This window comes from Phacochoerus africanus, chromosome 2, assembly GCF_016906955.1.
Source record: "Phacochoerus africanus isolate WHEZ1 chromosome 2, ROS_Pafr_v1, whole genome shotgun sequence".
NCBI classification, from domain to species: Eukaryota; Metazoa; Chordata; class Mammalia; order Artiodactyla; family Suidae; genus Phacochoerus; species Phacochoerus africanus.
In genome coordinates, this window is record NC_062545.1 from 42,589,565 (window position 1) to 42,877,922 (window position 288,358).

Here is a 288,358-nt window from a genome sequence, read left to right on the forward strand (position 1 = left end):
TCATTCATGTGGTTACTTAGGACCTTGGCAGTTTCACTGAGAAGCTCTATTGCTCAATTTGGCCAAACCAGATGTTTCTTCAGCAAACGACTGGGAACTCTCTATGATTGTGACAGACGATTGGCAACTCCTCCTTTGAAAATATTCCAGCATATAGTATACTCACTGTGTTCTATAGTATAAAGTTCTGGGACATGATAATGTATTTGTTTTTGTTAATGGTACAGATGTAGAGGGGCTTTCTCCAAAAAATTCTGTACCCAGTGGAGAATTGAAATGACTGTCCATTCGGGCATGAGTTTTAGTTAGATTCCAACAGGAGCATCAAACACGAGACTAGCTAATAATGGAAGAAGATGGGATCAGGAGAGACTTCTAGAGAGTGTAACCGCTGGTATGATCATGAGGATATGTGAGTTGGTGTTTTATGGAGGGAAGAAATGGTATTCCAGGGAGCAGGAGCAGTGTGTGGAAACAGCATTGCAGCGAGAGCAGTCTAATGTAGTGAGGAATCTGCATGTTGTTAAGAATGGTAGGAATGAGGATGCCATGGGTAGGGAGGGTGACAGGAAATGAGGCTAAAGCATGGTCAGGAAACAAACCCTGAAGGGGCAGTCTATGTTAAACCAGAAATGTCTGCTCCTCATTCTGAAGAATACGGGAGCTCATTCAAGGATTTTAAAAGGACGGTCATGACATAAGATGATTTGTCTTTTTAGGAAGTTACTCCAGCAACAGTGTGGAGGGAGGGTATGACTGGAGGCAGAGAGAATAGTACTGAAGCAGTACCAACAAGAAAGGGGACCATAAGGTAGTGACAGTGGCACCAAAGAGCAAGGGAAGGATGGAAAAAATATTTAGGATGTAGGATTAATAGGATAAATTGACAGTAATGAAAGAAAAAGAGAGAGGAATTAAGACTGGGACTCAGTTTCTGGCTTGGACTCAGTTTCTGGCTTGGGAAATGATGTGAATAGCGGTTAGAGTCTAAAATAGTCACTGCTGGATTAAAATTAGAATCTTATCCCAAACCAATGAATTTGACTTGGGGTGCATTGGTTTGAAGTGCAGGTAGGATATTCAGGTAGAGCCAGCTTACAGGCAACTGGTTCCATGAATATGGAGCTTGGGAAAGAGATCTGGGCTGTGGGCATGGATTTGAGAATCATCAATACATAAGTGGTTTGAAGGCAGTCACCCAGCATAAGTGAATGGTGACAAGGCAGAGGGCCAGGGATGAAGATCATTGTTCAGCAGAAAATCGTCAGTACCCTTAATGATAGCAGTTACACTGGAGTATAGGGGGACAGTAGGCTCAAAGCAGTGAGTTAAGAAGTGAATGGCAGGTACAGAGATGATCAAACCTTTGGACTTTGGTGGAAACAACCAGTGCCGAATCATGGGGAGAAATGAGTTCTTTGTCAAGGATTTAGTCATTGCTAGAAAACTAGGAACCTAGAATGAAGACAGTAAAATAATTAATATGCTCATAAACTAGATGAAAGAAGTACTGAATCTGAAACAAACAAAAAAGTTGTTGCACATGAAGTACTATACTCATTTTGAGCACTATATCTTAAATTCGAGCTTAATGGGCTTTAAATTCAGAGTCACTCCTCCTTTCCATCGCTATTGGAAAGGATAAAGAAAAGATCTGAAGTATTAAGTCCAAAGAGAGACCAAAGAATTAGGTTTATTAATTGTTATGACAAGTATTAGGCTCCCTAGAAGAACAGGAGAAAGTGGCGGGGCCTCCTCCCTCTCCCTCACTCTAAATTAAAAACTGTCATGATTGGAGTTCCCTGGTGGTCTAGTGATTAAGAACTTGACATTGTTACTGCTGTGGCTCAGGTTTGATCCCTGGCCTGGGAATTTCTGAATGTCACAAATGCAGCCAAGAAATTTTTTTAAAAAATTAAAAAAATAAAAACCTCCGTGGCCGATCTGACCTATTCACCCAGGAAGCAGGGAAATTAGAAATTAAAGCAAAATCATGGAACTTTCTAGCTGCCTCCTGCTCACTGCCTGGAAGCAGGCAGGAGGAAGGAACCAAGTTCAGTCTGTCATGTGATGCCTGAGGCTGAGGCTGGCGGTGAAAGAGACAGGGTACTTTACCTTCAAGGTAAGGTAATCCTGGCCATTGTGAGAACCTTGACCCAAAGGATGTGTTTTCAACAGTAAGATTAGCTGCAACTCTTCCTTACAGTGGCACAAGGAAAAAGAAGTAGGTAGAGAAACAATGAAAGTGTTTGCACCCACCCTCATCCCTCCAAGGGGAGGGAAGTAAAATTCCCCTACTCTGTGGAAACATGAGAATAGGAAAGGAAAGCTTCTCCCCAAGAGATGACAAAACATTCTGAGCAGATCGAGTAGGAAATAAAGACTCTAAAGCTATGTCAGCTGAGAATGTTTGGAGTAAGAGAAATGTATCTTAAGGGGGTCAAAATGGATGTTACTTAGAAGAAATAATAGCACTTCTTTGCATGGTCCAAGATGGAGAATAGGGCCAACAGATGAGAATGAAAGACAGAATGACCAACCATCCTGATTTGCCTAGGACTAAGGGGTACTCCAGCTACAGAACTTTCACTTAAAACCAGAGCATTGTCAGGCAAACAAGACATCCCATTGGCCAAATGGGATGACATTTCCATCTAATTAAAGGAAGATACCTTTTAAAACAGAATTTTCCAATGGAAGGTAACAAGTTTCCTATCACTGGAGCCACTCCGACTCAACTCAGTCTGAGGCTACCCATAAAGGGGAGGGGCGAGCTGACGACTTTCAAAGGTGAACCCACCTATGGAATCTTGGACTTCATGCATGTACAAGGCATATGTGAAATGAGGGGGAGAATTCCTTGAGCCACCAAGGAAAAGAGTCTCTTTGCTTCCGAACATGCCTCATATTCTCAGTATTCATAGCTTTTTGCTCATGGTTGACTGCTCATAGCTTAAAGCAAGTACAGAGAACAGCACTAATGCCCTTCCCCTGGGGCCAGCCTAAGGCCTCAATTAAAGGAGAATAACCAGGACCAACTCACAGGAACCACCTGGAAGGAGAGAGAACAATCGGGTGTCCTGGCCTTTTAAAAATTGCATTGGAATATAAGCATATAAGCATTTGCAAATTATTAGCTTGATTTTGGCATGTGTGCATTATAACCTTCCTCTAAGAAACTTAGTCATGTGTCACACAGATACACACACATTCGGGGGAGAAAAGGCAACCTCAGTTCTTTTCCATTCAGTTTTTCCACCTACCCTGCTATCCCTAACGCACACATACACACGCATACTCACACATACACACGCATACTCACACATACTTTTTTCTTCTGCTAGAAAACACAAATGCTTTGCAAATAAGATGCTCTCTAAAAAGGACCTGATTTTTACTTCCACCGCAGATTATGTGTTGAATTAAACAGTGGTTGGGCCGAGGGAAGGAAAGTTAGTTTATGTAAGCCTCTCTCTCAATGTGGAGAAAGTTCTCTTTCTCTCTCTTTTTGCTCTTTCTGAGAGGAATCTCCTTCTTTCTTAAAGGCATTTATTGAGGACCTGCTTTATTTTGTGAGAGGCGAGGTGAAAAACACCAAAAAGGATATGGTCTGGGTTATCACAGACTTGTGAAAGTATAGAAATGCACTTGTCATTAATTAGTCCCACGTTCATAATGAACAGTGCCTTCCATACATCTTTAAGCCTGTGGACCAAGGGCAGTGATAAGTCACAGCTGCAGGGACCAGAGCCTCTGTTCAACTTGCAGGAGACAATCATCACAGGAACTTGTACTTGGAATGGCCGTATGTTCCCATTTCCTCAAGACAGCCCTGGTATACTCACGGGTTTTTTTCGGCATAATTATTAACAGTGTCCCAATTTGGATGGTAAATTAAAGGATGGTCCATATGTAGCACTTTTACTGGGTATGGTCAGAGTAGGGGCTGAAATTGAATAACCAGTGGCACTTGATTGACCCTCTGGGCCTTTTTTAGTGTCTGGTTTCTAACATACACTCAAGCTGAGTCCATGTCTCAAGGAGATGCTTATGTCTGGTGTACATGTCAATATTTTTATTATCATTAAATCATGAACTAAAGGAATTTATGACCACTCAAAACTTGATAATTTAGAATTCAAAACATTTCTTAATCATTCCTTTGTGGCCTTTGTTTTGTTTCCATGTCTGTTTGATAATAAGAAACCGGAGAATAACATTGTCTGGCTAACAGTTGGTGATTTTTGTAAATGGATATTCTTTTTGGCACTGTTACTGCTATGCCCTGTCGAACTGGCCAAACCCACCCTAGAAAAACATGAAGCTTGGGCTTATTATATGAATATTCCTTCCAGATTTCACTATTAGTATGCTTCACTGGGTGACCACAATATTTCAATGGCTAGATGACAAAAGTCAAGCCTGCAAATAACTTTGACCCAGATACTTAAGATTTCAGAAAACCAGAGACAAGATCTGGAACTTAGCCATCTGGCCCAAACAAGGAAGTTTTACAGACTTAAAGAGCAAGTGTAGGGCTACAATGTTCCCATCCCAAATTGGCTCAGAGATGGCCACCAATCACCACCAACGCAACAGCCTGTAATTAGTAGTTAAGATGAAGAAGGTTTTAAAACCAAGGAAAAAAAGGAAAAACTAGAAATGTGTCTCCAGAAGATATGGTTGGGTGGAAAGGAAAAGAGTAGGAGAGAGATGAGAAGCACAGAACTAAAATGAAGCTGGTCCTTTAGGGGACTCAGACCTGTCCACAAATGAGGGCCGCCCACCAGGAAGTCTCAGTGATTGAGGGGCTAGAAATTTACACTAATAGTAGAAAGTAAGGCAGGCACACCCCATCCAGTTAACAAAAGCATAGTTATCAGAGAAGAGAGAAGATTTTCACTCATAAATAAAGGCTTGTGCTGTCACTCAACAAATCCTTATTGAGCATCTGTGATGTGCCAGGCACTCTTCTAGGCGGAGGCATGAGACACACAGTCAACAAACAGACAAATAAATGAACAAGATAAATTCAGATAATAAGTACTATAAAGAAAATAAAGCAGAGTGATGTAATGGCGCCATTGTGGAGTAAGAGAGGGGCTATTTCAGCTTGAGTCATCAGAGAAGGTCTCTCTAAAGAGACGCAATCTGAATTGAAAAAGGGACCCATCCTATGAGGAAAACAACTACAGGCAAGCAAGAAAGTGTCCATTGGGTTTGACAGCGTGGAACTTATTGGTGAATTTACAACAAGCAGATTTAGTGGAGAAGGGGTATCTGCCAAATGGGAGTGGGCTGATGAGGTGAGGATACAGTGAATTCAAGTGAGGAGACAGAGATGGCAAGGAGAGTGGTCCCCTTCAGGTCTAAACTTCCTCAACATTCAAAGGGTGCCTGCAGCTGCAGCAGGCTTTTCAGAACAGACCACCTGGAGCATCGCTCAGAGGGAGAGTTAGATATGTAGAAAAGAGGAGGAAAGTCCTTGCAAAAACAGTAAAGAATCAGACCCAGAGTACATGTCGAGGCTGGTCTTTGACAAAAAGAGGGTACTTTCTCTGCAGTAAGAAAAAGGGAAGAAAAGAAAGGACTCGGACAGGAGTGATTTTTATTGGGTCAAAAATGGGAAGTGGAATAATTTTCCACCTCATTACTTCTATTTTATTAATGAAGTAAGACATGAAATCATGAGTGAGAGTGAGTGTAAAGAGGTGTGCAAGATGTGAAGTGAGGAGAGAAAGTGTAAAATAATTATCTTGAGAGTAGTTGAGTTTACTAGGAAAATACTACTGTCACACAGTACAAGTGCCTATTTAAGGGACTTAAATATGATAATGGGGAGTTCCTGCTGTGGTGCAACAGGATCAGCATTGTCTCTGGAGCATTGGGACACAGGTTTGATCCTGGGCCCAGCACAGTGGGTTAAAGATGCTGGATTAAGCATCTGGTATTGCCACAGTTGCAGCAGGTCGCAACTGCAGCTCAGATCTGATCCCTGGCCCAGGAATTCCATATGCCATGGGGCAGCTTAAAAAGAAAAAAAAAAGAATCCATCATATATATATATAATGGATTTAATGTAAAAAGCAGGCAGCTTGGCTATTGATTTTCTCTAGCTGTACACAATTATTCATAAGTAGATACAACGAAGGTAGATAGTTGGGCTCAATCCATGCTAAAGTCAGGTGATTATGAGGGGCAGAGAGATGAATAAGGGAGTTAAGAGTCTCTACAAGGACAAAATTATGATCTGAACCATAAACATCTAAGCTGGAAAAAAAAAGAAGTGAAGAATAGTTGATGGGTAATGAAATGGTGGTGGCGTTAATGGGGTGGGTGTCTCAGTGAGGATGTGCCAAAGGACACTAGGCTGTGATGAGATGGTGAAAGGTGTGAGTTAGAGATATCAGAGGTAGTGAAGGATGCAGGATGTGTTGTGGCAGTGAGGTAACATGAAAAAGGTATAAGAAGGAATTGCAGCAGAGGAGACAAAGGAAAAAGAGCTGAGGTGGAGAATAAGCCACCTCACATACTATGAAAAAGCCTCGGAGGAATTCCCCTTGCGGCTTAATGGGTTAAGAACCTGACATAGTATCCTTGAGGATGAGTGTTTAATCCCTGGCCTCGCTCAGTGGATCAAGGATCCAGCATTGCCATGAGCTATAGCATAGGTCGCATATGCTGCTCAAATCCAGCATTGCTGTGACTGTGGCTGTGGCTGTGTCTGTGGTGTAGGCTGGCAGCTGCAGCTCCAATGCAACCCCTAGCCTGGAATCTTTCATAGGCCACAGGTACAGCCTTAAAAAAAAAAAAATGCCTAGGAAAACTGAAACAGAAATGGCTTCAAAGGCTGTGAGCCAAGGATATCATTACTGAATAAGGCGAGGTCAATAGACTGTCAGCTAGCTGTGCAGAATGATTAAGAATACTTGTTCTAGACTCAGACTGCCAAGGTTTGAAAGCTCTCCCCCTTGGAGTTACCGTCGTGGCGCAGTGGAAACGAATCTGACTAGGAACCATGAGATGGCGGGTTTGGTCCCTGGCATCGCTGAGTGGGTTAAGGATCTGGGATTGCCATGAGCTTGGTGTAGGTCACAGACACAGCTTGGATCTGGCGTTGCTGTGACTCTGGTGTAAGCCGGCAGCAACAGCTCAGATTAGACCCCTAGCCTGGGAACCTCCATATGCCGCGGGAGCGGCCAAAGAAATAGCAAAAAGACAAATAAATAAATAAATAAATAAATAATCCCTTGGAGTTCCCATAGTGACTCAGCAGAGATGAATCTGACTAGCATCCATGAGGGCACAGGTTCAATCCCTGGCCTCACTCATTGGGTTAAGGATCCAGCATTGCTATGAGCTGTGGTGTAGGTTGCAGATGCAGCTCGGGGATCCTACATTGCTGTGGCTGTGGTGTAGTCTGGCGGCTACAGCTCCAATTCAACCCCTACCCTGGGAACCCCCATATGCCTTGGGTGCAGCCCTAAAAAGACAAAAAAAAAAAAGAAAAGAAAGAAAGAAAATCCTAGCTAAAGCAAGGAAAGGAACTGGGAAAAAAGAGAAAGGTCTATAAATAACTGAAGAGTTTACTGTTAAAGTAAGGAATTTTGGAGCATGGAGAAAGAGTGAGGATAATGGAGAGTGTTGAGTTGGCAAAGAAATGTACAGAGGAGTGTGGGTGGAGCTACAGAGAGCAATGGGGACTTACCACGTGCACAGGCTGACATTAGTTCTTAACACTTTAGGAAGCTGTGACTCCACTTAGAGGTCGTGAGACCAATGCCCATGAAAGTGACAGCTGTTCAAAAAGGAAAAGCAATTTGGAAAAACAGGAAGCAGGTGGCTCATTTTCAAAGAACAGTATATATGTTCATCTGACCAAGCAAGATTTAGCCTCAAACCCAGCCAGCATTCTTTTTGACCACTAACTACACGCCACAGTTTGACCTGGGTACTTTCACATATATTATCTCATTTAATCTTCACCACCACAAATCAAACATATACTCTATGTATAAGATTGCAAAATTTTAGTATTAAAAGAGAGTAGACTGGTCAGCACTCCAGCAGCTGGAACCCCACAGAATCTTCCGCCCAGTTTCCTACCAGAGTTGTCATTATTATTTTGAAGCAGACAAGTCAAGACACAACCATCTCTATTCTCTCCCTTCACTTCTTCCTTTAGTCTCTCCTAGTGGTTCTCAAAGAGTTTCTATACAAAACTGTATCCTCAAAACCAGGTACACTATTCTGTATGTATAATTTAAAGGGTTTTCAAGAGGACTTCTGATTTGGTCTTAAACACTACCTGTATAATCCAGTCCCCAAGAAAGATCCAAATCCTCTGTTTAAGAATTTATTGATACATGGAGGAGCTTGCATTTTGGGGTGGTAAGTCATATAACAGGGACAGTGGGCAAAATAGATTGTTTCTAACCCCATCACCAATGGTTTAGAAGCTGGTTTCCCTAAAATGTCATTATACACTGGGACATAAGGCAGGGTACTTTGGCGATTTTCTAATAGAGAATTACATCAAAATAAAGCTAGGATGTCTCTCCAGACTGGCTTAGAGAAGACAAATCTTAGAAGTGCAGCTGAGGTAGGAAGAAAAACAGGAGGCAGTAAGCATGGAAGTATGAGGACAAGGCCACTCAGTAACTCATGAGACTCGTGTGTGTGTGTGTGTGTGTGTGTGTGTGTGTGTGTGTGTGTGTGTGTGTGTGTGTGTCTACGTCCAGAAATTCTTGGGAGAGGGAATTTATGAGAGGCTACAGTATTGCATCAGCAGGTAGAACAAGGTTACAGGTAGAAATTCTCAAAAGCATGAAAAATATTTGGGTGGTAGAGTTTTAGGATTTGTGGGTTTTTATTTATATTCTTGTTACTTGTTTACTTCTGACTTTTTAGTTTAAGGCATCATTAGCCATAAAAGTTTATTCAACTGATTTTCAAATTTACTCTGAAATTTTTTTGAAAAAATTGCTGTTCCACAGAGGTGCAATAATGTCTAAAGAAAAAGTATGAAGGCATCCAACTGTGGCACCAAATAGTGTGTTTTTGTCCCCTAATAATCATAGGATTCCAAAATTACTGGCTGATTTATTCATGACTCCAGATAATGGAGGAAAGCCAAACCCACTGTCTTAGGTTAAGTAGACAAAACATTTGAGTGACTGAATAGGTTTACTTTTCAACCTTTACCTTTGACTAAGTTAGAGATGAAATTTTAATTTTAATGGCAATGGAAACTTGTTTATTTGTGCTTGATGAACTTAGTAAAGTATTTCAGAAAACATAAAATAAAAAGAGAATGCTTTATTCCCTCAGAATTTAAAACTATGTAGTTAAATAAATTCTTATTTTGCTCTTTGTTAATTGAGAATGTATGCAGGAGTTCCTGTTACGACTTAGCAAGTTAAGGACCCCATGTTGTCTCTTGTGAGGATGCGGGTTCAATCCCTGGCCTTGCTCAGTGGGTTAAGGAACCAACATTACCACAATCTGTGGTGCAGGTCACAGAGGCAGCTCAGATCAGGTGTTGCTGTAGCTGTGGTATAGGCCTCAGCTGCAGCTCTGATTTAACCTCTAGCCTGGGAACTTCCATATGCTTCAGGTATGGCCATAAAAAGAAAAAAATATATATATATGCACTTGAAAAACATTGTCAGTTACAATAAAGTCAGGGAAATGCCAATTTCTCTAGAAGAATATCTTAGGAAAATGTGTGTTACAATGGATCAACTTTTATATACAGCATATCACTGAAAATACTTTAATAAGCAAGATTTTTTAAAAGTAATTATCAGAAGATCTTGCATCTTATCTTTTAATAATGTTTATATACTTATATCTTTATTTGATATCATAAAATATTTGTTTGGCTATGGATAAGCAATGAGGTCCTACTGTATGGCACAGGGTACTATATCCAGTCTCTTGGGATATAACATAATGGAAGATAATAAAGGAGATAATAAATATATATATGCATGACTGGATCACTTTACTGTATATACTGTATAGTAGAAATTGGCAAAACATTGGAAATCGGCTATACTTTAATTAAAAAATAAAATATATTTGGAGACTAGACACAGGTCTAATTTCTAAAGTACATTCTGGTCCTAAAATTCTATACTTAGGAAGTTCTATTGTCAAAAACTTTCAGAAGGAAAACTAGAAATCATCATGACAATTGAGTCTATCTTCCAGATAATGAAATTGAGTGGCTCTCTCAAATCTCAATATAAACTAGAAAAGGATCTCAGCGTTCTTAATTTGGCTCTAACAAAACAGATAATTTTCTTTCCGCCTTCATTCATTCTTTTTCCACTTAGTGAACACCAACTCTATCAGTTACTGTGTTTCCATTCACTGAGAAAACAGAGATAAAAGTCCCTGACCTCCAGGAGTTTGAAGAGAAAAATAATTTCAATATAAATGAAAAAGTGCTATGATCTAAGTACAGGATTTAAAATGAGCTCACAAGAAAGACAACTAGACCACTGGGAAGTTTCTCTGAGGAGCTGATATTCAAGCTGAGTTTTGAAGGATATGTGATATGAAAAGGGACAGGAAAGATATGCCAAAGGGTAATATTAGGGCTTGCAAAGATACAGAGACATGAGAACATCAGCCCTTTCTACAAATTGAGGGAGATTTAATATGATTTGAGTGAAGGCTGCAAGAAATAAATAGCAGAGTGTGTTAAGAGATGAGTTCAAAGTGTCAGAGAGGGGTCAAATGAAGAGTCTTCTTCCCTGTGCTGAGGAGTGGGATTTTTTTTCTAAAGACATCAAAGAACTATTAAACATGTTAAATTGGATTATGACATAATATGAATTGAATGTGAGAAATTTTTCTATTTTTTTAAGATGAAGAACAGAATTTTGCAAGATCAAGGCTGAATTTGGAGAGAGTGGTAAGGTAATTATTTCTATCTAGGGATGATAATAGTCAAAATTCAACCAGTGACAAGAGAAGGAGATGAATTCAGAAGATATATTAACGATGTAAAATTAACAACACGGACACTAATTAGACCTGACGTGAAGGGAGAAGTTGAAAGCTAGACTATGTCCCAATTTATCTTGGATAATTGGATATCTGTTGGTCCATTGAACAGGAGACTACACAAAAAAGAACCGTAATTCAGTAGGGACTCCAGTTTTCTGACCAAGTTAGGTTAAATGGGCCTGTGACACAGTCAAGGGCAAAGGTCCAGGAGAGAAGTCTGGGATATAATGTGGTTCTGAGATTCACCATCATGCAGGTCATAGTTGAAGCTGGCAAAATAGAGAAGGGAGGAAAAGATGTCTGTGCATGCAGGCTATTGGGGAGTACCAATGTTCAAAAGAAATGTAAAGGGAAGAGGGGTGCCAAAAAGATACCCTGAAAACCATGAAAGATTTGTGTAATGGAGAACAAGCTTAAAAGTTTACACAGACGAAACAAAAAAAGAATGCTGACTTTGAGGAGAGATGTAGTAAGAAAAATACTGAAAAGTGTCAAATTTAGCAATGAGAACCCTGACGATTCAGACAGAGAAATTTTTGTTAAATGAGGGGAGTAAACTACAGTGAGTTCAAGTACAAAAAAAAAAAAAGAGGGAGAGAGAGATGAAGAGGTAAAGACAGTGCTGTCTTCTTGGGAGAATCTCAGCTATAAATGAATTAGAAAAATAAGCCAGTAGATAGAGTGTGCTGAAGAGTCAATAGAGGGTTTAGTAGGGGTGTAGATTTGTGAATGTGTTTGTTTTTCCTTTGTTTGATATGGATGCTTCAGTATGCTTATACCCTGAGGAGGAAGAAATCCTGAGAGGACGAAGAGGAGAGATGAGAGAATCAGTGGTACAAGAAAGGAGACAAAGAGGAGTGAGATCAATGGAACAAGTTGAGACTAACTTCTGATGGTAGGGAAAATAATTTCTCTAAAATGGAGGAAGTGAGGTATGTCCCAGTCTAGACTAAGCTCTCTTAGTAGAAGGGGTGGAGAAAGAAATAAGAAGTTGAGGAAGTTGCCTCCTGATAGACTTCCTATGATTTAGGAGACAAGAAAATCATCTGCTGAGAGAGATAGGGACGCTGGTAGGATCTGACCAAGAGAAGAATATTAAAGGTCTGAAATAGCTTAATGAATTATGGATGTGCTTCTCTGCTTATTGAGAAAAATAATAATTTAACAAATAAAAACATATCAAAACGAAAGTGAAAAACTACATTTGTAAATACTTTTACTCTTTGTGTTTGTTTGTTTTTGTTTTTTAGGGCCGCACCCACAGCATATGGAGGTTCTCAGGACAGAGGTCCAATCGGAGCTATAGCTGCCGGCCTATAGCAGAGCCACAGCAACGCAGGATCTGAGCCACTGCCAGATCCTTAACCCACTGAGCAAGGCCAGGGATCTAACCCGCAACCTCATGGTTCCTAGTGGGATTCATTTCCACTGCGCCACAATAGGAATGCTTCTCTTTTTTTTCTTAATTTCTTTTGAGTCCTTGTTCCCTGCCAACAAGTGGCACCAATTCTACAAGGATATTCTACGCAATCAGCAATCTGCTTCCTATTAGGCAAATTGCAACACTATTGTAATAAACATAAAAAGTTATTGTCCGAACATATTTACTTCATGGTTACACTTACCGTAAATTCCATTATTTTCCAAGATGGTGGGGTTTCTTTCTAATAATAGTGGTGGGAGACAAGCCTAAGATTGTTTTAATAGTAAAGCAGTGTAAATTTACTTTTACGTAAAGGAAATACAATGTAACCACAATATGTAAATCTTTAACAAAGAGCTGTATTATATTTTCACTTAGAGTTTTTTCTCTTATTCTGTAATTTTATTTTAATTCCATTTTAATTCCATTTTGATGTTCTGAAAAGGAAGAGTAAAATAAAATAAATGACAATGATTTAGACACAGCAGTAGTTTAGCTTGGGTTACAAATTGATGATTTATAACGGAGGTAATTGAAATATCCTACGTGAGTGAGATTTCAAGGAAAAAAATCTGTATTTCCCATGTGGTTAATCGTTAAATTCTTATGGAGTCACATTTCTAAGCCAAAAGTAATGATCTAAATCTGAGCAAAAACTTTTGGTGGAAGTCTCCCAATAATTCATTGAGAGTGTAAATGCAATGAACTGTAAATTAATATCTCCTACAAAGGCTGAGCTGGATACTTCTCAAAGTAATAAACTTGCTCTCTCTCTCTCTCTCCTTCTCTCTCTCTAAGTTTATAACATTCCTGTAAGGGACAAATGGCTACTGAGAGTGACAAACATCAGTAAATTAGAGTAATACTGATATAAAATAATATTAACTTTGCCGTTAGATGTAGTATCTTGAATTTGGCACTACCCCTCCAAAGCACTTTTGTAACTGTACTATGTCAAACTTGAGGTCAAACAATTTTCATTTACAACCATCAACAATTAGTCATTGGCAAAAAATTTTAAACATTTAAACCTTCTAGTGTTTATAAGACTTGTACTAGATTGGTGAACTAAAAGCCTACACATACAATCTCCCAATTATAGTGCAGTGCCAGATAATAGGAAATGAATTTGTCACCATCTTGGAAAATGGCCAGTCTGTTGATGAACTTTATCTATTCAATTTGAATGCACAGTTCAGCAAAATGGTTAGTTTCACCAAAAATTCTTAATTCCCCAGCTTTTAGTACCTATATATGGAAGAGACTTTCTTCAGTGTTGGAAAAGTAATTTTAAAAAATTTTAAAGCAAAAATGAAAGGGGAATGGGAATTTATTTGTGGGTTTTCTCTTCCCAAAATTTAAACTTAAGAAGATTAAATAGTGTGCTTTTGAAATGTAACATAACATTGATTGTAAAGTACTAGTAAATGTGCTATTCTTTATTTTGACAAAGCTGTCCTAAAGGCCTGCCACTGAAACATTCAGCCCAATAGCAATACCATGAAACATCAGGCAAATATTCAGAAAATAGCTGGTCAAGCTAACTTCTGTAGTATCAGAACATACAAGAGGGAAAGCTAACTGGCTCAAAGAGAGACAATCATTGTTAAGTTTGGGATGAAAATTACTAAAGTTAGGGTTAAACTCTATTTCTTGCTCTAATTGATCTTATCAGTCATAATATACTATTTACTTTAAAAAATTTTTTCATGTCTAATTGTAGTAAAAATATTTTATGATTTTAACTATGTTTAAGCATATAGTTCAGTAATGTTAAGTATATTCACATTGCTATGTAACAGATATCTAGAACATTTTCATCTTGCAAAACTCCAACTCTGTACCCATTGAACCATTTCCTATTCCCCCTCACCCCCACCAGCTCCTGGCAACCACATTCTACTCTCCACTTCCATGAATTTGAATCATACAGCATTTCTCCTTTTGTGACTGGTTTATTTCACTTAGCATAATGTCCTTAAGTTTCATCCATATTATAACATGTGACATATTATAACTTCCTCCTTTTTAAGGCTGAATAATATTCAGTGGTATGCTTGCAGCACATTTTCTTTATCCATTCATCCCTTGATGTACATTTGGTTTGCTTCCACCTCTTGGCTTGTGAATAATACAGCAATGAACCCAAGTATACAAATATTTATTTGAGATTCTGCTGGTGTTTATCTTTTACTTTAAGTAAACAATTATAAATTAAATAAAACCTGCTTTCGCAGAACAATGTATTACTTAACAACCAGATCTCTTATAGAGAAAGACCCCAATCAAAATTATGAATAACTGCACACACAATTTTCACTATTTAATTGGGCAATAATGTAGAAAATAATTAGTACTTCTTGGTTATTTGTGAGGTTTTGTTTGTTTGTATCTTTTAAGGCTCTTGCCCAGTTGTTTGACAGACTTTAGCAATCAAGGCAATTAAACCAGTTCAGTTTGTTTCTCTGGCCTTACATCCTGGCAGAGCAGATGGCTGAATGCCAGTCTGGGAGAGGTTCAGATGAGGCTTGCATTAAGGGCTGATTATGAGCAGCAGGACTGAGAGGCTGCCTGTCACCCAAGCCTAGAGGCAGCAAAATCCAGGGGAAAACACAGAAAGATGAGAAGGGACCCTCAGAAAACCATTTATACTGCTTGTCTTTGGGATCTGACTTGTGGGGTATGATGTGTGTTCTCAGTCCTCTTTAGAGAACTTAAACTCAAAAGTCAGGGAAGTTCCCTGATGGCTCAGTGAGTTAAGGATCCAGGCATTGTCACTGCCGTGACTCAGGTTTTGGTCCGTGGCCTGGGAACTTTCACAAGCCATGCGGCACAGCCACACACGGAAAAAGACAGTAAAAAGTCCAAGTTGAAAGAGTTTATTTAAAGAAAGAATAAACACCCTTCTAAAAGATTTTAATTTTAAAACTAAACTTATACAGTAAAAGAAAGTCAATAAGGGTAAAATGTCTAAATTAACATCATTACTAATTAACTTCCAAAAAGTCTTACTCATATGTTTGAATCAAAAATGACAACTTGAGGCAGGGGGATAAATTAAGAGGTTGGGATTGACATATACACACTACTATATATAAACTAGATCAGTAACAAGGACCTACAGTGCAGAAGTACAGAACAGGGTAGCATGCTCAGTACTGTGTAATGACGTATATGGGAAAAGAATCTGAAAAGGAATAATATATGTATATGTATAACTGATTTTCTTTGCTGTACACTGAAACTAACACGACTTACAGTTTCTAAGTCAACTATACATCAAAATCTATTTTTAAAAAAGAAGACAGTTCCCGTCGTGGCGCAGCAGAAACAAATCCTACTAGGAACCATGAGATGGCAGGTTCGATCCCTGGCCTTGCTCAGTGGGTTAAGGATCTGACGTTGCCTGAGCTGTGTTGTAGATCACAGACGCAACTCGGATCTGGCATTGCTGTGGCTGTGGTGTAGGCTGGCGGTTACAGCTCGGATTAGACCCTTAGCCTGGGAACCTCCATATGCTGCGGGTGCGGCCCCGAAAAGACAAAATAAAATAAAATAAAATAAAAATAAATAAAAAAGATAACAACTATATATTTACTATAAATAGTTCTAAGTATTACATAAAATGGAGTCTGTAAAATGAAATTTCAAAAGGCATCAAAATATTTGTCAACAATGTATAGTTTTTCCCCAAATTTTTTGCTATGAAATTGTCTTATTCTCTAAAAAAGAAAAAACATAATAAATATTATTTTTAAATGCACAGAAAATCAGTCAAAACAGTCTATTGACCCAGCAAGTGTTTATGAATTTGGATTCAAAAGTACTTCATGTCCTCAGATTGATTGATCTTGATATGGTCAGAAAAAAATGAACTTTCATGCCTAGACATCAAACAGCTCTGCAATCAGATGAGTCAGGGGCTTTCTGGTGTCAGGTGGATCTTCTCATCACTAGCGTATTGGTTAAAATTGTGCTCTGTACACTATAATGAAAAGCTGTTTCCTTCTAATGGCTTTATGGTGATTTAGCCTATATTAAATATTTAATTCTACAATCTTAGTGCAACTAATACAGATTAACTTCGTGTTCACATTCCCAAAATAGATCCACCAAAAGACAACAGTCCCCAGTTGTCCTCAGTCCAAGGCCTTGCTTTCCAGAGCCAGGATAACATCTGTCAATGAAGTCATCTAGGAAGTCGATGTAGTTTTCTGTCTTGGAACAAAAATTAAATGTATATGCCTGCAAGACTGTCAAATCACACTACTCAAAAACCTACAAGTCCTATATAAGGATTTTATGTTTCCTGATTTGTCGGGGTGTTAAGGGGATTGAAAGAAATTTTTTGAGACTATTTATGGGACAATTTTACTCTCTTTTGTCAGATCTAATTAGTTAACAAATAGTGGATACACTGCCCCAACTAAAATAGGAGAGGATTAGAAATAAAAAAATAAATAGGGAGTTTCCATTGTGGTTCTGTGGAAACGAACCCAACTAGCATCCATGAGGATTCGGGTTCAATCCCTGGCCTTGTTCATTGGGTTAAGGATTGGTCTCATTGCCACTGTGAGCTGTGGTGTAGGTCGCGGATGCAGCTCAGATCTGGCATTGCTGAGGCTTGTAGGCCAGCAGCTACAGCTCTGATTCAGCCCCTCGCCTGGGAACTTACATACGCCGCACCTGCAGCAAAATAAATAGATAAAGCAAGCGAGCAAGCACAAATGAAAAGAGAAATGAGAATTTAGACATATTTCCAAAATCCTTCTTGGAGATAAGACAAAACCACCTAATTATTATATGTAAACTATTACATAAACCGTTTTTAATTATAGATGCTCCTTTTCCCCTCCCCTACTTGAAATAAAAGCCAAGAATTCTGTTTTAAATCTTTCAACAAGCAAAGCTGCCTAGAATCTGATATCTTGACTTTCTATTCCAAAGGTTTTCTGGCTTTACAAACTTCGTGAAAGAATTAATTGGATGTTTATTAAAATGCTGACTCAAGGGTTTTAGCCCTAGAGGGTCTGATACAGTAAGAATCTGATTTATCTACATATACCAGGTGATTCTGAGGTGAAAAGTCTGGGAAGCAGGACAAGTTACATAATTTGTAGATCTCAGTGAAAAAATGAAAAAGTGGGCCCCTTTTTCAAAAATAATGAGGAATTTCAAGATGGTAACAGCAGAATACTAACCCAAAAGCAATGCCCTTCTAGGTGTGGACCCTTGTGTAACTTCTTAGGTCACATGCCCATGACCCACCCTGTAGGGGAGTTTAGAAATAGCGCCCCAGGTAGAACTGAAGCTAGACAGCCCTGTGTGTCTGCACAGACCTTAGGGACTGAAATAGAATTCTACACCATTGCACCAAAAGCCAGGCATTAGTCCTGAAGGGACAGCCAAAACTGGCTTCCCTGTCTCAGAAATCCCTGAAGAATGGTGACTTAGGACCTTCTAAAATGAAAGAATCCTTTTTAAATCCAGTTTGGGGAAAAATTCAAGTAAGAGCCAAATATCAATAGCCCAGTTGAGGGCCAAATCTGTTTATTTTCATTTTTCTCTATAGCTGTTCTATAGTTCTGTCTCATTGATGAGACTGCTATGAAGTGTAAAGAGAGAATTTAAAGAACAGTATGATATGAGGCTTTTCTCCAGCTGGCTGTGAGCCCCAGCATGGATTTCAGTCCCCTCAGCCAGAAAATGACTGTGGATCAGGATGCCCATTGTCTTCAAAGACTCTCTTTCCAGGGGTTTTCTGCCTGGAGGCATTTCCTCCCCAGCAAAAACTCAGGCACAGGATAATGGCTCCTCCCTTCTTGGTAAGAGGAAAGTCCAGGGGAATCACTGCACACAGAGGTCACAGTAGAACACACGGAGAAGTCTGAGCTAAGATGGAAGTGCCTGGCAACTGAACCAAGGAGGTCTTAGATTTGCTTACAGAGGCCAGGAAGCCACAGAGAATGTGTATATTTAGGTTACATAGCTTAGCACAAAACAAGCATGAAGAGAAACCAAGCCCAGCACTGGGCTTGCAACACAGAGTCCAAGAGCTCTGAACTGAAAATCGCAGTGCTGGGAGCAGAGAATTTCTTCATGCAAGGTAGCAAGTCATCATACTAAACCAATCATGAAGGATAAACCCCTAGAAAAAATAAAATTCCATGTCAATGGTGAATTACTGATGAGGATTCAAGGAAAACAAACAGGCTCTTATACGCCAATAAATTTTTTTTTAAGTTAAAAACAACAACAACAAAGATGGTCCTGGACAGGATCCAGAATTGGTCATCGGTCCTAGGATGAGGAAGATAGATGATAGATAGATTTTTTAAATCTGCCTTATTTTGAAAAGGAAATAGCAATTAAAGAAGACCTTTTTAGTTATACATATTACAGTGAAAAAAAGAATGTACACATGTATATGTAACTGGGTCACCATGCTGTACAGTAGAAAAAAAAATGTATTGGGAAATAACAATTTTTTAAAAAGTATAAATAAATAATTAAATGAGAAAAAATTTCTTTTGTTTTCTAATGTCCTGAGTTTAAAAGAAAGAAAACCTCAAGAATTACAAACATATTAACCCAAAATGGACCCCACAGACTATTACATACTCTTAGTTCCTAATTGGGGAGTTATATTTTCTAGGTCACAAGTTACCACATAATCCCTGCTACACTGTTAATTAAGTCAAATCAGGCTGGTCTTGATTGAGCATTTCCAGATAATTTCATTTTATAAATTGTGTCAAAACAAAGCCTTCTAACTCGGGTTTACCAAGAAAAGTCTTTAAAACATTGGTATCAAGTAGTACATGATTGAAATAGCCTGTATGTGATACAATTTAATGAAACAAAAAGAGAGGAAGTGATAAATAGAAAGATGCAGAGAGTAAAGCTTTAGAGTTACGTGGAATGTGGACAGAAAATGGAATTACAATTTTAAAAAACCATGTTATACTACTTGAATATAGGCTTCAAAAACTCTACCCTGCTACTATTCGTTAGAAGAAAATATTCCATTAGAAGCAAGTATTTGACGTTTTCACAAGACCATGGTCAAGTCATATAATTTTTTGACTTGTGTCACATCAATAAAATGGGAATAACCTTTTGGAATTGTTATGATTAAATCAATTAATACATGCATTTGGGAAGCTCCCTAGTGGTGCAGTGGGTTAAGGATCCACCATTGTCACTGCTGTGGCTCGGATTGTTGTTGTGGCACAGGTTTGATCCCTGGTCTGGGAACTTCTGCATGCTCCAGGTGTGGCCAAAAATAAATAAATAAATAAATAAATAAATAAATAAATAAATAAATAAATAAATAAAACACATTTCGTTCTTTCAAGTTGCAAGGATAAAGGATGCACATTCAGGTTGCTTCAGTCTCAACAGCTCCAGCTCCAGGCCTCCTGGATAGAGAAGCAGCCAATTGCCTCCAAAGTGAGCCTGCTCCCTCTTCCAGCAGTTCTAGTTACTGTCAGCTTCTCTCTCTGCCACTGCCCCTATAGTGTTCTTTTGTTCCCTCTGATCTGCCACTTTCTCTCCTTTCCTATCAGCCTACAGTGCCTCATGGCTTCTTCCTCTTTCTTGGGTGCACATGTGTTCAAAACCACTTCTATCTACCCGGGCAAACTACATTCAGACTACTGAGAAAGAGACACTGCATGGTTAGTCAGACAATGTCGAGAAAGTGCATTCCTGCTGGACAGGGTTTTCCAGCCAGGCTCATTCAAGGTCACTGACTTACCTAAGGATGTTGCCTTCAGAGCAATTCTTTGTCCAGCCAAATGTTGGATAAATCATGTGGAATCACTGCAGTAACATTCCTCAAAGGGAGAAGTAGTCGGCAGGCACTTGGAGCATCCAGTCCTGTCCCTGAGAATGGGGAGGTCCGAGCTCAGTGAGGAGAACAAGTGTGGGTCCTTAGCTGAGCAGAAAGTATAAAATGAAGAAGTAGTGATTCGGCCATGCTATTCTCTCCATTTTCAAATGGCAAATACTAAATCCTGACAAATATGGATCTTGATGAAAATCAGGAGGCAAAACAGTAGAGCGGGGGTGGCGGCTATCAGAAGTCAGGGAAATGTGGAAAAGAGAGTGATGAGGGAGGAGAAAAGGGAAAGTATGTGTGTGCAGAGATAAGCAAGGCAGTGGATAAGGACAGTTGACAGAAAAGGTGAGCAAAGAAATGACGGGATGGCTCCAGGGAGGAAGGAAAGAATAGTCCTTGGGAAAGGAATACAAACCAGGAGCCCTGAACTCAACAGTCCCAGGAGAATACAGCTCACTGCAAAAGGCCATGATCTTTCTGTTTCCATCTTTAATCCCCACCAACCTCAGAGTAAATGAAGGTCGAGACAGAAAGCGAGAGTTGGAGTCGGCTTCTCCTTCCCAGGAGTGTCTTAAGTTCCTGCTCCTTAAAATGCTGCTGCTCTTCTCAGATGGATCTATTTCTCCGACTTGAGAAACATCTCAGCAGTCATACATTGATGAGAGGAAAACACAATAGCCTTTGACGTGACTGACTGCCCGGAGAGATGAAAGGAAAAGGTTCCTTCTCTCTCCTATCTTTTCCTCCTTCTTACTCCCTGGTTCCCATCTCAACTCCCTTAAGTGTAGGGATTTTCAGAGCAAACAGGAGTATTTATCAACCCCCTTGAAGCTGGAAGTGTCATTCAGGGCAGGCATAGTGATGACAGCTGGAATAAAGCTGAGGTTTCTGTTTCCCATCTCCTTGAAGAATAATTTCTACACAGTATCCAGTTTAAAAGATTCACCAATCTGACCTCCAGAAACAAATGAAAAGTAATTAAATCATTATTGCAGTCTCTCAAAGATGCCTGAGTCGTCACATTCATAATACCCAGCAAAACTTCGTTATCCCTCATCCCATTTTTCTCTCAGTGTTTCATGTACCATGAATTGCTCTTCTTTTCACCTCTACTCCCCAAATTTCCCAAATCTTGCCCCTCGAAACCATCCCCTACTGACTCTCTTCTTTCTCCTCCTTACATTTTTCCTATCCTGGACCTAGTGTTTTTCCATCCTGAAGAAACTGTATGCTTTAATTTAAATCAATCAAATCAAGGTCATTTCTGCTTTTTCCTCTTACTTGTTATCTCAGTTCTTCACAAAGGCCCAGGGATGGCCTAGCCAAGGCCGTGTGGCAGAAAGGAAGGGGGAGAATTGGAAGACGGTCATACGTCAATTATTTTCTCTATCACAGTTCATCATTTTTTTTTTCATTTCTAATTCATGACCTTAGCCTAGTGCAGGGGGAAATTAAAAAAAAACAAAACAAACAAACAAAAAAAAATGAAAAAAACCCCCGCACTTCTGTATTATCCCTTTAGTAGGACAGACCCAGAGAACAAAGGTCATCACTAGAAGTTTATCTTAAAGAAACAACCTCTTCAAAACCTAACTTGTTAAGTAAGAGTTTTTATTTCCATCCCAGCTTAAAATGTATGTACCCCAAAAAAACAATGCTTTGCATTTTGTGTGTTTGAGAAATGTTATTGAGGAAGTAGTTTGAGAAACTGTCTTCTTTCTAGTGCATTTGTCCTCTCTACAGGGAAAAAATAGTAGGCCTTGTCTATCTGGTACTTTATTAGAGAACCAATAAAATAAATCAGTCCAGTCTTTAGTAAGCTTACCTAACAATTTTACCGAGTTTTCAGGGAAGACAAACTGGACAAAGCAAATAATAACAATAATAATAATAATCATGTTTACTAAATCGATGTGGAAAATAATGAAAACATTGCATGGTTTTTAAATTTTCAATCAACATGTTAAACTTACTAAACATAAATACACTAAAACTATCATTCCATAAATATAGGTCATTTTATCCTGCTGTATAGCACAGGGAACTATAGCTAATCACGTGTGATGGGACACGATGGAGGATAATGTGAGAAAAAGAATGTATATATATGTATAACTGGGTCACTTTGCTGCACAGTAGAAATTGAAAGAACAATTATAAGTCAACTATAACAAAACATCTTTTAAATACATCATTTTTTTTTCTTATGAAAAGGAAAACTGGCCCAGTCCTACATATATATACATTCCTTTTCTTATCTTCCATCATGGCCTATTTTTAAAGTTTATTTTATCATAAATATAGCATGCCCTGCTTTTTTAAAAGTTAGAATATACCCCCAAAAAAGGCAGGAAAAAAATATCTATATTATATACAAATATTGTCAAGCATGAGGAAATGTTTAGGATCAAAATTTGGTTAATTGACTAAAACAAGAAGTGAAGTGGCTGATTCTGTTCTTCCTTCACTTCACGTTCAAAGCATCAGGAAGGAAATCAGACCGAAAGCCACTCTCTAAATACAGCTGCTACCTTTTTGATGTAACTTTTTGTCTTTTCTGCATGTGCTTTTAAAATCAAAGTTGCAATATACTATGCTAGCCATTTTGTACTCTTACCATTTTTTTATAAGTCCCTAGACATCCCTCTCTAACCACAGCCCCCACCTGTCACCCCAATTTTGCGTTCATCATTCCTTGCTTTTCTTCTTCTTTTTTTTTTTTTTTTTTTTTGCTTTTTTAGGGCTGCACCCATGGCATATGGAGGTTCCCATAGGCTAGGGGTGGGATCAGAGCTATAGCTTCCAGCCTACACCACAGCCACAGCAACACAGGATCTGAGCTGTGTGTGACCTACACCAAAGCTCAGGGCAATGCCGAATCCTTAAGCCACTGAGCAAGTTTAAGGATGGAGCCTGAAACCTCATGGTTCCTAGTCAGATTCATTTCTGCCGTGCCACGAAGGGAACTCCCCTTGCTATTCTTTATAATATGTCCCTATGTTAATGTATCAGTAGATATAACACTGCTCGATTTTGAACTTTATATAAATGAAATTGTATTTCATGTGTTCTTCCATGGCTTATGTTTTTCCCTCAACATTTGTTTTTGAAATTCACCCATATTGGCACATAGCACTCTAGTTCATTCATTGTCACTGCTGTGTACTATTCCATCATACAAATAATCCACAGGAATTCACGACTTGTATTAATCATTCTACTGTTGATGGAAATTGAAGTGGTCTTTAGTTCTTTGCTTCTGTGAATAACGCTGCTATGGATATTCTAAAACATATTCTCTGTTTCACACAAGAGCTTATCTTTGTGTTACCATAATCCAGCATGTAGTCTTTGGACCCTGCTACCCTATCCTCACTCCATCTCCTAGTGATTTCATCCAGTTTCACATCTTCAAATTCTGTCTCTGTTTCTGTCCTCCACATTTATATTTTGAGCTCAGAACTTTTCTCCAAATTACAGATCCACCTATATAAGACCTCAACATTTCCTTTGGAAGTCCAATAAACTTCTCAAATGAGTATATCTAAAACTACACCCCCAGTGTTCTCCCTCAAACCCTTTTCTCCTATATTCTCCACATTTCAGTTAATGACAATGCCACCTTTATAACTGCTTTGTTGCAGAATTTGGAGTCACTTTTGATGCCCTTCTCTTTCACATACACCCTTTCAGCCAATCCCATTGACTCAAACTTCAAAAGACAACCAGAACTTGACCATCTATCCACCATTAATACTTCTCTGCCCTTTTCCAAGAAACGGTGGCTACCGCTGTCTCTTTGTAGTATTGTAATAACTTCCTAACTGGTCATTCTGTTTCTATCTTGCTCTCCCATAATTTATTCAGCAACTGAATTTTTACTGTTAAATTATAATTAAGACCATGTCACTCCTCCACTCCTCACTTCTTCTATAGTAGAAGCCAAAATCCTTGCAATGACTTATAAGCCCTAAACAGTCTAGCCCCTATCACCTCTCTGACCTCATCTCTTAATGCTTTCTCCTCCTTCACTTTACTCCAGCCATGCAGACAACGTGGTTTTCCTCCAAGGCACTAGAGATTGTCCAGTCTCAGGGACTGTTATGGACTGAATTGTGTGCATCCCTCCCCCCCAATTCATATATTGAAGCCTTTGTCCTTAGTATGACTATATTTGGATATAGACCTATAAGGAAGTGACTTGGGCTAATAAAGTCGTAAGGGTGGGGCCCTGTCCTGATAGAATTAATGTCCTTATAAGACACCAGGGAGCTCACTCCGTTTCTCTTCCCAACACATGTGAGCATACAGCAAGGTGGATGCTATCTACTAGACAGGAAGAGAACTCTCATCAGAAACTGCACCCTGTGGGATATTTGACCTTAAACTTTCCAGCCTCCGGAACTGAAAAAATGAGTTTCTGTTGTTTAAGCTACCCAGTCTTTTATATTTTGTTATGGCAACCCAAGGTGACCAAGACAGAACCTTTGTATTGGCTGTTTCCTCTGTCTGGAATGCTCTTACCCTAAGTATATACATGGCTAACTCTCCCATAGCTTCCAAACCTTTGTTAAATATCTCTTCTCCATGAGGTCTGCATGGTGCAGCTGCTAAAACTATACCCCACTCTGAATTCTCACTCTCCATTATCCTGATCTATTGTTTCCATAACACTTATCAAGTTATTTTTACATTCAGTAATGACCATTTTCCACTATGACATAAATTTTGTTCTCTGCTTTATTCACTGTGATAGCCTCCCCACTACAACAGTGCCTGTCACATGTGGGCATTCAATCAAAATCTATTGACTGAATAAATAAAAGTGTATATCTAGAAAGCAAATGTCTGAGTTACTGAGTATGAGTATATGCAACCAATTTTACTAGTTAATGCATAAGAAGAGAATTCTTGTTGTTCAACATCCTTGACAATACTTGCAATTGTGAAACCTATGAAAAGTTCCTAATCTAGTGGTTTGGAAGTTATAAACCATTATGGTTTTCACTGATATATTTTTGACTATTAATGAAGTTGAACAGATTTCCATATACTAATTGGCTATTTGGATTTCCTCTTCCAGAAAGACATTGTTTATCTGATTTTTTTTCTATTAGATTAATTTTTCCCCTTATGGACAGGAGGGTGTTCCTCATACATGCTAATTACTAATCCTTTGTCAGCTGTATGTGTTGTAAAATCTTCTCCTAGTTTATTACTCCCCTTTCACTATTTTTCTTTAATGAAAAAGAACTGCTTGATTTTAATGTAGGCATATTTATCAGTGTTTTCCATTAATTTTGTGATTTGTGTTTTGTTTAGAAATTCTTCCCAACCCTGGATCATAAAGACATTTTCAAATATATTCTTCCAGAAGTATAAAATGTTGCCTCTCACATTTATATCTATACTCCAACTTTTGTGCAAGGTTAAAAAATAAGATCTCAGTTTAATTTTTTTCCATATTGACCTCAACTATTCTGTATAACTTATTGAAATAAATCATTTTTTACCTATTTTCAATAAAACCTCTATTCTATACCAAATATCCTTGTATATGTAGTTTGTTTCTAGGTCCTCTATTCTGTGCCATTTACACATCTGTCACTGAACCAATATCTCACTGTATTGATACCTATCATTTTATAATAAATTCTGGATATTAAGTAGAGAAAATACCCCCCATGGTCTTCCTATTTAAGTGTATATTAACCATTCTTAGCCTTTGGAAGTTTTATGTAAAATTTAGAACCAACTTATTATATTTACAACAACCTCCCCGTCTCCAAACAGAAACCCCACTTGGAAATTTATTGAATGGTCATTAAAGCCACAGATAATAGGGAAAGAATTGACATCTTTATATTGCTTCCAAACCATGAATACAATATATTGTATTCTTTAATAATTTAAATTAAATTCGTGTAATTTGTCTTCTTTAATAATTTAAATTAAATTCGTGTAATTTTCTCTGTGAAGATAATGCCCATACTTGATTATATTTATTCCTTTATTGTGGATGTTTTGATAATGTTGATGGCATCATTTTTTAAATTTTCACTTTCTAAACATTTTTCTTGTAGTACCAAACTTCATTTAATATTGGTGAAGTGATTTTTAGACCTAGAAATCTTGCTAAATTAGTGCCTGAACTCTAACAAATTTTTAATAGATCCTTTGGGATTTTCTTCACATTTTAAATTTTCTGAAAATGATGACAGCTTGTTTCCTACCTAGTGATATGCATACTTTTTTCCCTTGACTTTTTGTACTGGTTAGGCTCTCCATAATTATAATGAATAGAAGTATCCCCGATCTCAAAGGGAAAACTTTTAAGATTACTCTGTTAAAAATAATGCTTTCTGTAGTTGGTTTGGCTTTCAAAAAAATATCTTGTATCATGTCAAGGAAGTTCTTTTCTGTTGCTAGTAGAGAAGATTTTGATTTTATTTAAATTATGAATGGGTGTTGATTTCTCACATCATTTTTCTATACCTATTGAAATTATCATATGGCTTTCCTCCTCTAATCTATGAATGTGGTAAATTACATTAATTGATTTTCTATTTTATACAAATTTTTCATCCCTGGGATAAACTCAAATTGATTATTCATTCATTCTGCAAGTATACACTTACTCCAAATTTGCCAGGCTCTATTCTAGACACTATATAAATAACCTTATAAGAGTACTATAGAAAGAAAAGTATAAAAAGAGAAAACAGCAGTGAGAAAGTGGAATGCCCGAAACTGAGAATTTTGGAAGTATTAACACTGACACTGAAAAGGACCAGGGTATGCTCTCACGTGTGACTGCGGTAAGGTGAAGAACACAGTCATTAAAAGAGAGGAGGTCAAGGAACTGAGAGGGCAAGGTCTTAAAGCAATTATCTATGTGAGCATTAAAATCTCCAGACATTATTATAAGAATAAGGTTGGAGAGTAACAGTAACCCAGGAGCTAATATCTGAGTCTTTTTTTTTTTTTTTTCCAGGGCTGCATGCAAAGGATATGGAGGTTTCCAGGTCGAATCAGAGCAGTAGCCACTGGCCTACACTACAGCCACACAACTGCCAAATCCAAGCCACATCTGTGACCTACACCACAGCTCACGGCAACTCCGGATGCTTAACCCAGTGAGTGAGGCCAGGGATCAAACCTATGTCCTCATGGATACTAGTCAGAATTCGTTTCCACTGAGCCACAACGGGATCTCCAAGAGCTAACATTTTAGGACTAAGGGTAAACAATCCAGGTCTCATTAAATGCCTGCAAAAAGAAGGGACTGCGCAGACTAATTATTTGAAATGAAAAGGTTCGGTAGGAGTCTCCCACTGTGGCTCAGCAGTTATGAACCCGACTAGTATCCATGAGGATATGGGTTCAATCCCTGGCCTCACTCAGTGGGTTAAGGATCCAGCATTGCTGTGAGCTGTAGTGAGGGTCACTGCAGCTTGGATCCTGCGTTGCTATGGCTGTGGTGTAGGCAGGCAGGCAGCGGTAGCTCTGATTCAACCCCTAGCCTGGGAACCTCGGTATGCCTCGAGTGTGGCCCTAAGATGCAAAATAAATAAATAAATAAATGTCATTAAATAGTGATCAATTAAATAGTAATTAAATGTTTAATGCAAAAGTCAGCAAATGTTTTCCTTAAAGGTTAATAAATATTTTAGACTTTGTGGGCCATATACAGTCTCTCACATATTCTTTTTTGTTTTGTTTTTTCCTTTTCTTTTTCTTTTCTTTTTCTTTTTTTGACAACCTTTAAAAATATAAAAACCATTCGTAGCTTGCAGGCTATACAAAAATTGACTACAGGCCAGATTTAGCCCATGTAACCTCAACTTTAATGGACATGGAATATCCAGGTTTTTTATATCCTACTGAGTCAGTCTAACAGGTGACATTTTCTAAGAATTTGTTCACTTTTGTTTTTGCTGTTGTTCATGTCTTTTAAATTTCTAACATGTTGTCATAAAGTTGTTCATAATGTCCTCATAATTTTAATAACTGCAGCATCTAAAGTTACATTTCCTTTTACATTTCTAATGTTGTTTATTTGCCTTTTCCCATTTTTCTTATCATGTTTGCCACAGGTTTATCAATTTTATTAGTCTTAGAAAGATCCAATTTTTGTCTTTGTTAGTTATTTATATTTAATGATTTTTTTTGTATTTCCCTAGTTTCTACTCTTATTTTCATTATGCATTTCTTTCTACTTTCTTGGAAAGAAAGAAGCTCTTCTTTTCTAACTTTATCTTAAGATGAATGCATAATGGAATAACTTTCAGCCCTTTTAATAAAGGTCCTTAAGTATATGTATTTTATCTACTAATGCTGTAGATACTTCCCACAAGTTTTAGCAGATAGTGCTTTTGTTATCATTAAGTTTTATATTTTTTCTAATTTCCTTTATGATTTCTTCATTATATGAATTATTTAGAAATATGCTTTTTAGTTTCTTATTTATAGGATTTTTTAATTTTTTTTTTTTTTTGCCTTTTAGGGTCATATCCGTGGCATATGGAAGTTCCCATGCTGGGGGTCAAATTGGAGCTGCAGCTGCCAGCCATAGCCATAGCCACAGCAACATGGAATCCAGGCCACATCTGTGACCTACATCATAGCTCACAGCAATGATAAATCCTTAACCCACTGAGAAAGACTAGGGATTGAACCTGCATCCTCTTGGATATTAGTCAGCTAAGCCACAACAGTAACCCCCAGGATTTTTTAATTTGTTAGATAAATCCTTTTATTAGAATTTTCCAGTTTTTTTATTGTGGTCAAATAATATGGTCTGCAAAATATCAGTCTTTAGAAAAATTGTTTTCACTTACTTTAGGCGCCAGTATGTAGTCAATTTTTTAAATGTTCCATATGTATAAAGAAAACAAAATATTTATGCCTTAGCTGTGAGATACCCTGATCATTTGATTAGAAATCATGTTGTTCAAATCTATATCTTACTTTCTTTGTCTGCTATATTTTGCAGTTACCAAGATAGGTATGTTGAAATCTCTGAAAGGGATTGACCCTCTTTACTTATTTTCATGCTTTTTGACTTAAAAGTTATTTTGCTAGATACAAATAATAAAGCTACGCCAGGTTTCTTTTGGTTAGGTTTTGCCCAAATTGGGTTTCTATTCTTTCACATTTAAGCTTTTTTGCATTGTTATGCTTCCAGTGTGTTTCTTATAAGCAGCCTACATTTCAATTTTTTTTCTTTTATTCTTAATCCAGTCTAATAATCTTTGATTTTTTAACTGGAGCATTAACTATTGATGTATTTGGATTTCCTTCTACCAAAATTTTTTTCATTTATCCTGTCTTTCTGTTTTCTTTTCTCTTCTTTCTTGTCCTATTTTAAATTGTAAAATATTTTATCTTCTTTTTAATTTGGAAGTTTTACATTCTATGTCTCTTCTTTTGGTAGTTACTCTAGAAATTTTAATGTGTATAGTTAATAGTGTTTTAAATTAATCAACATTTTCCCTTCTACTTGAACACTTTTTTTTTTGTCTTTTCTGTCCTTTTAGGGCCACACCCACAGCGTATGGAGGTTCCCAGGCTAGGGGTCTAATCAGAGCTGTTGCCACCAGCCTACACCACAGCCACAGCAATGCCAGATCCAAGCCATGTCTGCAACCTACACCACAGCTCATGGCAACACGGATTCTCAACCCACTGAGCAAGGCCAGGGATCGAATCCACCACCTCATGGTTCCTAGTCAGATTCGTTTCCGCTGTGCCAGGATGGGAACTCTGAACATTTTAATTCCATTTAATCTCCTCTTAGCTTATATTCTATTATTATCAAATATTTTATCTCATTTTTCATTTCACAGGGAGGGTTTTTTTTTTCTTAATGCAATCAAAAATGATTTGGGGACTTGTATTTACCCTCATATTTACCACTTTTTTGCCCTTTATTTTTTTTTCTTAAAATCTTCCCTTATTTCCTTCTACATGAAATAAAACTGCAAATTTCCTTTAGTTAGGCCCTGGTAGAGGCAAAGGTGCTCAGTTTGTGTTCTATGAGATGTCCTTATTTCACCCCTAAAGATAGTACAACTCTTTAGTATTTGAGCTTCATAGGAGATGTTTTTCTATTTAACTCCACATTGTGGGTAGGTCCTAATGTTTTTTTCCCTAGTTTCTGAGCCACACACCAAAGTCACTGTCCCAAAATATAGACTAAAGTCCAAGTACACCTGGTTAAACAAATAGCCCAGCTTCAATTAATTCTCTGCTTACTTTCCTGGGATCCTGATTTCATTTTATTTTTGGCCTGAATATTCCCTACTTTTAACTCATGGATATGTTTTTCAAGATTTAAAAAAATATGCTTAATCCAGTATTTTTGGAAGGTCAGTCAATTACTTAGTTCTACATTATTATTTACTCACATAACATGACTCCAAAAACATTTTCCATGTTATTTCATAACCTTTGTAAATATTGTTTTTAAAGAATTTATAATGCTACATGGAGCCAATGTACTATAGTTTATCATTCCACTACTGATGGGTATTGGTTTCCTTTTTTTACCACTATAAATAATGCAAAAAGGAAAATCCTTCATAAAGTAGAAGCAACAAACAGGAGAAGAGAGTGGGGCATTTTAAAGACTTTGATGCATATTATTTCATGCATTTGCTTTTCTTCAATTATTCAAAAAGGTGAACATTTTCCCTTATGTTCTATTTCTTTTTGTTTCCTTTTATGGATTTATTTATTAATGTCTTTGTTTTTTGTTGTTATTATATATAACAATTCTTTTTAATATTATTTTTTGGTGAAAAGATTGAATAATAGCATGAATCTTGTTAAAATTGGTGCTATCATTATATATGTAAAACATTCTCCAAGCATTCTGTCAAAGTTCAAATTCTGTATCCATCCTATCCCTTTATTCCTAAGCACAATACAGTGTGGATAACAGCATTGCCCTGAAGTATTTGTCACAGCTCTAGGAATGGACAAGTGAGGTTATCACCTTGTTTTTCATGGTTGGCTAAAAATGAAGGCTACGAATACCCACAACAACTACAAAAAAAATGAAAGAATTTACAGTATAAACCACTGAATTAAAATTATAATATTCATATTTAAAGTATTATTTTTCAGTAATGATGCATGCAAATCTACCTAAACACCAAATTAGAACAGTGTTCTAGGTCAAGTTACCACAATAATAAAATTATCAAATCACTTTATTTTTTAATTTTGTAATAAATTATTATTATAAAAGAAATGCTCATATAACTAGTGAAATGATTTTTTTTTAATGATCTTTCTGTGTTCTTATCACCAAGTTATGCTGACAGCTGGTGTGACTCTTTCCACACCATTTTCCCATGATCACATAAATATATACATTGATTTATCATACGTAAGGGGTTTGTTGTTTATTTTTACAAAAATGATATCCTATTAAATTATCCCAGAGTTTTATTCTTATTCAATATTACAGTGTAGATATCCCACCAAATATATAAACACATTCCTAAGTATTTCTTATGAAGAGTCATGTAATATTACATAGTAAATGTATCATAATTTATTCAATGGATTGATTAGGTTATTTTAAACCAAAATTGAAAAGTGAAATTATCTTTTCAAATAGGAAAAATACATACAACAAAAGGGTCAATGGATATAATATGAAATAGTAGATCATGTTTTTACATTTCACTGTAAAATTTCTTAAATATAATTCTAGCTACTATATGTTATTTAGGCAGAACAACTTATTTTATCCAGAAAAGAGTAAGAGTACATTATCACATCTTTATTGAAATATAATTTTAAATCACTGTATTGTACAATTGACATACTATAAACTGCACTAAAGTGAACAATTTGATAAATTCTAATATATGTGTGAACTCATCATTACAATAAATAGAATTATCACTCTCTAAAGTTTCCTAATCCCTTTATCTTGCCAGATTTATCCTTAAGTATTTCTTTCTTTTTTTGTCTTTTTAGAGCCACACCCACAGCATATGGAATTTCCCAGGCTAGGGGTCAAATCTGAGCTGCAGCTGCCGGCCATAGTCACAGCTACAGCATTGCCAGATCTTTAACCCACTGAGCAGGGCCAGGGATCGAACTTGAGTCCTCATGAATACTAGTCAGGTTCCTTACTGCCAAGCCACACAGGAACGGAAGTATTTCATATTTTCGACGCCATTATAAATGGTATTGTTTAATGTCAATTTCTGATTGTTTATTCCTGATATAGAAATAGAATTGGCTTTTATATCAATCCTGTGTTCTTCATCTTGCTAAGCTCAATTATTAGTTCTAGTACTGTTTTCATAGATTTCATAGGATTTTCTACAGGACGGTCTTGTTATCCACAAATAAAGACAGTTCTTCTTCTTTTCCAATCTGGATATCTTTTGTTTTTCTTGCCTAATCATCTGGTTAGAACCTCTAGTAGAATGCTGAATGGAAATGAGTAGTAAGAGCAAAAAAATCTTTGTCTTGTAGGGGAAATGTAAGCAAGTCTTTCATCATTATGTATAATGTTAGCTAAGTTTTTCATGAATGCCCTTTATCAGTTTGAGGACATCCTCTTCTCTTCCTACCTTGCTAAGATTTTTTATCAGGAGTGGATGGTGAATTTTGTGAAATGCTCTTTTCTGCATCTATTGATGTGATTGTATTTTTTTCTTTTTAGTCTGTGTTATGGACTGAATATGTCCCCAAAATGTATATGTCGAAGCCCTAACTCACAATGTGTCTGTATTTCTACATTGAGTCTCCAAGGAGGTGATTAAGGAGGTTAAATGAGGTTATAAGGGTAAGGCCCTAATCTGATAGGAATGGTGCTTTTTTAAGAAGAGAGACACTTCTCTCTGCCGTGTGAGGACACATAGAAATGGAGGCCACCTGAAAGCCAGAAAAAAAGGCCCTCATTAGAAACCAAATGAGCTGGCACCTTGATCTTGTCCTAGCCTCCAGGACTGTGAGAAATAAAGTTCTGTAGTTTAAGTCACCCAGTCTGTGGTACTTTGCTATGGCAACATAAGTTGAGTAATACAATCTATTAATATGCTGAATTGGATTCATTAATTTTTAAATGTTAAGGTTTGTTTAAACCTTGCACTCCTGGGATAAATACTACTTGGGCATGATGTATTATCATTTTTATCAATTAGCTAAAATTTTGCTAAGAATATTTTCATTTATGTTTATAATGAATATTATAGTTTTCTTCTCTTGTATCATTTTTGTCTGCTTTTGGTTTCCGAATAGTATCAGCCTCATAGAATAAGTTAGGAATTCCCTCCCGATTTTCTGGTAGAGTTTGTTTAGAGTTTGCATTATTCCTTCTTTAAAGGTGTGGTAGAATTCATCAGTGAAGACATCTGGGCCGGGAATTTTCCTTGTGGGAAGTTTTAAACTACAAATTCACTTAAATAGTAGATTTAGGAGTATTTCAGATTATTTATTTCTTCTTTTTTTAAAATTTCTTCTTGAGTGAACTTTGATAGTTGTGTCTTTCAAGGAATTTGAATATTTCATCTAAATGCTCAACTATAGTGCCATGAAGTTCTGTCTGTAGAATCTACAATGATATTAGTTCCCACATCTTGATGAGAGATATATTTTCTCTCATCTTGATCAGTCTAGCTTGAGATTTTTCAATTTTATTGATCTCAAAAATCAACTTGTGAAACCATTGATTTTTTTCTATTGTTTTTCTATTTTCTAATTCATTGATTTCTGCTCTGATCTTTATTATTTTCTTCCTTTTACTATTTTTGTGTTTCATTTACTCCTAGCTAAGGTCATTGATTTGAGACCTTACATTTTGCTTAATATAAATATTTTGTGCTAAAAATTTCCCTCCAAATACTGCATGATCTGCATCTTACATTTTTATTTGATATTTTTATTTTATTCAGTTTGAGATATTTTCTATTTTCTTTTTTTTTATTTCTCCTTTTATCCATAGCTTACATAGAAGAGTGTTATTTACTTTGCAAATACTTAGCAGTTTCCATAAGTATCTTTCTGTTTTTAATTTCTAATTTAATTCTATCATGGTCATGAAACATGTTTCATATGATTCTAATTCTTATAAATTCATTGAGAGTTTTTTTATGGCTCAGAATATAATCAATCTTGGTAAACATTCTGTATGTACTTGAAAAGAATGTGTGTTCTGTTGTTGATTGGAGTATAATGTAAATAAGTAGGTCAAATTGATTACAGTGTTGTTCTGATCATCTATATACATTCTAATTCTCTATTTTGTTCTATCAATTATTGAATGAGGAGTTAAGGGAGTTCCCAATGTGGCTCAGTGGGTTAAGAACTCAACATAGTCCCCATGAGGATGTGGGTTCGATTCCTGTCCTCGCTCAGTGAGTTAAGAATCTGGCATTGCCATGAGCTGGGGTAGGTCACAGATGCGGCTCAGATCTAGCAATCCTGTGGCTATGGCATAGGCCTGACAGCTGCAGCTCCTCCGATTTGACTCCTAGCCCAGGAACTTCTATATGCCACAGGTGTGGCTTTAGAAAGAAAAAAAAAATAGAAGAAGAAGGAGGAAAGGAAAAGAAGTTAAAATATCTCTGACTGTAACTGTGGATTTGTCTATTTTTCTTTGTAATACTGTCATTTTTTTCTCTTTAATGTGTTTCAAAGTTTTATAATTAGGCACACAAACATTCAAGTTTGTTATATCCTCTTGATGAATTGACACTTTATCACTATGAAAATATCATCTTTATCCTTCACAATATTTCTTATTCTGAAATCTTTATTCAATATAGTAGCTAATTCAGCTTTCTTTTGATTAGTATTACCATGTATTATTTTTCCATCCTTTTGCTTTCAACCTATTTGTGGCTTTACATTTAAAATGGGTTTTTCTAACCCACATATAATTGAATCTTGCTTTTTTATTTGACAATCTGCCTTTAATTGGATACTTAGACCATTTATGTTTAATAATGTTGAAAAAGAAAATAAACATTGCTAATGTTTTCTATATTTTACATCTTCTGTTTGTTCCCTTTTTTCTTTTCCTCTGTCTTCTTTTGAATTAAGTATGTTTATGATTCCATTTTATCTTCTTTGTTTTTTATTTTTTTTATTACTCAAATGAATTTATCATATCTGTAGTTGTATAATGATCATAACAATCCAATTTCACAGGATTTCCATCCTGTAACACATCCCCCCAACCGACAAATTGTCTCCTCCAGAGACAAGTTTTTCAATGTCTGTGAGTCAGCATCTGTTCTGCAAAGAAGTTCAGTCTGTCCTTTTTTCAGATTCCACATGTCAGTGAAAGCATTTGATGTTGGTATCTCATTGTATGGCTGACTTCACTTAGCATGATAATTTTTAGGTCCATCCATGTTGCTAACAATGCCGGTATTTATTCCTCTTAACGGCTGAGTAATATTCCATTGCGTAAATGTGCCACTTCTGCTTGATCCACTCTTCTGTCAGTGGACATTTAGGTTGTTTCCATGTCTTGGCTATTGCAAATAGTGCTGCAGTGAACATTGGAGTACATGTGTCTTTGCGAGTCGTGGTTTTTTCTGGATAGATGCCCAGGAGTGGGATTGCGGGATCAAATGGTAGTTCTATGTTTAGTTTTCTGAGGAATCTCCATCCTGTTTTCCACAGTGGTTGCACCAATTTACAATCCCACCAACAGTTTTTAACAGGGTTCCTTTTTCTCCACACCCTCTCCAGCACTTATTGTTTGTAGACTTTTTGGTGATGGCCATTCTGGCTTGTGTAAGGTGGTACCTCAAAGTGGTTTTGATGTGCATTTCTCTAATAATGAGTGATGGTGAACATCTTTTCATGTGTTTTTTGGCCCTCTGTATGTCTTCTTTGGAGAACTGTCTGTTTAGATCTTCTGCCCATTTTTTGATGGGGTTGTTTGTTTTTTTTGTATGGAGCTGCAGAAGGTGTTTATAAATTTTGGAGATGAATCCCTCATCAGTTGAATCACTTGCTTTTCTCTCCTTCTGTGGGTTGTCTTTTCATTTTGTTTAGGGTTTCCTTTGCTGTTCAGAAACTTCTAAGTTTGATTAGGTCCCATTTTTTTATTTTTGTTTTTGTTGTCAATACTCTAACTGGTGGATCTGAGAAGATGTTGCTGTCATTTATGTCAGAGAGTGTTTGGCCTATGTTTTCCTCTAAGAGTTTTATACTGTCTGGTCTTATATCTAGGTCTTTAATCCATGTTGAGTTTATTTTTGTGTATGGTGTTAGGGAGTGTTCTGATTTCCTTCTTTTCCATGTGGCTGAACAGTTTTCCCAGCACCACTTATTGAACAAGCTGTCCTTTCTCCATTGTATATTCTTGCCTCCTTTGTCATAGATGAGTTGGCTGTAGGTGCATGGGTTTAATTCTGGGCTTTCTATCCTGTTCCAGTGATCTATATTTCTGTCTTTGTGCCAGTACCTTATGGTTTTGATGATTGTTGCTTTGTAGTATAGTCTGAAGTCCAGGAGCCTGATTCCTCCAGGTCCATTTTTCTTTTTCAGGATGTCTCTGGCTATTCTGGGTCTTGTGTGCTTCCAAACAAACTTTAAAATATTTTGTTCGAGTTCTGCAAAAAATGTCCTTGGTAATTTGATAGGGATTGCATTGAATCTGTAGATTGCCTTGGGTAGTATATTCACTTTGATGATATTAACTCTTCCAATCCACAAGCATGGTATATCTTTCCATCTATTTGTGTCATCTTTGATTTCTTTCATCAGTGTCTTATAGTTTTCAGAGTACAGGTCTTTTGTCACTTTAGGTAGGTTTACTCCTAGGTATTTTATTCTTTTGGATGTGATGGTAAACGGGGTTGCTTCCCTAATTTCCTTTTCTGATCTTTCATTGTTAGTGTATAGAAATGCTGTCAATTTCTGTGTATTAATTTTGTATCCTGCGACTTTGCCAAATTCATGGATAAGCTCTAACAGTTTTCTGGTAGAGTCTTTAGGATTCTCTAGGTATAGTATCATGTCATCTGCAAATAGTAATAGTTTTACTTCTTCCTTTCCAAGTTGGATTCCTTTTATTTCTTTTACTTCTCTGATTGCTGTGGCTAGGACTTCCAGAACTATGTTGAAGAGTAGTGGCAAGAGCGGACATCCTTGTCTTGTTCCTGATCTCAGTGGGAATTCTTTCAGCTTTTCACCATTGAGAATGATGTTCGCTGTGGGTTTGTCCTATATGGCCTTTATTATGTTGAGGTAGGTTCCCCATATGCCCACTCTCTGAAGGGTTTTTTTTTTTTATCAGAAATGAGTGTTGGATTTTGTCAAAGGCTTTTTCCGCATCTTTTGGGAGGATCATATGGTTTTTATTCTTCAGTTTGTTAATGTGGTGTATCACACTGATGGATTTGTGGATATTGAAGAATGCTTGCATCCCCAGGATAAATCCCACTTGATCATGATGTACAATCCTTTCAATGTATCGTTGGATGTGGTTTGCTAGTATTTTGTTGAGGATTTTCGCATCGATGTTCATCAGTGAAATTGGCCTAAAATTTTCTTTTTTTGTGGTATCGTTGTCTGGTTTTGGTATCAGGGTGATGGTGGCCTCATAGAATGAGTTTGGGAGTATCCCTTCCTCCGCAATTTTTTGAAATACTTTCAGAAGGATAAGTGTTAGCTCTTCTCTAAATGTTTGATAGAATTCGCCTGTGAAGCCATCTGGTCCTGGACTTTTGTTTGTTGGAAGTTTTTTGGGTTTTTTTTTTTTTTTGCCTTTTCTAGGGCCGCTCCCGTGGCATATGGAGGTTCCCAGGCTAGGGGTCCAATCGGAGCTGTAGCCACTAGCCCACGCCAGAGCCACAGCAACGCGGGATCCAAGCCGCGTCTGCAACCTACACCACAGCTCACGGCAACGCCGGATCCTTAACCCACTGAGCAAGGGCAGGGACCGAATCCGCAACCTCATGGTTCCTAGTTGGATTCGTTAACCACTGCGCCATGACGGGAACTCCTGTTGGAAGTTTTTTAATCACAGTTTCCATTTCAGTTCTTGTGATGGGTCCATTCATCTTTTGTATTTCATCTTGGTTTAGTCTTGGAAGATCGTGCTGTTCCTAAGAATCTGTCCATTTCTTCTAGGTTTTCCATTTTATGGGCATATAGTTGCATATCATAGTCTCTTATGATCCTTTGTATTTCTGTGATGTCCGTTGTTACTTCTCCTTTTTCATTGCTAATTTTATTGATTTGAGTCCTCTCTATTTTTTTCTTGATAATTCTGGCTAAGGGTTTATCAATTTTGTTGATCTTTTCAAAGAACCAGCTTTTTGTCTCATTGATCTTTTCTGTGGTTTTCTTTGTTTCTATTTCATTGATTTCTGCTCTGATCTTTGTGATTTCTTTCCTTCTATTGACTTTAGGTCTTGTCCTTCTCTCTCAAGCTGCTTTAGATGTAAAGTTAGCTTGTTTATTTGAGCTTTTTCTTATTTCCTGAGGTGGGCTTGTATTGCTGTAAACTTTCCTCTTAGAACAGCTTTTGCTGCATCCCATAGGTTGTGGAGTGTTGTATCTTCATTGTCATTTGCTTCTAGGTGTTTTTTAATTTCCTCTTTGATTTCTTCAGTGATCCATTGGTTGTTTAGTAGCATGTTGTTTAGTCTCCATGTGTTTGTGTTTTTTTGCAGATTTTTTCTTGTTGTTGATTTCCAGTCGTATAGCATTGTGGTCAGAAAAGATGCTTGATACGATTTCAATTTTCTTAAAGTTACCAAGGTTGGATTTGTAGCCCAGGATGTGATCAATCTTAGAGAATGTTCCATGTGCACGTGAGAAGAATATGTATTCTGTTGCTTTTGGATGAAATGTCCTTTAAATACCTATTAAGTCCATCTGGTTTAATGCATCATTCAGGGCCTGTGTTTCCTTATTGATTTTCTGTCTGGATGATCTGTCCATTGCTGTAAGTGGGGTGTTAAAGTCCCCTACTATTATTGTGTTATTGTTGATTTGTCCTTTTAAGGTTGTTAGCAATTGCCTTATATATTGTGGTGAACCTATGTTGGGTGTGTAGATATTTAAAATTTTTATCATTTTATCTTCTTCGTTGACTTATTAGCTATAACTTGTTTATTATTCTTGGTTGTTTATAGTTTAACTGTACATCTTTAATTATCAATTTACCTTTAACTAATATTTTAGCACTTCACATTGTATATAACAATTTTATAACAGTATACTCTTATTTTTCCTCTCCCTGTGTTTGTGCTGTTGTTGACATAAATTTTGCTGCTATATATGTTATAAACTCCACAATATATTATTTTTGTTTTTGACTTAAACAGCCAGTTATCTTTTCAAGATATTTAAATATAAAGAAAATAAGATATTTTATATGTAGGCACATAGTTGCAATTTCCAGTGCTCTTCCTTTTTTTTTTTTTAATATAGATTCAAATTTCTATCTACCTGCTGTAATTGTTCTTTTGCCAAAAGGCCTTCTTTCACAAATGAAAATCTGATAATGTCACTCCTCCACAAAAACTCTACACTGGATTCCAATCACACTTAATATAAAATAAAAAATTTTGGGAGTTCCTGTCGTGGCTCAGTGGTTAACGAACCTGACTAGTAACCATGAGGTTTCAGATTCGATCCCTGGCCTTGCTCAATGAGTTAAGGATCCAGCATTGCCATGAGCTGTGACGTAGGTCACAGATGTGGCTCGGATCTTGTGTTGCTGTGGCTGTGGCATAGGCTGGCAGCTACAGTGCCAACTCGACCCCTAGCCTGGGAACCTCCAAATGCCGTGGGTGCAGTCCTCAAAAGACAAAAATATAAAAGGCCAAAAAAAAAATCTTAACCCATGTCCTGTTGCATTATATATGATCTGTCCTAGGCCACCTTTCTAATACAGTGTATCCTCCCACTCATATCTTTTTTTTTTTTTGCTATTTCTTGGGCCGCTTCTGAGGCATATGGAGGTACCCAGGCTAGGGGTCGAATTGGAGCTGTAGCCGCTGGCCTACACTATAGCCACAGCAACACGGGATCCGAGCCACATCTGCAACCTACACCACAGCTCACGGCAACGCCAGATCATTAACCCACTGAGCAAGGGCAGGGACCGAACCCACAACCTCATGGTTCCTAGTCGGATTCCTTAACCACTGTGCCACAACGGGAACTCTCCACTCATATCTTAATTCTTCTTCAGCCACACTGGCCTCCTGTCAAGCACATGCTCCCCTCAAAGCTTTTGTACTTGCTCTATCCTTTACGTAGACAGCTCTTTCCCCAAATTATCACTTGTCTTGCCCTTTCATTTTTATGAAAGTCCTCTGACACCACCTCATCAAAAAGAACACACGTACAGACTTCATTTCTTCTGTTTTATCTTACTTTCTTGTTAGAGCTTTTACTGCTACTTGAAATCATATTAGGTTTCTGTTGATTGTCACTTGTCTCCGTCATTAGAATTAAGCTTTATGAAGACAAGAACTTTGTTTTGTTTACCCATGTATCTTCAGCGCCTAGAACAGTGGTGTCTGGCATGTAGATCCAACTTAGAAAGAAAATTGTCTTTAATAACTACCTGAGTTAATTCTGATGACCTTTATTATCCTGTACCAAAGAAATTCTTAAAAACAGGAAGGCTGAATTCTGGAAAGAATTCAAAACAATACACAACTTTGGCAATCTTGAAATTGGAGTTTCTTTTCTATTAATCTAAATAAGCTAGCTTTTAATTTCAAAGCTATAATTAGGATTCTGCCCTAGGGCAGTAGAGGGTAAAGAACAAAGAACAAGTGAGGGTTTTTTCTTCTTAATTATCCTTCATCCTCCCCAAACCCCCACATTTACTGAGTACACAAAAGCATTAGGATGGAGGAAAGGGAGAGGAGGATGAAGTGCTAAACACCTGGCAGGGGCGCAGGGGGTGGGGGAGCGGACCTGGCTCCCCACCTCTGCTCCCAGCATTGTAACCCAACATGTTCAAACAGAAGAGTTTAGAGTCCGAGAATTTGGAAGTGGATAAAATCTGTGAAGTTATTGCATCTTCGAGTGGCTTGTTCAGTTGTTTTATCCACTTAATTGTCTAGGAATTAAGTGATGACCAGAAGCCTGTACTATTGGACTCAGCCAAAGGTGCCAGCACCAAGGTCCTCAGGGCATGGCATCTCCAATGCATCTTTTCCGTATCCTGCTCAGACAAGAGGATCTTACTTGGAATTATATTATTAGTCCCTAATTTATATTTATTATTTTTGGCTTATGTCATACATAGTCATCATTTTCTGTAACTTATAGAGGTAAATTTATGCTATATAAATTCTGTCTAGTGCAAATAACTTCATATTTTATGTTTTTTTTACCCAAAAAAATATCCATACTTATAACCAGAGGAGAAACTGTTATAAACTATTATGGTAATAGCAAATTTTGGGTGGGGCTCCATAAATAAGAATTATCTCCCCAATTCTTTTTACCACACCATGTTTTTGTAATTTAGATATTTTAGAAGTATTAGGCAAAATAACTTCAGGAAATAAAGATACCACTTCACATGGATCCATTCTTTTCTATGCTCCAGGAATAATTACAATAGGAGTTAGATATTTTGATTATCTTGGCCTTTGTTGATATATAACTTGTCCAAAAAATTCTTATATAATCCATAATTTGCTCATAAGATTATTTCAAAGGTCAAGGAATAATTTATGTAAAGCATTTAACATATAATAAGTATTAATAAATATTAGGTAGTATTGATTAATAAGTGATATTATTAGACTTCTCTGGAATATTGTAAAATGACTCTCAAGACACTCCAGTTTTCACAAACCTAAATTAAAAGGAATATCCAGTCAAAACTATATATAATGAAGAACATAAGATTAAGTAACTTTTTCAGAAACAGTAATAATTTTATTATTCTTCAGTTTATTCTGCAGTGAGAGAGTGATAAAAACAGCTTTTTATTCATTCAGTTAATGGGTACTGAGGAGTTTCCATTGTGGCTTAGTGGAAAGGAATCTGACTAGTATCCATGAGGGACACAGGTTCGATCCCTGTTCTCATTCAGTGGTTTAAGGATCTGGTATTGCCGTGAGCTGTGGTGTAGGTCAGACATGGCTTGGATTCCACGTTGCTGTGGCTGTGGTGTAGGCAGGAGACTAGAGCTCCAATTCAACCCCTAGGCTAGGAACCTCCATATGTCTTGGGTGCAGCCCTATAAAGACAAATAAATAAATAAATAAATAAATAAATGTGTATTGAGCATCTATTGTGAGCCATGTCCTAGAACATAACAGCAGACAACATAGATAGGATCCCTGCTTCCACTGAGCTTTTCTATCATGATAGAGAAATATTAAATGCACGATGGACAAATGTAAAGAATATTAAGAAGGAGAAAAGCAAGCAAGTAACAGGTCCCTAAACTGAATTTGATCTGGGTCAAGAAAGGTTTCTTTGAGGAAATGGCATGACTTTATATTTTATCTAGGTATATAAGATCTCATTCCTTTAGAGATTTTGAAATGTTGGGAACTGGAGTTCCTGTCATGGCTCAGCAGAAATGAATCTGACTAGCATCCTTGAGGACGAAGGTTCAAACCCTGGCCTTTCTCAGTGGGCTCAGGATCTGGCATTGCCATGATCTGTGGTGTAGGTAGCAGATGCGGCTCAGATCCCGTGTTGCTGTGGCTGTGGTGTAGGCCAGCAGCTGAAGCTCAACCCCTAGTCTGGGAACCTCCATATGCCATGGTTGCAGCCCTGAGAAAGACAAAAGACACACACAAAAAAGGAAAAGAAATGCTAGGAACTGAAATTTCAGACATATATGTGGTTATAATAATTGTAGCAAAATCATCTTAAGCAGGAATTAGATTCTGCAGTTGCCATCTGATTATTATATATAGTAAAAAACTACCATTGGAAACTCCTTAAATTACCACCACCACCATCCCCCCCTATAAAATTCAGTTCATATGCTATTGATAATATTGAATTTTAACTGCACCCTGTGCTCTTGGAAATTAGCAGAGGTTAAGAAATCCCCCTTACCTTTTTGTGTTTCAAGAAATGAATTATTATAAAAAATGACTTTTCCTCATACAGCTAAGAGTTACAAGTGCTTCCTGTCAACTTAAATAAAGAGGTAAACTGAGACAAGCTCAAATTACCAGAAAGTGCATTTGATCAGAAATAGCAGAAGAAATGCAATCTGGGAAACACATGCTATAGCATGCTATAGGCAAGTCCGTCAAGGGTTTAGGGTCGGCTATATTCATGGGCAGGGAGTACAAAGCTGGGAAGGCCCAGCTGGAGTCCAAGTGTAAGTTCATTGACTTGAGGATAGGGAGATTCTTGGCAGATAGTCATTGGTCAGGAGATAAGTCTCTTTCTTCTGTAAATTAGATATTTGAGAAAACTCACGTCTCTCAGTCCTTAAGGCTTCTTTCTCTTCTTCTTCTTTTTTTTTTTTTCCTGAGGACACATGCCTGCATATTCGTCAGTTCCACTTTAGACTGAAGTCCTTTCACACCGTCTAGGTGCCTATGATGAGATCAAACTTTCTGACCTTCCAAGTTCCCATTCTTTGCTTCATAAATGATTAGCTGAAATGGTCATTCCCCCCCTCCCCCCCCCCCCCCCCCCCGCCACCACCACCACCCCCGATCAATATGAGCAAATGATTCTTAACCAAACTTTGATAACCTCTCTCCTTCCCCACGGTTTCTCGGAACTTTGGCTCACCCCCTACCTGAGCCATCGCACAATCCACCTGAGCAAGCTGCTCTCAGAATAAAGCATCCTCTGAACTTCCATCAGATGCTGCTGTCTCCTTTCACTTCTCTCCACCAGGGTCTTTCTAGCTTTGCTTATTCCTCTCCATAAAATAAAACCAATCCTTTTTGCCTCACTCTTGAGATGCTTGCCCTTCCCCCATCTTGCAATAACCCTTTCAAATAAAGTCTCTCCTTACTAAGTCCAGATTTGTTTTTTATTTGACACTAAACACTGGAAACCAACTCAATATCTCCCAATAAGTACAATGCAATCAAGTTTTACTGGCATTTGAAGAGTTTAATGTTTTCTCAGTTGTTCAACAGATAAAACATTTCTTTAGTAATAAAGCACCAAAAATACACAGACTGCAATCACAACGAAGATGCAGGCATCGTGAGCACCCTAAGAGCAACCTAGATTGATAGAACAGCAGAGGCCTGTCTTCCATCCCAGGCCCATGCAAAAACGTGTGCTCACTGGTGGGGTAGCTGGTGGAAACTCCACCATGATTTTTCCTTCCTTTCTCCCCCCACCCTTTTTTGTTTGTTGTTGTTCTGGATGCATATAAGTCAGGTGCAAGTGTGATATGTCTTCTCCATACTCTAAAACACTACAACAGAAATGGAGACAAAAGAAAGAAAATACAATAAAATCTCATCTATCAAGAATCCTTAGAGGATGTGTCACTCTGAAATGTTGGAGATTCGCTCACTTAAATCTCTTTATAGAAATCTTTCTGAATTGCCTTGCATATTTTACTGCTTTTTTCAGAAGGTACTCTAGATATAACTTAACCTTTTCTTGGCTGATGTATAATCATTGTTATTTTAAAATAAAATTCCACTCTAGTGTAATGCAGTGATGAGTGCATGGCCTACCATGGTGCATGGGACTGGGTATTGCTGAGCTTCCTCCCCCTCCCCCTCTTCCTCCTCTCACCCCATTCTCCTCCTCCACCCCCTTCCCCTCCTCCTTTTTCCCTTCCTCTTCCTCCTGCTCCTCCTTCTTCCCTTCTTCCTCCTCTTCCTCATCCTCTTCCTCCTTCTCCTCTTCCTCATTCTATTCCTCCTCCTCCACCTCCTCCTCTTCCTCATTCTTCTTCTCCTTTTCTTCTGGCTACTGTCTCCCTCCTACTGTAAAAGAATCAACATTTTATTCCCCTCTGTCATTGTGTCTGCCTGTGAGAGGTACCCTTTCCCTTCCAAATGCTGCTTTATTGTGTGCTTTAGATTTGTGGGGGGGAGGAACAACAGAAATTTCCATACTTTTAGGACACATTCCAGGGTATTCCAGCTCTGGGGGAGGGCCCCAGGAGCTCTTCTGTGTAAGAGACTATTCACCTATGATCAAAATGCATAAGCTCTAGCATTTTGATCTTCTCATTCCCCTTACTTCCTGACTTCCAGCCATGTTCTAAATGTTGAAAAAGTAAAATATTCAGAAAAGAACATCTTAAAATAGCATGATGATGATGATAGTCAGGGTGAAGGCTGTTTTTTGGAGAACTGAAAGGGGCAGGCTGACAAATCACATGAAACAATTTAATTGGAAAGGCCAGTTCCCTCTCAGGTAATACAATTTCCAAACCAGTAGGTTTTTAATAGGTAGAAATATCCAGAAGTGTAATTTAGTGAAAAGGAACACTGGACTTGGAGCAGAGTACTTGGTTCAAACTAGAGACCTGTCATATATTAGTTGTGTGACCTTAAGTAAGTGATTTATCTACAGTAACTTTTAGTTTCTCGACTATAAAATGGAAATAGAAATACTTGCTCTCCTATGTGACAATGTTGTTGTCAAGATCAAAGAAAGAAATACATTTTTGAAGTGGCTTATAAACTGTAATATTAAAAGTGAGTGGCCTGTCTAGCTAAACACCATCCTCCATGAATAAAACATCTAACAACAAGCTTTCAGTGGCCTAAGCCTATCAGAACCTCCATGGAAGTTTCTCTAAATTCCCTGATGTCACAGAGCACCCAGAACCATGCTTTCTCAAATATTGATTGACATGAATCATATTAAAATGCATAGATTTTTTTTTCATTTTTTTATGGCCATACCTACAGCATGGAAGTTTCTGGGCTAGGGGTCGTATCAAAGCTGCAGCTGCAGGCCTATGCCACAGCCACAGCAATACCAGGTCCAAGCAGCATCTGTGACCTGTGTTACAGCTTGTGGCAATGCTGGGTCCTTAACTCACTGAGTGAGGCCAGGGATCAAACCTGCACCCTCACGGACGCTATGCTGGCTTCTTAACCTGCTGAGCCACAAAGGGAACTCCCAATCTGAATGCAGATTCAGATTTGGAAAACTGGGAATCAGATGGAGATTTTACAATTCTAACAATCTTTCAGATGACGCAGGTGCAACTCACCTGGAGGCAGTTTGCTACTCACCTGTTTGTTAGAACTCCAAAATCCCCAGGCTCCCCCAGACCTGTAGAATTAGAATACACATTTAACAAAATGAGCAGGAATTAGTATACATGTTAAAGTTTGAGAGGCATTTTTATAGCTTATAGTAACAATTCTCAAAGTTAGAAATTCAAATTCTCAAACCCTATTCCACCCAGACTGCCGAGGTCTCAGACAAAAATAAGGTTTTCAAGAACTGAAAGAAATGTGGTCCTTCTTATGAAGTGGCAGAGAGCTTGGCTGAATTATGTTCTAGTGTTTCATGGGAGGTAGAAATTTTGAGCAATAAGTTTGTATATTAGCAGAGGAAATTTCCAAGCAATGTATTAAAAGGGCAGCTTGGGTCTGCTTACTGCTTTAGTAAAATATAAGGAGAAAAAGACGAATTAAAGAAGGAATTGGTAAGCTAAAGAAACAAAACCTGAAAATTTGGAACATGCTAAGCCTATCTGTATTGCCCCCCACCAAAAAAAAAAAAAAAAAAAGGTGTGGGAGGCTTATTATTCTAAAGACGACACTAGGGGTATGGCTAAACAACTTATGGTGGAGACCATGGGTATGACATGCATTCGATCCCATATCAGCAAAAGCCAGGAGTAGAGATGCAATTATATCAGCATATATACTGCCAGTTTGGACCAAAGGATGGGCAGAGAAAATGAGACAGAATGAAGGAAGACTGTCAGACTTCTTGCATTCCACAGGATGGACCCACAGAATTATTTGGCTGCAATCATGCATTACCCTTTAAGAAAAGGGAAGAATGACCTCAAAGATGATTCATAAATCATCAGGGCCACCCACTCAGTTTCAGCAGGCTGGATGGTCTCTGTTGACATGAGGTTGTGACCCAGCCTAGGGTCCACTTAGGCAGGGCCACTACCCCAGTAGGTCTAGAAGGCAGGACATCAAACCAAAGAGAATTATTTTCAGGTTTTAAGATCTAATGGAATTTGCCTTGTTAGGTTTTGGACTTGCTTGGGATACATCATCTTTCTTTCTTATTTCTCCCTTTTGGAATAAAAATGTCCATCCCATGCCTATTCTATCGTTATACTTCAGAAACACATAAATTTCACAGGTTCACAGCTGGAAAGGACTTCAGTACTTAAATTATCATCTTTGGTCACCACATCAAGCATCCAATAAGAGTAGATATCTGGGGAACAACAAGGCCACCGCCAGTGAAGGGTTCAACAAATTCAGTGACCATGGGTGGAAGTTAATGCTTTTGGCAGCATTAGAAATCTTAAAGAAAGATCGTTAAATTCACGTACCTCAAGTGTTGGCCCACAGTATGAATTAAAACCTGGAAACTTCCAGTGACGATTCTGGAAGAGACTTACTTCAGTTTTGACTAATAGAGCCTCTCATCTCTGGCAAAACCTAAGCCAAAAATCAGACTTTCATCACTCCCACCGCTCCCAACATGAATTCTTTCAGGGTTGCTGCATTCACTGTCAATCTCTCCAGTTCTCTCTCACATGAAAATAAGAGATGACAGTTCATGAGTGATACCAAGAGAATTTGGATTAGGGCATAGAGAAGGGCCTCTCCCAAACATGTACCTTTGTCCTCAGAAGTAATCCTTCCTTTTCTGATTGATCAGGCTTGGAAAATAAATAAGAAGTGAGGTCACTCTGGAGGTCCCAGAACCACAAAGGACCATAAACAGGAGGAATGGTCTGCCAGAACATCAGAACCACTGCAGCAGAATACCATTATTGCCTTCTGAGTTGGGGTCTATAAGCTTATTGTCTGAGTAGGGCTCACAGACTGGTGAGTTCATGGTTCTCACCAAACTAGTGTCTATTTAGACAACTTTTAAGTGCTGAGAGTGTGGCTCTGTGACCAATGAGAATATATGTTCTCTGGTTTCCACCATTTGGAAGGCCATGGACCAGTGTGCACCTGATGGCCAGTTAAATAGACTGGAATTCTGAGACCTGAAGTCACAAGCAATATTGTCTTTGTCCAGTTGTGCTAGTTCTACGGGGGAATTTGTCATAAGGGGGGTCCCAGATCATAAAGGGCCTTTGTCGTCTCAACTTTTGTTTCTTTGTTAGCACTGAAAAAAATCTCACCCTGGTAGCACCTGCCTGGTGTCTAAACTAGCTGATATGTAGCTGGAGGTCTTTCACATTCCCAAGAGAGGCTGGAGATGCCCTTTTCTCTATAAGATGCCTACTCTTTATAACAACAAAGGTTTTTGCTTTCTTAGGGTAACTCTGAGAATTAACTCTGGATGCTGAAAGGACTGGAGTTTTTGCATCCTCTTTGGAGGTACCTCTCCCATCCTTGGTTAAGCTATAAAAAAGACTTATTAGTTTGAGCCGCTATGGAGATTAACCTAAGATCTTACTTGTCAATAGCTAAATGATGGATCCTTTGAAGTGATGAGTTTAAAGGAGGAAAAAAACTATTTAGAGACCTCTCATCCTAAACAATTGTCTCGATGCCTACAGAAAGACCGAACTGAAAAGTGGATACAAAGGAATATAACTAACCTTAAGGACTCCTTTAACAAGATGAAATAACAGAAATTGAAATTAAAATTAAAGTCCTTATCGAATGTAAATTCCCCTTCTTAAAATTTGATTCCATTTCCACAACAAATTCCCTTAATTCTCCCAAACCCCCCTCCTTTCCCAGAACATTCCTTAAAACACTCAGCTACTTATTTTAATTTCCCTTCCCCTACAAGATTTACAGAGAGCACTCCAGTCTCAAGACCCAGGATAATAGACAAGTTACCCAGTAAATGCTGAAAGCCAATAAGTTAATCTAGCAGAAGCACCCAAGACAGAAGATAAAACTCACTTTGTTGTCCCTTAAAAGCTCCTCCTAATTTCCAGGGCTCCATAATCAGGTTCTGCCAGTTTCAGGTCTTCCTAGGCCATGTCCTTTGCAGATATGACCTAGACCCTTACCCAAAGAGTTCATGTTGCCTAGATAGCAGCAAATTCTTTTGAATTATAAAGCCCTTTTACCTCCATTTTTAGAAGATCTTACCAAGTTTAAAAAATAACTAAAAAGATTAATGGCCATTTACAACCCCACTCAGAGGGACTTTGTTTGGCTCCTAAGGGGTGTTCTTCCCACCCATAATTATACCATAGTTATCTAGACATGCTAGAAGGGGGCCCATGGAAAAAACCCTGCCCACAGAGGAAACAGATGGCCAAAAATTCTCCCAGGCCCTCTGCAAATGATCAGGAAATGGAGGTTCAACTGGAGGTTGATATTCAGAGACTAACAGAAACAGTAGTAGATGTTTTCCCCCTAAGGTGAATGGGTTTAAGGTTAAACTCTACACTTAGAAAGAAGGAGAGCATTCAAAGGCCTTTGTTGAACACTTTATACAAACTTTTCAAAGGCATACTGCACTAACCCTAAGGCCCCAGAACTTACAAATCCACCAATTTCCATCTTAGTGGAAATTTTCTCCTTGATAGAAGACAAATTCAAAATAATGTGACTGGGTGGGCTAATCAACCTCTAAACATTATAGTAAAAGCAGCAACCCAATTCTTTGAAGATATGTTGCAAGTACAACAGAAAAAAAAAGGGGGGGGGGAGTTTAAAATCAGTAACTCCTGATTTCCAGCTTGAATCTTTAGAGAAATAGAAGCATAACCCTGAGAGCAACTCACAATCCAGGCATACCCTTTCCTACTTGCCTTCAGAGATTTGCAGATGTAAAAAAATCGGAGCATTGGAAGTGCAATTATCCTGCACAAAAGGAAAAAAAAGAAAATATGTAAACAGTAATTGCTCTAGACTTCTGATAATAGATAAATATATTTCAGAACTCCTAGGAAAAAAATTTACATTCTTTCTCTGCCCTGTGAAGTTATCAGTCTTACAAGTCTTTGATATAGTAACACCTCAGAAAATAACTAAAACATAGCCCTACTCACCAGAGACTGGAAACAAAAGGGAGGCTTTTAAAAATACAGACTGCTGTAGAAGCTCTCCTGCCCAAAATCTAGTCATAGCCTCCTTTAGATTACTTGTCAAGGACAAATATAAATCTTAAAAACCTTCTCCATAAATGTTAATAAAAAGCTTTAGCCATTTGAGCAGGTAACCCTAACTTATTCTGTCTGGCAGAGATACAATTTGAATTCAACTGTTATTTATCAACTAGTGAGCTTTATATTGTTATACTTGATTCATGGCTAAAATTTTAGAATTAAAGTTTTAGATCTCTGTGTCTGTATGTTTATGTATGTCTGTGTATGTACATTATAGATGTGTTTTTCGACCTCCAGATGACATTGCCAATTAATTTGCAAAAGAGCTCTACTTAGTGGGCTTAAAATTATAAATTAAATAATCCTAAAACTCAGAAATATAGAAACAAGCCCAGATGTGTCTTTTAAGGTTATGTGACCTGGCATAATCTTTGGTAAAGAAAAGCTAATTTAAAATTGTTGGTTTAATTAAAATGGACATGTCTTCAGAGTTATCAATGCAAAATATAATGCAGACATACAATTTTTACTCTGAGTTTACTAGTCAAATAAGTTCATGTTCTTTTACAAATTTTTTCAGTAAGGAGAATAACTTAGGATGATAGCTGACTTTGTCTAATGTCTCATGAAATTTTTAAGTATAGTCTAAACATCATCGTTGGGGACAAATGATTGATAGATATAAGTGGGATAAAAGTTTATAGGTGAACTTTTCAGCAATAATTATGTGTCCTAAAAAATTTTGGTACCTTGAAGCTTTACTGAGTTAAATGATGGATGTTTAGTAAAAACCTAGATCATTTCCAGGTAAGATAAAATAATGAAACATACATTACTGAACATATGTTTATCCACTTTTGGCTTCATATTAAAAAGAAACTAAAGATATTTGGATCAGTCAGTAACCATGTTTTGTATCACATTAAAAAAATGTACTATGAGAAATATATGCTTTTAGAGATTATGAAATATATTCATAAATTTGCTAATTTAAAGAGTGCTGATATAACAATTCACAATTACTTCCTAATTTTCACTAGATAATAAATTTTTAAGGGTAAAGAATTCTAATGTAATTAAAACTATTAAAAAGAGTAAGAGAGAACAACTTTTTTTTTTTTTTTGGTCTTTTTAGGGCCGCATCCACGGCATATGGAAGTTCCCAGGCTAGGGGTCAAATCAGAGCTGTGGCTGCTGGCCTACCCTACAGCCATAGCAACACCAGATCTGGCCCCATCTGCGACCCACACCACAGCTGAGGGCAACACTGAATCCTTAACCCACTGAGCAAGGCCAGAGATTGAACCTTCGTCCTCATGGATGCTGGTCAGATTCATTTCTGCTGAGCCACGACAGGAACTCCCTGAGAAACAACTCTTTATGCAACAAAAGTTAGTTGTGTTTTTAGCTAAGAATGGGTATGAAGTACAGAGATGCATTTTTTGTTGAGAAAATAAATTATTTTGTCCTAAAGTAAAAGTAGTTATGTCAGAAGAGGATAGAGGAGAATAAAGGACAAACTATGGACAAAGAAAGTTGGGAATAGAGAGAGAACAAAAGACAAAAAGAATCTTGTGTGGTTAAGTTGGCTAAGAATTAAATTGTTGTTATAAGACTTTTAAAAAACAAGCTTCAATACCAATAGTGTACTTATACAAAACTAAAACTTAATTTTCTTTCATATTCTAAGAGGACAAAGTTTTATCGAACTATTGGTTTACTCTTGATAGGATATTGTGAAATTTATTTTTAAAGCTTTTTAAGTAATCTTCCTAGAAAGCAAAGATTTTCTGTTTTAACAAAATAATTCCCATATTTCATGTTAGTCTTTCTCTCGTCTTTGATTAATTAGGTAAACTTATTTTCTTGATATTAAAAGACCTAAGGTTTACTTAGAACTATATAACCTCTGTATTTGCCTTTGAAATCTTTTTTTTTTTTTTTGTCTTCTTGCTATTTCTTGGGCCGCTCCTGTTGCATATGGAGGTTCCCAGGCTAGGGGTCGAATCGGAGCTGTAGCCACCAGCCTACGCCAGAGGCACAGCAAAGCGGGATCCGAGCCGCGTCTGCAGCCTAGACCACAGCTCACAGCAATGCCAGATCCTTAACCCACTGAGCAAGGCCAGGGATCCAACCCAAGACCTCGTGATTCCTAGTCGGATTCGTTAACCACTGCACCACGACGGGAACTCCTGCCTTTGAAATCTTTTATGCTGGATCCTGCATTGCTGTGCTGTGGCATAGGCCGGCAGCTATAGCTCTGATTGGACCCCTAGCCTGGGAACCTCCAAATGCCTGGTGCAGCCCTAAAAAGACAAAAAAAAAAAAAAAGAATTTACAAAACCCTAATGGAGAAACCAATGGCTTCATAAAACTGTTGACAAAAGATCAAGATCAACAAGAAATAATTACATGGGACTGAAAGGTGCTGATGAGGATGATTATAATTTTCATGGTTTTTTATTTGAAATGTTGCTGATTCTTTTATGGTTTGTTTTTTTTCAGATTTAAGAAAACATTTTTCTCTTTTCTCTCAAGTTATTCCAAACATAAAGCAGTTTGGTAAAGCATATACCCTTCTGAACAAAGAGAAAACAATTATTTTCTCTTCTTACCTGATCATTCAGAATTTGAAAACTCACAGTGAACATTCTTATTTGCATGGCAATATAGTTATTTGCTTCAGTTCAATAAGAATCTGTTCTCTTAGTAACAGGACACAAATGAAAACATTTGTTATATTATCAAGGCTTTGACCAAGATGTCATATTTAAGAGAGATATGCATAAACTTGTATTTGACCAACGGCTTTAAGGAAACAAGATTGAGCTTAAGGAGTCAGTAAAGCCATTTGGAAAGACAACCTGCTATAACTTGCTACAGGGCTCCTAGCAGCCTTACCACTTGAGTAAGGTCACTTCCTGGCAGTTGCAGGAACCTAAGGATGTGGGGGGAACTCAAGAAGAGAAGAATGCACCCAAACCTATAGATATTGCAGCCAAAGTCTAATGGCAAATTCTTTGCTTGGCTTTCGATCCTCAAGAGACTTTTTAGAGCTCAATCTGAGTCTTTTTAATGGAAAGTTCCAGCAAGGCAGATTTAAAAGAGACAATATGGTCATTCACCATTCTTACTGCATTTATATAAACAAGCAGGTAAATTTATTAAACTAGACTTAATTTGCAAATAAATTAGTTATATTGTGTTTTTCTGATAGAAATGGAGGTGATTATAGGGAGAAAAATTATATTTCAGCAATAGATCTCTATGAATATCACATTCTAGTGCAATTAACTTTTGCTGAGGTTTTATTTTCTACCTATAAACTGGAGTGTATCTTGAGTTCTTCTTGTTTTCTCCAATATTTGGCTACAACTCTCCAAACTAATATTTCTAATTTTTCTCCCACACATCTGACTTGAAATCATTAAGAACGAACACTGCCCTTTTTCCTGAAGCCATGCAAGCTAAAATAGGACAACTTGATATAAACTTCAGCGATATCACCACAATAGCTCACATATGGGACAATCTTTGCACCTGCTGTTGTGTGGGCCACTCACATCATCAAAGGTATTCAATCCACAAGCTGGAAAAATCTCTCAAATTGTCATTGCTTTTCCTCCTCTATCTGAAGATGTTTTGAGCTTGATATCTAGAAATCTTCTCTATATATCTTATGGCTATGGAGCATTCTGTGATATACATGTGTTATCTAATTTGATCTTCACAACAACCCTTTCAATTAAGGGTCCTCACTATTTTATAGAAAAAAAAAATTGAAGCTGCATGTTTAAAAATCCATAGAAATCAGACCTAGTTTTAAAAACAGGTCTTCTGATTCCTAACCCAGGTCTCTTGCCCTTGCATCATTTTGCTTAGCTTAAGAGGCTCACTCCAAACAGTTGACTTCTCCTGGAAACATTTTGGTTACTACAGTGCTGTGAGGTTACAGCTAATTTAATAGTAATTTTCCACACACACACACACACACACACACACACACACGCACACACACACACAAATTACGAATGAAATTACTTGTTCATGTTTTACTTAACAGGAGGGAGTGTAGAGTGCAAAAGTGGTTCATAACTTTAAACCATCCTTTGGTTTGATTACTCAATAAAAAAAATATATTTCTCAAACTAAGAATTTGTAGCATTTTCCTCTGTGTTCTTGAAAATCTTTTTAACGTTATACTCTCTACTTACTACTTTGCAGAATTAAATGTTTACTTACTATCTAATATGATGTCAACGTCATCTTGATATTTTTACCTTTTTTTGCTTAAAGTATTTTATTGTTTTTAAGAAAGAAAGAGTCTTATAAACAAGTTCTGAAAGGGAAACATTCTTTTTGTAATAGCTTTCTTCAAATACAGTTCTCATACCATAAAAATCACCCTATTAGAGTATACTATTCAATAGCTTGTAGTATATTCACAGTCATGCAACTATCACCACAATCAATATTATAACATTTTCATCACCCTCCCAAAAGAAACCCTGTATCCTTCAGCAGTGACCCTTCATTTCCCAGGACTCCAGCTCAAGGCAATCACTAATAATACACTTTCTGTCTTTGTGTATTTACCTATTACAAACAATTTTTTTTAAATTTTATGTCTGCACCAACATCATATGGAAGTTCTGGGGCCAAGGATTGAATCTGAGCCACAGCTGTGACTTATGGTGCAGCTGTGACAATGCTGGATCCTTTTTAACCCACTTTGCCAGCCTGGGAAAGAATCTGAGCCTCTGCAGCAACCCGAGCTGCTGCAGCTGGCTTCTTAACCCACTGCACCAAGGCAGGAACTCCTCCAAACATTTTTATATGTAGTCTTTTGTGATGGGCATCTTTAACTTAGCATAAAGTTTTTAAGGTTTATCCATGAAATAATTTGTCATAACATATGTCAACATCTCATTCCTTATTTTTGCTGAATCCTATTCCATTTTATGGATAGTACACACTTTATCAGCTGATAAACATTTATGTTGTTTCCACCTGTGGCTACTGTGAATATTGCTGCTATGTATTATGAATATTACTGTTATGAATAGGCATATACAGATTTTCATGTATGCAGATATTTCATTTCTCTTGGATATGTATATAGTACTGGAATTGCTGGGTCTTGTGGTAACTCTATATTTACCCTTTTAAAAACTGCCAAACTTTTTCAAAGCAGCTGCACTGTTTTACATTCCCACCAGCAGTGTATGTGAATTTAAAACTTTTTTAAGGAGAGGGAAATAATGAATCTATACACATCTGATAAAATATATGTAATAGGAGTTCCTGTCGTGGCGCAGTGGTTAACGAATCCGACTAGGAACCATGAGGTTGCGGGTTCGGTCCCTGCCCTTGCTCAGTGGGTTAACGATCCGGCGTTGCCGTGAGCTGTGGTGTAGGCTGCAGATGGGGCTCGGATCCTGCGTTGCTGTGGCTCTGGCGTAGGCCGGTGGCTACAGCTCCGATTCAACCCCTAGCCTGGGAATCTCCATATGCAGCAGGAGCGGCCCAAGAAATAGCAACAACAACAACAACAGAAAAAAGACAAAAAAAAAATTTATATATATATATATATGTAATAGCACATTATATATGCCCTATTAATTAATTGAAATGTTTCACAAATTTACATTTCCTGTCTTCTTACAGTAATTTAGTCTACCCTATAAACACCTATGGAATAAAAGAAACTAGCTCTACAACTGACTTCGGTAAACTAAATTCTTTTTAAAATACTGAAATTTCTTGATAGAGATATACATAGATTTTAATATTAAGATTTTTTTAAATGAATGGCACTTTTAGGCACTTGATAATTTTCATTTCCTGTTGGTTACTATTTAAGATATGATTTATCATAGTAGTAGAATGCATTATATCCATTGAAAATTTGGGAGAAACCGGAGAACCTACTTATCTTAGTGGATGTTCAAAAGCTGTTTATAATCCAAAAACCAGATTAAGTATCTCAAATTCAATACATTTTAAGCCCAGTAATTTGTAGAAACCCTATCTGAGACCCAGCCAGTTCCAGACCATTAAGTCTAATGGATATATGGGTCACTGGTTTGGAATTCCTCCTTCTCTTTTCCTATGTTAATTTCAGTATGTCCCTCCCATTCCCACAGTCCAGATCAGTGTTAATTATACCCAACAAATAGGCTAGCAGTCACACATTCAGTAGATATAATTTGTTCAGGTACTATCTGCAATGCAGATCTGCTTTTACCTCAGCCTTTAAATGGAACTACATATATTGTAGGAGAATGCTTCACCTGAATGTGAAAATAAGTTCTGTGGACAAAGAACCACAAGTGAATTCCTATTCATTTACAGAGGCCCAAGGCTAAGAAAAAGTTCTGCCCTGAAGGACAATATGAAAGACTCAATGTGTAGTGCAAGTAGCACATTTATTTTGCAATAAAATTGGGAAGCCAAGTACTGTCGTGTCATAGTTGTAGATAGTTTCTCCAAAATAGGAACAAGCACATGTGGTTTTATTTCACTTTATTTCATGAAAAAATTTTCAGTTGGGCAGAATAACGTATCATAATTTTCTCTTTTTCTGTTTCTGGAAGTGTGTGATCTTTCACAGGACAGAAAATGAAGGGAAAAAAAAACTTTTTAAAAGGAAAAGCTATTTTTAAAATGTATCTAATGAATTTAAAACTAAAAAAAAATTTTGTCTCTCTCTAGTAGTCACAGAAAACTTTTTCCTGAATTTCACTCAGTTAAGATAGTGTATCCTCTTTAAGTTACAAAATTCAAACATTTATAGTCTTAAGAGAATACACTTAAGATAGTGTTTTCTTTTCAAGTTATAAAATTCAAACATTTTATTCAGTCTTCTAAAGATCATTGTTGGCATTCTCTGCTCAGCCTTTCTGCTCTGAATCCTTTTTTTTTTTTTCCTGATTCTTCAAGCATTGAGCAATAATATCTCCTCACTTTGAGATATTTTTCCATCACTCACATTTTCTCAAGGGTTTAAGGAATATAAAGTTGGTTATTTGGTACACTTTTTGATCCTATTTATATAAATAGCAGGGCAACAGTGTAAGACCTCCCTACCAAACCTGGGGCCCTTCCCCCTACTTTTTCTCTAGAGGATATTATTTAAATAGAGAACAGAAGTTGAAAAGTGACAAACGTGAGTTCCCAGTGTGCCTCAGGTCGCTGCAGAGGCGTGAGTTGGATCCCTGGCCTGGTGCAGTGGGTTATAGAATGCAGTGTTGCTGCAGCTGTGTAAGTTGCAGCTGTGGCTTGAATTCAGTCCCTGGCCCAGGAACTTCCATATGCTGCAGGTGAAGCCAAAAGAAAGGAAGGAAGGAAGGAAGGAAGGAAGATAGAGCAACAGCCATGTGAAGAACCATACAACCCCAAATTTCTTCCCTGCTGCCCTTTTCTGATTCTTCCTTATAAGACTCTTATTGATACTGTTCTTTGACCACTCCTGACATTAGTTCCCTTTTTAGGGGAGGAGAGAAACTGAATTAAATTTCTTAAATGCCTATAGTGCCAGACATATTAGTTATATTGTTTAATCTAGGAGCCATGGTAGTGTTATTGATGAAGAAAGAGATCCAGAAGATAGGTGACTAAGGCCACACAGCCAAGGACATGCATGTCCTTTATAATAAATTACTCTCATTCAAACTCTTGCCTAATTACCTCAGGAAAACCTCTGCAGGTACTTACTCATCTCTTTCAGTTCCTTTGTTAATCAAAACAAAACAAAAACACCCTAAGGGGAGCACTAACAATACACTTGTAACCAAAAGACAATTATATTAGGTGAAGGAAAACTTACCTAAGAATTTCCATAAACCTCACTAACCTTGCGTGAGCTGGTTTAGAATCTTTCTGAAACAATCATTATATCCCCTCTTCTTCCAAATAAATCTGTTTGTCCTCAGAGTCCAACAATCAATATAAATAAAACACTTTCTAATTTAATGCTACTTTGATTACCAGCATTGCAATACTATTTTTTCCACCATTTTATTCTTCCCTAGGGTCTTAGATCTTTGTGGAACAGACTAGCAAAATAAAGCACCATCTACAACTTTGTTTCTATGGAGAGAAATGCTCTAAACTTTCCAGAAACAATGCACAAATACTTTGTGGAACACAATGTTTTTAAGTTGGAGACTGTTAATATTTATGAAATGAGTGTTCAAAACAAAACAAAAAACCCAGATTTTGAGCATCCAGGGACAGAGGGGTCTCCAGCCTCTCACTTCCTCCCCCTCCCCCTAAACACACATTTAGGTGATTGGAGTTCAGTAAAAGTAATCTGCTACTCAAGTAGCAGATTGTAAATTGAGGAGAGGAAAAAAGAAAGATATGACTATAACCCATAAATGACCAAGAATACTACTGATAATTTATTTTAAAACTTTGGTTAATTCCCATCATGTAAAATTTAGCATTGTCCATTGAAGTATTGAAACTTCAAGATTAATGTTCACAATGAACTAATTTTTTTGTATATTTTGGTTTTTTAAGAATAAAAGCAAAAACCTATTCTGATTTGGAATTTGAAGACAATTAGAAAAATCACCTATAGGAAGATTTTTTAAATCAGGAATCTAACTTGGAGAATTTCAGTATTATTACACATATAAGTTAAATTCAATTTTTTTATTAGATTCTATTTTATTTTTAAATCAAAGAACAAAGTTTATCAAAAGGCTACTCCCATAAACCTAGTACCTTCTATAAACTTCATACTAAAAAATATTTTTTGTGATTTAATTTTTGAGAATTTGTAGCTTTATAAAAACATTCATTCACCACAGTTTTCATTAAAATATTGTTATTTTCTCTCTGTAATCCTTTTTATAATTATCATTATATTTAATTTTAGTCATGTTTACATAAAAATTAAATTTATCCTTTGTTAAATGTTATTTTAAAAACAGAGAAATCCACACAGTCAAATAAATTAAACATTTCTTTGTACTACTGGGAAGATACCTCCAACCAAAACCACATTTTAAAAAAATTACTTGATTCTAAGGATCTTATCTTGAAACACACAAAACAATTATAAATTTTCAAAGAAAGATACAGAAATATAAGTATTGGAAAGGGGAAAAGTAAGAATTAAGTTTGAAAGCAAACTTGCAAGAAGTATAGGGAATAACTTCAGGACAGGCTGGCCACATAGGAAAACACAACCAAGTATTTAATCAGAAAAAGGCAAAATTATTAAGGTTGCTAAGTTTGCATTAGGCTATTTATAATAAGGAAATAGGTAAGGTGTGGAGTCTGGATTTACAGGACATAGTCAAGGTTTTATTATTTAGAAAGCAGAACCAGTTGCCTTTATTTTTGCTTTACATCAGGATACAAAGCATTGAGTTTCCAACTGTAGAATATGTGCTTGTGGTATTGAAGTCAGGGCAAAGTCTCAGATTTTGCTTCTAACAAAATGCAATTTTACTTATTGAACATTCTGTACTCCTCTCTTACTGTGAAAACACAGGGCTTTGTGTGGTTATTTTAAAGGGTTTTACATGGTTAATTTAGTTGGTATGTCTAAATTCAGAGAATGAAAAAATTCTCTGTGAATTTTTTAAAAACTCGCTGTGGCCCAAATATGAGCATTCCCACATGTTTCTCATTCTACCTAACAGAGACTGGCACCCTATAATATATATATATTATATTCCATAATATAATATTCCATAATCAACCACCCATGCTAATTTCTTGTTGAACAAGAAGGCTTGAAAAGCCAGGCTTCACTCATAATAAATCTGCTTTATAAGATAAACAGATAATAAGAAAGTAATGTTAAAATAAATTTCATAAAACTGAACAGAAATAAACAGAGCAGTCACTTTAAAAGATTTAAACACAATATAGATGAGTCAATTTAAAGTTTTTAGAGAAAAAAACTTTAAGTCCATATGCTAAATTTTGAATGTTTCCAGTATCAGAGATAGGTTAAATGCTCAAATTGGTTTGATATAAAATTAAAGAGTGCCAGAGGTAGAATTCAGTTTATAACCATCTTTCATCACCATTTTAACATGCGCTTAAACATAGATTTTATTGCTTTTCAGCACTACTTAGTAATATTAATTTTAACATTTCTAAATATTTTTGTGATTATAAGATATAATACCATTATTAAAGTATAATAGCTGAAATAATAAATCATTCCAGAAAGGAGGATCATAAAGAGATTGGCTTTTAGGGTAATTAACTAATTATTATCTACCTGCCAAGAGGTAACAATTTTAGGATGTTGTTGGAAACAAACGATATTATTTCACAGTGATGTAATCTTTTCAGCCTATCTATAAGTTGCAGTTTAAAACAAAAATTACGGAGTTCCCAGTTGTGGCGCAGTGGTTAACGAATCCGACTAGGAACCATGAGGTTGCGGGTTCGGTCCCTGCCCTTGCTCAGTGGGTTAACGATCTAGCGTTGCCATGAGCTGTGGTGTAGGTTGCAGTCGCGGCTCGGATCCTGCGTTGCTGTGGCTCTGGTGTAGGCCGGCAGCTACAGCTCCGATTCGACCCCTAGCCTGGGAACCTCCAGATGCGTGGGAGCGGCCCAAGAAATAGCAAAAAAAAAAAAAGAAAAAAAAGACAAAAATTACCCTATAGCATTAAAAACAAATAGTTTTCTTTACAGACCTTCTAAACTCTGTTACCCTGCTTGGATATGCTGCACTCTTCTGGGCATAGAATTTCAAAACAGTTATCAAAAACCAAGCCACACAGCTGGCTTTATCAAACAATAATATCCCATTAACAGAAGCTTTGGGTGTATGACTCATGTTACACAAAACAAATAATGAGGGTTAAAATGAATACTTAAATGAAAACTGTAATAAGGGTTTTTTTAATTTTATATTTTTTCATACAGCTTAACACCTGAAAACAACTGTATTGTAGGCACCTTTCTGAGAGGTCTCAGCTGTTTCCTTTTCTTGAAGACAGCAAGCAGAAACAGAGCTAAAAATCATGTTTCCAGAGCGGGAAGGGTGAAGGATATGGGACAAAACTGCTACAAACTAGTTTCCATAAGTGGGAAGTGGGAAATCAGGCAACGTTTTCCTCTCTGATAACCCTTATTTCAGAGCAACAGGGGAATTGCGAATAGATTTTGGAAAATAAGGCTGTCTTGAAAACAATTTCTGTTGGACCAAGTCCTTACTTCCCTGGAAGTAGTCAAATCCAAGACAATTTCAACAGTGCTGAAATTTATTACTTGAAGTTATGGCAGCATAAAACTGTCTTCTTTAAATGGAAAATATGACCAAATTGTATGAGGTAAATGAATTTTGAAAGTGGGAGTGGGTGGGGGAGCTACGCAACTTTTTTTTCTTTTTAAAGGGGGCGAGGATGCATAGGAAGACTCCTAAGCAGCCACAAAACCAGCAGGTCTCTTGGGATTTAGAGGATGTTCCACCAGAGAGCTCCAAAGCTGAGCTCAGAAGCTCTCCAATTCACAGCTGCTCATCGAGGGACTTTTGGGTTAACTGCAACGGAGCAATGGGGGAATCCCTCCCTTGGCAAAAACAGGGTAACTGGAGGAAAGACGCGCTTCACACCGTTCAAATCTGGCAGTTTTCTGCAAGACCCCGTCCTTATTCGGCCTCCCGCCGGGCAGGTCCCGCACCACCAGGCGCAGGTCCGAGGGGGCCGCAGGGGGATCCCGCATCAGCCCAGGCACCTAACCCACAACCCTAGAGCAACCACCCCCTGGGGCCTTTGGCCCGAAACCCCCGCGGGATAAACTCGCCGACCTTGGGCCCCGCCCGCTGCCTCGCGCCTCCGGGCCCCGCGACCTCCCCACCCCCGGCCGGGCCCCTTCGAGGCTGCGCTTCCCGTAACTCCCCTCCCTGCACTGCCCCCTCCCCGCCTCGGCCCCGCCCCCGCGGGACCCTGAGCCGCGTGCGATTGGCCCTGCCGCGCCATCACTCTCCGGACGCGTCACCGCCCTCGTTTCCGACCGCCCAGAGACCGGCAGTGGTGGTAGTGCTCGCGGGGCCGCGGTGGAGGGCATAGTGCTGCCCTGCTCTCTCCCACTCGCCCGCGGGTCGGCGCGCTCGCCCAGCTGAGCAGCATCCAGGGCTGCGGGGCAGTCGGACTGCACGCTCAGCCTGAGAAGCGGAGACAGCTAGTCCTAGCTTCGGGATGGGGAGCCGGCGAAGTTGACGAGCCCACCACCCGCGCTGCGCCTCTCCTGTGCGGAGGCGCTCTGCCCTCTCCAGGAGGTGCCCGCGCGCGGCCCTGCTCCAGGTGTGCGCGGGACACCCAGCCCCCGAGACCCGAAAACTTCACCCCAAGTCCAAAGAGTGGTTTCCGAGGGCGGTGCCGGGAGCCAGACTCCGAACTCCGTGAAGGGGGAACTGTCCTGGTGGCTCGCACGGCCGTCTGAGGGCGGAGACCGGTGGAAACTTTATCACCATCATCGTAATTACTACGTTTTACTGTTTCTCTCCCCGCAGGGGCTACAGCCAGAGGTCTGTCGCGCGTGTTTGTTTGCCAAAGGAGCCGCTTGGGGGAGAAGACTCGAAGGGGAGTTGTTCCCCAAGGGATACCTGCAGGCCAGGCAGGGGGTTTGGGCGGCCTGGATGCACAGGACCCAGCCCCGCAGCCGCTGACGCCGGGCGGCGGCGAAGTTTGGCTGCTGAGCGGCGCGGAGCAAGGCCACTGGACAGCGGGCAACCCTGCGGCCGTGGCAGCGGGAGCGATGCCGGTGGGGGGCCTGTTGCCACTCTTCAGCAGCCCAGCGGGCGGCGGCCTGGGCGGCGGCCTGGGTGGGGGGCTCAGCGGCGGCGGCGGCGGCGGCAGAAAGGGGTCGGGCCCCTCTGCCTTCCGCCTGACGGAGAAGTTCGTGCTGCTGTTGGTGTTCAGCGCCTTCATCACGCTCTGCTTCGGAGCGATCTTCTTCCTGCCCGACTCTTCCAAGCTGCTCAGCGGGGTCCTGTTCCACTCCAGCCCCGCCCTGCAGCCAGCCGCCGACCACAAGCCGGGGCCCGGGGCGCGCGCCGAGGACGCGGCAGATGGGCGAGCCCGGCCCGGTGAAGAGGGCGCTCCCGGGGACCCCGCGGCCGCCCTAGAGGACAACTTGGCCAGGATCCGCGAAAACCACGAGCGAGCTTTGAGGGAAGCCAAGGAGACTCTGCAGAAGCTGCCCGAGGAGATCCAAAGAGATATCCTGATGGAGAAGGAGAAGGTGGCCCAGGACCAGATGAGTAACAGGATGGGGTTCAGGCTGCCCCCAGTGTACTTAGTACCCCTCATCGGGGCGATTGACCGGGAGCCGGCCGACGCCGCTGTCCGCGAGAAAAGGGCAAAGATCAAAGAGGTGAGTGCACCCAGGCTGGAAATTCCTCCGAACCTGCGATGTTTTTCTGGGAGAAACGACAAACCTTTGAAACTCATAAGACTGTAACATTACAATGTGGGGAGACAGCGAGGTTTTCCACTTAACCTGGTGCAGTGTCAAAGGCTCTTTCGTTTTCCTTTCAGTGTCATAGTAGATGTGGCCAATTATGATCCGAGGTTGAATCCCGTTGTTTTTAACTTGCATGCTCGCTGAGCATAAGCCACACAAGGTAGGTCTTAAATACATGGGTAGGTGCTGTGCAAACCTCTTTTACGGTCCAATACACGGTTAATCGTCGCTGAGAACAGTGGCAGTGAAGGTCCCAAACAGCCCCCCTAATAAAGCTTGGTCGTGGCTTTGAAATGAAGCTTGAATGTAAACGCGAAGCATCAATCACCCATGATAGAAAGATTCTAACAGCAAGCCAGCACACCCTGTTTCAGTCACGTGGCCCCATTCTGCCAGGTGGCTCCTGTGTGTACTGACAGACTCCAAAGGTGAAACTTGAGAACTTCTATTATAGGGGCTACACTGTTGTTTACCTGTCAAAAAATGAAAAATGTGAAAAGGCAGCCTATCCTCTCTTGCATTTCTGGTGTAGTCAGAGAAAGACTTTCATGTGATGCAACAGGTTTTCCTCCAGAGCAGCACAATGATGACAAACTTAATCTAGGACAAACATAGACTTTGATAAGTCTTTAATGATTTCCTATCTGTAATTTTTGGTTGGAACTTGTAACATATGGATAATTCATGGCTAGCTTAAAGCTGAAGAGGACCTTAAAAATCATTTTAGACTGTCATTTGAAAGGTAAAAATTGAAGGCCCCAGAATCAGTTAGTGACTGAGTCAGGACTTGAAGCCTGGACTTCCTCTTCTCACCAGGTTCTCTGTGGACATAACTCCTTTGACAGTTAATCTCCCTGGGAAATTGTGCCAGCCTGGATTTTTCGACAATCCCAAAAGCTGTAGGAACCATATTAAAAGTATTGCATCCCAAATCTCTTCCTTCCAATTTCTAAAACACACTATGAGTGGAAGTAATATTTTTGTCATTTTTTTAAAGGCTCACAGAATTCCTAGGAAAATAAATTTTGTGTTTTGAAATTGGGCAGGTAATCAGGAAATGAAGCTTCTGGAGTCCCCTCATTTTCAGAGAGTAAAAAATTTTGAGTTTGTAAAGAGGTTATTTAAGTGGCTGCAGAATGGGGGCAGCTTGGTTGTCCTAGGGTTTGTGATTTTAATATAAAGATCAGATGAATTTGGATAAGCAGTAACAGCAAGTTAAAGTGGATCTGGGTCCCTTTCGGTTCCTTCTAGGCAGGATGCCTTTATCCATCCCTGCTGTGCAGATAGCTTCCTTCCACAGACCAATCAGCCTTTCTGCTTGAGACCCTTCCTCAGGCACAGAACCCTCCTATGCTTGGGGGAATGGGTTTTACTCCCCTTGACAACTTTGGCTAGCAGTTTTCCTTCTCCTTGTAACCCTGCCAGGGCTACAAAATCAAGAAGGTGGAGAAAAGGTCTGCTTTCACCAACTATCTCCTCCTCTTCATCTCTCACTCTCATTGAAAATATCCAACCAAAATCCATAAATTAGCCCCAAATCCCTACCTGCTATGTTTCTCTTAGGTTTGAAGCAGTAGACTTCACATTTCATGCCTCTTAATTCCTATAAACTGCCAGTTAGTGCAGATCATAGTTGTCCAAGAAAATTATTTTAATTGCTAAAGGTGCATGGATGTTAAAAAGCTACTGGTACTGACCATTAGTGATTAAAAGTGCATTTAGAGCAGAAGCACTGGGACAGTAGCAGTCAGTTCAGGACAGCATATCACCATATGCATATCTGTTCCTGTTAGAGCCATGTTATCTGTGTCTCTCAATCAAAGGCCTCAATTAACCATGTAAAGGAAATTCATGTAGCTTTCTGTGTCCATGTGGGCTAACATCTTCACACCTAGATGTTTTGAAACTGTTCAGTCTTGCATAAGATGGTGGAACTAAATGGGTTCTTTAAATTTTCATGTTGCCGTGAGAACCCAAGGGGGGAAAAAAGCCTGCCTAATTAGCTTCAGTATTTAGTCAGAGGCTAACGGGAAGAAATGGATTATGGTTTTTCATCAGATTAGTTCAGACAGATGTGTTCCTTTGTAAACCAAAAAAAAAAAAAAAGTAATTCAGGCAGTTCTAAAACTGCTGGAAATGTTCGGTTTTAAAGAGGAAAGAGTGGTTGCCCATTGTAAATAAGCCACTGGACTTCACATATTTAGATTTAGATTCAGTTTCAGGTACCACCATGTATGCCTTGTCAGGGACCAGTAGATCTTTGCCTTGATCTTGATCTTTCTTGTGCCTGTGTTTTCTAGTTCTTTTTATATGCTTAGATTCTCTGTCACACCTGATTGTACTAACAGTTTTATAGGTAAAATTGAGAAGGTATAAGTAAGTCTAACATGTTGGGAGCTTCGAGTATAATGTCTGAGCCAAACTTTCATTTTGTAAATTTGGTTTAAAGAAAGCCAATACTATTTTTATATTGCCAACAGTTGTGTTACTGGTATGGTGGTAAATTTTTAACAAATTTGTGCCAAGGGGAAACAATCTGTGATTTCACATAGGATATTTATCGCCTAGTACTCTTCATGAAAAGATCCTACATGCTTTCCAGTCCTGATTTGATGGATAGTTAATATTTGATGTAAAACTTGAAATGAAGACAGCCTCCCCCATGAAAACTTTGTAAATAAATTAACTCTGAAATTTGTAATATACACAGTATCTATTTTTATGAGATTGATCTTTCTAAAATTGTGCTCAAGTTGTCCTTTGCTTTAAAAAGCAGTGATAGACAAATGAAGCACAGAACATAAAGAGCACCATGGAATTTTTAGAAAAATAGTCCCTTTTCCCTTCTACCCCAATTCTTTTTTTAAAAATCAGGAGGCTTTTTAGGGGACGTCTACACAAAGAGCCTGCACAGTCCTTTAGGAGTAGAGCCCTAATCTTAATTTAGAGCATGAACTTTTTTTTTTTTTTTTTCTTTTCATTCTTCTGGAACTATAGTGAGAGTTGCTGAGTAATAGGGACTGTATATTATCAGTGGGTTCCCGCCTTTTCAGCCTGGAACCCCCAGCAAATCTAAATGGGGTGGAGTGGAAAGGCTGACAGCCAGCTTTGTGCCTCTAAAGTCAGGTTTTAGGACCAATTAGCTATAGGGTCGCAGTTGTCTTCTGTAGGTTTCTCAAAACAGGCTTCAGTTTTCAATTCCAGGCCTATGTAGGTATTCATAAATTTAAAGAAAATCTTCATATTGATGGCTAAAGGTACAAATATGTTTTTATGCCTTTGCCTAGCCTTAGGTTGTTCTTAGGTCTACAATATGTTAACTGCTGACAACCCTTTTATTAAAGATCAGACATAGAGACAATTTACCTTGACAGATTAAAATGGAACATTTTTATTTTGAAACTTAACTCTCAAGTTGCCTGGTGTGAAAAATAATAGTTGCCAAATCTAAAGGCCACAATTTGAAAACCTAACTCTGAAGGCGCTTAGATGCCCTGAGATTACCTTGCCTGTTCTGCTCACCCTGCTCTGAAACACACCGGCCATTGACCATGAGTAAATGTGAGACTCCCCCTGACACAGACACACACTCTTAAGACCTTCCCCAGAGCAGGTAGGTCATGGAGGGTTTGCGGTAGTTTCCCTCTTTAACAAGTAAATGAATGAATTATGATTTCAGCAGCGTAAGTACTAGGGTAGATGCTGACTGTCGAATGTTAATATGGGAAAGCAAGGTTGTTAATAGATAATTATGCTCAGCTTGATTTTCTGTAAGCTGTTGGTAATTTGGGAGGAGTATTCTGTCTTCCTCTGATCAAGTAATTTAACATTCACAGAAAGGAGCTGTATACAGGACCTAGAAACTAGTTAAGGCTATGGAATAGAGATAAAAAAAATGCATTTTCAGGTAAATGCATCTGTATTTTGGGGTGAGCTAATAACTTAAAACACCTTGAGAAATTTATCCTCCTATTTCACATGTGTGAAAAGTGTCTTTAGATGAGATCTGAATTTGTAGGAATTCAGCGGCTTACTTAACATATTTGTATGAAATTATTTAATAAGCTATAGTTGTACACATTCTTTATTAGAGTTTAAATCATGTGTCTCAAGGTCGGAGGGAAGGAATACCTACAGATCAGTGTGAGTGATGAGAGCTAAGTATACACGGTTGATCAGCACCGCACTGATCATCATTCCCCATCACCAGTAGAGAACCTGGGCCTTTTGAGTTCTTTATAACGTACAAAAGCATAAAAATGTATGTGTTTGTCAAAAGAGAGTTTGGGCTGGTCAGAATAGGGACAGTGTCCCTGTGGGCTCCAGGAATAATACTATGACAAGCCATTCCCCCAATTATACAGAAATGGTCGAGGCGAAACCAATGTTTGTAAGGAGGAGACTTTCTTTGGGGAAACTAAGTCTTGACTTTTCCCTTAGTGTTGTTAGTCTAGTGCCTTGTTTAGTGTTAAATAATTGAACTACCTCTAATCCCCCACCATTCACTCCTAAATCTTGTTTAAAGGGCCTTTACACGAAGTCTGCAAATTATTTTTTCTGTTACCAAAAATATGCCATAAAAATTCTCTCTCTCTGACTTTTAAACATACACATATGCTCTCAGCCCTAAAATATTGCATCTGAATGAGACTTTAGAGATAGCTACAGCAGAGGCAACTGAGACACAAAGATTGTTCTGAAAATCATTTTGCTAGTTAGGGGTAGAGTTGAGAATAGCCAGCCCTCAGTGAATGTTGCCCACTATCCTGACATGGCTTTGCCTCCTAAGTAAAATGCCAAAGAGATGTATAAAGTGACTACCTGTTTCATTACTTGCATACCCTAATGCCCAATGAATACAAAGCACAGCCAATTCTGCCATATTCTAATTTTCATCTCATATTAGTTACATTAACTACAGTAATTTTTTTTTTTTAATCTTACTGGGGCATGATTTAGAAGGCCTCTTCTTTTTAAAGCCACACAGGGAAAATCTGATAAGACATCTTTTTCTCCTTATTAAGATATCAGCAGAAAGCAGAGACATTTGTAAGCATTCACTTGGACATTCTTTATAAAGAGAGGCGGGGAAGAAACAGGGAGGAAAAAAAGAGAAAAGGGGTATACTACTGTGGGGGAACTCTTTTAAAGTAAAAATAGATGTGCTCTTTTGACATTGCACAATGCATAACAGAAGAATTGAAAGCTAACCTGAAGGACTATACTTTTTTTTTTTTGACACATATGCTTAATGATATCGCTTATATGTGAAATCTTAAAAAAAAAAAAACATGGCAAACTAGTGAATATGACAAGAAAAAAAAAAAGCAGATTCACAGATATAGAGAACAGCCTAGCTAATGGTTTCCACTGGGGAGAGGGAAGAGGGAGGGGCAGTATAGGAGTAGGGGAATAAGAGGTACAAACTATTAAGTATAAGCTGTAAGGAGACATTGTACAACATGAGGAATATAACCAATATTTTATAACAACTATAAATGGAATATAACCTTTAAAAATTGTGCATCACTATATTGTATACTCATAACTTACATAATAAGCAAATTGTATAGCAGCTATACTTACCTTTTAAAAAGAAAAGTAGACATATGTTTAAAAATCACACCAATCTATGGGTTCTTCATTATAGGAGCACAGAGTTCTCTTTACCCAAGAAGTAGGTCCTGGTGATCTCTGGATCCCCTCACCTGCCCTGCTTCATTCATTGGTAGCAATGTGGTGTGGTGATAAGAACTGGTTTGGGAGTCCGATGACCTGAGTCTGGACCTGGCCTCTTCCATTTACTAGCTTTGTGACCTTAAGCAAGTTGCTTCAACTATCAGAGCTTCAGTTTTCTCATTTATTTATGGAGGTAATAAAAGTACCTCCTTTGCTGGATGAGAAAAGTTAAAGGTGATCATCCACAAAAAGCACTTAGAACGGTTTCAGGTATGCAGTGAGTGTATAATAAATGTAGCTTGCTCTTATTACTGTTATTAGTCACTGCCTAGAGCCATCAAGCCAAGATTATGCTGTTTCATATACGGTTTAATACATCAGGGAAGTGGGTAACAATGTTTCAGAAAGTTCTCAAAAACAGTTCAAAGAAAGTTTGCTTAAAGGGATACATTTCCAGTTCATTAAGATCATCTTTTCAGACAGCTATGATTTTATTGTGCTGCTATCAACTCTGACTTTCTCACATTTCTGCCGAACTCCAAAAAACCTTTGGTATCCTTAAAATTATATACTTTCCAGCTTTTGTACTTCAGAATAGGTGTTAAAGAATTAATTTGTCTCTTTCTCGCAGTCAAATGTGCTCGTTCCTCACGTACTGTCTTCTCAGGATGATCCCGGTTCTTGAGTTGCCTCCTTATGCATGGAAATTGTTCTCTAAAATAAGAGAAAAAGAGGGATGAAGTAAAATGCATTTTACCCTGTTTTGTCTTTGGAGGAAAGTATTTAAGAAGTGAGAAGAAAATTATTTTAGACATAGCAAACATTTATATCATTATGATCAATTCTATAATCAAAGCTCGGTCTGTCACCTAGTAGTCAAAATTCACATTAATTAGTTGTGCTCTGTAACACAGATTTTGGCCTTTCTTGAGAGCTTTGAATGTAGATTTATTGGAGTATCAGGCTTCTAAGGACCTCAGGGGTTCCGAAGGCCATTACTCATTTTACAGAGGAGGAATGGGACCCTGTGAGCTGTGACCTCCTGCGATTCCCCCCAGTGCACTAACTGGAGCTGGAAACCTCTTAGCCCTCAAGCCCGCTCTGCCCATGTTATCTTGAGTCTAATAAGAACAAAGGCTTTGGAGGCCGGCTGGCCTGGTGCTCCCTCCTCCTCAGCCCTGAATAGCAGGCCAGCAAGAAGCCCCACTGAGACCATCCTAGAGGGAGATGGACTGTCTTTGCTTGGGTAGGATATAGCCTGAGAAAGCAATCCCAGCTAATTCTGTTGCTCTGAAGATCTAGGCAGCACAGACCCACCCCCACGGAGTCCTGATAAAGACTTCTGTGATCATTAGGTACTTGAAAGAAAAGCAAATGAGATTAAGGCCTAAGAGCATTTAAAAGTCAGCAGCCTTCATTTCTGTCATGAATACTCTGGCAGTTGCTTTAGGTATATTTGAGCCCAGCAGACCTGCAGATAATCCAGAACAGAGATAATGAAATTAAAAAGCCCATGTAGCCTTTGGATTTACTTGACTTTTATGACTAAAATGCCTCCCTCCCTTCCTTTTTTCTGTCAGTCCCTTTGTCTCCCTTGCTCTTAAGCTTATCAAAGGCCTGGCCCCTCATTTGCTCCCCTACTTTCTGGTCACTCCGTTCACACGGTGGCACTCAGGCCATATTAACTTTGATTTGCACTTTTTCATGTGTTTATATGTGGGTCCCCCATTAGAGTGTCCTGTCTTCAGTCCTTAGGGTGCTTAGTATGAGAGGAGGCCTGGGAGAGAGGGGATGAAAACCTGATGAAGGATGCTGAGTTCTGCAGGGGTGGTTTAGTAATACAGCACACTACACATGAAAACAGCTTTTGCTGCAGTGCTGGTAGGAACACTTGTTTGGCTTGCCCAGGAGTTGATGAGAAAAGCTATGGTGATAGAGATGTGCACGGGCCTGTGAATGGCTGTGGTTGAAACATGAATTCAGGCCATCCAAAGACCACAAGCCATCGCCGGACGCATTCTATCTGCCAAATCCTTCTTCATAGAAAGTTCTTCTCAAAGTCCTATGAAGAGCACTTGATTCTTTTAAGGGACAAGAAGGTCCAGAGATAGGTGGCCAGGGCTCCTGGCCCCCATGGCCACATGCAGCTTCCCCAAGCTGATGTTTGGGACATGACTGTCTGACTCTTGTTCCTCTTTTGCAAGAGTATGTGCTGCAACTATTGAAAGGTTGTGTTTCTTCACTATATGTCTGTCTGTCAGGACACAAGGCCAAAGGAAAGACCTGTGGCATGATTAAGGCAGCCCGGGGGGTGTACCTAGTCTCAAAGTCTCATCCAGCAGCCTGAAATTTCACTATCAGTGCCTCCATTTTTTTGTTGTTGTTGTTCTTGTTGTTGACATTGCTTCTTAAAGGCTGCTGTTAAAACAATATCACTAAGGTTACCCAGTAGAAATTATACTTTGAGATTTGTCTTAGTGAAGATAAGAACATGTTTGTAAAACAAGCAGGTATTTCTAGTGTTATTTCATTAAAAAGTAATGCTTGCTTAGAAAAGAATATTTTCAAAGTACACAGGAGTAGAAAAAAGAAAAAAAAAAATCCTTCGCAGTTCTGTCACTCAGTCATAAGCAGTGTCAACATGACTTCCTACCCCAACACATAGTTATTTTTTTCCCACAGCTATAACCACACTATATATATATTTGTTCATTTTCTTTTAAGGTATCATTTTATGATAGCATAATATATGAAATAGAAACATTGTCATTTATTTAATCATCCTCTTGAACCTGAACATTTAGATTATTTCCAGCTTTTTTTTTTTTTTTTTGGTTTTCATTTAAAAGTGCTGAGATAGCCACCTTTGCCCATTAAGAGTCCAGCTCATTTTTCATTGCTCCCAACCCCCATAAATAGGATTTCCCCTTAAATTTCCTCATAGGGGAAATGAATGGGTCAGAGGATCTAGTACATTTTGAAGGATGACTTTCTAGAAACAATGTATTCTTCTACCTATAATATAATGAACCTAGTCTTGACTCTGTAAGTTTCATGGATGATGAAACAATATCTATATTTAATTTACCTTTGAGCAGCATTTTCTCCTGTGTTGGTTGACTAGTTGGATTTCCTCATCGTGAATTGTATAGAATGAGGAAATTTTTAAAGGAGCAGAATTGGGACAAAGGCAAAGCTTGGAGACCTAATAAGTGCAGTGTCAGACCAGATGGAGCTAAGAAGCTGGCTGGAGGGACATGAGCTTCTGAAAGAGGCAAAGTCCTGAAAAGCAATAGACAGGACTTTATTAAAAAAACAACAAAATGAACTTCCTTGAGTTTGACTCCTAGGATAAAAAGTGCTCCTTGTTATTGGGAGTGCCTACCAAACACCTCAGCTAAGACCCAGCCAGCCAGCTTCCATTGCTCATCTTCCGTTGCTATCTTTTGCATCAGATATTTGAGGAAGGCGTTGGCCTCTCAAGGAGTCTGGAGAAAGAGGGAGGGATCTTCTCTTTTAGGATTCATCAGGATGACTTCCTAATATTTTAAGATCATAGTTGAAGCTCAAAAATAATCCAGCTACAATTTCAGAAATGGTTTTAGTGATGCTAGAAAAGGGCAAGTCTTGTTAAAGAAGAAAAATTAACCGAAAGGAAATTGTTGGTAAGATTTCATAGCAATATACACTTTTATGTTTGAAGGGGCAAACTAATCCTTTTTATCTTAGAGGCCTTTGGTATTTTAAATAGGGACTTATAAGTATGCATTTTGTCTAAGGTATTTTATTTTAGAAGAAAAGAAAAGCATTCATTTATGAAGTTTAGGCTTTGGGGTTTTTTTTTGTTTTTGTCTCTCTCTCTTTTTTTTTTTTTTTTGGCTAATTCCTTCAAATGAACATGGTTTTAGTCATGCTTTTTTAAGATAGTTAAGAGCTGCACATTTCAAAGTGTATTTATATTCTGACCTTGGTTAGTTCATAAAAATCTGCCAAACACCAGAACTGTTTAAATTTGGCTTTGAGACTGCGTTAACATGGTGAATAATGATTGACACGAATGTTCTATATTATTTTTATAAATTGTGGTTTGAGATGATAGTAATTTTAGAATATTTAGGATGTTATTCTCTGAGACATGTTATTTTTGTAGTCAACTAGCAGTGTTGATTGTTGTAATGTGTCTACTCAACTACAAGTTTTCATCTCATGACTGGAAATGCCTCAGCAGGCCATGTTGTGATTTCAGGAGTTATTGGCCTGAGTCAGCAATTTGATAAGGCAGTCTTAAGATGTGTAAAAGGGACTTTATAGAGTAACAAGCAGATTTTATGATTGGCCTGTATTTAATACATTGTATACATTCATTAATGTTAAGCATTTTGGTTAGTCTTCATTATTTAATCCTCTTAGGGTTTGCTTAACTTAGAATGCAGAAAGAACTTAGGGTAAAAAAAAGGCAGGTAAGCTGGGAGTGAGTAATTGGAGGAACATAAAAAAATGAAGATGAATTATTCTCTACAGTTGAAGGCTGCTTTCCCAGTTAGAGTGAATAAAAATTATGATTTATTAAGTGTTCGATCAGTAATAAGATAAAGCCACAGCAGAGGTTAGAAGTACTTGCATTTTTGCTTACTCCAAGAATATAGAATCTCTGTGATGTTGGTTCTTCATAGTCGGGAATCTGTTACAGGACTGTCATGGTGAGAGCAGGAGAAAGAGCTTCCCGGTTATTCACTCACTGGAGCAGCTAGTCCCAGGCCTTGCCCACAGGAGGACCCAATATAAAGACTTGTTGAGTGAATACACCTTTTTATTTTTTTATTTTTAAATGATTTTTATTTTTTCCATTATAGCTGACTTACAGTGTTCTGTCAATTTTATACTGCACAGCAAAGTGACCCAGTCACACATACATATATACATTCTTTTTCTCACCTTATCCTCCATCATGCTCCATCGCAAGTGATTAGATAGAGTTCCCAGTACTATATAGCAGGATCTCATTGCTTATCCATTCCAAAGGCAATAGTTTGCATCTATGAACCCCAGATTCCTACTCCACCCGACTCCCTCCTCCACCCCTTGGCAACCTCAAGTCTGTTCTCCGAGTCCATGAATTTCTTTTCTATGGAAAGGTTTATTTGTGCTGTATATTAGATTCCAAATATAAGTGATATCATATGACATTTGTCTCTCTCTTTCTGACTTATTTCACTTAGTATGAGAGTCTTTAGTTCCATCCACGTTGCTACAAATGGCATTATTTTGTTCTTTTTTATGGTTGGGTAGTATTCCATTGTGTATACATATCACATCTTCTTAATCCATTCATCTGTCAATGGACATTTAGGTTGTTTCCATGTCTTAACTATCGAACACACCTTTTTAAACAAGCATACCAGGAGGACTTACTCAGGTTAAATGTGATACCCTTCCCCCTTTAAATAATCACATATGCCCCCCCTTTAAATAATCACATATTCCAAAAGTGGTGTCCACTCACCCTTGGAACCTCTTCACCCTTAGAACCCCTTCAACTTGTCCTCATGGGCCAAAAACCATTGTCTTAGAGGGGAGACATGATTCCATACCACAGCAGTGACCTGAGTCCTGCTGTGATCCTTAACTCACTAAGCCACCAGGGAACTCCTTGATTTTTTTTAATAGCAATCAAAAATCATTCAGAACCAGATCTAGTGAATAAAGAGATCCATCAATGTAGGAAACACCTTTTCTAGTTTTAAAGTTGTTTTCAGAATGATTTATAAAATGAAAAACTGTATTCATTTTCTTAGGTGACTTGTAAACTGGCTGTGAAGGTGGTTCATAAAAATCTTTTAAGCAAATGTAACATTGCTGAGGTAAATGTGAATACTCGTGAGATTCCTTTGAAGCTCGACACTTACTTGAATGTAAAAACACTTGTTTCGCTTCAGAGCTAAGTCTGCTTTATATTTACACCCAACATTTTGTTTTTCATGTCTGATTTTTAAACTAGGCACAGTCCGCATTCGTTTCTGTTCATTATTATCTAGAGTTGTGGACTGCGTTTAATAAGGGCTGTCATTTTTCTTACATTTCAGTTTTATACATGATACACCCTATTTAAAGTTGGTGTGTTTTTTTTTCCCTATTCCAGCAAAAATTTTTGAGAGAGAATGGTGTTTTTATAAATAGTGCTTACAGTACCACCTTGAAATGAAAATTCATAGTTGAGGTGGTATTTTCATTAGAGAAATTAGAATTTAATAAAAATACTTTCTGTAAGACAATGTAGTATTTTGAGAAAGAACCTTAATCTTCTGTTTCCCAATTTGGCATTGTATCTCCTGAAAAGTGTTGTCATATATAAACAGTTGCATGATAGAGGATCTGAATTTCATGAATTTGCACATAAATCCTTTTCCAATCCATTCTGCAGATCATTATTAGATTAATCTTACTAAAATATCACTTCTCTCATGTTGGCCAACTCAGGTTTTAGTGGGCCTCATTTCCTTTGGAGCACAGATTCAAAATTTAGCCAGCTTCAGAAGAACCTGGAGAGCATATTAGCACACAGATAGCTGGTTGCTGCCCCTCGAGTTTCTAATTCAGTAGGTCTGGGTGAGCCCCAGAATTTGCATTTTTAATATGTTCCTGTGGTTGATGCCAATACCACTGGTCAGTGACTGCAGTTTAAAAAACATTGTTCTAGAATGAAGTCCCAGCTCGCTAGGCTGGCATTCATAGTCTTCTGCAAACCCACCTTAGTTTGCTGGAGTCACATCCCACATCCCTTAAATTAGGAGAGACTCTCTGCTTTACCTAAATGTGCATAGTTACTGTCTCCAAGACATACCTTATTTTTTTTTCAAATGGAGTGTCTTCTCACTTGCTCAAAACTTAGCTCTCCATGAAGCCCTCTCTCAAATTCTCATTCTTTACTAATCTCTCCCTTCTCCAAAATCACATGACATTAATTGTTTCTGTCTTTGGCCTGTTGCTAATTTCATGAGCATGGTTATCTTTCAGCTAGATTTCAAGCCTTTTCAGTATGGAGACACCTTTCTCTATTCCAGAGGTTCATGGCATAGAATTTAACAGTAGAAGGCAGTTTGTCCTAGATATAACCAAAATGAGAAACAATTTAAATATATCACCAAAATTCTTTACAACCTGCTCAGACTGTGAAACAAGATGGCAGAATGGAAACCTTCCGAGCCTTCCTTTTACCTATGAAATTGGGCTGACAATTTTCTTGGGCAGAGTTGTTCTAAGAATTAAAGTAGAAAATGTATGTGAATCAGCACAATTCAATAAATAGTACTTGTTTATTAGCAACTAGGGATTGATTGAAGTAATAGGTTAAGGAAAGGTGTTGTAGGTAAGACCTGGTTTTGAGAGGTCACTTCCAGGAAAGGAGAGGATGTTTTGGCTGCAACTTTGCTGTGTTAACCAATAGTTTGTAGTTTCTGTTGTTACCTCCCTCCTTAGTTGTTGTTGCCAAAGTTCCTGCTTCTGGGGCAGGAAAGTAAGCATTCTTTGCCTCTTTTCAGTTGTTACCTCACAGAAATACTGCCCATCCTTGGGAAAACCAGGGAGAGGGTGTCTGTTCATCAGTGGTCATTTAACCCTGGCTTCCTGGCCTGGTGTCACACAAACACTCAGGTTTGGAGTGAGGGGGAAAAGAAAAAAAAAGCAAAGGAGAAGAATGAAATCTAAAATACCTTAAAGGCATAGGAAGAAATGTTTTATGAGCAGAAAAAGCTAAAAATGTTTCATTTAGAGTTAGCTACGGATATAAATTTAGCTCAATAATTGGGCATATGGTGCTTTCATTTAGGAAGTATCTACACCCTTTGTGATAAGATCCTTTGGTTATTAGAGCTGCTGCAGCCTTAACTACATCAGGAGCAGAGATTCCTAGTGCATTTAAAACAAGAATTGAAGAGTGACATGGAAAACAGAATTAATAATTTGTTCTTGGTTTGTTTTAATCTGCTCTTTATTAACTTTGTAGTTTATGCGTAGAGGATTAGATTTGGAAATAGAACACCAACTTACGTTCTAAAAGTTTACTCTTTTATTGTAACATCATATTAAAGACTTCTGAAGAACATTTTGGCTTAATTTAGTCTTAACATATGAGATGATGCTTAAGTTCTTATGATTCAACCTAAAACAGTAGGAAGGTTTTGATCCATGATATTATTTTAAATTTTAAGTTTTTTTCACATTAGATTTCAGAGCAGGATTTATTTAATAAAAACTGATTACTATTAAGAGGGAAAGGTATTCTTATTGGCCATGAGTATGTTTTATTTAGTTTTTCTTTCTTTCTTTTTTTTTTTTTTTGGTAATGCCACAGCCTCCACACCCAGTCCTATCTCTTTTTTCCAGTCTTAGAATTTAAATGTTTGCTATTGGTGGTAAGGAAGTAGGAAAAGTTAAAATCAAAGGATATTTGTATCACCCATGCCTTGTCAAATGTTTCTGAAGTTGATTGAAAATAGACAATTGTATTTTATACATAGGAAAGAGTCCTATTCCCAGATAGAGCATTGTGTGATAAACTGAAATACACACATTTAAAAACAGGTGTCCTTAGGAGAATGGGGGAGAGAAATACTGTTCATCTCTTTCTCAATGCTTCTTTAATATAGTCTCATTTGAATATGCCTATAAATCCGGGTTTCAGTGTTTGTGCTAATGTGGTTGTAGTTCTCCACCCACCTGCGATCTGGAGAATTACACTCTAGGTTCTGTAATGTAGAGGCACTAGAATTTAGAAGGGACTTCTTGGGAGACTAGGAAGAAGTTTGAAAAACTATAATACCAGGACTGAGTTAACCAGTTACAGATTCCACATAGGGAAACTACTCTGGGTGTATATATTCTTGGTAAGTGAAAGTTTTGACCTAAAAATCCTCTACTTTGATGTTGTTTAGGATTTTAGAGCCAAATAGACCACAAGCAATCAGGTATTCATTTTAGCTGTCTTAATTTGGCTTAACGGAGCTGTATTTTTCTGTCCTGCTTTTTTACCCATGCTGTTAATCAGCTTCCATCCTGTTCTGTTTTCTCTCGGGAAGAGGTGGTACTGATGACACAGAGGTAGATAGCAGCTGAGTAGCACAAGTGGGATTATATATATTGCATATCCAATTACTAGTCACCTTAAAAAAAAATCAAGAGGCGACCGGGCTTATCAGCTGGGACCAAGCAGCACTCTGGCTTCCTGGAGAGGTGGATTCCGGACATCAGCCCTGGCACACAGACAGATCACCTTTTCCCTGATCTACAGGCACTTGCTGTTAGGTTTTAGAATTTCTGAGAGAGAAAGCTGTCCGGTTACATGATTGGTTGGCATATTTGTGGGCCTTTGGCTCTCAGTGGAATTGCTTGAAAGCTATCTCAGGAAGGAATGCCTTTGATTGATTTGAAATCTCAGGCATCACTGTAGTGTTGCTAGGGTTTTCCAAAACACTGGAGGATTTTTGCAGACAGCACTTTCAGGAGCTGATCTGAAGGTGGTAAGCTAAACTGGCAGGAATGGCAGGTTCTTCCTCTTCTTCTAGGTGAGATTACTGCACCTCTGCTTCACTCTGGAGTGTCCTGCATTTGCAAACTCCAGGGGCACAGAACACGTTAATGATCATAAAAGAGCATGTCTGTGTATAATGCTTTCTAGTTTTCTATTCTTAAGACCTCACATTAGCTGTTTCTTTATTAAGCAGAATTTGGTCTTAATATTTAACATAAGATTTTTATTCCTTAATTGATTCTTAAACCTTAGCTATTAATTTGCAGGTATATTTTATGTAGGAATAACAACAACAATAGTAACTTTGCCTGATAATTTTCCCTTTTTCTCTAGATTTAAAATTGAGGTAACAGTCAAGACTAAATATTTAATAAAAAATAAAGCTTCTTGGTTATACTCTAAAATATGCTCCCTTCTTTCTCCCAATAGAATACATGTGTTATTTTACTTGTTCTGAGAATAGTCTCCTTAAGTGATTTTTCTGTATAACTTGATCTATATATAACTAAAACAACCGATAACTAGATTTTTACCATCTCATCTTTTCATAGATTGTATCTCCTGTATCTGCGATTTTAATTCTAGAGTGGTGAAAAGTGTGAAAAAGTAATACAGCATACATTTGTTGAGTGTTTACTTCTTGATAGGCACAGTGCTCACCACTTCGCATGCATAAACTCATTTAATTCTCAGAAAAATCCTGTGCATTCAGTACTGTTTCTCCTACTTTACACACAGGGAGTTGAGGCCAACAAGGGTCAAGCAAATTGCCCAGGGTTACAGAGCTCTTGGGTGCCACACCTGGGATTTGACATGGGGTCTGCCTGGCCCAGGCACACATCCTACTCACACTGCACTCACCTTGATGACTGCCCCTCCTCACAACCCCATGCCTAGGGACCCTTGATGATCTAACTCACCTTGACTGAGGAACTGAAATGTCCATCACAGAGTTACCCCTTTGCCTGAGGAGCATTAGGGAAGCAGGGGCACAAGTGTTAACACTGCTTCTGTCTCAGCGTGTGGCAAAAAACATGCTGACATTTTTTTTTTAAATGCATAATTCTGAAAGTACAACCCATGATCAGTTTGTTCAGAAAAGCTTCTCTTAAGAGTAATATTGTGTTCAACGTTAAGCATATGCTTATTATATATTAATATATGTGTATACACTTTAATGATATGTATGTACATAATATATACATGATTGTTGTGTATATAATTACCCAAAATAATACTTGAAACACTGACGTAAGTAATTGGGAGTTCTGGAAAGTTGTTTAAATCAAGATGGAGAGAAAGAAGATAGTCTCTGAAAGAAAGTCTAAATTTACTTCCCTTTCTCCCCTTCATCTTGGGGCAACTATGACTCCTAAATTCTAGAATAAGCAATCTTACAATAATTCAATTTCCAAGTGAGACATTCCATAAAATGGAATGGGTTAAGGATCTTGTGGGTTAAGGATCAGTGGGTTAAGGATCTTGTGTTACCACTGCTGTGACCATGTTAACAAATGAAATATGAATTTTGAATTCGTAATGAGATATATTACCAAAAAAAGATTTCTGATTCAAAGTAATTCATTGTTACCCACTTGACAGTTTGGTTTTTGTTTGACAACAAAGACTTGTTTAATTGGTCCTAAGCAGTGATACCCCGGACCATATGTCTCTTTCTATAGTATCTTCAAATGGGCCAGTACAGTAATCCTACACATTCGCATGTTTTTTTTAAAAAAAACTTTAATATTATTTCCTTTAATAAACTAAATTAAGAAAATTTTCAATTGCTTCTCGGTCTTTTGGCTAAGATCAAGTGAAGAAACTTTTCAACAATGTGCTTCCCCAGATACTTTGGAGTACCATCCTGTGCAAAGCACTGGAGAGAGAGCAGTAAGCAAAACAGACAGAGCCACTGCCTTGTCTGGAATCCAGAGATAAAGAGCAAGACAGTGTGATAAGTGCTTTGGTAGGAGGAGTGCAGGGTGCAGTGGGAACATGTCATGGGGACAGTTAGCCTGGGTTTGGGGGGGCTCAGGAGCACTTTCTAAAAGTAGTAAAGGATTAGAGAAAGCTGAACATGATTTGGACCTAGCCAGTTGAAGGGTAGGATGGAGAGAGCCACAGGGAATGGCACCTGTGATAGCTCTGAGCATCAGCCAGGGAACTGAGCCAGGAAAGGGCAGTTGACAAGAGAATGCTACGAAGTGGGCCAGGGAGTTCCCTGGTGGCTCAGTGGGTTAAGGATCTTGTGTTACCACTGCTGTGGCCTGGGTTGCTTCCATGGTGCAGGTTAGATCCCTGGCCCAGGAACTTCCGCATGTGCCCCCAGTGGAGTACAGCAGAGAATGGATCTTGCAAGATGTTCATACTTTTTATCCTGAGATCATTGAGAGCCATGGAAAGTTTTAAGCTAGGGAAATGATATCAGTTTTGCCTTTTTGGAGAGTCAGAAGCAAGTGCTAGAAGACTCTACAGGATCCAGATAAGAGGTGATAATGGCCTTAATACACAAAGATAGTGAGGATAGCGACAGTAAACAGATCCTTGAGATATTTCTTAAATATTTACAGAACTCTTTGAGCACTTACATTGAGAGGGAGGGAGGAAACGGAATCAAAGACAGTGCTTGGGTTTCTGGCTTGCACAAGGGGTTGGGCATCAGTGGGGACCCAGGTGAAGGAGAGAAGTGAAGAGGCGTGATGGATTTGATTGAGAGTGTTTTGCATTAAATGAGAAAGATGTCCACGTGGAAAAGGTCACTCATAGGCATTTGGAAATACACAATAAGGCCTGCAAAGGACACTAAACTAGAGTTGCCAATTTTAAGACTGTCAAGCCATGGAAATAAATAAGCTCCCCCAGGGATAGAGTCCTATTAGAAGAGTCCAGGCCCAAAAGCCTAAGGAACATCAACCTTTAAAGGACCTGAACAGGAAGAGACAACAGAAGGAGCCATCAGAAGCATCTGAAGAAAGCTAGAGTGTAGCACTCTGGAGCATTTTGGGATATTTTCTGTTTTAAGTGGTGAGTCTCAGCAGTGTCAAGTGCTGCTAAGGAGTTCCTGTCATGGCTCAGCAGTAACTAGGATCCATGAGGATGCGAGTTCGATCCCTGGCCTTGTTCAGTGGGTTAAGGATCCAGTGTTGCCGTGAGCTGTGCTATGGATTGAGGATGCGGTTTGGATCTGGTGTTGCTGTACTTCCTATTTCAGTAGTGGAGCCTTATCATAAGGAAGTACGGGAACCACTCTTTCATGAATGCTGCCATGAATGGGACTAGAGAGACAGGGTAGTAGCTGCTGGATGATAAGGGACAATGGGAAGATGGAGTAGAGAAACATGTAGCCTGCTGGGCACCCATTTGGGGCTGGTGGCTGGGGATTTGTAATGGCCCCATCTGCCTGCTTCTTTAATATTTTTCTTTAGCAGGATTCAGCCACTCTGACATATTTGGCAAAGGCAGATGAATAGCTTGACTGGACTTGGGGTTTTCCTCAGTGTGTGGAACTAAGTACATGGTCCCAAGTGCTTTTTGGAAAATCTGATACAAAGATTATTTGTTTGTAAGAGGATATGTTCACTCAACTTAGGTTAAAGAATATAGGGAGGGATATTTATTCTAAAGATAAGAGGAAGTCTCTTGTGGATCCAGATCAAGAAGTGCAGTAAGGCCTTACAGGGCCTGGAACTACAAATCTGGAGGGCACCTGGAACCAAGGCCATTATTCCTCCTGGGCCACTTGATCTTTTGTCTATAGATAGGTCAGTTTTATTCTTTCCCCTGCGAATAAGCTTTATTCATTCCCCTGGCCAATGAATTTAAGTATTGATGGAGGTTCCAAAAGGTGTTTAATCAGCCATGGCCAAGTGGTAGAGAATTGAGTTCTAGCACCATTCCAGCCCTGGCACAGAGCCTCCTGCATACTGGAAAGAAGAGGGTTGCCTGGCTGCATAGAGGTCTCCCACCATCTCAGCTGCACCCAGCTGCATTTTTTTCAATTGGAAGTTTCTCTGTTGTAGGACAACTTCTTAGAAGCACATTGTCTGGGGTTGTGCTATATATTCATTACAGAAACTTCTGCTTCTCATGAAATGGCACATGTGCACGCACACGCACACACACACCCAGAATTTGATTCTAAGTTTACAACAACAACAAAAAGCCTTGGCATTTGTCGTCTTTTGAAATCCTGCCTGTCCACAACTTAAATGTTATCATTTCCACAAATTCTTACCTGTTCCTGTCTCCCTTCAGCAGAAAATCAGTTGTCTTTCTATGCTCTCCTGGCTTGCTTGGGTTAATCCTCTGCAGTATGTTTATTATATTTTTTACTGTTCAAGACAGAACACGTAAAGGCAGTAAGTGGAAAGAACTCTTGGCTTTGTCACTTATGAACAGCCTTACCCTGTATAAGTACATCATGCCTTTGAGCCTGCTTTTCATGGCCCTTGTTAGGAGCCAGTGAGTGAACAGATGCAAAATTATTTGCTTCCACTATGATGCAGATATTTATCATTTAAGGAAATAGTTTGGAAGTTGAAAGACCAGGTTTCTAAACCTCTACCTACCACTTAGTAATTCATGGCATGGCAGTGAATTATTGTTTGTTCTTATCTCAAGCATATTGTGGGTTTTTAGTTTTCTATTGCTGCTGTAACAAGTTATCACAAACATATCAGCTTAAAGTAATACAAATTATTGTCTCACAGTTCTGTAGGTCAGAGTCTGTTTTTTGCTGGTGGGTCTCAAATTCTGTGCCAGGTGCCAGTTAGCCCAGGTGCTTACCTGCAGGCTCTGGAGGAGAACCCATTTAGAGGCTCATTCAAATTGTTGCAAAATTCAGTTCCTTACAACTGTAGGTTTAGGTCCCCACTTCCTTGCTGGCTGTCAGCCAGGAACCTCTCAGCTCCTCCATCTTCATACTGGCAACATCCGCATTGAGTGCAAAGAATCTCTCTTTGAACCTCTGACTTTCCCTTCTGCCATATGTCTTCTGCATCCAGCTAAATCACCTCTTCTGCTTCCAAGAGCTCAGGTAACTAGATTCACTGTGCTCAAATAATACAGGCTTAGCTCTGCATTTTTAAGTTTGTCTTAATAATCCTCAAGTAACTTTCATTGCCTCTGCAGACTTCCTTTTTGCCATGTGAAATAACATATTCACAGGTCCAGGGGGTGGACCTCTTTGGGGGGGATTTCTACTTACCACCTATGCGTATTATTTATGTGTAATGCAGTATGTGATGTAAGTACAGGGCAGTCCCTTACATACAAGAGTCATTCACCACCAGTGGAGAATTGTGTGGCCTATTGCTGTGGTTTGTGATCAACCAAGCTATTACCCAGAAAGTATTTTGTGATTACTGGTAAAGGAAACCAAACTGAAAGAAACCAAGTTTGATAATAGTTCCTTTGAGTATAACCAACTCTAGTTGCTGTATGCAGATCAACAGGAAAGAGAAACCAGATGTATCTACATCTAAGAGTATTGATAAATAAGAAATATTCTACTCTTTAATCTTAGAGCTTTTCTTGAGGCCTTTGATAAAATATTTTATTTTAATTTCATTATCATTTTTATCTTACAAATGAATGTTCTGAACTCAGGGTTATGTAAGGTACCCAATATTATAGACTATTAAAAAATCTTGAATGAAAAATAATTCTGACTTGTATTTATTCTCCATGTATCATAGCAAGTGTAGTAATGAAGTTAGGACCACAAAGTCTGGATCCAGATTCCTTGAGTTTGACTTCCCTCTTTGCCACTTATGTGCCTTGGGCAACTGGCTTAACCTCTTTGTTCCTTAATTTCCTTGTCTGTAAAGTAGAGGTTAAAATAATCCCTACTTCATAAAGTTGTCATTGAGGACCAAATTGAATTGTGTCTAGTACATGTGTTATGTCAGTATTATTATTAGTATTCTAATCCAACAGTTTGTTTTAACCATTGCTTCTCAACCGGGTTATTTTGTCCCATAGGGGATATTTGGCATTGTCTAGAGACATCAGCTGTCACATCTGTGGGTTTGTGCTGCAGGCATCTAGTGGACCAGGGATTTGGCTAAGTAACCTACAATACACAAAAAAGTGCCCTTCAACAAATAATTATCCACTCAAAATGTCAGTAGTACTGAGTTTGAGAAACCCTGTTTTAAACCAGTAGCCTAATGTTATTAATAACAACTTCATTTGCAAATGAGATATGCATGTTTCTTTATTGACTTTTAACACTGAGGATGTTTATGCTTGAATGACAGCCATGGGACTCTGGGTTCTAAAATTAAAATAAAATAATAATGATTTTTCAGTGTTAAAAAAAAACAACCTTACTATCTACTTGTCTATTTTTTCTGTAACACAGATTTTACAAGTGTGTGCTTCACCTCTAGAATACACAATTAGGTGTTAGAAATACTGTGTTCTTGTAGAATTTCAAATTTTCTTAAATTTCTGATTTTCCAATGAGCTTTCTTCTGGGGATTATAGGAAAGAAATTACTTGAATTTGAGAATTTACTGTTACTCTCTATCTTGAAAATAAGTAATAGTGAAGATAACTACCCATTATAGTTACCAATTTATAATTTACCTACATTGTAGCATGTGGTTTAGAAAGGCCTGAAACATTTGCGCCAGTGTCATTTTTTATTCTGAATATTCTATGAGGCTTGTGTATTTACTGTCTTTGCTCCCTCCTCTCCCTCCTTTCACATATGGAATGTTTTAGAACATTCTTCAACCAGTCCTTTCTCTCTATCACCCATCACCCCTGTCACCTCTTCCTCAAGTTTAGCTATTTGAGTTGTCTTTCTCACTATCCATGATTATATTTATCCATTCTCAATTTTCACAGAATTTGTCCTTTTGATGATTGGCTCAGTTAATTGTAAACACCTGCCCTGCCACTGGAATGCAGAGAACTGGTTAGACTGACGTCTGGGAGGGAAAGCAAAAAATCTGGGTTTATTCTCTTACCTTCCACTCTGCTATCTACCTGAAGAACCTGAGAACCACAAGATGCAAAGACAACTATAGCTGTAAATCATTACGGATTAAGCAGAGCACAGTTGGGCACCAAGTACTCAGAAGTGCTTGATCATGGGTTCCACAGTTCCACAATACAATTGCTAAATATTGGTAAAATATATGATTGTGATTGTATTAAAATATAAGTAGATTTTTCATGTTGTATTTAACAATTTTTTTTTTGTCTTTTGTCTTTTGTCTTTACAGGGCTGCACCCGTGGCATATGGAGGTTCCCAGGCTCGGGGTCTAATCAGAGCTGTAGCTGCCAGCCTATGCCAGAGCCACAACAATGCCAGATCTGAGCTGTGTCTGTGACCTTCACCATAACTCAGGGCAACACTGGATCCTTAACCCACTGATCAAGGCCAGGGATAGAACCCTCAACCTCATGGATCCTAGTCAGATTCATTAACCACTGAGCCACGACGGGAACTCCACAAATTCTTGATTTTTATAAATATCAGCAAATGTAATTGCGGTGAGAAGGACATCCACTCCGTCCTTTTTAGGTCATTGAGTTATGTACCTGTAGAGGTTCAAAGAGAAACACCCAGACACTTCATTTAAAAGGAACAAAGAGAATCTATTTGATACACATTATCTCTGCCATACTTTGTCTTCAGGGCCAGAAACTGAGAAAGGCAGTTTGCAACAACCTACCTTTTTTTTTTTTTTTTTTTTACAAATTACATCTTTAATGTGGTCTTTTGTTAATCTTCACAAGTTTGTTTTTTGTGACACTCTTTAGCAGTGGTGAGACAGTGATAACTACTGCTTCACAGACTTCATGATTAAGAGGGCTTTTTGAAAGAGTAATTGATCTCTTTAAGGGTTTGGACAAAGTCCAACTCATTTCCGTGATCTCAGGCTGTTAGAATGGAGAACCTTGTCTGTCAGTGGCCACCTCACTATAGACTTGGTTGCATCTTTGAGCACCAAAAGATCAGGCTACACCGCAGTTGAAAACAAGTTAAAGTCTTCCTTCAATTTTGAAATGGTTGTTACCCAAATCTTATTTTGCCAGTTCATTACTTAGAGCTTTGTGATGAAGACATTTTGGGAAAACTCTTAACAGCTTTACCAGTGAAACATAGGGAAATGCTTAAGTTTCTCCATTAAGAATTAGTTGATCTGGGGGAGGGGGACCTTGGATTACAATGAATCAGCATTTACATGCTGCTATAGAAAGAAATTTGGGAAACAGGCTCAGCAGCAGACATCACAGGATCATGCCTCTTGCCTCTGTCAGTGTGCAGATTGGCATTTTATTGTGAGGGACTGGGCCACTGGCTAGAGGGGACTGGGCTAAAGGTAGAGATCATGCCATGAAGGCAATTCCTTTATAAGAGCTGGTTACCAGGAGTCCTGAGGATGGAGCTAAGGTATAAGTCTGGGTTTCAAAGAAGACGAACAACAAGGCATATCCTAGCAGTCCTGAGTCTAGCTGAGCAGAGCCCAGGACCCAGAAGCCCACGTCGGTAAAGGAGAAAATAATTCAAGCAGAATTACAGCACTTAATAACACTCATAAGACTTACCACACAGACATCCAACTCTGCATAGGTTAGCCCCTTGTGGATAGGAAGTGAAGGTAGCATCAGCCAGGTAGCTATAGGCACACAGATGTTCGTGTAAGGAGTGAACAGTTCAGCCTGCACAAGGGAATGGTTGAGGGGTGGGAATTGGTGTCCTGAGAGTCCACTATGAGGACAGTGGAACAGTTGCACCCCACTGCCCCCCTGAACCTGTTCTGGAATTTGCTATCTGCCTGGAGGACCAAGGTTTGCTCTGCTTCCCTCTGTGAGAGCACATGTCACAGGAGCTAGCCAGTGTGTTGGAAGCTGAGGCTGCGCATCAGCCTCACCATTGCCCAGAGTAAACAGGTGCAGGTTATGTGTGTGTTCTGTCACTATATGGCAGGACCTCAGATCTTTGCCAGTAAAACTGTAAAGTGAGTAGTTAGTTCTTGGGAGGGTAGCCTTCAAAAAAGGGGCTAAGGAAGCAGGCAGGAGGGAAGAGATTCCTCGTAAATCCTGACAGAGCATCCTGGGCAAAGGCAGAATATTCTCCTAGTTCTGAAAAGCATTTTAAACAAGGATACTCTAAATCATGTTAGAGACTCCTACGCCAAGGACAGTATTTTATATTCAGTGCTAGGAAGGTATTTTCTGTCGACAGTAGAAGGTCATACTTCTCTGTTTGGAACAACAGTCTTGTTTCCAGAAATGAAGGATTTGGAATTCTGATATTGTTCAAACAATAAGAAGAAATACATAGCATAAGATAGTTTACACAGAAATTGATAGTTGAAGATCACAGATATTCTGATCTATTTTAAGATTTGATGTAGTTTTAATAAATTAAGAAAAAGTCATGTTCTTTCATATATGTAATATATATATTTGAGAGCTAAATTTTACATTTGAGAGAAAGAAATTATAACTCAGCTATGATACTCCATAAAAGCAGATAAAAATTAAACATTTCAACTAGTATTGTTAGTTTTACTAACCAGAAGCACAATATTTGGTAAAAATACTATTTTATGTGTATATTTTTTATGTGTATATTTTTAACCAGAGCCCTTTTCAGATAGCTTAACAAGAACGGGATCCAAGTATTAGGTAATTCATTTTTTACCAGTGACGCGAATAAGTTCTATTATAAAGGATACCTGAACTAATATTTTAATATTTTTATCCAAAAAATATGGTCTTATTTGATAACAATATTTACTTGAATAATTTTCCCCAAATATTTTGTGTTTTTCAAGCAAGGTGGTGTCCCATGAGGTTACTGTTTTATAGGTGAATCCAGGGACTGCAACTATATGTATTTTGTTTTTTAAATTATTTATGCCCCTCCCCCCAACCCCTGCAACACACCAGTCTTTTGAAGCTTGAACAAAGGACTCAACTACCATAATTTCTTTATTTGTTATTATATAGCTGTTCTGAAGCTACTCAAACCTTTAGAGTAGCTTCAGCTACCAAACAATTTTATGAAAAGGAATAATGCAGAGAAAAACTTCCTATTTCCCCTAATTGGGGGTACGAGTCCAATTTTAATCTGGTCATTCAGGTTTGGGTTCTTGTTGTGTTTTTGGTTTTGTTTTTTGGTTGGTTGGTTGGTTGGTTGGGTTTTTTTGTTTGTTTGTTTGTTTGTTTGTTTTCTTTTGCTGTACCCATGGCATGCAGAAGTTTCAGGGTGAGGGACTGAACCTGCACCACAGCAGCAACCTGAGCCATGGCATTGACAACACCAGATCCCTAAGCTACTGTGCCACCAGGCAACTCCCAAGTTTAAAAAAAAAAAAACACCAAAGGATAGCTACTCGAATATTAAATTCACTAGTGATTGGTAATCAATGAGTTAAGTAACAAAATAGTCTTAGTTTGAAATTAAACCCTAATGAGGCAGGCTGACACTGTCTTTCGTCAGGGTGGTGCCTCTATAGTTCTCGGTTTATGCTCATTTATGATAACAGAACAGCTACTGTGACAGCACATCTACCTGCATCACACCTCCATTCAAGAGAGAAGAGGGACCACAGGGCTGTCGGCAGACTTTGGCAAACATCTCATTGGCCTGAGCTTTGTCAGATAGCCACCTCTAGGAAATTAGGTGGCTAATCTGCAGAGAAAATAGGAGAACACACATTTGGCTTTTACAGCTTCTATTCCAGGGACAAGCATGGGAGAAGAAAATTTGGCTGTGGGGTGAATCAATCTGCAATAGGTGGAACACATATTCATAATTTTCACATTTTTATTATTACTTTGTAGCTTTATGTAGTCTTTCTGAATAGTAAAATCATTTGACCTCTGCTGATAAACTTGGCATCTTTTTTTTTTTCCCCTTTCAAATCTGTAAAGGTCTTTACCAGATTTTTAAGCCGTGAAACAGCTGAACAAAATTAGAAGTCATTGTACCCAAGGCTAATACTAAGCCATGAGGTCTACTTTAACAGGTCACTGAATCTGGCGTGTATTTAATTCTGGGCACATGCCATCTAGCAACTGTGGAATGAATGATGATTATCTCTTTCTACCATTTGAAAAGAAAAATCTAGCTGTATAAGAATTTAAAATTCTAACAGAATGATTAGAGTAATGCATTTTCAGGCCCAGGAAATACCATCACTTACAAAACATCTCAGATTATGTTCAACCCATTGAAGATATGCCTTATAGGGTGGTAATGATACAACCATATTATATTATATATTAATGCTTGCCTTAAAAATAGTACCATATATGGTCCAAAATAATTATTTGCCATCTTCAGTAATAACCTTAGTAACATAGTAGAAGTCTAAATAAAACTATAACAGAAAGAGCATTGAAAAATAATCACTATTGCTATTCTTTTTTGTTGCAGATGTTTAGCAAGAAATCTCATGTTGCCAATTTAGGGGAAGTTTATAGAATGCTATTGACATTTAAACTCACATTGGGCAAAATGTCTTTTTTCAGTTGCCAAGAACCAAAATTATTAGGGTGTTCTGTTGGTGATTAAATGTCATATACTATGAAACCAAGAGTAAAGATTATGATCTAACACTGTAGGATAAAATGGAGATGAACTAATATCTTTTGCTGGAAGGAACTTTGAGATGTTAAAATGTATGTAAGACAAAATTATTTTTCAACATATGTAAGATGTCTTTTTCCACAGGGCACCAGAAGCAAGAGATATTTTCATTTTCATCTTAATTCCTCAATCTGCCAATATATTTAATGTTTCTCTCCTATGTCAGCAAGGTTTTCAAAAATGAAAAAATTGATAGGTAGTTTTGCATGTCATGTTTTTGAAGTCTCACTACTGAAAGTTAAATTTATCCAAAATAATTAAATAAGAGAATGCATACAGATATGTATATCAATAACATAGGAATTAACAATTTATTTGGAAGTTTATTTGAAAAACATATTCCCCAGGTTGCATGGATCACATGTTTAGCTCAGGGCAGTGTACAAAGCAGTATGTTATAGGCTTCAGAGTCAGCCTGAGTTCAGAGCCAGCCTCCACCCCCGCTAGAGGGCTGACCTTGCAAAATTACTCAACCTCTTTATTGCTTCATCTGTGCAATGGGAATCTCAAGGGGAGAATACTTTCCTTCTAAGGTTGTTGTAAGGGACTGAGAGAATATGTAACTGCTGTCTGTATTTCCTGACACGTAAGTGTTCAATAAGTGCTGGCCCTTTCTTTTATTGAGGATAAGGAGAAAGTACTTTTTGTGACACAGAAATTATGGATTTAAGTCTTAGAGGGGAACTAGTTGCTACTCCAAGATTAGACTTAGACATCAGAGTTTTTGGTATTTAATATACATAAATGTTACATTTCATAGGTAACTTTAAAATTAAACCTTTTATACAACATTTTTATTATTGCTGTACTCAGATAACAAAGTCTAAAACTGTTATCTGCAGTATTCAAAAAGATTACTTTCATAATTTCATAAAATTATGGAATCTCAAGGAATACCGCAACTATTAAAAATGGACAGTTTCAGGGGTAATCACTTCAGGATTTTTTTATTTCCTATAATATATGACATTTTATAACCAATATATTTCATATGAATTCTACTTTAAAAAAGTAATAACTTATAAAATTATATATTATAATCCTTTAGTTAAGAAAATAGTGATTTCTGGTTTTAACTTGAAAAGGAAACTTTTGTACCCTGCAACTCTCCTATTCATAACAGTTTTATTCATAATTGCCAAAACTTGGAAACAACCAAAATGTTCTTCGGAAGGAGAGCGGATAAATAAACTGTAATACATCCAGACAATGGCATATTAGTCAGTGCTAAAAAGAAGTGAACTATAAGTCATGAACATTCAGACATAGGGGAACCTTGAGTACATATTTACAAAGTAAAAGAAGCCAATATGAAAAAACTAATACTGTATCATTTCAACTATTGGATGTTATAGTCATATGGACAAGGCAAAACTATGGAGACAGTAAAAAGATCAGTGGATGCAGGATGAGGTGGGGGAGAGTGAAGAAGAGAGCATGGAGAACGGAGGATCTTTAGGGCAGTGAAGCTACTCTGTATGATAATGTAATGATGGATACAAGTCTTATACATTTGCTGAAACCCATAGAATGTGCAAGAGTGATCCTTAACTGTGGACTTTGGGTGATAATGATGTGTCAGTATAGGCTCATCAATGCAACAGGTTTAATAAATGTATATTCTGGAACCCGATCTTGGTAGTAGGGGAGGTGGTACAACGTGTAGGCAGGGGGTATAAGGAAAATCTCTGTACCTTCTGCTTAAATTTGCTGTGACCCTAAAACTGCTCTAAAAAAGTAAAGTATGTTAAAGGAACATACACACAAAAGAAAAAAGAAAAAAAAACACCATGTTCTGCAACTCCCCTCTTGATAACTGAAACATAATAGTGCTTGACTGTCTAGGGCTATTTTGATTGTTTCAAAAAAAAAAAGAGAAAAGAATATAAGTTTAAAAGGTAAATATCTCTGACTTTCGCTCATTTTTTATAAATTTAGGCTAATTCTTTTTTTGTTTATCATTAATTATGTTCTAACTTCATAGTATTTGTAAAGTTTAAAAAAGGAATATTAAAAGGACAAATAAACAGTAATAAGAACAATAATAATAAACAAGAAGTGTATTAGTCTTTGTGAACTTGAGAGATCTTATAAACAGATCCCTTAAAGAGAGCATATTTGTTCTAAAACATTGTGTCACTGCTACGAAAGATAAATGTAGTGAAAATTCAAGGCTGTATAATGACATGCATGAGTTAAAAGAGTGTTTGAACTTGCTTTTTTATTACAAATATGAAAACTAAAAAAAATATCTTGGGAGATGAGACACTCACTAAGGATAGTATTTGTTTCCTATGGATAATGTTTTAGAGCTTGGAATAAAGGGAGTTTCATGATATCCCAGCAGAGGGTCTTATTTTCTTTTAACTGCTAGGAAAGGTCTGTGGTTGCTGATGGTTCCCAGGTTTGGAAGAGCATTACCATGTCTCTGCCTGAGGACTGGGCATCAAAGATCAGCCAGAGTTGGGTCTGCAAAAGACCAATTGTTAGCCTTAATTTGTAGGGGCAATCTAATAAAGGCAGTTTTAGATCAATTAATAATCAACCAAACAAACACCAAAAACCCTGACATTGACTGTTTGAACTTGAGTGACAACTTCTGTGGAAAGAGACTGTGGTCATGAACCTCAAGATAGTTATTTTTGATGAAGAAATAATTACAAATGATAGCCCCTCAGTTAATTCAGAGCTTGTCTATGTAAGGAAAACATTCTTGGAGTTCCCGTTGTGGCATAGCAGAAACAAATCCAACTAGGGACCATGAGGTTGTGGGTTCAATCCCTGGCCTCACTCAGTGTGGGTCAAGGATCCTGCATTGGCGTGAGCTGTGGTGTAGGTCACAGACGTGGCTCTGATCTGGCACTGCTGTGGTTCTGGTGTAGGCCAGTGGCTACAGCTCCGATTAGACCCCTAGCCTGGGAACCTCCATATGCCATGAGTGTGGCCCTAAAAAGACAAAAGACAAAAAAAAGAAAACATTCTCACCAATGGTACTTATTTCCAAAAAAGGAATGTACAAGATAGTCACATATGAACAAACCTTTTTCTAATGTCTAACTTCTGAGATGCAAAATTACTATCTCCTAGGATATTTTAGACTACACGTTAGTCAAATTGGGGTTTTTTTTTTGGGGGGGGGTGCCCTCTACTAGACTCTTCCATCTGGTAATTGCACAGAAATCTAATAAAATAATGTTAGAATTTGGTGACAAAGAAGGAGAACCACTTAAATAGCAAGACCTAGAAAAACTGGCTTTCTAGACCTAGAAAAACTGGCTAGACCTAGAAATACTGAGCTAGACCTAGAAAAACTGACTTTTTCTTAGGAGAATGAGATACTTTATAGAAACAGGACAATTTGTCCTCTACAAGTGGCAGTTAACAAGAATTCACATTTTTTAAAACTGGCTTTATCGGGCATTTGGACTCTTTTTTTCTGAAGAGATTGCTACTCTAACTGCTCTTTCAATCCATTGGGGAATTAATGTTCAGTGGCCCATTAGGGATCATACTATAGTAACATTAAATAATTACTTCTCCTTTATGTATCTCCTGCTTTCTTTCTTGCTTTTTTTTTTTGCTTTTCTTTTATTTTTTATTTTGCTTTTTAGGGCCACACCCACGGCATATGGAGATTCCCAGGCTAGGGATCTAATTGGAGCTACAGCTGCTGGCCTACACCACAGCCACAGCAATGCAGGATCCGAGCCATGTCTGTGACCTACACCACAGCTCATGGCAACCCTGGATCCCCAACCCACTGAGTGAGGCCAGGGATCAAACCTGAACCTCATGGATCCTAGTCAGGTTCATTAACCACTGAGCCACGGAGGGAACTCCTCTCCTGCTTTCTTAAAAACAAACAAACAAAAAAACAAAACAAAACTAAATTAGTTGTGGGAGAATTCAGGACATCTGAATCTGAAGAAAATACATCCATCTATCTAATCTGTGGTTACGAGGCAGCCTGGGGTGCCTGGTAACAAACTGCACACATGGAGACAAGGAAGCAGCTGTAGAATTGTGGAGAAGAGGAAAGAAAAACTGGCCCCTTTATCCCTGGTGATGGTGATAAAACTCAGGAAATATTGAAGCTGAAGAGATAAGTGTCAACATGGTCAGCAGTTTGGTATGAAGGAGAGGGATTCATGAGTCTCCATAAATCCAGTGACAGGCAGGGTCGAAGAGGGCAGAGCCGCCCAAGAAGCCTACACAGTCAGAGGAGAAGAGTTGGGAGATGGAGCTGAAGCTCCAGCTAAAGTGAAGGGAAGCAAAGTCATAAGGGTGGAAGGATACAGTGTAGGGGAGAGAAACTGGTGCTGCAAGGTCCTGTCTTTGAGCCAGCTTCCAAGCCCAATTTGGCATATGCCATTTTGCTGCCAGGCCTGGCCCTATCTCCATGGACCCTAAGTAGAGGTGCCCTCTGTGCATGGAGCTGCAGGAGAACTCAGAGGCTGTGGCTTACTGTCTTAAGATGGGCAAGCAGCAAGAAAGTCAAGGCTTCCTAAGTGATGCAAAGCGAAGAATCAGAATGGGAGGGTGCAAAGCCTTGCTTTGCTCTTCCTCTGCACTCTGCTGGGCCTCTACATCCTCATCTGTGAAATGGGGTAATAATGATACCCCAGAGTGGTCTTTTCAGGATTCAGTGTGTGGTAAATTATAATCAAGTTCCCCTCACAGTACCTGGTAGGTGTTGGACAGAATTAAGTCATTTTTCTCCTTTACAAGCTTCTGCGGTTTCATTTGTAGAATGGTATAGCATTTAGAATTCTTCATGCTTTCTGAAATGTGAAACTACCACTCATCCAGCAAGAAGAGAATTGCTGAGAAGTGTGTGCATAATGCTTTATACATCTCAGGTCTCAGGGGCCCCCACTAATTCTAGGCAGAAGTGGCACCAATGTCTCTGTGGGTTCTGGATGGTCAAGAGGAAGCACTGAGGGCAGCCTCACTGAGGTGGGGGAGGGGGCTGGAGGGAAGCCATGTGCCCACAGGCCTAAGTACAGAGCAGTCAGATCTAGACTTGTGCCCATAAACCAGGGGTTGTAGTGCAGATGGCTGGTCTGTGTGCCATCTGTGGCTCATGGATATTTTTCCCCTTAGCTAGTAAACTTTTTTTTTTTTCTTTCCTAGACCCCTGGAAAACCTGGCTCAAACCTTGACAGTGAGCTTAGTATTTTTTTTTTTTTCAGTGTTTTTTAAAAATGGCTGTAGTTAGGGCCTTCACTCTTGTTTGGCCACATTCCCTACCATTTCCAGTTGCCCTAGACCTGGCCTTTCTGTTTCTGCCAGGCCCTTGAATTTTCAGTCCCTCTTTGGAACCCAAGGTGGAACAGGGCAGAAGCCGGGGAGGGGAGCTGGCCCTGGACACACACCCAGAGTTTGAATGTGTCCTATCCCTCAATCCTAGTGCTGCTCAATGAATTATAGAATTCCATTAAATTTGCTTGCCAGATAAGCATAAATACTTTTTAGTATAAGTGTGCCTCATGCATGCTTTTTTATTTCCTAAATCTGACACCTTTACTCTATCTTCATTTTTTATTCATGCTCTACCACGGATAGGCACTCAATAAGTAGTGATTGCCATTGTACCATTGGGAAGAAGAACCTTGGAAATAGAATACCTGAGCAACCTTGGGAAAGGGAGAGGGAATGAATATATTCCAGCATTGAAAACAGATCAATTGAGCAAGGTACTGAATGGCTAGAAGGGTTTTTCTCCATGCTGCACAAGGACAGGTAGAAGGTGGCTGGACTCAGGCCTTGCCCAGTACTGTGTGAAGGGGAAAAATATCCCCAGGACTGTCTTAGGCTGCATCCTGACCTCCCCAGTTAGGTGAGAAGGTGTTAGATGCTATAATTGCAGTAAACTTCAGGCTTGCAGTGTCTGTGAATGCTGTCATACCATGCTCTGTATTCTGTCACCTCTCCATGACATTGACCTCTTTACTACCCTGTAAATTTCCCTCTCCTCTGTCCACTGTGAGTGTAGCTAAGTGCCTCCTTTCCTTTGCACTCGTCTCCCTTATCTTTGTTTAGCTCCCAGACCTGGTGGGACAGTGAGGTGGAGGTGGATGAAGGCCAGGATTGGATGTCTCCCTCCAGCTAGGTGCATTATCAGATCTAATCTCCTGGCTGTGTTGTAAGGAAAACAATGCTATTCTTTTATTTTAATAGACATTAATTTTTACAGCAGTTTTAGGGTCACAGCAAAATTGAGTGGGAGGTATGGAGCATTCCCACATATCTCTGCCACGGTCCACCCCTGTCTTCCCCAACGGTTAATATTCTGCATAACAGTACGGTGTTTGTTTCCATTGGCTATTGTTTTTCTTTTTTTAATTTTTTTCTTTTTATGGCTGCACACATTGCATATGGAAGTTCCCAGGCCTGTAGGGTGAGTCGAGGCTGCAGCTACTGGCCTACGCCAGAGCCATGGCAACACCAGATCCAGGCCGCATCTGTAACCTGTGATCCAGGCCAGGGATCAAACCTGAATCCTCACAGAGACCACATCAGGTTCTTAACCTACTGAGCCACAATGGGAACACCTGGTTATTGTTTTTAAAGATGAGAAACCAAGAGTCTGAGAGGTCAGACCTTTAGGCAGCCAGGCTCCGGTTCCCCCAGCCGAATTCCACCCACCCTGCTTCCTGTGACAGCATCCTCAGCACAGGGTATCCTGCTGGCTCAGTGCTCCTCTCAGCCTCCATTCCCACAGAGAAATGTAGGGCATGGGATGGCACCAGATAAGAGGAAGGGGCAGCTGGGTTGCCGTCTGTCTTGTGTTCCCATATCTAGAAATTCTAATCCAGAGGATAAGTAAGAATTTGGAGATGCTGTGACTTGATTCCCTGAAGGCACTTCTTATCTTCTTTCCTTTCTTCCACTTCCATTTTCCTCCAAAGCTTAAAGGGAAGAAGATTGGTACAGTGATTCTAAAAATGTTTTGTGTTGAGATTTTTATCTGAAAGTGTCAGAAGTTACTTTCATATGACAATCAAATAATTTCAGAGAATTATTGCTGGAAACTACCGACAGGCTTTTAACATCAGTGTTTTTCAAAGCATCAACTGTAAGCATAATCGGAAGAGTGAAGGCCACCAATTTCCACCTTAACAATCAGTGCGGTAGTCTGACCTCCTGCCTTCGTCCTCACCTGAACCACAGGCAGCATTCTCTGTGTCCTCTAGAACAGGGGGAATGTGTCACTGGACTAGAGTTTTCCCCATTAATGCCAAAGGGCAAGCTGTGACATTTATGAGCCAAAGAAGTCCTCTGGCCTGGCCCCTAGGTTCCTCTTTTCTTCATTGTGGGCTGAGACATGTTAGCTCCAAAGCCAGCTGGCACCAAATTCAAATTTTTACACATCCAGTTATTTTAAAGATAGCCCAAACAAGCAGATTTTTAGCCAGTTAGAGCCTCCCTGCTTTATATAACCCTTGAACCCTTACCCAGAGTCTGTTGGCCATTGATAAGATAGGGCCTTGTGGTTTTAAGACCCCAAGCTGCATCTGCCCTTCAGAGTTCTCTCACCCAGAGACTCCTGGCCATGCTTTCTGAGTGACATTAGGCGACATGGAAGTTTCCTCTCTGACCTGCTCCCCCCCGGGAGTGGCCCTGCCCTCCTCCTCCTCTGGATGCTGGCCCCTCCCCTCAGGCCTCTGGGCAGCCTCATGCTGTGAGGGATTTCCCCTCTCCTGCAACCCTGTCCATGTACCACCCAGTAAAGCTTGTTGTGTGTTACTGCCTCTGTGGACATAGCTTTTTCCTAGATCTGCCCCCAAATCCCTCAAGCAAATGCCCTACACTTTGTGTACCTGGAACAACAAGGTTTCAAGAAAGTAATACATGAACCTTCAGAACTAAAATTGACCTGTATTGAAGTTCCCGTTGTGGCTCAGCGATTAATGAATCTGACCAGGATCCATGAGGATGTGGGTTGGATCCCTGCCCTTGCTCAGTGGATTAAGGATCCAGTGTTGCCATGAGCTGTGGTGCAGGTTGCAGGCACAGCTCAGATCCCACATTGCTGCAGCTGTAGCATAGGCTGTAGCTCTAATTCAACCCCTAGCCTGGGAATCTCCATGTGCTGTGGGTGCAGCCCTAAAAAAAAAGGACAAAAGTCCAAAAAAAACAAAAAACAAACAAACAAAAACAACAGCAACCAAAAACTATAGAAATAAATACATAAATAAAATAAAATTGACCTATATCACCTTACCTCTGGAAAAGACCCAACAGGGTCTTTCTTCATCCTTTTTCCCTCCATTTTTTGGGTACTAAATAGTTGTATATATTTATGGTTTGTCTGCTATATAGGATTGCCTGGTTTTGTGTATATTTGCCCTTCCTGATTATGTATGTTACTAGGAAAAAGTAGGAAGTCCTTTCAGATTGTAGAAATCAGAGAATAAATTGAGGTTTTTAATAAAAATAATTATAATGCCTAGAATTTATCAAGCACTTAATAATGCATCACAAAATGTGTTAAGTTCTTTATGGGTGTTATTTTAATTAATTCTAGTGACCAATGAGACTGGTATTTTTATTTATTACATTTAATGAAGGGGGACAGTAGGCTCAGAGAGATTAATTGCCTCACTGAGAATCACACCAATGATGATAGAGCTTGAATATGAACCCAGTTTGTTGGATGCCTGCGCCTATGACCTGCTCTTATACATTCCTCCTCAATAACCAAGAGGACTTTCTATAAAGGCACACGGGGAGGTAAGCAAACAGTCTCAGCAGGCAAAGAGTCATGCGTCACACAGAAGAGGATAATTCATCAACATTCATGATTCCATAGCAGCTCTGCAAACCCAACATGCTTCCCCTGGGGCACCATGCAAAAAACTGAGCACGCTGTGTCTGCTTCCCAGCCTCCTCTTGTTTTTCTCTCTTTGCCTCTGACTCCCTCACGGTTTCATCTGTTTCATGACTCCTTATGCCTTTTGCTCTTTATGTATTTGTACTTCTCTGCTTGTACATCTCTCTCCAGCCTCCAGATCTCTGTGACTATCTCCCAGTTATACTCCCGTAGGTAGACTGGATGATTGGGGTGGTCCATCCATTGGAGAGAGCATCACACCTGGTGCCTCACCTGGAAAGCTTATGGCTGGCCCTCACTTGTCACCCTTTGAGTCAGGCACCAGGCCCTGGATCAGCCAGCTGGGGGCCAGCGACCCAAATCACACTGTCAATCTATGGACATTTCATGTAAGACTCCACAGCAGGGGCCTATACATGGAACTTGACTCACCTGGAAAGCTTATGGTTGGCCCTCACTTGTCGCCCTTTGAGTCAGGCACCAGGCCCTGGATCAGCCAGCTGGGGGCCAGCGACCCAAATCACACTGTCAATCTATGGACATTTCATGTAAGACTCCACAGCAGGGGCCTATACATGGAACTTGAACTTGTATCTTTTTAAAAGTGAAAAGCCCCAAAATCCTCATCAGATGTGTCTGGAGAAAACAGTGAGATCTTCAAAAAGATTTTTAATGTGCCATATGAATAACTTAAGGTCATATGATTAAAGTGTTAGCAAATAAAGGTGTTTGCTAAGGGAAGCTCTTGGGGGGCAAAAATGGAAGTTGTGAAATCTACATATACCTGGAGAAATTCAAGTGTATTTTACTTTGTTCAAGGCTTCCCAAGGCCTTGATTAAGACATGAAATTGAAGCAAACTGTTAGGAACAACGATCGAGTTGTGCACAACATTTTAAAAATTTGAAGTATATTTGATTTTCATTGCTGTGTTAGTTTCATGGTACAGCAAAGTGATTCAGTTTATAAATACATATATATAAAATAATCAGTTATATATATTCATTTTTATATATAGATAAATATATTCTTTTTCAGATTATTTTCCATTATAGATTATTACAAAATATTGCATATAGTCCCCTGTGCTACACAGTAGGACCTTGTTATTTATCTGTTTTCTACATTGTAGTGTGTATCTGTTAATCCCAAACTCCTGATGTATTCCCCCCCTTCCCCTTTGGTAACCGTAAGTAGTTTGTTTTCTATGCCTGTGAATATGTTTCTGTTCTGTAAATGAGTTCATTGTATTATTTTTTTAAGATTCTGCATGTAAGTGATATTTGTCTTTGGCTTACTTTACTTAGTATGATATTCTCTAGGTCTATCCATGTTGCTGCAAATAGCATTATTTCATTCATTTTTATGACTGAGTAGTATTTGTGTGTGTGTGCGCGCACGCGCGTGTGTATGTATCCTATCTTCTTTATTCATTCGTCGATGGGCACTTAGGTTGTTTCCATGGCTTGGCTATTTGCGAATAGTGCTGCTATGAACTTTGAAGTGCATGTATCTTTTCAAATTACAGTTTTGTCTGGATATATGTCCAGGAGTGGGATTGCTGGATCTTATGGTGGCTCTATTTTTAATTATTTTAAGGAACTTACATACTGTTCTCCATAATGGCTGTGCCAATTTACTTCCCACCAACAGTGTTAGAAGGTTCCCTATTCTCCATGCCCTCTCCAACATTTATTATTTGTAGTGTTATGGGTTTTTCTTGTGTGCACCCCAGGCATATGGAAGTTCCCAGGCCAGGAAGTGGACCTACACTGCAGCTGCAGCAATGCCAGATCCTCTAATCCACTGGGCCAGGCTGCAGATTGAACCCTTGCCTTTGCAGCCATCTGAGCCACTGCAGTTGGATTCCTAACTCACTGCACCACAGTGGGAACTCCTGTTAGTTGTAGACTTTTTAATGATGGCCATTCTGATTAGCATGAGGTGGTACCTCATTGTAGTTTTGATTTGCATTTCCTTAATAGCTTGTGATGTTGAACATCTTTTCATGTAGTTATGTACAACATTTACTTGGTTTTCTTACTGTTCTCTTATGTTTATAAACATTTGTGAGTGTGTAAGAAGGGAGAATGTTAAGCTTCTAAACCTTATCTATTAGATTATAAGTGTGATTGACTCTTGCACATTTCCCTGTTAGTCCTTTAGCATCTTACCACTCACAGTGCAGTAGACACTCAATAAATGGCATATGGAAGTTCCTGGGCCAGGGATTGAATATGGGCTGTAGTTGCTGCGGTACTGGATCATTTAACCCAATGCATTGGGCCAGCGATGGAACCCTTGCTTCCTCAGTGGCCCAAGCCACTACAGTCGGATTTTTTAACCCACTGCGCCACAGCGGGAACTCCACTAGTTGAATTTTAGAAGTGACCTTGTCCTGTCAGCTCATGAGCACATGGAGCCTAGAGTCAGCATAGAGTAAATGCTTTTATTTTTATGGTCCCTCCGCTGGCTAGTGACCTAATGTTGTAAAAATCGAAGCTAGTAGCATTTTGATACTTTCGAATATTTATGTCATAAATCTGAGTTAAAAAGTTGATGTTATGTATGTCTTGTGAATTCAGTCTCTTTGTTATTGCACACGCACATGCACACACACACACAGGAAGTCTCATTTGGCTTTAACATGGTGAATTCTCTCCAAAGGTGACCACCCACTGAAATATGCATTAACAAACAGTATGACTGTTCCTCTTCATTTCACAGATTCATGGAGAACCACTCTTGATGCTCCAAACAGGGCATTTTGACCACGTCATTTTTTTTTTTCTTTTCTAATTTTTATTCATAGAAATCCCATGGGATGAAGAACTCACTTTGAGAAACATATCACAACAGCTTTTGAAATGTAGGCAGATAAGCAATAAATGTCAGATTTTCCCCCGGGGGGTGGGGGGAGAGAAAGAAAATTCATATATGCCTCAGAGGTAACTCAGCAAGGTTCTATACTAGTGGTACATTGTATAAATGATCATTTTTGACAAAGCCATTTTCTATAGGAGAACTTTATGCCAGCATTGAATTATTAATGGTATGTGGCACTGGTTTCCATTCAGACTTGGAGCTGAAACAAATCAGCATAACATCTTTTTTTTTTTCCTGTTCTTGCATCAGGTGTATTTCAAAAGCTTTTGAATTTATAAAGTATCTGTGGAAATTTACAGGAATGAAGAGTTTACCAAATGTAGTACATGTAATGGGAAAACGAAATCAAATTCAGATGTCATCTCAAAGTGTTTTGGTACCTAGTATTCATGTACTTAGTCTTTTCAGTTTCATTGGTTTCTATTTCTGTGATGTGAATTTAATTGGTTTCAGTATAGGCTTAAAATTCAATAAGTGTGTGCTTATTTGCCATGTGCCAAGCTGTGTGCTTAGGCTCCATCACACAGGCTGTGCTCATGCAATCCTTACAGGGTATACCCTCTGAGGAACTGGGATCCAATTTTTCAGATAAAGAAAGTCTCACAAAAACTGTGATTCATCCATAGTTATGTGCCTAATTGGTAGTATTATAGGGATTATAAATCAGGTTATTTTACCTTCAAACCTATTATACTTTCCAATAAAATTAATATGTAAGGAGAAGATCTCAAAAACACTACTTTATACAATTCTGTTGATTGTTAGAAGATCAACAGTCTGATTCATCAAAGGAAGATTCTGTTGCTGACTCATTAAAGGAAGTTGATGCCATTGGCTTTGGAGTCAAGCCAACACAGGGATGAATCTAGCTCATCAGCTCTGGAGAAACATGACTTTGAGTAAAGTTGTTTGTGTTTTAACTTGTAAATCTTAGTTTCTTCTACCACACAATGATAATACAGCATATTTCGTAATGAGAATAGAATACAGTACTGAATATAGAGCATTTAGCAGAATACCCAGCAGATAGTATAGATTTTGGAGGAGCTATTAATAGTAGCAGTAGTGGTGAGATAGGAAGATAACATACAAATTAATGAAAGAAAGATGTGCATTATTGTTTTTAAGGACAAAGGAAGACTTTCTTATAAATAAAATTGTGTTGATCTCACTGAAGATTTTCAGTGATAAACAGCCTTTATATAGTATTTAAACTTTATGCGATACTTTTAAAGATATTTTAAAATATGGAACCAGATTAGAGTATTTCCAGATTATGTCCATATTTTAATTACTGTTGAGAATGGATTAGAAATAGCAGCATGAATAAATTCTGGACAGGTAAAGAGTCCTCAACCCTTGTATAAAAATGTATGCAAAATAATTATCTACAGTATATTCTTGGAGTCGCTGAAAAAAGTTTGTACAACTATTATGCAGTAGATATACAACTATTTTAATAGCCTCTTAGAGAACAATTTCTCCCATTGAAAGTCACTTTCTACTAGAGTTAATATCTAGAACAATAGATCAGAACTTTTGTCTATAAGCCAGCAAAACCTGATTGGTTTTCTGTATATGCAGATAAATTAATTTTGTTAAAATTAATACCATTTTTAAAATGTATACAACTAATTCATGGCAGAGAGTTTTAGACTTTAAAAAATTCCTGGTATAAGGAATCTAGGTTGGAAATATATAGAGTCAGTCTTCAGATTACATAGGTATACACAGACATGTATGCAATTAAAGACTAATTGTATTTAAAATGAGCTGAAGTTTTCCAAAATCTGTATATACATATGGAGGGTTTTTTTTTCATTTCCTATGATATTTAAAAATACTTCTCCAGGAGTTTCTGTTGTGGCTCAGCAGAAACGAACCTGACTAGGATCCATGAGGATGTGGGTTCAATCCCTGATCTCGCTCAGTGGGCTAAGGATCTGGTGTTGCCATGGCTGTAGTGTAGGTCACAAAATGGCTCAGAGACCAAGTTGCTGTGGCTGTAGTGTAGACCCCCAGCTACAGCTCTGACTCAACCCCTAGCCTGGGAAATTCCATATGCCGCGGGTATGGCCCTGAAAAAGAAAATCCTCCTTATAAACTTAGTCAAGATACATCAAAGTGTTTACAGCGATAACCTTGGATATTTGTCCGTATACTAAGTACAGAGACCCTTATGCATAAATATGAATTTTAAGTATAGAGTCTTTGCAGATTTAATGTGTCATGAGAATGAAATAGATAAATGTAAGAATGTTTCATCCTTTTATGATAAGCTAAATTTCTGTTGCTTGCAACTGACTTTTGAAAATGATATATTAAATAGGACTAAATGGATTCAAAAAAGAAAAATCTCCATTTGTAAACATAAAGGAACGATGTGTTTTTATGTGTTATTTGTGTGTACCAGCTTATTCATGTTATTGTCACCCTTTTAATTAATCATCATCCTTTTAACTAAGCAGTGGGTTTTAATGTTTTAACCTTCAGATCTTCAATATATGATGTATTTTGAAGCAAAAACCTCTCAAAGTCAAATTATAATCCCGTTTTCATTTCTTTTCTCAGATGATGAAACATGCCTGGAATAATTATAAACTTTATGCCTGGGGAAAAAATGAACTGAAGCCTGTATCAAAAGGAGGCCATTCAAGCAGTTTGTTTGGTGAGTTAAAATGTGCATTGGCTCCTTAGTGACAGTAACTTCTCTCCAGTCAGCTGAACTTGTGGGTGCTGGAGAAGGCTTGCGTGACCCTCCAGACTGTGTTGTTTAGGAAACCTGCACACCTGCTGGAGCTGCCTGAAGGGAATGTGCATAGCCTGACTTTCAGATAGAGCACTGGCTGCACATGAGAATCACCTGTGTCCCTTGAAAAACTATGGCTGCCTGGGGCACATTTCCAAAGATTCATACTTAATAATGATGGGGGCACAGCATCATGATTTTTAGCTTCCACGTGGTACCCAGCAGAGGGGCATTTGTTGGCTGCATTAACTGCTTCCTGTCAGGTAAAAGCTGTGTCTTATCGATAAACTGGCCAAGACAGCCAGCTGTGGTGACCTTCACTGTATCTCAGTGACTTTTAACTTTGGCTCTAAAGTTTTCCTGTTTGTGCCAGGGACGAGTACACAAGGATGTAGTAGTACGTTATTTGAACTTCCATTTATCCCTTTGGCATGCATTTATTGCTTTTGGTCCTCACAGCATCCCTCTGTGGTTGGTATGCTGGGTATTAATAACACTCTCGTGGTGGAGTTGAGGAAGCTAAGGGACAGAAGTGTTAGATGGGTTCCTGGGTCACAGGGCTACCCAGTACCCTTCTCACTGTACTTGATTCCTTTTTAATCACCACAATTTTGTCTGTAAGTAACAGGATGAACAGGAGGGAGTCTTGTTCTGATGCTTCTGAATTCACCTTAGAAAAGTGACTTTCTGTACTTTAACTGATGGTATTAAAGAGTATCAAATCATATGACAAACAACAGTATCAGCCAACACTGACTATGTGCTATATGCCATTTGTGCATCTTCTCATTTAACCTCATAATTATATGCATTTTATAGATGAGAAACATGAAGCTCAGAGAAGAGTTTGCCCAGTGTTAGCCACCTACTAACTGGCTGAGCTGGGACTTGAACCCAGGTGTGGCTAAGGTCAGAGTCTGCTACTGATCACCACACTGTGCTTTTCCATTTATTTAGGACCTTCCATGTGTTTGGCCCTCTTTCTGTCACTGGTATTAATAAACATAATACAAGTCTTTGCAAAGATCATGGCCTAGTGCAGGAGACGTATAAATAGTGAATTGTCACATCTACTATGTGTTCCGAAGGTATTCACTTGAAGTTCTGAAGAACGGTCAGCTCGTGGGTAGGGAGAAGGCATTTCAGAAACAGGGAGAGCTGGAAGAGTGGGGAAAAGGCTGATTGCTATCACAGTGACACATTTTAGAGATAAAGCCAGCCCTGGCCTAGTGGCAGTACAAGTGATTTCAGATATTTCTACAGTAGTGTTTTGGGGACATGGTGATGAGTCAACATGGGTGACGAGACGATGAGGGGAATTGGACAAACTCAGAAATTTCATGCAGACCAAGAGGACTTAATTTTTTATTGTTTACTATAACTTTTTAAAAAATATTAATTCCAGTTTTGCTTTTATCTCTATGAAAGTTGCTCACGCAATTAAGTCAGTTATGTGCAAGTTTGCTGTCATCTTTATGGAAGGGATTATTTGGTTCTCTGTTAATACAGTGATGGTTTTCAAATTTATTATGAAGTCTTAAAAGCATACCGAGTCTCTTGGTATGGGATGTGGAAGTGAACATTCTATTCTTAGGAAGTTTATGGACTAAAAGGAGATGCATATAAGTAGTTCTAATGAAAGACAGTGTGGTAAGTGCAAGAGCAATGTCAAGTCTTCCCATCAGGGGAGTTTGGAGGAAGTAACTGAAAGTTAGGACTGGCTAGGAGGATGAGAGAAAAGGTTAGGATCCATCAGGGCTGCAAAGACGGGGTAGAATTCCATTTTAAAGTAATCATTTCTTAGAGCTATCACTAAACAATTTTAGATCTAATTATATGTAAACGGTTTTGCACAGGTGCACTTGGATGTAATGACATTGAAATTAATATGTGTGTTGCTCCTTGGTTTCGGGTCTGTGTTTTCTTTGTTTTTTTTGTTTGTTTGTTTTTGTTGTTGTTGTTGTTGTTTGTTTTTTGTTTTTTCCTTGCTAGATAATGGAATCGCAAGTTAAATTTCTAAGAGACTTATTTTCTGCAACTCAGAAGAGACTCTAAAGATTAGTGTACCAGTCTATAGCCTGTGATAATTTTTAGTTTGGTTTTGATGCAGCTTTTAAATTTTCTTTCACTGAAAGGATTTTAGACCGTGTTCAGTATTCCTGTTTACTAATAAATTTGGTATTGCTGGCTCCCTTCCAAGGTATAGTCAGTTTGCATGTATGTACCTGTCAAAAATGTTTTGTTAAATAAATATCTCTCTGATATTTTCAGGTAATATCAAAGGAGCAACAATAGTAGATGCCCTGGATACACTTTTTATTATGAAAATGAAAAACGAATTTGAAGAGGCAAAAGCATGGGTTGAAGAACATCTAAACTTTAATGTGGTAAGTTAAATAAAAACAGCCAATTCAGTTAACATGGGTAAAGTCTGTTGTATTGTAGAGCAGATTATTGTACCCTAGCAGAATCAAATCAGGCGGTTTTAAATAGTATCATACTATATTCTTAAACTTGCCCTCTCTTGTTACACAAATACATGTCTTTGATTTTGGCAAGTTAACAGTAAGGAAAAAGAAATTAATATTTATTAAGAACTCCATGTGCCAAGTAGTCTTGTTCAAGTCCCCACAACCCTGTGAAGCGGGTATTATGTTCACACCTTTACAGATTAGAAATTGCAGCCTTGGAGGCTTATCTAGACCATGCAGCTAGTTGTGTGTTAGAGCTGTGAGTCTAACCAGGTCTGTTTGGCTCCCCTGCTCCTGCTTTTGCACTGCACCATGCCGTGTTATGATTTTGTAAAAAGAATGTCTGTTAAGTGGAGCACAAGGTGTCAGATGGTGTGCTGCAGTTCAATGAAAGACCATAAGAGAAACTGAAATAGAGAAGTTTATTACTTACAGGTCCTGAGAAGGTACATATCTCACCTTCAGGGGCCACATCAGGAGATCAAGGCAGTACAGACAGACAGATAGGACCTGGGGCACGTGAGTTTATTAGGATAGGTGTAATGTTTTGGGGTTCTGAAGTTAAGGCCAGAGAGAGGGTCAGTTCAAACCACAGAGAGCTGGTTTTGGTGAGCTTTTCTAAGGGGAGCACAAAGGGAAGGCCCCAGGAGGGTTGGGGGGAGACCGATGTTCACAAGGGGGAGTCATGCCAGGAACTGACATTGGCTTGTGACTCTGGGACTGTTATTGAGAGCACACTCTTACCTGAGGGACTGGTGTTCATTTAAAGCCCCCACAGGCCACCTGGCCAGAGTGGATGCTGAGCCAGTAATGTCATCAAACTCTCCGTGAGCATCTAGCAGCAGCTGCATCCACTTTGTTGATCGTAGACTCTTATCAGAATAAACTTTTGTGTGTGTATATATATATAAAATATTTTTTAAAAGATTTTATATTTGTACCGTCATTTTTAACAAATCTCAAAAACCATTGTACAACAAGATTCAGAATTAAGGATAGTGGACACTTCTGATACTTCCTGATAATTTTGCTTTGGGAGGACTACATCTTGGCAGAGCTAATCTAATTCCACAGTCATTGTTTTACCTGGTAATAAGGTTGACAAAGAGTTTGTTTCTGTTGGGTCCATAAATTCATTTTAATCATTTTTACAGATGCCACATATAAATAGTATCATTTGATATTTGTCTTTGAGTTACTTCACTATGGGTATTATTTTAAATCTGAGATACTTTGCGAAAGTTCTTAGAAACCTCTTGCCTCTCTGGTAAGCATTCAGTAATATCTGTAAATCTCCATAATGAGACACAGGTAATGTGCTGCATGTTGAGGTTGGACAAAGAGTGTTGCTTTGTAGACCTCTTGGCTTTGTGGAGCTCCTGTTCCCCCACAGACCCAGTGAGGACACCAATGTTGTTCAGAATATTAAAGGTAGCATAAAGCTGAGTCTCTTTCCTACCTCTTTGGATTAAAAACAAGTATAAATTAAAAGTTTTAATATTTTGTTCCTTCTCCTCTAATTAACTGATATATCTATATATAGATATATATATCCCATTTTAGAGGTTACTGCCTTAAAAGACAAGCAGATGAATCTATGTTTAATCTTCCTTATAATTGAATTTGGAATATAAAGAAGACAACATTCCAATACAAAGGGACCTTGGAGATCAGTGTGTTCAGTCTTTTTATTTTAAATATGAGAAAATAAACTCAAGGAACAAGTGATTAGCTGATATTCTGTAGCTCCTTGGTTGGATATGACCTGTGGTAGCTCCAATAATACCGGTAGAACTAAGTGTGAAAAGTTAAGGTAATGGAAAAAATTAGGTCTCTTTTTGAGGGTTTTTTCTTTCTTAATAATACTTTTGTCCTGCCTTATTATTTTTGAGTAAATTCAGCTACTACTAGTAAATGATTGTGGGCATGTCTTTAGTTGTATACAGAGGAGAGCATGTAGAATGTGTTCCATCCCCCACCCCTCTCCGCCAGCAAAGTAGGGGCATAAGAACAAGAATCTTCCAGAGTCTAGTGATGGAAGATCAGAGAGTTGGAGTTCCTGTTGTGGCTCAGTGGATTAAGAACCTGATTAGGGAGTTCCCGTCGTGGCGCAGTGGTTAACGAATCCGACTAGGAACCATGAGGTTGCGGGTTCGGTCCCTGCCCTTGCTCAGTGGGTTAACGATCCAGCGTTGCCATGACCTGTGGTGTAGGTGGCAGACGAGGCTCGGATCCCGCGTTGCTGTGGCTCTGGCGTAGGCTGGCGGCTACAGCTCCGATTCGACCCCTAGCCTGGGAACCTCCATATGCCGAGGGAGCGGCCCTAGAAATAGCAAAAAGACAAAAAAAAAAAAAAAAAAGAACCTGATAAGTATCCATGAGGCTGCAGGTTTGATCCCTGGTCTCACTCAGCGGGTTAAAGATCCAGCTTTGCTGTGAGCTGTGTTTGTGGGTTGCTGATGTGTCTTGGATCCTGGCATTGCTGTGGCTGTGGCGTAGGATGGTGGTTATGGAAAAAAAGAGATCAGAAAGTTAACTTTAGTTTTAGTTAACCTGAATAGTGTCCTGGTCCCTTGTCTGATACTTAATAGCATTGCTACCCCAAACCTCCCCTCAAAACTGCAGCAATTCTTGGCTTTCATGATCAGTGATAGGCTGAGAAACTGTGCAATCATTTAATTAAAAGGACTAAGCACAGGACCTGAGTCCTGTTGTGACTCAGGGTGTTAAAGACTTGATGTTGTCTCAATCCCTGGCCTTGCTCGGTGGGTTAAGGATCCGGCATTGCTACAAGCTGCAGCATAGGATACAGATGCAGCTTGGATCCCGCATTGCTGTGGCTAATAGGCTAGCAGCTGCAGTTCCAATGCTGCAGGTGCGAACGTAAAGAGAAAAAAAAAAAAAAAAAAAGACTAAGCACAAAGGCCTCTCAAGATAATGTACAAGGTAACAGAAGGTAGTTGGCTGGCCTCAGACCATGACCAGGTGGCATGAATGTGTTCCATGGACCGTAGGGACCTGTGAGGAAGCAGAAGGAATAATAGGGGATATCAGACTATGCAGATGAGAAGAACAAATTCTTTGGCTTTCTTCTTGTAAAATAAAGGGATTGGACCATGGTTGAGTGACGGCTAAGATACTAAGCTTTGTCGTTTGTTTCTTTAAAATTGTATTTTTGTATATTTATAAGATTTTATCCAACTGGTTGACCCCCTTTTATGTAAAACGTCATTTTAAAACTGTTATTGATAACCTTGGGCCGATTAAAACTGTTATTGATAACCTTGGGCCGAGTATCTTCAAAATATACTTTAAAAATATACTGTTAAAAGTAATAGTCATAAATCTCGAATTTGTTTATTTTACTATTCCTAATGGGAGAGGTCGTAAAATGTATATGGTTCAGTTGTCTCTTTGGGTATTGCCATGTTTTCCTTAAAAAATATAGAAGTTTATCAGTAACATCCAAATGATAATACTTCACATGTTAAAATTAATAACAAATAGAAATTCTGGACAGCTACATTGATTTATTCTTCTAATTATTTTAAACTTCTTCAACTTACAGTTTTCCAATTGGCTTTATTATGTCCCATATGAGAATTTGTCTTATATTCACTCATTCTACCCAGAGAGTCAAGTGATTATGTCAGAAATTACACAGTTTTCTTTCTGAAAACAGTGAAAAATTTTTTCTGTTTATCCCAAGGAAGGAGAAATTGGAAAAGCTTAAACAAAGCCAGAGAAAACTTATTTTTATGGATAACATGTAGTATCATTCCAGCTTGGATAAATTATTGCTTGTTTTCAAATTAGCACTTTTTCCTGATAAAGTATTTTAATTGACAGCGTGAGGGTATTGCAAAAAAAAAAAAAAAAAGGTTAATGCATCCAAATTTATTTCAAGGGAAAAATAAGAATGAACCTGAAATAGATCCACTGTCGTGGAGAGTTAGTTTATCCTGTGGTGCTCCTGAGTATAAGCATATCTTACAGTCAAGGATAAATTTGTTTATATGTGAAATACTCATTTGCATTACTTGAAGGTGTAAAGTAAATGTTTTTTATTGGTTTACACTGTCATTAACTAAAACTCATTTTCTTTTAATTAAGGCATAGCAAGGTGATTGAATTTGCATACTTGGGAGTACAAAGTTCAAATGGCTTTAATAACTGGCTTAAAATAAATCACTGGGATAATATGTAGAAGCAAGGGCTTCAAGTGGAGCTTTGTATTTATTACAAGTATCTGTAGAGACACATAGGCCTGGGCAGGAATCTCTCGGGGTAGACACCAGTGGATGAGTTTTCTGGTCTTAATTCAAAGTAATCTTAGGACAAGCAATCTAAAACAGATCCTTGGTTACTCATTACTCATTCATTAACTTATGCATATATTAATTACATGCTAAATACCTTTTAATTGTCAGATACTTATCTTCATGGGGCTTATAGTCTAGCAAAAAAAGTAGTCAGGATATCTAGCCAGGGCCAGGGTTTTTTAGAAAGGAAGAAAGGGCAAAGAAAATTACTATTTAAAGAGTACTGAGACATAGCAAGTATTATGCTAGGTGATTTTTTTCATAGGTTATCTGGTTCAGTCTTTGTGATAACAGTACGGGGTAAGTGGTCTTTCCCCTATTTTTATAGATGAATAAGGAGCTAATTAATTACTCTGCCCAAAATCATACAGCAAGTAAGCGCTATGTTTTGAACAAGATCTGCCTAACTCAATGACCCTGTTTTTAATGGAGAAGAAATGCCAAAGAGTTGAGAAATACATAGGCAGCCAGAGAATTTGAATCCTCCAAAGTTAGGCATGTAATCATAATATCTCAGTACTCATTAGGCTATATTGTTCCATAGGTACCCAATAAATATTAATTAAATGATGGAGGGGTTGTTATCTTGTCCTACTTCTGGACAAACTGTACTAGACTCAGCTAGGATACAAGGTGACAAGGTGCAATGGTAGCTGCATTTTGTCATATTTTTATATAATTAGAGATAATCTGGAGTTCAAGTGCAGTTGATGTACTTGTTTTTACCTGACCTACTTCCAGAGCAGATTTGTGGTGGCTCCTAATACAGGAAGATCATTTACAAAAGGACAAATGATGAAGAGTTTCATATTTGGGCATTTCCAAATTCAGTTCTGAGTTTCCCTCTCTTTACTGTCACTTTAAAATTACCTAGATCCTTTCATGAACAACATTGAAAACAACATTCTTCAGTAATGAATTTTATAGGATACGTAGATGTGTTCTCCAGATAACCATTTCTTATACAAACCCTTGGTAAAAATCAAAGCTCCATTAAGTTATCACTAAAAAGCATTTTTATTCATTGAGGTAAAGTGATATCTCTGTGAGAGGCTGAGCCTTGAGAATGATAAAGGAGAGATGAGTAGCTTGGTTCAGACACTAACCATGAGATTGATCTTTGGCAAGCACCTGGATTGTGCTTTTAATTGTAATGAATACCTTTTGTTTTAGATGACAGAGGTGTTGGTGGCCAAAGTGACTTTATTTTTCAGTTTAAATATTTTCTCCACCTGGAGTGCAATCCTGCTTTTCAGAAAAATAAGCTCTAGAGCTCTCTATCCAAAGAATGCAAATTGACCTCAAGAAGCAACTTTGGATCTCCTCAAATGCTGGAATGAGTTCTTAGCTTAGGTTCAGAGCTCCACACTGGAGCAGGAAAGGAGTGGTTTTTTTTGCCTTAGTACTGCTCCTATAAAAGGACTGTTTTAGAGCAGCATTATGTTGTGATGGTGCAGATAACTAAGTTAATAACCTGTCAAAAGGAGTTATTCAGTATTTTCTATCTGAATGTTAATCAGTGTCTGCCAACAGTAGTGATTTGGGTTTTGGCTGTAAGGATACTGAGCTCTTCTCTCTGACAGTAATTAGTAATAAATCGGATGCTACTTGAGGGCCCTTCTGGACCTGAATCAACCTATTAACAGAGAGAACATGGTGATTTGCCTATCTCTGTGGCCCAGAGAACTTGTACTTTGTTCATCTTAAGAGGTTTATCATGTTACTTAAATAGGAAGTTAAAAGCTGCTGGAACATATGTTTTACTAAGCTATACTATTTAATATGCAATTTAATCTGTTAAAAGGAGTTTTAGTCCTCAAAATGTTAGTACAACACACACTTTGAAGTACCATGTATAAATGAATGTGTATGCTAAGCCTAAACGTGGGCAAGACTTGTGGGCAGTTATCTATCTTTTATCAATGGCTTTGAAAAGTCTCATGTTGTTTCTGCTGGTTGTCAGCTAAGGAAAAGCATAGTTATCATATACGTTAGCAGGGAACAGTTGTTATTAAACATAATTATTGCATTAGTTTGTAGTGGGTCTGCTGTTATTAATGCTTGCTTGTTCCTCACTTAAGTTCGTTTGAGTCAAAAACTGGCAGGAAGTTTGGAGGAATAGCTAGCAAAAAAGTATTCTCTGATTTAAGGGCTCAGAGAATTAGTCTTTAAAAAAACCTCTAATAATTGGGATGAAACATTTAGAATAGGAGTTTCTTTGTGGTTCAATGGGTTAAGGATTTGGTGTTGTCACTGCTGTGGCTCTGGTTATAGCTATGACACAGGTTTGATCCCTGGCCCAGGAACTTCCACATTCCATGGGCTCATCCAAAAAATAAAATAAAATAAAAAAATAAGGAGAATTCTTTAAACTTGGTACAGGTTTGATTCTGCATAGTTATAAGCCCTGAAGCTGCAAAAATACAATATATCTATTCTGCAAGAAAAGCTTGGTCCTCTGTAGTCCCTCAATCAAAAAGAATCTGTGGGAGTTCCTTCTATGACAGTTACTATCCATGAGGATGCAGGTTCGATCCATGGCCTTACTCTGTGGGTCGGGGATCCGGCATTGCTGTGAGCTGTTGTGTAGGTTGCAGATGTGGCTTGGATCCACGTTGATGTGGCTGTGATCTAGGCCAGTAGCTGTAGCTTCTATTCGACCTCTAGCCTGGGAACTTCCATATGCCTCAGGCGAGCCCCTAAGAAGCAAAACAAACAAACAAGCAAACAAACAAGCAAAACCCAAAAAAACAAAAAACTTTGGCTAAATCTTTCTGTAACCTAAATTTGGTATTCTAATTATAAAGCCTGTTATTTCATTTACTAAAAGCTATCCATCTTATAAATAACTTTAGTGAGTAATTTTGCTTATAAAAAAATACAACCTGGAATTCCTGCTGTGGCACAGTGGGTTAAGGATTCAGCATTGTCTCTGCGGTGGTGTGGGTTTGATCCCTGGCCTAGCACATGGGGTTAAGGATCCTGTATCACCACATCTGTGGCTCAGATTCAATCCCTGGCCTGGGAACTCCCATGCGGTGGGGTGCGAGCAAAAAGAAAAAAAACCTGATTTCTCTAAATTCTTTAAAATACTGTCTGGTGTAGTAAGAGCAGGTTGGTCTTTCAGGCACTCAGGTGGAAACAGGAATTTTTGCGTGTTCACTTTGCCTTTTGTCTGGATACCATTAGATTCTTCATGTCCACAAGCTCCTGATGTGTTTATTTGAAGGACACCTTTCTCAGTAGAGAGATGGAGCCTGATGTTAAGGATGGGGGGAGAGGTCGTATAAAATGGTTTATTGAATTAAACTTTTTTCCATTCTAACCATCTTTACCACTTTGTCAGATCATTTTACACTTATGTATAGTCAGCCAGAGGACAGCAATGCTAAGGAAAGGGATAAACTTCAAAGTGGAAATGATCGATCTAAGATGCACCAAGACCAAATATGAGAGATTAGGACTGAGGCCTAGTTTTTCCATGATTTCTGGTACTCACTTCTTGACTTTAGATGTAAACTTAAATGTACCATATTATTTTATTAAATTTATGTATGATTCTGGTTAAGTGTGTTTGATTTAAAGGCAATTGGTAGAGGAAAGTCAAAGTGAGAGAGCAGTTTCTCCAACCCACATTGTTTTGTGGGTACGCCTTCAGCCAAAAATGTCCAACTTCCACTTTCTCATCAGTTGTGGTCTTAACTAATAGGTGCATGCAATTTAAACAGAAGGCTGCATCTGTGCCTCAAGCTGGTGCTCCCATTCAGCTGTGTACTAGAACCGTAGAATACCTGGGCATATTCCAGGAACATGACCTTACTGAAAGGTGTAAGAGCATTAATTTCCTTTAAAACAAGCACAGATTGAAGGAGACTGCAAAGCCTACATTGTTGAGATAAATCACACAAGATTGTAGTGTTACAGGCTATTGGGGCTCCCCTCCTTTACACACCATTCTCTCCCTGCTCTCACCCCTCTTCTGTCATTAGGGTAAGTCACTGGAAGAGTTTTAGAACATCTTAAAAGATGCTGCATCAATATTAAAAGGATGAATATCTTCATTTAAATTTCCTAAGTTTATTTTAATGGAAATCTGAATCAGAAGTTTATAAAATTGGCCTAAAACCTTCAGATTGTAGAAGTTCACTTTGAAAAATCCAAATACGGTGTAAAATATATCAAGCCCAAAAGGCAGTTGGGTCAGGATACTGTATTTCAAAAGAGGATTTGAAACATGATTCCCATGAAAGTCAGATAAGATATATCATTTGCATCCTGGTATTTAGAATATTATGATTCTGGAGTTCCTGATTTTCCAATAACTCCTGAAGAAGATAAGATGTATTAGTTTATTTAAGCTGAGCTTTTCTGCAGTGGTAATGGTAGCAGGTCTTCCTTATTACTTGACCTGCACCAGGCTTTGTGCACAGTCATTTACATTCATGGACTCATAGTGCTTTGTAAGAAATGCATTGTCCCTTTTCACAAATGAGAAAACCAAGACTCAGAGAGCTTATTTGACTTGCCTGGGCTCTCACACTCAGTCAGCTCCTGAATCAGCCTTCAATCTGAGGTCTTTCTGACTATAGGGTAGTGTCTTTATAGCCTGCTACCCCCAGTATAGCCAACTAATTCGTCATGTTTTTATCTTAGTCCTTTTCAGCCAAAGATCCATAAAGAGTGACCTGAAGTGTATAAATTTCAGTCTTTTGACCTAAAGCATAATATAATCCAGAATGTTAAGAGCTCTCAAAGTAAGGTTTCCAAATAATCCAGATTTAGCTTTGAAAGAAAGAAAGGAGAAAAAAAATTATATGTTGGTAATTCAAATGTGATTTTCATTTTGAAAAGAAGGTAGCTATGATGACTCTTATTGAGTACGACTAATGGTGATGTGATATTCCCCAGTGAGAGTCTTTAAAGGCAAGGACACAAGGAATTGGGAACCTGCATGGATTCACTAACAAGCCAGATTTACTTCTTGGACAGGCTCACCAAACCATTAGATCCGTGAAATTCAAAAGACAAAGCAACTGACCTTGAGCGTGGCACTTTGCAAAATCATCTCTCAGTATCTTATGCTCAGAGGAAGATAAATAGGAATTCAGGTTCTAGAATACATTGCTGGATCAATAGCTGGTTAAACAAGTGTACCAATAGCTGACTGATGTCTTGCTGAAGATATTATTTATGATGGTATTTGACATGGCTCAGTCCTCTGCCTTGCAGTAATTTTTATCAGATGTTCATATAAAAGTCCTGATTATCCAGAATTTTCATAGGAGGGAAGGAAAATGCATCTCAAATGAACCCAAAGCCAGAATAAGAATATAAAATCATCTTTACAGGTGTCAATAGGCAGAAATATGGAGAATTATTCTTAGGTTTAGAAACTGAAAAAAATGCAGGTACAAATTGAGAGTGAGAGGATTTGAGGGTTTTACCTATTATATTTTATAATTAGATATTATTACCTTTAGACATAAGAAGTATAGCTGTGTGAGCTGAAATAAACAGCTCCATTTTTCCTTATCAGTAATTTTGTGGAATAGTAAAGCTTTTACCAATATTTATATAATATTCAGAGTGATACACATCATAGGTAAATTGTACCTATATAAAGTGCTTTTAATCAAATCATATTAGATGCATGTTACAAATTAGGAAATACAATCAAACATACTCACCAGTCTTATTATTATGATGCGTTTGCCTAACTCTGGCAGAGTAATTGTCTCTCCTAAGTAATTTTCATAATGCTCCTTTTGCAAGAAATTTTTGAAAAATTTAAGTAATCACTTAGCTTTAAGTTGTTAGATCCTTATACCTTTTAGGAGAGAGCATGTGGAAATTAAATGAAAATTTTATTTCCTTTTTTTTTTCTTCTGGAGTTCTTTTCTCCCACTAAAATGTAGACTCTATGAGTTTGAGAACCTTATGAGTCTTCATTGCCATGTTCCTGGAACCTAGGACAGAGCCTGGCGCATAGTAGTTGCTTAATAAAGTTTGATAAAGGAAACAGTATCTCAGATGATTGTGACTAAGCTCATCTGCTGGATAGTGACTTCATATACTAGTTTGCCATGAGCATTTGTGATTTCAGTGAATGGTGTTAGGCTTAAGGGAGCACTTACTGGATAAGCCCAATGAACATGAAAAGAAGCTAACTAAAGCATGAAGTTGAAACTGTGTATATAAGGGAGTTTCCACTGTGTCTCAGCAGGTTATGAACCCAACTAGTATCCAAGAGGATGCAGGCTCGATCCCTGGCCTCGCTTAGTGGGTTAAGGATTTGGCATTGCTGTGCGTTGTGGTGTAGGTTGCAGATGCAGCTCAGATCCCATGTTGCTATAGCTATGGTGTAGTCCGGCGGCTGCAGCTCCAATTCAACCCCTAGCTTGGGAACTTCCATATGCCTCAGGTGCAGCCCTTAAAAGCAAAAAACAGAAAAAAAAAAGAAAAAGAAAGCTGTATATAAGCCCCAGAGTCCATGTGCTTTGAAGGAAAAGGCTTTCTTTAGTCTTACAGGCCTCCTATGAGTGTTAAAAGCCTGACTCAAGAGTTAATGATTGGGAAATGTGAGGATGTAGAAACAAAGAACAGCTGTTGGGCCAGGAAACTGGTAACAGTTTGGACTATAAATCTGCCATACAGCAGAATCACCATACTCCCAGGTTTCCCCGAAAGATATAGATAAAGGCATGACACACATTCCTGAGTTGTTTTTACAGGAAGCAGACCTTCATCAGATGAAGACTGCTGACCACAAACATAGACCCTAGACCGGTAGAAACTAGAAAGTTGATGATGCTTGAAACTTCACCTTGATGCCAACCAATCCAGGAATGGTGCATGAACTGGTTACGTACCCTGCACCCTGCTCCCTCACACTACCTTTAAACCCCTTCCCTGAAAGCCATTGAGAGTTTGGGTCCTTTGAGCATGAGCTGCTTATTGTCCTTGCTTGGAACTTTGCAATAAATTCTGTACTATCCTTCACCACAACCCAGTGTCAGTAGATTGGCTTTATTACACTTAGGCAAGCGGCTACAAGTTTGGTTTGGTAGCAGAGTTTACTTACATCTATTATAGGTCAGCTGTCCTAAATTATCTAATAATAGAATGTAGGACAGATCCATGTAGTAGTCAAATATTTTAAAATAATAAAAGTATGACTGTAATAATTAATTGTATGCTGCAATTATATGACCATTAATAAAGATATTTGAGGGAGCTCCCTTGTGATTCAGGGAGTTAAGGATCCAACATTGTCATTTCTGTGGCTTGGATCATTGCTGTGGCATGGGTTCAATCTCTGGCTCTGGAACTTTGCATGCCACAGGTGCTGCCAAAAGAAATAAGTAAAAATAAAAATGAAATAAAGATACTTGATACACTATCATGTGAGGTGATATGAGGGATAACAGAGCCCTAATCCTGGTTCAACTGCCTATTAGTTGTCTGACCTTTAAAAAAGTCATAGTAACCACTATTAAGTCTCAGTTTCTCCATTTGTAAGATGGACACAAGAATAGTAATTATTTTGCATGGTTGGTATAAGGATTAAAAGGCATAGTCCAGGAGTTCCCTTCATGGCTCAGCAGGATGCAGGTTCAATCCCTGGCCTCGCTCAGTGGGTTAAGGATCTGGCATTGCTGTGAGCTGTGGTGTAGGTCACAGAATTGACTTGGATCCTGCATTTCTGTGGCTGTAATATAGGCCAGCAGCTACATTTCTGATTTGATCCTTATGCTGCAGGTGCAGCCCTAAAACAAGAACAACAACAACAAAAAAAACCAAACAACCAAAAAAGACATAGTCCATGTAAAGAGATTAGCACAAGATATAGTGCTTTGTTAATGATAATACAAGCAAGTGCCTGTTAGTGTAAATAAGAGCTGTTTTAATAAGGTACAACGCATATTATTATTATCATCTCCTTTATGCAAAGATGAAATTTCTTTTGAGAGAAATGTGACCATCCCAGGACACAGAAAATTTGGGGACCAGCACTAGAACCCAAGTCTCTCCAGCTTTAAATCCTCTTTGCATTCTAGCTGTGATATTTTAACATTATGTGAGAAGAATTCCAGAAAAATGTTGAACTACCATCCAAAATATAAAGAATCTGAATGGCCTTTCAGGAAGAAAAACAGGCAAATGAATAAAATACAGAAACATAGAACAGAAAAATAGAATGTCCTGGGCCTGTTGCATCTGCACAGAGAATATTGAGTATTGTATCTGCTATTAAATAGAGGGAGAAAATAACTTTCTTTTCATAAATATTTTTATAAATGTTATTTGAAGAGTCAAAATTATTTTATTTATATATATATCGACATTATTAAAAGACAGGGCTTTGCCTTCTTTTCTCTGGGCAAACACTTAAGATTGAACGAAATTTAAATATTTATGCACTTTATCACGGTGATAATCCTTCTCAGTGTGTACTACCATTTATGTAGGAACCTCTTTTATTTTGTTTCCACAGAATGCTGAAGTTTCTGTTTTTGAAGTAAATATACGCTTTATTGGTGGACTAATCTCAGCTTACTATCTGTCTGGAGAAGAGGTAAGATGAAAAGTGGCATATAAATGGGAATTACAAAGAGTCAAAATTATATTTTCTGGGTAAAGTAGGCCTGCTGTGGTATCCATTAAATTTTCATGTTTTGACAGGCCTCTAGCAGACACTGAATTTCTTATAACACGTACTAATTAAATGAGCACACCAGGAAAGTTTGTTAGACGTGTTGTCAGGAGATGTTAAGCAGTGCCTTTAAAAAGGCCTGGCTCCATTATGTTAGGTATGGTGTGATTAAATCTACAAATTATAGGAGTTCCCTGATGTCTCAGCAGGTTAAGGATCTGACTTTGTCACTACTGTGGCTCAGGTCACTGCTGTGGCACGGGTTTGATCCCTGGCCCAAGAACGTGCAGATGCAATGGAAGCGCCACATGGAGCGGCCAAAAAAAAAAATGTTTTTTTAAAAGAAATAAAACAACAAATTGTATATGCCTATGGACACAGTGGCAGGCTTGTGGATGAATTTGTTTCTTTAAAAATTATTTTAATGTTAGTATAATATTAGCTTAATAAAAGCTGTGTATAGTAAAGAAAGCTTGGTAAATGAGATATAAAAATTATACTATTTGAGAAATTAGAGGGCTAAGTGAGATATTCAGCTTCCCAGTGAGAACTCCTGTAGACCAGTATCTCTGTGTAAAGTGCTATGCAGCTCTTCCTGGACGGACGCTTAATTAATTATTTGCTGCTCAGAGCAAAGCAGGAATTTTTAATTTAGCTACTTTTTATTGATAGATTAAGAAAGGGTTTTTATATTGTGCTCAGGAAGAGCACAGATGCTATTTTCTTGAAAGGTGTTGGACAACTTTATGAATAACAATTTAAGTGTTCACAAAGAGTCGTTAGAATGGACCTGCCTTACCTTTAATGTTGACCATGTTAAAAGCTGACATCAAGGAAAAACAGTCACATATTTTGACTGCTTATCAGTCAGATTTGTGTCAGCCTCAGCATTTTGGCTGGGGGAAGAGCGGATCTTACCTGGTGCACTACTTCATGTATTTCTATGCTCCTTCAAACAAATTTAAGCAGAGCAATAAATGTTTAATGAGAAAGGCTGCTTTACTTTGTTTTTGTCTCACAGGTACTTTCCTAGTCATAACAGAACAGCCTGCACAATCTTAACATTCTCTCTCTCTTTAGATTTTATTCTACCATAGAGATTTTTGAAGTGTATTTATAGATGGCTTCTGTATTCCCCTGTATCTCTCCTGTTAAGTGTCCGGTTCTGTTCTTCATTATCCCTCTTCTTCCCCTCTTCCATCCCAAGTAACTTCATTGTTTATTTTGATTTAGGATATTCTAAACGCTAAGCCTGGGAATCTATATTTCTAAAAATTCATACTTAAAAATTAACAACCTTTTTTTTACAAAACAAGTTCCTACTTTTAGAATACATGTCTTTGAGTATCCAGTGCCTGCATATTCTTGACACGGCATACTTAGGAGGATTTTGGCTTCAAAATCCTTTTTTCATCTTTTCTGTGGGGGTGAAACAATTTGGAGGAAGTATCTGGGCACAGAGAAGGTAATGGATCATACAAAAAGAAATGATGTTATTTCTTCTAAACATGCATTATGTAAATTGGGCTACTTTTTCACTCATAGCAATGTCTTAAGCTTCTTTACCTATGTGTGTTTCTATATGTGTGTGTGCTTATATAAATATAATGCTCACAGATACGGTAGTTTGCATTTTGGTGAAATCATTTGCCTGTGACCTTGTTAAGGGTATTTTTAAATTCTGTACTTAGCTAAGTTCAGTAAGCAAAGGACTACAAAGAACACCTTCATTGAAAATAATCATTCTTTTAATATATTTTCTTTGTCCTTTTCCCAGGCAAAATAATTGTATTTATTATTATACCAAGATTTTCTGTTTTAATTTATGATAAAAATTACTTTAGATATTTTCTTTCTTATATACTTTTCTATGTTTCTGTACAACACATTTAAATTTTAGTTATTAGGAATTCATCTTCTCAGCATAATTTGCATTTCCCTAAATGTTGGACAATTGAGCTATTTCCAGTGTTTCTATATTTTCAGTAATGTAGGTATAATCAGCCAATAAATATGTTTATTCTCTAAAGTGGGGTTGCCAGATGAGGAGTGCTTAGTATTAGACTATTTCAACATCATTTCCTGTTTATTCCTCCTAGTTAACCTCATTATTGACAGTTACCTTTCGTTTGACCGATGCATTCAAGAGAATTGGCTGTCAGGGATGTGATCAAGGAAAATTATTTTACCCCAAGTCTGTGCTTGAGCTATTTGTCTCCATATCAAAATGAGAAATTGGGCATTTGTTTAATAGAAAGAACATCACCATGGCCAGATTATGAATTACTTGATTTCAGATTGTTGATAAAGTTCTATACTACACACTTTTATGTGTCTCATAACCTAAGAAAATTCATCTTCCTAAATTATTTCATAGAGGGGCAACTAAATCACCATAATTTATTATTTTCATTTCATCGGCGAGGCTCGGGAGTATTCTGAGAACATCTTATAAATCACCATCAGACGTGTATAGGCCCACATTGACATAAGCTCAAGATTCTTAAATTTATGTTGCAAAAACAGAAGAGGAAATGCCACTTAATTGTGTTACATGCTTCAGGAAAATTACAATTAGAAGCATTGAACAATAATTAGGCATGTAAATGGAATTCTAAACCTACCAAATAGAAACATGCAATACCTATTGACAGATACTTTGATTACAGGGACATATTCAAAAACTTAAAATGTCTTAGTTCAGTTAAAAGTTCTGTAGTATTATTTTTTAAAAAGTCAAGCCACAAGATTTCCAGAGTCGGTATAAGAAGTACAAATAACCACAAGAATTATGAACAGATGGGATTAAATATAAGATGAATACCAAATACTAAATGATCAGTATTAAAAATAAATAAAAGAGATAGCATTGCTCTGTTATAAGCTCAGGGGAAACTGAAGTCCTTGCCGGAGACACTAAATGGCAGCATCTAGAATTTCATTACCCAAATTATGTTCTACAGTTAACTAGTTTATTTAGATGTAGCAGGAGAAATCTGTATCTGTACACATATTAAAAACAAATTCGGAAAAAAATACATCCTGTATTTTTCCTTAGAAATTCACAATTAACAGAAAAGAAAGTAATTTTGTTTATCTCTGTGTTTTCCATGCTTATTTAACTACAATCTCTCTCTTTTTTTTTTTACGTAACATCTGCTAACTGAGTTACAAATATTGTCTCCTAGAACAAATTTTGGGAAATGCTACTATAGGAATATGAGTAACCAAAGCAAAAATGATATCGAAAATTGGCAAATACATAACAAGACATTGCAAGAGAAGATGATAGATGAAAAAAATTGCATGTATGACTGTACCATATTATTTGTTTTACAATGGAAACCAGTGACTATATTGAGCATAAAATGAATTTAATGGGGTATGGTGATGCCACAGGCTCCCAGGGAAGTCTGAAGGGCAAGTTGCAATTAACAACTGCAACACAGAGGATCTCTGTCACACTGGGACATCCTAGAAGTAATAAACGTGCACTAATTTTTTCTACTCCTGTGAAGACTCAAAGTCTCAGGAAGAAGAGGTCAGTTGGCAGTTTTGGTTACACGTGGTCCCTTAAGGATCTTGGGAAATGAAAGAGAGGATATGATAGAAGTCACCCACGGGGCTTAAATTCAGTATCCCATGAAGACTGAGTGTAGGTAATTCCTGAACAGGAAATTGAGACCATTGGAAGGGTAAAAAGAAAAGATGTTTGGGAGTTTAAAAAAAAGACATAATTCTACTATGGAGAATAAAGGTGTCAAAGGAAATAGATGAGCTGTATGGAAACAGATAATAAAACACTTAGGAAAGAATTCCTGTCGTGGCTCAGTGGTAATGAACCCAACTAGTAACCATGAGGACATGGGTTAGATCCTGGTCTTGCTCAGTGGGTTAAGGATCCAGCGTGGTGAGCTGTGGTATAGGCCACAGATGTGGCTTGGATCCCATGTTGCTATGGATGTGGTGTAGGCTGGTAGCTGCAGCTCTGATTCGATCCCTAGCCTGGCACTTCCATATGCCCCAAGTACAGCCCTAGAAAGCAAAAAAAAAAAAAAAAAAAAAAAACCCAAAAAACAAAAAACCAAACTTTTCCTGATTTGAAAAACTACTTCAGTCTCTAAATTAAGAGGGCACATTTGGAACTACCAAGGTATTTAATCCTCAAATGAAACAGCCAATTAGTACATTTTAAATATGTGCACTAGAAAAGCAAAAAGCCAACTCGTCAAAGCTAAAAAGATTGAAGAACGAACTTTTAATGAAAAAGAGGTAACAAGGGCATCAGATCCACCACTGGGCAAACACATTGTAATGAATTTTTATCCTAGGTCAGTTTACTCTGCCTAGATAGCCTTCATTTTGAAGGCAGCAAAAGAATGTTTCCCCAAATTAACCAAAAGAAATCCACTGCTCCAGACACATCTGTATAAAAGAGTAATGAAAGACTTACTGAAAGAGAGGAGTAGCTAACCACTAACTTTAAGAATATCAAGGAGGAAAGCATAAAGGAAAGAGAGGTTTGTGGAGTGGGGAGATGAGAAATAAGATTGCCATGCCACTCCCCCTCCTCTGAGGAGCCAGGCACTTCCTCCCTGCATTCTCTGCATGTGCTGCTGTTGCAGTTTGTCCTATAGGTTCTATGAGTCCTCTTACCCCTTCACTCTGCTTTCCCCCATAGCATTTGTGCAACTTAACAGTAAGGACTTAGTTTCTTCCGTTTTTCTATCCCTTTGCTTAGGTAGCACTGTGGGCCTGGCACTAGAAAATAGTAAGGGCTTGTTGACTAAACCATTATTTTTTTTCTGTGACCTTTATTTTTTTAAACCCCAGGAAAAAAATTCCTCCAGTAACTTTGAAGGTAAAATCTTTACATTGATAATGTGTATAAGCAGCTGGCCTGGAAGGCTTGAGTAGACTGTGGAGACAAAGAGAATGCAGTAAGGTGATTAAAAATATGTTGGATCTCTGACTATGTAAACCCTTGCAACTCTACCCTCTCCCCACCTTAGACTCCTCTCCACCAACCCTGGCAGAACCTATCTTCCTTTGTATCTGTTCTACCAGCTGGTTCTCTGAAGGAGTTTTGAAAATCAGTTAGAGACTATACCCAAATTTAAATCATTACTAATTATGGTAGGTCATTTATTGTGGGCCTTTTAAATGGAACCAACATCAGAGCCTTTTCTGAAATTTTTCTAAGAAGAAATTATAAAAAGTAAATGGGAAAGAGATTATACAATGTATGTTTGCCTTAATTTGAAGATACTCTTTAGCTCAAATTTGCTAAATTATTTAATGATACATTTATACTAATTTTCTGCAGAGAAATAATTTTAATCATATTAATTAGTGTTGATTGTTTCCTTATGTTTTTTATTGATATGTTTGGCTCTATGATTTCTTGGGGGTTGGGATTCAGATATTAATTTCCTATTTAGCACTCAGTATTGAAATTTTTATAAAATAAAAGAATATGATAAGCTGAATAGATAATATTTTCATTTCAAAAGTTTTAACTTAGCAAAATGATACTAGATTACAGTAATTTTGCTTAAACTTGTAATTAAGTTTCCATGGTTAATGAGTTACAACTGTATCGTGTTGAATATTTTATGAAGACTGGAAGTTTATATTGTACTTTAAAAGGGATCTAGAGGGAGTTTCTGTTGTGACACAGTGCAAACGAATCCAACTGGTATCCATGAGGATGAGGGTTCGGTCCCTGGTCTCGCTCAGAAGGTTGGGGATTGGCATTGCCATGCACTGTGGTGTAGGTCACACATATGGCTCAGATCCCGAGTTGCTGTGTCTGTAATGTAGGCTGGCAGCTGTAGTTCTGATTCCACCCCTAGCCTGGGAACTTCCATATGCTATGAGTACCATCCTAAAAATAAAATAAAAATAAAAAATAAAATTAAAAAATAAAATTAAAAAATAAAAGGTGGGGGGACCTAGGAGTACATGGAGTTGATTCTAAAATAATGTACATTTTAGTCAAATAAAATTACTACCTTTTTTTTGTCCTGGAATGAATTACCAAAATCATACCTACTTCTTAACTCAGGCTTGCTATATGTGACCCAGTCTGTATAAACCTCTTTCCTGGATTTACATTTGTTTTTGGAAGCACAGAAGTTTTATTAGCTGTAAGCACTTTATCTCAGTAATTCCTGAAAGCAGTTCTATAGTTGGCTAATAATTCCAACTCCAAAATTGTATAAATGGCAGAAGCTGATATAGATTTCTACCTGATTGATAGAGGTCGTAGACCAAACGATAGGGCTCGGCACCTAAAAGAGAGGGAAACTCAGAAAATTAACTTGTTTCTTAATGAAATATGTGTATCCCTTTCAGTTTAGCAGCATTCTTTGCACATAGTAAGTAAACTACAGATTCACATCAGTAGAAATAGATCTGGGTTATGATGCAGAAACAAGTTCAAAATCTCAATAGCTTAAGATAATATGTTCTATACACTCTTCATGTTTTGCCCTTGCCACACACACTGCCCATGACCCTGCTTCTCATCAACCTCCCTCCAGAGCTCAGACTGATAGAACAGCTACCATCTGAGTCATTTCCATTTGCCAAGTCAGGAGCCGGGGGCGTTGGAAGATGGGGGATGGCAAAAGAGAACCTGGAAAATCACACACTGGCTTTTATTTTTATTTTCAAGTAACTCCTCTCCATTCTTATATTAGAGTGTAGTTGATTTAGAGTGTTGTGTCAATTTATGCTGTGCAGCATAGGGATCCAGTCGCACATGTGTGTACATTGTTTTTCTCATGCTATCTTCCGTCATATTCTCCACCAAGGCATTAGATATAGTCCTCTGTGCTGTACATTAGGACCTCATTGCTTATCCATTCTAAATGTAATAGTTTGCATCTATCAACCTGCACACTGGTTTTTAATCCATCTATTGGGAAGATGCCTCTTACTTCAGCTCCCATTTCATTGGCCAAAGCATGTCACGTGGCCATTGTAACTCAAAGGTTTGGGGGACAGAATGCAATGTTACCACCATAAGCCTGGGAGTGAGTGAATAGTGTTCATGACTGCCACAGTGGCCACTGACTTGGCTTAAACTGTACAAGCTTTCCCTACTGCCAGGAGTAGCAGGAGATAGGGATTTGTGAGAAGAAGGGAACTTTTTCAAGGGTCCTCAAACTGAAATCAGTCTGCACCAGTAGAAAAAGATTTCCATCCTGGGGCACTTGGTGAGTAAACAGAGTCATGCCTTAGGATAGGAATATATGTCTTCACTAACATCTCAAATAAAAAGCTGTCCGCCAAGACTTTTATACAAAATTCTGCTTCCCCCAGAAATATTACTATTCGGCTTCTCCTCGAACCTCCCAAATTTCAAACAGTAAAGTTGACACTAGGTGTAAACTACCCTATACAAAAAGCAGTGCTGTCAAAAACATTGCTGTTGTCTGCTGTGGGAGCTAATCATTGCTCTTTGGCAGCACCCTTCTGTGTTGGGCAGACATTGAGGACCTGGTGCTTTTCCTCCATCTACTTTCTCTTTGATTTAAGTGTTTTCCCAGACCAGGCACTTCCTGTTTTTTGTAAAAGCCTAATGTAAGAGATGAAGTAATATGTTTAGATTTACATTGAATTATTGCATAATTCACAATGTCTGTTAAAACCAATACTTCAAATCATTTTTATGGCCTGAATCATATTGACATGGATTTCTAATACTAGATTTGTGTAAGGATGTGTGTGATTTAAAAGTTGTATTTTTCCAGTACTGTTTCTGTGTATTTTTTCTTTGAAATGATTGTGATGTCCTTTAGAAAGGTATCATGAGGTAGCCCTAGCAAATAATTTAAAATGTAATGGAACTAGTAGAAAATCCCTGAAAATTGTGATAATTTACCATCTGGTAACTTCATTTATTTAGTGGATCAGCAGATGCTTATTGAAAACCTGCTTTGAAGCACTGCACTTGGTGCTGCAGAAACAATGAATAGGAGAAACAGTCTCTCTTCATGGACAAGGATTAATTTATTTAGATGTTATAAAAACTCTGTAAAGTAGGTGTAGATGTTGTTTTTATCCTCATTTTACAAAGGAAGAAACAGCTTTGAGAGTTGCGTGACTTTCCAAGGGCATATGGAGTTGGCCTTCAGAGTTGGACAGCCTAGCTGCAAGATACCAAGTGGCAGCCCGACATTAGGAATCTCAAACACAGAAGATAGAAATAGGCTATAGGCTTGTACTTGTGAGTCATCCACAGCTAAATGATAATTGAAGGGATAAAAAGGAATGGGATTGCTGAGAACATACATAGACTGAGAAAAGAGAGCCTTGACATGTAGGCATGGTGAGAAGAAGGAGCTAGAAAAGGAGACTAAGAAGTGGTAATCCCAGAAGTAGGAGGAAAACCAATGAAATGTGATTCTCACAGAAGCAAAGGGAAAATAGCATGTGTGAAAAGTGAAGTATTCCTTTTCAAAGGCTGCTGCTGTGTTTAAGGACAGAAAAGAATCTTTGGACATAGCAATGCGGAGGTCACTGATGACTTCACTGCAACACTTTTGACAGAGTAGTAGCATAGAATCCCATCTGGTTTTGACTGAAGAGAAAATGATCTTTAAGAAGGTAGGAGAGGGTAGGATTCGGAGGACAGAAGCCTTAGGAAGTAGCCCCTCCTCCATTGCAGTCTGAGAGAGTGGAGGAGAAAATGGGCACACCTGTCAGTGACTTGGTAGGTTTGGTGGCAGAAATAGGAGATATTTATTATCCTATTTGGATCATTTGGTGGCCCCTGTTAACTGTATGAAGCAGTAGAAGACAAGGGCATCTGCTGAGACCCGTGGGGAGAGAAATAGACATTTGAGATGAGCGGTAGAATTTGAAATTGTCATTCTAGAGAGGGTTGACTAGAGAAACATGGTAGAGTATTTGGACAGGTGGGTGACCATGAATTCATGGTGGCATCAATCCTTCTCCAGCAGTACCCAGCAATTCAGATACAAGCATGGAAAATGCACTTTGTTTGTTTTAGTTGTGTTTTTAGATAGAGGACACAGACAAAAAAAAGTCATGGATTTTATGGTATTGATGAAAGTTTTACTGAAATTATGGACCACAAAGTCCATGAATGAGTAATAAGACAGTATGAAAAAAAAGCAGTTCGGTGATGACTAGAGAGAAAATGGATTGGTTAAATTGCCTGATGTTTAGTTGAAGTAGGATAGTAATAGTAGCTATAATTTATCAAATGACTAGAAGCTCTGAAGCTTAAGGCTATATAGTGGAAGTGATAAATAAGAGGTTTTAAAAATAGGGCAGTTTTGATTGATCTTAAAAACCAGGATAACATCACAAGACTGAATGATTAAGGAGGGATCTTGCCAGAAGCTATATGCATGGCTGACTATGGAGTATATTTTAATTGAAAAAAATAATTGGTCTTAAACAACAGCAAAAACTGCCAAGCATCAGTGAACTTATTTTTAAATTTGCTAAGATGTAAACACTTTATATAACATTCATAAATCTCTGTGAAAATATGTACTGAACGAAGGTCGCTGCTTGAACAAAAATGAAAAAAAATATTCATGCAGTATGACATTTAAATATATGATGGTTGGACAAACATTCATGACTCTAAAGGCTTAAGAAGTTAGTACAGATGATTAGAGTGGGCAGTAGAAATGAAAATAAAATGGATATTAGCTAATTAGTTAGATTTAATGCAGCTAGACACCTATGCAGAGCTGGTTCTTGTAAGCTATAACTAGGTGAAACTTTATGATAAATTTGGTAAATGATTGTAGTGATGTGAGTTTGTTTCTGTTTTCCTTTAGTCCATTCAGGCTGCTGTATGCTATAACAGAATACTGTAGACTAGGTGGTTTATAAACAACAAATATTTATTTCTTATAGTTATGGAGGCTGGGAAATCCAAGATCAAGGTGCTAGAAGATTTGGTGTCTCATGAGGGCCAGCTTCATGTTTCACAGATGGCCATCTTCTCTGTGTGTCCTCACATGGCGGAAGGAGAAAGAGAGCTCCCTTGGGTACCTTTCATAACGACACTAATCCCATTTATGAGGGCTCCACCTCCAAATTATCATCACTTTGGGAATTAGCATTTTCACCCATGAATCTTAGGACACAAACCTTAAGTCTATAGCAGGTGCCTTCTAAAGGAAGTCTTCTAAAGATTTCATTTACAGAGCTTTCTTGTGTTACTATTTTATGAGGTAGATTGATAATTTATGTATTTCTTTAAAGTTTTTTTTTCTTTAAAACATTTTAGAAAATAGTTCATTGACAAATCTTAGGGTTACCTATTCTAGCAACTGAAGCCATTGCTGCTACATTATGAAGTGTTTCTCCAAGAGAAATCTGCTGATATATCTGTGTCCACAATTAATTTAGCATTTGTCCATCCTATAATTTAGATGAGAATTCTCTTATATAGATGATAAAGTAAACCTAAGCCTTGAGGGGAATATTTGTTTTTAACTTAATAACTGATCTTTATTTAATTTAAGGTATCCAGTTCCTCTGAAGCAGGACAGATAGCGATTAATTCCAGAGTCCTACAAAATGAGGAAATCCAACAGCTTTAATGATATGGGAATAGAACACAATAATTTTTTCATAGTCTTTATTATAAACACCTTTTTTTTTTCATTTATGCCATTTGATAGAAGTTTAGGGTTGGACCAGATAAGCAAAAGAGATTGTTACCCCCATAAGGTCCCGATAGGTTAGTGTATTTTTATTTTATTTTAACAGATTTTTTTAAAAGTTCTTGGGAGTTCCCATCATGGCGCAGTGGTTAACAAATCTGACTAGGAACCATGAGGTTGCGGGTTCCATCCCTGGCCTCACCCAGTGGGTTAAGGATCTGGCGTTGCCGTGAGCTGAGGTGTAGGTCACAGACACGGCTCGGATCCTGCGTTGCTGTGGCTCTGGTGTAGGCCAGGAGCTACAGCTCCGATTAGACCCCTAGCCTGGGAACCTCCATATGCCACAGGAGCAGCCCTAGAAAAGGCAAAAACAAACAAACAAACAAAAAGTTCTTCATATAACATAGCCACAATTGCTCTAATTATAAATTGCTGCTGCTACTGTGTTTCGATTCTTATGACTAACTTGGAATTAAAATTATTTAATATTATTAAATAATGGCTTCCTAACTTTAGTCTTCTCTCATGAACTTCCCCTAGTCAGGTAGAGAGAACACTTATTATTCAATTTAGGTTTAATTTGTTAATTCAGATAACAACCAAAGTATGCAAATTAAGTTTCTGCTATCTAATCTTTATGACTCTTTAATGCTATGTGATGCTTTAGGACTTGATTTAGAATAATATTAACCCAGAGTTTAACTCTGATGAATCAGATATAGTGGACCTCAAAGCTCTATCATCTTGTCAAGTTTGCAATTATTAACATGTATAGTTGCTTATGATTCATACCTTTATTCAGCAAATATTATGTGCCAGCTATGATAATTTTGAGCATCTGTCGTAGACCAGCCTGTGCTCTTGTCTCTGGAGGATTCAGCGTTGGACAAATTAGACAAGTCCCTGCCCTCATGAAATGTACATGCTAATGAGATAAAATGTTAAATAAGTACACAGGATAATTTTAGATAGCAGTAAGTGCTGTGAAGAAAATACAATCAGGTGATTAAAAAAAAAGTGACTGAGGAGTAGTTGCAAGAGGAGGACTACTTTAGGGTAAATTGGGGCTCAGATCAGAATGGACATCACTGAAGATTTGGAGAAAAAAGCATTGTAAACAGAGCAACACAAGAGTTCTGCATTTATGCTAGATTTCTCTCTTTTCTTTGGGACAAGAAGAAGAGGAGGGCAGTAGTGGTGATGATACTGGTGATAAAAACACCATTTATTTTGAGGGTTTATTGTGTGCCAGGTGTACAGTATCAATACTGGGGAAATTTCACAGTCTCCATGTTGTAGCTACACTAAAGCTGTGACTGGTTGATTCCTGAGTCGTGTAGGAGGTGGTCAAACTGAAATGAGATCCTGCTCTGTCTGCACCATGACCCTGTCCACATACTGTTCTCATACCAGAGTTACCAAGGTTAGTACCACAATCTGTCTTTCTTATTTACTCAGTTCATCGGTTCAACATCTAACCCTCATGTAATGAGCTAGCTGCAATCTTCTATAACCCATGAAATCTTCCTTTTCCTGAGCAACAACAAATAATTGGTGTATGAAAACTATGGTATGTTAACACTTAAGAGTTTATAGCAGATTTTTGTTCAAGTTGTATTTGAAATCATTTATTTATCACATTCATGTCTTTTTCCAAAACATATAAAGTTTTTCTTGAATTTTTCCAAATAGTTCTTTGAGTTGCAGGCAGTCTCATTTTCCTTGTCTGTGTTTTTATTCTTCATTTCCTCCCTCTCTTCACCACAATAAAATGCATATTGAGGACAGGAGTAATTGAGAGCACTCAGAGATATGGATGCACACAGTTTAGAAAATAGAATAGCATTTTCAAATTTTGAATCATATTTTCTGATAAAGAAATGAAAAGGGAAAAGGTAGTACATTGCCATTTCAACTGAAATTAAAATAGTTTGGCTTTATTAACAGACATAAATTGTAAAGGTTTACCAATACAGTTGGAATGCTTTTATATAATTAGAGAATTCCAGAAAGAACTTAGAAATAGCTCGTAAATCTACCGTATGTTGACGGCACTTTCATAAATTTCTCCTGACTATGAATAAAAATTTGGAATCCAGTTGCCTACTTGCTTTTTATGTTTGACTCACTTAGACAAAGAGAAAGAAAGTTCATTTATTGTTATACATCATAAAAGTAACTGCAAAAAATCATTACCATATCTACTTAGTCATTAAAGATTCACAGTGAACCATCTTTTTTTTTATTAACTCAACAAACTTCATTGCATTTATAGTTGTACAACAAGCATCAAAACCCAATAGTGAACCATTTTCTGGTACGTTTTTCTTCTATTATGTTAACTATTGTCAAAGACAAAACTCAAAACCAGGGCTCTTGGGTTAAACACAGATTAGATCCAGTGACCTGGCATTCCACCAGAAGTTTTTCCTGGGGGTTAATCCTATTGCGGAATTTCAAGAGGCCACCTCAAATAATGGAATTTAGTTAGCCCTCAGATAAATGGATAGCTGTCACAATGTCAAGAATTATATCTCCTGTCACCACTGCTTGATGTGCTCTTCCCACTAGTTTTACTTATTTGTTCAGTGTATACACACACACACACACACACACACACACACACACCATGTCTAGACAGATGCAGAATTATTACTGACTCTCCTTATAAATACTTGAAGTAAATACCAACATTTCAACTTCTTTCTCCCCCTTTTTCTTTCCTTTCAAATTAGCAAAGATTAAAAACCACGTTTAGGGTATTCCCATTGTGGCTCAGTGGAAATGAATCTGACTAGTATCCATGAGGATGTGGGTTTGATCCCTTGTCTCACTCATTGGGTTAAGAATCCAGCACTGCCATGACCTGTGGTATAGGTCACAGAAGCGGCTCAGATCTGAAGTTGCTGTGGCTGTGGTGCAGGCCTGTGGCTACAGCTCTAATTGGACTTCTAGCCTGGGAACCTTCATATGCGGTGGGTGCAGACTTAAAGCAAAAAAAGTGAGAGTAGGGTAAAAATTCGCTCAGACATTGCTGAAAATATAATTTGATACAGTTGCTCTGGAAAGCTATTAAGTACTACGTATATAAGATCTTTAATAAAGGTATTTATTTAGCTCATTATTCTACATTGGAAAACCTATCTAAAAGAAATAATCCAAAATGTAATCATATTATGCCTAAAGTGGTTAAGGAATATATTTTGTATGCTCAGTAAAGAGGAAGAGACAACTCAAATATGCAACAGTAAAAGAACAGTGGAGCAGATCGTGGAATACCCACATAATGGCATATCGTACAGCCATTAAAATTTATTTAATGACATGGGAAAATATTGATAAATAAAGCAAGATACAAAATTCCATGTATAATATGCTTATTTTGACCCCCTTGACCTATTTTCCACACCTTCCACCTCCCACCTCCCATCTCTGGCAACCACCAACCTGCTGTCTGTATCTACGAACTTGATATTTTTGTGTATTTATTTGTTTGTCTTCAGCTATGGAAAACAGAAAATAGCTACACAGGAAACTCTTCTTAAATCTAAACAATATTTTCTCCTAATTGGCATATAGTCTTTCCCTTGCCTTTGTGTTTTTTTTTACTTATCACATTTTTCATAGTGAACTAATAATAATCTTACGATCATAAAAATACTAAAATAAAATTACAATAAACTTGGGGGAAAATTTTTGCTAGGATTTAGTTGTTCTAGCCTTTTATAAGATTTGAATTTTTGAACTTTTTTTAATAAGAATCCAGCCTGTGAAGTCTTCAAAGTCACCTTTCTCCCTTTCTGACATCTGTTTCATAAAGAAAATGACTTTCCTCGGTGATAATTGAATTTCCTTCTTTATAGTCAATTTATAGATTTCCATTTCAGATGGTGGTTTATTTACAACAACATCTATTAGATGCTAATATCATCCTCACTTCACATGGAAATGGAGGTGACACAAAGTGTAAATAAACAGATTGGTCATAAATTCTTACACAGGCTCAGATCTAACGATTTAGTCTTTGTATTTTCAAGAGCAGTTTAAAAAAAAAACTAATTAGAGTAACAAGATTTTTTTGTTACACACACACACAAATCTATCTAAAAATATACAAAATAGTAAGTAGAATATTTCATACTCTTAAAAAAATATGCATTGGAAATCTCTGCATTTTCCATCCTCAACTATTTAAAAGCTGAAAGAGTGGAATTATTTGATAGACTCAGTCATAAGGTTTATGTTCATTGCTAATGTAGAAGGACATCTGGGACCACTGAGGCATTTGGCACAATCTGTGACTTTGTCTTTCTCTACAGGGTCTAATTGAAAGAAGGTATTAGGGAAGAGCCTTATTCCTGTTCTTACAGCAGTAACTATCCCTTCAGAAACTTCACGAGTACACATGCTTGCTTGAAAGAAGAGAGTAAGAGAAAAGCTGTTCAGTAATGAGTCAGGAAAAAAAGAATACTTTGAGAGATAAAGGAGGTGACTATACAAATGGGAAACATATAGTCTCCCAGACACTCATGAGACTTCTTGAATCAAAATCTAGATTTGCTTTATGATGGAAACCCAAGGTAATTAGAAACTGTATTTTTAAAAATTTCTAATATTTTACATTTTAAAATCCAGTGCAAGTATGACTACATGGCTACACAATAGGAATTGATAGAGTTATCTTACAGATAGAAATTTCTGTATTTTGAGATATGTTATTTTTTAAAAATGTTTGGGGAAGTCCATGGATGTGATGAAAAGCCAAGTGTCTTCTCTCACCCCCAAATTCTGCCTCTCCTTCCATTTATGAGGATTATGTACTTACCATGATCCTGTGATTGGCGTAGACTTTTGTGTAATGAACTGAGGCTCTTACTACTTAAAATTGGATCTCTAAGGAGAGTTACCAAATTTGGGGCCTAGAGGTAAACCATTTGTAAACAGAAGGATACTTGAAATAGTCATTGTATTGAAGATATCTACCTAGTGAACTTAAGAAGTAGCTCTTAGGCCTGGAGGAAACTTTGCTCTTAAAATCTGGAATCCTGGCTTCTTAGATGCTGTTAGTGCTTGACTCCCTGCATTACCCTGAGCAAGCTATTTTATCACTTTCAGATTTTTTCCATTAAAGTAATGAAAGATGAAGAAAATGTCTTTTAAGCATCCTCTAAATTCAGTGTCTAGAACTATGATACCCTGATTTTCAAGTTCACAGAATGTTGTAGTAAATCGGAGGAGTGTTGTGTGGGAGAAGTTTCCTCCTCATAACTCAAAACTTCTTAACTCATTTTTGGGTGTAAACACAATGACTCCTTTTGGTGAAAGGTAGGTTTGTGCTTTTTGCTATTCAGTGTTTCAGTAGTCCAGATATTTAAATACCTGGGAATGACAAAGAAGTAGGAAATTGGACATCTTTATGCTCTCAAAAAAACCTTGTGCCCTATGGAAGAGATTATAAAAATATTCTAAAATATCTTGTGGAATCAATTTAGTGCAACTGTACTAAACACCTAAATGTACACTTTGAGATGAGTAAATTGGAGTTCCCATCATGGCTCAATGGAAACGAATCTGACTAGCATCCAAGAGGACACAGGTTCAGTGGGTTAAGGATCTGGCATTACCGTGAGCTATGGTGTAGGTCACAGACATGGCTCAGATCTGGTATTTCTGTGGGTGTGGTGTAGACCAGGGACTACGGCTCTGATTTGACCCCTGGCCTGGGAACCTCCATATGCCATGAGTACAGCGCTAAAAAAATAAAATAAAATAAAATGGGTAAATTGTATGATAATAGTGTTTAAAAGAAAAACATTGTAGCTCTGAATTTTAATTGAAAATAGTAGTAAGATCTAATGAGATATTTTATCTTAAAATATATATGTGTGTGGGCCCTAACACGGCCTAAAAACAATGATGAAGCATCCCCAGTACCTAGATTGGGTCTTAAATTTCTAATTCTTACTAACCAGGGCGTCTTAGAGGAATGGCTGAAATAGAAAATGTACAGGGTTATTCTGAGAAACACCTCATGAAACCAGGTAACAAAGATGCTGACAAAAAACTACTAGAGTAATGTCAAAAGGACTCAAGAACCAACTTAAGAGAGGCTTCCTCCAGGAAAAGATGAGAATTTTGAGTTTCAGTAAAAATAAGAAATGTTAACAGATGAAAACCCATTAAGTAAGTTTAAGTTGATAAGTTTGTAATGGTATTAAAAAGCGAAAACAATTGGTCACTTTTGAAAAATGACAAGGAAGCAATTTAATAACTTGAATTAATGAAGGAAAAGAATCAAACCTTTAACTCGCCTTTCCTATGTAAATGGTATCGCTGGAAACCAAGTAGTAGGTCAGTCAGGTGGTTGTTAATAAAATTATTTCTGTTAATAAATGAAAGTGCGATGATAAAAGTAGAAGTCCACCCATGTTTACAACCCCTGGTGAAAGAATGGATCTAGGTCATGATCATCAGAGCTGCCTAACTTCTCAAAAGAAAGCAAACCACATATGTGCCCCCTTATAAAAGAACAAGTCACCTGGAGTCTTGTCAAAGGGGTCAGGTCTCTGGATCTAGCTTCTAATTTGTCAAAAATACAGAGAGAAGAATGTGTTGAACGGTACTAGACATGTGCAGAAAGAAACTCTTATAGTTCAAATGACTTAAATTTGTCCCCATAAATTTGAAGGAAATGAAAGGGGAAAGAAAGGGAGCCTATGGTTTAAAAGGCTTAGAAAAGAAGTCGTTTTAGACTCTAGTGTCTAAGGCTGTGCAACTAGTTGATAAATATATATGAGAATAAATGCCAGGATGTGGTTACTCTTGGAGAGAAGGAAGGAGCCGTGACTGGGAAAAGGCACAGAGGGCTTCTAGTGGGACTTACAAAGCCTGTATCTTGACCTAGATGGTAATTACTAGGATGTGTGTCCTTACACTAGGCTGTACATTTTGTAGGCATATCTGTTGTGGGTGGGAGGGTCTATAATCTCTGTGTGTCTTTAGAATTAAATATGATTTTAAATAAATAATAAGAGATTTCCCAGGAGAATACTCAAGCTTGGTGGAATCAGTTTTGGATCTTGGGATCTAATTTGGATCTCTTTCTCTGTGTAAAAGAATATTTAATATATTCAAGGTACCTTGATATGTAAAAATCAGAGATCATATCTCAGGTATAAAACAAGCATTCTTCAAATATAAAGTGCTTGTAAATATTCTACAAGTCTTAGGATGTTGGTTGAAGAGATGTTTTTGACATACAGCATTCATTCATCTTTGAAACAGATGACCCAGATAACTTGAAACAATTTTTTTATTTAATTTTTTTAGGTTCAGAAGTAAATTTTCAAGTCATAAACATACTGTATAGTTAATGGGATATATTATGATATAACATTATATTGTATAGAGGACACTAAACGATTCCTTTATTGATTCATTCTCATTTTACCACAAAAGTTACTTTTATTCAGAGTTGTTCCAAAAAGCTTAGTTTCAGCCGTGTGGAGTAGCGGTCAAGACCATAGACTCTCGCACCAAACTGTGACACTCAAATGCCAGATCTACTTCTTGCTGTCATTGTGTGAACTTAATCAGGGGTAATAACCTACGGCACCTCAGAAGCTTGTTAAAAGGACTAAATGGCTTAGTAAATGTAGACATTCAGAAGAGTCACTGGCACCTATTGAATGCTATATAAGCATGAGCTATTTATTACTTGCCAACATCATTTATGCCGTGCAGTCTTTGGGAGATTATATGACTGAAAGCCTCCTGAAACATTGTCATTCCTAGCATCCTGAACTTGGGCATTCTTACTAAATGGTTGTGTTTTCTCAGAGGTTCTCATCCTGTTTTAATAGCTTAAGATGGGACAGTAATATAAACGAAATGTTGTTCAGATTTTATAGTTTATGTCTGAATATTCACTTTCAAATACAGTTAGCATTTTAGAGATAGCTTGGAGTGCAGTCTCTTTAAGTTTTTTACTCTTGAAATGTCAGTTCATAGTATAAGTACATATTATTGTAGGAGCTATAAAAGAGGAAGATGTTTAGGAAAGGAGGGAGGGAGACAAGAAAGAAAAGAAAGGGGAGAAGAGAGAAAGAAGAAAATCAATGGGAGAACACAGTAGCTTTGAAATATTTGATTTGCAGTCCACTTTACTGAGATGCATGTGGTTCAGGATTATAATTAGTTGTGTGATTATTTTATTTAACTATATTTGTATCTCCTAGTGGCAAATCTTTATCATGCTTTTTCAAATGTAAAAAATTATTCCACCAGCAACAAAACCAGTATGTTGATCCCCTTCTCCCCAGTTCTAGATCCTAACTAATCATTAATGACGTTTAGCCTGTGTGAAAATCTTGGAAAGGCCTTAGGAAATTTTAAAATGTTTATGTATTAAATGTTTCCAAGTTTCCTGAGTAATCTAGACATCAAGAAATATTTACATATATCCACTGGTTTCCATTTCTTTCCTGTTGATTTCCTTATTAAGAACTTTAATGGAAAAAAACCCAAGTGTATCTTATGTTGAACATAAATCTTCTTCACAGTATTGAGACACCATGCCTCATTTATAAGTGTTTCTCAATGACATTGTTCCAAATCTTCAGTATTGATATAGCTCTCACAGTTGAAAAATAATTGTTTTATTGTTTTTTAGTGTGTTTAACCTTATATGACCAGTGTTATGCTGAAACAGGATTATTTTACCTGTGTACCACCAAAAATAGATACAAAAGCTATTTTACATACAAATGGCCCTTTAAAACAATACTATTATGTGCTGATTTCCACAGCTTCTGTACGAAGAGAGAAAAAACTAATAAATGCTGTGTTGTGAACCAATAATTAGATTCTCAATGTGGTGTAAAGTACTCACAGGAGGTTCGTTCTTGGCCTCATAAATTTGACCATGTATTTCCATTCTAATGCTATTAAGTGACTTAGAGACATGACTTAACAGTAAAATAAGCTCCTAAACCACAGTGGCAAGCACATATGACTGAAATTATGCTGTGATGACTGCTATTCGTTTAGGAATTGGCTGTCCCATTTGCTCTTAAATATCAGGCAAACAGCAAACAGAGAGTTGGCAGTTAAACTGCGAATTCAGCATCACATGGCTTAATATCTCTTGTGCTATTTGCTAAGCTTGAAGATTATTAAAGGTTTTTTGCTTAGTTCACTACAACAACAGTATACATTATACTTGTGGCAATAAATATTTTGAGCAAAATATTCTTTCCAATCACTTTATTTCCCATTCTTATTGAATTACCTGATCCACCTGGTTCACTGCTTCTCACACTGGGAGGTGCATCAGATTTCTCAGGAAGGCTTATTAAAAAGCAGATTTGGAATTCCCATCATGGCTCAGCAAAAGGACATAAGGACACAGGTTTGATCCCTGGCCTTGCTCAGTGGGTTAAGGACCTGATGTTGCCATGAGCTGTGGTGTAGGTCACAGACGCAGCTGGGATGTGGCATGGCTGTGACTGTGGCATAGGCTGGCAGCTGTAGCTCCAATTGGAACCTCTAGCCTGGGAACATCCATATGCCACAGGTGAGGCCTTAAAAAGACACACACACACACACACACACACACACAAAGGAGATTTATAGGCCTCTTATCAGTGTTCTGATTCTGTAGACTGCAATAGGGGCCTGATAATTTGAATTTTTTTATTTCTTACAAGTTCCCAGGTGACCCTGATGCTGCTGGTTAGGGAACCACTGACCTAATACCTTGAGTCCCTCCTTGAATCCTTCCTGTTGCAATTAACAGAGAGCTTTTTTTTTTTTTTTTTTTTAAATGGACTAAGAAAATAGACATCCAGATTTGGCTCTCATCATTGTTTTGGAAACAGTGTCCTAATTTGCTAGATCAAGAATTGAGGGAAACATTTTCTGTATTGGGAATTATAATAAAGCTCCTTTTCTAAAATCTGACAAACACTGTATCAAATGGAGCATAAGCTATTTGGGATTTCATTTATATTAAGGACAACTCTAGTTAAATAAAGCAAATAAAAGAGCCTTGTCATAATCTCTCAGGAATATGTGACACAAATTTCTGTCATTAATATATAATGAATGTTTTTTAAGAGCCTTTTGAAATCTTATTTCCTCAAAGGCCAAGATCCATGTTGGACTTTGCTGGAATTTTTCTCTGTTTTTATTTTTCTATTCCTCCTCCCCCCAAAAAAGGACAATGTTTCTATTTCCCACCCTTAGATAGAGACAGTTGCTTTTTTCCCCCAGGGTCCTAAGTTGTATGTCTTCAAAGCACTGCATCACAGTGACTAAAATTAGGGCCAAAGCAAGAATACTCCACCCTCATTCTATTTTTTTTTTTTGTCTTTTTGCCTTTTCTAGGGACACTCCTGTGGCATATGGAAGTTCCCAGGCTAGGGGTCTAATTGGAGCTGTAGCCGCCAGCCTACCCCAAAGCCATAGCAACGTGGGATCTGAACCGCGTCTGCAACCTACACCACAGCTCACGGCAGTGCCGGATCCTTAACCCACTGAGCAAGGCCAGGGACAGAACCCGCAACCTCATGATTCCTAGTCGGAGTCATTAACCACTGCGCCATGACGAGAACTCCCTCATTCTACTTTGTTAACAGATGAAATTTTCAGCATTCATGTCAAGTTTTAATTCAGTGCATTGCTATTTGTTTAATGTTAAAAGAACTCGACTCCATATCCTTTGCACCTTGAATCTGTGGGTTGGCTGCCTGGCTGGTTGACTGGACTAAGGACTGTAGCATATTCTTTGTCACTTCTGCTTTGCTCCTCTTTATTCTCCACTGCCATGTTTTTCTCCATTGTTCTTTATTTCAGAGCTTTGACTGTTTTTCCAGCTTCATAAAAATCTAACTTACATGTAACCTTGTGTAAATTTAAGATGTACAAATTGTTAATTTGATCACTTATTTATTTCAAAGTAATGACCAAAGTAGGATTAGTTAATACTTCCATCATGTCACATAATTATCTTCCCTTTTTTGCGGTAAGAGTATTTAAGATCTACCCTCTCAGCAACTTTCAAGTATGTAATATAGTATTGTTGACTAATCACCATACTGTACATTATATCTCCAGAACTTATTCATCTTATCACTGAAGCTATATACCCTTTGACCAACAGCTTCCTGTTTTCCCCATTCTTCCCACCCCTCCTTCTCTGGTAATCACAATTCTGCTCTGTTTCTATGAGTTTAGCTTTTTTTTTTTTTAATTTTATTTTCCCACTGTACAGCAAGGGGATCAAGTTATCCTTACATGTATACGTTTTTTCCCCCAGCCTTTGTTCTGTTGCAATATGAGTATCTAGACATAGTTCTCAATGCTATTCAGCAGGATCTCCTTGTAAATCTATTCTAAGTTGTCTCTGATAACCCCAAGCTCCTGATCCCTCCCACTCCCTCCCCCTCCCATCAGGCAGCCACAAGTCTCTTCTCCAAGTCCATGATTTTCTTTTCTGAGGAGATGTGCATTTGTGCTATATATTAGATTCCAGTTATAAGTGATATCATATGGTATTTGTCTTTGTCTTTCTGGCTCATTTTACTCAGTATGAGATTCTCTAGTTCCATCCATGTTGCTGCAAATGGCATTATGTCATTCTTTTTTATGGCTGAGTAGTATTCCACTGTGTATATATACAACATCTTCTTAATCCAATCCTCTGTCGATGGACATTTGGGTTGTTTCCATGTCCTGGCTGTTGTGAATAGTGCTGCAATGAACATGCGGGTGCACGTGTCTCTTTTAAGTAGAGTTTTGTCTGGATATATACCCAAAAGTGGGATTGCAGGGTCATGTGGAAATTCTATGGATAGATTTCTAAGGTATCTCCAAACTGTTCTCCATAGTGGCTGTACCAGTTTACATTCCCACCAATAGTGCAGGAGGGTTCCCTTTTCTCCACACCCCCTCCAGCACTTGTTATTTGTGGACTTATTAATGATGGCTATTCTGACTGGTGTGAGGTGGTATCTCATGGTAGTTTTGATTTGCATTTCTCTTATAATCAGCGATGTTGAGCATTTTTTCATGTGTTTGTTGGCCATCTGCATATCTTCCTTAGAGAACAGTGTATTCAGGTCTTTTGCCTATTTTTCCATTGATTGGTTGGCTTTTTTGCTGTTGGGTTGTATACGTTGTTTATATATTCTAGAGATTAAGTCCTTGTCCGTTGCATCATTTGAAACTATTTTCTCCCATTCTGTAAGTTGTCTTTTGTTTTCTTTTTGGTTTCCTTTGCTGTGCAAAAGCTTTTCAGTTTGATGAGGTCCCATGGGTTTATTTTTGCTCTTATTTTGATTGCTTTGGGAGACTGACCTGAGTAAATATTCATGAGGTTGATGTCAGAGAGTATTTTGCCTATGTTCTCTTCTAGGAGTTTGGTGGTGTCCTGTCATATATTTAAGTCTTTCAGCCATTTTGAGTTTGTTTTTGTGCATGGTGTGAGGGTGTGTTCTAATTTCATTGCTTTGCATGCAGCTGTCCAGGTTTCCCAGCAATGCTTGCTGAATAGACTTTCTTTTTCCCATTTGATGTTCTTGCCTCCCTTGTCAAAGATGAATTGGCCATAGGTGTCAGGGTTTATTTCCGGATTCTCTATTCTGTTCCATTGGTCTGTCTGTCTGTTTTGGTACCAGTACCACACTGTTTTGATGGCTGTGGCTTTGTAGTATTTCTTGAAGTCTGGGAGAATTATGCCTCCTGCTTGGTTTTTGTTTCTCAGGATTGCTTTGGTGATTCTGGGTCTTTTGTGGTTCCATAGAAATGTTTGGATTGTTTGTTCTAGTTCTGTGAAAAACGTCCTGGGTAATTTGATAGGGATTGCATTGAAGCTGTAGATTGCTTTGGGTAGTATGGCCATTTTTACAATATTGATTTTTCCAATCCAGGAACATGGAATATCTTTCTATTTCTTTACATCTTCTTTGATTTCTTTGATTAAAGTTTTATAGTTCTCGGCATATAGGTCCTTTACCTCCTTGGTCAGGTGTATTCTGAGGTATTTGATTTTGTGAGGTGCAATTTTAAAAGGTATCGTATTTTTGTATTTCTTTTCTAATATTTCATTGCTGGTATACAAAAATAATGCAACTGACTTCTGAATGTTAATCTTATATCCTGCTACTTTGCTGAATTTATTAATCAGTTCAAGTAGTTTTTGGGTTAAGTCCTTGGGGTTCTCTATGTATAGTATCATGTCATCTGCATATAGTGACAGTTTTGCTTTTTTAAAATTCCACGTGTAAGTGATATCCTGCAGTATTTCTTTCTCTGTCCATGAGGTTTTGTTTGTTTGTTTGTTTGTTTGTTTTTAAGGACTATTCCAGTGCTTTCTATTGAAGTCAGTTCCTTTTTTTTCTTTTTTTCCTTTTTTTAGGGCCTCACTTGTGGCACATGGAAGTTCCCAGGCTAGGGATCAAATTGGAGCTGTAGCTGCTGGCCTACACCACAGCCATAGCAAAGCCAGATCCTTAACCCACTGAGCGAGGCCAGGGACGGAACCTACATCCTTGTGGATACTAGTCGGATTTATTACAGCTAAGCAACAACGGGAACTCCCTTGAAGTCTGTTCTTAACAGATCTACTAGGTCATGCGTTAAGTGCTGCAGGTGATTCCCGTATGAATGACAACCTTTATGATGTTGCCTAGTCACACAGACACAAAATAAATTTACATATGATGTACATAGATCATATTGGAGGTAGTCTTTCATCTAAAGCTGAAATTAAGATCTTCAGGAACACCTAAATGATAACTTTCTTGACAGTTTTGTGTAGTTGTTTTTCTGTATATCAAACTACTGTGCCAGTTTTACATGGTCAGACTAATAGCAAAGACTTGTCTGCTTATCCTGTGCAGTACTACAACAGTATCATATTTATCTTTGTTTTCCTTTTGGAGAAATGTTTACTTGAGCCTTCCCTGTATATCATAAGATACTACTCTGAATATTTTTTCACTGTCACACCTCAAAAACAAGTGCTATTATGAGTCATTGACCACAACTCTCTTGTTTACTTAAGTATTCCGAGTGCCTTCTACACCTTGGCATGTAGTTAACTCAGGGGTACTCAATACATATTTGTCGAATAAATGAATTGACATATTTAAAAGGTCAGAATTATAGAACGGGTTCCTTTTTGAGAGCTTATAATTTAGAAAGTTTAAACCATGTTGAAGTATGCATGTGTGAAATTGCTTTAAAAAGCATTCAGAAAGTATGAGTGGCCATAATTGACAAGATAAATTACATTTCATGTTACTTATTATCTATGTCTCTATTTTAAAGAGGAAATGTGCCCCAAATTATTTCAATTTGATATATTCAAAACTCTTCTATTAAGAAAAGTGTTGAATTATATGACATTTTGCATTCTGATGGTGATTGTTATTAGTACAAGGCATCATTTCATGGAATTATTTATGAGACTGTAAGAATATAACTCTAATCTATTAAAAACATGGTAGTGTTTTCATGAAATTGGATATATGAATATATTTTAAAATCTCTTAATTTAAATGAAAAATATTTAAGATGCTTTCAGTCAAGTTAATATGATCCAGTAGTTGGCAAGCCACAGACACATCTTCTCATTTATATTTTGCCTATGGCTGCTTTGACCCTACAGCTACAGTTAGTGAATGAGTGAATGACCTCTGACCAGAAATTCCATTTTCAAACATTCAACCCAAGGAAAGAGTCATACATACAGATTAGTATGTATAGAGATGTTTATTCACCACTATTTGCAACATAAAGACAGTGGAAATGGAAGTGTCAAATAATAGGGTACTGGTAACCAGGTGCTGACATGTCCCTACTGGAATACTATATAGCTGTTTGAAAAAAGATGTTACAGGAATGTATCCATTGGTGTAAGACCAGGGTCAGCATACTATAGCACAAATTCATTCTGAGATCTGTTTTTGTACTACCAAAGCTAAGAATGGTTTTACATTTTAAAGCATTATAAAAGAAAAAAAAGTCAAAAACCATGAGGAAAAGAGAATGTGTCTGGCAAAGCCTAAAATACTTACCACCTGACCCTCTACAGAAAAATGTTTGCTGACCTCAGATATAGAGTGATGTATTTAATGTAGATTAAGTTGCTGGAGGTAGATTTAAAGCATTACAAAATAGTATATATGGAAAGATGCCATTTTTCAAAAGAAAGGCAATCAATACCATTTAGAAGATAAATACGATGTTAACAAAAATTGTTTTTGGGTGGAAAGAATTAGTGGGGTTCTATATTTTTTGTCTCTTTGTTTAATTTTATGATTTTTACATAATGAGACTGTATTCATTTTATAATAAGAAAATAAAACTTTTTAATTTTGGCATTGGAAAAAAGAACAAAGAAAAGAGAAATTTTCTGACTTCTGAAGTGCAAAAGTATATTTCTCTATTTTGTAGATGAGGAAACTGAGGCTAAGAGAGGTTAATGAACTTGCCTGGGTCATGGGGGGGAGCAAAAAACATAAAACAAAAATAGTACTTCTGCCAAATTTTGTGTTCAGCAACATCACCCTTTGACAACCTAAAATGTTCATCCATCAACCTATATATGAAATCATGAACTCTATGTCCAAAGGCACTTTGGAGGTCAGTGTATAAATAAATAAAGGAAGGTGATACAGAAATCAAAAAAAAACTTTTAATGGGAATAGATGCATAACCATATTGGTTTACATTTACTTTAGATAGAATGAAAAAGGAGTGGCTTATATTTTGCATTTTATAAAAGGCAAACAAAACCTATGTAGACATAGGTATTTAGTTTACTCTGTAAACTTGCAAACTCTTACTCCTAAAGAATATACTAATTCAGTGCTTTTTCATACCTATAGAGTCATCTAACAAAAAAGAGGGCACATTTCCTGAAGCTCATACCTAGCTTAAAGACCTGGAAGAAATATCTGACTTATCCTCAAGGCCCTGGTCCAAACAACTGTTTGCAAAATTAGTCTACAGTTCAGAAGGAGAGCAAATACACTACAATAGCAAGAAGTCTTCACTGTAATTAACAGATAGCTAACAACAGGAAAAAACAGTAGGACTATAGAAAGCAAATGTAAAAGCTCAGCAGTTTTGGGACCATTTAGTGTTTGGACAAAAAGCCTGACATGCTTAAATTATCCCTGAGGGAAAAGTAATGATGATGATACAACTAGTATGCTCTTTAAAAAGCACTTTTGCATTTAAAATATCACATACAATCATCTTGCGACTTGGAGAATGATCCCTATTCAGTATTAAGAAACTGAGGCAAAGAGGGGGTTGAGTTCTCAAGTCTGCTGATGACCAGGAAGTGGATCTCCCAGCCCCAGCACAGTGTCTGCATGTGATGCTGATGCTGAGTCACCAAGACAGGATTCATGTCCGTTGCCCTAAATCAAAAGAACATATCAACATGTTTTTAAAACCAATACAAATAAAAAGGTTAAACTATAAATATTCCATTGCTCTTTAGAGATGAGATTCAGTATCTGGTAAAATTCACCAGCAGAGAACGCCTCATCACTCAGAAATGCTAGAACATCACAATATCCTTGCATAGATGAGGCTGTCATTTTCTTCCTCTTATCTTTCTTTTTAATGAAGGTTTCTAAGCCTGGATTTTGTATATTTCAAATAATTTGTGATGTTTGCCTGCAAATATAATAGTAAACAAAGCAGTCTCAGTTTTAGTTCTATGATATCACATATTCACAACCTTTATGTAGTGGTTCCCACAAATGCTGTTAGAAATAATAACCAGATAAGGGGTATGTTTTCATAATTCCCTAGTCTGTAGGGGGTGTTATGTTTTCTTGAAAAAAAAAAAGATAATATTATGTGAAACATATGTTCAGAAACTATGGCATACTTACCTAACATTAACTACTATTAACAATAAACTGCATATTTTCAAATCATTATGCTGGCAATTTGCCCATTTTTTAAACTTAAATTGAAATAGAATGATTAGCTCAAAACCCCATCTTTAAGCTTTGTATGATGGCTTGGACTATTATGCTGTTATTTACTTACTGTTCTTGAGCAAGTGCTTTAGGTGTTAGAACATCTAAGATAACACAATGTGTGGTACCCCTAACGATAATTCTAAGCGTGAGAACTGTCTAGCCATTGGTTTTCCTCTCCTTTTCTGTGCATTTTTAACTTTCATATCGATGTATATGAAGAAGGAGATATAACTTTCTATTATCATACTACTACCTTTTTCCTAGCCTGACCTCTACCCCATTTATCTCTACAGCATGTATACTTTCTTCTTGAGGAAATATTATTTTAAAGGACCAGCTATAATGGAAAAAAATAAAAACCATTATATAAAAAAAAGAAAAAAAAAAAAGAAAGGACCCTAATTTATTGCTCAGGGTCCTCCTTTCAGATAGTCAATGTAATGTTTCTTGTTGTTATTTGTGTATCTGTGCCCTTACAACTGAGAAAAGTTCCATGACCAATGAGAACCACTGCCTTTCCCCCTTCCCTGTCTCTCAAAACCTTGAAGATCAAGACATCTTTTCACTGATAAATTAGCGGAGTGGGGGCACCAAGATCCTAAGTGTTGGGACTTTCTTGACCCAACTAATGAGCTCTTTTAACCAACCCTTTAACTTCTGTCCCTGATGGTTAAAGCCATTAGCTTGCCTTCTTTCATCTGTTTTTTTCTTACCATTTTCTAGATGTTATTAACCTATCTCTACCCTGCTCTCTGCCAGGCTCCTTGCTCTCCCTTTTTGTGTTATCGCCTGTCCTCCACCATATTAATTCAAAGTGTACATAAATGTGTACATACTCACCTCCCCAAAGAAAAACATACATCTGCACCCACATAAGTACCACCTCTGCAGTATTACTCTCCCTACAACCTAACTCCGTCTCTTTTTTTGTTTTATCCCCATGGTTACAACCTATATCACTCAATTTATTCTCTGTGTATATGTTTTCACATTGTTATTTTCTGGTGTGTATTTTATGCTTATATAATTTTATGCGGCTGACTTGCCTTCCTGGTTGTAAGTTCCTTGAGATCAAGGATCTTAATTTTTCTGATACCTGCCTTATAGCCCTTATTACATTGGGAAGCTTGTAGTAAGTAGTTCTTCTTAAGTCTTAAAACCATTTGCTATGGAGGAGAAAAGTACTTGAGAAAGTGTCTTATCTAGTGCCCTCATTGTACAAGAAAGAAGATTAGAGAAGTGAAATGATTCATCTTTATTGTGGCAGAACAGATGAGTGATAGACCTTGAACTAGGATTGAGGCCCTGTTCAGTGTGCCTGTACCAGGCCACCTTGACTCTGGCTTATGCTTCAGGGGAAAATGCAGGACCACTTCCAGGAGTAGGTGCTTTCTGCCCACATGAATGCTGGTGATAAGTCCCTTGAACAATAGCCTGAAATTCTCCCCATTTTTCATCATGCCCTCTTAACTTTATAAAAATTTTCCCCACTTAGGAGCTGGGGAGTGACATTGAACCCTCAGGGGGAAAAAAATCAGTATCAGGATGCAGTGTTACTCACTTCTTTATCAACATTTATTCATTTTGACTAAGGGATAGTAGAAAGCAATCTTTTAAAAAGTTTCACTAGCTTTTAATTTGTTCATGAGAATAAATATCTTTGAAAAGCTAGCTTAAGTCTAAAATCCCTGTTCACTAAGAGCATTCTACATCTAGATTTTTTTGAATTGTACTTACCAGAAGTTTTTTTTTTTTTTTTTTTTTTTGGCCTCACCTGTGGCATGTGGAAGTTCCTAGGCCAAGGATCAAACCTGTGCCACAGCAGTGACCCAAGCTGCTGCCATGACAATGCCAGATCTTAACCTGCACATCACAAGAAAATTCCTCTTAGGACTTCTCAAGCCTCTTTTTTTTTTGGTCTTTTCTAGGGCTGCACCCATGGCATATGGATGTTCCCAGGCTAGGGGTTTAATCGGAGCTGTAACCGTCAGCCTACGCCACAGCCACAGCAACACCAGATCCGAGCCACATCTGCGACTTATACCACAGCTCACAGCAACACCGGATCCTTAACCCACTGAGCAAGGCCAGGGATCGATCCCACAACCTCGTGGTTCCTAGTCGGATTTGTTAACCACTGAGCCACAATGGGAACACCACCAGAAGTTTTATTTTTCATGCAAACTTTGTGCTTTCATACATTAGGAACTCAAGTCTAAGTTATATCGATTCTTCTTGGTTGTGACCTCTGGCTACTGGCAGGTTAACATACATGTCCTTGTTATTTTGAATACACAAGTTAGGGAGATGTTAACGCTTTAATTTTTCAGGGAAATGAAGACTTCTCTCTTCATCTAATGGCTTAGAGGCTGAATTGTACTCAAGTACAGGAAAGAAAAACAAAACAGTTGACAAAAGTTTTCATCTAGTTGAATTTATAAATTTAAGAAATGAAGTTCATAGCATAATTTGACAAGTACAGCAAGTAATTATTTTACTTTAGAAAATCTTCAGTTTGGGGTTTTGATTCATTAGAGAGAGAATGGAAAGATTAGAAAGAGGCCGTGAAAGATGTGTGCACACTACATGTAAGGTACTCCCAAGGGATTTCCCTCCAGATCAGAAGAATTATGTGTATCTGAAACGGCCTGAAGCTGGCATTCCCTGGGCTATAGCTGTCTTCAAACCATCCCACATTGGAGCATTTAATTAAGGGAATAAAGGCTGCCCTGAACCTCAGTTACCTCATCTGTAAACCAAAATTTAGTAACTAGATGACTTTTGATGTCCCTTCCAGCTCTAAATTTCTCCTGGATGAACTATTTTTATTTATCCTTATTCAAATATTTAAAGCTTTCAAAGTTTCACTCTAAATTGAAAAGCCAGAGTAGCTGAATAGGTACTTATTGGTTGGGTGATTAAATTTGACTGAAATAACCCATGTTATGTGCATTAATCAACTCAGCTAACAGTATATGGGTTATTTTTTAGTTATTTTCAGCCAAAGATATTTATCATATCTACAGCATCTTGTGCTGAAAGCTTTATGTAGCAAAAATGAGTAATAGGTAAACTCTGCTTGTACTAATGGGGAATTAGTGTTTTGATCTTTTAACAGTGAAGTTTTCAGCATAAGCATGTGAAGAAAGACTTTGATATTAATTGTAAATTTCAGACCGAAGCATGTCTGAACTGAAACTGGTTCGTTCCAGAGCTGTCTGTTCTTATTCATTTTTTCTTTGCCTACTCTTTGCTCTAGTGTATAAATATTCTTGTACAGTTCTTCAGGGATCTGCAAACTAGAAAGGCAAAGAAAGCCATACATCTTGTTTGCAGCCTTGTCTAATCCTATGTGTGAGGGTAAAGTAAAAAGATAAATTTTTTTTTGATAGATTCTAAAATCTCAAGTTTTTTAAACTTTTGGCCAAAAACAGCAGTAAGACTGTGATGATGTTATTTAAGTACAATGAAAAGATACAGTCTGGATGTAGTTATTTTGAAATTTTTAACTTTAGACCATAAAAGTTTCTATTTAAACCTATTTGTAAGTTATGTGCTTGAAAGATTATTTTAGAAACTATTTCATCATATTTTACCATCCTTCTTTCAAAACATTTTATTAGTTGTGGTTTTTGATATGAAAGCAATCAGAATCTCTATAATAGGGAATCTTGTTGAAGATTCCTTTTGGTCATTAGATGTCTGCCCACTTCAAGCTGATTGGTCCAAGTTGCACAGAAAACTCTGTTTAGTTTTTTTTGTTTTTGTTTTTTGGGTTTGTTGTTTGTTTGTTTTTGCTTTTTATGGCCATACCTGTAGCATATGGTATTTCTTGGGCCAAGGTCAATAGCCTAGTGGAATAGGATAGAACATTTCGTAGCCTACACCACAGCCACAGCAACCCCACATCGGATCCAAGCCACCTCAGCAACGCCAGATCCTTAACCCCTTGAGTGAGGTCAGGGACTGAACCCACATCCTCATTGATACTAGTCAGATTCTTAACCTGTTGGGCCACAACGGGAAATACAAACCCTGTTTCCTTTTAATGTTCATTTAAAAAAAAAAAAAAGAATATGTCTTCTGTTAGCATGAATTACATCTTATCACCTGTCATTTTTCATCTTGCTTTCTTAATTAACTTTATAAAATCCTCCCTACCAAATATAAGTATTAACAAGCCATGGAAACTGAGATTGACTAAGAATTGGATGGCAAATTAACATTTTCTATCTTTATAAAAAATTATGATAGTTTTGCCTTTTTGCCAGTCTCATTTTAGTACTAGCTTTGTGACTTCTGAGTGCTAGTTTTGTTTTGTTTTGTTTTCAGGAATAAATCAAAACTTGAAATGATCAGCCCTGCTTTCCCATTTCACTGGGAAAACTAAGAACCAGAAAAGTTAAGTGGGGGCCCAGGTCAGTAGTAAGGGAGCCAATCCTAGGATCCAAGTGCTGGCCCACGTCCAGTGCCCCCTCCAAAATGCCTTGCCCCACTTGAAGGAACACTGAAGGACCAGTGCTTTTTATAATCATTTGCTTTTGAGCACATTATCTAAGACATGCTAGTTAAAACTTAGCTGCCTTTTAGAATGATCGTGACATTTTGCCTTCCTTATTTTAACAATATTAACTTTGTAAGATATTTTGGAATTTTACTACTCCCCATTCTGGGTAGAGAGATGTTCTTTTTGAGAATCTGGATTCCTGCTCCAAGTAACTAACCTCTCTCCATGTCTCAAGAGGAGGTAGTAAATCAGACTTTAAGAATTGGAATTGATTTAGACTTAGGTATGATTTCATTTAAAGCATCAATAAGTTAATTAATATTTTCATCCAAAAATTATTTTGTAATTGTGCCCAAGCTTGAGACTCCAGAATTCTTGATATAATTATTTGCAGACAATGGAAGCCAGTGGAATAGGATAGAACACTTTGCACATACTAGAATGTTAGTGTTTTCTCATTACAGTGCTCCAGGTCTATTTATTAATATTTAATTCATTCATTCATTTATTGAATGAACATTTATTGAATACCAGCTACTTTGCTGGATACTAGGTGCATACATACAGCAACAAAAAGACAAGGTCCCTCCCCTCATGAAGCTTATGTCTAGTGAGGTTGCCAAGCAGATAACAACTAAGCAAGTAAGATAATTAGGATGTGATGAAGAGTAGGATGGAAATAAACAAGGTGATATGATAATAAATAAGAATGGCCAACTTTACGTGGGGTTGTTAAGAAAGACCTCTCTTAAAATGGACATTTAAGTAGATTCCTGAAGTTAAGAGGTAGGCAAAGAGGCATGCAAAGTGGTAGAGAAAGCGCATTGCAGCCAGAGGAAACAGCAAAGGCTGAAACCTTGAGATGGGAAGGGTTGCTGTTTCCTATCTGTTAACTGAGATTATAAATATCTTCCCACCTCCTATTCATAGGCATACTGTGGTGATACCAATAATTAATTCAAAAGGACCAAATCTGGGTTGGATATGTGTAATAGGCAGTGAAGGAGAAATGAAAATTTTTTTCTCTACTTTTAAAGAAAACTACTTTGGGATACAGGAGAGTAACACAAGAAGACATTTAGAAATCTGGATCTCATCTTTTATAATCAGATGCTGTGCTGCGTGATGCCCGTTGTCAGTGCAGAAGTTCAAAGAAGGCAAAGATCTTTGCCTGGAATTGGGACTTGACCAGGGCTTTGGAGAATGGGTGCATTTGGATTGGCCAACAGGAGGCAGAACAGGGTGTTTCAGAATGAGCTAACTGTGTAAATCAACGTGCTAAGAAGGCATGACACACCCACAAAATGTAATTATGCAAGAAAATGGAAGTGCTAACTGTGGTAATCATTTTGCAGTATATACGTTATCAAATCAACATGTTGTACACCTTAAATTTACACAAATTTATATGTCAGTTATATCTCAGTGAATCTGAGGGGAAAAACATTTTTTAAGAAAGGTGCTAAAGTGGACTGAACTTGAATGAGTATTTGAGACCCTGAAGACTCAAGTTGGAGCCAGAATGATCTTTGAAAGAACAGAAGATAATAGATGGTTTGACTCATAGAGGTCATTGAAAAGACCATAGATCTGTTCTGATTTGATGTTTTAGACAACAGAGAGAATCATTGTGGTTTCTTGAATAAGAAAATTGGTAAAAAGAGAAATTTGGTAATGTAGATACAGCCTAATGGAGACAGAAGGGGAAATCCTGGAGAATTGAAGGCTAGGTAGAAGGATCTTCTTTGCTGTTGTGTACCTTCATTGTACCTGGTGATGGAAATATGGACTATTATGTTCATATCACAGAAAGGAAATGGGCTGCATTTGAGGTGTTTCCTCAAACTTTCATGTTGATGCTTAATAACTGAAGAGTGGTAAATCAAAAGTCAAAGTGGGTGCTCTCTTGAGCCCCAGGGACTGGCTGAACAGTAGTGTCAGTGATAGAACTGGGGAAATTTGCCTTGGACATTAGTGATGGATTTCATCTTGGACGTGTTAAGTTTCAAAAGACAGCAAGATGCCCAGATTGTGATGTGAGTGTATAAGTGCAGAAATAGAGCCAAAATGAAAAGTAATGCAAATGGCGGTGAAACTGAGGGTTTAGCTCTTGAGATTGAATGCCTGTGATTAAGAGTATGTGTCTGAGGTTTGGGGAGGCATACTTATGTGCACACACGCATGCACGCACACGCACACACACAAACATGTATAGGGAACCCGAGTAGAACATAACAAAACAGCAGTTGGGTTAAAGACAAGACGAAAAAGAATTTCAGGCAGTAGGGAAAGTTCTTGGGGAAATACCATTGCCATTACCACTAACCTTTTAGGCTGATTACCATATGTTCTAAGGTCAGTAAATATAATAATTCACTCATTTCTTCCCACAACCTTTAAAGTAGCAAATGTTATCTTTATCCCCATTTTATAGATGGGGATGTTTAGACACAGGTAGATTAAGCAATTTGACCAAGATTACCCAATTCAAAAAAGTAGAACTGAAATTCAAATGCAGGCATTGTGTCTTCAAAGCCTGAGCCCTTAACTCCCATGCCGTATGGTTATAATATCCATGGTGGTGTTTTAATTACAAGTCTGAATTCCATCTTATGTAAATCTCTTGAAAAGGAGTTAATTAATTAACAGTTTTAAAGGTTAGGTGGAAACTAGAAAGTTAGCAGATGGCTGGGCAGCAATTGGATAATCCCTTATAGCAAAAGAGAACTTGGAATTCTCTAAGATAGGACAGAGACAGGAAAGGAAGAACATGCCTTTTGGTATATTTTTCTCTCTCCTCATCTTCTATTCACTGTTCATTGTTGATTCCAGAAATTGTCTTTTTTTTAATTGGTGATTTTTTTTTATTACACAGGAAAATTTACTAGAGCTCAGAGAGGTTAAAATTTAAGAGACTGATACTAATAATTTGTGGGAAAAAATGATACCCCTATTTTTTAGTGCCTTACTTATTACAGAGGTCTGTGTCCATTTGTATCAGAAGAATACTGGTTTATCTTGACTGTCGACCAGATTTGTAACTGAAAACTCATTATGGTTTTCTTGAGTTTCATTACAAACAGTTAGATTCCAAAAGAGTAGGACTTTAGAAATAGTGTCCACATTGGTATTGCTGGATTATCTCTAGTTTGGAATCCTCTGTGCCTGGATGTCTCTGTGCAGAAGCTCAGGTCTTGGGGCAGGGCTTATAGACTGGAACCCTCCCCTTTGGAGAAGCCACACAAGACTTTGACAGTGGCTCTAAGGAATGCTTTCCCTTGCTGGCAGAGGACTTTGCTTCCGTTTCCCCTGCTTTCCAGGGCTCTCTCAGCCTTTCTCATATTTCCCCTGTTTGAGGAAGAGGCAGAAGGAAATAGTAAGTCCCCGACCCATTGCACTCAGTCATGCCGTATGGCAAGGAGAAAGGACAGGCTACCCGCTTGCTGCCACAGCTGGAGCAAGGAAAGCTGAAACAGTCCTTCCTTCAATGAATTAACTCAGTGCTTTTCTTTGGACCTAAAACTGCGACTGGATGTCACCCAATTAATCTCCCTAAAGCATAGTTCTGCTCAAGTAAACTGGCTGCTCAAGGACTTTCAATATTTTTCCATTGTAACTGAATAAAATCTTAGCCTTGTATTTATGGCCCTTCCTGCTATGGCCCACGCTGTGTATGTTAGGTACCACTGTTCTCCTTTGCTTTTGACAAGCAAGCTCACCTATTTCCTTTCTTCTGCAGGCCCCCACTTGCCTGTGTCTGTGCTTATATTCTTCCACTGAAGCCTTCAGGAATGCCCTTCTACTTCCCACACTCATGTCCGTCTCGAGTGTCATTAATCCCTGTTACATGCTACATACAACCCTTACCTGAAATCCATCTCCATCAGATGGATCTGAACTCCTAGACGATTTTACATCAGGCTCTCATTGTATCTGCATTCCAGATATTTATGTGCTTAAATTTGCATTCTTTGCTAAATTTTGGGCAGAATTGGTATCTAATTTAGTGCTTTATCTTCCACCTCAGCTACACTTAATGTCAGAGGAAGTTAAAATGACAAAGGGCTAATAGGACATTTAGATTACTTATAAGAATATATCTTTTTGTAACTTCTCCTTTCTCTGTGTGCTAGTAAATAAGTGAAGCTGGAATAGGACCAGAGCTCTTGATTTTCACTCCAGGGCTTAGCCACCAACAACAGTGGTTCTCACCTTGGCTTGCACGTTGGAGTCACTGCTATCACCTGTGGTGCTTAAAAGAATTCCGATCTGGGAGCCTCAAACCATAGAAATTAGAATCTCAGGAGTGCAACCCAGACATCAGTATTATTATTATTATTATTATTATTATTATTATTATTATTATTATATCTCCCACATGGTTCTCATGTGCAACGGAGATTGGTAATAAATGCCCCACAGCACAATGGGCCCTGAACCATTCTTATTTTCCTAGGTAATTCTATTATTCTGAAAAAATTTATTTTTTTCATATAAAAAATGTAAGTGGAAATGTGCTCAATGTGAGATAGTAGTATAGCACATTTTGTTTTGCTTACAACAGTAGCTTACTTAACTGTTTAACTTTTCAGATATTTCGAAAGAAAGCAGTGGAACTTGGGGTAAAATTGCTACCTGCATTTTATACTCCCTCTGGAATACCTTGGGCATTGCTGAATATAAAAAGGTAACACTCTTCATTTTTGACAAAGTTTTAAGTTGAAATATTCAAGATTGTGGTCTAACAAATACACACCAGATGGATGATTACTTGGATGATGTTGGTGACTGATACCATTGGGTGTCTTGGTGTCTTTGTATTGGGAGGTTTTTTGTGGTTTTCAGTATTCCATGGCTTTAGATGGGTCCCCATCATGGAATTGAATGACCCCCAAAAGAGAGATCCACACAAGACATGATGAGGTTTTCACTATTTCATGATGGTGTTGCATCAGTGATACTGTCTGTCTCCATAGATTCCAAGAGTATCCCATTATCTGTAACATTGTCATCAAAGCATTTCACTTCCAAAGAAGCCACTTCCTCAGATCACTTACTTCAGTTAAGCTACTTGTCAGAGATATCAGAGTTACAACACCTAGACTAATCAGATTGCTCATGGAATGAGCTGGTGTAATTGAAGCATGCTGCTCACCCAATTATAAGAGGGATGGCAACTGCTCCACTGACCTAGATCAACCCATCCTTCTCCCTCCATTGGGTGGAGAACCCTGATGTGCTAAGTCCCTGAAAATATGGCCCTGAGAAACATCTTGGCTGAACAGATTCCATGGTATTCTACCAAGAAGTAGTTTAAATTTTCATGATAACTTGAGTATTTTGTTAATAAACAATTTTATTTAAAACTTTCTTCTTAACTCCTTCTTCCCCATGAGTAATTAATTGCATGTATATCTTTTGTGATGATGATGATGATAGCTGTTTTATCTTCATAAAATATGAACCTTGGTTCTAGGTACTTTACAAATATTACCACATTTAATCCACAGAACAAACCAGTAGTAATGTCAGTACTGTTGTTATCCCCATTTTACTAATCAGGAGTCACACAGAGATTAAATCATTTGCCTAACATCATACCATATGTAAATGCCATAGCTAGAGTATGTACTTAGATGATTACACACACACTGATTCACAGGCACAAATTAAACAGCTTTCTTGTTTTAGAAACGCCAAGAGGATGTACAGGGTGACTTGGCAGGATTAATGCACATTTCTTCTTAATTATTGATTTTAGTGACAATCTTTACTAAAATTAATCATGAAGAATCACGAAACTGGTTAATCAGTTAAGTGTCATGCTTTTGTGTGTGTGTTTGTATGTCATATACCAGTATCTTGAAGTTACCCTGTACCTGTCTATAATTTTATGTATGTATGTGTGTTTATGTGTGTGTGTTTGGGGTTGAGGTGGGGTGTTGAGGCAGTGAGACAGGTCCACTCCCTGCACCTTATTAAATTGAGGTAGTTCTCTACTGTATAATGTGGTATCTTAGGATGTGTTCTTCCCTTTGGGGTCCTTTGCTTTCTCTGTCAGCTTGTAGATGGTATGGGCTGTAGGGTCCTAAGGCAGGAGTAGGTATAGATGATCAGCTTGGAGGTAGCATGGTGTTTGGAGATCCACGAGTTTTTTATTTGACTCATGTAGATCACCTATATGACCTTCCTTATCTTCAGGCTTTGTATTTATAGATAGTATTCTGACCTTGAAACTACACTTGTTATTGAAATAAGATCTAACAAAACACCGTACACATTTAACACATGTTTTCCTACCTGTCCTCTGAGAAGAATGACGTGGGTGTAATAGTTCACTGAGTTGATGATTAAGAGACCAGGTTCTAGGTATTTTATAGGTATTCTAGGTTTGTCTTGAAAGCAATCATTTAAACTCTCCAGGCTTATTTGTAAACTGAAAGTTAGGCTACTTCACTAGATTTTGTTTGTTTGTTTGTTTGTTTTGGAAAACCTTTTCAGATTCATGGCTTATTGTGAAATTCTGGTGAAATGGCCTTCTCCTCTTAAAATACATATTCCTGATTACACATATTTTTACTTAATTTCCAAAAAGTAACAGTACAATAGGAGCCCACCTAGGACCTAAAGGCCCCAGGTTTAAAATACTGGAGTGAATAATCACTACAACTTTCTACTCTAAGATGCTATGGAGGTAGTTATTATTGCTTCCTAAAAAGTAATGGAATTAGATAAAGGCCTCCTAAAACTAATAGAGATGGGGATCTACATCTTTCCAAAGTTCAGTCGATTATTTTATAAGGTGCTAATATCATTTAATTAATTCTAGCCTCCCTTGAAATAAGCATAGGAAATTGGATTATTTTAAAGCATATTTAACCCAGTTTTTATTTTTTACAGCCAAGAGGATTTTTCCTTAGTTAAAGCTATCCTTTGTGTACAGTGGAGATATTTTTCAGTACGTAATGGAATATTTCTAAAAACCCTTCAATACTGAATCTTCTATTATCTTTTTATCTGTATCTCTTGAAAATTCATTAACTAGGGCTTTTAACTTTTTTTCAGGAGACCTTATTTTGAATTCACAGTATTTTACATTATTTTACAGTATCTTACATTAGAACTTTTGTTTAATTTCAAAGGCTACAGGGAAATTATTTGGGGTCAAAAATAATATGCCATTTCATTGATGTATTCTCTAATGTTTTCAAGTTAAATTAGAGGAAATTAGGTGATCATTTTAACAACTGATAAGAACACTTTTAATTTCTTTCTGGCAACCTGTATGAATTCACACAATAAGCCTTGGCAAAATTAATAGTTATATCAACCAACTGAAATTCCTCCTAACCCTTTGCCCAATCAAGTATGCTCATGGAATCCTCTTTCCTTCCAGCTGCGAACCTGATTTATCATCTCGAAGAATTTTCTCTCAGGGACAAAAACAGCACTTCAGCTCTATCTGCAATAATTACATTTCAAGATGTGCTGTTGATGTCAACCTGCACATATATGCTGTTTTCTCTGAATCTCTGTATTTTCACAGTACAGGCCAGGGGACAAGGGACAGCTGGCATGGAGCTTATTTTCTAGTTTTTTTGAAGGCTGTCACCAGTAGACATTTCAAAGGAGGTGGGGAAGAATATGTCTGGCAAAATTATATTTTCTTAATTACCTTCTCAGGATAAGGGAGTATTTAAAGAAGGTTGCCCAAGAGAAAAAAAGTGCTTGACGATGCTTTTTAAAATAGCTCCATATTCACTGTTGACTGGCTTTGAAACTCTTGGCAATAATTATGATGGGAAAAGCACAATATGCTGTCTGTAATATCATAATTCTGCTCTTCCGTCTCCATTTTGAAAATAGTTACAGAAGCGAGTCTTTGCCAACACCTTATTGGTATTATCTGTTCACATCCCTCTGGTATTCAGGTTATTGCCTAAAGATAATTGGGAGGAGTTTCCTGGTGGCCCAGTGGGTTAAGGGTCCAGCATTGTCACTGCTATAACTTGGGTTCGATCCCTGGCCCTGTGGGCATTTTGGCCATGGGCATGGCCAAAAAAAAAAAAAAAAACATAATTGGTTTCTTTACCTTTCTTTGTAAAAAATAAGCATTTATTTTAGTCCCTGCTGTAATTAACATTTTATGCTAGGTCCTGGGAAAATTTTCTGTGTCTCTTAACTTTATTTAAAAAGATGATAAACATGGTCTTTCTCTCAGAATATTCACATTCACAGCCTAGTTGGTAAAGCAGAATACATATTTTATATATTATACACTCATTCATTTAATTGACAAATGTAAGGTAGTATGTGCCAAGGAGAGATAATAAGTACTCACCAGGTTGAATTTAAAGCAAGCAGTATTTTGAATTAGGGAGGTTTATGTAAATACATATTTGGAGCCCAAACTCCAATACGCCAAGTTAGATTTCAGTATTTGTGCAAACTGAGAATAGCAGAGACCCTAAATAATTTACTCATATCCTACATTAGAAAGTCTGTCACAAAATATGTTCAGAAGAAAAGTTATAATTATCTTTTCTGCTACATCTATAATACATCCTCAATTCAAGAGCTGCTATATTAAGTTGTAAGTTAATTGAAATTAATGGGTTAATAGCAAGTGGCAATTTGATTGAACAAATACCTGGAAGCTAGGCACAGTACCTGATTAGAACAACATACTTGCTTCATCAGTATGACAGTAGAATGAAGATGGGTTAAGTTATATAACACTTCTGATAAAAGGAAAACATTACCATTTTAACAGATTAGATTTTGGTAGAACTCCACTTCTCTAATGTGAAAATGTCAAAATTCAATGTTTGATTTTGTTACTACTATTAGCAAGAGGCCCTATGCATTTTTTTTTCCTCCAGCCTAAAGAAGAAAAATCACCTCTCTGGTTTGTAAAATCCAGCGTTTTACCATTTTCACATTTCCAGGTATAATTTCAGGCTAAGTAGAATAAATGCATTAATTTGGAGTTTTCTAAGCGTGTTCTTAATTTAAAATAATACAGTTAGTGTTGCTATTATTCATTTCTATTACAAGGCATATAGTCTGGGCATTCCTAACAATTATTCTGTCTTTATTATGAGTTAGTTTTAGCACTTCTTTCTCTTTGTGGATCTCTCTGAACTGACACGTCCCTGGTGGTTATATTAGGTTAATGGAACTATCTACAGCATGTGCTTTTATTGTACTCATCAAGGAGTGTACTAGGAAATGACTGACCTCTATTCCAGCTCTCATTAGAAAGCAAAGCAATGAATGAGCCACAATTCCCTCACCTGTTTTTTACTTCCTGCCTTGTGTAGCTTTATTTACTGTCTACTCTAATTATCCAACAGAAATTCATACTATGTCATTAGTTACACTGCAGTTTGTATTATTATAATTAAATTGCAAATTGCTTTACTTTAACCTGAAATGGGGCCTTAATTAAGAATAGTACATAGTTTAATGTTTTCTAATAGTGAAAGATTATCCTGTATGAAGCATGTAGTATGTATATTGTAACAAACCCCCCTTTGGGGTTTCTTAATACTTTGGTGGTATAAAATGCTTAAATATTAAATTATAGTTGGTTAGTTTTAATAGACACAAATTACAAAAGACAGACTAATTAGGTTAAATATTTTTAAAAAATATTTTCCATATACTCCCTATATTTGTACTCGGCCATCGAAATATAAACTTCTGGAGTTCCCACTGTGGTGCAGTGGGTTAAGGACCTGACATTGTCTTTTCAGTGGCTCAGGTTGCTGCTGAGACATGGGTTCGATCCACAGCACAGTGTGTTAAGGGTCCAGCATTGCCGCAGCTGCAGCTCTGATTCAATCCCTAGCCCAGAAATTAATTTCCATATGCCACACGTGTGGTCAAAAAAAAAAGAAATATAAACTTATTCATTATTAAATTTGCTGGGTTTTTTGGGTTTTTGGTTTTTATTTTTTGGGGGGGCTGCACCCATGGCATGTGGAAGTTCCCAGGCTAGGTGTCAAATCAGAGCTACAGCTGCTGGCCTGCACCACAGCCACAGCAACGACAGATCCCAGCCTTGTCTGAGACCTACACTACAGCTCATGGCAACACTGGATCCTTAACCCACTGAGCAAGGCCAGAGATCAAACCCGCATCCTCATGGGTACTATTCAGATATGTTTCTGCTGAGCCACAACAGGAACTCCCTGTTTTTTAAAGTATCTGTTTTCAGATTTGAAAGAAGTGTGTTAAAATGAAACAGAATGTCACTCCATACTTTAACATCATAAGAATGTTAAAAATACCAAGAAACAAATTTTCCGATGTGAATAGATCAAACTTATTTAATGCTCTGCTAATATTCTAAGGAGCAAAATAGTACTTCGTTATCCTAAAAATGTTCTGTTGCAGTTATATAGCCCAAGTATAAAATCAGAGCTGCGTGTTATAGTTTATCTTTTATTTATGTTTTATGGATCTGTTAACATAAGTTCTACCAATTCTAAAAAAGTAAAAAAAAAAAAAAAGCTTCAATCTTTCCAGGTATTTTAAACTAACCTGCTTTATGTTTTTTTTTTTTTTCTAATGGAATATTTTGTTATATTGAGTTCCCCTCTTTTATCTGTTTGAATTCATTCAGCCATTTATACTCTTCAGGAAATAATAATAATCATACCTTGAGGTTTTAATACTGACATGCACAAAGTTACTAATATCATACATCAGAATATTATTACCATAGTTAAGCTACTATTTATTAGCATTGTCATAGTTCTTGGTCTTGAAAAATTCACTTAAGTTTGTCTTCTCATAAGTATAACTAATATAGCAATGATAGTATCTATCTTAATGACCTCATAAGGCATTTTTGTGGAAATCTAAATGAATTAGTATGTAGAAGATTGAAAAAAAAGTGCCATGAAATAAATGTAAATTGTAATTGTTAATTTATGGTTTTATTGTCATTTTAAATTATAAAATAGGAGTTCCCGTCGTGGCGCAGTGGTTAACGAATCCAACTAGGAACCATGAGGTTGCTGGTTCGGTCCCTGCCCTTGCTCAGTGGGTTAAGGATCCGGCGTTGCCGTGAGCTGTGGTGTAGGTTGCAGACGCGGCTCGGATCCCGCGTTGCTGTGGCTCTGGCGTAGGCCGGTGGCTACAGCTCCGATTCAACCCCTAGCCTGGGAACCTCCATATGCCGCGGGAGCGGCCCAAGAAATAGCAACAACAACAACAACAACAAAAAAGACAAAAAAAAATTATAAAATAACATATCTATGTCTGTATATATTTTGTGTGCTGTGTATATATATGTATATATAACTACATATATATATATGTATATATATATAACAGTAAAATGGCATATAGCTAAAACTGACTTGGTTCTGATGCCTTTTTATGATAATCCTCAGTGTTTAAGCCACTCGTTGCTTCTAACGCATTCTTAAACTTGAGTTCCATTTTCCTAGGTCGGGAAGGAAGATGGTATTAGCAGAATTGTGGAAAGAATATATCCTCATACACTGTGTAGGCTTGTGGTTGCTCCATGCTGAAACAATTATTATTTTTTAATTACTTTGGAATCAGCCTATAGGATCAAATTTCTCTCAAATTATATTTATTGGTGAATTATCTTCTAGAAATAAGAACAGTTCAATCCATGGGATTTAAAAAGACTGTGAGGTAATAATAAAACGTAATATTCTTTTCCCAAGTCCTGCATGCCAGCTAGTGCTTGATTAATATGGCACAAGCCTAATCTATGAAAAGATGTGTATATTCTTGCTATAAACATCCACATAGCCCTACTTTCTAGTTCTTGGGCTGTCCTACTTCTAATAAGGGTCTGACTGCTGTGGTTACTTTCTATTAGTGATCCTCAGCCTTCTCAGTGCTTTAGTGTAACTGGGGCGTTTTAAAAATATCATTATTGCCTCTCTACCCTCCACTCTGTTTCAATTGGCTTAGAGTAAGATCCTGGCATTTTTTTAAGCCTCCAGCCATTCCAGTGTTCATGTAAATTTGAGAATCACTGCTCTAAGTCTAGTATTTTTCTCCTAAGGATTGCTTCATTTCTCTTTTTAATTACCTTTGAAAACTTTTCCCTCCCCATTGATGGTCAGTTTAATTATTGAAATAAGGAAGTACATTAGACAGTTGCGGAGTTCCTGTCGTGGCGCAGTGGTTAACGAATCCGACTAGGAACCATGAGGTTGCGGATTCGGTCCCTACCCTTGCTCAGTGGGTTAAGGATCCAGCGTTGCCATGAGCTGTGGTGTAGGTTGCAGACGCGGCTCGGATCCCGCGTTGCTGTGGCTCTGGCATAGGCTGGCGGCTACAGCTCCGATTCGACCCCTAGCCTGGGAACCTCCATATGCCGCGGGAGTGGCCCAAAGAAATAGCAAAAAGACACACACACAAAAAAAAGAAGTATATTAGACAGTTGGTTTGAAAATACCCAGCTTTAGTAGAACAGTGGTTCTCAACCTTTAGAGTCTATGGGAATTGGCTAGAGGGCTTTTTTTGTTTTGTTTTCTTTTTACGGCCGCATGTGCAATATATGGAAGTTGCCAGGAGGCTGCAGTCAAATTGGAGCTATTGGCCTACACCATAGCCACAGTACCAGCAGATCCGAGCCACAACCGAGACCTGTGCCATAGCTTACAGCAACGCTGGATCCTTAACCCACTGGGGCCAGGGATCGAACCCTCATCCTCACAGACACTATGTCAGGTTCTTAACCTACTGAACCACAATGGCAATTCCTAGAGGGCTTGTTAAAGTGCTTATTGCTGGGCCCCACCCACAGAATTTCTGAATTCAGGTTTTTCATCAAGATTGATCATTTGCATTTCTTACCAGATCCCAACTGATGGAGAGGCTAACTGATGCTTCTGCTCCAAAGACCACACTTAGAGAACCATTGTAATAGAAGAAGCTGTTTAGATTCTTAAATCTAAACATCTGAGTCATCTGAGCTGTTTAGATTTTTAAATCTCAGAGGTGCTCAGTGAGGCACCTAACTCCAAATATCCACAGGGTGGAGTTGGGGGATAAGGGGGTCTGTTTTTATGATTAATTTCCTTTGTTAATAATTACTCAACATTTTCATTTATGCCTAAGCAGTTTGTTGCTTCTTCTGGAAACCAGATAATTCCAGACATTAGTTACCCAAAAAAAGAGTTTACATGTCCTTTTTCCACTTGCAATATATATGTTTTTAATCCAGTAAAACTAGAAAGCAGAATTTGGGCCATTTTAGCATAGAGGGATAAAAAAGCATTTTTAATTAAGGATTTCAGGATAACTGTTAAAAAAAAAAAAAAGCCATTTCCGTAAAGCCATTCTTGTTGCTTCAGGCAAAGCAACTTTATTAAAAGCAGCTGGTGACCTGTCCTTGTACCTGAGGACATTCCAGAGCCCAAGAAAAGAGGTGAGGTTATCCTTCCACCAGAGGTAGAGGATACGTGGGCTTCTCTCCGAGCTTCAGATCACTACATCCATGCCAGGTACTCAGTAGCCTGACCAAACTAAAGGCATTTATTTATAAGGATGGCAACATTTAATTTAAATGCACTTTGTATGTAGCCTCCTTTATTGAGACTTAAGCGACCAGCAATTCTCAGCAGAAGGTGCTTTGCTGTTCCTTAATCATGTGTTTCTTAGAGGCAATAGGAATTTGAAAAGCCTAATGTTAGATGAACTGTTCTCTTTCTTCCCACTCCTCTGGTCATAATTGAAGTTAATACCCAGGTAAATGGGGCTTTCAGGGTCTTCTGTTTCCTGGAGAAAGAAGCAGATTCTAATCTGTCTCTGAACACAGGCTCTCACAGTCCTCACTCCTTAAGGCCCCCACCCCTCCTCCTTCTCCGTGAATCCCGGTCTGTGGTCTGTTCTCTGTACTCTTGGGAAGACAGTGGCAGAAAAATGACATGTGCGAGGTACTAGGCTGGCTGATGTTCTGTTCAACTGTGGATTAGATATCGAAAAAAAATTCTTTTTGTAGATTTCCATAAGGTCCTGCCTTTAAGGCTCGGTTACAGCATGAGTAAAGTGCAGAAATGTATCAGAGGTGATGTGGAGGCAATTTAGAGACAATCTCTCCCAAGAGAATCACTTAAATCCTTTAAAAAACGATTTGTGGTGTGTGGGAAGTCTGTTAAGAGGCCTTCCTTACTCTTCAGTTTTTGGCAGATAGATTCTTGATACAGAATCCACGGGACGGGATTGTTAAATAGGACCATGACTTTTCCCACAGGATCCCCACCATTTAAGTGGTTAACTCACCAGGAAAATTTTGTTTAAGGACAATTATAGTTATTTGAATGCAATAAACTCAACCTTTCATCTCAAGATTTTCAAATGCATGGAACTATAGTGTTTTACAGACTCAGCTTTGTTCACTGTGTTCACGCAATTGGGGGCCAATCAGTCGTGGCAATTTGAAAAGTATTCTGTGTACAGAACTTAGATTAGGAACAAGTCAGAACACATAATTCACACAGTGCCTTTACAGGTCAGCAGTGGAATACTCTTTTCAAGGAGTTACAATCCCAGGTTTTTAATGAAACAGCAATCAATTTTCCTGTGGCGAATCTCAAGACCAGGCTCACATTGTTCTTGTGGGGCAGACCTTTAAAAAGTTTAGTTATGAAAATTGTTTGAATAGGTGTTTGAAAATCAGCCTGCGTCTCACCGCACTTTCTCAGCCCTTATAATTGTTAATCATTGTAAATATTCAACTAACTATGTTGAATCATTGAGTGGGAATTGGAAGGTCAATATAAAATATTTATGCTACAGCCAATAATTTTTAAAGGAGTCACAATCTCGGCAGGTGTATTAACCACTCCGCGTTTCCTGCTTATGCAGTAATGGCTGTAGTTGATGTGTTCTGAAGACTAGGATGAACAATAATTTATTGCAGTCTCTTTTATTAACTGGAACAAGAGAAGTTATGGAGCAATAGTAAAAATTAATTGTAATTTACTAATCTGGAAATTAGCGTGCAGCTGGGCATGAGTAGAGAGTGCAATTTGATGATTTAGCAATCATGACAAATTATCTTCATCTGTAAGGTGTAGAGTTGCTAGCTTTCCATTATTTGATTTTTAGTAAGAGACCCAGTTTCAGGAAGACTTTATATGAATGCTCATGTTGGTTTGCCCTTTTATCCTGGAAATGTCAATTGGAGCCTGGCATTATTAATTAAATCTCACTTTCCCTCTTTGTCATGTCATGCTATAGTTTTTATGGAACATTTGTACAAAACAGTGATTACTGGTAATTGACCTGCATATGTTGAATAATCTTAAGATGCTACTGAGAGTTTAATGTACCTTGTAAATTGAGAGGCTTCCAATTAAGTCGAGTTCTTAAGATAATCACTTTCAAAACTAATCAAGTAATAGGACATTAGTAAAGCTCTTATTGACTTAATTGTGACAAATTAATAAACAGACCCAGTGCAATTACTATAATGGCTTTATCAGTGAGCAGTTTTTCCAAAATTTAAGCATGAATCTATTCTACCCCCGGATGTACAATAAAAGCTACATAAGCTGTTTTAAGGTGGATATTATCTCTAATATCGAGTGTGAGTACATTGTCCACAGAGCTTGGATTTGTTGTGTTTCTTTCTTTCAAAATATGATTACATTGGTTCCAAAGGTCAGTGGATCTTCTTGCCAAGCCCTTAAAGCAGATGATTTTATAAATGATCCATATGCCTTGAACAAATGATTACATATTCTTGTGTTCTCTCCCCTCTGTTTTTCTATGCCCATGCCCTTGGGTTGAAATCCTCTCTCCTGAGAGAACTGTAGAACATCCTGGCCCACTCTGTCTGTCCCTAACTGCTGTCAGCACAGTGATTTTTTATACCTGGTTGGCACTCTGCAAATGGACTTTGGAAAATAAATGAATTATGAAATAGAAATTTGCCATAATTTTTTAATATCTGACAGTGCCAATTCCTATAACTTTGCTGATTGTACGTGTTTAAGAGCATGGCAGCCGAAAGAGCAGGAATATAAGTCAAGCTTATACTACCTTAAGAATAGTGTGACAGGTATATATATTTATATGTATACACATATATTATTTCTCAAAATACATCATGCTGTTTAAGATGCTGCATTTTTACTGAATATAACTATTTAAAAATAATATCACAAAAGTTCATATGATCAGAGTTCCTACGTGGCTCAGCAGGTTAAGGACTTGACATAGTCTCCGTAAGGCTGCAGGTTCGATCCCTGGTCTCGCCTAGTGGGTTAAGGATTCAGTATTGCCACAAGCTATGTCATGGGTCCCAGATGTGACTTGGATCCAGAGCTGAACCTCTGATTCAACCCCCAGCCTGGGAATTTCCATATGCCACAGGTGCAGCTGTAAAAAGAAATAATAATCATAATATAATCCCATACCCTTTTTCTCTAAGCCTTGGTTTTCTCATTTGTTAAACTGGGATTAATAAATAGTATCAGTTTTACAGGGGTAATATTTATGATAGGCTCTGGAAATTTGAGAAGTTGGGGGTCTTTTAGACCCATAAGGGTGAATCACTATGGAATTTCAGGATCCTTTTTTTTTGGTCTTTTTTTTGTCTTTTTTTTTTTTTTTTTTTGCTATTTCTTTGGGCCGCTTCTGCAGCATATGGAGGTTCCCAGGCTAGGGGTCGAATCGGAGCTGTAGCCGCCGACCTACACCAGAGCCACAGCAACGCGCAATCCGAGCTGCATCTGCAACCTACACCACAGCTCATGGCAACACCGGATCCTTAACCCACTGAGCAAGGGCAGGGACCGAACCCGCAACTTCATGGTTCCTAGTCGGATTCGTTAACCACTGCGCCACGACGGGAACTCCACTATGGAATTTCAGGATCCTGACATCATTATGATAGCCATCCATATTACCTGTGTTGAAGTTAGGAGGGGAGAATGGATTTTCATGTGAAGAAGTGTGTGTGTATGTGGATGTGTGTGATACGTATACACACATCTGTAATTCACACAAGCCTTCCATGTATTCAGTTGATAACCCCTAGTCTTCCTTTAACAAGAGAAATTTTATGGAGTCCTCATTGTCATCGTCATCACCTGGGACAACAAAGGGAACTACACAATGAATCTGCCCAGCTGAACAAGGATTGTTTTTAAATTTTTGGAACCCTAAAATAAGAACTAAAATCGTGGCAGTTTCATTCATTGTGCGGTATAAAAATTGCGGTTCCTGAATTTAACAGGAAAAACTAATATTAACACGGTATAAATTCATCACTTTCAGCCACTTATTTACATGTCATTATCATAGCTAGTTGCATGATAGAATTTGTACTGAACAGTTATTTCAGAACCATAGCCCATGTGTTTTTAAGCTTTTTTCCCTCTCTTTTCAGTAAAATATTTTGACCACTCACCGCATAACATATATTTTTATTTGTAAATTGCATATACATGTACCACTCTATTAATGTCATGATCATGTCAAAATGTTCAAGAAATAAAATTGTAAAAGGATAAGATATAGATGAGGAAATAAAATTTTATTAAGAATAAGTGAATGGTATTTTTAGAGCAGTGTGTTTTTTTTTTTAATTTCACTCTAATGCTTTCACTTTCAAAACAGTGATTAAAAGGTCTTGTTCATGTTTATTTCAAAACTTCATTTTAATTTTGTCCAGGTGGAAAAGATAAAAAGTTGTATTGATGAGAGAAGGTGGTATTGGCTGATTTTCTTCAAACATGATGCTTGTTTCATTTATTTTTTTAATTATAGTTTATTTACAATATTTCTTCAATTTCTGTTGTACACAGAAATGACACACAGTTCCCTGTGCTGTACAGTAGAACCCCATTGCCTATTCATTCCAAATATAAGAGTTGGCATCAAACTCCAAACTATCCGTCCATCCCACTTCTTCCTCCCTTCCCCCTGGCAACCACAAGTCTGTTCTCCATGTCCGTGATCTTTTTCTGTTTTGTAGATGGGATCATTGGTGCCATATTTTAGATTCCACATGGAAGGGATATCATATGGTATGCGTCTTTCTCTTTCTGACATACTTCACTTAGTATGAGAATCTAGTTGCATCCATGTTGCTGCAATTGGCATTATTTTGTCCTTTTTAATGGCCGAATAGTATTTCATTGTATATATGTACCACATCGTCTTTTTTTTGCTTTTTAGGGCCACACCTGTGGCATATGGAAGTTCCCAGGCTAAGGGTCGAATCAGAGCTATAGCTACCGGCCTACACCACAGCTGCAGCAATGCCAGATCCGACTGCACCTGCGACCTACACCACAGCTCATGGTGATGCTGGATCCTTGACACACTGTGTGAGGCCAGGGATCAAACCTGCATCCTCATGGATTCTAGTTGGGTTCGTTAACCTCTGAGCCACTACGGGAACTCCTGTACCACATCTTCTTAATCCATTGATCTGTAGATGGACATTTAGGTTGTTTGCATGTTTTGGCTGTTGTCAGTAGGGCTGTGATGAACATAAGGGTGCCCATATCTTTTTGAATGAATGCTTTGTCTGGATATATGGCCAGGAGTGGACTGCTGAATCATGTGGTAGTTCTATATTTCGTTTTCTGAGGTACCTCCATACTGTTTTCCATAGTGGTTGTACCAACTTACATTCCCACCAATAATGAAGGAGGCTACCTTTTCCCCCACATCCTCTCCAGCATTTGTTATTTGTTGACTTGTCAATGATGGCCATTCTGACAGATGTGAGAATTTGCATTTCCCTAATAATTAGTGATGTTGAGCATTTTTTCATGTGCCTGTTGGCCATCCATATGTCTTCTTATTTTAAATCATACCCTTTAATGCTGCCAAGAATGTTCTTCTAACTCTGCTATAAAATTTCAGTCTTTCCTGATATCATTATTTATTCTTACGAAGTAGTAGAAAATTAGAAAACCTCTGGAACTCTTCCTTTGGAAGACATTAAAGCAGGATAGAAAATTCCATTCTCAAGTTTGTCTCAAATAAGACTTTCTCAAATTGAGAAAATTCATTTCTCAAGTTCATCACACATATTGTCATAAAACATCCAGTTTCAAAATGATTTTTCCCTAGAAAAAATTTCTTTCAAATTCAGATTTTTTTATTCATGTAAAATCGAAGATGAATTCAGGTTTATTGTCAAGTGATGGATTAAGCATGTTTTCTTTCTATTTTCTTTCTTCTCTTTTTCTTTCTTTTTTTAAATTTATTTGCTAGGTAGCATACTACTGACAGCCACCTATACCAGAAAACCTCAGCAGTTGGTACACATTTCCTTTGTGAAACATCAACTTTAAATACTTTGCCTCAAGACAATGAGAAAATCTCTGTCTAGTGCCAAATATTTGCATTGTCACTTTTCACCTCTTTGCAAAGTTATAATATTGTAATTCTTTTGCTGTGTAGAGGTCTTCGATTATAAAATTAACTACATCAGTGACATTCTTGGCTCATAAACCCCCATACATCCAGAGTCACTAAAGGCTGTAGAACAGGTGAGGGTCTCACTGTTGACCTCCTCTCATTGTGTAGTCTATACAGGAACCTCTGGGTATCTTTTGTATGAAGCCTTTTATATAAGCACCAATGAGGGTAGCAGTGTATATTTGAACATTTAACTTCATTAAGTTTTTTTTCTTTTTGATAAAAAATTTAGAAATAGCAACTTTGATAGTTTCTTCCTGCACTCTAATTAAGAGTCTTGCATTCTGCCTCAAAGGCTCCTGCCATAAACAATAAATATCTAAATGTCATTTGCCTTTATCAAGCACAGGCCAATGTCTTATCATTTGGCAGTTTATAATGGGCATATTGTCTCATTATATTAAGTGGACTTTGATCCTGTTTAGATTACTCTTGAGAATATTTTTTAAATTGGTTTCAAGGGAAGTCCTAAATTACTTTTAACCAGATCTAAACATTATAATCTTGTGGTATTAATTTTCTCCACTTTAATGTGGGCCAATTATGGAAGTGTGCCTGAAAAAGTTATTAATTAGATCAAGAGCTTTTCTTAGGTGAGCTATTGGTTTTAATATGAGATAGGTTCAGAAAGTGCTTAAAGACATTAATCTTTAACATTGATTAGGTAAGCAATGAAATGGCTGAGGGTGTCAGTCTGTACTTGAAGAGCGATATTTTAAAATGAATGACATATTTAGTGCTGGTATCTAACATTTTTGCTAGATTCAAAGGGTTCCAAATTACAGAATTTGCTAATCTGAGTTTCTGAGGCTTATGACCAAGAGAATGGTGATTGCATATCTATATTTTAAAAAATTTCAAAAACAAATGTATAGATGTATAAGAATAATAAATTTGCTTTACAAGTATTCCTAAAGACAGTAAAGCCTAGGGTCTCTTTTCAAACTAAAGGTACTATATTATTATTATGTTGATGCTAAAGGAAATGATAAAAGGGGAGGAGACAGGAAGCAAGAGGTTATGAGTGTAGAAGCTACAGGCAGCCAGACAAGCTAATATCATTGCCTTACGCTTCTACAGTTTTCTGTAGCCTACAAAGGAGTTCCAAATATAAGGATATTTTAAATTTTTCATTAGTTTGATTTAATCTAGTCTGGCCCAGACATAAATATCCAATTATGTAATTCAAGTTTCCTATTAAAACAGTTGGAACTAAAAGAAATAATTTTATTCTTTAAAATTTTCTGATCCTTGGAAGAAAGATGGGAAAAACTGTCCTAATGTTTTGCTTCCATTATAGGCTATCACCATGTTTGTCTATTTGTACTGTATTGATCATTCAGCACTTCCAAGTTGTTAAAATCATTTTAGACCCATCTGGTTAAATTCCACATACCCCTCAGAACGAAATTTCACCAGTTCCCTATGGTTAGATATATACCTTTCGTTAAACCCAGTTTCACTATTGAAAGATAAGAATACATGTAAACAAATGGAATCTCCTTTCTAAAGAGTTAAAAATGGAAAATTATGGACATAGCATCTTTCTTATCTGGATGCAAAAGTTAGGATTACATAAATCTGCCCTTTATCCTCTCTTTTAGAATAAAAAACCCAAATTCTTTTCAACCTTTTATATTAGAACCAATTTTTCTTTCTTTCTTGCTATCTTAGGAACTTCTGTACTTTCTCCTCATCTTTGTGATAATGTCAAAATTTGAAACTGTGTTCAGTAAGAGTCTTAGTGATACAGGAAAAGAGCAAGTATTATTCTGTGGCTCTGTTTCTTACTACTTCCTTTAGTTCAGTGGCCAGGTCTTCAGTGCTGTGAGGGAGCCCTTTGCATCCTCATTTTCCCCTTGTGTTGACTCTTCATGCCCTTGGTCCTCTGTTCATCTTTTCACACAACTTACTCATCAACACCTCATCCTCCAGACTCTGTAGAGATGTTAAAATATTCTTCAGGGAGCCTTCTCTGGATAGAAACATCTGAATAGTCCATTGTTAAGTCTTCAATTTGTGGCAGTAGCCATCCTTTAATCCAAATCTCTAGCCCAGTTCTCACTAGAGAATGTAATGCCTATATCCTGCTGAGTGCCAAATAGCTCCTAAACTTAACCTGTCAAGAAAGTCATCTGCATTATTTTAATCCCCAGTTTCCCTTCCAGACTGCCCTTCTGTTACCCCAGTAACCTCCGTTCAAACATCCCGAGGACATCTTGAAATGCTTTCCTTGACAGCTTGTCTGTCATCAGATCCTATCTACTTCATTCCCATAATATTTTTGACACCTCTCAGCCAAGTTTCTTCCTGATTCTCATTTCATCACCCCAGTTCTAGCCCCTATCAGTTCTGTTCAGGGCTGGAGCAATAGCTTTGGAAATAGTCTCCCTGACACCAATTTCTCTTCTCTCCAATTTGACAGACATGTACCTATCACAGCTTGAGTCATCTTCTCAAAACATATTATCCTTCTGCTCTCCACACTTTCTCCCCTTAGTCAAGAATCTTTAACAACTTCCCAGAAGTTGAAGGGCTTTTCTTCAAATAGACATTGTGCTCTCAAACCCCCATGTTCATGCATATTTACTCCCTTTGCGTGTAAGGGCCCTCTCACCCCCAATAAAACTCTGCCATTTTTAAAGGTCTAGTTATAGTTATACCACTAACTCTTTTTTTTTTTTTTGATTTGTAAGGACCTTTTCAGCCTGGCTATTTTGTTTTTGTTTTTGTTTTTTAAAGTTTTATTGAAGATAGTTTATTGTCAATGTTATGATAATTTCTTCTGTAAAACTAGGTGATTCTTATACATATATACATATCCATTCTTTTTCATATTCTTTTCTTATGTAGGTTATCACAGAATTTCGGGTAGAGATCCCTGTGCTATACACAGGTCCCTTTTGACCATCCATTCCATATACAACAGTATACATATGCCAATCCCAACTCCCCAGCCTATCCCTCCCCTTCTATGTCACCTATTCTGTGAAAGATTGTCTTCAAACCCTTTCTCTCCACCTTGTTCCTTCCCCACCCTAGACAAGTTAAATTATCTTCGTTTCTTTGTTCTCCTGACATTTTGTTTCTTTCTACACGTATAAGCTATACCACTGAGTTGTAGAATTTCTAAAAATTATTCATAACTGTGTGCTGAATTCATGGAGATAAAACCTCCTGAGTGAATTAAAAAGTAAAAGGATCATTTATTTTTCCCCAAAAAACAAAAAATGATGCATTGAGGTATAATTAGCAAAAGTGTCTTTTTGGTCAATCTCTATTGTATACATATGACATTAATTATGTAGTGAAAAATAATGTAGGCATCTTTTTACAAAGTGGTGTCTCATCATTTCCTTTTTTTTTTTTCTCTGTTTTACATTCCTAGAGAAGAGATTGAGGCTCCCCCATTACCTAAACCTTAAAAACTGGTGTACCAAGTCCAGTAATTTATATAAATAACACTTAGATTATCTTATTCTCGCATGATAAGACAACAAGACTTCCAAACATATGAATTGTAGAAAAGACTTAAATTCTATCTGGATACTTTAAGAGGAATGGAATAAGCATGGACATGAAGAAAATGTCTTTTAAAAGTAGAGATACCACTTTGGGAAAACGTTCTTCATAATTTTATAGTATGAAAGCATTTTACTTAAAGACAAGGTAGAAAGTCAGTTCTATTAAGAATATGTGTATGCTGAGTTCCCGTTATGGCTCAGTGGAAATGAATCTGACTGGGAACCACGAGGTTATGGGTTTGATCCCTAGCCTTGCTCAGTGGGTTAAGGATCTGGCATTGCCATGAGTTGTGGTGTAGGTCACAGACATGGCTCAGATCCTGCATTGCTGTGGTTATGGTGTAGGCCAGCCCCAGTAGCTCTGATTCAACCCCTAGCCTGGGAACCTCCATATGCTGAGGGTTCAGCACTAAAAAAAAAAAAAAAAAAAAAAAGCAAAAAGCTTTATGCATGAATCTTGGTCCAGTGTATTTAGAATGATTGATAGAAGTGGAATATCACACTTGCGGTGTGGCCAGTACTTCTCCTTAGTCACTAACCTACTATCCAGACTGTGGCCCAGCTGTGCATTTCTCTTGCCTTTGCCTTTTAAATTCCTTTTGTGTGAAAATTGTTTGATTCAAAAATTACAGTTTTAACACTGTATTTTACAGTTTCTTTACCCAATAGAGTCTACTTTTCATGTGCATTTTGATAAGCAATTTCAAGGGTTAATGACAGGGTAAAACAAGTTTCAGTGATGCTTTGACAAAACAAGAAGGCAAACAGTAGCATGAAAAGAAGGACCATATGGTCCAAGACATTTTCTTGTGCTTGTTATCTGAGGTCCAGTTATACATTTGTCATTGTCACTATGGTTATATCAAACTCGGGTGAGCCCTGGCACAGAGAAGCCACTCCAGAAATGTGGGCTGGGAACTAGACCTGTGCCGCCATTGCAATGACTTAAAGAAACCTGCTTACTTATTCAGTGAACATCAGGTGAGAACCCTCCTCTTTTTGGATCCTGTGCTGGGTGCCAGGGATAAACTGTTAAACACTTTCTTGGTGACTCTTGTGGAACTTACAGTTCTTCGGGGAGACAGATGTGTTAATCCCAAAACACATCAAATTTCAGGGAAGTCAGAGACAGCTCTCTTGAAGGAGTGACTTTCTAGCTGAGATCAAGGGGGTGGAGATGAGATCTAGGTGAAGAGGAAAGAGTGAATGGATCAGACAGGCAGTGGAGTCCGTGAAGGAACAGCTCTGTGTCAGAAAGGAGCTGGGTAAGGCCAAGATGCAGAACAAAGGCAAGGCTGCTGGGGCCCAGAGCAGCATCTGGAGGGGAAGAAGAACAAAGTCCCAGTAGGAGGTTCATGTTTCTCTTGACATCAGTTGGGAAGCCAATGAGGATTTTGAGCAGGATGAGCAACATGATTGCGTTTGAGTTTAGCTGAGATAGGTTTACTGCTTCTCCTTGTCTTGAAAGCCATAAAACATACAAACCAAATCATTCCAACTCTCAGGAGCTGCTAGTTTTGAGTGTCTTTATTTTAGTTCTTTCACATTTAACTTTTCTCTGGCAACACAAACCTATAAAGCCCTACATGTGGAAGCTGATGATCGATTAGGTCCTCCCAGTGCTGGATGCAGTTTTAAACGTGGTCTTTTGTCATTGGTTTAGCCATCAAATAGCTATCTCCAAGATTTCCATTCAGTTGAAATGACCTCTGAAATCAGATTGTTTGACAAGGGACTGCTACCAAAAGTGACCCAACTTAAGAGGAAAAGCCTGTGGTTTACACTACTAGCAAGTTTGTCTTTTTCAGTCCTGTTTACTTGCTTCGGTTAATCAAAAGTGAGTGCAAAAAAGCATTCAGGTTCAGAATTGCTACAACTTGGGACAAGTCCCTCCACCAAAAATGAACTCAGAAAGTGCAGGTATACATGCATATATTTATCAGTTTATTTGATATATGTTTTAAAATAGAGAAGAGAGGATTACATGAGTTGAACATGACGAAGCAGCACAGCCGAAAAATGAGAGAGTCATGTATATTTCCCAGACTACGTTTCGCAGAATATTATATCCATAGGATACTAATAGGTGATCTATGAAGAGAAAACAGCTCTGTAGGCAAATATGAACACTGGGTTACAAAGGTTTCCTCACTGTAAACTTCTCACAGCAATTAACTGGCCCCTATGCAAAGTGCAAGGTGCATTGCTGATCTCTGGGATAGAGCTTTTTATGATATTGTTTCCCAGACCTCTTTCACATGGAACCTTTTTTATCCAGAAGAATGACTGCCATTTCTGATCGACATTTCTTATCCCCAGCACATACTTTCATAAATTACTGATTCAGATGAATGTTGTTGTATGTCCTTCAAAGTAGTCATCTTGGCAAATGTATCTTTATTCTAGTAATAAACTTATTGTCCAGAATGTATTTGGAAATCAATTGAGATGTCATGTGTTATTCATTTATGTTGGTTACTAATGAGAATACCATGTGTTTAGCAAATTAAATCTTAATCTCAAAAATTACCCACTGTAGAGAATTAGCATTATTGCTTATGTTTATGATTCTTCTTACTTCAAAAGGCACATACTAACATGCTTGCCCTCAGGGAGAGGTTTGAACTCTGGGAGGTTAAGCAGTAAGAATGGTGGAGTTATAAATAGCTACCTGGGTGAGGCTGTTATGAACCAGTGTAAGGGCCCACACTTTTTGTTTCTCTATTTTATAATTTTTAAAAGGTGTAAGTTTCTTTAATGGAAGTATAGAGATATATAATGTGTTAGTTTCAGGTGTACAGCAATTCAGTTTTATGTATGTGTGTGTGTGTATATATATATATATGTATGCATATAAATTTCAGATTCCTTTCCCTTATAAGTTATTATAAAATATTGAGCATAGTTCCCTGTGCTATACAGTAGGTTAAAGAGTCTAAGATTGACACAAACTAAACCTATTCCTTTTCATCTTTGAGCAAGTAAAGAATCTGTATTTTTATTTAGAAATTTTAATATTGTCTCCATGTTTGTTTTTTTAAAACTCTTTAGATTTATTTATTCTCAATTTCCAATAATCTTGTAACTAAAAAATTAGACACAATTAGTTTCCCAAGAGTCTGAGTATCCCAGAAAAGTCTGAGCTATTTTATTTTGTAAGAAGAATTTAAGCTATGTAGTCATAGAACTCTTAATTTTCTGAATTTCATGTGCCTTTTGTGTGCTAATAACTTATTCTATGATGAATTTTTGAATGGCCAGTCAAGATGGTTGAGTTTCTTAGGAAAAAAAAAAGTTAAAAAAAAAATCATTAGGGAGTTCCCATTGTGGCTCAGCAGTAATGAACCTGACTAGTATCCATGAGTATGTGGGTTCGATCCCTGTCCCCTCTCAGTGGGTTAAGGATCCAACATTGCCATGAGTTGTGGTATAGGTTGCAGATGTGGCTCAGATCCTGCATGGCTGTGGCTGTGGCACAGGCTGGCAGCTGAAGCTCCAATTCAACCCCTAGTCTGGGAACTTCCATATGCTGCAGGTGCAGCCCTAAAAAGGAAAAAAAAAAATCATTGAAAGATGTTTGGGAATTATTAATATATTTTAAAGAAAATCCTAAGTTAATACCACAATATCAATGATATTTCCAAGAATGTGATCATTTTTATTGACCAGCGCTTTGCATTCATTGTAAGCACATGAAATACCACTAGGGTTAGAATGAAGTTAATCAGATTCTTTGCCCCTGAACTAAAGGTAAAACTTTCTTCAATTAAGTTATCAAGGAATAAATATGCTGGTGAACAATCAATAAGTAATTACCACAAAGCTTTATTACAAGGGTCTCTCTGAACCATGTCACTTTAAGAAGTCTAGTAAGTTTAAGATTCTAACATTGTTTAACTTTCAGTTGAATATGTTAATCTAAGAGCTAGAAAATCAAGTATTTTTTTCTCATGTCCTCTCTCACTCCAATAAGTATTTTTGCATATTTACGAAGTTGTCAGTTTTCTAAGCATTAGTGTAGGAGCAATGAAATACTCTCAGGTGTGCTTTTCTCTAGATAGTGAATTTTTAAATAATTTTAATAAATAAAATAATCTTTGATGAGTCTCTTATTTTTAATAGTTATATAGTTACTTTTTTATTACTATAAAAGAAACTGTATTAATTGGAAAAAACTGAATAGTGTAAATAAACACTTTATATGGTGTTCAATTCTCATTTTCAAAGAGACAACAATGAAATCATGTGCTTTTTCCCATTATTTTTTTTGCTTTTCATCTTCTTTGAGATATAATTTAAAGTCAAAAATGTGCCCACTTTAAGTGTAAATTTCAACAAATCTTGACAAATGTATGTATTTTGTAACCACCACAATCAAGGTTACAGCATTTCATCACCCACAAAACTTTTCTTGTGACATTTGCAATCACCACTCCCCCTCCTCTGCCCCCAACAACCGCTAATAAGTTGCTATCCCTATAGATGACATTTGCTTTTTCTAGAATTTTATGCAAAGGAACTCATAGAGTAAATGCTCTTTTCTGTTTCCTTTCTTTCATACAGCAGAGTGTTTGAGGTTCATTCATTTATTCTGTTCATTCCTTCTTATTGTTAAGTAGTATTTTCTTTTATGAGTATATGGTTTATCCATTCTCCTGTTTATGGAGAGTTGTATTATTCCCAATATTTGGTGATCATTAGATGAAGCTGTTTATGAAAGCTCAAGTCTTTATGTGGACACATTGTGTATTTAGTTCTCTTAGGGTAAATAACCAGGAATGGAATTGTTGAGTCAGACCAGTCAGACAAGTGATCAGTTCTGTTCTGTACAGTTTTGTGGTTTTTTGCTGTCCAAGATAATAATGGCCCCTCCCGAAGCAAGAGCTGGGCAAGTTAATTAACAGCTCCTTTAAAAGACAAAGGTTTCCTTGATAGTGATACAAACCAACCACATGAGCAGCATCCACCCAGGTCACTGTTCTTCACCCGTGTGTGACGTGGGGACAGAGGAACTGCTGTACCAATGAAGATCATACTGTCTTCTGTTCCTCTTTTTCTCCTTCCTGTATTATTATATGAATGTGTACTTTATATATTGTTTTATATAACCTAGGTGTCTAGATATAATATGTAGTTTCTCTTAGGATTGCAGACTACTTAGACTTAATATTCTATTCAGGTATAATATAGGAACTTTACAATGCTATGCAGTCAGCTCTTGGTATCTGAGGGGGATATGTTTCAGGAGCCCCCTCAGACACAGAAATCTGAGGGTGCTCAGGTCCCTTATATAAAATGGCATAGTGAAGTTCCCTGGTGGCCTAACAGTTAAGATCTGGCATTGCCACTTCTATTGCACGGGTCACTGCTGTGACATGGGTTTGATCCCTAGCCTAGGAACTTCTTCATGCCATAGGCACAGCCAAAAAATTAATAAAAATTAATAACATGGTATAGTATAGTTGGCCTATCTTGTTCACTGAGTATTGGGGTTTTTTTCATGGGGGGGTGGGGGGGAGTTTTTTGTTTGGATTTGTTTGCTACTGGCAACAGATAATCTCAGTGTTTTGTTTATCTGAAAATGTCTGTTTCCCTTTTACCTTTGGAGGAAGGCGTCATCAGCTATCAAATTTTTAATATGCAGATCTTTTATCAACACTTCAAATATGTCATTTCTTCAGCTTGTGGCCCCCATTGATTCTGATAATAAGTCAGCCATTATCTTGTCATTGTTTCCCTGTATCTAATTTGCTGTTTATTTTCTGACTGCTTTCAAATTTTTCTCATTATCTTTGATTATCAGAAGTTTGAGTCTAACTTACCCAACCAAGTATAGGTTTCTTTGCATTTATCCTGCTTGTGTTTACTGAACGTTTTTAGATTAGCAAAATCATGCTTTTCAAAAGAGTTGGGAAGTTTTCAACCATTATTTTTTCAGGTAATTTTTCTGCCTCTTTCTCTTTCTCTCTTTCTGGAATTTCATTTACCCTTCTGTTTGACCTCAGGCTCTGAAACACTGTTCATTGTGTTTAAACGATCCTCCTTCTGTTCTTCAGATGTGATCATTTTTATTACCAGTTTCAAGTTTGCTGTTTCTTATGCCCATTTCTTTGGCAAGTTTTTCTTTACTTCTCCGAATGTATTTAAATAGTTGGTTTGGAGTCATTGCTAAATCCAGCATTTAGACTCATTTGGAGTCGGTTTCTGTTTAACTGTCCATCTTCCTGAATCACATTTTCTGCTTCTTTGCATACCTAGTAATTTTTGTTTAAAAACTAGACACTGTGGGTATGTTTAGCAAACTTTAATGTTTTATGTTCTTCTGAGAATTATTTTGTCATTTAGTCAGTAGCTAGCTCTTTTGAATTCAAACCATAAACTCTGTCTCTCCTGCAGTGTGCAACAGCTGAGATTTCTGCTCAGTTCTTTTAGTTTCTAGCAATTGTGTTTTGTTGTTGTTGTTATTGTTGTTGTTTTGCTTTTTAGGGCCGCACCTGCGGCATATGGAAGTTCCCAGGCTAGGGGTCAAATCGGAGCTGTTGCTGCTGGCCACAGCCTCAACCACAGCAAAGCCAGATCCGAGCCGTGTCTGCAACCTACATTACACCTCACAGGAACACCAGACCCTTAACCCACCGAGTGAGGCCAGGGATGGAAACTGCATCCTCATGCATCCTTGTCAGGTTCATTTACTGCTGAGCCACGAAGGGAACTCCCACAGTTTTTTTAATCTGGCCTCCTTGGGAACTTTCTTGTACCTGTACAATTTAGCATTCAGTCAAGTTTTGAGGCAAAGTCTATGGTGGGCCATCACCAAGCTCTATCCTCTGAAACTTGAAATCAGTAAGGCTTTAGCTTCCTGCCTCCTGAGTTAAGCATGGATTCAGGAGTAACCTAAGTCAGACAAAGCAGCAAACTCACTCATCTAGTGCAGTTCTGCCTTCAGTGGTAAGTGTTCCTCTGGTTTCTATCAGCTATTTTCCTGGTGACCCAATTGTATCTTATTTAGTGGTCCTCTAAGGATTTAGGGAGAGATTATACTCAGATTTTTAGCCTCACTCCTTCTATGGCTCATTCATTTCCAGGACTACTCCCCCAACACACAAAAATTTTCAGCTGCTCTGCCAATAGTTAAGTTTTTCTAAAGAATGAATGTTTGTGAGATCAGGGGAAGAAAATCTCTAACTCGAATTCTAACTCATTTCAGTAGCTGTCTTTCAGTAGTTAATGCTTCTTTTGGCTTTAAAATTGCTTGGGGTCATATTTAGGGCCTTTAAAAGATAGATGACAGAGGAGTTCCTATTGTGGCTCATCAGGTTAAGGACCCAGTATTGTCTCTGTGAGGATGCAGGTTCAATCCCTGGTCTCCTCAGGAGATTAAGGATCCAGCATTGCTGCTAGCTGCAGCATAGGTGACAGATGCAGCTCAGATCCTGTGTTGCCATGGCTGTGGCACAGGCCTGTAGCTGCTGCTCCAGTTCAACCCCTGGCCTGGGAACTTCCATATGCTGTAGTTGCAGCCATTAAAAAAAAAAAAAGAAAAAAGAATTATTTGATTGGTTTTTATAAAGCAAAATAAGATTCCCAACTTAACTGTTTTATAAGCTTTCTCCACATACTGTGCTTACATTTGCAAAAATCACAATGGTAATATGGTTAGATAATTAAAATTGTAGAATAAATAGGAACTTTAGTTCATTTAGTTTAATTATTAGGCTATTTTTCAGCAATAGGAATATATAGAAAGTTTTTAAATTCCATTTTAGGAAACCAGTTCTTTTCAGAAAATATTTTAGGATGAGTTTTATGTGTATTCCCTCTCTTCTCTTTTTAAAATTATCTTGTTGAGATATAATTCACATACCACACAATTCACCCATTTAAAGTGTACAATTCAAAGATTTTTAGTATACTCACAGAGTTGTGCAACCATCACCATCACTATTCCCCTTCGTTTTGAATAATGAATTCAGAATAGATAGAGTCCTGCCAAGTCAATGAGCAGAGAGGTTGTTGAGCAGAGAGTTTGTGGAGCAGAGAGAAGGAAGATTCTGCCACAGGAGGAGCTAGACTTTCTCCTCTCCACTTCCTAACTCTGTTCAGGATGTTAGGTATGATTATATAAATAACATTTTTTAGACAATTTTGTACATGTCAGACTGTGAGAGGCTAACCATGGTGAGTGAGGAAATTATCCTATGCTAATGTCAAAGTAAAGTTTAGACAGTATATTTTGATAGAGGTGAAAAGTGTTAATGAAAATAAAATGACAACCAAAATGAGAAATAAACACCATAAACGTTTGATATTAGATGAAGACTGTAATGTTTCTCTTATGCTAGCAATACTACAGCCAAAAAGAGTTCTTTAAAAAACAAAATGATCGTTCTTTACATTTTGAGGTCAGTTGATGAAATTGAGTAATGACTGGGCATTAGATGATTTGAAGAAATTATTAATGTTTTATTGGTGCTATATGATATTGTGGTCATATGGTAAAATGTCTCTTCTTTTTGGAAATGAATACTGACATATTTTGTGACTAGATGTCTATTATTTCATTAAAATAATTCCCCCAAAGAATACTAATATGCTTATAAAGAGAGAAATAGCTGAAGCAAATACGGCAATATAAATATTAATAGTTACTAAATCTAGGTGGTGGGTGTATGGGTAAATCTAGGTGTTTATTTAAGTTTTGTTTTACCTTACCTATGTATGTGAAATTTTTCATTAAATTTTTTAAATTTAAAGTTTTTAAAGTGAGTCTGTGAATATTGTAAACATGAAACAAGAATATGGTCTTAACAGTGTTTAGTCTGATACTCTTTATGTAAAAAGGATGGATATTATTCATTTTTTAGCATATATAAAAAATTTATCTTTGGAGTTCCCATCATGGCTCAGTGGTTAACAAACCTAACTAGTATCCATGAGGATGCGGGTTCAATCCCTGGCCTCACTCAGTGGGTTAAGGATCCAGCATTGCTGTGAGCGGTGGTGTGGGTCACAGACGTGGCTCGGATCCCGCGTTGCTGTTGCTATGGCTGTGGTGTAGGCCAGTGGCTATAGCTCCAATTTGACCCCTAGCCTGGGAACCTCCCTATGCTGCAGTGTGGCCATAAAAAAAAATATGTCTTTGAAAAGCTATTCAAGAAACAGTAGTGATTGCCTATGGAAGAGAAGGAGTAGGAAAAGAGAGATAAGGCAGGAATTGGAAGTAAAACCTTACTTTTTTAATGATTTTTAATATTTTGAAAGATTTTTATATCTAATAAATGTATGCATTAAAAGAGAGAGAAAATGGTTTTAAATTGCCATTAAGAAATTAAGAATTGGATTCTATCCAGTGTTGCCCCAAGTGTGGCATAGGTTGCAGCTGTGGCTCAGATTCAATCCTTGGCCTGGGAGCTTCCATATGCCACCGTTGTGACCATAAAAACAAAACAAAACAAACAAAAAAAAGAATTGGATCCCCAAAAAATAGAAAAATAATTTTTTATCCCCAAATAACTTTTCAGATTTTGGCAAAGCATTAGGTTTATGGATCCAATAATTACTGTTGACCTGGACATTTAGAGTTCACTTTGGAAGCATTAAAAAACTAAACTTGTTTTACTTTGTTGCAAGATACTAGCATTATTTTTCTTTTTATCTCTTTATAGCATGTTTGCATGGGGGAGTTTTAAAGAAAAAAGCGTATTATGAGTCCGTCTTGTGTGTATACATATATACACATACACACACACACGTGTACATATATATATACACACACACAACACTTGTTCTTTTTTTCTTTTTTTGTCTTTTTGCCTTTTCTAGGGCTGCTTCCGCAGCATATGGAGGTTCCCGGGCTAGGGGTCTAATCGGAGCTGTAGCTGCCAGCCTACACCATAGCTCACAGCAACACTAGATCCTTAACCCACTCAGCAAGGTCAGGGATCACACAACCTCATGATGCCTAGTCAGATTCATTAACCACTGAGCCACAACGGGAACTCCCACAACACTTGTTCTTTTTTAAAACACCATCTTGTTTCAAATAAATGAATACCGATTGGTCATATCTCAAATTTCACTGCTAATAAATCCCTTTTGCTCTTCTAGACTCAAGTAATTGACTTATTTTGATGGCCCTAACATATTTAGGAACATGAAAAATGACATGATGTAGTAGGTGAAAAGAGTAGAGCACACATTCTGGAAATAGTCAGACTTGGTTGGAAACCTACCCCATACCTGCCACTTACCTGAAAACCTTCGGGAAGTGACTCAACCTTGCTAAGAACCAGTTTCCTTTGGAAAACCATAAGGTAATACCACCTACGTGGTTGTTGTGAAAATTAATTGAATTATATAAGCATTTAAAGGAGGCACCCAGGGCCTTTTTTTAAAGTATGAATTACTAATAAGTCTCTGAGGGACTATTATTTTTGACATTGGTTGCATTGCCTTATTATTTACCAATAATTCTAACAAGAATGAAATTTAAACCATTTTCCTTACAAAGAAGACATCATATGAAAGTAATTTTAGATTTAGGTTAATTTCAAAAATTAGTTTACACCAGTGTCTCTTCAAACATGCCAAGTAAAATAATTTTTGAGTTAATCAAATCTTTACCCTTTAGAATTGAGCTTTAAACTTTGTATTGGGTTTAACCCATTGGTTCAGAGCTGATTGGATCAGCAGCTCTGGAAATCGCAATGTCCTTTCCAAACATTGCATGTTGTCTATAGTAAAGTAGTTGACAGAATGAGCAAGTTTGGGCCTAAGAAAGGTTTCTGTGGTAGGCTTTTGGAAATCATTCCAAAGTAAATGTCGTTGTATAAGTCTTTTGGCAGGGATAATGTACGAGAATAGTCTTTAATGATTTCCTATGTATATGGATATTTGTAAGTACATGAACCTTCTAAAGTGACAGTTCTTTGAGGACTTAATTGGTTATGTAGCCACCTTGCAGAAAGGATATACTGTACCTGTCCAGAACAGATTGATATTTCTTACCTTTGGCAGGGGTGAGGGAATGGGAGGGCAGTGGGAATCACTGGACAGAATTTTCATACTTTTCCTGATTAATTAATATAATATGTCATTGGTCTGTGCAGTTGTCTCTTACTACTGGAAGTATTTTTGAATTGCCTTTTTATAAAGAACTTACAAGACATATCAGAGCTTTCTTAAAGTTCTGCTTATTTGGTAGCAGTACAGCAATTAAATTGCTTTAAGAAAGTTGGCTGCTAGAAATTTGTTACATTTTTAAGTCTTGGGAATGCCTTACTTTGCTTCCTTATTACTTGTGTCATAATTTCTGTCTCCAAGTGAACATTTGGTTAATTTATTTTTATTGAGTAGGTATCTCTAAAATTAAAGAGAAAAACCCCAAAACAGATTTCTTTTGGTTAGCTAAATGTCAGATGCTTAATGCAAAAGATAAAAATACTTTTCTAGGCTAAACCATTATATTTTCAAAGCATTTTCATGTGTTTTATCCCATTTGATCCCACTAAAATCTGAGGTAGGCTTCACAGGTGTTACCTTGTGTTTTTTGTGGGTTTTTTTTTTTCATTTTTGGTGTATTTCTCTCTTCTTTGGATAAATTTTATTTCATTTTAGTTGACTTAGAAAGTTGTTAGGTTCAGGTGTACAGAAAACTAAATCAGTTATGCATGTATCTGTTCTTTTGGATTCTTTTCCCATATGGGTTATTATATAGTATTGAGCAGATTACCTACTAGGTCATTGTTACCTATCTATTTTGTATATAGTGGTATGTATATGTGCTACTCTGTTTTAAAGATCAGGATATGGCTGCCTTAGAATTTAAGGGACTTGCCCAGAGTCACACCTGAAAATTCTCTTAATGCATAAATAATGTTTAAAGATTATGTGGCCCATTCTCTGATTTGCCTGTTAGCCTCTCTGTTATCTTTCTGGATAAATGTTCTCTATTATTATTTAAATGAAGCTTTTTTTCTCCTCTATTAATAGGTAAATATTGATAAAACTATTAAATTTCTATGGAGAAGAAATAAATCAGTAAATTTACAGTAGGATCAAAAAGAAATACTGAGAGAAATAAACTTTATAATGTTTAAATATTCAACAGCTATAATTAAGCTATTGAACAGATGAACCTAATAGTTTTTTAAAAAGTATTAAATTTTGACTTGAAAAACAAAATACTTGTTTAAAAATATGAATTTTATGCTTCTATAGAATAACACTATGATTTTCACTGTTAAATCTAACTTTTAAAAAAAGTTATTGCTCAGATTTTCAGGATTTTTAAAATATAATCTTAGGTGAAGGGAGAAGACTTTCTAAATAGGGCACAGAACCCAAGGCATTTATAGGAAAAAAATGAGAAATTTTTACCAAATAAAAATTAGTATAGCCAAAAAAAGGGAGAGGGGGAGGCTAAAATCAAAAGACAAGCAGCAACTTGGAAAACAAATTGGCAAAACACATGATGGATAAAAGGCAAGTTTTCTTAATGTATAAAAAGCTGAGTTTCTTTTTTAAAAAGCATTAGTGTGAACTTGAGTGGTTGATAAGGCATGACTATAGTATTTAAAAATTAGAAGAGATCTACCTGTTTATCAGTAGAGGATTGGCATAATGAAATGTGACTATCCATTTTATGGAATGTTATTATGCAGCTGTTAAAAATGATTTTCCTAGAAAGGGTCTGTGATAAGCTAATTGAGACAGTTACCTTACAAAGTAATGTATATAATGTAATCCCTTTTATTGAAAAGAACAAACCCTTAACATCTATCTATCTTTATGCTTGTATATATGTGGCCAACTAAGATCGACAGGTGCGAGACATTACAATAGGGTAGGCATACAATATTATCTGTTTCGTCAATTCAGCTTTACATTGTTTCATTTATAATAATGCATATGTATTACCTGCATAATTTTTTTAATTTATTAAAAGTAATAAAAGTGGGAGAGGTAGTAATACCAATATGTGAGACAATTTCATAAAACATGTACTTCTCAGAAAAAGATGCACATTGGCCATTGAATATCCAAAGCTCATAAGTAAAGAAATACAAATTAAAATAGCACTAGGACATTATTTTTCACCTAGCAAATTCACCAGATTTTAAAAATTTGATAAATGCCCAGAGTGAGCAGCTACAGCACTCTCATGCACACTTAGAGGGAATATGTATTGGGACAAACTTGTTAGAAGGGAATTGGATGGTTTTATCAAATTTTAAGTACATACTTTATAACCTGAAAATTCTACTTGTAGGAATTCATCCTAGAGACCTACTCATGAATGTGCAACATTGTTTATAATAGCAAAACTTAAGACCAAAGAAAAATGATTAAGTCATTGTACACCCACACACTGGAATACTATTCAGTTACAAGGAGTTAAAGCACCAAGATATTTAACTCTTTTATGAAACACGGTGTATAGTAATATGTATACTTCCATTTTTATCTTAAAATTTTGTCTAGTGATCATGGACTAGGAAATTCTGAAAGAGATTTTAGCAAAGTACTGATGGTGTTTACTCTGAGATATAATAGTAGGATCTAGAATATGAGGCATATTTGTTTCCACTACATATTCTTTTGTATGTTTTCAGTTTTTTGCCATGTCAGTGTTATTTTCATAATTTTTAAGTAATTTCAGAAAGGGCATTGCAAAACAAAAGTTCCTCAAATTGAATAAATTAATCTTTATTTTTAAAAAAGCTATAAAAGGAAAAATTAAAATGATCCAGTTTGGCTTTGTCCTTATAAATGATGGTTGTTATAGCAAAATCTGAAAGACAGAGCTCAAGCTTTTCTTTATCATGCGTGCCCCTACTTCAGTCTTTTGATCTTCTTAAATGGTGCCAGTACCCACGTAAGCTGCTGAAGCCAAAAACTAGAAATCACCCTTGATTCTGGACTTCCCTCATCCCCAAATCCAGTTCTTTCTCCAGACCCAGCCTGAATCCCCCCACATCTGTCCGTCTTCACTGTTAGCATCTAGTCCAGGCCACCATCTGCTTCTTGCCTGGAAACTTGTTTGCTTGTTTACCTTCGGTGTTCTTCTCACACAGTCCTTTCTTCCCACAATGTCCAGAATGAACTTTACTAATGCAAATCAGATTTCATTGCCTCCTATTTAAAACCCTAGAGTGAGTTCCCATTGCACTTAAATAAATCAAACACCTGCTCTGGCCTGCTGGGCCTGGAGGATCTGCCCCTTTATCAGCTCTCCACTGTCCCTGCCACTACGGTCCCCTCAGGATTGTCTTTCAGGCTCTGTTTTCACACTTCGCAGTCATGCCCTACCTTGGAGCACTTGCAGGAACCATTCCTAGGTCCTCACTGACAGGTTTGTTTTTATCTGGTGGTCTCAGCTTGAAAATCTCCTCTTCAAGATGATTTTTCCAACAAACCCATCTAAAGAAGTTCCCCGTCAGACTCTGTCACATCATCCTGTTTGATTTTCTTCTTGCTTACCATTAATGATAATTGTGCAAGTTTTCACATTGGCATCCTCCTATTAACTGAAGTAGGTAATCTTAAATTCCAAAAAAGTGCATGTTCCTTTTGAACCCCAGAGAGCATTTTCATTTTGAATGGAGGAGGGGAGGAAAACCCATAAACATTGTTATTGTTCTTAAATTGGCATTCCTGGAACAAGTTGTAAGATTTATTTGGTACCAAGAGTATCCCCAATCCACATAACTCTGGAATCCTCCTATGAGTTCACTGCTTTATTTCACAATAGCTCATTTCACTCCAGATCTATCTGGAAAGTCTGGTCTTACTTATTCCACTATAGTTTGTCCTAAGTCCAACCTCTCCCCTCTCATTGTAGGTTCCTCTGTCTCTCAGAGATTCTTTTCGTATCATCATCAAACCTTATCCTCAGTGGGTTAAGAAGAGCGGTGTTTGGGGCCTAATTATTACATAAAATTCTCTGAGCCAGCATTTTGCACTGAACCGTAAATGAAATATAAAGGCCAAACTCCACTAGCAGAGGTAAAGAAGGAAGTTTTGTTTTGTTTTGTTTTGTTTCTCTCTCTCTCTTTCTTATAGGTAAAATGAGACTAGTTATTATTTCTAATTTCAAAAGACGATTTTGATACTTTCATATTAGCATTTTATAATGTTTTCTAATAAAGGTTACCAAAAACTCCATTTTTGTGTGTCAGCACTCATTTATCTGAGTATTGTTATCTGAGTATTTCCTTAACGGTAAGATAAGAATGATTATATTGTCTCAAAGTACTATACCCTTGTATTCATTTAGGCATTTTGCAAGGCTAACACACACTAAATAAAGACTTTTAAAAAGTTAGTTATGTTTGTCAACACTCATATTTTGGTTATTCACTAGGAAATAGGTAGTTTTACTATGAAAGTTCCCCCAACCATTTACGTAGTATTTTGAAACATTTTTTAATGTTCATACCGACTTCAGGAAGCTACCAAAAAGTACAACCATGCAAATGACCTATTTTGATTATTCTGACCTTGTAAAATTGTTAGGGTTAGTTATATTTTTTAGTATTTTTTCCTATAATATAAAGAACCTTAATTCCTGAAAATATACAAACATGTAAGGTAAAGCTAAGCATAAATTGAAAGTGTCAATACATGTAAAATACTTTAAGTCATAAACCTTGCTTAGAGTACTTCCTGAATTTTATGGAAAAAAAATGTGAATTACAATAATATTAGGGCTTTGTTGCTGAAATCTATAAACTTACCAATCATCAAGTTATGGCACCTACTATGTGAATGTCTCTTTGAAGGGGTGGTGGTGGTAAGAGAAACAATTATATCTCCACCTTTAGATCTTATCATCCAGTTAGAGAGATGAGTTTAAGCATGTGGAAAGTTAAATAACAGAGAAGACGTCACAAGGCAGCATATAGCTAATTATACACAGATGATCCTTTCACACTGACTATATTTTATATAAGAATGAGAGTGGGAGCCAAAACAGAACAGACATTGGTTTCATCGTGTGGTAGTTCAATGTTCTGCTGAGGACACTTGTCTCTATTGTGGAGTTTTCTTCAACAATTTATTCACCTCTTTAGTCTTTATTCCCCATTGTCCTCTTTATTCTTCTGTCATGATTTTTCCCAATCTTTATGTTTTTAAAAGTTTAGTTGCCCTACTGTTTCATAACACAGTTTCCCCCAGCCTTGGAACCATACGTTGTAGGCAGAAGGCAGGAAAATGAGAATGCAGTAGCTCGGTAGCTTTATTCTCCGGCATCTGTTCAGAGTAATCCCTGAATCTGTTTGTTCTTCCCACAAGCTATGCACACATTTTTGTTTGCGTGATACTTCTTATATAAAAAATGAAAAACTAAGAAAAGCTACCCTTTTAAATGATAAGATGGTTTAACTATCTAGTTTCTTTTGGCTGGTTGTATTTCCGTTAGGTAGTAAGAGTAACATCTTAATTTACATAGCTTAAAAGACTGCACTAGTTATTAGCCTTGATTTTCTAGATATCTATTTTCTTGAACTTTCTTGCTAATTCATCACTGGGAATTCAAATAACATTAGTAACATTTATTGATTCAGCATGTATTTTACCGATCCTGCCTTAAAAACAATTTTTTTTTGGAGTTCCCGCTGTGGCACAGTGGATTAAGAATCCAACTGCAGTGGCGTGTCGCTGTGGAAGTGCAGGTTTGATCCCTGCCTGGTAGAGTAAGTTAAAGGATCTGGCATTGCTGCAGCTGTGGCATAGGTCACGTCTGTGGTTCAGATTCAGTCCCTGGCCCAGGATCTTCCATATCCCATTAGTGCAGCCCTAAAAAGAATATTATATTGCTGACCTTAAGTTATAGTGATAACTAACTTATTAAGCATTAGGGAATGAATCTTTCCCAATTACTCCCAAGTAGTTTAATATCTGGAAAAACCCTATAGTCACTATCTGCTGAACTTGGTAATAAGATACCAATATATTTATACCAGGCATGAAGTGCACTTTCTTTTATAAAAATTTAATTAGACTCACTTGTGCCCTAAAGACCTCTGGGGAACACCCCTAGGAAGAAGAGAAACATACCCAAGTGCCTGAACAAAAACTGCACTGTGTTGCAATTGATACCCCAAGCCTCCAAATTTCAGAGCAGACTATCTTGATTTAAAAAGCCTTAGCATGTATCTTAAAGCATTTGATGTTTGCTTTGCACAGCACCTGGCACATAGTAAGCACTCAATAGATTATGGTTGACTAGCTGAATGACTCAGTCTTACTTGCTGAGTTTGGCAAGATGTTCCCCAAAGTGCTTATTTTTTACTCTGTTGAACAAAATCACTTAATATTTTCCTTTTACATCTCTGAATTTCTGCCAAAAACTAACATTAGTTTTGGTGTAATTGACAGTGAGCTTCTCTTTCCAATAGTAATTACTCCATAGCTTCAACTGTATCTTAAGATCAGTGGTGCCAGACTTTTAGCTTTCATGAACCAAGTAAAATTTCCCCAATTATTGAGAAACTGGCCTTAGGTTGCCAGCATTTTTATTTCATTAAAAAAAAAAAAAAAGGATACCAAGAGAAAAGAGAAAAGCCCCAAAACAAAACAAAAACTACCTACTATCATTATTTCATTTAAAAAGAAACAGATAAGAAACATTACAAAAATATGCAAGACATAGATTCAGAATATTAAATTGAATCAAATTTAGCCTTCATAAAATTTACCACTATGTCCTTATTTTCTTCATTTTGCCCCATCTCAAAATCACAACCTCAGACTCCCTCATATTTGTGCTAGTAAACTGTGTGATCAGCCCAATTAGTATGTTTTTCTTAAATTGGCTTGAAGAGAGCAGGTATATGGTGACACTAATGAAAAATTATATTATTTAGATATGAGTTAGGGGTAGGAGCCAATAATGAAACCCTTTCACTATTGTTTTTTTTTTTCAATTTTATTAAGTGAAGTATGTATTAAGCACCCCTCTTTCTTGGCAGTACCCTAGACTTGGGGATTAAAGCAGAATCTGTGTTTCTGAGGATCTTAGAATCTAGTAGAAAGGAGAAATCCTGGCCATTCTGGTTATGGAAAGAGACTCTAGTATAACATTTGGAGAATAAAAAGCCTGAAGTCTGTCCTGAGTTCGTTTAGCTTGATCCATACATGACCCATAGACCCAGAAAATGAAAGGCCCACATAGAGGTGAATAAACAAAGCCAAATTTGACTGTAGTCTTGGATCTTAAGTAATGTTTTGGAATGATGTTATGTGTTAAAACTCTTACAATAGTAGGGTAAACAAATCTAAAATCAAAAGGAGGGGAATGTCTGACAAGCTATTATTAGTGAATTACCATTCTGAAGACGGACTGTTACCATGATTCTATTCAATCTTGAAGTTTATTTAGAAAACTATCAGTATATAAATCTGTCTGTAACTCCCTTTCCTCCAATTTTAAAGGACTTAATGTTATGATTTACAACAAATGGATATGAGTTATCCCAAGGGTTCTAGAGACTACCAAATGTGGTGGGGTATCATAGGCCCACTTAGTAAGGAGGAATTACTGTAAACAGTGGACATTTTTGCCTCCAATACACATTCCCAAATCCATCCTCATTATCAGTTTAGACAATTCAACTAACATCTTCCAGCTGGAATTGATGTATACATTTTTATGTAAAAATAAGTTAGAATTATAAAAGATCTAGACATATCACTAAATTGTTTTTAAAAATAAAAAATAAATTAGCTTTGGTGTTCATCAGTAGCGTATATTTAATTAAATTAGGATATACCTTTCAGTCAGAGTTCCCTGGTGGTTTAACAGATTAAGGATCCAGCATTGTCAAAAATAAATAAATAAAGAATATATCCATTCAGTCAGATATTATGCACTCAACAGTAAGGATGTATGATGATTGATGTGGGAACTGCCCATGTAAAATATAATGTATATTTAAAATGACAGGTAAAATATGATTTTTTAATACACTAAAGTAAATGTACATGCATGCCCACACATCCTCAGTGCACTGAAATCCTTCTCATCAGGGCCACCTTTCATGGTGTTCCCAGACCTAATGATAGACTATCCTAGTTTGCCCAATGACTGGGCAGAAACTACATTCAACTTTTTCTCAGTCTGTTGAAAGTGGTTAGCAAGGAGGTCTTTACCCAAAGGGCAGCTGGAAAGCAGAATTTTAGCATCTTTGGACCTTAGAAGCAGGTTATTTAAGGAATTAGAGAGGACTTATCATCTCAGTTTTTGTAGCTCCTACTCTCTCTTCTAATCCAAGACAGTCAAATGCAAGGAGAGCAGTATTGAGGGTGAGAATGAATTAAAATAATATTCAGTTTTAATTCTGTTAAAACTACTCACAGAATGGTGCAAGATATGGATAATTTTAAAACATTATATTTATTTAGACCCTTGGTTAAAAAATATATATGTAAAAATTCTTTGGAAATAACCCACATGCCACTGTTCAGAAGCAGTTAAGTTTTGGATTATGAATTAATTCAGTCAAATGGCTGCCCCTTATTAGCCAACTTTTCCAATGGGAATGTCCTCAGAGGAATAGTTCTTTGCAGCCAAAATTCCTGTGCATGAGCTACAGTAGAGTCTTGACTTAGAATGCTAGTCTCTGCAATTGTTAGTCCAAGTCTTTAATGAGGTCTTAGACCACAAACTTGAAAGATCGACTCTGTGAACCTTTTCAGGACGGAAGCATGTGTAATAAATGAAGCTGAAACTGCTTAATCTCAAAATCAGTTAGCTTTGGGAATGTAGGTAAATGAAACAACCATCATGAAATTCCTAATTATTTTTTCCTCATTTGTGCTAAAATCCAAAAGGAATATTTTTGGATTATCTCCTTTTTTGAATTAAATATCCCTGTGTGCCTCCATTTGCAACATAAGTAAAGTTTTACCTTGGTATGTAGAACGTGGGGACTTTTTTTCTTCCAAAATTTAACTCCATAGCCTCAAGGAATAATCTGTATTCTAGACTATGACTTCGAAGGGAGTTTATTTACTCATTAGCTAATCAGCAATTATTCAAACCAGAATCCTCAATAAATTCTTTTCTTTTTTTTTTTTTTTGTTTGTTTGTTTTTGTTTTTTAGGGCTGCACCTGCAGCATATGGAAGTTCCCAGGCCAGGGGGTGAATCGGAGCTGCAGCTGCCAGCCACAGCCACAGCCACAGCCACAGCAATGTGGGATCCAAGCCGCGTCTGAGACCTACCCCACAGCTCACAGCAGCGCTGGATCCTTAGCCCACTGAGTGAGGCCATGGATTGAACCCATATCATCATGGATACTGGTCGTGTTCACTTCCTCCTCGCCACAACAGTACTCCCAAGACATTTCCTTATTGGCCCGTTTTTCCATTTTGCAAAGAACAAACAGCAAGGAAGAGTAAATTGAAAGCTATAGCTAATCAAGACTTTAGGATTATTTAATGTTTTGTTTACGTATTCATCTGGCATTTTTTTTAGAATTTTTTCAGTTGTTCTGTAAATTATTTGTTGCATTTGACTATAGTAAGTAGCCAGATGTATATATTTCAGATTGTATCTGAGAAGTAACTATAAAATGCATATAATTTTAGGTACCTAGATTTAAGATTATTTTGAAGGGATAAGCCATCAATCCAGAACAACCCTCCAGCTACTTGATTCATTATAAGCTCTAGCAAAAGAGTTAGCAGCTCTCCTATGGGATTCAGACGTGGGTAGAATAGCATCATTTGTACTGTGCTTCCTTTCTCTGGCGCTGTTAACCATTCCCAGGAGGGAGAAGGGAAAACATAATGCCCATTGCTTATCAGAGTTATGAGTTCAGTAAATAATTATACCTTCTTGCTTTTGAGTGCAGGAGAATGAGGAAGTATATTACCATTGCTAATAAACCACATTCAAATTACAGTCTCTACAGAAACAAAATAGTATTCCACATTTTTAAAGAATCAGAGCAACTCAGTTTTTTTAAAAGACATGTTTCTAATTGCACTTGCCATAATCAGTTATTTTCTGATGTGATGTTTCATTTTCAAAGAATTTTTACCTTTACAGAATACTGAAATTTTATATTAATATAAAAGTTGGAACACATGTATTAAAAAATACTCTAGGAGTTCCCGTCGTGGCGCAGTGGTTAACGAATCCGACTAGGAATCATGAGGTTGCGGGTTCGGTCCCTGCCCTTGCTCAGTGGGTTAAGGATCCGGCATTGCCGTGAGCTGTGGTGTAGGTTGCAGACGCGGCTCGGATCCCGCGTTGCTGTGGCTCTGGCGTAGGCCGGTGGCTACAGCTCCGATTCAACCCCTAGCCTGGGAACCTCCATATGCCTCGGGAGTGGCCCAAGAAATAGCAACAACAACAAAAAAAAAAAAAAAAAAAAAAGACAAAAAAAAATTCTAAAATGGAAGAACTGGAGATTAGAGGAAATAAATAAATGAAATTAGGGTGATACCAAAGTTTGAAGTTCTAGTCCAGGATTCTTTGAACCAAACACTTGGCAGCTCCCCAAATCATGTTAATTGCCTTTTTGTGTATACATTTCCATATTCTGAGTCATCATTTTGGCTTAAAATGCAGTCATTACAACAAGATTGGCAGTATTTAAGTATTCTTCCCTTTCATGCCTGCCTTATGGAACTTATAGTTTCTGAATACAAACTGTTCTTTGATCTTTAAAATATTTTTCTAAAATACTATTAGTGCTTATAAAATAAATAAAGATGAAATAAAGAACCATGATTGCCTTTAAAACACTGTGATAACAGAACTAAAGTTAAAGATGTTTTAAACCCCCTATGCTTTCAGATGAAATTCATTTTGACACAGAGGTTTGAAAAGCTTAGCTTTTGCTCTCATTGGATGCCCAGGGCACCCTGACTCCCTGACCAAGAGAGCAGTATCTTTATGGACTCATTTCCCTTTATCACAAACCCACCACTTTGGTGCCAAATGCCCACTGTCCATATATGTTATTTTACAGATTAGAGCCATATAAATATAAATAGGTGTTTCAGGGGGCTCATAGAATTTAGAGACGAAAAAGATCTTAGAAATCATTCTGCGAGGGACCAAAACTTGGTTCTGACTCAGTGCACATTTACTGTGCAGGTAGGCAGCTGTTTCCCTGACACACTCATATTTCAGCTATGAAGGCCTGTGGTGCGTGCCGCGTGCTCTCCAGGCCAATCTCCATGTCTTTATAGCTTTGCCCAGGAAAAGGCAACTGACCTTATTTAATATCCAGATATAAGGATGCCCTATCTGATTTCTTGAAACATTTCCCTGACTTAGATTTAGGAGCCAGTATAACCACTGGTCTTATAACTTTACTGGAAAAAAAAAAAAAGTTAATGCTATAGGTTAAAAGAAGGGTAACCATCCTTTCATATAAACATACGTGTATTTAAAACCCAGCTTCCTTAGATGCAAACTATTGCCTTTGGAATGGATAAGCAATGAGATCCTGCTATATAGCACTGGGAACTCTGTCTAGTCACTTATGATGGAGCATGATGGAGGATAATGTGAGAAAAAGAATGTATATATGTATGTGTGACTGGGTCACTTTGCTTTTGCTATACAGTAGAAAATTGACAGAATGCTGTAAACCAAATATAATGGAAAAAATAAAAATCATTAAAAAAAATTAGAAAAAGCCAGCTTCCATTCTGTTCACGTGATATATCTTTTGTTAGTGCTTTTAATTGTACCTATATATTTAGTGATACAGTGCTGTTTTCTCCTGATATGCATGTGTGCAAAGGTGGAGAAAGAAAACATATATATAACTCTTTTTAAATCTTCATTTCTTTAACATATCAAGGATTTTTCAGTGTATCTCTCGTTTTCTCTTGTTTAGCCATGTCGATAGCAGAGAAAAATGCCTGCATTCAAGAGTAATTTGAATTTTATTTAGTTCATGTACTGCTTGAGTTTTGCATCTGAGTGTGCCACCACACCCTCTGATACTCGGAACTTGAAAGGAACCAGTCCCTGAAGATCTGGAAACTGGGCTGGGTTCCTCAACATGCTGGCCTCTTCCTTCTCCAGGATGAAGTCATCATTTTCTCTTGCCCTGATATTGTGGCTTGTTTTTCATAGTTCCTCTAGAACATGGAAATGTGTAGTTTTGCTTAATAGGTTTATTGACTTTGGTCAGTGAAGGAATGGTTGGAATAAAAAAAAAGACTATGTCATGACAGCAAATTAATGACCAATTACTATGTGCATTTGCCATATGTTAATAAAATTTGAAAGTAGCTGTTCATCCTATTTGGATGACTGGCTATTCCTTTTATATAAGCCAACCGTGAAAATAAAAACTGACTCTCAGTCCCAGAAGTTAATAAATGTAAGGCATTTTCTAAAATAAATGAATCTGTGGTTTTCAGATCTCTCCCTTTTATTTCTGTTTACTTTTTATTAGGTTTACTATAAATCTGTGTTTGGGAACAAAATCTAGATTTTGCTTTGAAAAGAAACAAAGAATAAGAGAGAGGCAGCCTACAATGTCCAATGCCAGTTGTCCTCGTCGTTTTCTTTTTTCATCAGTGTCCTCAGCCACCCGGCGGCAGAAGCAATGACAAAACTGGAAGAGTTTACCCAAGATCATGAACACATAAAATGAAAAACAAAGAGGGTGGGAAACCTGGGGGACACCAAGAGCAGTATGTCAATGGGACCAACTTAGAAATAGAGGGAAGTGAGAAATCCACAAGCCTCCAAGATGTGGCTTCAACTTAACCTTGCAGCCTTCCTTCCAGCTGCCTCCCCTTCCCTCCCCTCCACTCACCAGTGCCTGGAGCTACTTCTGGTTCCTGGCTAGCCCTTTTGCTGTGTGTCTCTCCAGGTCCAGATTCTCCCTCTCTCCATTCCTCCCTCACTACTTCTTACTTACCCTTGAAGAATCAACTCAGGACTCTCCTTGAAGAAGCCAGTGATCTCTACCACATTGGATTGCACTTCCTGGCCCTAGATACTCAGAGAACACTTCACACATTTAACTTGCCTTACTGTATGTGATTGGAATTATTTATGCCTTGTTCTTTCTGTCCCATTATACTATAAGGTCTTTAAGAAAAGAGTGATTTATTCATTATAAGCATCTTTGTAACCCCATGCCCTGTATAGTACCTAGCAAATAGTAGGCATGCAATAAATGTGAGTCTGAATGAAAACCAAAATGTGGGTTTTCAGCTTTCTGGAAAGGAATTTGGTCAGGAGAGCCATTGACTTTATTCTTTATTTGAATTATCACCTATGTTTGACATCTTAAGTAGCTCTCCAGAAATAAACTGTACCCAAGGGTATGACTGACCATATCTCAAGACCCACTTTATGTGTATTTGTGTCTATGTATGTTTAGGATTAACTCTTTTTAACAAGCATTTCACTGAGATGAGCCATGAGACAATAATTTTTTAAACCAATGTCTTCGACCTCTCTCAGATTTGAATTACATAATGTTGTTGAAATTCTTGAGCATAGATTAAATAGGTCATGGAATACATGAATGCCTTAGAAAATAGGTAAAATTGTGTGAGGGGGAACCTAAGAAAATAAGTCTAGTAAATGGGGGAAATTTTTGAGGTAGGGTGGAGTGAGTATGTAACTAATGCATCTTTGAAATATATCTTATACCCAAAAATGTCATAAATAATGTAAAGGTCTATGAGAGTCCATGAATTCTTGGTCTAAAATTAATTAAAATTTTAAAAATTTGGATTTGGAGTATCATGGGGGTATTTGGTCTGATTTTGTTGTATATTCTGCTAGGAATGAGCATATATCTCTATATAGCACCTGTACCTTCTAAAATATTTGTTCATCAACAGCAAGCACATAATAACTTCTTTCTGACTTAAGTCAAATGTAATTTTCAATTTGGAGATAGGCATCAAAGCATGAAACCAGTAGCCAGAGAAAACAACTCTTGATATTTTTAAAATATACGGAGTGAACTATTCGCTGAGGTGCCATTATTCAATAAGCTGTCTCTTTTACTTCTAGTATTTAGAGCTGCAAAAAAATGCAATCAGTCTGACCCATAACTCTTTACTCTCTTCTCTTCTTTAGTGGGATTGGAAGGAATTGGCCATGGGCCTCTGGAGGCAGCAGTATTTTGGCAGAATTTGGAACTCTGCATTTGGAATTTATACACTTGAGCTACTTATCAGGAAACCCCTTCTTTGCTGAAAAGGTGAGATTCTCCAATATACCTTGCATTGCAAAAAAGTACTTGTGAGAAACAATATCCTCTCTGGGGAGATATAATAGTATGGGATGCTGAAAAGAAGAACCAAGTTTAATGTAGCCCTTCATGAAGTTGTATTACATGATGCAGCATTTCATTTAACCAAGCAGTAAATCCATTCTTCGCATAGCACCATTCTAACTCAGTGCGAGAGGGTTGGGCTTGCAGTCTGGTTCTCTACACCTCAAGCAAATAACTTAACCTCCCTGAATTTTTTCGCATATATATAGTGTCATGTGAACTATATGAACCACATATATTAAAGACTTTTTAAACTCAAAATTCATGTTCACCCCACCACTCTGCCCTTAGCTTTCACCCCACAAATTTTTAGCTCCCCTTTCAGCAGAATTCCTTGGCAGAGTTGTCCGTGTTTGTTATCTTCTCTCCCACAACCTTGAACACTTTCCAGCCAGGCTTTTCTCCCAGCCATACCAGTGAGCACCCTCTTGCCAGACTCATCCATCACTCATACCTCCCCGTCTTCCTGGCCCTTGTGGCACTTGATGCACTTGTTCACTTCCTTTCAGGAGGCATTGTCTGCACTAGGCCGCAGACACACAATAATCCCCCAGGTTGCTTCCCTTCAAAGGGTGCCCCTTCTCCATCCTGTTGCATCACCCTCATGATCCCAATCTAAAACATAGGAAAGCCCCAGGATTCACACCTCGGCCTCTTCTTTTTACATTCACTCTATATTATTTCATCCAATCTCACACCTTTACATACCTTCTATTGACTGTTGACTCCAAATTTGTAGTGTGAGTCCCAACTTGTCCCTGAACTCCAGGCTCTATATCCCAGTAGCTGTTCAACATTTCCACTGAGAAGTCTATCAGACAGCCCCCAGTTAAAATGCCTCGGCATAACCCCCAGACCTGCTTCTCCTCCAGTCTTCACTCTCCAGGTCAGTGATACCTCAGTTCACCCAGTGGCTCAGACCAAAAACCTTCTTCACGTAATCCTGGTTCCTCTCCTTGGCAACCCTCAGGTCCAATCCATTAAGAATTCCTTTGTATCCCGGTACCCGTGCTGCCACTCTGGCCCAAGGCTCCAGCATCTCTGACCTGGACTGTGCAGTAGCCATCTGACGACACTTTCTCTCTTATCCCCTCAGTCACACTGGTCCTGGAAAAGCACAAGTTTTCAGTGGTTTTGCATCCCACCCAGAATGGAACACGCTTGCAATATGGTCTGTGGGGCCTGCAAGATGTGGGCCCCGGCTATCGCTATGCTCTCTGACATTCTCCTCTTTGCTTCCTCACCTCCAGCCTCAGTGGTCTTGCCAAACCTACTCTCTTCTCAGGGCTCTTTGGTTCTTGCTCCTCCTCTGCCCAGGTGCTTTTCCTCCATTGTTCTGTGTGAGTTGTTCCTTCATTCCTTTGAATGTTTGCTCACTCTCCCAGCAACCTCCCCCGCCACCCTGACTAACATAGAACATCACCACCCAACATCATTCCCTATCACATGACCTTTCTATATATTTTTCATAGCATGGATTACCACCTGACACATTTATTTATTAGCCATCTCATTCAGATACAAATTCCAAGTGGGTAATGACTTTAGTTATCCACTGATACATCCTTCGTCCCTTATACGGTGTCTGGCATATGGTAGGTTGGTGTAACTGTGTTCCCTTACTGTTATTATTTTTATAAGCTGGTCGTGACTGTCTTTATCTATAATTCTGTATCATTTAAATCAACTTTTTCTTTTTATAACATGGAAATATGTAATCAAGACAGAGAAAAATGGCACCAAAATTGTTTTTTCAGGTTTTCATAGTAACATTTCATTTTCTATTGTAGGTAATGAATATTCGAAAAGTACTAAACAACCTGGAAAAACCACAAGGCCTTTATCCTAACTATCTGAATCCTAATAGTGGACAGTGGGGTCAATGTAAGTCAAAAGTTAAGCCTTTTTTTAGCGCTTTAGGTACCCAGCACTGTTGTAGTAACAGAGAGAAAGCACAAATCTCAGTTGAAGGATCTTTGGAAAAGGGAAAAGCTTCCTTTAATAAATAGGTGTCTGTCATAAGACAGACCATAAATGTGACCAGGGGAACTAGATTGTTTATTTTGCATGCATAACTGTAAGCATGATGGATGACCTGTGAGCATTTCTTTTTTTTTTTGTCTTTTCAGGGCCACACTCATGGCATATGGAGGTTCCCAGGCTAGGGGTCTAATCAGAGCTGTAGCCCCTGGCCTACAACACAGCCACAGAAATCCAGGATCCAAGCCTCACCTGTGGCCTACACCACAGCCCACGACAACGCCCGATCCTTAACCCATAATTGAGGCCAGGAATCAAATCCACGTCCTCATGGATGCTAGTCAGATTTTTTTCCACTGAACCACGACGAGAACTCCCTGTGAGCATATTTAAAGCTGTGAATCAGAAAGGGAAGATCTGGTAGTGTGGGGATATTAGCCTGTAACAAACTGGTTATGTAGATAGAGGGGAAAATCATTCCTTTGTGCTAATGACTAGCAAGGTTTGCCCAGAGTAGCTAATTCATTCTACTTCATTTTTCTCTCTCTGCATGGCTGCAAGATGAGAGAAGAGCCTGAATCTTTAAGGGTTGAGAAACTGGAAGAGCAAACCAAGTCTTTTCTCTAGTTAATTTTAAGCAAGCAGATAAAGGTTTCTTGCCAGCAGAGCTCCTTTGGCCATAGGAGGAAGTACTGCACTAAAAGCTCTCACTTTACATACTTAGGGACTTTGACCAGGGTATAAAGATTCAGAATAGTTGAATGAAACGTTCTCAAGCTGTTTTGGAAGAAAAAAAAGTGGTAGATTAAGCAGCAACTGAGAGCAATGAAGAATACCAAGGGGAGATGTCTAGTTGTGCCAAGTGTGTTAGCGACGCCTTGAACTCATTCTCTAATTTGAGTTTTTTCTTTATATTTAAATATGATATTCTTAGATAATTATATCTCACTGTTACTTTACAAGTACTTTTTTTAAAGACTATTTTAGTGAAAAAAAATGTGGTGAAATCTATGTCTGTGTGTTAGGAATTTCTATAGAAAGCCTCGCATTGAAACCATAACACCATAATCAAGGTTGTCACTTAACCTAAGTGTGGTCTACAGATCACTAGATATTGCCTCAGACCTCTCAGGGGATCTACAAAAATCAAATCTATTTTTATAATAATATTAAGACTCTCTTCTTTTTTTTTACTGTGTTGACATTTGCAGTTACATTGCCAAAGCAGTGGTGGGTAAAACTGCTAAAGGCCAGAGTGAGAGCCATGGCAGGGACACCAAATAGTACTAATACCAAACACACCTCAAAAGCATTGCAGGTTTATAGCAGTAAATCCAATATCACCATAAAGCAAACCACACAAATTTTTATTTCCCAGTGCATATAAAATGTACATTTACACTATCCTGTAGTCTATTAAGTGTTCAATAATATTATGTCTTTAAAAAGTACATAATTTAAAAATACTTTATTGCTAAAAAATGTTAACCTATTTACTGAACCTTCAGCAAGTCATGGTAAGAGATCACTGATCAAAAATCACTGTAAAAATATAATAATAATGAAAAAGTTAGAAATATTGCAAAAATTACCAAACTGTGACACAGAGACACAAAGTGAGCAAATACTGTTGAAAAAAATGATGCTGATAGAGTTACTCGATGCAGGGTTGCCGCAAACTTTCAATTTGTAAGAAATGCAGTATCTGCAAAGTGCAATACACTGAAGGGCAATAAAACAAGATACGCCCGTGGTCCTATCCTTCACTGCAGATAACAACAACAAATAAATACAGTTTTACTCATGAATGCTTTTAATGAAGCAAAATAATTTATTTAGTTTGGTAAACCTCCATCTTTGAGTACACATCATTGTTACATTCTGTATGATGAAATGGAAAAGACACAAAGCACTTCTACTGCATGATGAAAAAAATAGTGCTTGCCTCATAGAAAAGCACTTGTGTGATTGTTTGGGTTGCAAGCTGAACTAGCTGCATATTGTTTCATGGGTCACCATTTTTACTTGAAAGAGTTACTGTAGAAGACAAACTCTGATTATTCACACTTGGGTAATTGGTAGGCATGATTGCAAAAATGAGTGTGTTGCTTCAAGGAAAACTGACAGTATCTGTGCCAAAGATAAAACTTGAGCTTCTAAATGAAAATTAGAATTTTGAAAAACTTGCATATGCCACCGTAAGCTTAATGTCTTTCACCAATACTAAAGGACTGTCTGCTGAGATTGGTGGTGATATTAACAAATATGGTTTTTTGGATATTGTACAATCAAATGTGTCAACATCTGCAAGATCTGCATAATTCAGCAAACCAATATTTTCCAAATGACCAATACCAAATGACCAATTTTGCTGTTACAAAATTATGTGTGAGAAAAAGTACATTAGAAGTGCAAGATGGCCCAATGGATTTTATTTTTTGATTTTTTAATGATTTATATTTTTTCCATTATACTTAGTTTACAGTGTTCTGTCAATTTTCTACTGTACAGCAGTGACCCAGTCTCTCTGCCTCTCTCTCTCTCTCTCTCACACACACACACACACACACACACACAGTATTTTTCTCACATTATGCTCCATCATGCTCCATTACAAGTGACTAGATATAGTTCCCAGTGCTATACAGCAGGCTCTCATTTCTTTTCCAGTACAAATGCAGTAGTTTGCATCTATTAACCCCAGATTCCCAGTCCATCCCACTCCCCCACCATCATAGTACAAACATTGATTAATGTGGTTTCTAATTCCACATAGCAACTGTTAGAAAAGTTTAACCACTCGTCAAGTTTTGTTGTACCACCAAAGAAAAATTATCCACAATTATCTGAAAAGACTATTAAAATACTTTTCCCTTTCCAACTGTATAAATGTGTGAGGCTGAATTTTTTTCATGTATTTCAGCCAGAACAACATATAGCAACAGATTGAACATAGAACAGATATAGAAATCTAGTTGTCTTCTAGTACAGCAAACATTAAAGAGACTTGCAAAAATATGAAATGGTGTCACTGTTCTCACTAACCACTTTTGTAAAATATAACATGTTTTTATGAAAAAACTATAATGAACATAATGGGTTGTTACTTTAAATAAAATATTTTAAATTCTGTTTTAATTTCCAATATGGTAAATATTGATAGATATTACATAAACAAGTTCTTTAGGGTGCTTATTCATTTTTAAGAGTGTGAAAGTATGCTGAGGCTAAAAAGTATTCAGCCCACTAGAGTATTGGGGATAAAACAGAACCGAATAGCTTTCTAAGTGCAAGATAATTAGATATGATTCTCGAAAAGGACAAGCATTTTTCTCCTTCTCACAAAAGGTTTCAAAAGCTAAAGAAACGTCTCTATGATTTACTGTTTTCTTCTTGCCATTTAGGAATTAGAGGTCACTATGAAAAGGGACAAAAGGAGTCATTTGTTCTGGACCATCCCAGTTTCACCTTCTGGGTCACCAATATGCTATGTATCTGGCCCTGCTTCCCGGTACAAAGGGCCCTTTATAATTGGATTGCTTATGGGCCAGTTTCCTGATGGAAAAACAAATAGGGTTCATGAGTCCCCTGTCTGTTTTCCCTTACCCCAGCCTGTGTCCCAGCCACAGGAAGGCACACTTATTTTCTTATTCTTTAATCAAGTTCTGCTTGGCCATATCCAGGTCTCAACTTTGCTATTTCCTCAGCCCTTTTTCTGCTCTTTTAAGTCTATCAAGACCCAGCTCAATCACCCTTTCTTCTAGGTGACCTTCTTCAAGACCTGGTTGGAAATTGTTAGGACCTGCTCCGCCTCTACTCACCTGCTTCTTCTACCCCTGTCCCAACACATTTGGGTACTTTCCTATCACAATCCTTTTCCTAATGATTAATATACATACCCATCTTCCTAAGGATCCAAAGCATCTGAGGACAGCGACTCTGCCTTAGTCACATTTGTTAACCCAGAACGTAGTTTACTTACTTAAGTTTTGTGAATAGTTGTGCAGTCTGTGTTCATTCTGATCCTTTCTGCCTCTGCTTTTAATAATGGTTCTGTTTTTTCTCTTTGAACAATTTGTATCCTACTCCTCAATTGGGGCTGAGAGGCAGCATCTGGTCCTGGTCACTGATAATATCTTGTTACTGTTGAGGCCACATGTAGGCTTCTGTGTCTATAAACAGAACAATTAGCATGCTTCTTTGATTAACATAACAACACTAATGTATATGGCGATACTTGTATCACTGGAGGATTGCTTTGAGGACAGAAGTTCAGATTCAGAGGAAGTCTATAAAATATTAAAAAAGGGATGATATTGAGTATTTGATTCTTTTTATCTTGATTCTTTTACTATTTATTTTTTCTCTTTTGAAGTATTAGGAATCCTCCTAAGGGACCTACTCCTATCAAAAGAAATGAATGAATTACCCCCTTTATAGAAGAACCTAATATTTGAGTGGCTATGGTACCCGTTACATTTAGAGCATTTGGGAAGAAGAATACCAGGTATCTTCTTTCCAGAAGTAGACAGTCCTTTCCTGCTGATAAAATCAGGCGTGTTCTCTCTTACATCCACTAAGATATTTACATAGGAGTTTGTTGCCAACAGAAATAGTCATCCAGACGTGGGAGAAGCTTAGTGAGTGAGATGCTAAATTATCAAAAAAGACTTTCTCTTGTTTTTCCTCTATCTTCCTTCATGTTTCTTTCTTTTGATTTTTTCCAAATATGAAAATTACATAGGTAAGAAATAAGAAAATAGAAAACTTAGGAATATTAATTAAAACAAATATGGAAACCCTTTTCCTCTTTTTAAAATCACCAAATGCCAAAACTTGCCTCTTCCTCCATTATAGAATCATAACCCAAGGGGAAAGAAAATGAAGCTGCTTCTGGCTGTTAGTTTTCAACTCTCATTGCTTTAGCTCTAAAGGACATGTCTGGATCATGGCCATCATTTCCTGTTACTTCATTTAGTCCCTGTTATTTTGACAGTAACTGGACAGTGATTTGCTTTACTATGCATCACTTGCATTTGTCTCCTGCAATCATGTTTATAACAACGGGCTTATTATTGATGAGATAGTACTTAGTCTATTTAGTTGGTAAATGTCAGAGGTTTCTTTAGGAAATTGTAAAGGTCACTTCAAACTTCTATTTTAATAATCAGCCTTATAATTATAAAAATACTAATTTTACATTAAAATTAAAAGTATAATTCTGGACTTCTGCAGAAGAAAATCACATATTTACTTTAAAATGCAGCCCTTCTAGGCTTAATAGATGTATTCCTTATTAAGATTGACTTCAAAGAATTCTGCTTTGTTCATCAGTTATTTACTGAGTACCTACTAGGTATGAGATATTTTTTAGGGGCTGATATGGACTGAGAAACATAGTCCTGTGGAGGAGACAGAAAAAAAATTCACCATTTTTTAAAAGTACACGACTGGTAGACATGTGCTATCAGAAAGTGAGTGTATTGCCAGAAAACCTGGTGGGCAGTCAGTGAAGGCTTCTTTGGAGATACAATGTTTGATCCAAATATGAAATATGAGTAAGAATCATAAAACAATGGGGAAGAGAGTCAGGGAGTGCACTCCAGGCAGAAAGAACAATGCCTTTAGAATCCCTGAGGTAGGAAGGGAAGAGATTTGTTGGAATTTAAATGTAATATTGAGTTGCAGTTGACATAGGGTTTTGCATCCTAGTTACTAATGTGATTTTACTGTATTATCTGAATTACAGTCTAAATCAACTAAAATTCATTTTCCTCTCTTTGCAGATCATGTATCAGTAGGAGGACTTGGAGACAGCTTTTATGAATATTTGCTAAAGGCATGGTTAATGTCTGACAAGACAGATCTAGAAGCTAAGAAGATGTATTTTGATGCTATTAAGGTAAACCCCAATATAAATCATCTTTACCCCTCAGCTAACTTATAACTTGCATATTAATCAAGTTTTAATGAAAAAAATGGAATACTACATGAGTGGGTTACAAAATATTTCCAGTTAGAGTTCAATATGTGCTAATATAATTATAGCAATAATCATACATGATATGTTTAGTTCTAATAAAGCAGTTAAAAGTTTTCCTCATGATTTAAACCTCAGTTAGGATTCACATATCTGAATAATAGGTATTTTTTCTTCAACAAGTATGAATTTCCTGTTAGAGTCACAAGTGAAATTATGGAGAGATAAGAATCCTGAATTTGTATTCTAAAAATTGACTAAGTTAAGACTGCCCAAGATTACAGAAATCCTAATGGCTACTTCCATTTGAAGTAAACTCATCTCCAGAGATATAGGGGCAGTATTTTCAAATAAAAATCTGAACTAGTCAAAATAATACTTAAGGGAAGAATATTAATAGTTTTCAAAGATCCTTTATGATGGAGAGGAATGAGAGGAAGCAAATATTTGTTGAGTTAACTGCTGTGCACTAAGTGCTATGTTAGGTAGATACTTCATAAAATGTGTTTATTTCCTTACAATAGTTCAACTGCAATATAGTTGATTATGATACTGTGTTAGTTTCAGGTTATTATATAGTGATTTGACATTTGTATATGTTACAAAATATCACTGTGAGTCTAGTAATCACCTGTCCCCATACAAATTTATTACAATATTATTGACATGTTCCTTATGTTGTATATTGCATCCCTGTGGCTTATTTATTTTATAAGTGGAGGTTTGTACTTATTAATCCCCTTTACCTATTTCCTTGCCCCCATCCCCCTTGCCTCTGGCAACCACTCATTTGTTCTCTGTATCTATGAGTCTGTTTTCATTTTGTTTTGTATTTATTTGTTTTGTCTTTTAGATTCCACAAGTAAGTGAGATCATATGGTATTTGACTTTAACTTACTTCACATAATGTAATACCCTCTAGATCAAACCATGTTGTTGCAAATAGCAGGATTTCATTTTATGACTGTGTAATATTCCACTGTACACAGACACACACACGCACGCACGCATATACACCACATCTTCTTTATCCAGTCATCTATCAATAAACACTTAGGTAGCTTCCCTATCTCAGCTACTGGAAAAATGCAGTAATGAATATGCGAGTGCATATATCTTTCCAGATTAGTGTTTTTTTACTTCAGATAAATACCCTGAAGGGGAGGCGGGTATTTATCCGAAGTGGAATTGCTAGATCATATGGCATTTCTATAGTGGCTGTACCAATTTATAATCCCAACATAGTGCACAAGGATTCTCTTTTCTTTATATCCTCACCAACACTTGTTATTTGTTGTCTCCTTGATGAGAACCATTCTGGTAGATGTGAGGTGCTATCTCATTATGGTGTTAATTTGCATTTTCCTAATGCTGAGTGATATTGAGCATCTTTTCACGTGTTGGTTGGCAATCTCTGTCTTCTGTCTTCTTTGGAAAACTGTCTATTCAAGTCCTCTGTCCATCGTTTAATTGTGTTATTTCATTGTTAAATGAAATATTTGTGTATTTTGGATCTTAATCCCTTATCAGATACATTCGTGAATATCTTCTTCCATTTAGTAGGATGCCTTTTCATTTTTTTCTTAGTTTCCTTCACTATGCAAAAGCTTTTTAGTTTGATATAGTCCCATTTGCTTATTTTTCATTTTGTTTTCTTTCCCCAAAGAGACAGATTCCACCCCCCAAAAAAAAATATTGCTAATACCAGTGTCAAAAGAATGCACTGCCAATGGTTTCTTCTAGTTTTATGGTTTCAGTTCTTAAACTTAAGTCTTTAATCCATTTTGAGTTTTTATTTTTATATATGGCATGAAAAAAAGATTCTTCTCTTGCATGTAGCTATCCAGTTTTCCCATCATCATTTACTGAAGAGATTATATTTTCCTCATTATTTCTTCTTGCCTCCTTTCTCATAGCTTAATTGACAATAAAATAATGCATTTATTTCCAAGCTCTATATTCTTTTCCATTGATCTGTATGTCTGTTTTTGTACTGTAGCTTTGTAGTATAATTTGAAATCAGTAAGCATGATATCACCAGATTTGTTCTTCTTTCTCAAGATTGTTTTGGTCATTTGGGATCTTCTGTGGTTCTATATAAATTTTAGAATTATTTGTTCTGGTTCTGTTTAGACTGCCTTTGGTATTTTGACAGGGATTGCATTGACTCTGTAGATTGCCTTGGGTAGTGTGATCATTTTAGCAGTATTCTTACAATCCATGAGCATGTTATGTCTAATCATTTGTGTTGTCTGTGATTTCTTTTATTGATGTCCTATACTTTAAAAAGTATAAGTATTTTACCTCTTTGGTTAGATTTATTACTAGGTAGTTTACTCTTTTTAATGCAATTGTAAATGGAATTGTTTAATTAATTCCTCTTTCTGATAGTTTGTTATTAGGGTAGAGCAATGAAACATACCTGTATATTTACTTTGTATCCTGAAACTTTACTGAATTCATTTATTAGTTCTAATAGCTTTTGGTAGTATTTTAGGATTTTTCTGTATAAAGTGTCATGTCTAGATCTTAGTTTCATTGATATTTTCTGTTGGCATTTTTAGTCTCTTTTATTTATTTCTACTCTGAACTTTATGATTTCTTTCCTTCTACTAGCTTTTGGTTTTGTTCGTCCCTCTTTCTGTAGTTGCTTTAGGTGTAAGATAAAGGTGTTTATTTGAGGTTTTTCTTGTTTCCTGAAGTAAGCTTGTGTTGCTAAAAACAAACCTCTTAGAACGGTTTTTGCTGTGTCCTGCAGATTTTAGATCATCATGACTCCATTTTCATTTGTCTCTTAGGTATTTTTTTATTTTTTTTATTTTATTTTATTTTATTTTTTTATTTATTTGATTTTTTCAATGATCCATTGGTTGTTTAGAGTGTGTTGTTTAGCCTCCTCATGTTTTGTGTTTTTTGCAGTTTGTTTTCTTGTAATTCATTTCTGGTCTCATAGCATTGTGATCAGAAAAGAAGCTTGATATGATTTCAGTTTTCTTAAATTATCTATCCTGGCAGTGTTCTATATACACTTGAAAATAATGTGTAATCTGCTGCTTTGAGATGGAAGGTTTTATATGGTCTAACGTGTCATTTAAGGCCTATGTTTCTTTATTGATTTTCTATCTGGATGATCTGTCTATTGATATAAGTGGAGTGCTACAGTCCCTTAATATTATTATGTTACCATTAATTTCTCTCTTATATCTGTTACTATTTTATGTATTTAGGTGCTCTTATGTTTGAAAAATGCATATTTATAATCGTTATATCTTCATCTTGAATTGATCCCTTGATCATTATGTAATGTCCTTCTTTGTCTTTTTTTTACAGTCTTTCTTTCAAGTTTATTTTGTGTGATATAAACAGCTTCCAGCTTTCTTTCCATTTCCATTTGCATGGAATAACCTTTTCTATCCTGTTTTCAGTCTGTATATGCCTTTAGGTCTAAAATGAGTCTCTTGTAAGCAGAATATGTATACAGTTCTTGTGTTTTCATCCATTCAGCTACCTTATGTGTTTTAATAAGGGCACTTAGTCCATTTACACTTAAAAGAATCATCATAGGTATGTGCTTGTTGCCTTTTGTTAATTGTTTTCTCGTTGTTTTGTAGTTCTTTTTTGTTTCCTTATTATTTTTATCTCATGCTTTGATGTTATTTTAGTTTTGTGCTAGATTGTGTGTTTGTGTATCTATTATAGGCTTTTGATTTGTAGGTATAGAATGTCATTCATATACATATGATTACTTTAAGTTGATAATCTCTTAAGTTAGAGTGCATTCTAACCACTTTACATTTTTACCTCCCCCAACACATGTAATATTTTTGATATGATATTTTACATCTTTTTGTCTTGTGCATCCCTACTACTTATTATAGATATATTCTACTGCTTTTGTGTTTTAAGCTTCCTACTAGTTTTATGTGTTTGATTGACTACCTTTACTATATGTTTGTCTTTACCAGTGAGATTTTTTTTCCTTCCATAATTTTCATGTTTACAGTTGTGGCCATTCTTTTCTGCTTAGGGAAGTCTCTTTAACATTCCTTATAAAGCCAGTTTAGTGGTGCTGAACTCTTTCAGATTTTTTTTTGTAAAGTCTTTGTCTTTTAGATCTGAATGATAATATTGATAGGTACAGTATTCTTGGTTATAGGCTTTTTCCCTTTCATCATTTTATGCCTTATATTATGCCTTACCCTTCTGGTCTGCAGTGTTTCTGCTGAAGAGTTAGCTGATAGTCTCCTTTCCTAGTGATTTTTTTTTTTTTTTTTTTTTTGCCATTTTATTTAGGATGCATCTTGGTGTGGACTTCTTTGGGCATGTCTTGTTTGGTTCTTTCTGTACTTCCTGGACTTGGGTGTTTATTTCCTTTCCCAGGTTAGGAAAATTTTCACCCATTATTTCTCCAAGTAAGTACCTTGCCCCGTCCTCTCCTATCTCCTTCTTGGACCTGGCAATGCAAGTATTGGTGTGCATGATGTCATGCCAGAAATTTCTTAGACCTCATTTTTTAAATTATCTTGTCTCTTTTCTGCTCAACTTTGGGTGATTTCAACTATTCTGTCTTCCACTTCACTAATTCATTCTTCTGTATTATACTGTTTATTCCTTCTAGTAAAATTTTCACCTAAGTTATTATATATATTTTTTGTCTTTTGTCTTTTTAGAGCCATGCCCACGGCATATAGAGGTTCCCAGGGTAGGAGTTGAATTGGAGCTGTACCTGCCAGCCTACAGTACTGCCACAGCAACGTGGGATCTAAGCTACATCTGCAACCTACACCACAGCTCACAGCAACACCAGATCCTTAAGCCACTGAGCAAGACCAGGGATCAAACCCTCATCCTCATGGATACTAGTCGGGTTCTTTAGCAACTGAGCCATGACAGGAACTCCCAGTTATTACATTCTTCAGCTCTTTCTTTCTTCTATTTTCTAACTCTTTTTTGAAATTCTTAGTGTGTTTATCCATCCTTCTCTTGAGCTCAGTGAGTGTCTCTACTATCATTACCTTGAACTCAGATAGATTGCGTATTCTCACTTGTTTTGTCCTTTTCCTGACGTTCTGTCTTGTTCTTTCATTTGGATTATATTTCTCTATTTCCCTTTTTCCCAGTTCTCTGTATTTAATTCTATGTGTTAGGTAGGTAAGTTACATACCCCAATCCTGGAGAAATGGCTTTAAGTGGGAGGCATCAGGCCCAGCCTCTCACTATAATTTAGATGTGATTCACCCAGTTTTATAGACAAGGGAACTGAACCTCAGAGAGGTTGAGTATGGCACCAAAATTCAAACTAAAATTTGTGTCAATACCTGTCCCTTTTTACTTCACCACTGTGGGGTTTTGAATAAGAATGTTCATACTACACTTAAATGTGTCTTTAATGGGGCAGTAAGTTCATAAGATAAGTTAGAAACTATTTTGCAAAGTGTATAAGAGGTGGTCATTGTAAGAGTAAACTAACTTTCAGTCAGATTTAAGCCTCAATCAACAATTAAAATAAAATTTGAAAATAAATTAAAAAAAAACACTATATAAAATATTTGAATTCATACCCAACTTTTCAGGAACAAAATTTTTCAGAAGTATTTTATATGGTCACTCATAAAAATATTAATTATTATCATCTGTTAAACATAAGTTATGTTTAAATCATAAGAAAATTGACCTTTTTATTAATGGCTTAGAATTTTTTTATAATAAATAGCAGTAATTCATAGGGGGAAAATGGAAATTTATAGTCCCAGTGATGTTGCTATTGTTCTAAAAGTGATATCCCTATAAAGAGTTCTGGGTGATTTTGAAATATGTAAACTTACTCATTTAAATATAAATACAACTTGCTTTGCTCTGGTTGACCAATTATAATATTACATTGGTTCCTTCTTAAGTCAATAGTGAGCTTCACTAAGTAGCAGATGTACCTCTTTACTGTTTCACATATAGGAACCAGGACACCTTAGTTAGAACATTGACCTTCATTTACACAGCCTTAAGGCACATGATAAACATCAAAAGCAAACTAGGATGTGGTCCACATGGCCTCTTCTAGGTTTATTTTTCTTCATTCCTATGAGGTTTCAGGTTTAAACCTAGGGAGTTCTCTGTACGGTATGGTTTCCGTTATGTCATTTTTAATTACTGTCTTGGCAGACATGTCAATGTTTCCAATCTTCAAGTGGCCCCCTAAGATCTTGATGTTCCAAGAAAAACAACCTTAAAATACGCTCCGAAATATTTTCCCCCCTTTTCTACAACTATACCCACATAGCTTTTAACATGTTGTATTTAGAAAAACTGTTGACAGGAAAATTCATTAAGAACAAATGAAGTCAAAGTGTTTCCTGTATCTCTTCATGGTAAGAACACTTTCAATCCATTTTGTGTTTTCAACTTTGAAAGTGAAGCTAGAACAATTACACCTCTGATCTTAAGAAGTAGTCATGTCTTACATAGTAAGTTTTCTTTGTCTCGGTTGAACTCTAAATCATTATTGTGAGGGATAGGACCCCTTACAGTATTGCCCAAGACTGGTTAAGCCACTAGAGATGCCATTCATCAGTTTTAGATCCCACTGCATTTTGGAAATCATTTAATATCAGAGTAGCATGTTTTCTTTGTTGTTTTAATAACAAAATACTTTTGAGTTTTCAACTGGCTGTTATGGCTTCACCCTAAGAGTCCATAGTGGTGGATGCTCATGCTGCCAGAGGTCCACTGGAGTGAATGATACCTGGGAAGGTAATGTATTAGGCATTTGGGATTCTGTAGACACATACAACTAATTTTTTTTTCAAATACAGAAGGATGAAATCACAAAATATACAATAATCTTTTTTCCTAATCAATTCTCTATAGGCTTGACACAATAATTTTTAGAACCACTAAAGACTATGTTTTCCTCCTTTATTTTTATTTACATTTTCCCATTGACACACAAACATTGTTTTAAAGGTCTTGGAACTTCATTGTAGTGTATTTTGAGAAGTAGCAACTTGGTCAGAATTATGTCAAAAATAATATAATACTTTATTCAGGATCCATAACAGGATAATAATGTTTCTCTAATGCATGCTCAAAAGCTATTACTCTTGCCATGTAGAAAGAATAGTTTCCTGGGTGATGAGCAAGTATCTGCTTGAAGGACTTTATTACAATTTGTGCTATGAGAAGTGTAAATAGCTAAGATGTTCAGCTGAATTAAATAAGAATGAAATATTAATGTAATAACTAGACCATCAATAAAATTAACTTAACCATGGTTAATGAGCATAGTTGTATGTTCATTTATCTCTTACCATCTTTGTTTCTTTTTTTATTTCCAATAAAGGTAGGAGAGGTTTTATCTGTGTTTTCATTTTCTTTCATTTTTCCCTATCACAAGTTTTGTCTGTATCTACTACAGGCATGCCTCAAAAATATTGTGGGTTCAATTCCAGACCACTGCAATAAAGCAGATAACACAGTAAGGCAAGCCACATGAAATTTTTGGTTTTCCCATGCATATAAAAGTTATATTTATAGTACACTATAGTTTATTACATGTGTAATAGCGGTATGTCTAAAAAAATGTATATACCTTAATTAAAAATACTTTATTTCTAAAAGATGCTAATCATTATTTGAGTCTTTATTGAGTTATAATAGTTACATTAAAGATGACTTACCACAGATTACCATAACAATATCATAGTAATGAAAAATTTGAAATATTGCAAGAATTATCAAAATGTGACACAGAGACATGAAAAGAGCAAATGCTGTTGAGAAAGCAGCACTGATAGTCTTGCTTGATGCAGAGTCACCACAAAACTTTGATTTGTGAAAAATAGATTATCTACAAAACACAGTAAAGCAAAGCACAGTAAAACGAGGTATGCCTGTATTCCCAAATGTGCTTCCTAAAATCCTTTAAAAGAAAAAAATAGTGTAATAGGTATAGACAATCATAGCCATTATCCTTCCAAGAAGTAGTGGGGGAAGGGGAGCATTCCTGTTAAAGTGATTAAACACAGTAATTCCAAGCACTTACACTACATTTTTGTTTTATTTTAAAAAAGGCTTATTTTATCTATTCGAAAGAATATCAATAGTCCTGGGGTAGGAATAAAAGTTGTTTAATAAGTCATTTCTGTAAACATAATTTCTCCCAAATTTACAGACTTTTATTCTTTAAAAAAAATAAAAATAAAAATAACCTTATTCTTTATATATTGATATCCTTTTTAATAGAATTATTACAGAGGAATTTAACTCCAGTGTTAGCGCAATGGAGCTGTGATGATGACACGTGACTTTATCAAGTGTTAATCACAGTACTGACCACTTTATAAACAAAATGTTGCAGATTTCTCAGTAGATACTACTACTCCCATTTTACGGATAAGGATACTGAGATTTAAGGATACATTAAGTGAATTACAAAGTTTACAGATAGTAAATGTCAGAGCTGAAATTTAAAACCACACAATCTGATTAACTCAAGAACAGCTCCTTTTACCCACTCTGTTTTGCTACCCCTCCAGGCCTAAGAGAGCGAAAGGAAGAGTGATACCACCAGCCTGGATTTTATACACAAATATACTCTGTTCATCATTCATGGTAGAGCCTGTGCTTTGTCCTTTTTCTCTATTTGTGAAAATAGAAAGGCACTAAAGCAGCTATTACCACTATACCAGTGGCCTGTCTGTGAAAAGGAGACATCTTTTTGGGTATGAGAGCTATACCTGTTTGTTCATGGAACCAAGCAAAACCAGTAGGGCTGGCCCAACAGTGTTCATCCTAACTACGCAAACCAATAAGGCATAGAGTAGAAGAAATAAACAGAAAGCAATAACATGAAATGTTAGGTCACGTTGGATTTGTAACACCAAACTCAAATTGGGAATGATGTTTTATACTTTTTTTTTTAATGTTGGGGATGTTTTCCATATCAATCTGAGGAGACATTACAAAATGTTGAAAATAAGTATTGTTTTCAGGCAATTGAGACGCACTTGATCCGGAAGTCACGTAACGGACTGACTTACATCGCAGAGTGGAAAGGGGGCCTCCTGGAACACAAGATGGGCCACCTGACCTGCTTTGCTGGGGGTATGTTTGCACTTGGAGCAGACGATGCACCTGATGGCATGACCCAACACTACCTTCAGCTCGGGGCTGAGATTGCCCGTACCTGTCATGAATCATATAGTCGCACATGTGAGTACCTGTTATTCTTTATTTAAGTTGTTTTAATTAAAGTATAGTTGGTTTATAATGTTGTGCCTGTTATTCTTCATTTACAATCTAGTCCCATGTGCTTTTTAGTCCTTCAGTAAGGAACTTTGTCCATTTTTTGTTCATCTGTTGCCATCAAAAGAATATCCACTGTTCCTGATAAAATGTGGTGATCATGATGAATCTGTTAAAGGATTTTATATTTTTACTGCTTTTCTATATAAAAATGTTTGCCCTTTGTTTACCAAGGAACAAAAAATTGAAACCATAAAGGGTTAAGTCAGTCTAACTTATCAGCCCTGCTTTAGGTAAATAACACTGGATGAGAGTCTCTGTCCCTGTGCAAAACTGAGTATTTGATAAGCCATTATTAGTCTTCTCAGAATCTCCATGAAAGACGTGATGGGTCTGGCTCCCTTCTTATGAAATAGCAGTTTGAAGCACAAATACTAAGTGACCTTCCTGACATAATGACTTAGAATTCTCAGCCACTGATTTTCCAGCTCACTAACAAGGTGGTACTTTGCACCTACGCAGTGGGTACTCAGTAAATGTGGTTAAATGAAAGAAAATCAAGGGTGATGATGATTTTCTAAAACGGACTCTTTTAAAGGTATATTGAATATTGCTTATTATACAATATTTGCAACCATTTCTTAAAATGACTGTTTTTGGTACCTTTCTTGAATGTGGTAAAGTACTTCGTAGTTTCATTTAAGTTGTGGACGCGAAGCATTGTCTAGGACAGTAACCGTTGTCACCCATTCCATGTCCTTTAGTTGTGAAACTGGGACCAGAAGCTTTCAGATTTGATGGTGGTGTTGAAGCCATTGCTACAAGGCAAAATGAAAAATACTACATCCTACGGCCAGAAGTTGTTGAGACTTACCTGTACATGTGGCGATTGACTCATGATCCAAAGTACAGGAAGTGGGCCTGGGAAGCCGTGGAGGTGACATTTTAATTTGTTTGTGTTTTTTATAGAAAAATGTATCTGGAAAAAATGTTCAGTGATACCTATGAATCTAGCATATTAACGTTTTTATGATTTTAAGGCTTAAAGCTTCGACTAGCCATTTTTCCATTCAAGACTGAGTGTTTTCAGTTAAGTAATCCTGTAGCCCTGGCATCAGCTTTGTTTTATGTAACAGTCATATAAATATACCTACTCTGGATTTGAAGGAGAAATCTAGAAAGGTAGATTATACAACTCAGTCCTCGTGACTGTAGAAATGATGATCACTTGATTCCACCAAGGGTTACTGGCAGCTTGGGAATAGTCACCCCTACCTGTTGTCTCTTTCAAGAACCACTATGTGGTTGTGTCTTCTAGTCTTTGGGTCTTAAAATGATAATATATGTTTTTACTTAGAGTAAATAAGCTACTTGGATCTGATTTCCAGAAAGAACCTACAGAACTGCTTTGTACAAAAGATGCTGACACTAGTCTCAGGATTCTCTGACTATCTGCAAGCTTCCTCTCTGTCCCGTGTGTTGCTTGAATTGTCTTTGTCACTTCTTGTGTCTTTTCCTGCTGAAGATGGTGTATCATCTTCCTAAACTAATCTGTCGAACACTTTGTGTGGTGAATGCCAGCGGAGGCGTTCTACAGGATATGCATCAAACAATGTCTAATTTTAAGAGCTATTATTCCAAAAGGAGTGGGAGGGAATTCAGGGGCTAAGAACAAGCAAACGCTTTAATTACACTCTCTTATTGTCTAGCACTCTTTGTTAGAAAGCTAGTTGTCTTTAAAAACCATCTTTTAAGACTGTTAGGAATAACATCTCTCAGGAAATCTAAAATGAGTATTGCCTTTGTATAAAATTTAACTAATATCTTAGGAAGCCGTTGATGAATCTTGCTTATTACCCTCTTCCTTTAGTGTGTGTCTTATCAGCAGTTGTCAATCATTTTAAATAATTGCCATTTTTTAGGCTTCATTTTTTTTTTGCAAATTTTTCTAATTATGTTTAGGCAGTGGTAATTCCAATGTCTTTAATTTTTTTTTCCTTTTGAAAAAGGTATATTAAAATTGAGGTTCCTCTAAGCCTTGATGACAGAGAATTATTTTGGTCTTCAATAGGCCAGCAAAGGAATTAAGGTTAATCCTCACTTTGCAAATGTAAGTTTAAATTGAAAATATTAGTAATAACGTATTTCAGCAAATATAAAACATCATAATTGATAAGAAACGCCATTAGTTTATATACCACTAAGAAAGCACAACACTACCAATTAATTATGACACGCCAAGTTGGGAGATGTTAAAAATGTATGACAGAACTGATCACAAGTGGAAAATAAGTAAATACTGCAAGGTGGGCAGGCAGCTTTGGTTTGCCTGGTTCTTCGGGATGCGTTGTTTGTTTGTGGAGCAGTAAGTTTGGTTTGATGTGTTAGGATTCTTACCTGTTGTCAACTTCCAGTGTAGCATATGACGTCACATTGTCTCCCTGTGTCACAACACAGGCATTCCCCGTTTTTGCCAGCAGTCCCTCCTGTCAGAACTGGAGATGCAGTGAAGAGGAAGAAGTGCTGGGGGCTCTTGCCTGATGTAAAGCACAGAGGCCACAGACTTAGGAGGGGTGGCAGCACTTTTTCCCCTTTGTCCCCAGGTCCCATCCCTCAGCCCCACCCTGCGTCTCAGCTCCGGGCTGCCATGGGCAGCACCCTGACTGCTGGCAGCCTCACTTCCAGTGTCCTGTGCTTCTCAGCTGTGCTGGCTCAGAGACCCTTTCCAGACAGCGGGCTGGAAAGTGGCCCAGGCACAGCCTTCAGCCAGTGAGGTTTTGGAGTTGATGGATAACTCTCCCCGTTTTCCTCCTCTGAAAATTATTCTGAGATGTGTTCTACATGATTCCTTAGAGGATTCCGGTGAGAGCCAGCCCCCCGTGCACACAGCTATGACCTGCTCATCGTATTTCATGGCCCTTCTCCCTTCCTTGTGTCAATGAAAAAAACATTGCCTGCCATGTCAGGAGACAAAAACAAAGAAACAAAGGATGTTGCAGCCATCCCCTTACAGCCACCACCCTGGCATAGAAACAGCCATCAGCCACTGCAACCACCACCAAGGTGCACCCTGAGGAAACTCAAGATGAGGAAGCCCCAGAGCACTGGCCCAGAGACCTGAGGTGCATTTGAGGAATGATTTCAGTGAGCCCAGACTCTTGCATTTTCCCATACATAGAAAAGCACTAACTAAATTCCTTAACTCGAGATACCTGGTTTTCTTTAATTAAGTTCTGACTTAACTTTTGAAGTTCCAGCTGCCTGGTCTTTATTGCAAAACCTCCTATATATCCTGGCTCCTCCCTGCATCTTGAGAGCTGTCTTTCAGAGCAATCTAAGATGCTGTGTCCTGGCTTAAGTCCTCAGTTTTGTCTGCCAAAAAAAAAAAAAAGCATAACTCTCAACTTTTAGGTTGTGAGTTTTTTTCAGTCAACACCTGTTTCACTCTCCCCACTCACTCACTTCCTGATGTCACCTACCCCCACCCCAAATCTCCCTGCTTCCAACCCTGGGCTCTGTTTTTAGAGGAACCCTATGCCCAGAGGCTGAAAGTCTCAGGAACAGATTGTGGTGAAATGATGTTCTGATCAGACTAAGCCTCGTGCACACAGGACCACTTCCGCTATAGAGAAACTCTTAAGATCAGGGCCTGTGACAGGGGCCCAGGATAGTTGTGTGTCCCCAGCTCCACATCCCTAAAGTCTTATAATGTACACTTGACAGGAGAGGTTTTCATTTTTTGAAAGTTAAAAATACCTCTTTGACATCTCTCCCCTCCCCCTTTTTTTTTTCCTTTTTAATTTACCAAAAGCCTCAAAAAAATGAAAGTCATTAGGCCGCTCTAAGCCTCTGAAAGGCCTGTGTCACTGGGCTAAGCATGTCTTCATCTTGCTTTATTCTCAGGACAACCTCATGTTGAGACAAGGGGTGCTGCCTGGGGCCAGGAAACTCTGAGGCTACAGTTAGGGAGTCTGACACGGGGACTCAGCTCCCTCCTCTCAAACATTAGATGGAGTTCTTGCCTTCCCTGGCTTAATGCATTAGGACTGGGGGAGAAAAAGAATGACTAGAGGGGAACTGGAAAGATGACAAATGTTTGCCCAGTGCCTATCCCCCCCCCCAAAAAAAAATCTATCTTTCTGTAACAAAAGAAGGTGCTTATAGAAATTTTTATGATGCAGAGAGGTGGCTGCTTCTCATGCCTGGCCCCCTCATTAGCTTTTCTCTTTATTACCAAAAAACTTCAAGGGACAAATCAAGAAAAACTTTTCTGGATGAAATATCTGTTCATTTGGGGGGGTTTGGGGTTTTGTTTTTGTTTTTTTTTTTGGTTTTTTTTTTGTTTGTTTTTTTTTTTTTTTGGTTTTTTGTTTGTTTGTTTGTTTAGGAAATGTCCAGAGATAGGATTTCATTTATGTTCAGTAACGACAAATTTACCCACTTCTTCTAAGTGCCAATATTTCCCCCCCTGCTTTTGTAAATAATCTTTGGCCTCCTCCATGTATCTGGTATTTGACTTTTTCTCAAAAAGAACTGTTATCAACCAAGGAAGGAATGAAAAATATAATAGGACCTGAAAGTTCCTTTATTCAGGCTTTTCCCCACTTAGTTCCTGGCCTGTAACAGAGAATATAATCGAAGCCTTTCTTTAAAGTTGATTGTTCTTATTTTCCTCTGGGCTTTTATAAAGTACCAAATCATGAGATGTGTTCTTTATTCACATAGCCTGCCAGTTAGATTTTCTTTAACTTGGTAATTAAATGCTTCTCCTCACAGCCCCATGCTCTCTCCCTTCTGCCCTCCAGCCCTAGGGTGCAAAATCAATATCCTCATTATCAGTGTCTGCGGATGGAAGCCCGAGTGCTCTGCGCAGTGCTCCTGCTTCCTGCCTTCACCTTCCATCTCCCCTTTGCCAGGCTCCACATTCTTAGAGCCATGTTTGCCTCCAAAACCGTTTTCTGGACAATGAAGATTTTTTTTCCCAACTAATACACCAAGATCTATGCCATATCTTCTTGGTAGTTGAGCTGAATGGGAAGGAAAGGGAATATAATTATATATATAAAAAAATACAGTTATGATTTGGAAAAGAAAACTGAAAAACAAATGAAAGATGACATGAGACGCTCAGAGTCACTTTATCTTATTCATGTTTCCTGTCTTCTTTATCTCATTGCACATTTTAAGGGGTTCAGACTTATGCTTTGTTATTTCTGTCCACAGTCTCTGAATTAAGACCAGATTTCCAATGACAACATTTATACAATGGAAATCTTTATTTGACCATATAGTTAGTAGAAGTGATAGGATGTGGTGAGTAGAAAATAACTTTGCTAGAGATGGATATGCTTGGTAACTAGCAAAGCAAACCAACGCTGTTTCCAAAGACAAACAGCAGTCGGGTTAGCGGCAGCTGACAAAGTGGAAGACACTTTGTTTTAGGTTGTTAGGAAATTTTCATTCCTACGCTGTCCAACCCGTGTCTTTCCCCATTTCTGACTGTAATACTCATTAATACTAGACTATTGCCTGTTCCATCAGTAAACAAGGCTGGTACAGCCATCAAGCCATCATGTTACAACCACCCTAACTGTAAGGCCTGAGGGAACTTATGTCATAGGCAGGATGCCCCCCATCTAGCAGTCAGCCACTGTGGCTGCCCACCACACCCCACCCCCAATGGGGCACCCTGAGGAAACTCAGGATGAGGCAATACAGGACACCGGCCCCAGATAGCTGAGGCGTGAATGAGAGGAATGATTTCAGTGAGCCCAGACTTTTGCATCTTCACATACATAGAATAGAAGAGTGCTAAATTCCTTAACTTGAGATATCTGGTTTTCTTTTATTAGCAGTTATCCTTTGATGTTCTGACTACCTGGTCTTTTGTTGGAAAAACTCCTATATATCCTAACTCCTCCTTGCTTCTTTTTTTTTTGCTTTTTTTTTAGGCTGCACCCGTGGCATATGGAGGTTCCCAGTCTAGGGGTCTAATTGGAGCTACAACTGCCAGCCTACTCCACAGCCACAGCAACGCAGGATCTGAGGCACATCTGCAACCTACACCACAGCTCATGGCAACGCCAGATCCTTAACCCACTGAGCGAGGCCAGGGATCGAATCCACAACCACTAGTTGGGTTCGTTTCCTCTGCGCCACAACAGGAACTCCCCCCTCGCTTCTTTAGAACAGTTTACTCAGCGTTACCTGGAGTCTGTGTCCCAAGCTTGAAGTCCTCAGAAAGTCCATCAAATAAAACATAACTCTCAACTTGTAGCTTTTGTGTGTGTGTGTGTATGTGTGTTTTTCACTTGACAGTGGTTACTAGTGTATTCATCCCATATTCTCCATCCCAAAAAAAAGAAAAATGTATTTCAGAAATAGATACCAGCCATGTTTTTCACTGCTTTCCATTTTCTCCCTTTATCGTCTCTCAGTCACCAATATTACTATTTAGTACTCCAGAATCAGTTTTTAAGGAATAAGATGTTCTGATGGTCGTAGCAGCTGTTTTGGATCCAGCGTGCCTTCTCAACCAGTGGTTTAGAATCCCAGTTGACAGTAACAAATCTCTCTCTGGACCAGCCTCAGCAAACTTTTCCTGTAAGGGCCAGAGAGAATTAGGCTTGGGGGTCATGTGCATCTTCTCAGCTCTGCCATTATAGTGAAAAAAACAGCCCCACACCATATGTAAACAAGTGAGTGGGCTGTGGTTCAATAATACTTTATTTACAAAAACAACAAACAGGCTGGATTTAGCCTAGGGTCTATAGTTTGATGGCCCCGGCTTGAGACCATAGGAGGAAATGATAAACGTCACTGAAAAATCATTCCAAAACTAACTGTAGAAGGGTTTCCAATTAGATGAGCTATATTGTCCTTATGTCCTTTAACTTTTCATATGTTATTTGCATTTACATGCTATGCGTTTGTTTGTTTGTTTGTTTTTAATTTTCACCTGAAACTGGTGCAGTCTATCATCGTTCAATTTAAATCCTTATTGACATGTGACACTCTAATAGAAAAAATTGGGGATAATCCGTTTCCTGACATGCGATCATCTTTTCCCTCCTCTTTGTGATGTAGGCCCTGGAAAAACACTGCAGGGTGAATGGAGGCTATTCTGGCCTCAGGGACGTTTATGTGAGTGCACAGACCTACGACGACGTGCAGCAGAGCTTCTTCCTGGCAGAGACACTTAAGTAAGTAAAAATTTATTCGGAACGTATATGGTGGGCAGGTGTTCTTTTTCTTTCCAGTTGTCTTTATCATGAACACATTCAAGTAACATCCAGCATGACGGCTTCTGAGCACCGTTCTCCACGCGGCAGTAACTGCAGGTGCGCTGCCACATCTCGCAGTTCGGCCACGAGAACCAAGCACAGAGCAGCTTCATTCCTCAGCGTGAATGACTAGACTCCTCAGGGCCTTGGTCTTCTTGACCGTTGTCCCCGGGTCACCCTAAGATGAATGGAGACATGGAGGTGGTTTTTATTCTGTATCTTTGTGATTGCACTGACAGAGTCACTCAGGCCTCATCTACTCATGTTTCTCTCTCCAGATATTTGTACTTAATATTTTCCGATGATGATCTGCTTCCACTGGAACACTGGATCTTCAATACCGAGGCACATCCTCTCCCCGTGCTCTCTAGGAATATAAAGAAAGTTGAAGACAATGAGAAATAAAAAGACATTTTATATGTTTTCTTTCTTCCATTCCCTTCACTGCATACCTTAATGATTCTTTTTCCAACGTTCAGGCACATGATTAATTTTTATTAATAGGTCTCTGATGATTCTAAGTTCTAAAATTGTTTTGCAGTCTTTTATGTTTATTATCATAGGCATAGATAAATTCCTTATTGTATACTTTATTGTTCAGTCAGTGAGTCACAGGTTGGTTGGTTGGTTTTTTTAAAGAAATCTGTTACCTCTGGCATTCATGAAGGTGGAGTATCATTTTTATTAAACTGAATAGAATGTTATACCGGTGACCTCTTAATTATAGTTTTGATTTGACTGCAAAACTTTTTCCTCCTCTATGAGGAGATGATGTCTGCTTTAAGCTGTAATGTTTTGCCATGTTGCAAAAAGCCATAATAATAAATAATTAAAAAAAGCTTTTTTCCTTTTCAATTTCATGTTAATCTGGTTCGTCTATCCATCAGAGACAGATCTTATTACTGTGACAGCCTCCTTATGCAGGTCTATCATTATTTGATAGAATGTCTTCTAAAATACTTTACTCACATTGTAATTCAAATTAGAAAATCATCCCAAAAGGAACATCTCCTATTGACTTCATGTCATTGGATCCATGATATATATTTCTGTTGCTTAATTATATTAGTGTTTCTTAATTTGGGCATTTGTTCTCAAGTTTTACTTTAAATATCCTGTGTCATCTCTGGATCATATACTGGTTAATTTTCATTTCAGTTTATGGAAGCAGGATTTAACTCTGAAAGAAGCTTTACCAATGTATCTATTCATGGTCAGTTGAAGAAAATCTAATAAACTTTTAAGCCAAATTAGTATATACTATATTTTGTTGTAGGAGGAGTTCCCTGGTGGGCTAGTGGTTAGGAATTTGGCATTGTCACTAATGTGGCTTGGGTTCAGTCCCTGGCCTGGGAACTTCCTCATGTCATGGGCACAGCCATAAAAATTTTTTTACAAAAAAAGAAAATAATACATAGGAGTGGACACTCCTGATCCCCTACCATCTTATAGCAGATCAAAATAATTATATATTCAAAACTTTTTTTTGAAATATGAATGGTTTTCCCAAGAATCAATTTGATGACACCTTGTATTTTCTTATCATATGGTTTGTATTATATAAACCATATGATAAAAGGCTAATATGATGCATATACTGAGGTACAAAGATTTTGACCATCTGCATTTCAACTACAGTGGTCAAATAGATCAGTGCAACCCCATGTATTAGGATGAAGTGTATGAAAATGAAACATTTGTAGTTTAAAAACTATTCAATATCATGTGGTTCAACCTAATATTTTTCAAGATATTTATTTTCTTTATCAGCAGATTTAATTGTTTTAGCTATTTCAGCTTTTGAAAGTGTTTCAAAAGATTTCCTTTGTCTGAAAGGACCACTTTGTGTGACCTGCCGTTTTTTTAATATTATACATTGGTACACATCAAAGAATAAGTCAATAAAATTAGTAAGTGAAAAAGATCCTTTACACATCAAGATTGCTGTTACTCTGTTTCTGTAGCCCAGAATAATTTCTCCCACTCTGATTTTCAGCTCACCTTATGAAATTAATGGATGGTAAGAGTCCTGTTTTCCCAGGATTCAAAGGAAAAATATAGAAGATTCTTGTCAAAATTGGGCCAAAAAATTGAATGACCTTGGACTAACAATTTAAGTTAATATATTGTCTTTGGTGTTCAATCTGATTTGAAAGAGCACAAGCTGATAGGTCTTTCTGCAGCAGATAGGATGTTAAAATCAGGCTTTATGTACACACTGCACTGTGATGTACCTTTGGAATTCTGGTATAAATAGGCAAGATTGTACTATCTGTGTTGCTCAGCTAATGGCAAGAGCAAAGTTATTTCAGTTCTAGAACTCAGATTTTTTTTTAACCTAAGTCCAAAATACCAAAAATGTGGACAAAATAAGAGATTAGTATTATGGTGATATTATTTAATTAAAGTTATATTTTATGTTAATTATTTTAAACAACTTAAGTCCTTAGGTAGATATTGACGTTCATTCATTTTCAGCAAAACCTGTACAATTAAGTTTACATCAGTATTCACATCCCAAAAGGTAAATAATTATAGTAGCACTTAATTTTGTGTTTCCACATATGTTATGGTATACTTTTACAACTAATATTACACCTATAAGTGGTATGACAGTTTACAGAACTCAGTCATGTTTGTAATGACGCCTTCATACGTATTACCCACTCTTTCCATTGATTGTTTTTGATTTGTACATAAATCCATTCTGTCATTTCTAACTTTATATAAATCTCTAATATTATGGGAAACAGAATAGATTGACACATAATTTTTAAAAACTATATTTGTAAGATTTCTCTATTGTAAATAAAGCCTTTTAATATATCTCCTCAGTTGTTATGTTTTTCTCCTTTTAAGTAAGCTTTTGTTTATGTTGGGGTGAGCACATACAATTGCAAATGGAATTATTAGATCCTCACAGTGATTCCATACCACACCCAGAGAATTGTGACAAAGAAATGTTTCCTGTTTAAAACTTTAAATTGCAGGGAGTTCCTGTTGTGGCTCAGCGGATTTAGAACCAGACCAGTATCCATGAGGATGCCGATTCAATCTCTGGCCTCACTCATTGGATTAAGGATCTGGTATTGCCTTAAGCTATTGTGTAGATCTCAGATGCCACTTGGATCTGATGTTGCTGTGGCTGTGACATAAGCTGACAGCTGCAGCTCCAAGATTCAGCCCCTAGCCTGGGAACTTCCACATGCTGCAGGTGGGCCCCTAAAAAGCAGAAAACAAAACAAAACCAAAACAAAATAAAACCTTTAAATTGAAAATAATGTTGCATACACCCCCTTTGGTAATCAAATCCCTTGATTAGGAATGTAACATAGAATGAGAGCACACAGTGTATAGGAAGGCCCTTGGCATCAGAAATAGCATAAGGGTGATCTTTGTTCTTAAGTTTACCATCCAATTGAGGAGATAAGACTCCCCCCACTACTGAAACAAAACAAAACAGCATTTTGTTGTGTTAACTGATGAGTTAAATTCTGCTGTAGAAGTTCAGGGGAACAAAAGTCACTGGCATTTGAGTGATCAAAGAGGCTTAGTGGGAAAGACAACTTAAGCTACAGGAGAGCTTCCAGCTTCCAATATTTTTTTAAAAAAGCCTACGCTTTTCAGACTTTTTTTTTTTTTTAGGGCCGCACCCATGGTATATGGAAGTTCCCAGGCTAGGGGTTGAATCAGAGCTGTAGCCTACACCACAGCCATAGCAACACGGGATCCAAGCTGAGTCTGCAACCTACACCATAGCTCACAGCAATGCAGGATCTTTGACCCACTGAGCGAGGCCAGGGATGGAACCCACGTCCTCATGGATGCTAATCAGGTTCGCTAGCTGCTGAGCCACAATGGGAACTCCAAAAAAAGCCTAGGCTTTTCGCAGTCATGTACTTTTTAGAATTTTTCAGACATTTTGGGTGCTGTTTTCTCTTCCCGGAACTCTCTTCCTACATGTTTTTGTGGCTCACTCCTCCCTGCATTCAGGCATCTTGCCAGAGCCATATGTAGAATTATATTTACATCAATTTAAAATTCCCCATCACCCTTTGCCCCTTACTCCATTTTACTTTCTGTTTTGTGTTCGTTATATAACAAGTATTTCCTTATGTGTTTATTGTCTGTCTAATCTCTTGGATTTTAAGTCCCACATGAATAGAAAGTTACTTTATTAGGTTTCTCCCCTTTCCATCTCCAGTGCCTAGAGCAGCATTTAGCCCTTGGTAGTACCCACTGAATGTTCCATTAAGAGGTGAGCCAATGAATGAGGTTCTACCTTATACTCAGAGGCTTGGATACACCTATTTGCAAATGACTTTTTTTTTTTTTTGGTCTTTTTAGGACCACACCCGCAGCATATGGAGGTTCCCGGGCGAGGGGTCAAATCGGAGCTATAGCTGCTGGCCAGCAATGAGGGATCCAAGCTGCATCTGCGACCTACACCACAGCTCATGGCAACGCTGGATCCTTAACCCACTGAGTGAGGCCAGGGATCAAACCTCATCCTCTTGGTTCCTAGTGGGATTTTTTTCCGCTGAGCCATGACAGGAACTCCCACAAGCAGTACATTTTTTAAAAATAGGAAGTACCGGTATTACCCAACATGTTGTTGTTTTAAATAAATAATCAAAAGAATGGGAAATTTTTTCATTGCTACTTAGAGTAGTTTTAAGGAAGTATAGAGTATGTTAGTGTTTATAACTAGAATAAATTCTCAACCAACAGATTTTTTTTATGCCATTTATGTCACTAAGTTACCATGTATGGATGGTCTTGTGTAAAATATACACCAAAAAAAATTTATGTCGTGATTTCTTTAATATTGAGTTTAATCATTTCTTCAGTGTTACTATTTGAATAGTTTACTCTTCACAGTCACTGTCTCATGTAGAAAAATAAAAAGCTATTTCAACAGCATCAAGTAAAGGAATTGGCTTTTCACTCAGCATAGTTAGTCCAATGGGAACCTTCCAAATTCAATTATTTGTAACACAAATGATGTTGTTTGTGTTTACTCTGTTGGTGACAGGATTATTTAAACGGATTCTAAGCATCATTTTTATGTATACTAATTTTCAGCCATCTACACAGAGGGCAACTTGGCAATCAATACATCTAATTTCTGATAATTACATATAGACAGTTGCTTAAATTTTTAAGAAAACAAAATCTTTGTTATTTAAGCATAGAGTTCATATATCTAATTGCCATCCCAACTCCTTAGGTTGCAGGCTGAAATGTGAGGGACAGAGGGAGGGAGGGACCGTATTTAATCTCTTTAACTGATTTAATAGCCCAAAGACTGATCTCTGTTTTTTCCTGGCTCATTCCATCCACATTGGCCAACATATGAGTCATAATCTTTACAAAATAATTCCCAGGCATCAGATATGCATATAAAGTATTAGAACTCCATAGGAGTCTAGACAGCATTTAGTCCAACTCTCTTATTTTAAAAATGAGGAAACTGGGAAATTTTCCCAAGGTCAGGAAATGTTTTCTATCCTGGCTCTGTGCTACCAGACACAGGGATTTGGTAAGAATTACGCTTATAAGAAAGATCAATGTATGTGAGCATATAGTATATACAACCAGCCACTCCAAAATAAAGGTATAAATTCAGAATTCACCCTCAGAAATTGGTCCAAAGCTGTATTTCTCAAGGTGTGGGCTACAGTTTACCTATACCAGAACCTCTAGTAAGTCTTGTTAAAAGGCAGATTGCAGACTATTACCCTAAATTGATCAAATCAAAAGTGGTAAGGGGAGGGGGGCCTGGAATATCCCTGTTTAATGAGAAAGTCATGACAAGCATATGTACCTTTTTCTGAATTTTTGTTTCTACTTCAAGGTTTAAGCACAACAGCAACTTGAAATATAATTTGGATCCCTTTGAAAATGTAGATTCATCCTTTTACAAAAGCATTTCTGAGCGGTAAGCCATACCCCTAAACCTCTTAGAAACAGATTTACATTGGATTTTTAAACAACTCTTTCTTATTGAGGGAATCTTAAAAAGTATTAACTTCAGTCACCTCTATTTTTATTCAGTAACTGTTTCATTTGCTTTCTTCTCCCAACAGTTGCTTTTAAAGTCAGTTCTCAAATTGCTCCTTCTGTTCTTGTTGAATTTTAACATGACTGTCTCTTGCACAGGCTACACAAAATTCCTAGTTTGTCCACGTGTCATGTAACAATATGTTCTCAGAAATGACCTCTGAAAAGCACCTTCATTTCCACCCATTTCCCCTGTCTTGTGTTTTTACATTCATTGCAATGCTAATCACCAAAGGTTTTTTAACTTGTCATTATTATGATCACTTTGAGTCCCTTTAAAACATGCCATTACTTAGAAGTAAATTTGTTTTACAGATCCTCTTAATTCCCCAGGGAATGTAAATTACTGTGAAAGCTTGGAAAATAGTGAGGTGTTCCTTGGTGGCTCAGCATGGTAGGGATCTGGCAGTGTCACTGCTGTGGCTCAAGTTGCTGCTGTGGCACAGGTTTGATCCCTGGCCCAGGAACTTCCACATGCCACGGGCATGGCCAAAAACAAACAAAGAAACAAACAAAGAAAACAGTGATAGATACATAACAACTTTTCCACATCCTGGGGTATTTTGGCCTTAGGCCGTGAGCACATATTAATTCATAATTCTGCAAAAAGGGCCATAACATATACTGATGTACAAATAACATTTTCAAAAATGACTGGAACCTGAGAGTTTTTTTGTCTGTTTGTTTTTTGTTTGATTTTGTTTTGGTTTTTAACTCTCCTAGGAGAAGTAGATGAATGACCCTCTTACACAGAATCTTTAGGAACTGTGTAGGTTCCTGACTTTCAACTCTTGTAGTTGTTGGCAGAAAGTAGAAACACATAGCGTAGAATCACCTCTTAGAGCAGGATGGGAGGTCACCATATCCAATTCCTAGGATAGGCACAGTGCTATTGGTTTCATTTCATGGCCATACCAGCTTCAGTCTCTTGGCACCCATGGCCTCTATTCAGTACATGACAGAAGAGGAAGCAACTTAAGTCTCTTCCTTCTTTGTGCAAAACCTCATCACCACTCTGACAGCCAATATAACACTTTTAACCTCACTAGTTAAATAAACCCTAAGTACATTTCACTGCTAGTCACACTCTTATCTGCTCTTTCTAAACTGATAACTTCCTGACTTAACATAGTCTTGGCCAGGAGCTGCAAAATTGTATACATTTTAAACACCACCATTAAAATAAAATCCCTCTAGCATCTTTTCTTTAGATGATGCAGTAGAGAAGAGGTAGGAAATAGTACATTTGAGCCAATGGGAAGAAGACTTCATAAGAATCAAGACAACTGAGTTCCAAGCTTGGCTGTTATTAACTTCTGCATGATTTGGAAGAAGCCTTAGAGACTCCACATTTCAGTTTCCTCATCTATAAAATGAGAGGTGTGATCAGCACAAATAAGCAGCTGGACCATGCCTGCAATGATGTCTGTTGTGGATGCTGGAGCAGAAAACAGCAATATTCAAGTCAGAAATTTTCCATCCATGGACTAGAGACCACCGCATCCAAATTACAAGATATCAAGACCTGAGTTTTCTCATCAGTAAAACAGGAATAGTAAGATCCATGTCCTGAGAATTAAAATAGCTAATATACATACACGTTCTTAGCTCTGTACCTGGCAGGATTATGCCTTCAATCAGTAAACTCTAGCCCCTATTTCTAGCTATGTCCTACAAAAGAATCATCTCTTCTCTACCTTAGGGAGCCTCCAGCTTGTTTTGTTATGACAACACATTTGCTATTGTTTTGTTTGCTGTTTCCATCTACCCTAGGCATTTTTGGATGCTGTCCTTCAATCAGACTGCTTCAAACACATGCTCATCTTCCAAGGTCAGAATTTGGCTCTTATTTTCTGACCTGAGAACAGAAACATCAAGCTCTTTGTTCACTCCAGTAAGATGCATTAATTGAAGGCTTTTCCACTTACAATTTTATTGAAGAACAGGAAGTTTTCTTTTAGCGTTTACAGGAGAAAGGAAATAGGGATCAACCTGCATGATTGTTGCACTAGTAAGAACACCATCATCAACTGTGTCATTGATGTATTCAAATAATCCAGTGAAAATAAAACAGTGACTGCAAGTTAAGAACTGCTTTTAAATTGAAGTATAGTTTTGTTTGTATCCCAGAGTAGCTTTGGAAACCAACAAAATCAATTTTATGAACTAGGAAAGATTGCTGAAATAAACTTCTGAAACAGCCAGTACTGCTTCCACAATCAACTTACATGTTTGAAGATCACCTACAGTGAGTTAAAACTAACCACATCCAAAGAAAACCTGTTGTTTTTACAGCACTGAGGACATGAGTTATGTGAGAATGAGGCTTCCTTTTTCTTCTGGTTCCTAGCCCACCCCTCAGTGAGAGGAGACTAATGACTTTGGAAGAGAGGCTTGCAGTTCTGCCCCAGATTCTGCATAACAAGTACCCCAGCTCCCCTTCCTTCCCTGGGCCACAACCCCACTGCCCTTCACTTTTCTGTGCTTTACCTGAAGTGGGCCTCCCTGACTGTCTTCTACTCTTCTTGCAAAATATCTACTCTTCCTTTAAGTGTCAGTTTACATGTCTGTGATCTATCTTCTTCTCTCTTCCCCCAATTTGTTCTTGCTTCACGGGGGTCTCCCTAGAACTTTATGCAAAGTCCTGTTCACATGCTTCACACTCTAGTAGCATTATTTGTTTGCTCGTTCATTCATTTCAGAAATATTTATTAAGCAACCCGGAGTGCTTCAGGCACCATCTTAGGTCCTAAAGCTTCAACAAAGAGCAAGTTAGACTTTCTTCTTGTTGGCATAAAGCTAAAGACTAGAAGAAAAGGCAAATATGCAAAAATAAATAAATAAAATTTTAAAAGGAAGATGCCATAGTTTATTCATTAATGTAGATACAGCACTTACTATGGCATGTGGCACATATTTATTTTCAACTCTTGTTACGTACACCCTTCCATCTTGCACAAGAAGGTACTCAGAGAGTATCTGGTAAAGAATGAACAAATCGTGAGGAAATAGAGAAAAATTAGTTTTAAACTTTCATTCAAAAGATATAAACAGAATTTTACCTGCCACAGAACACAGCCCCTGCTAAGCCCTACTAACTCAAAGTGGTACTTCTCTCTGAAAAATTTAATGCAATTCTAATTTTAGTGGGTAATCTAGTAGTTTACCTTAACTGTGAGATACCTAATTATAAGCTGTCATTAGAAAATTTTCATCACTGTACTTGCAAAAGCAAACTCACCTACATTAGGACAGTTTTCTCATCTTTAGTATGTTCAAAATATATCAGTTGTCTCAGAGAAAACCCACAGGAGTCCAAGCTGTATTCCTCCACTTTAATTGCTTCTAGACTACACACTGTTGGTAAGATGAACATACTCTCTTATGTTAGGGTTAGGCTTGTTTGTGTATTTGGGGTTTTTTGAGGGGGGATGAGGGCTATTTGTTTGAGCCCCCATAGATAAAGGCTGTTCACACATCTGAGACTGGCTTCTTCTAGTCAGTGAAACACCTGAGGACACTGCCAGTGATGTAAAGAAGAACTCCGTAGTTACTGCATTCTTTTTGTAATCCTCTCTAGTAAGAAGGGCCAAGGATTCTAGGACCAAAGCAAACCTATTAGTAGTTAATATTGTTACATTATTTCTAATAAGTGTAGCTTTCCTTTCACACACTGGCCTTTCTTCAGCCATTCTAACAGGTGACAAAAAATGACTGATTAGAATTTTCAGTCTCAACTACCTTATCCTCTTGTCTCTAACTTCTAGGGGAGGTGATAATCTCAATGAGGAAATAACAGAGAGCCAGAGAGCGAGGAAAAACAAAGGGTCTCAGAGAGCTGAATCTGTCCCTGAAAATCTGAAAGTGACTTTCGTCATTATTATAAACAATACACGGGATTTCTTTAAACACTAGGTAGTAACTATATAATATGTCAAAACCATGATGAAGAGGTAAGTAAATATAATGCTTTTTCATACGATCTCAGATTTATTTTGCTCTTTTAAAAAAGGTAGAGTGTAGATTGTTTTCTTCTTTCTGTCTCCTCATACAGTGATGACTGCATTAAGGAGAAGTTTCAAAATTTCCACCTTGTGTATCTGGGCTTTTAACCTCTCCCAAAGATCAGATAAAGCCTGCCAAACCAAAAAGCATTCTTGGCTCCTATACACAGCTCATTCTTTAAATAGGAGATTCAGCAGGTCTGAGCAAGAGCAGACTTCTCCAGAGTCTTTATCTATTGATTAACTGTAGAGGATATTCTATTTAAAATGAGTCTTGAATACTCTCTAAAATAAGATTTTATTCTATTTTGGAGTAAAAGGTATAAAGGGAAAAACGAGATGTACATATCCCTCCCTCTCCCCTGCAAATATATGCTACATTACATTTTTGCCCATGATAGTTCTATAAAAAGCTAGAACCAAGGAAAAAAAAATCCATTTGGCAGTAAGACTGCAACTTTCTTCCTGTGATGAAAACCCAAAAACAAGTACCAATTACTACTCCACTCGACAGAGGTTACTTGGCAGCTGCCCAGTACATATTAGGATCTGCCCTGACACCTTTGGTTAAACTACTGATGTGTCCTACATCTCAAAGGGAGTTGGGGAAACCTTCTTTTTCTGTGATTCTAAGGTTACCATGTCAAGATTCCTAGATTCTCAATAGCAGGAATCGCATTGTGAAGAGATTAGTTTAAAGTGAGAATCCCTTCAGTTTCCATTATGGTCATAATCTTTGCTTTTATTACAAGTGGTGTATCAGCCGGGAAAACAGAAATCACTCTGTCTCAGAAAGAAGAAATTTAACACAAAGAATCAGTTACATAGGTGATAGAGACGCCGAGAAGCCGAACAGTGAATGGTGAATTCTGATGCAATTCAGAAATGAGCAAGTATAGTTTGCCCTCTCTCTGGGGCAGGAGCAGAAAAGACACAAGATGGAGGTGATGTGACCAGAGAGGAGAAATGGTCAAAGCATGACCTAGACAGTAGAAGACTTAACAGCAAAAACTGAGACCACAGTGGGAAGGAATAGTTCAATAGGAGCTAGAATCATGATGGTGATAAAACTGCTAGAGACTGCACTAGAAGCACAATGAATGGGAGAAAAGACCCTGGCTTCTCCTTTTCTCCTACCTTTAACAATCTTCTACCAAGGCTTCCCATTGGTCAAGACTACCAGGAAAACAGAGCAAAGAAGTCTGGGTAATGTAGTTCTCTGGATGCAAAGCCAATGAGGAAGTCCAGGGAATAGATAGAGAAAACAGGGAAACGGCAGGCAAAATCAGTAATAGCTAGATTCACCATCTGGAACCTCTGTTTAGCTTGAGAGGTTGTCATTGGAAAAAACAAGCCTAAAACTACCAGCTGCTAGAAACTAACAGATTGAGAGCCCTGGTTGCAATGATCCGTAAGTCTTGCCTGAGCTGCAGGGCAAAAATTTTGAGTCTTCGTAGCTCAGCAATGAACTTGCTGGTAAGAAGCTGCATTTCCCCATCCCTGAAAGATCCAAAAAGTTTTAGTGCTTTCAGTCCAAGAATAGACTTCAGAGAAGGAAATCTGTGAGTCCATGAAGTACTTGTTCTCAGAGAATAGAATGACAGAGAGGCCCCAGATAAAACCTGCAGAAGGCATGGCCATCAAAATGATTCTTTTAGATGTCAGTGATAAAACTTTTGTCACCCTGCTTTGGATCACAATGGGTCTTAACTCCAATTTTTTACATGACTGATAGTAGCACTTTCCTAAGCCTTTATCTGCCAACTCAAATACATCAGCTAGTTTTTAGTGGAACATAAAAATGATGAAAGTAAATGATCTTGCAAGAGAGAGAACTTAGATTTTTTTTTAAAAACACTGACTCTATTAGTTTAATAGTATTAACCTGCATAGACTCATGTGATTTTGTTTTAAGTGCTTAAAGACATTTTGGAATATTTTGCTCTGTGTTCTTCACTGGGTTTAGATGGAAATGCTACTCTTCCAAGCTCAGTTCAAATGTTCCTATGAGCCTCTCCCTGTCTTCCTCCTTTTAGTTCTATCAGGATCTTGGATAAGCCTATATGGGTATAATTATTACATTATGTTGCAATTATTTGTTGCCAGTCTCTCTCTCTCTACCAGTGATTTAGACCACAAAAACCTGGCAAAAGCAATTTAACTTCATAAATTGGACAAATAGAAGCCCAGTCTGTACCATAATTTGGTCAAAAATTAATACCCTCAGTCACTGTTGCCAAGTTTGATTATTTTGTTGTGGAATGGTGTTGTTTGGCAACAATTGTGGGTCCAAAATTCAAGCATTTTTGTCCATTTTTTCAGAATTGGGAGTAGAGCTTTTCTCATTTTGCAAAATTATTTTTTTCAGCTAGTTGTTGCTACTCCATAAACAACTGTTATTTATAAAATTGTAACAACAAAAATATTCAATTTAGGAGATTGGGTGAAACAAATGTTTAATACTAGGTGACAAATTGGAACAACTTTCAAGTCTAAAATTGATTGCTAGAAAACAATATCTAAGTTATTCTTTTCCTTTTTAGAGAAAATAGTGTAATGATACCTATTCATCTTTGTCTCTAGTTCATAGTATATAATAATCATCTAATAAATGAGTATGTACTATGTTCTAACTTTTTGTGTCCCCCATATTCCCATGTTGGAACATAATTCCCAACATGAAGGTGTTTGGAGGTGGAGTTTGGGAGGATATTAGGTCATAAGAGTGGAGCCCTTGTGAATAGGATTATTGTCCTTACAAGAAAAGACCCCAGAGAGCCTCCTCATCCCTTCCACCAAGTGAGGACACAGCAATAAAATGATCATCTGTGAACCAGGAAAAGAGCCCTTCACAAGACATCAAATCTGCAGCACCTTAATCTTGGACTTCCCAGCCCCCAGAACTGTGAGAAGCAAATGTTTTTTCCTTCTGAGTTCAATCCATATCAATAGACGGCACCCACTCTTCCAGGCAGTCAACAAATGTGTACATTGAGTGGACTTTATTTCTTGTTGTTGTTGTTGTTGTTGATGTTGTTGTTGATGTTGTTGTTGTTGTTGTTGTTGTTGTTGTTATTTTAGGGCCACACCTGCAGCATGTAGAGGTTCCCAGGCTAGGGGTCTAATCAGAGCTATAGTTGCCGGCCTATGCCACAGTCACAGCAGTGCCAGATCCCAGCCACATCTGTGACCTACAGCACAGCTCACGGCAATGCCAGATCCTTATTTAACCCACTGAGCGAGGCCAGAGATCAAACCTATGTCCTCATGGATACTAGTCAGATTTTTTTCCACTGAGCCACGACAGAAACTCCATGAATGGCCTTTCTTGATCAAAGATTTTGCATGAGTCCTTTGGTTCGAATTTGAGCCTATGGAGCTAAAATGCTATTTTTTGAATAGGAAATAAATGTTGTTTCTCTCCCTACTTTTCTCTCAGTATGTTTCTCCAGTTCTCAGCTCTCCTCATTCCCTATTCCTCCTCCCCAAATGTTAAGCAAAAGTCTCACTCTTTGTACCCAAACCCTGGAACAAAGTTATCCCTCTCATAAGTTATTTTCCACCCAACTGTAAGAATCTCATTTAGACAGTACTCCTGAGGGCTCTCCATGTCAGAGCTGTATATTACTGCTAAAGGCAAGGAGAGGAAAAAAAGGAATTAGCAAGCTCATAAATGGTTCTTGAATGTTTATCTACTTCCAAAGTCACACAGGAGAGTGTGATTGCAACAAGCAATCTTTGATCTTTTTAACAGATCGAAGTGTGGACTGGTGTTATTTCCAGTGTATGATACAGAAGATGTGAAATCTAATTTGGTATATTAATGAACATTAATGGCCTATAACCAGTTAATAATAAGAAATAAGTTAAACAAACAAGTAATTGACTTGCCTAAATATAATTAATAAAATTACTGATTCAGATCAGAATTTAATTGCTTTTGGCAGGACCTTTGTTGGAGTTACAGTAAGGTGCAAGCCCATCAGAGTACTGTGGAGTCATGGTTTTTTCACACAATGAAAAGCACATACAGTATGCACCCAGAAATGCCTTTCTCACAAAGATTGGAGAGTAAGTGTACTGTGATTTTTATAATGATTCATTAGACTGAAACAAGAACAAACTGGCAGTTTGGATTATGAGAATGTAAAGGTCATATTTTTGAGCAGTTTCCATAAAAGACATTATTTCCTGCAACATCAACCAAAAGTCTTAGTGCTGAATTTTTAAATGGCCAGTGCAAATAGTACTAACAATAATATCAACATCCTCACATTTGGCTCTTTTTTTGGCACCCACAGCATATGGAAGTTCCCGGGCCAGGGATGGAATCCAAGCTGCAGCTGCAACCTACACCACAGCTGTGGCAACACCAGATATTTAACCCACTGAGCCAGGCCAGGGATTGAACCTGTGCCACTTCAAAAACAATGCCAGATCCTCAACCCACTGTGTCAGAATGAGAACTCCCACATTGACTTTTATGACATATCATTAAAAAATTTTTTTTATTAAAGGATAGTTGATTTACAATGTGCTGTCAATTTCTGCTGTACATCAAAGTGACCCAGTGATACATATATATACATTCTTTTTCTCATATTATCTTCTATCCCATTCTATCACAAGTGATTGGATATAGTTCCCTGTGCTATGCAGCAGGACCTCGTTGCTTATCCATTCTAAATGTAATAGTTTGCATCTACTAACCCCAAACTCCCAGTGCATCCCACTCCTTCCCCATCCCTCTTGACAAACACCAATTTGTTCTCCATGTCTGTAAGTCTATTTCTGCTCTGTAGATAGTTTCATCTGTGCCATATTTTATATTCCACATATAAGTGATATCATATGGCATCTGTCTTTCTCTTTCTGACTTACTTCACTTAGTATGAGGACCCATAGTTGCATCCATGTTGCTGCAAATGGCATTATTTTGTTCTTTGTATGGGTGAGTAGTATTCCATTGTGTATATGTACCACCTCTTCTTAATCCATTGATCTGTCAATGGACATTTAGGTTTTTTCCATGTCTTGGCTATTGTGAATAGTGCTGCAATGAACATAACCATGCATGTATCTTTTTGAATGAAACTGTTGTCTGGAAATATGCCCAGAAGTAGGATTACTGGATCATATGGTAGTTCCGTATTTAGTTTTCTGAGGAACCGCCATACTGTTTTCCATAGTGGTTGTACCACTTTACATTCCCACCAAGAGTACAGGAGGGATATCTTTTTATACCTTATTTCATTTGGTCATTCTAATGGAGAAAATATATATATATGTGTATATATATATATATATATATATATATATATATATATGTAGAGAGAGAGAGAGTGTACATGTTTCAGTATAAACAAGAAATTTTGGCACATTTCTAGAGAGCACACCAAAGAACATAAAAACAAGAAATTTCTGGCATGGTGTCAGATGAGTGATTGTTGATATAGGAGTCTGTGGATGGGGCCCGTGAGTTTACAGGTTTTCCACTATCTAAGAAATCTTCCTTAAGGCGGAATGGCATAAAGTGAAGAAACAATTACTTTAGGACACACCTTGCTAATGGATGCACAGAATAAATCGAGACAGAGCCAGATGCTGACAGACACAGTTCACAGCCATGGTAGCTAAAAGCTGAGATGCTGAGCGTAGTTCCCTGGGAAGGAGCGTGGTGGTGGCCACCCTCCCTGCTGGGAGCGTGTGCTGCCTCACCAACACCCACTGCAAAACACATGCTGCACGCTATTTTTGGGTTTTGCCTTTTTTCATAAAAGCGAAAGGCCTCTCAGATTTCTTTCGGTTAGTGAAAACAGGTACTCACGTAGGTCTTTTGTGAATGCAAAGCAGCATAAAGTGAGCTTTCAAAAAGCAGGGGATACCTGTATGTGCATTTTTCAGGAATGAGGTTCTAAAACTTTAATCAGATTCTCAAAGAAAGGGAAGAAGAGAGTCTGTGACCTGAGAAAAGATTGGAAACCACTGCTGTAGATAGATACTATGGTTAACAAGTTGAAAGCAGTTAACTGAAGTTAACCTAGGAGCTCTCCAAATGTGGGTTCATTGCGCTATTTGGATGTGGAGAATGCTGCTAAAATGGCTCATTTTTCGTCTGTGATTCTGGTTAACACATGGTGAAGAAGTTGAGCTTCTTTTATTCATTTGGGAACTGAAAGAGGAAGTGGCCACTGAGTGTCTCACCAAGTGTGTTTCCTCCTAGACCAGGCAAGCTGGGGCCTGGGGCAAACTACCTCCTTGAGCTCTACACTCTGGGAAGCCAAAAAGATTCTCTCAAATCACCAGGGTGCTGTTTAAAAGATTTGTCTTACTGGTTTGTTAGGTCATCAAAAAGTGACATCTCAATCCTGAGACACACTTTTGTCACAAAGCAGCTTGACAACAGAAAATGTATACCCATTGGGAGCCAAACTAAATCACCCAGAATCACCAGAATTAACTGAAACAATGACACACTCGTTCCAAGTACCAAGATTATCTGCAGATATCGGCTTCTTGCAATGGGAAATCACACAGAGGTGATTTATTTTCATTAAGTCCATTTTCTCAGTGCTGTTCCTGAGAACATGTATTGGTTGCCTATATGTCATCAGCCAAGCTCTGATTTGTGCTTGTGTTCTGATTTTCCTCATCACAATATTTCCCCAAATACTCTGTTTTATAGTTATATGTGCAATCGATCTCTATATAGAGATTTATGTTGAAATAGATGCCACAAGCTAGGAAATGCTAAATTAATTCCATTACTCTCTTTTGTATGGAAGAAAATGCTTGTTGTTGACCAAATACCCACCTAATAGGCAGCTCTCTGACTGGGTTAATATGTTCCAGGAGGGTGTTCCTGAATGGTTAGAGCATTTATTGAAACATTAATTCTCGGGCTATCCTAGAAACTAGCATAGTGAGCCAGTAAGCATGAGAATAAATGCGAACGTTCCCTTTCACCCACAATCCATACAATGTCTAACTTTCTATTACCGAGCTATTGAGATTATTGTCCTTAATGCCAACCTAAACAAGGTCAGCTAATAACAGGAACAAAAACAAAACAAAACAAAACAAAAAGAAACCAGAACCACAACCAAAACAAGTAAAAAGACCAGGTGGAAGGAATTCAGGGGAGAGTCTGTTCTGAGGAAACTGCTTATGAAATGAGCTGTGAGATGTCTGCATCCTTCAAACCAGTGGACCCTATTTGATGCAATTCTGCCCTCACATGCTAGAGTTTATCTCCATCCCTAGACCCTAATTAAAAATAAAAATGACAAAACCACTGCAGCAACACAATCCTGTGGGGCTCAGCTGCATTTCTGTCCAGAGAAGCAGCCACCCAGTTAATGCCTGGTGCCCCTGCTCCACTGGCTTCACCCCGCATCCTCTCAGACTCTGTGCTACCTCGATACCTCCAGCTCATACCTTACAAGTCCCAGCTGTTTCTCTCCATCATTTCCTAGAAAGCAGATCCTTCGAGCAAGGCTGGGAGCCAATTCTGGATTTGACAGGTGTCTGACTTGGAGAGAGCTCAAGCATGTGTCTTGAGGACTCAGCATGGGCCCAACAGCTTGTGTTGTTTTCAGAGAGGGCTCACTCAGGACATTCCTAAGGACCACAGAGCTTGGTGCCCTGTGACCAGAAACGTGCCACCTCATCCAGCCATGCAGGTTGCCAGCAAACCTGTCAACCAGGAAAAACAAGGCAAGGCCCTGTGATCACAGACATCAACTCTGGTACCCCTGCTGCAAGCGAGCAGCCATCTGATGGGGAATCTAATTAACAGGCATCTCTTGAGCAGCCAACAATGTGCTCTCCACCTGGACAGGCCATGGGTTCTGAGGTGGAAAAGCAAAACAGCTGGCTTTGGTGTTTGAATCCAGCTCTGTCTCTTGCTAGATCAAGGCTAGGGTGACCTTTCATTAAATTGATTCCTCAGAGAGTTCCTGTGGTTGCTCAGCAGTGGCAAACCTAACTAGTGTTCATGGGGACATTGGTTCAATCCCTGGCCCTGATCAGTGGATTAAGGATCTGGCATTGCAGTGAGCTATGGTGTAGCTCACAGACATGGCTTGGATCCTTTGTTGCTGTGGCTGTGGCATAGGCCAGCAGCTGCAGCTCCTATTCGACCCCTAGCCTTGGAGCTTCCATATACTGCAGATGTGGCCCTACAACAAAAAAAGCAAATAAGTAAATAAATTGATTCCTCAGCTATTGAAAGGGGCCTGCCACATGCCAGTCATGATTCCTGGTGCTTCAGAGACAGAAGTGGACAGACAGACCAACTCCCTCTTCCTGGGCCCCTTACATTCTAGCCAAAGACAATAAATTTCATAAATGAGAAAGGTATATAAATGTTAGAAGATGAGAAGTATAGGAAAATGTAGAGGTGAGACAATCAGGAGAGCGTGTCTCACTTTTACATGATGGTACCTGCCACACATGTTGCAGTATGACGAGCAGGTGGTCAGGGTGGACCACCACGAAGAATGGGAGATTGGAGCAAAGGCAAGAAGGATATGAAGAATTAGCCAAGGAGTTCTTTGGGTCATCCAGGGGGCAAGGGACTGGCTAGAGCAAAGGATTTAAGATCCAGTGAGTCACAGAGGTCAAGGAACAGCGAGCAAGGAACAGGGGGCAGGAGTGGAATGAGAGGAAAGGACTGTGAGGGAGGCATGGAGCCACTGGCAGGAGCAAGTCTACTTCAGCCAGACTCCCCAAGGCACCATTTCTTTTTTTTCTTTTTTTTTTTTGCCTTTTTTAGTTTGTTACCACTGAGCCACAACAGGAACTCCACAAGGCACCATTTCTTGCAGCCAATGCCTCTTCCCCCACATAGACCTCCCCACCCAGAGAGGAGGCCAACACAGTGAGGTGCTGTGGATTCCTTCTCAGTGGGACCATAGACTATGGTTTCCTTTCCAGCCCTAAACTTACAGCCTGGAGGGAAAAGAGGAGAAGAGGAATGACAGAAAGGGGCAGGAGCCCCCGTGGCCCCCACAGGCCCTATTTCACTCTCAGGTTAATGAGTTCCAGGGGTTGTTCATCCCTGACAGCTGCCAGCAGCTTCCCCATCCCTCTTCCTCTTCCAAAAACCAACTGCCCCTCCCTGTTCCTTGTAGGTCACAGCTGAAAAGGTTGGGTCTTAGGTAGGAGACCCAATATCTGACCCTCTGAACCCAAGGAAGGCTGGCCTTTGTCTGTTTACCAAGATGGGCTTCAAAGAGAAGAATTAGGCAGGAACTCTGCATTTGTAAATGAGTTGGGGGAGACAAAACTGACTCAAGAGACCAGACTGAGCTTGGGAAGAGAGCATAGAATGAATGTGTGATAAGCAGTGATCAGAAAGGATGAGAGCCAGGACACCTGCAAGGGTCTATGGAAGATGAGGAATTTAAGAATAAGGCCAACAGGGCGGCCAGACAGGATGGGATGTTAAGGATAAGTAAAAAACACACAAGAAATTCTCCATGAAGATGTGCAGAGTCATCAAAGGCTGCATGTGTTGGGCTGATGTTGCTGAGGGAAAGGCAGCCACACACCCCGCCAGAGGCCTCCTTCAGACAGCACCTCACATGCCCTGTTCACCACCAGGAACAAGCACTGCCTGGGGCCCGGTGAGTGGGCAGCCACAGACAACGTTCTTCTCCAGCGGATCACATCTCTGGGGAAGCTTCTCCACCTTGAGACTCTATTTCTGGCAGCCAAAGAAGGCTGCCAGGATATGGCAAGTTCTGCATATGAAAATAATGTCAGCCGCCTCTGGAGTGGAGGTTGGAAGCAAAATCGCTCTGAAAACTCACAGATGGCGAGCACAGGCTGCACTGCTTCGGTACCCTCCTTTTTTTTGTGCTTTTATCCTGCATTTTCCAGGTTGCAGCCACAGTGGCCCGGTGGCTCAGGGGAAATACTTCGTGATGAAGAACTGGTGTGGGTGGGGGAGGGGACAGTGAGGAGGGGCTCCAGGGCCCCTTACTCCTTGAGAGAAGCCTCTCCTCTCCCACCGGGGACAGATGGTGCCCAGGACTCTCACAGCGGGCCCCTTGCCCTCCACGTCCTGTCCCTGTCACGTTTACATCCACCCACGCAGGAAGGAGCTCTCCCTCCTCTCCTTTTGCCATCTGGCAAGGACTTTCCTTAGGTCAGAGCTCTTCTTTTCTGCCTCAGTCATCACAGCTTAGTCTCAATGACAGAAGAACTGCAGGGGAGGGAAGGAAAAGGGAAATGTATCCCCGTGACCTATTCCACGGCCATTCTCTTTCAGAGGGTGGAGTTGGGGTGGGGAGGGTGGTTGCTGCTGGGAAAAGAACTACCACTCTCATGAAAAATCTTCCCTCTTCTTTCCCTCTTCCACAACCAACATTATCTGTGGTTGAGAGCATGGATGTTTTCTTTTTTTTTTTTTTTGTCTTTTTAGGGCTGCACCCACAGCATATGGAGGTTCCCAGGCTAGGGGTCAAATTGGAGCTGCAGCTGCAAAGCCTGCACCCACAGCCACAGCAATTCCAGATCTGAGCCGTGTCTGCGACCTACACCACAGCTCACAGCAATGCTGAATCCTTAACCCACTGACTGAGGCCAAGGATTGAACCTGCATCCTCATGGATACTAGTTGGGTTCATTACCACTGGGCCATGACGGGAACTCCAAATCATTGATGTTTTCACTCAGTGAATCATTAGAGCCACGTACTCCTTGCCCTGTGGCAAATGCTATATGCTGACATCGATGCTCTCTGTGGGTGCGTACCCCAATAACTCTCAGTGCCTTCACCCAGCGCTGGTCTCCCCTGTGCCTGTTATCACTCTGGGAGGCTATGTGCTGCACCACCAGGAGAGAGCCAACTCTGCAGAGAACCTCTGGAAAAAGCCAGACATGAAGAACCCATCTGCCCACTTAGCAGCCTCTCAGCTCTAATCTGGTTTGGTTACCAGTCACATCTGAGCCAAACTCACAGGCCTCTGCCTCTCCTGGTCCTAAACTACAGACTGAACCAGAGCTTCCTCATTATGCAACTTGGCTAAATGTCACGGAACCTAGAGGAGCTCTAGCCAAGCAGCAGGAAGTCCCACTGGGCGTGATGGAAGCAGCAGGGGTGAGAAGGGCCTCTATTAAGGCAGCAGCCAGCCAGGCCTGGCCACGGAAGCAGTGAGCATTTGGTGGATGCTGGGCCTGTGTGAAGGTCAATGATCTCCAGGAGACCTGCTCCCAGCCCCTGCAAGAGGAGCTCCAGCCAGGGCTGAGACTGGCTCTTGGAAAGGATCATTGGCACTCTACTGAGCAACACACGCTGAGACAAAGTTTAGGCCAGGAGAAGTTCCCAACTCTAGTTATAAGATACATTCTGGGGGTTTTAAAAGACAAACCCACAGTTCCTGTCATGGCGCAGCAGAAACGAATCCAACTAGGAACCGTGAGGTTGAGGGTTCGATCCCCAGCCTCTCTCAGTGGGTTAAGGATCTGGTGTTGCCATGAGCTGTGGTGTAGGCTGGCAGCTGTAGCTCTGATTTGACCCCTTGCCTGGGAACCTCCATGTGCCACAGGTGTGGCCTTGAAAAAAAAAAAAAGGAAATAAAATAAAATAAAAGACAAACCCTGGGTCTTGGCTTCCCTGCCTCCAAATAATATGTCTCACTCAGCCTAATTCTGCACGCACATACCACCAAAGGTATGGATGTATGACACCTAGCTTGAGGGGCTGTATCCCACCGGTACATTCCAGCTCCCACTGACACACTCCTGAGTTATATGGATTGTTCCCCTGGTATCTAGTCTTTCAAAAAGTATGGTGTTATGATCTGGACTGCGATCTTCCAGAGTAATTTGGCTCAACATCACACAGTGTTGGCAGTATTAACCGCCTTGTAAAAATATATTGGCAAGTGTTGTTGGCCACGTGATTTAAAAAAAAAAAAAAACAATGTTTGGGCTACAGTTAAGTGTGTGTTATCACTTATTTAAAGTTCATGCTATTAATCAATGAAAGTCTGCTTTAGAATTCCCTGTCACCTATTTCCAGACCAGGTGTTTCTTTTGTCCTAAAACCAGGAATCTCAAGGGGAAAAGAATGAAGTACTTGGCTATGGATTTGGGCATGTTGACAGTTATCTGCACCCTCCTTCTACCACTTTCTTACCCTGCCCTGGCCTCTGAGCTCACCTAATACCTGGGATATGTAGCTTCCAAAGCATGACTCCAGTTCCCCTGACTTTCTAAGGATTCTCCTTCTTTCAGACCAGCTAATCTCTCAGGAAACCATAACTCATAAAATGCCTAAAGCCAAGAAGTGGGCCTTGGTATTCTAACCCTCCTGACCCTCTTCTGAGCCACATGGCCATCCTGAGTGCTATCCTGTGCCGTTGCCTTGGCTTATCATGGAATTGCTCTGCCTCTGTTCCTGTGGCAGCCGAAGATCACAGGGAAGAAGGGGTTTACAATGGAACCTTCCCCCTGTAGAGCTGGTGACCAGAACCAGTTCTGCATCTTTTGCCTCACAGCAATTTCTCTTTAGCTCGATTTAAAGTCTACTGGAGCCACTTAGGTCTTAGCCACAAAAGGACCACCTCTGGACAGTCAAGGTAAGCTGTCTCTCCTGCCATGGAGGCTGGCATTCTTTATGTCATGAATTGGTCTCAAGTATACCCATCTCCTCTTCTAATGAGATATTTTAGGCAGAAAGCAAAAAGGATGATCTGCTGTCACACACTGTGTTTATGGGATCAGCATGTCCTTGAGTGTGTATTAGAGTCCAGAGTATTCTTCAGAAGGTTACCAGGGGCAAAATTCAGGGGGATGCTGAGGTCAATAGGTGTTCAGTTTAGCTGAAAGCGCTCATAAAATGCACTTACCTTTATCCTTTCCACCTAAAGAGCACACTCCTGAATGCTCCCCATCAACCGCAGCTTTTTCAAAACACTTCTTATGATGTCAGGGAAATGTCCAGAACATTCAAACAGCCCTGGATGGAGGGGGAGCCATGTAACCTGGCTGAGATAATGATGCAATTCGGAAGTAGTCACGAGGCTAGAGGAGTAGGAGTTATTGGGTCTCTATCTTTTAAAAAGGACCATCAGGGAGTTCCCTTCATGGCTCAGCAGTAATGAACCCAACTAATGACCATGAGGTTGCAGGTTCAATCCCTGGCTTTGCTCAGTGGGTTAAGGATCCGGCATTGCCGTAAGCCGTGGTGTAGGTCACAGACGAGCCTTGGAACCCGCATTGCTGTGGCTGTGGTATAGATTGGTAGCCGTAACTCTGATTCGACCCCTAGTCTAGGAACTTCCATATGCCGTGCGTGCGGCACTAAAGAAGCAAAAAAAAAAAAAAAAAAAAGTGAAATAAAATTAAAAGGACCATAAGCAAACTAATAGGTGATAACAATGTTTACCTTTACCCAGGGTCATTAATGAAAGGCAGAAACTACCAGTGTTGACTCAAATATACTACCCTGAACAATTTGAGAGAAAAATATTTTTAGAAATCATTTCTAAGCACACAATCAGACATGCAGATGGAAATTTATATTCAGTTTTCACTGCAATATTATATAGACAGTGAAAAATCAAAACTGACCTTATTATTATTAGAAGCAATAAGAGAAATAGCTAAATAAAATTAAGCCACATAAGTAAGTCAGAATATTGTATAGCTATTAAAAAAGATGTTAACCAAAATGATTTCACAAGGTAGGAAAATATTTATGATTAAGTAAAAAAGAAGAACAAAAGCTTGTGTGTGCTGTATGCATAGGGCTATATTAATAGTTCTTAATTTTATGTGGGAAGATTCTGTATCATTTTTATTTTCTTCTGTGTTTTCTAGATTTTTACCAAGGGCACATATTATTCATATAATCAGAAAAATGTAAAGACAGAACTAGAGATTTTAAGTGGATAAGACAATCACTTTACATAGAATATGTTAAATACTTCTCAAAATAGTTAACTCCCTTAACACATGGAAATATGATTTAATTTCCATGTACCATTCATTAACTGACAAAATATTAATGCCTACAATTTGCTGATTAATATTTATTTATTCACATAACAGTATTTACTGGAGACTGAGGAGGGGATACAGAAAATAACAAAATGTGTTCTCTTCCCCTTTGGATCTCAGGATCTGCTAGGAGTTAGTGACACCGAGATTAAAAAACAAAAATAAAAAACGCTCCCTTCAAGCAACTCCAGAATCCAGAAAGAGAGACAGTCAAGTTAATGAAAATGATAATAGCAAGCATAGGATTAATACTCTCCTGAGGGTTCATGGGGTGCAGTGTGAGGGGTTGGCCCAGGAAAGGAGGAAAGAAAGACTAACAGGCTGTCTATCAGTCAGGAACCCAGTCCTCAGCCCAGAGGCCGATAAACTTCCCTCTTTTGGTTTATATTAGCTCCCTGTTTTGTTACCTACCCCTCCTGCTCGGGGGTTTCTACTGTGTTCAAAAAGGCAAGTTAAAAAAGAGTCCATTTTTGAGGCAGTTCCCATTGTGGCTCAGAGGGTTAAGAAACCAACATAATGTCTATGAGGTTCAATTCCTGGCCTTTCTCAGTGCGTCAAGGTTTCAGCATTGCTGCAAGCTGCAGCATAGGTCACAGATGTGGCTCGGATCCATTGTTGCCATGGCTGGGACATAGGTTGGCAGCTGTAGCTCAGATTCAACCCCTAGCCTGGGAACTCCATATGCCACAGGTGTGGGCCCTTAAAAAAAAAAAAAAAAAGGAGTTCCCGTCACGGTGCAGCAGAAATGAATCTGACTAGGAATCATGAGGTTGTTGTGGGTTCGATCTCTGGCCTCACTCAATGTGTTAAGGATCCGGTGTTGCTGTGACCTGTGGTGTAGGTCGCAGACGCGGCTCAGATCTGGTGTTGCTGTAGCTGTGGCACAGGCCAGAAGCTGTAGCTCCGATTAGACTCCTAGCCTGGGAACCTCCATATGCCACGAGCATGGCCCTAAAAAAGGCAAAAGATCAAAGAAAAAAAAAGAAAAGAAAGGTCCATTTTTAACTGAACATCAAAAAATATGAGTTCTTCATATCAATACCCACCCACTGCCAAGCAGAGGAGTCTGCCACTGCTATAGATTGAAGGTTTTAACCACACTTCTGCCAAAAAATTCATGTGTTGAAATCCTATGATGGTATTTGGAGGTGGGGACTTTGGGAGTGCTTAAATCATGAGGGTGGAGCCAAAGAGACCCCAGAGAGCTCCTGTATTCCTTCCATCACTTGAAGACACAGCAAGACAGCTGACTCTGAACCTGGAAGTGGGCCCTCACCGGGCACCACATCTGCTGGCACCTTGATCTTGGACTTCACAGCCTCCAGAACTGTGAGAAAACAATTTCTGTTGTTTACAAGCCCCCTAGTCTATGATATTCTGTTACAGCTGCCCAAGTAGACTAAGGAAGTGCCAAGTAGATCTGTGTCTGTTAGGAACACAGAGGAAACCTTAACAACAGTGCCAGAAGCCTAGAGCCAAGGCAGAGCTGGGGAAGGGGCCACTTTTGTCTTCAGTCTCCCTCTTTCCAACTATTGAACAGCTTCTAAATGACACATGGATTCAATTCTACATGTATGAAGCCCTTTACATAGGAGAGCCTAAATGGGACGCTGGCTTCGTATAATAAGCAGCAGGAGACCACTGACCATCCCCTGCCCAGGGTCTGTTTGCACAAAAGAATGTCTACAGGCCATGGTCCTTGGTTTATGGTTCTTGTTTTGTGTGCTGTTGCTATTCCTGTTTGCGAGGTTCACTGGAGGAAACACAGAGATGCAAGGAAGTAGAGGAGAGCGGTAAGTGAAAGATAAGGGGCGAAGGCTAACACCTGGGGGCCAGAACTTACAGAGGTTTTTCTTTTTATGGCCACACGTGTGACATATGGAAGTTCCCAGGTTAAGGGTCGAATCCGAGCTGCAGCTGCCAGCCGACACCACAGCCACAGCAACACGGGATCCAAGCCACACCTGCAGCCTACACTGATGTGTGGGGCAATGCCAAATTCTTAACCCACTGAGTGAGGCCAGGGATGGAACCCACATCCTCAAGGACACTACGCCAGGTTCTTAACCTCCTGAGCCACAATGGGAACTCCAGGGACAGTGTATTCTTAATGAAAATATTACCTCGTTGTACCACATGCTGATGGGGATAAGGACATTCAAATTCCATGTGCCATCTTTTAAAAGCCTTACTCTTCTCTCTGATGCTGAAATCATGTAACTGACCCTCAAACTTTCAAGACTCTCAGTCATATTTAAAGCTCGTTTAGCCATCCCACCCTACCCCCACCATGTGTATCCTAATTTTGTCTTGACCTTCTATTATTATAGGTAATGCCCTCATTCCTGATTCCTTCATTTTATTTTACCATTGTTTTCTTGTATGATATCTGCGGTCAACAGAAAAAAAAAAATCTTGCTTGGTGGGAAACTGAGTATTTATCAGTAAATACATGAAAATATGATCCTCAACAATAATCCTGGGAAATAGGTATCCCCATGCTGGGTCTCCATTTCCCAGACAAGGAAACAAAGGTGAAGATGCATCAAGTTGTGTACTGCTGTGTTGCCTTGAGTATTTGCATTTTGAAAGAGGGTGGTGCCTTCAGAAAGAGGTGAATTACCAAGTGGACTTTCTAACATCAGTGGGGGAGAGCTTTGTCTTTTTCATGTACGCATAAGCCTAGTCCTGTCAACTGGTATTGTGCTCTTCCTACAGAAATATAGCTAAGTGATTAAAAAACAGAAAAAAATGGAATTCTCATTGTAGCGCAGCAGAAATGAATCTGAATAGGAACCATGAGGTTGCGGGTTCGATCCCTGGCCTCACTCAGTGGATTAAGAATCTGGCGTTGCCGTGAGCTGTGGTATAGGTCGCAGACGTGGCTCGGATCTGGTATTGCTGTGGCTCTGGCGTAGGCCGGCAGCTACAGCTCCGATTCGACCCCTAGCCGGGGAATCTCCATATGCCACGAGTGCAGCACTAGAAAAGACAAAAAATTTAAAAAAAATAAAAATAAATAAATAAAAATAAAAAATAAATTTAAAAAAATTTTTTAAGGGTGAGAAAGGAGTTATCAGGTGATAGAGAAAGTAGCATTTGATCTCCAAGGGGACACAACCAGCTGCTGAATGATAAGAGAAAGGGATGAGGGAAAGCTGAGCGGCTTTGAATGAAAAATTAAATTAATTTTAAAATCTAATTTAAAACAACATAGAGTAACAGATGTGGAGGGAGTTAAACTCCTCCTTGGATTGTATTCCCTAAACTTTCCTGTTCTTCCATTCAGCTTGAACATCATCCTATTTATACTAAGTAGCAAAACTGGATTAATTATGAAATAAAAGACTCCAGACAGTTCATTTCTAGGGATTGTTTGTACACCGCCTGGATGGCAGGAAGGGAATGCTTGTCCTTTTTATTTCTCCAGAGAGAAAGACTGCCAAAGTTTCTACCTGAAACTCTTTAAAGCGTATTTCCCATGAGACTGTCCTAATGATCTTTAAGTTCACTGAGTTCAAGCTCATTGGGTTCAAGTTCAAGAATCAAGTATTATTAAAACACATATTTATTTTTGCAGTTCACTTATTCTCCCAACACATGCTTATTGTAGAACAGCGTCCGTGAGTCAGAAACTGGGTGGGTAAGCCTCGCTGCTGTGTAGGTGGTTTTAGAGGCGTTTAAATGCCAAGATCCAAAATCAAGTCACAGGCCAGATCGGTCCAGACTTCTGGGTAGTTGTTGTCATCAGCGAGACAGGCCACACCAAGAAATGAAAGAATAAAACTACTTCTTTTGTGCTGTCACAGGACAAGTGTAAAATAAAGCAGCCACCGAGGAGCCCTGCTAGGAATTGTGTGCTTTTCATGAAAGGAACTTCCATTCTCTGGAAATGCATGAAGAGCGTGCCAGGGATTTCCTATCCGCCCCCACCACCCCCAGAGCTGCTGATCTGTTTCCTGCTGGCCGCGGGCCTGACACCTGCCAGAATACCTCACAATTTAATCAGGGATGTTTTCTGGTTTCACCTTTGCCTTGTATAAAAATCGTTCTTTATGCTCTGTTCAAGGTTTTTAAATGTTTTCAAAATCTAAACAGCAGCTTGATTGGAATCTGCTTTTGTATATTTAGTGCAGCGACACTGTCTTAGTTTTTTTTTTTTTTGGGGGGGGAGTGCTTTCAGAACAAAGTACCACAGATTGGGTGGCTTAACAAAAATGTATCACCTCACAGCCGTGGAAGCTAAAATTCTGAGATCAAGGTCTCTATGGGGTTGGTTCCTTCTGAGGGCTGTGAGGAAGAATCTGTTCTGTGCCACTCTCCTGGCTCCTGGGGGTGTATTGGCCACATGTGGCATCCTTGGGTTATAATGCATGACCCCATCTCTCCCTTTAGCTGCACTTGGCATTCTCCCTGTGTGAGCATCTTTGTCCAAATTTCCTCTTTTTGTGAGAATGCCAGTTGTCTCGGATTAAGGCCCTCCTAACGATGTCATCTTAACTGGACCGTCTTCAAAGACCCTATTACTAAATAAGGGTCAAGTTTAGGAAAGGTACTGGGGATTAGGACTTGGGCATTACTGGGGGGGACACAATTCAACCCACAGTCCGTGTATTACCTCGTTCAGTGTTGTAAGGGCCATAATGGTCACTAGGACAAACTGGGACATGGAGGCTTGAAAAGATTTGCTACCTTTTCCAAATTCATCTACTGCACAAAAATGGCAGAACGAGGGTTTAAATCTAACAGTTTGACTCAAACAACGATGCTCTTCATCACCATATGGGGTTTCCCAAGAGCATGAGGCACTTTCCCAGCATTTCAGTCACCAGACCATAGGTTATGCTCTGTGATCGTCCAATCTACTTGCAGGAGTGCTAGCTACTAATGATGGAACACTTAGGCATATTACCTTATCTCACTGAATCCCCCCAAACAATCTCGGAAGTCATTTTCTCTTTACCCCGGTTCACAGAGACACAGATTAAAGGTCAAAGACGTTGAGAACTTTTGGCCAATGTCACAAATAAAGGAAGGATGGAGCCAGGATTCAGGTCATTCCCCTCCCCAACCTAGATCCTAAAGATGTATTTCTCCCACTGCATTTTGCTGTCTTTGACACAGACCTCAAAGGACATTAGGATATCAATTAGCCACATAAAAAATAAGAAGTTCAAGTAAATCTCACCCATGCTGTTTTTAAAAGTGAGCGCAAAACAAATCTCAGTTCCTAAGAATTTGAATCACCCCAGGGAAGGTACAGGAACATAGCAAATGTTTGTGTGATTACTTGGGCAACCTTGCCTGTGCTATGTAAATATGTAATGACTAATCAGCCAGGGCAGCCGAGAGATTTTTCTAGATGTGGGCAGTTTTTTATTTGTGCATATTTGCCCAGCTACGCGTGGGGAAAGGGAGGAAAAAAAGACTTCTAGCTATTTAGCATAATCATGAACCAAAACAAAAGGAGAAATTATTTCACTCCTGCTTAGGTAAAACATTTTAATCTTTCCTAAATCTCTGTGTGTGTATTTTTGGGTTCGTAGCAACTGGCAGACTATTTAGGACAGAAATGTACATGTACTGAGTGAGGGCAAAGAGAGCCTTGGGAGGTGAGGATGTGTGCTGAGAAAGGAGAGATGATGTTTGGCCAGTGACAAACAGAAATTGCCATTGACAAGGAATAGTCCTTGGCAAAATAATATTAAGATTTTTCTGGAGGTTGTTTACCATTACTAGTTTTCAGTTTTCTGACGTTGACAAAAACGGAAAAACCCAGATCCTGACTCGCCGGAGCTTCTCACTTTGCCGACTCTGCAAGAGCATTGGCAGCTTTATAGCGCCATCATGTGGTCACTTGTCAATTTGTTCCAAAATTCCGCTGGAGCCCAGGCTGGCAAGGAGAGGGACTGATGATGCGCACAGGATTGTGTTGGGCGAGAACAGAGCTGGCTAGTCCTCTAACTGACACAGGCAGCAATAGGGTGTGTGCTGGGGGAGGGGAAAGCCAGGTCTGAGAGGACCCTGGGGGCAGAGCAGGGGTGGGGCAAGAAGATACCGAGCAGCTGGACCTGACCATGTAGACAGGCAGCAGCAAAGAGGAAATTGACCCACGGGGAGTCATCGTATTTGCCGCCTTAGTCAGGATTGGATGAGGAAGTTTCTTGGAAGAAATTTAAGCTTCCAGAGAAGGAGGAGGAAGTGGCCACAGTGGTGGTAATGATGGTGGCTGTGGTTGTGGTAGTGGTAATGGTGGTGGTAGTAACGCTGGTGGTGGTTGTGGTAATGGCAACGTAATGGTGATGGTGGTGGTGGTAGGGGACCCATTTTGTGGGCAGCTGAGGGAGGCAAGAGACATGAAACAGAGGCTGGCACTATTCCACAGGGTATCTCAGCACCTCTAATGAGAGTTTGGGGACCTTCTCCTATCCTGGTGAGAAACTGATTTCCTGGGAAGGCAGTGGCCGTGATTTGGAAAGGGGAGGGGTGCTGCAAATACAAGGATTGGGGTGGCAGAGTACCTAAGCAAATTTTTGGCCTCTCCAAGTTGGATTTCCTCATTGTAAATTAGGGTGTTTGCTTCATGGAGCTGTTGTGGGGATGCAAGAAGATGATACAGAAAAGATTTAGCACGATGCCCAGCATATTATAAACAGTACATGTTAGCCATCACTCTTACTCCCGCTATCATTGTTCTTAATATCATCATTTTGGACAAGATCTCCAATGTGTAACTCCTCCTAATAGCTGGTCCACATTTACCTGTGGACCAGAATCATGGTCATGATATACACAGAGTGATGTCTTTTTGACCAGACTTGCAGACTGTTAAAAATAAAAAGCCACAGGAGCTAGTCAATACAACTGTTGGGCCTTTCCTGCTAAACATTCCAGTCAGTGGGTCAGAGAGCCAAAGTATATCAATCACCTTGTGATTTGTAATTTTTGTATTGCCTGTCCTTTCCCAGCCCCTTGGTTCTCCCCGATATTTTTTTTCTCCGGGCACGCACTGTATTAGTCAGTCTCAGCAGGAATCAGATGGACCCAAAGGAGTAACTGAAGGATCAGTGATAGAGCTGTTTATGGACGTGAACCTGTACTTTCAAGTGCCAATAAAGGCTCCACTTGATCAGAAAAAGCAGTCCATCCAGTCGTCTAATCCGCAGAATGCTAAACCAACTCGGGGCTCTATACTTATTTCCTCGTTCCTTGATTTTTCTTTTCTTTTCTTCAGCATGAGGAAGTTCCCCCGGCACCGGGGATTGAATCCAAGCTGCATCAGCGATGAAGGCCAATCCTTAATCTGCTGAACCACCAGGGAACCTCCTCTTCTAAACAAGGTCAGATCTGCAGCCCCGGCCAATCATGCCCTGTCTCCAGGTTGCCGCTTCTAATGCTCCAAACAACTTGCTCCTTGCTCAGGCTTAAATTCCCTCGGGAAGGGTGCACCACTGCTTCTGAGCTTATCCTCCTCACTCCCCCGCCCCGCCCCAGTGCATGGACTGTTTTCTCTTGAATATAGGACATCAAACTCATGACAGGCATGTGTCCTTCTGTCAGTACACAGGAGGAAGCTGTTGCTGAAACTCCAGGAGAGCCAGAGCCAGGAAAGCTGCCCCACTCTGCCCCCAGCAGGAGCTGGGTCCTTAGTAGAGGAATTCAGCCCCCTGCCAGCACGAGGGAGCAGAGAGAGCACCTACCAGGAGTGGATTCTCCTCCCAGGGGCTGAACCCAGCTGGAAGCCAGAGGGCAAGGGGAGCACTGGACATGTCATTCATCCTTAGTGGTCAGCAGAGACGTGTGGAGAATGGATGCAGAGGGCCAGGTGGAGAGGGACCCACACATTCACTTAACATCATGATGTTCCTCCCTCTGCGATACCCCTCGGCACCCCTGAAACTCTCAGAAGAAAGTCTTGTAAGTGCCAAGTGAATCAGACATTAAATGTCTAAGTCAATGGAACAAAGACTAGTGAAGGCATAGACTAAATAGAGGCATGCGTCACCCATCTAGAGCACTGAGAAAGCTCCCCCTGCAGGTTAGAGCCCACCTCTTGGAGCTGGCAGCAGCTCAGCCCTTAGCTCTCGTCCAGGAAGCGAACTGAGGCCATCTCAGCCCGTGAGCCACAGCTCTGTTACCAGCTCTGGGACTCTGGAGGTGAAGGGACCCATGCAAGGGACCCCAGCGCCTCCCTTTTTCACCACCAGCCAGCAAAATCAGGCAGCAGAGCAATGAAAACCGCTCTCCTAACAAGCAGAGGCTGTGTTCCCCGTGTCTTTGGAGAAACACAGCATGTAAGTCTTGGGGGCAGACACCAGACAGCACTGGCACAAGCTGGCACAAGCCAGACTTCATGTGAGTCTGACATGAAGGACACATGTCAGACTAACACAGCGTGTAAGTCTTGGGGGCAGACACCAGACAGCACTGGCACAAGCTGCCTCCAGCATCAGTTTGGAGTAACAGTGTGTGCTGATGCCCAGGGCCAGGCCAGCACCTGTCTGAGAGTGGGCTTCCAGGGCCCCCTGGAGGAAGGCAGGTGACCTCTTTTCTTTGAAGACTTCCATAGGGTGCAAGTTCCAGGCAGGCAGAAGCAGTATTTTCTAGAGGAGACCAGCCCTTGCAATCTGGCTGCTTTATAGGGAGGCCAACATAACAATCTTGTTATCAGAACAAGCTCTCCCCACATCTCCCCCTCTCTTTAAATTGTGGTAAAATGCACATAAAATTTATCATATGATCATTTTTAAGTGTGTAGTTTAGTAGTGTGCAGTACATTTAGGTTGTTGTAAAACCAATCTCTAGAACTCTATCCATCTTGTAAAACTGAACTCTGTACCCATTAAACAATTCCTCGCACACCCCTCCCCTCAGCCACTGAGGGTAGAGACACTTCTACCTTCTGTCTCTAAGGATTTGATACCTCTAGATACCTCATATAACTGGGATCATACAGTATCTATCTTTCTGTAACTGGCTTATTTCTGTTAGCAAAATATCCCCTGGGTTCATGTGTCAGAATTCCCCTTTTTTTTTTTTTTCTTTTTTGGCCCCATCTGCAGCAGGCAGAAGTTCCCATGCCAGGATTGAACCCATGCCACAGCAGTGACAACACTGGATCCTTAACCTGCTGAGCCACCAGGGAACTCCAGAATTTCCTTAATTTTTAAGGCTGAATAATATCCCACTATATATTTATTGTAAATTTTTTTAAATCTATTTAGTCATCAATGGATATTTGGGTGGCTTCCTTTCACCTTTTAGCCATTGTGAATAATGCTGCTATAAATACAGGTGTACATATATCTCTTTGAGACCCTGTTTTCAATACTTTTGAGAGTGTATCCAGAAATGAAATTTCTACACCTCCTTTTTTTAATTCACCTCCATGTCAACTGTTTTCAGAAGTCCTCTGGAGGCCTAGGATTTGACGTTACAGCTCCAGGTTATGAATCTCCGTGCTAAGCTTCTTCTGGCTATGTACCTTGGGCAAGTTTTTCCTTTCTTTCTTTCTTTCTCTCTTTCTTTCTTTCTTTATCTCTTTCTTTCTTTCTTTCTTTCTTTCTTTCTTTCTTTCTTTCTTTCTTTCTTTCTTTCTTTCTTTCTTTCTTCTTTTTCTTTCTTCCTTCCTTCCTTCCTTCCTTCCTTCCTCTCTCTCTCTTTCTTTCTTTCTTCCTTTCTTTTTTGTCTTTTGTCTTTTTAGGGCCACACCCACGGCGTATGGAAGTTCCCAGGCTAGGAGTTGAATCAGAGCTGTAGCCGCTGGCCTATACCACAGCCACAGCAACCCAGAATCCAAGCTACCTCTGTGACCTACACTACACCTCATAACAACATTGCATCCTTCATCCACTGAGCAAGGCCAGGGATTGAACTCTCATCCTCGTAGATACTAGTCAGGTTCATTAACCACTGAGCCACATTGGGAACTCCTTGGGCAAGTTTCTTAACATCTCTGAAACTTGTGTTTTTATTTCATACAATTGGAAATAGATCACCCACAGTATTAGTTTTTTAGGGATGCCATAACAAAGTTCTATAAACTAGGTGCATTAAAACCCCAAAAATGTATTCTTTTATAATTCTAGAGGCTAAAAGTTCAAGGTCAAGGTATCAGTAGGATTGGTTCCTTCCTGGCAGCTGAGCGGGATAATCTGTTCCATGCCTGTCCCCTGGCTCCTGGTGGTTGCTGGCAGTCCTGGCATCTGCAGCTTTCAGCTGATGCATTGTCACATGGCTGTCTTGCCTTGTGTGTCTGTGTCTTCACATGGCGTTCTCCCCTCTATGTGAATCCAAAGGACACTAGTGCCTGGATTATGGCCCATTCAAATCCTGCATGACTTCATCTTAACTTGAATACTTCTGCAGAGACCCTATTTCCAAATAAGTCACATTTGCTGTTGATCAAAATTTTTTCGGAAGACAAATTTCAGACCACATCAGGATCTCCGAGAGCATGAAATGCATGCTGTAAATGCTGAAGCTTCACCCTGTTTGGGAGTAAAGATTGCATCTAAGCTGCCATCTAGCTTGTGTGTCTTTTGACTGCAAGGACTCCCTTCTCCCTTTGCCGCTTGGTCAAATTCTGCTTGGATGGAGTGTTAAGTCCATCCTTGCTTACCGAATACCCCTCTGGATGTAACTGAGACTGCATTCACTGTGTGCTGTTAAATATTCAATGTCATTTTCATCCCTGGGAGAAGAAAGAATATTAAGTGTGGACTTTAGTAGATCACTTTTGGTCTCTAAAGAATGACTCCTTTGTTGCTTTGTTACCCCCCTTGTCCCAGAGGATGGCAGAAATGTTGTGTCTGGATGCTCTCAGGAAGTGAAACCATCAGGGCTACAAGGTCATTGTGACCGTCCCTGGCTTATTCAATTGTCACCACCTCCTTAAATATCACACCCCAGAGAGGCCCAGGCTGCTGAGCTGATATATTGTCTTCAGATGTTTGTCCGTGTCCTCCGTAATGTTCTTCAAACTGGGACACACAAAACAGATTTACCAGGAGTAGAAACAGAAATGATTCACTCTCAGCACTTTAACTATATTGCTGCTAAATGGCTTCCCCCTGCACCCTGTTCTCTAAAGGAATAACCATTTTCCAACATATAAAAGTCAGCAGTTTTAGAGGACGGAAAATTAAAGGATGATTATTTGTGTTTTAAAGGTTCTATTATGTGATTCCTTAAAGTAGAAGACGATAATAAGCATAATGATAATATAAGATTTCACTTGAAGATTTTCTGAGCACATCTATTGTAAAAAGGTGCTGCTGATTATCTGTCACATAGACTCTTCTGGGATATGCAGCTCTGGGGTCCTGAGGTGGACTTTTAAAGGCTTTTTCCTGATCTCCGCCATCCCACAGCTTAGCAGCCCTTCGAGGACACTTACTGGGATTGATGCCAACCATGCACCTGACGGTCGCAACTGCAGGCGGCCGGCAGGAGGAGTGACAGACATGGCAAGACAAACTCCTCCGCCTGGCCAGGGCCACCTGGTGATTTATTTAGAGAGGTGGCTTTGCTTTAAGATCAACATCAGGGCAGTTTGACTAGGCAGGTTGCTAAACCCTAAGGCAAAGTCAGAGTTTCAAAGTGTGGTTTGTAATGCTGTGTCTGCTTAGTTTTAATGAGCTGTGGCTTTCTAGTGAAAGAATTAAAGAGCAGTTCCTCAGAGGAACACATCCGAGCTAGGGATCAGAGGCACAAATGGCCACTTTCTCCTCTGGCCCCACCACCTATTCAAGGCCATGTGAAGTAGCCCTGGATTTTTCACACATCTAGACAGAACATCGGGCTAGCCGATGTCTGGTTATAAAAGCCTGCTTAATGCTACTACTAGCATAAGTAATTTTGCCAGGAAGCCTGGGGCGGATGCTTGCCTTTATTACCAAGTGAATCTGTTCTAGCTTTAATAGAAAAGACATGGGCTGTAGACCAGTTGCACAATGAAGTACTGAGTGGAAATCCCAGCAGAGTTCTGAGTCAGGGTTTTGAAAGGGAAAGAGAGGCCCTTCCTTGCCTCCCTTTCACCATTTTCCTGCATGGAGTATGGGAAGGAGACTCAACTCCCAGCAGAGGCAGCGTCTGTTCCTCAGCAGGTGCCCCAAGCCCAGGCTGCAGGCGTTGTGTCGCCAGCAGCTGAAAGGTGCAGACGAGATGATGCTGATGACAAGGACTGAAAGAAAGTGGAGAGCAGGGCTCAGAAAATGACTGAGAGAGGAAGAAAGAAGTGCCCTGTGCATCCAGGAAAGTGGATAGTGCCTATTGGGTATCTCATGCATTTGTCCTTCAGAGATGAGGCCCAGCCCGTCTGAAATTAGTTTGGCTGCTTTTCCCAGGGGCCTTCTCAGAGGCTGGGGAAATGGAGAATCATTTTCACTGAAGAAGCAAATCTGACAGAGGACCCAGGAGCATGATGTATGGCAAACAGTAAAGACGGGGCCAGGATGTTTATTCTCCTGCCCTAGTTGTCAGCACACCTTTACACTGTCAGCTCCTGTCCCTGTCACACCTGTTTACCTCCAGGATAACGGCCTTGTCTTCTGGTCCACATCCTCCCTCTCAAGCCCATTTTCAGCCATATATATATAGATATTTTGGACGCACCCTTGGCATGCAGAAATTCTCAAGCCAATATCAAACCTGAGCCATGGATTGAACCCAAGCCACAGCAATGACAATGCTGCTAGGCCACCAGTGAACTCCCTTAGCCACGTATTTTAAACCACTCTCCACAGCCAATCCTTAAGCCCTCTTACTCACAGGGGCTTGGGGTGAAAGCAAATGTTCCCATCCCTGCAAGTGCACCTGAGGCCCCAGCCCAGCCCCACAGCAGCCAGACTTCACCCCCCCACCTCACATGATTTGTGCATCTGGGCGGGGGGGCGGGGTAGAGGGTAGGTTTTCACTTGCTATTACTGAGTTGGCACTTTCTTACCTGGAACGGGGAAACCCTGGTCATTTTCTTGAAGGAAAAGAGAGGACTTGAATTCAACCTTTATTAACCTAACCCTTTATTTCCTTTTCAGGCTCCTCCTGAGCAGCCACAGGAAAGATTTATACAGCTTCAGCCTGATCCCTGATGATGGAATGCCAATAAATTTTCTTGTTAAAAGGGTCACTAAAAACCCCCAGTGGTGTTTTCTCATCCCTTTATAGCAGCTTTAAGGGAGAGTGTAATTCTTTAAGGAATTGCTTAGAATCATTTCCCCATATGGAAACAAGTTCCAGATCTCTTATTCACCTGAATCTTTTCCTACCTCTGTGCAATAAAATATGTTGGGGGGATATTTTTTTTCCCCACTAGTAACCCTGTAGGTAGGACATCATGCCCCACAGAGCACTCACAGTTGAAGATTTCCAGACACTGGCTGGAATATTCAGAGAATGGGAGGTGGTTGTGATAACCAGGAACCACCCGCACATCTTTCCGCAGCAGCACCAGAGAGGCCTGTGGTTTTGACACTAGACCTTCTCATGAAGAGGGAGTTCTCTGGGATCCTAAAACCTATCAGGCCCAAGAAAAAGAGAGCAAACCAATGTGGCTGTCCCTGTGAGTCACTTGACTGCTCAGTAACACCCCAGGAATGACACCAGAAAGAGAAGATGTGATTCCATGCCATGGTTTGGCCAGAGGAAAGCTGCACTGGGAAGTGGGGAGCAGACTAATCCCACCCCCAGAGGTGTCCACGGGCTGACCTCCAGAACCTGTGGACATGCTGCCTTGCGTGGTTAAAGGGACTTTGCAGATGTGATTAAGTGAAGGATTTCCAGATGCAGTGAGTTTCCTGGATGATCCAGGTGAGCCCAATGCAATCCCAAGAATCCTTCTAAGTCATAGTGAGAGGAAGGAGAGTGAGTACCAGAGTGGTGGGTGTGAGAAAGGCTGGCTTTGAAGATGGAAGGGCCTGAGCCAAGGATGCAGGCGGCCTCTAGAAGCTGGGAAAGGCAAGGAAACGGATTCTCCCCCAAGAGTCTCTGGAAGGAGGGCCTTGATTTTAGCCCAGTGAGATCCATTTGGACTTCTGACCTCCAGAACAGAAGGTAATACATTTTTGGTGCTTTCAATACATTTGTGGTCGTTTGTTACAGCAGCCACAGGCAGGAGGTGGAAACCAATACAGGCAGGAAGTGGAAACCAGTATTCTCTAGAAATCAGTGAACGAGAGATTCCAAAGTAACCATTCACTCTTGGGTAATCTACATACCCTGTTTGGTCCTACAACAACCCCACTAGCCTGCGCACCATTGTAACAGCAAATAAGCCGTGTAAGGGCAAGCTCTGTGTTTTGTTCACTGCTCTATCCTCAGCACCGCTCTGTCCTCAGCACTAGAGAAGGCTCTGGTTTGATAAATGTTGTTGAGTGCATTACTCGGTAAATACCACTCTGGGCTGATCAGGTAGATGTAATGTAACCCGCAGGCCTAGTATTCTGGGTTAGAAATGGCTAACACATTTATCTCTACTCTTCCCATCCTCTTCCAAAACCACTGTCCTCCCTAGCCACTCCACTGATCCCACCTTATCCATCCTCTCCCAGGCTTCCTTCATATCCCAGTTCAAGTGATCTTTTGAAAACACATGTTGAAGCAAGTCTCCTTTGCTCCCACCACAGGTCCTGGGACAGAGAACAAAATCTCTGTGGTTCTGACAGATCTTCTCTTATTCACCTGAATCTTTTCCTACCTCTGTGCTATAAAATGTGTCAGGGGCTGCCCGATCTGGCCCCTGCCTCTCTGCCCAGCCTTACCTTACATCACTCATGCCATGCTTCTCTGATCCAGCCAAGAGCTCAGTGTACCCAGTCCTTCCTACCTCAGGACCTGTGCATATGCTCTTCCCTCTCTCTGAATGTGTTTCCTCCCTCCCTCTGCCCCCATACAATTCCTAGGTAACTCCTGCTCATCCTTCATTTTCCTTATCAAAGATCACTTCCTCCAGGAAGACTTCTGCAACCTACATGGCCAGATTCATTGCTAGATTCTTTTTTTTTTTTTTTTCAGGCGCCCTTCCCTTTCTGACCCCTAGGAGTCTTACTGTGCATGTGTGATTGGGGAGATCTCACTGACCCCAGGAGTGATTGAAGTGGTCATCTTATCTTTTTATCCCAGCAGAGCTCAGCTCCTGTAATTAACTTTTTCCTTGAAGTGTCTAAGAGAAACTCATTGCTAGATTCTTGCATGCTCTCAGAGCATCCTGTATTTTCCTTCATGTAAACCCGTGGCATAAGTGTACTTACTGAGGTTAAATGATTTCCCTAAAGTCACACAGTTTGTAAGTGCTGGAGCTAGAAATAGAATACAGGTGTTCCGACTTCCACCTCTTTCCAGGATTCCACATGGCCTCCCTAAGTAATTCCTGTTGGGGTGTCTGAAAAGTAGAAGAGGAAACAATACTAAGGCTGGAGCACTGAATGCTACAGAGCTGAAATGCAGGAAAGTAATTGACTCGGACAAGCCAGACTGGCACATGGAAATCAGACATCAGGCTTTGAACACAGTGTTTCCTGGTCCAGGAAGAGGAGAGGCAGCCCCCCCACCCCCCACAGAGCTTGGCAAATTCTTGACAGGTTACCTAGCAAATGGCACCCACTCACCAGAATTTGCTATCAGATTGGTGCATGAGGACAAGATGGCTGTCAAAAGTGAGTTAGCAAATTGTGAATCTCATAGTGGTCGCTGCCAAGAGCTGAATTGTGTCTCCACAAATCATATACGATGAAGCTCTAATCCTCACTCTGACTGTATTTGGAGATAGTACTTTTAAAACTTAAATAAGGCTAAATGGGTCATAAGGGGGGCGGTCCTAATCTGGTAGGACAGGTGGCCTTAAAAGAGAGAGAGATGGCGTTCCCATTGTGCTCAGTGGCTTAAGGACCTGACACTGCCTCTGTAAGGATGTGGGTTCGATCCCTGGCCTTGCTCAGTGGGTCAAGGATCTAGCGTGGCTTCAAGCTGCAGTGTAGGTCACAGAAGCGGTTCAGATCCCGTGTTGCCATGGTGGTGTTGTAGGCCTCAGCTGCAGCCCCAGTTAGACCCATGGCCCGGGAGCTTCCATGTGCCACAGGTGCAGCTGTGAAAAAAGAGAGAGAAACAAGAAAGACCACCGGAAGGACCCAGGGAAAAGGTGACCATCTGCAAACAGGAAGAGCACTCTCTGTAGCCCCCAAGGATGCTCACACCCTGATCTCAGATGTTCAGCCTCCAAAACTGAGAAAATAAATTTCTGCCTTGTCATCTACCTAATCTGCTGAATTTTGTTATGGCCATCTAAGCAGACTAAGACAATACCCAAATGTTTGTAGCATTAATTTAATTTGTGCAATGGTTCTGGATTAGAAGATTATAGCAAAATTAATTCTGCTAAGAGGGTTATAGTGGACAGCTGCTATTTTGCCAGCTCAACATCAATACCCCCTATTCTTTTAGTAACAACACCTGATTTTGCTTTGGAAAATACTGGATTGTTTTCCATTACCACCCCAAACCTATCACTGCAGCCATCTGGGTAGAATTATCCATTATGCCATACCTTCCTCCTGCCAAGAAGTGGCCCAGGCTAGACTGTTACAGGAATTTGAAAATTGAGCACAGTGACACAAGAACCAAAAATATTAAAACTGATTTATTTTGATGATAGTACCTAGGAAAAACTACTGCCCAGTAAGTTCCACTATTTAGATTCCTGGAGCTACCCTAATTCCTGCCCTTCCCAAAGTCTGTTTAGTCAGTTGTTTTTTCACTTCAATGAGATACCCTATAGCCTCACAATAAATTATTTTCTAGTTTAATCAGTCAGATTTGGTTTTAGTTGCTTGCAACCAAAGAACTCTGACTGATACATGGGTCTGTCAAACTTGTGCTACTGATTTTTTTTTAATTCCAATGAATTATATTTTTACATAATTATTCAACTAAAATGCATATATATTATTGAAAGCTATTTATGATTTGGAAAGAATTTTATTTAAAAAGAGTTTAGTATATACATACTACTATATATATAGAATAGATAAGCAACAGATTTTCTGTATAACATAGGGAACAATATTCAGTATCTTGCAATACCTATAATGGAAAATAATCTGAAAAAATACATATATATATAACTGAATCACTTTACTGTACATCTGAAGTTAAAACAATATTGGATATCAACCATACTTCAATTGTAAATAATTGATTAATGTACTATAGAAAAATATACTACATTTATGGAAATATTCTTCTGATTTTTTTTTTTTTTTTTTAGCAACAAGAGAACTCTAATCATTTAGACCATCTGGGTAACTCATCTGGAGTTGATGAGATTTCTATTCTGAAACATTTACAGAAGGATGAGAAGAATAAAAAGGGTAATGCATGTTTTAACATTAAAATGGCATGATAGCACAGACTTGAGAAATAGTAGAATTCACCTAGAAAATCAATTTTAGTCAAATTCTAATCTTATTTTTGCATGAAGTTTGGATTTGGGTTTATTATTCTTGGTCTATTGTAGCTGTTCTCCTGAAAATCCACATCAAAGATCTGGAGCCAGACAGTGAATCAGAGGGCCTCTGAGGGCAAAGTACCATGACTCTTGTGCAAACACTTGTGAATTGAGGGAACTGGGCTCTCTTTTCCAGGCTTGGTGCATTTATACTTTTCTGTTTTGATGAGGCGGGATGAAGGATGGGGAGATACTTGATGTGTAATGATGAATATTTAAGAACAATTCTGCTCACTAGAATAGCCCTGACATTTAAAATTAAAGAATGCTTTAATTTGCATTTTTTATTGTGAAACATATCCTCTTTACAAGAGGACTGTATAAAATGTATCCACAGAATTTGAAAAACCGTGGGATTTGAGAAATGGAACATTAGCAGTGCCCCTTTCCAATTACTTTCTAATCCCTCTCCCACAGGAGTAGCTTCCAGCCTATACTTTGTATTGATCATTCATTCTCTTGTTTTTCTTTATAGTTTTATCTTGTATGTATGGACTCTAGAGAATATGTTGTGCCTACTCCTTTCTGACTTGCATCTTTTGTTCAGTATTGTTTTTTGTTTTTTTGTCTTTTGTCTTTTCAGGTCCACACCTGCAGCATATAGAGTTTACCAGGCTAGGGGTAGAATTGGAGCTACAGCTGCCAGCCCATGCACAGCCATAGCCACAGCAATGTGGGATCCGAGCCACATCTGTGACCTACACCGCAGCTCACCACAAAGCACGATCCTTAACCCATTGAGCAAAGCCAGGGATCGAACCTGCACCCTCATGGCTACTACTCAGATTCGTTAGCCACTGAGCCATGATGGGAACTCCAATATTGTTTTTTTAATTTATTTTTTATTATAGTTGATTTAAAATGTTGTGCCAATTTCTGCTGTACAGCAAAGTGACTGAGTCATACATATATACATTCTTTTTCTCATGTTATCTTCCATCATGTTCTACCCTAAGAGATTGGATATAGTTCCAGTGTTGTACAGCAGAACTTTGTCATTTATCCATTCCAAATGTAATAGTATGCAGCTGCTCACCCCAAACTCCCTGTCCGTCCCACCCCCATCCTCTTTCCCCTTGGCATCCACAAGTCTGTTCTCTATGTCTGTGAGTCTGTTTCTGTTTTGTGAATAGGTTCATTTGTGCCATATTTTAAATTCCACGTATAAGTCATATCATGTGGTGTCTTTATCTTTTATCTTTCTGACATACTTCACTTAATATGAGAATCTCTAGTTGCACCCATGTTGCTGCAAATGCCATTAATTCACTCTTTTTTATGGCTGAGTAGTATTCCATTGCATACATGTACCACATCTTAATCTATTCATCTGTCCATGGACAAAGGAAGGAAGAACGTACAGTGGAGGAAAGACTGACTCTTCAATAAGTGCTGCTGGGAAGATTGGACAGCTACATGTAAAAGAATTAAATTAGAACATTCTCTAATACCATACACAGAAATAATTAAAGACCTAAATATGAGGCCAGATATTATAAAACTCCTAGAGGAAAACATAGGCAGAACACTCTGACATAAATCGCAACAATATCTTGTTTGATCCACCTCCTCGAATAATGACAATAAAAGTAAAAATAAACCAATGGAATTGAATTAAACTAAAAAGCTTTTGTTCAGCATTGTTTTTTAATTTTTTATTTTTTGGCTGCATCTGCTTCATGTGGAAGTTCCCAGGCCAGGGATCAAACCCACTCCACAGCTGTGGTAACACCAGATCCTTAACCTACTACACCACAGAGGAACTTCCAACATGCTTTTTAGATTACTTAAGATTGATGTATGTACCTTAGTTCATTCATTTTGCATTACTACATAGTTTTCCACTTGATAAGTATAGCACAATTAGTTTATCCACTTATGAACTCTTTTAAAATTATTGCTCTTAAAAGTAAGGCTTCTGTGAATTTGTTTTCTTTTGCACTTGTGCAAAACTGTCCTTAAAGTACATACTGGGAATGGAATTGCTAAATCACAGGTTGTGCAAAATTTCAACTCCTAGCAAATGCAAATATTTTTGACATGTTTGTGCCAGTTTATATTCCCGTATGCATGCAGGTAACAGTTTTCATTACTCTATGTTTTTGGATTGAGAGAGAGAGACAGAATACTTCAGTGGCCCTAGTGCTCTCTCTCTCTCACCGGAGGAAGAAAAGAGGATAGGAGCCCCATGCAACATGGTTAACTCTTCTGTCCTGAATTTTCCCATGTGATGCTAGTGAGTGTCATTGTGTCTTTTTCATGACAGAGAGTGGTGGATTTTTCAAATGCTGTCAGTCTGTTAGATGTGCAATGGTAGCTGTGATAGCTTGTATCCAAGCTGCTTCTCAATGACTCTTGCCTCTTAATATTCATCTCCTTGTATACTGCATTCCCACAATAAAAACAGCTAATCTATGTAAACAATAAGATTGCATAAGTGATGGATTGATTTCCAAGGCAAGATCACAAAGGACATCAAGCTTTGCCTGGCTTTGTTTTAGATCACTTGCTCTGAGAGAAGCCAGCTGCCATATTGTAAGGATACACAAACTGTTTTTCCACATGGCAACAGCCAACAACCAACTTCAATTTTCTAGCCATGTGAGTGAGCCTTTTGGAAGCAGGTCTTCCAGTCCCAATGAAACCTTTAGAAGACATTTTTTAAATCAAGCTATAGTTGATTTACAATGTTAATGTTTCAGGTATATAACAATGATTCATGATTTTTAAAGATTATACTCAACTTATTATAAAATACTGGCTATATTCTCCATGCTGTACTATATATCCTTGTCTCAGCTAACTTCTTGAGTGTAACCTTACAACACATCCTGGGCAAGAATCACACAGCTAAGCCATCATCAAATTCCTGAACCACAGAAACTATGAGATAATAAATGTTTGTTGTTAAGTTTGGAAGCAAGGTAGAACATATCTTATATGGCCTGTTTTGGTTTGGGTTTGGGTTTCCCTGATTACTAATGAGTAATACATTTTCCTCTGCTTATGGACTTTTTGTGTTCCTCTTTTGTAATTGTCTGGCTCATGGGTTTTCTCCATTTTTGAATTGCTTTGTTTTTCGTCATTGATTTTTCAAAGTTTTTATAATCCTGATACTCATCTTGTGTTGATAATAAGGTTGCAAATATTATCTTCTAATTCTGGAATTGTCTCCTTATTCTCATTACTGGGTCTTTTGATCACCTGAATCCTCAGTTTCAGTGTACTTGAGTGTATTCATCTTTCCCTGCCTAACTTGCACTTTTTTACCTTATGAAAGAGTTCTTCCTTACTCAAGAATTTGAAAATATTCCCTACATGCTATTTCTAAAAGCTTATGGTTGTGCCTTTCACATTAAGTCTTTAACACCTAGATCGACTTTTGTTTGATACAAAATTAGGATCTATTTTCAGATTTTTTTCTTTTTTAATATGTGGGAACCAAATTTTCCTTAAGCCAGTTACAAAATAGCCTACTTGTTTTCTTGTGGCACATCAGGTTAAGGCTCTGGCATTGTCACTGCAGCAGCTTGGATCACTGCTTTGGTATGGGTTCAATCCCTGGCCAGGGAACTTTCACATACTGTGGGTGTAGCCAAAAAGGGGAAAAAAAAGTCTACTCTACCCTTTCAAAATGATCTGTGAAAATTCAGTTTCCATAAATGCATACATGGGAATTTCTTTGTGGATTCTATTCCCTTCTGTTCTGCTTTACTTGTCAATTTGTCTCATCCTATATCAACGTCTTATTCTTAATAATATAATCTGATAAAAAGTCATCTTATTGAGTAATGCAAGTCTTTTCACCTTTCTTCTTCCTTGGTCTTTTATTCTTCCATATACATTTTCAAAACAGTCAAATTCCACAAAAACCATAGCGGTATTTTTGTTTATTGGAGTTTCATTGGATCTATAGATCAACTTGGGAAGAATTGAAATCTTTATAAACAGAAATTAATCCATAAACATCATATATTTTTCCATTTAACATATTCTTTAATATCTTTTAATAAAATTTTATCATTTTCTCCATAAAAGCTTCTTAAATTTTTGTTAGGTTTATTTCAAATTATTATATTTCTATACCACTGTAGATAGTATCTTAAAATAAGGTTTTCTGAGTAATTATTGCTTATGTATAAAAATGCAATTGGCACACATATGTATACACATTTCTATATACTTTTATATTGCATCCAGCAACTATAACAAACTTTCATTGTAATGATTCATCTGTAGATTATTTTCTTCATAGACATCCATGTCACCTGCAAATCATATTCATTTCATTTCTTTTTTCTTAAATAATTTTAAAAGAGCAGTATCTATTGGCTTTTATTTTTGTTTTTTAGATTTTTTGTTATAGTTGATTTACAATGTTCTGTCAATTTCTGCTGTACAGAAAAGTGACCCAGCCATACATCCATATACATTCTTTTTCTCATATTATCTTCCACCATGTTCTATCTCCTGTGTTATACAGCAGGACCTCATTGCTTATCCACTCCAAAAGAAATAATTTGGCTCTAATAACCCCAAACTCCAAGTTCACCCTACTTTCTCCTCCTCCCCCTTGGCAACCACCAATCTGTTCTCTATATCCATGAGTTTGTTACCATTCTGTAGCTAAGTTCATTTGTGCCATATTTTAGATTCCACATGTAAGTTATATCATATGGTATTTCTCTTTCTCTTTATGACTTTCTTTGCTTAGTATGAGAATCTCTAATTCCATCCATGTTGCTGCAAATGGCATCATTTTGTTCTTTTTATGGCTGAGTAGTACTCCGTTGTGTATGTGTACCACATCTTCTTAATCCATTCATCCGTTAATGGAAATTTAGGTTGTTTCCATGTCTTGGCTACTGTGGACAGTGCTGCAATAAACAGAAGGGTGCATGTGTTTTGTTTTTTTGTTTATTTGTTTGTTTTTTGTCTTTTTGCTATTTCTTGGGCCACTCCCACGGCATATGGAGGTTCCCAGGCTAGGGGTCAAATCAGAGCTGTAGCCACCAGCCTATGCCAGAGCCACAGCAACACGGGATCTGAGCCGCATCTGCGACCTACACCACAGTTCACGGCAACGCCGGATCGTTAACCCACTGAGCAAGGGCAGGGACCGAACCCACAACCTCATGGTTCCTAGTCGGATTCGTTAACCACTGCGCCACGACGGGAACTCCCTACGCATGTGTCTTTTTTAATGAAAGTTTTGTCTGGATATATGCCCAAGAGTGTGATTGCTGGATCATGTAGTTCTACACTTCGTTTTCTGAGGTACCTCAGTACTGTATTCCGTACAATAGTGAAGGAGGATACCCTTTTCCCCACACCCTCTCCAGCATTTGTTATTTATTAATATGGCCATTCTGACCTGTGTGAGGTGGTACATCATTGTAGTTTTGATTTGCATTTCTCTAATAATTAGTGTTGAGTATTTTTTCATGTGCCTGTTGGCCATCCATATGCCTTCTTTGGAGAAATGTCTTTTTAAGTCTTCTGCCTATTTTTCAGTTGGCTTGTTTGTTTTTTGTGTTGCATTGTATGAGTCGTTTGTATATTTTGGAGATTAAGCCCTTGCCAGTTGCATCATTTGAAACTATTTTCTCCCATTCCATAGGTTGTCTTATTTTTGTTATGGTTTCCTTTGCTGTGCAAAAGCTTGTCAGTTTGATTAGGTCCCATTGGTTTATTTATTTATTTATATTTATTTCTATTGCCTTGGGAGACTGACCTAAGAAAACATTTGTATGGTTGATGTCAGAGAATATTTTGCTTATGTTCTCTTCTAGGAGTTTGATGGTGTCTTGTCTTACATTTAAGTCTCTAAGCCATTTCAAGATAATTTTTATGCCTGGTGTGAGGGTGTGTTCTAGTTTAATTGATTTACATGCAGTTGTCCAGGTTTCCCAGCACCACTTGCTGAAGTGACTCATTTTTCCCATTCTATATTCTTATCTCCTTTAATTGGCCATAGGCATCTGGGTTTATTTCTGAGTTCTCTATTTTGTTTCATTGATCTTTATGTCTTTTTTTTTTTTTTAAACCAGTACCGCATTGTCTTAATTACCTTTATGATACTGTCTGAAGTCTGGGAGAGTTATGCTTCCTGCTTATTTCTTTTTCCTCAGGATTGCTTTGGCAATTCTGGGTCTTTTATGGTTCCAGGAAAATTTTTGGATTGTTCTAGTTCTGTGAAAAATGTCATGGGTAATTTGATAGGGATTGCATTGAATCAGTAGATTGCTTTATGCAATATGGCCATTTTAATGATATTGATTCTTCCAGTCCAGGAGCATAGAATATCTTTCCGTTTCTTTGAATCCTCTTTAATTTCCTTGATTAATGTTTTATAGTTCTCAATGTATAAGTCTTTCACTTTTTTGGGCAGGTTTAGTCCCAGGTATTTAATTCTTTGGTGGTGCAATTTTAAAAGATAATTGTAGCTTGATATTCCTTTTCTAATATTTCATTGTTAATATACAGAAATGCCACTGATTTCTGAATGTTAATTTTGTATTCTGCTACTTTGCTGAATTCGTTGATCTGTTCCAGAAGTTTTTGTGTGGAGTCCTTAGGGTTTTCTATGTATAGTATCATGTTATCTGCATAGAGTGACAATTTTACCTCTTCTCTGCCAATTTGTACCTTTTATTTCTTTTGTTTGTCTGATTACCTTGGCTAGGACTTCCAATACTATGTTGCATAAAAGTGGTGAGAGTGGGCTTCCTTGTCTTGTTCCAGATTTTAGTGGGAAAGCTTTCAGCTTTTCTCCGTTGAGTATTATTTGGCTGTGGGTTTGTCATAAATCCTCTACACCCACTTTGGTAAGGGTTTTTATCATGAATGGATGTTGGATTTTGTCAAATGCTTTTTCTGCATCTAGTCAGATGATCAATGTGGCTTTTGACTTGCCTTTTGATAATGTGGTATATGACATTGATTGGTGTATGTCAAACCATCCTTATGAACTTGGGGTGAATCTCACTTGGTCGTGATGTATGATCTTTTTTATGTGTTGTTGGATTCCTTTGGATAAAATTTTGTTGAGAATTTTTGCTTCTATATTCATCAAAGATATTGGCTTATAAGTTTCTTTTTTGTAGTATCTTTGTCTGGTTTTGGCATTAGGGTGATAGTGGCTTCATAGAATGTCTTTGGGAGTGTTCCTTCTTCTTCAACCTTTTGGGAAAGTTTAAGAAGGATGGGTAAGTTCTTCTTTGCATGTTTGGTAGAATTTGCCTGTGAAGCCATCTGGTCCCTGGGCTTCCGTTTCAGCAGATGTTCTGTGTGAATTGTCCTACATGAAGGGTTTTTTTTTTTTTTTTTTTTTTTTTGATGTGTTTGTGGGAAAAGGTGAGCACTGCATCTTACTCCTCCACCATCGCAATCTCACCTGCTCATTTTGTTTCCACTTTAGTCCTTAAACCTTTTGTTTTTTGTATCTCACCACACAGTGCTGAACAGAAGTGGTGATAATGGGCTTCCTTGTCTGTTTCTAATATTAATGTTAAAATGTTGAAAGCATTCCCTTTAATCATGACTGTGACATCTGCTGTAGGCTTTTTGTACTTGCTTGTAATATACACTATTATTTCTGAGGTCCCCCTTCCCAGCTGAAGAAATTCCTCTAGCAGCTATGAGTGCTGCTGGCAGGCAGCCCTTAACCGTTTAGCCTTCTTCAACTTAAGACAGTCAACCTGTCCTTCTCATACCCACTTCTTGGGGAAGCTCACCTTGGGTGACTGAGTGACTCGAAAAAACTGGTGACTGGTAAGGTATAAAGGCCAACCTACTTACCTCAAGTCAAGCAAACTCCAAAGGCACACCCTCACTTCAGCTCTCCCTTTAGGGCTGGCTGAGGCTTTCCCTGAAGCTATGCTGCAGGCTAATTTCTCCTCCTCTGCCCAGTCCTACTTCCTTCCTTTCTCTTCCATAGGTACAAACACCTAGAACACTTCCTAATCAACTCCTGCATGTTAACCTCCATCTCAGACTCTATTTCCTGAGGAACTCAAGCTATGACAATGACTGTTTCCAGTTTACCAAGAATTTTTCTAATCTAAATGAACATTGAGTTTTTCTAATGTTTTTTCTCTGCATCTGTTGGAATAATTACAGGATTTTCCTCTAATGGTTTATAAGGTGGTAGACAATTTAATAGTAAACCTATAGCACCTTTGTGGAATGAAGGCAATTTGATTAGAATGTACTATCCTTTTGTGCATTTTCAGACTCCAGCTGTAAATATAAATTTTGTTTAGAATTTCTATCTATGGTCATAATTGAGATTGGATTATTTGGGTTTGAGGGGGTTGGTTTTGTTTATAATGTTTTTTCTAGTATTAGTATCGGTGGTCATAATTAAGATTGACATATTTTAGGGATTTGGGGTTTTGGTTTCATTTGTGATGTTTTTGTCCAGATTTGACATCAGAGTAATGCTAGTGTCGTAAAATAAATTGTGGAGGATTTCCCTCCATTTCTAGTCTCTGGAAGGGTTTGTGTACAACTGGAGTTATCCAAATATCAATTTTTTTTTTTTTTTTTTGCTTTTTAGGGCCACGCTTGCAGCATATGGAGATTACCAGGCTAGGGGTCGAATTGGAACTGTAACTACCAGCCTACACCACAGCTCACAGCAACGCCATATCCTCAACCCACTGAGCAAGGCCAGGGATTAAACCCCCATCCTCACTGATGCCAGTCAGACTCGTTCACTACTGAGCCACGACAGGAACTCCTGAAAGATCAAAATTTCCCTGTGCAAAGATTTTTAACTTTTTCATTTCTTTAATGGTTATATGACTATTCAGATTCTCTGTTTCTTCTTGAGATAGATTTATCAAGTTATATTTTTATAAGAAGGTATTCAGGGAGTTCCCGTCGTGGCGCAGTGGTTAACGAATCCGACTAGGAACCACGAGGTCGCGGGTTCGGTCCCTGCCCTTGCTCAGTGGGTTAACGATCCGGCGTTGCCGTGAGCTGTGGTGTAGGTTGCAGACGCGGCTCGGATCCCGCGTTGCTGTGGCTCTGGCATAGGCCGGTGGCTGCAGCTCCAATTCAACCCCTAGCCTGGGAACCTCCATATGCCACGGGAGCGGCCCAAGAAATAGCAAAAAAAAAAAAAAGATATTCATTTCATCTAGATTTTGAAATAATTGACATTGATATCTTTAGTGATATCACTGTTTTAGTTCATGATATTGTTTATTTGAGAAAAATCTCCCCTTTTCCCTTAATTTTCTATAGGTTTCCTCTTTTTTTAGTCTTTTCCAAGAATCAACTTTGGACTATGTTAATCTTCTCTATTGTAGGTTTTTCATTATTTTCTTCTAAAATTTTATTACTTTTTTTCATCTACTTTTTTGTGTTTAATCTCCCATAATTCTTCTTCTAAATTAATTAGAGATTTAACTCATTAATTTGAGCCTTTATTCTTTTTATATTTTAATATTTTACATTAATAAATTTCCATAAGTGCCACTTTATTTGAATGCCCACAAATGTGATGGGGAGTGATTTTATCATTTAGATTTTAACATTTTCTAATTTCTAATTTTTTCTTTGACGCTTATTCATGTGTGGTTTTTCACGTATCTGAATCAGGACCTTAGTGTTATGTTTGTTTAATGATCTCTAACTTGGTCGCATTGTATCAGAGAAGTAATCTACCTGACCGATACCAGTCCTTTGACTTGAGGCTTTACACAGAGTGGGTGTGAAAGCTCAATGTCAATTTTCACGATGCCAATTTTTAAAATATTTCATATGTGCTTCCAAAAAATGTGTAGACTCCAATTTGGGGGGTTAAGTTTGTTGATTTTGCTCTCTAGATCTTCTTTATCCTTACAGATTTTTGTCTGTCATCTATCATTTACTATGAGAGTTATTTATGTACTATGAGAGAGACTTAATATTTCCCACTATGCCTATAGATTAATCTATTTATCTTTGTAGTTCTTTTTTTTTTTTTTGGCATGTAGAATTTCCCAAGTGAGGGATAGAACCCACGCCACAGCTGTAACCAGAGCCACAACAGTGACAATGCTGGCTCCTTAACCCACTGAGCTACGAGGGAACTCATATAGTTCTACTTTTGGTATATATATTTGGTTTTTTTTTGTTTTGTTTTGTCTTTTGTCTTTTGAGGGCTGTACCTGCAGCATATGGAAGTTCATTCCCAGGCTAGGGGTCTAATCGTAGGGGTTGCTGCCAGCCTACACCAGAGCCACAGCAATGCCTAGATCTGAGCTGCGTCTGCGACCTACACCACAGCTCACAGCAACGCTGGATACTTAACCCACTGAGCAAGGGCAGAGATTGAACCTGCAATCTCATGGTTCCTAGTCAGATTCATTTCCACTGTGCCACAATGGGAATTCCTAGGTGTGTATATTTTGAGACATCATTAAGTGCATACAAGTTTTGACTTGTATACCACACTGATGAATTTAACTTTTTCCATCATAAAGTGACTTTGTATTTGACCTTTGATTATATTTTGTCTAGTACTAATTTCACCATACCAGTTTTCATTTAGGTGTTGCCTAAATATTTTTCCAATCCTTTGACTTTTGATCTTTCTGTTTTAATGTTTATGTGTATCTCTTATAGAGAACATATAGCAGGATTTTATTTATTCTGACAAAACTTACCTTTAACTAGAGAGTCATGGGTACTTATATATTTGGATTTATTTCCAGCACTGTATTATGTACTTTCTATTTGTCTTAACTTTCTCTGTTTCTTTTATCCCCCTAGCTTTCTTATGTTCTATTTGATTGATGAAAATTATTTAGTTTTTCCCATCCCATTTTCCTTCTCTATTTCTTTGGGAATTATACTACTTCTAGCCTTTTTATGGCAACCCAAGCTACTGTAATACAAATACCTAAAAACTACTCTTAATACCTTCATTCCCCTCCTGAATAATGTAAGAATCTTAAAAAAAAAAATCTTTTGGCTCCTTACCTCTCTACATCTTATAAGCTATTGCTGTCTAGTCTTTTAGTTTACCTTATGTTTCCCACAAATAAAACATTATTATTGTTTTACACAATATGTGTTTATATTTACCCACATATTTAGCAGTATGTTTTGCTCTCCATTCCTTCTTGTGTCTCAGATTTTCCTTTTCTTCAAGGTACAGGGAGAATTTAGAATTTCCTCTAATGAGGATCATTTCTTGTCAACTTTCCATTTTGTTGTTGTTGTTTGTTTGTTTGAAGTCTGAGTCTCTCCAGGTGGGATTTTTGTTTGCCTCTGCAGTCATCCTGGGCACCACCAACCTGAGAAACTTCAAATTACATTCTACACACAGGCTCTGTGCGGCCACATGGGCACCACAAATTTAGAATGCACAGCCACTTGAGACCAGCATAGGGTTATGAATTCTCTGACACAGTTGTTCCTGGCCCTTCCTTTAGTGCAAGGTCAAGACAGACAGGTTTGCTTACTTCCACCTTCAAAGCAGGGGGTTTACTTCTATTCACCCTGAGACAGAGGGTGCAGCTCTTTTGGGTCTCAGTTTTAGACAAATGCCTCCCATTGACTCTTTCCTTAGAGCTTAGGTTTGCTCTTCTACCCCTACTTCCCATCCATCAAATGGACCTCAAGGTCTCCACAGTTTGGCAAAAACCCTCAAAGTGAACTTTGGTTTGAACTTGCTTATGCTCCAGAATTCTTTTTTCTCTTCTGTTCGGGAGGTCCTTGCTTTTCTTGCTTTCATGTCAGTTTAGCAATGCAGGTGGGAAGGAAGTGATGGAAGGGAGACTAAAAAACAATCTAAGATGTGACTGTTTCACATGGGAAAGTCATTCTGAATAGCTAATCAACCACATTATCTTGCTAACATTTTTAATCAGTTTGGAGAATTCCAAATAAATAAGTAAAACAATCCAGAATAAGTTAAACTCATATGAAAAAGCCTATATAGGAACTAAGCTGTAGAATGCAATTGGGAACAACCAATTAGCACTTTTTAAAAATTTTATTGACATATAGTTGATTTACAATGTGTTTATTTCTACTGTACTGCAAAGTGACTCAGCTATATATTGATATATTCTTTTTTAAAATTCTTTTCCATTATGGTTTATCAAATGGATATTGAATATAACTCCCTGTGAGGTATAGTATAGCCTTGTTGTTTACCCATCCTATATATAATAGTTTGCATCTGCTAATCCCAAATTCCCAATCCTTCCTTCCCCCTTCCCCCTCCCCTTTGGCAACCACATGTCTGTTCTCTATGTCTGTGCATCAGTTTCCATTTGGTAGGTATGTTCATTGTGTCATGTTTTAGATTCCACAGCTAAGTGATATCATATGATAATTGTCTTTCTTTTTCTGACTTACTTCTTAGTGTTTACTTATGTGCCAAGCACTTGCTGAGAATTCTTCCTCTGAACAAATGCTCCCTCCTGAGAATTCACCAATTCCCAAATCTCTGATGAGATGATTGCTTATTGGTCACACAAAAATATCTACAACTGAGCATAAACAAACACAATCAAACAAGATTTATGTCACCCAGTTTCTCAAATCAGTGAGATGTCTCAAGCCAGTGATATTTATGAATAAAGGTCTGTCTTTATTGCTTGGTTTGGCTCTTTGTCCCCTGGTATTTTCAACACTAAGTGTTGGTTAAAATGAAGGGAGCATTATGTGAGCATTTGGGTCCCAGTTCAGCCCATCCTTTCAGCTCCTGACTACCAAGGGGAAAGCTAATTGGAACCTAATATTCCTGAGAGGTATAACTTAAAGCCAAGGCAGTAAAGAGATTTCACCTTAAGTGCCAACTTCCAACAACTGGTAGGAACTATTTGGATTACTATTTTTCCAAGAAAAAGAGAGCTGTAGTCCATTAGAGCCGCTTCTCAGAGGAGGGATAGGCAGGACAGAAGTGGAAGTGGTTAACATTTTTAAAAGATCAGATTGAGTAAATAAGAAATTTGTAAAAGAAGTAGAAGTGGCATTTACAATTGGAATTCCCTTTCTCTTCAAAAATGTAGGTTTGGAGGATATGAGTTATTGAACCTGGGATCTAGGCAGCTTTTGCCAACCAGCTGACAATATGAATGATCTCATGGGGTTGGAGCTGTATGAGAACCTCGGACAAGAGCTCTTGTTCTCTAGCCAAGCCAACCTAGTAGGAATTGCCAGGGTTTGCAACCAACTAACTCATTGTAAATTGTATTGCACTTGCAACCAGAGGCTGATAGGAGAAAAATATTTAGCAGGTAGAGGCAAACAAGGGAGTGAAATTGACTCTGCAGTCAAGAGGGGCTAATAGTGCAAATGTATTCTTTATAATGAGAAAAATGGCACATTGTGTGATGTTCAGTAGCACTAAAAGCCATAGGGAACTTGGCATTTGTTATTTTAAAGCTGAAAAAAAGAATATTTTTGTGGGAAAAAAACCTTAAAGTTTTATTCTCAAAATGGGACATGATTATGGAAGGAAGGATACATAATCCAGTTAGCTAGAAACGGAATGTTATTCCTTTGCATGCTTTGCTCACGAGTCAAGCGTAAATTACTAAACTGTTCTCCCTCACATAACCTCCCTTCCAAATACTAGTTTGAGAATAAATTAAAGAGGAATGAACTTACTCCTATAACTCCCCCCACCTCGTCTCCCACTCCTCTACTGTTTTTCTGTGTTGGAATACATCTATAACATAAAACATAATACAGGTTGTATATTATGATTGAGTAGAGTAGGAGGGCCCAGGTACACAGGAAACAAACCTTTGAAGAAAGAATCATGAAGATCTCTGAGACTGCAGCCAACCTTTCTAAATTTCTCAGAAGTTTAAGGGGAAAATCTTGTTTCCACCCTTATCAGGGTTTGTTAGGCCAACTGGGTCTTGCAGCATTTTATTTTCTTTTATTTGCTTTCTAGGGCCACACTCACAGCATATGGGAGTTCCCAGGCTGGAAGTCAAATCAGAGTTACAGCTGCTGGCCTACGACACAACCATAGCAACGTGGGATATGAGACACATCTGTGACCTACACTACAGCTCACGGCAATGCCGAATCCTTAACCCACTGAACGAGGCCAAGGATCAAACCCGCATCCTCATGGATACTAGTTGGGTTTGTTAACCACTGAGCCATGAGGGGAACTCCAGTCTTGCAACTTTTTAAATTGTTGTTTTATTTAATTCATCCAGAACAATCTTCAAGGAAAAAATGTCAAGTTTGACTATGCTAGGAATCTTTATGTCTTTAGATGGAGTCAAAAAGTGGCCTGCCCTTTCTCCTTTGGCTTAGGAAATATATCAGCATCTGGAAATACAACTCTGACCCTGAGATGGTAGCAAGTACCCAGTTAGGGTGGATCTTGGTGGGTGGGGTTGAGCATTGTTCTGAGTTTTTTATTTGACATTCAAGTTAGCTTTCAGAGACCTGTTATAAAGACGAGCTCTTATCACAAGGATTCTGGTTATTTGATGTTGATTTAAACAATAAATTTGTAAAATTCCATAGGGCCAGTAGCCTCCAATGGGGTGAGATAGCTTGTTTTCTTCCTACCATTTGGGTTTTCTAACACATTTTCCAATGTGCTTAAATGAATCTGAATACTTTGATTTTATTTTAAACTGCTTTATATGGGGAAAGAATTTATTAAATTCTCTCCTAGGATGATCCACATGCCCTCTTTTCTTTCTCTAATTTTTTAAGCTGCTTGTGTCTTTGGGCCAGTGTGCCAGATTGTATTGGATACTATGGAAACATCTGGGCCTGACGTCAATCAGATCTAGGGCATTTATTTCTACTCCCTGTGTAAGATCCACAGGAATCTGGCGGTCTTTCATGAAGTTCTTATTTCAGAATCAATATACTCTTTCCTGATTTGGGGGTTCCCTAAAATCTCACTTCTGGAGCTTGAAAGTCTTACTCTAATGGTAGTTCTCAGATTTTTCTCTGACTCTATGTAATTCATATATATTCTATTTAACAGTTTAGGTTGTTTCCCATTGTGCCTCAGCAGGTTAAGAACCCGATTAGGACCCATGAGCGTACATGTTCAATCCCTGGCCTTGCTCAGTGGATTAAGGATCCAGCATGCTGCAAGTAGTAGGTAGCAGGTGCAGCTCAGATCTGGCATTGCTGTGCCTGTTGCATAGGCCAGCAGCTGCAGCTCTGATTCAACCCCTAGCCTAGGAGCTTCCATATGCCACGGGTGTGGCCCTAAAAAAGAAAAAAAAATTTAAGTTGTTTATTTGGAGAAATATGACTCATAGTCTCAATATTGACAGTTTCCAAGTATTTAATCTCTATATATTGTTTAAATATTTAAATGCTTATGAGCCACTGTTCCTACATTGTGCTGGGTATATGCATAGAGTTCAGTGTATTCCTGTCCCTGTTCTTGGTTTTTAAGTTTGTTAAGTATATTTTTTACAAAGTCAAGTATTCCACCAACCCTTTCAACAGAGATTCCCCACCCCTAAAGCTTCTGATTTATGAATCAGGGCAGGGTCTGGAAAGCTACTTATTTTTAAAATTCCCCTTCAGCAGTTTTGTTGTGAATCTAAAATTGCTCTTTAAAAGTCTATTTTTAATGAAAATGAGTTAAAAAACAAAAACAAAAAACAAAATCCCTCCCCCTCCCCCGGTGATTCTGACAGTAAGCCCACTTTAAGAACCCCTGAAAGTTTCTCTAAACTTAAACATTAAGAACCTTAACAGTTAAGCTTTTTACTTCAATGTCTAATCCCTTTGACTCCCTCTAGTGGATTAAAATAAAATGCACTTTCTACAATTTAATTACCAGAATGAAAATTAGAATAAAATGCACATAAAGGCACATTATGAGATGCATTCACAAAAAGGCAATATAGATCCAGTGAACTGAATCTGGGTCTTAAAAGGGCAGAAAAATCTCTATCATATCAGCTTCATGGCTGGTTTTACTCAGGGGTGGAGCCAGGTTGGCACTGAGTAGGTGAGCCACAAATAGAACTTTCCCATTGCCATCCCCAGCAGATTGCATTCAGGCATCTCCGTCCAGGCACAGAGCTCCACTGCTGATTGGAATCTCTGAGGACAGAGCAAAATGAAGCTTAGAAAATGTGGTACATTTTATGTTGAATTCATATCATTCACTGTACTCAATGCATCTTCCTCCACTGAGAGAGGAGAACTGAAAGGGAAATTGACTGTGATTAAATACCCCCATGTGCTCAAGGTAGATAACCCTTTCATGTGATATGTTGGGCAACTTCCAGAGATATTCAGCTATGAAGCTGAATTTACAGGCATGTCTGTCTCTAGCGGCTACCTTTGCATCACTCCTGGGACTGGAGGAGAACAAAAGTGCTTCCTTTGAGTTGGTCCTTGAGCCACATGTGCGTGGCACTCCAGGTACTGCCAGTTCCTCTGTTACTGCTGCCAGCAATTTGGGCCAGCCTGGGGAGAAACCAAAGTGAGCCCAGAGCCTCCAATTAGTTTCTCTGCATTTAGGAGGGTCGGCCCTGGAATCAGTCTTAGAGATTTGCAATTCAGTCCTCTCACTGAGCAGATAAGGAAACTAGGCATTGGAATCCAGATTTTTCTAAATCCTGCTTAAAAGCTTATTTCCAATGGAATAGTCCAAACCAATGGAATAAGTATTCCAAAAGGACACAGAAGAGCACTGTCTTGCTGCAACCTAATGTCTTGTGGAGAAGACATAGCTTGGGTCGTAGAAAGGGGCAACTGTGAGTTAACATACATGCAGTCACATTTAATCCTATGACTCCTATAATTGGTGATATGAAATCATCCCTCAATTCCAACCAGCTGTTCTGCATCTCTTTCAAGTAAGCCTTCTTCTCTCCCTGCCTACAGACATCATCCTGGTCCTAGGTGTCTGCAGAGGTCTCTCTGAATCTACTAGAGCCACCCTCCTCACCATGTTTTTCAAAATACAGCCCAGGTGATATATATATGTATAAATATTATATATATATTATATATAATATTTTATAATATATATAAATATATAATATATATTTTAATATATAAAATATAAATAATATATGACATATGGAAATTCCTGGGCCAGGGAGCAAATCTGAGCTGCAGCTGCAACCTACACCACAGCTGTGGCAATGCCAGATCCTTAATCCACTCTGCCAGAGTGTGAACTGCCTGGGTGCTATTTTTTAAGTGCCAATCTCTTCAAGTCACTCTTACTTAAAACCTTTCAGTATCTTCCCATTGTGCTTAGCATACAAATCAAAACTCATTAGCATGATTTGTAAGGCTGGCTAAAACATATGCCAATTCAGGTCATAGTAGGCTAATAATAGTTCCTCAATGTGCCTTAGTCCTTTAAGCTTCCATCCTTCATAAAATGCTTTTTCCTTGCCTGAAAAAGGAAAGGTTTCCTCCTTCCCCACATTGTTGCTTTCCCACCCTCTTCTCTTAGCTAATGCCTACTTCATAAGCATCACTTCTTCAAAAAGGACCCTTACAGTCAAGCCCCTTATAGCTCCCTGTGGTCCCTCTCACTTGCCTCTGTCTCCCTGGCTGGATGGTAAGCAGAGAGCCTGTCTGCTTTATTCTAACTTCCTGTGTGTTTAGCACAAAGTAGATGGTCTTAAATGAATATGTGTGGAATGAATGGGTAGATGACTGAATGACTTAAGGAGCCATTCCACACTGTGCATGCTCTTCTCCCTTTCTTGTCACCTTTTTCTTCCACCTCCCAGAATTGTGACATCTTGGGAAAGGAGGGAAAATGCGTGGGTTTGAAAATTCCCCCCAGGGTGACTTCGAGTAGCTGCCTCACTCCTGCTCTACTACCGGGTTGGAACTTTGCTGATCTGTTCAGCCTCCTCAGTTCCAGACCTGGAAAAGTTAAATGATCTGACCAAGATCAGGTGGTACTTAGGGACACAGGTAGGTCTCCTAATTCCTGGGCTAAGTCCTCTTCTGTCAATTTCAGTGACATTGCTAGATACCCAGAACACAACTTCTCATGGTCCACATGCACTCAGATATTTTTTTCTAAAGAGCAGAGAATAGCCTGAGCTACCAGTTTCCCTTGTCAGACTCTAGATCCTGTCTTTGCATCGTTACACCCCTCCCCATGGTACCCCACCATCACCAGGTGCACATATCTTTTCCAGTTATTCAATATAACCCTAACTTATGTGCTGCTGTGAATGAATTCTGCAGATGTGATTTAGGTCCAAATAAGAGATTTGTGGACAGGGACATTATCCTCAGTGAGCTTGACCTAATCAGAGAAATCATTAAAGGGATGACTCTTCCTGGAAAGAGATTCAAAGCATGAGGGAGATATGATACAAGGGAGAGTCCCCAAGGCCGACTTTGACAATGGAGGAGCCATGTGGTAGGGAATCTGGACAGTCTCTGGGAGCTGAGAGCAGTGCCACCAGCAAAAGATGGCAACTTCAGACCTGCAACCACAAGCAACTATATTCTGCCACAGCCTGAATAGACTTGGAAGATGACTCAAGCTGCAGATGAGACTCATAGCCCTGGCTGAAACCCTAATTTCAGTCTTGGGAGACACTGAGCAGAGAACCCAGCCTTGGCATGCCCAGACTTCTGATCTATAGAATATGAGCTAATAAATATTGTTCTTTTAAGTCTTTACGTTTGCAGCAACTTGCTATATAGCAATAGAAAACTAGTATACCCTCTGCACTAAAATGGCAACAGATCACATTCAGGAAAATTCTGTGAGGCAATACAGTATGGTAATTTAGTGCACTAGCCTTAAAACAGGACACCTAGATTCAGATACAGGCTACTACTACTTAATAGACTTTGAACAATCACATAACCTATTTGTGCCTTAGTTTCTTAAACTATAAAATGTAACTAGTGCTTATCTCATAGAATTGGTATGAAGATTATAATATAAGGAAAGGAATATATATATGTATGACTGGGTCACTTGGCTGTACAGCATAAATTGGCACAACATTGTAAATCAACTATAATTTTTTTTAATGTGTTTTAAAAAAGATTAAATGAAGAGTTCCCTGTGGCACAGTGGGTTAAGAATCCCAGCATTGCTTCAGCAGTGGCTTAGATTGGAGCTGAGCTCAGATTCAGTCCCAGGAACTTCCATATGCCATGGGTGTGGCAGAAAAAGAAGTTAAAAAATAATTACATGAGATTTATGTTAGGTGATTAAAATCAGGATTGATATGTAATTAACAATAAAAAAATACTGACTATTATTACCTGGTCTACCTAATGAATGGCATAGGGAGGCAAAATTCTACTTTTACCTGACTCCGGTTTTCAACAGAGACTCTAACAAAAAGACAGATTAACAAGAGAAAAACAGTTTATTAACAAGTATAGCACATATCACACAGGAGAAACCTAAATCAAAGGTAACTCAAAGTGGTGGCTTAGAATTTCAGCTTATATAGCATCTTCAACAAAGACCAGTAAATTTCTTTGGAACAATAAATAACCAAAAAAGTTAAGCAGTTTTAGGCTTCCAAGGATGGCAAATTGTGGGAAGGTGAATAAATGGGGGAGAGATATAATGGAGTTAAGGTTTGTTTATAGATTTCTCTAGTGCCTTCCCTGGACTGATAAGAGTCTGTCTCCAGTGAAAGGAGAATTATATCCTGCTTTTGGACAGAAAAGGGAAGACTTTTTCTGTGTTAATTGTTCCTTAATCATCTTTAGTTCAAAATAATTTTTATGTCAAACAGGCATATTTGGGAGTGACATATTCTGACTTCCTTCAGTGAATAATTTAAAATTAATTCATATAACTTTTTTCTTTTTTTCAACAGAAAAAACTTACTCATCATTTACCATGTTCCATGCATTGTGCTAAGTGCCATTGTGTAAAGATAGGAATGAAAAAGAATTATCTCTGTCTTGGTCTGGTACGGTTGGTAGTCAGACATAATGTCAACCTTTAAAACAAAAATATAAGCAGTTGAGCCAGCAAAAGTAAGTTTATTTCTGAAAAGCAGAACAGTTGCAATTCAGAACATGCAAACAATGGTGAGCTATAAACAAGTCTGTAGAACAAAGGAGAGGAATATTCTTTTACAGAGGAAAAGAGAAGAGGTTGTTTTTAATGAAAGTTATTGAGGAGAGTGAGAGTTCAGGGCTGTGGTGGCTTCTCCTTGGTTGAGTTGCAACAGTTTTTCGTTGGCTGAGTTGTTGCTGGGAAAGGAGAAAATCTTCCATCTTTCTGCAGGGGTATGTAATATAAATTGCAATGAGTGGTATATGGGTGAGAGATCCCCCTTCAGGTCCTCTTGACTCCATTTCGAATGAAGTTTTCCTTTATTTGCTTTCACGTTTTCCCCTTTTGATCAAGCACTTTCCTTAAAAACATCACTTATCAAAAATCAGATTTTCCGTATCTTGTGGTTCCATCCCTTGATACCACAAACTTTTCCCTGTTGTCATGTACCACATCAGAGGGAAAGCATACAGATTGGAAACTATTGAGGCCACACTTGAGTAACAAGGAAGGAGAACTTTCAGACATTTCCCATCTAAAGTCTATGTCTTATTAAGGTCATAAGCATTGGAGATCATTTCAAAATGTTGTGCTAATGTTACTCTGTTGGGTATGGCATTTATGCAAAAGTTTGATAGGCAATAGGTACAAAGCTTAAAAATAATTATGCAAAACAAGTTTTTTAAAAAAATAATATGACAAATCCAATTTGTATGATGTTCCTAAACCAGGACCCTATATTTGAAGGTAGCCAACTTAACAAGTCAAAAAACCATGTATTTGTAACTGGGTCACCATGCTGTACAGTAGAAAAAAAAATGTATTGGGGAAAAAACAATTCAAAAAAAAAGAAACATGGAGAGTCAAGTGAAATTTGTTGTAATTAGTTTGCTTATTCCTTAATCTTGTGTAATTGAGTTTCTACCTCTTCAGAGGCATTTATTCATGTGCAACAATTCGCATTTGCTATCACCCAAATGCTTCCTGTTCAGCAAATATGTAATCAGGGCTATGCAATTGTCCAAAACTACTTTACCCAATGAGTCAAATGATCCATGTTGGGTGCTTTGGCTACAGAATTGGCTAGCTCTCCTGATGTTTGGGAGAGATTTCTGATCATATATTTTTTGGCATTTACTCCAACATAAGGAAGAAAGATTCACCCTTGAGAGGCAAACTCACAGTCATATATGCCTCCTCAAAGTTCTCACTTAAGGTGGACATGGAGGCTTAATGGGGTGGACCAAGGCTTGTGATT

The 288,358-nt window shown here is 38.3% G+C and overlaps 1 protein-coding gene across 1 annotated transcript; it reads left to right on the forward strand.

Annotated features, from left to right (window-relative positions):
• The first annotated feature begins 62,449 nt into the window (after positions 1 to 62,449).
• On the forward strand, positions 62,450 to 228,371 carry MAN1A1 (mannosidase alpha class 1A member 1). Its single transcript, XM_047759569.1, has 12 exons — positions 62,450 to 63,804; positions 105,016 to 105,112; positions 107,465 to 107,580; positions 120,481 to 120,561; positions 157,409 to 157,503; positions 200,864 to 200,987; positions 202,853 to 202,946; positions 208,829 to 208,944; positions 218,010 to 218,229; positions 219,027 to 219,199; positions 225,349 to 225,464; positions 225,824 to 228,371. Exons 1-12 carry the CDS (start codon positions 63,187 to 63,189, stop codon positions 225,948 to 225,950), a joined length of 1,977 nt encoding a protein of 658 aa, XP_047615525.1. The 5' UTR covers positions 62,450 to 63,186; the 3' UTR covers positions 225,951 to 228,371.
• Positions 228,372 to 288,358: the final 59,987 nt, after the last annotated feature.

What these genes read in the sequence shown, in the direction of transcription:
- MAN1A1 (XM_047759569.1), top strand. Translation starts at nt 63,187, where the DNA reads ATGCCGGTGGGGGGCCTGTTGCCACTCTTCAGCAGCCCAGCGGGCGGC. An exon ending in AACATCTAAACTTTAATGTG is followed by an intron (nt 107,581 to 120,480) that starts GTAAGTTAAATA and finishes TTGTTTCCACAG; the next exon opens with AATGCTGAAGTTTCTGTTTT. An exon ending in ACCCCTTCTTTGCTGAAAAG is followed by an intron (nt 200,988 to 202,852) that starts GTGAGATTCTCC and finishes TTTCTATTGTAG; the next exon opens with GTAATGAATATTCGAAAAGT.